Consider the following 271,810-nt stretch of genomic DNA (forward strand, 5'->3'; position numbering starts at 1 on the left):
AGTGAGTGTATAAAGTAACGTATACAGTCTATAAGAGAAACGTAACAGATGCATGTAACTTAATCATAATAATTTATTGCAGATGTGTCAAAGAGCAGTACCAGAGTAATCCAAATGACGATGCATTGCAGTTGCAGTCCTCTCTGGCAGAATATAATAGTAGTCAGAGCTGGGTAGTTACGGATTATATGTAATCTGGATTACGTAATCAGATTCCAAACCTCAAGTACTTGTAATTAGAGTAAACTACTTTTTAAAATACTCATAATCAGACTACAGTTACTTTTTTATGGATTACATGATTACATATTATTTACACAATGGTAATAAGTTGTTCACAATTCATTGATTCTCCTAAATTTCCTTTTTTTAACATTTATATTTTTTCCTAATAAACCTGCCGCTTATATACGTTTGTGATTCTTTGAGTTTTTCTGGTGGAGAGGGAGAGGGGTGTCAGAATCGCGCTCAGAAGAAATCAGTAACAAGATAATAGAAAAAAAATGGAGGGGAAGACAGCCTTTAATTACTGGATGTACAGACATCATTTCATTTTTAAAGAAAGACACAGGAAAAATGTCACCGTTTAGTGTAAGCTCTGCCTACCATGGATTAATTTGCTGTCCATGGAAATCTTTGACCTAGCAAAGTTATTGCCGGGAATTTCATGTTCTTTAATATATGTTTTGTAATGTTGATTTTTCTTCATTGTTACTACCTTATGCACTTCAAGTGTTTTGAGATATTTGACCTAGAAATGGTTTTTAATATATATTTGCAATGTTATTGTTGTGAGTTTCATGTTCTTTAATATTAATTTTTGTAATGTTGTTATTGTTTGTCTTTTCCTCATTGTTACTATGCACTTAAAATGTTTTTTAGATGAATAGAAATCTCATTGCTGTGTGAATTTAGTCTTTTTCAAAATTCATGTTTGCAATGTATTGTTTGATGTTTTTCATTGAAACACTTCTAGAGTTTTTTTTAGATTAAATATTTGACCAAGCAGTGATATTGCTGTGTATTTCATGTTTTCTGATATTGGTTTTTGTAATGTAGCTGTTTTCTAAATTTACTTAATCATAAGTAAATATGCTTTAAAATCATTTAAACATATTAAAACGTGATTTTGTTTTATTCAGTGTTACTAGCAAACACTAACAGCAAGGTACATTAGTGTTAGTATTTTGTAAGTATTAAATGTCCATTCATTGCACTTGAAAAAGAAGCTACTGTATTGTGGCTCTTGTTGGTGAATTAAATATATATTTTTTTAAATATATTTTTTCTTTGTATCTGTCAAAAAAGTACAAGATTAGGCTAATTCAATATAAGTGATATCAAATTAGGGTTAGCACAAATGTAATCTAAATGTAATCCAAAAGTAATCAGATTACGTTACCAAAAATGTGTAATCTAAGAGATTATATTACTGACTACAAATTTTGTCATGTAATCTGTAATCAGTAACTGATTGCTATTCATAAGTAATCTACCCAGCTCTGATAGTAGTGCGAGGAGCAGGGCATAATTTAAGTTGTTAAACGCTGAAAATACTATCCTGATCCACTCCCTCAAGGCGCGCGTTTCTCATTCAAAAAACACGCATAACCGTAAACACGGCATGACGCAATCTATGACGAAACCGGCGAGAGCCGATGAACAGCCCTGTCCCAAATGGCACACTCCAGACTTGTGGACTTCCTCAGAGTCCACACTTTGGTGAAGTCATGTAGTCATGTAGTCATGTAGTGCCCTATAGGGCCCTTGGCGCGAGTCCACGAGGGTGCATTGAGAAGTATTTTTGGGATAGACTCGATAGTCACGCCGGAAATAAAGCTCTGGTTGTTTTTTGACAGAAGCTGCAGGTTCGGGGAATATGCTGCCTATGTTCCATTTGAACTAAAATTACAATTTTAACGCATAATAAACATGTGCGTGAGTTTCAGATGAATTTACAGGTTTAAATATAAATACTAGGTTTACATATTACTCAATAAAGCCCTGACATTCGGTTCTATTTATTTAATGAATCATAATGCGATCATATTATTCAACGCGCTATTATTATGTTTGAGATATCAACACTGGTCGATGACCATAATGTTTGTATAAACTGTAGGTAACAGCTGGTAAAATGTACACCAAGGTCATAAAAACCGTAATGATACCTACCTTTTTTTTATTATTATTATTATTATTTTTTATTATTATTATTAACGAGAAACCAGAAATATACAATAATAGACAGAAATTTATATATTAATGCACAGAAAAAAAAAAACATGCCAGAGTGTACAAACCATTGATTGATTCATCAAAAAAATGCTTTTTTATTTATAATGTTCTCCAAACTGGTGCAGTAGTCTTTTGTCTCCTGAAGAAAATGAATAAAATTTGGCTTGGATCCTGACCATTTCTTCTTGTGTATATGAAATTTTCCCAAAATAATAAACAATTTTACAATAAAATTAAAATTATTATTATTATTGTTATTTTCATTGGAATAATACATACGAGCACGCGCAATTTGAGTCCACAAGACCGAAAGTCCACACGAAGTGCGCCATTTGGGACAGGGCCAACGTTTGATATCGCTGCCATAAAACTTGTTATAAAACTTCTTAACGGCATTTTTAAATTGTTACTATAGCTACAGAGGAAGGAGATGCATATCACAATGAATGCGGTTTGAATTTGGATCTGTTCCTCACACCAAGCATCACATGGATACAGAGGATTTAAATAAAAATAAAATACTTTCATGATCATTGTATTTAATGCTTGTGGATGACAGCATACTAATAAAAACGATGTGCCCCCACTCTCTATTATAGATCAGAGTGTGCCCCATGGTAAACCAAATAAATATTACATGATAATTGTTAAATGATCTCTCTCTCTCTCTCTTCATGTAAGGATTCTAAGATTATTTGTACCAATAATAATAATAATAATAATCATCATAATATATATATATATATATATATATATATATATATATATATATATATATATATATAATACAATTATAATTAAGTACAGTTAAATGCACTTGACTGATTTGCTTAATTTTGAAATGATAATGTTTCTTTCTGTTTTGACTTGCCGTTTCAAAGACTACATATTAAGAATACTACACTTCATTAAAATGTATGTGATCATTTAAACATTATCATGCAATATTGTATTTATCTTGTTTATAATGGGTCACATAATACGCTGGCAGATCATAGCCAGATTTGGGCCACATATCACTGGACTGATTTGGGCCACACTCCTCCCATCTACAATCGGCCCGGATATTGTTTGCCGGATCCACGCCATGCCGTCATTGCCACACATGGCCCAGCTCTGGCTGAAAGGGTACATGCCATTGCCGACAGGAGGCCAGCAGTGCCAGCTTGAGGGCACATTCAGGCCAAGTCCGTTTGCTATGTGGGATAGTGTACATTGCAACTGATGTTAAGGAATTTAAAGGAAGTTCACTCAAAAACGACAATTTCGATAGTCCAATTTAAACATTCTACTAACGATAAGTAGCTTTGTAACTACATGTCAACAACATGTCAACTAATTCTCATTAACTTGCAACTACATGTCTACTAACTCTCAGAGTAGACTGTCAGGGTAGGTTTAGGGTTAGTGTTAGGGGTAGGTTTAGGGTTAGTATAAGTTGACAATAAGTTGACAAAGAAAGTGTTAGAAGATATTAAGCAGACAGTCTACTAATACTCTACTAACTGCTAGTCGACATGTGGTTGCAAAGTTACTTACTGTTAGTAGAATGTCTAAAGTGGACTATCAAAATAAAGTGTTACCTGAAAATTTACTTAGCCTCAATCCATCCAAGAGGTTTCTTCACTGGAACAGATTTGAAAAAATTTAGCATTACATTACATGGATCTTCTGACGTAAATGGGTTAAAACAAACTCATGTACATCTTGGATGGCATGAGGGTGACTAAAATTTGAACACATTTTCATTTTTGTGTGAACTATTCCTTTAAAATCAAAGAGGACTTTATAACTGGAGAAAGGCATCCGTAAGCATTTTCATTCCCTTTATATCAGTGTTGTGCGGGAGAAAGAGGCTTTTTGTCCCCGTATGGTGTAGTTATGGCATTTACCATTAAGTAACCAACTGGACCATTATAACCAGCCAAACCTTGACCTTTTGGTTAAAACCTGCACTGTTACTTAAAAAATGCTTATACTGACGTTGAAATCAGAAATGTATAGTTAATTTAGAATTTGCTCTAAACCAACTCATAGCTGTCTTGCCTTCGGGGTAGCGGCATATTCACAGATCCAATTTCAGTTAGGTTTGTTTTCATGCTGTCCTGTGCATAATCTGGGTCTGTGTGAAGGCCTGCAGCCCTGTTCTCACTTCTGAATCAAGTGTTAATTGAGCCACCTGTGCTATATTTATAGACATCCTATTTATGGGCTTATGAGTTTATTGTAGCATTAAATTGTGAATTGCATGATAGAAATCCCTTTTTCAGTTGCATCATTGAGAATTGTGACCACAGTTTTCGAAACATTGTTATTTTGTCTATTTTGTTCACACCATAGTTTCAAAAAATACAGAATATACAGTGGCATGCAAAAGTTTGGGAACCCCTTGCAGAATCTGTGAAAATGTGAATAATTTTAACAAAATAAGAGAGATCATACAAAATGCATGTTATTTTTTATTTAGTCCTGTCCTGAGTAAGATTTTTTTTACATAAAAGATGTTAACATTTCGTCCACAAGACAAAATAATAATAATAATAATAATAATAATAATAATAATAATAATAATAATGGCTGAGATTATTAAAATAACCCCATTCAAAAGTATATAAATACTGGGTGTGGTTATCTGAATGATCCATGATTATTTTTTTGTTTTGTGATGGTTGTTTATGAGTCCTTTGTTTGTCCTGAACAGTTAAACTGAGCACTGTTCTTCAGAAAAATCCTTCAGGTCTTGCAGATTCTTCAGTTTTCCAGCATCTTTTGCATATTTGAACTCTTTCCAGCAGTGACTCTATGATTCTGAGATCCATCAACACAACTATTACACAACTATCCAGATATACATTTACAGCAAATGTGCAATGTGCATACAGTATATACTTGGTGAGAAAACACTTGACCAAAGAAGGAAGAAGAAAAAACATGTAACAATAGTAATTCATTTCCTTCATCCTTCATTCCTTCATGTCTTGTGCATATTTTTTATTTAGCGTGCAGGAGGACCCCCACCTAAATCCAATATAGCACTTTTAATAAACCAAGCTAAATTTCATAATGAAATGAATGCCATTGAAGTAGATTAAAGCAACAATGTATTTGGATTTAGTTAAAATACAAGTCACACTGGACAATTTTATTTATTTATTTATATATGTTTTGAGTGCTGTTTGACATGCATTTACATTTATGCATTTAACAGATGCTTTTATTAAAAGCAGCTTAAAGGTACAGGAACATAAACAATTCATCACATTGTCTGCAGTATTCACATGTAGCCGCACTGGGTAGTACGTTAACGTTAGCTCAAATGATATATAGGGAATTTTAATAATTAATCAGGAATATGATTAATATATATATCTCGCATAACAGTTACATTAAAATTATTGAAGATGAAAAATAGGTCAATTGTATATATCAATAACTCATTACAAAGCACTGTAATTTACTCATTAATATGTCAATATTCCATTCTTCATATCAATTAACGTGATATCTTTTACTGGGAATTAATGCAAATCAAACAGTGGTTTGTCCAGCAAACGGCCGTAAGATTAACTTATCAACTTCAATAAAGTTATCATTTCTTATAATTCCAGGAAAAATAGTTTCTGGCCATGAAACCATTCTCCCGTCCTTATAAAATTTAGGTTACTGGAAAGTAACAAATAAGCTTTATAGCTAAGATCAAACATTTCATTGACTTCGTAATGTGAGCAATTTTAGACAGAAGCAATCATGAATATATTGGCGTTTAATAATTGAACTAATAATACATCAAACTACGATTCACACAGAGTAAATATGCGTATAACAATACAAACAGTAAAAACAAATACAATACAAAACGAATAACAAAATGAGAGGGAGAGAGAGAGAGAGAGAGAGAGAGAGAGAGAGAGAGAGAGAGAGAGAGAGAGAGAGAAAGGGTGAGCGAGAGAAGGTGAGAGAGAGATGCAGAATGATCGCGCAGTATGGCAAAATCACATACAGTAACCTTTTTGAAAGACAACAAGGAATGAGATCACCTTGAAAAGGGAATAGACAACCTTAAGCAGCGTTTAAATCTCTATAGGAAATAATACTTGCATGTGGGTATCTTTGTGCCTGCTAAGAGCTGCGTGCGTCGTGCTTTTAGAGCTGGGCGTGTTCTCTCGTGTCTTCCGGGGCGAGCAGACTCGCGCGAAGTTTCAAAGGTTCAACGAACGTGGAGTTACCAAAGAAATAATTCAGAGTTCGTCTCCCTCGTGTAGGGAGAGGCTAATATAAGAATAAAACTTAGTAAAGAAAAGCAAAGAAAAACGGAGATGAAAGCTCCCTAAGGAGCCATCGCGACAGACGTACTCTCGACGAAGTGCCGAAACAAAAAGTGCAACGAGAAAGGTTCTGTGTCAGTCTCTTATGGAGCGACTGGGTTCACGCCTCTGTTTGCGCGAACAACCAATGAACGTCCACGATCTGAAGCGGGAAAAAGTTCCTTTGTCTCTGGGGAGACACCCACTCGAGTGAGTTATGGTGTTGTCAAAGAATTCAGCAATTATATTCCAGCAAGATGGTAATTCCAGAATAATACATTTTACTGTAATTTCCTATGTATGAGTGGTTCGGTCAAGGCAAGACGGTTAAACAGATACCAAAAATGACAGGTAAAGGTAGGAGAAACATAAAGTTACATTCATATGCAGAATTACACACATTTAAAGTTTGATTAACACAATAAAATTGTAGATACTACAATTTGATATGGAAGACATCTAAGCACAAAAAGGAAATACAGTCAATACATTTAGAATATATTTACTTTCCTTTTCCTTACAAGAATTCCTAGCGAGCTGGGCTTTTTCTGTTTCTCCCAGTTTGGGGTAATAAAGTTTTACGATCTGGTCAGGAATTTAAACCCAGCCATGCTGGCACCAGGCCGGCCATTCAGCTTGCAGAGAGTTTGATTTACCTGCATGAGTTCAGGGGCTAAAAGCTTTGGGTTTTAGCCAAGGAATGTGCATTGTTTTAGATTCAACGAGCCATGATTCATTAATTCAGAACCAATGAATGAATGAACTGCTCATACACTACACACATATAATACCATGTTTATTAGAACCTAAGGAAATGAGTTAGAGCAGAGGACAAATGCAAAGAAGAAAAAAGAGAGGAAGTGCTTTGGTTTAAATAATAGATTGACACTTTGATATGGATAGACAATAAATTAAATATTGTTACAATATAGTTCATATTTAATTTATTTTGTGAAATACTACTTTTTTAAATCTCTGGACAATTGATTTTTCCTTCCTATTATGGCTGGTTAGACATGAAGTAAAGGCTCATTCTCTCTATCTTTGTTCTCTCTCAGTATAAAGGTCAGGCCAATCTGCATGTGTTTGAAGACTGGTGTGGCTCATCTATCTCCCAGCTCAAGAAGAATCTTCATTTTCCTCTCTACCCACATGTAAGACCAGACATTGAAAGAAAGAGTTTGATATAATTATTTAGATTAACCTGCTTGTTTGACTTATGAATTTTATTCTGTATACTCTAGGCGGTATCTCATTTTACATATTTTCATTAACAAATCCTAAATGTTGGCCTAATATTTGCAGGATGTTGTGCAGCCAGAATTAATATCTGTTCTTTTCACCTCTGCTAAAATAGTGTTTTGGAGCTGTCTGATTATTCTTCTTAGAAGCCGTTTTGAGGTGTGATTCTGTGAATTAGTGTTAGTGTCTTGGGTTTAAAAGTGAATAGGCCTACAGATGCTTTTATATTTAATTCTTCCCCACAGACCAGAACCACCGTGAAGAAAATTGCTGTGGCTCCAAAATGGAAGAATTATGGCCTTAGAATCTTTGGATTCATTCATCCTTACAAAGATGGTTAGTGTATTTCATCAAAGGTTTTGTTACATTACAGGGATAAAAATATAGTACAAAGTTATTGTTTTATGAAAACTGTTAATGAACCCTTTGAAATATTATGGATTTGCTCTCATCATAATTATAATCAAACACATGCTCATTTAATTTCTAGTGCCGAAAAAAATTGTCAATTTTTTACGCCATTGTTGTGTATTTATGTCCAGGTTCAGTAACTAAACCAGTCTAGTGTGTAAAAGTAGTTTATAATCATATTTACTCTTGGTCTGAGATAGTCTGAACATCCTAATTTAAAATAGATGGAGTGAATATGATACTGTCATTCCAAAACAGTTTCTTCCATCAAAGCACCATGTGGCTGATTTTCTCATTTTTGCATCAATGTCATGTTACATGATTCAGCTTGTAATACGTTTATGATCATAAACAGATGGCCTGATATTCAACTGTAGCATTTTATGATACAACTTGGACTGCATTGGTCCCTCAGGGATCTCATGCAATTCAGGTCTTTCTTTATGTTCAAAATGCTCCTCAAAGTGTGTTTAAGTGAGGTGTAAGAGACATGAATGTTGCCCAAGCTGACGTCTTAAGGCACATAGAAACGGCTCTTTCAAAAGGTCTCCTACAGTCAGCAAATTCTGCACATTCTGCCTAACCTGATAAGAAAAGCTGCTGTGAGGACTACTACAGTATATGAGCTCTGATGCTTGCAAGCATGCTCGTGTTTGCGGGGGGAAAGTTATCAGATTGTTTTCATTATCAAATAACTATGGTCGCTGAGTCAGCTTTTTGACTGTGCTGCACAAGCTCACAAAACAATAAGAGAAGTAAAAACGATTGTCAATTTGAGGTATATGCCAGAGAACAACTGACAAGCAGAATAAAGCCACCGGTTAGCACTACTGGGAAATAGACTGCTGTGAGGTACCTGTGACTGACAAAACAACATCTTATTGAAGCAAGCTTAGAATTCAGAACCTACAGGTCAGGTCATAAGGTTATAAAGTACAGCTCTGTAAATAATAAATTATATGTTTTAGGGGATTTCCAGTTCGCCATAGCATCGGATGATAACTCTGAACTGTGGCTAAGCTCAGATGAGAGTCCGCTCAATGCTCACCTCCTGGTGTACGTGGGACAGGTGTGTACTATGATACATGACACTTTAATAAACAAGGCTGCACTTCTGATCTATCTGTCTGTCTGTCTTTACATTGTTCTGTCTTTCTGTCAATCTATCATTCTAACTTTATTTCTTTCTGTTTTTCTGTGTTATGCCAACTGTTTGTTTCGATCATTCTGTGACCCTTAAACCAGGCTTCACTTCTGATCTATCTATCTATCTATCTATCTATCTATCTATCTATCTATCTATCTATCTATCTATCTATCTATCTATCTATCTATCTATCTATCTATCTATCTATCCATCCATCCATCCATCCATCCATCCATCCATCCATCCATCCATCAATCTGTCTCAGTCTACTTCAAGGATTTTTTTAACTTTTCAAACTTTGACACAAGGATTTGTCAAGCCAGCATTTAAAGTTTCCTATGACATAACTTTCAGTTTTATTCAATTTAATTTTATTCTGCTTCCTTACATTAAAATTCAAATTGCAAGTCTGCTTCCTATTTTCTACCTCAATTTAACTTCAAATTCAGTAAAATGCATTCTAAATTTAATTCTGAATAGCACAACCATGGATATTGTGTGTCCTGTGCATCTGGCTAGAGATGAGTTACAGTCTCTGTTGTCTCTTGTCATGTAGCACGGCTCAGAGTGGACAGCTCCAGGAGAGTTCAGCAAGTTCAGATCTCAAACTTCCAAACCTGTGCAGTGAGTGTCATACAGCATATGCTTCCTGGATTCACCACTATAATTAAATGCATATTAGGAGAATATGACATAATGGATTGTCTGCAACATGGAAAGGTACAGTACTTGCCAGCTCATTGCTTTATATAGTTACACAGTAAATATGTTAAGTATGCTGTGCTCTGGATGAGTAGCAATGAGTGAAACAAGATGTGCAGATCACACAGTTGTGGTAAGTAACACATTTGCTTGTCATTTCTCCTCCAAATGAATACTTCATTGGTTATTTTATTCATTTGTCACTGCTTTTACAGTAATATTTAGCAGCAGGTCAGATCATGCAAATCCATCACACATCTATTTTTGATTTGTAAAGTGAGTTTAAATACCTGATTCCACCAAACATTGTGAATAAGTAAAAACATTCAAGACACATTCATGCATTCATTATCCGCTCATTAAATCCAGCTGTGTAAACCGAATACTTTATGCTCATAATCAATGTAAATTTGTTATAAGACATCAAAGACATCACATGCTCAGCTTCACTGTTAAATGAACAAACGTCAGGGGGAGTTACTATAACAAGCATGCTGCCCAACAGGTGTCTGTACTGGCAGTGTGATTGTGAATCACAAGGGACAAATTAAATAGTAGTTTGTCAGAGTGAAGTGTCATGTCGTCCATTTTAATTGCCCTTGTCGGTCTTCTCCAGCCACTGCTGACTGGTGCTTCAGTGGAGCCTCAGTGTGAGTGGTGTGTACCGTTGAATTATTCATCAGCAGTGTCAGTCTAAAAGTGAGCGTGCACATGTTCCAGAATATTTTAGTGCCAATAAAAAATGAGCATGCTTATTGGCACTCCAGAGGGAAATGCAGAGAAGTGCCTCCTCTTTCCACTGAGCTTTGACAATGGCATGGTACTGGTTCAAACTGCCACAAGAGTGTCTTTGATATCCTCTGCTTTTCTAGTTGAGGATGTCAGGATATAAACTTTTTTGACTTCTATTCAACTCAAGTTAGACAACTTTCTGTCTGCCTACCTTAGTTCTCTGTTTGCTTTCATTTTGCGCTTCAATTGGAGCATGTTAGTTTGGTGGCATAGACAGAGCAGTGTAGGCTGTTGCGTCATGTAGTCTAATGGGCTGGATTTTAGAGCATAAACAGGGCAGACGTCTGACAGGATTGTCTGGAATTCCTAAAGTTGCTGGGCAAAATAATGCACTAATGAACTACGGTGAAAAGTTTACAGAGCAAGCAAAAGTGAGACACGCCTGTCAGTCGCAGAAACTAGGAAGATGTTCTTTACAAAGCATGTTACACGCAGTAGAGACAGCAAACCGGTGGAAATGTCAGATGGAGAGATGATGTTAAAATGTCTTACACTCTGTGCCTGCAGTTTCAATGCATTGCTTTTTTGTTTGGAATGAGACACAAAGAGACCCTGAACATCAGAAAGTGTTACAACCTGCAACCCACAAACCTCGGATTTCAAGTTTAGGTATCTTACTTGATGTAGTTTTTGAATTCATGACTGTTTATACATGTTCAGAGGGTATAGATTCCAGTCTTCCTTTTACATTTTTGACTTTTTAATGTTCAAATGAGACTGTGTCTTACACTTGTGCATGAACAGTATGTACTCTTTTCACCATCATTATATAACTTACATAATAAAATGGAGTATATCTGGTTTGCCCTCCATGGCTGATGGAAAGAAAGGCAGAGTAACTCCAGCATGTGACATTTATGGGAATATGACAGTCCTGCATGGCTAGCAGGGGTCAAACTCTCTTTCACATTCTAGAATTAGTAAGAGTACATGTACTTTACCACTTTTGTAATATCCAATTTGCAAGTATAAAAGTCCTAATGTACTGTAAATGTACTAGTACTAGAATAATGGTGGTTTTTTTTTCCATACAGTGTAGTTCAAAAACTCTACTTTTTATAAATCCTAAATTTTATACTCTCTAATTCAGTGGATTATGTTGTAATTCTCTGTCTTTGTGTATTCAGTTAAGGCACCTGTTGTTTTGCAAGATTGTTCTGATGAAGTCATTGATTGTTCTGTCTGTTTGTTATCCACTAATCTGTGCATGAATTACTCACTTATTCTCCAAATGAACAAACAAGAAACAAACTTTATTCAAGAGGATATTTGCATTTTAAAACAGTTAGCAATCTTCCTTCTAAGGTTTGGCATTGTGGGGTATGAGTGAGTGGTCTGGGTTCACTAGCTGCTTTATTTAAAAAATATATATTTAAACTAGGCTGCCATTGACGTGAGTTTGCACCTCGTTAATTTGTTGTTTGGTTGCAGAATCCATTTGTGGAACATATCATTTAGGAATGATGAGCATCAGTATCCCCTTTCTAATAAACACTGTAATCAGAAATGAGCACCTCAGGGACAGCAAGGCGAGGTTTTCACACGACTTTCCACTTTTCATTGACTAGCATTGCTGACATTATAGTGTTGCACTCCATTTGTGTCAGGACTATGAATCTGTTTGTTTGTTTTTTGCTCCCTGAGAGTGGAGTGGAGTGGAGCCCCCAGCATCACAGATGGGGGTGAGCGGACTATGGCGTGGCAAAAGGGACAAAATGAGGAAGTGGATCTTATAGACTGGGAATCTGAACTGGAGGATGAACTGCCTCTCCTCTCTCCGACATCTCCGCCGGTCCCGTCCAGCCCTCCTTCATCCTTGGTTTCCTCATCCAGCCCTGAGGGGGATTCCAATTCTTCAGTGCCTGTTCCCGAGTTAAGCCCAGGATGGGCTCCTGTTCCCGAGTTAAGCCCAGGATAGGCTCCTGATCCCGAGTATAGCCCCGGATGGGCTCCTGTTCCCGAGTTAAGCCCAGGAAGTGCTCCTGATCCCCAGTTAAGTCCAGCCCCAGAGCTCGCTCCAGTGTTGGCTCCAGCCCCAGAGCTCGCTCCAGTGTTGGCACCAGCCCCAGAGCTCGCTCCAGTGTTGGCACCAGCCCCTAGAAAGTGTCCTCCAGTGCTGGCACCAGCTCCTAGAAAGTGTCCTCCAGTGCCAGCTCCTAGAAAGTGTCCTCCAGTGCCAGCTCCTAGAATGTGTCCTCCAGTGCCTGCTCCTAGAATGTGCCCTCCTGTGGCCGCTCCTCCAAAATGCCCGCCCTTCCACTCGCTCCTGCCTCCTCCACCGCTGTCATCTGGCAGCCCCTCTGCTTGCCCTCAGCCCACCATCCTCCAGCATCGCCATGGTCGGAGTTTCCCTCACCTCCGCCTCCAGCCTCTGAGGCCTGGACTCCGCCTCAGCCCGTTGACCCATCGGCTCCACCATAGCACCTAGCTCCCTCCTCTCCGCCATGGCCCGGCAGTCCACAAGCTCCGCCTGGCTCCCTCGTCCCTCCAGCTCTGCCTTGGTCTGGCGTCGACCATCCTGCACCTCGGGACTCCAATCCTCTGGCTTCGCCTCATCTCTCTCTCCCTCTGGCTCTGTCAGGCTCCTTCTTCCCCTCGGTTCCATCTCAGTCCTCTGTCGCTCTGGTTCCACCACGGCCTCCCGGATCCACATCTCCGCATCGGTTGCATGCACCATCAGTTCCGCCTAGGACCTCCGGATCCTCCCCGTCACCCTGGCTTTTTGGCTTTCCGTCTCTGCCTAGGGCTCCTCCTCCACCTGCTCCACCACCGTTGGTCAGCCCCCTGGAGTCGGCGGCCATTCCTCCTCCATGGCTCCTCCCACCATCAGCTCCACCTTGGGCTGTTATGGCTGTGGCCTAGGTCCTGCTGGGCTCCTCCTGCTCCAGGTCCCTCCTGTCTCCTCCCTGGCACCTCCCTCTGTCATCTCCTCCCTGGCTCCTTCCTCCATGGTCTCTGTCTGTTGGCCCCCTCCCGGGAGTCCGTCCTCCACCAGAACCTCCTCCAAAGTTCCCACCCTCACCTCTCTCTGTCGTTACTACGGTGCGAGTGCGCACCTTCCGGGAGGGGGCGAAATGTCAGGACTACGAACCTGTTTGTTTGTGTTTTGCTCCCTGTGACACAGTTTCTGTCTCCCGTGATTGTTTATTTGATTCCAGGTGTGTCTAGTTTCCTCCCCATGTGTTCCATGTCTCTGTTGATTAGTCATTCCATTCACCTGTGTTTCCCTCGTTAGCCTGTCTTTAAATATCATAGTCTTTCAATTTAGTTTTGTCGGGTCTACCAGTTACATACATGTGTCTTCCTCCTGTGTTGGATTAATAAAGACGATTACTCTCGATTACTCTTGACTCCGTGTTCCTTCGGCAGCATAGTTCCGGCAGCAAGTTTGCTTAGAACAGAGGTATCTGTTCTGGTATTGTTTAAAATCTTATTTTGTTAAGAGTAATAGATTTTTTATGTGTGAATATTTGGTAGAAGCCCCATTACAGTCTGTACACTATCATCATGCTGTAAGTTATTTATTCATTCAAAAATAGGTGGAAAAGACAGATTTTGGTAGAATTAAATAGTAGTTATTGGATTACTGGTTACATCCCATTTATCTTCATGTAAAAGCAATATTTCAAACACTTCTACTACACTGGAACAAAGAATGCAAATGCATATCTGTTTTTGCTCATGTAGACGAGAAGTCTGCCTTGCTAGTTGTTTGACATCTCAAGCAAGCTTACTGTGTTGCTCAGTGGTCTGTTGAGTGCATTTATGTGGGCATTGCCTGAATACACTCTTTCTTTATCTCTCTCATCACTCAGTCCTATTCAATTATTCAACAGAACACTTTCAGATGGAGCCAGGCAATTAGTCAGCCAATTAAAACTCCATTTTGTACCCCCTCAAACCTGTCTCAGTCTAGCCCTGATCTACTGGCCACAACTTTCTTTTGTTGTCTTGAAACCTTTATTGACTTAAACACTCAGTAGACATGAAAAACAAACTTCCATTCCTTACAACACATAAATGCTTGTAATGCTCATTAGCAATACTCAGTTGATTTTGGTGCAGTGTGAAAGGAATAGCGATCTGATGACTTTTAAAATCATGTAGTGTATACACGGCATAAGTGGCATTGTGACAGACATCCAAGTGAATTGGCTTCTTGAACGGAAAAATAAAATGTAGGGCTGGACTTGATTGTGGGAATTGGTTGGATTGTTGTCATTTGCTATTGCTGCAATCTCATGTGATCGACTGGCTGCTGAGGAGGGATTTTTGTCCCGTATCACACAGGTCATCAGAGACTAGAAGAGATGTCAGTGTGAGGGCGAGGGGAAGTTATTGTAGATTCACGAGTTCGCCTGCCCATTCAGCCCTGCCAGGTAATGGTAGATGAACTTGGCTTGTTGTCTGCAAAGGAAGCTCGGCTGAAGCGCTGAGTAAGAACCCCCTTCTCCCCTATGATGGTACTGTGTGGAGGAAAAAGAGAAGGAATTAAAGGAGGAGAATATGAAGTTGAAACAATCATTGACAGGTCTGAATGTAAAGAATCAACCACAACCGCTTAAATACGATGCTAACAATGATTGACAGAACTGGATGATTAGGCCCCTCCCGAACCTGCATTGGGAACTTCATTTACAAGGGCACCTTAATTTAACATATTAATAAAAGTAATGTTAAATCATAACAATATTTACAGAATTGTCGATTTTGACTTAATTGTCACTGTAAGATTTGAAATGCACTACAAGCAAATTTCAATACAATTAAGCACATCTTTTTCACAAAGGAAGTTGTCTTTGTAACACACCCTTCACCCTCTCCTCCACCTTCTCATGATGTCACAGTTAGCTGCATTGCAATCTGAATTGTACTTGGATGATTTAATCAAACCAACTCCAGAAGAACATCTGAAGAATAATCGTGTTTCATAATAAGCTGCTATATTCACATGTCTGTCTGTTTGTGACTTCTGTCATTTCTAAGATGAGATCATCTTGCTAAAAGAAATCCAAATCCTGTGGTCTGTTTATACATAAAGATATAAAGTTTACATCCAATTATGAACATAAAATATAAAAACCTTCTGGTAGCTGACATTAGAACTCTCTTATTTTTTATGAAGTCGCATAACTTTGCCATTTTATTCTGTTGGAGGTTTAATTTAAAAAAAAAGAAGAACAAAAACTACTTGGGGGAAAATAACCTGCAGTGGCATTTCTGAGTTTAGAAAGGTGTTTCTTTGAATTTTGCTTTGATATTGGGTGATGTTTTCTAAAATCTTTTTGGTAACACTTTAGAATAGGGAATGCTTTTAATTCACTATTGCACTATTGCATCAGAATTCACTATTAACTATGACTTTCCCTCAATAAATTCCTAATTTGCTGCTTATTAATAGTCAGTAAGGTAGTTGTTAAGTTTAGGTATTGGGTAGGATTAGGAACATAGAATAATGTATTAATATGTGCCTAATTATTACTAATAAATGGCTATTATTCTAGTAATATGCATGCTAATAAGCGACTAGTTAAGAGCCCCTAAATAAAGTGTTACCATATTTTTTAACAAGCACATTGTTTTTAACAAGCACATGACAAAGCCTCTCTGACCTTATTGCTTAATTTGTTTTGTATTATTAGGTTGTCTTGTTTTATGTTGATATTATTATTACTATTATTTTTAAATCTAGTACAGTAAAATAATGTACTTTATTCTTAGGATTACTTGATTGATTTCTCCTTTTTCTCCTCAAAACGAGATCTTCCAATGATCAAAGTGATAGTGATAGTATTGTAACAACTGGGAGTTGTTCTATAGAACGTGGGCTGACCGGAGCTAAGCTAGGCTACTAAACTGTTGCAAAGATAATTACTAGCGGGGTGCTAGCATCTAAATGTCACAATTTTTACTTTGGCTAGCGGAAAGTGTGAGCACTCGTGTCCAATACACCGAACGAATCTGAGTGTCTCTGTGAGCGGAAGCACAGACAAACATGCCAGCAGGAGGCAGCACTGTCTTCTTTCTCTTTTTATTCTGAACACAGAATAAAAACTTAAACAGGCAAGGCCATATCACCAAGTCCCTCCCCTACACATCTCTCTCCATGACGGTGATAGCCACACTTTTACATAACAGGGCAGTAAATGAACCAAACCTACCCGAATTAACATAAACATAGACACAAATAATATTGCTAATACAAAACCCCAACCATTTTGCTTAAATAACACATGAATCAACTCTTAACAAATACCCTTAATGCATCTGGCTGCTAGCGCTGACTGCCAGGTCATTACATAACCTCCCCAAGAAAGGGTGAGTGTCCCCACAACCCTAGTCTCCCTCAAAAAATTCTAGCAAATGTCCTTGGCCGGTGTCGAACATGCTTCGGCCTCCCTGATGTCCTACCCCCAGTGCCAGGCTCAGCCCTGAGTCCGTCATTGTCCGTCTCTGCGCTGGGAGTGGATGGTGGGGGAGCCACCTTGGCTTCCACCATTCTCTTGTTCTGGGGCCAGTGGGTGGTACGGTGCCAACCGATCCTTATGAAGCACCACTCATCTACCCCATACAGGCATTCGGACCCGGAAGACCACCAACAAAATTTGGTCCAGAATCTCCCCGGGTTCCTGCTAATGATGAGTCTGTTTGGGTGACAACCCCCACTTTCTCTGGGGGCAGAACACCCACAATCTGTCCTCTGGCCCAAGGGTAGGCCCGTGGACCCGGACATCGTACGTCCGCTTCTGGCGGGCTCCAGCGTCCTCTAGAGTCTCCCTGGCCAGTTGATGGACCGTGCTCAGATGCTCCTTCAATCGCTGGAAGTAGTCCAGTTCTGGTCCACCAGCAATCTCTGGCTCGGGGGGCAACCTGAACACCAAGTCCACAGGCGTGCGGAGCTCCCTCCCAAACATCAGCACCACCAGTGTGCACTTGCTCGACTCTTGCATTGCTGACCTATACGCCCACAGGACCAGGGGCAGATGCTGGTCCCAGTCTCTCTGGTGCTGACTGGTCAAGATGGCAAGTTGGGTGGCCAGGTCCAGTCCAGTCCATCGCTTTGAGGGTGGAGGGGAGTGGTTCTTGTTTTTTTTCACCCCAACCGCTGACACACCTAAGTGAACAATCGGCTTTCAAAATTCCGCCCCTGGTCACTATAAAGTTCGTCCGGCACCATGAACCGGGCAAACATCTCATCCACTAGTCGCTGCACCGACGTGGAAGCACTCTGATCCGGCACCGCATACGCCTCTGGCCACTTTGTAAAGTTGTCCATAGCGACCAGGACAAAGCGGTTGCCAGACTCTGTGATGGGGAACGGATCCAGGATGTCAACCCCGGTCCTCTCCATGGGCGACCCGACTAGGTACTGCTGCAGTGGCGCATGAGAGCATTGGCTGGGTCCCTTCTGTGTCATGCAGACATCACAACAGTGAACGTGCAGGATGCTTTTAGCTGCTGGAAGGCTGCCGCAAAGTCCTCAGACCTCCCAAACTGCCGGCCCTTGTTTGTCAGCTGATGTAAGGGGCTGACGATGGTGGCAAAGTCTCTGACGAAACTCCTATAATAGGAGGCTAGGCTCAGGAAGTTCCGCAGCTCAGTGATGTTGGTTGGTGGGGGCCAATTCCTCACTGCAGCCACCTTTGTTGTCATAACCCGACGCTATGGATGGCTGTCAGGACCTCCTGTAAGTTGTGGTCAGCCTGGTCAAAGTCTCTGGCATGGACCAACAGATCTTCCAAATAGACCACACAGCGGGTGCGGGGAATGTCTTTAAGGTCCCGCTCCATCAGCCTCTTAAAGGTGGCTGGGGCATTACACAGTCCAAAGGGCATCACCTTAAACTGCCACATGCCTTATGGTAAAATCAATTTTGGGCCGGGCCTCTGACACCAGCTCCACTTGCCAATACCTGCTGCACAAGTCCACAGAGCTGAACCAACAGGATCCAGCTACATAATCCAACGCATCGTCAATGCATGGCAGCAGGTATGAGTCCTTGTGGGTGACCGTATTTAGCTGCTGAAAGTCCCCGCATGTGCGCCACCCCCCGTTTTTTTCCGCACCATGACCATAGGTGAGGCCCAGGGACTGTCCAAGGGCTCAATAATGCCATTAGCCGCCATATCTCAGATCATTTCTTCGGCAGCCTGGTGCTTGGCGAGTGGCAGTCTGTGGGAGAACAAGCGAATGGGGGCAGTGGGGCCAGTGTCAATGTATAAAGAGAATAAAATGATTCACGGGACTCCAGCAAAATATAAATATCTAAACATAAAATATCTAAAACAAATAAATTGTTATTTATCTATTGCACAAAAGCAACGTGAACTAATATAAAATATAAACTATGTAAACGGTGCAAGCTTATGCAGAGTTTCTATTTAGGCTATAACACCTGTTTGCAATGTTGAGCAATGCAGTGCTGAAATTTGTGAGCTCACGAATCCTCTCATTATAACACAAGAACTATAGACATTATGAAAGATTCATTATGCATATATATATATATATATATATATAATGTTATAACAGATTTGTGAGATTGCAATTAACTGAGATGTCTTTTAGAAATTACAAATGTAGCGCTCTTTATTGGCATTCTGCCATGCCAAACCATGCATGCAGCAACTGCTTGCTTTAGTTAAAATAACAGTGTTCTGTGAATGTTGATGCTTTAATAACAAATATTTATCAGGAGCGTGTATGCTGGGATTTCATAAATTTCATAGAGAAAAAAGTAACGTAACTAGTAATGTAACATTACTAATTACTTTTGAAATAAAGTAATCAGAACAGTAATGTGATTACTTTTAAAAGGAGTAATCAGAAATCAGTTGTTTGATTACATTTTCAGAGTAACTTGCCCAACACTGGTCATGACGTTCCGAGGTATGTTATCCTTTGAAAAAACTGGTAAAAGCTGATAACACAAGCTCATCCAGGTAATTGAAGTCGGCGCTATACTCTTGCTAGGAACAGTTTTTTCTTTGTGGAAGCTTTCGTTTGGTTAGCTAATAAAATATTAAACTTCAATTCAATATTATGTGTACAACTATTTAATTATGTCATCCTGGTATTGCGGACTCACTCTCTTAATTTATACAAATGCAGCTGCTGCCATTTTGCGACAATTGTTTTGTACACTAATGAATTATAAGATATACTGTAACTAACAAACTGGTAAGATTTTAAAACATTTTTATCTTAAATCTTTTATCGCCATAATTATTTATGTGGTGAAATGTTGTGTAATAAGTGGTCTGGCTCAAATATTTCAACTCAAATCAATATTTTGTTTAATTATTTACTTATGTGGCAAGTAGCCATGTAATAAGTGGGATAATGTACATTCAGCCAGTTGTTATCACTGAATATCCCCTTCAGGGTGATACAAGACATCCTGATCACCCTGTCGGCGGTTATTCTGCGATAACAACCGGCTGGATGTACATTATCCCTTATTTAAATGTGCTTTAATATGTCAACACATCATTTTTAAAAATATGTATTTTAGGATTTGAGGTTTGCCGGAAGTCTTGCTTGTACAGCTTGCTTTAAAATCAAATGAAGTTACACTGGCTAGCATAAATAACTAAGAGGTTACTTCACTACTAATCTCTGTTTTCTAGTAGTTGAACAAGACCATAATGCTTCTTTGAGAAGATGAGAAGGCAACTTAGTGATTCTATGGTGCAATGTGCATTTTTCATCTTTGCATCTGCCACTGTTTTTCCTTTCCTCATCTGATCTGTCCCTCTATAGCTCTCTGAGAGTGTTTCCTGCCCTCTCTTTCTTTCACTTCAATTTCTCCCCCCTCCACCTGTCTCTCTCTTTTTCTCTGCAGTCTCATGTCCTCGCGGCGATACTACTTTGAGGTTTTGCACAAGCAAGATGAGAGAGGTTCAGACCATGTGGAGGTGGGGGTGAGTACAGTGCTGGAGTTTGGAAAATTCTGGTAATTTACTGTAGATGTTGAAATATCGCCAAATGTCAATAAAACATACTTTAAGTGTGTAGAAATTGTACGTAAAACTTTTTTCCTGATATTGTTTTAGTCAGGATATTTTGATACCTTTTAGTATCCTTTCCATTAGACTGCCTACCAGGCAGAGCTTTTTTGATAATTGTACATTTATTTTTAAGTAAACAGACTGAAGTATGGCATGCATGATGAATGAACTCTATGTTTAAGGAGTCTGCCACACTTATGCCTTCTACTATTTTCTCTACCTCTCTCTCAGTTATTGCATTATATAAAGCTGAATAAGTGGAAAGATGAGAAACGTGGCAAATTAGTAAGGGAAACGTTTTCCATGACCCACTTTACTCAAATCTACAAAACACATACAGAGTTATTCTTGGTAATGGCCAGCTCAGAATTATTGCTGCAATATAAACCATGTCAAATTTAGTAAATATATAATGGCTATATCCACAGCAAACAAACATCTACCAGTACACTATTTTTGTAATTCATTAGTCATTAAAACATTTACTACATCTCTAGCTGTTACAATATCCTTGAGTAGTATAAAAGCCTTGACCTGAAAGATGTAGTGCTCTTTGATATCCTGATTGTGTCCGGAGTACACCCAAAGGATGCAGAGTTTAAACAGTGCATTTCAGTAATCGTATTATCTAGGAGAAGATAGAAAGTAATTGGCAAACAAAGAGAGACAGTGAGTTAGGGGAGTGAAAAAGGCAGACAGAGCTGATAATGGAATAGAAAACAAATAGATTATAAACAGATTAGATCATTTTGTGTTGTTCCTGCTTAAGATTCAATAGTAAAACCTGAGTATGAATAGGATCTCCTAAATGGAAATATAGTTTGTAAAATAAAATAAAATTAAAAAGTTATTATTAAGTTAATATATTTAATACATAATTTAATAAATTTCTATTCTATTTTTTTAAGATACTGTTGCGCCTTCTGTGTCTCTCTCCCTGCATATGAATGTAAACTTATACAAAATTAAATGTTATTTATCATGCTTTAATTTCTTTACTTTGTCCCCTTTATTATTCCACACAGTTTACATTGTAGATATTCTTAACAAAATTCAGCTTTGTGTTAAATATAAAAGAGCAGGAAAATCAGCTAAGCACAGGGTACTGCAGGGTTCTGTGCTTGGTTCATTCCTCTTTTAGATTCACATAACATCTCTGGGACCTACTTTATCATCCAGGCATATAGATTTTCCAGTAAAATCATACCTTTCTTACCTAATCAAGCTGCACCACTCCTCTAGGCTTGAGTCATCCCTAGACTAGACTACTGCAGTGCTCTTTTATTCAGCCTTGCTGTATGCACAATCAACAAGAGTGCACATAAGTGGTGCACAGGTGCGCATGCACGACCAAAACAAAAAAATGCGCTGGGTATTTAAATTCATACAGCTAATTTGCGTACCATTATGGTTGACAACTGTTAATGCACAATCCCTGTTTTAGATCGACTAACTATAATGCTGTATAAGATTTCCATTCGAACTAAAAGCATAAATCTAGGCTATGAGCTGTCAGTTTCAAAGCAAAATGCAAAACTGTGACATTTCATTCACTGATGAACTTTACCCAGCAGCGCTAAAACTGGCAGTGCATTTACTTACTGGGAACCCGCCAAAATAGAAGCTTGCTGATTTTAAGTTTGAAAATGTTGAAAATATATTTTTAAAAAAAGTTAATAAATAAATAAATTAATTAAATATTAGTAGTGTATTTTTTAAGTGTACTATAAAATAATTTTATTTTTATTTAATTGTCATTTGTTATTTTAAAATATAATAATATTATCACATATTATTCACTATTTTGTTTATTATTTTATTTATTTTATTTTACTACATTATTATTTAATTTTTTATTTTACTAAATAAAGTGTAATACTATTATTAGTATTATTATAATATTTTTTATGTATATATTTAATGGGTCACACTATGTGCAGTTTGAATAGCAAACCAAATCTCCAGGTGATCTCATGAGAACCAGACCAAAAAACTTATGTGCACCCCTGGCAATCAAACACCTGCAAATGATCCAGAAAGCAGCAGAGGTCTTTAGCAAACATGACAGGGCACAACATATTAATCTAACCAACCTGAGTCCTGAGTCTACCATTTAAAGGGGTCTGTCTATACTGACATAGCCCTTTATGCACTTACTTATAGGGTTGCTCCACCCCAAAATGAAAATTTTGTCATTAATCACTTACCCCCATGTCGTTCCAACATAATTTAAGATATTTTGGATGAAAACCGGGAGGCTTGTGACTGTCCCATTGACTGCCAAGTAAATTACAGTCAAGGTCCAGAAAACTATTAAAGACATCGTCAGAATAATCCATCTGCCATCATTGGTTTAACCGTAACATTATAAAGCGACGAGAATACTTTTTGTACACGATGAAAACAAAAATAACGACTTTACTCAACAATTTGTCTCCTCTGTGTCTCTCCGCATCACCGTAGCACCATTTTGGAGAACATCTGCTGAACGCAAACTACGTACGCTATTCTATGATAGCCGCGACACAAAGATATGTTTTCTACATGTATTTACGCTTTGATTTGAATGAAAACAGCGCATCCGTGCAGCGCGGTTGACACAGAAGAGCATACACTGCTTGCGTTCAGCGGATGTTCTCCAAAATGGCGCTACGGTGATGCGGACAGACACAAAGGAGGCAAATTGTTAAATTAAGTTGTTATTTTTGTTTTCTTCACATACAAAGTGTATTCTCGTCACTTCATAAAATTCAGATTGAACCACTGATGGCAGATGGAATATTCTGATGATGTCTTTCATACTTTTCTGGACCTTGACAGTAAAATTTACATGGCAGTCAATGAGACAGTCACAAGCCTCCCAGTTTTCATCCAAAATATCTTAAACTGTGTTCTGAAGACGAGCAAAGCTTTTACGGGTAAGTGATTAATGACAAAATTTTCTTTTTGGGGTGGAGTATCCCTGTAACTGTATTATTCTCCTTCTGTTGTTTCAAAGGGTCACACGTTTCCCCCTATACTTCTGTACTGGCTTGTAATTTTCAGGTCAATTGTGGAGCTTTGTATAACAGAACTTTTCATTCTGTATTCATAGGATCCAATGCATTTTTTTTTTTGGTTTTCCTCTTTTGTTAATCACTTTGGATAAAAACATCTGCTGAACATAGCAATTATGGCTAAAGAACAAAAGTGAATTCATAAATGTTTCAGGTTAATAAAGCTTTCTCATCTCTGCTGCTTATGGTGCTTCTTAGAATAGTGGCCTCATTTGTAAACTTAAATCATGGCTTCTAGATCACTTCATTGCTTTATGATTGAATCTTTTGATGAATTATTAATCTGAATGTAATACGTTAACTAAAGTCAGTCAAACAAAAGAAAAAACTTGAGAAACTCTATAGAACATTGAATAAAATTCAATTAGTTTGACCCTTTTTTTCAGACATTTGACTGGACAATCCAGAGTACTGATAGTGAAGCTGTTTAATTGGACAGAAAGGATTTAGTGTCATTTTCTATAGTTTTTACCACTGCTGCTCAGAATCTGTCAACTGAATTGTTGCATGTCTTTCCTTGCAAGTCTTAGAGACTGGACATTTTTATCTTCAACTAAAGCTGTTATCTACATGCAACGCTACTGTGACCATCATAAAAACAAGTCCCTCCTGCACAACTTTCTTTGTATCACTTATAAAGATTTTTTTTATTTTTTTTTTCAAATCCACACAACTTTAAGTGCCTGGAGGCTGAGAAGGCCCAAGATCTGTGCTTCACTCCTTACTTATTTTCACTGCAGAGTGCTACAGAAGAGGAGGTTCAAAGACATGAGAGGAGCCCAATGAATAAATTCATTGAACTTAGAGGTATTCTGAGCTCGAGAGTCAACAGGGACCAGACACCAAATAGCGAAAACAGCTAATTATCTGTGGCAAAAACAGGAATTCATTTATTAACCAAACTGCAGTGAGCTAGTCTGTGGAGTTCACTGGAGATGCTTTAGATGTTCGATATAATCAGGCTCAGTGCTTCTTTAGGTTTACCCCCTTTTCCCAATTTCACCAATAACAAATATTAAATCAGAAAACCCTTAAACTTGGTTGCTCTGAGTGTAACTTAGCATCCTACACCAAAGTTATTCTGAGCTAGGGGTGTGTGATATATATCGTCTAGGATAATATCATAATAGTTGTTTAAACGATATGCGATTTGACTTTTGAGTATATCGCAAAATCAGTGCACCCATTTCATTGTGTGATTTAGTCTTTTATATGTATATCATCTGATATAGTTAACATCATACAAAGGGTGAAGTTTTTCTCCAAATCAAATGTGATATTGATTTCATGAACAGCTCAATTATCAATTTTAATATTAGTTGACTTACAGACACAACGGTTCTTGTTTTTGCTGTATTTCGACAACAAAAATAATTTCAAACAAAGCCACAGCAGAACTGTTTTGCGTCTCTGAGCAACACACAACAGTGTTTCGTTACTGAATCAATAAGCTGTTTTTGCCGTCTGTCAGTGGATCAACAGCTTCCTGATAGACAGGCAGCAGCTAGTGAGGCTGGGAAAATACACATCCAGCCCCCATACAATCAGCACTGGAGCTCCCCAGGGCTGTGTTCTCTCCCTACTTCTCTTCTCCCTGTACACCAATGATTGCACATCTAAGGACCCCTCTGTCAAGCTCCTAAAGTTTGCAGATGATACAACACTCATCGGTCTTATTCAGGACGGTGACGAGTCTGCTTACAGACAGGAGGTTAAAGAGCTGGCTGTCTGGTGCACTCTCAACAACCTGGAGCTTAACACGCTCAAAACAGTGGAGATGATAGTGGACTTCAGGAGAACCCCCCTGCTCTCCCCCCACTCACCATCATGAACAGCACTGTGACTGCAGTGGAGTCATTCATGTTCCCGGGCACCACTATCTCTCAGGACCTGAAGTGGGACATTCACATTAACTCCATTGTGAAAAAGGCCCAGCAGAGGTTGTACTTCCTTCGCCAGCTGATGAAGTTTAACCTGCCACAGGAGCTGCTGATACAGTTCTACTCCGCCATCATTGAATCCGTCCTCTGCACTTCAGTAACAGTCTGGTTCAGCTCAGCTTCTAAATCTGACCTCAGAAGAGTACAGAGGGTAGTCCGGACTGCTGAGCGAATCATCGGTAAAACCCTCCCTTCTATTCAAGAACTGTACTTATTCAGAGTGAGCAAAAGGGTGGGCAAAATCACTCTGGACCCCTCACATCCAGCACACTTCCTCTTTGAACTGTTGCCATCTGGTCGACACTACAGAGCTCTGAGCACCAGAACGACCAGACACAGGAACAGTTTCTTCCCCCAGGCAATCCATCTCATGAACACTTGACAATAACTGTGGAACACACACACTATTTATATTTATATACACATACACATATACATCCAAAACAAATAATCAATTCACACATAAATATTTGCACATAATATACCTGTACATACATAACTGCCTATTGTAATATACCTGCACATTCAATGATCAATTTGTATATTGTTATTCCTTACTTTGTATTTTTTATTCTTTTATTATGTGTTTTTTGTTCTGTCGCCGTCATTCTGTTGCACTGCGGAGCTTCTGTCACTAAAACAAATTACTCTTATGTGTAAACATACCTGGCAATAAAGCTCATTCTGATTCTGATTCTGAAAATGTTGTCAAATTATCGTTATCAACAAAATTCCAGAAAATAAAGAGATATCTTTTTTTGTCATTATCGCGCACCCTTATAATCTGAGCTTGATTAGTATTTTAACAGAATCCTCAGGCTTTGTAGGGATTTTTGTAAGATCTAATAAAACCTGTCTGATGTAGTCTGACCAGAAACTGTCCAATATGACCTTTGAAGTAAGAGGTATTATGGATGGTGCTGACAGTCAAAAGTGTATGGGCTAATTTTATTTATTGTTAGAACAAAAGAGAAATAAATTTGTAGCTGATGCAATATGTGCAACTTTGTGCAAGTTGCACATTGTTTTGTAGGGATTGCAATGTGTTTGTCTTTGACTGCATACAGTTATACGTGCAGAAACATATGAAGCTTTGTGGAAATCTTTGCTACTTAAAAGCATCATGTGTCATTTATGCAATGACAAAGGATAGTTAGTTTTAGCAGCGTATATAGTCCTTGACTGGTGTGTAATACTGCTTAGGTGTATATTTATCAGTGTGTGAACGTGCATGATTGTTTGCATGGATATATTTTTGTGTGCATGTGCGTGTGGGGGCAAAGAGGCATCTGAGGCTTCTCAGATCTGACATTGTGCTGTAACTGCACTCCATCGATTCCCGAAAGGCAGATCTGACCTTGAGAAACACAAGCTGTACAGAACAACAGGGTGAATACTAAACACTGAAGAAAACTTATTCAGGTGTGTGGGATGTTTATGTTGTGTGTGTGTATGTATACTAATCCTCATCAGTGTGTTATTAGTAATGGTATGTGTATTAGATGTTTGATTTTGGCACATAGCAGGATTGAGTCTTTGTCAAGATTCCTTGACTATCAAATAAATCAGCAATCAGCAATTCATAATTGAGTCAAATAATCTTCTAAACAATCATCTTTTGAGTGTGTGCTTGTGACTAATTAGTATGCAAAGACAGTGAGTTTGATAGACACTGCTGCTCTGTTATGTACAATTTTCTGGGTCTGGAATTGTCAAACTATAAGCAATATCGACATCAAACTGATCCAAATTAATTTCTCTCTTATTTTCTTTTTCTTTGTTCTCTTATTTTTTCTTGTATCTTTTCCCCTTCCATTCCTTTCTCAGTCTTTGTTCAGCTGTTAAGTGTGTGTGTGTGTGTGTGTGTGTGTACTGTACATGTTTTTCTATCCTGGTAGGGACTTAAACCTGAATGCACACCAACTCGTGGGGACTCATATCACTGTGGTGACCTAAATTGAGGTCCACATGGGGAAACAAGCTTATAAATCATACAGAATGAGTTTTATTGAAATTGTAAAAATGCATAACGTTTCCTGTGAGGGTTAGTGTGTGTGTGTGTGTGTGTGTGTGTGTGTGTGTGTGTGTGTGTGTGTGTGTGTGTGTGTGTGTGTGTGTGTGTGCGTGTGTGTGTGTGTGTGCGTGTGTGTGTGTGTGTGTGTGTGTGTCTGAAGATCAGATTGATAAGTTATTGTTATGCGACTGCTAAATTACCTCTTGCGTGAGAGTGGCCAAGTTTGATGTTGTAATTGTACAGCCTCTTTAGGAGAATTGGTACGTGTCTGAATCCCACCTGTTTCGAGAGCCAATGCCATCCTAGAGCATTGTGAGGGCAAAAGCAAAAAAAAGACGAAAGGGGGAGGGCGATTCTCTAAGAATGAATCGCAAGTGTTGATAGTGCCATTTATTTGCATGTAAGGATTTATGCAAATAGATAACGCCACAAATATGGCAAAAAAAAAAAAAAAAACACAATTTGTTGAGCACAATTTGTATGGCACTATTTCAGATTATTTCAGACAAGTAGTTGTTTGAATACTTTAAACTATCACAATCAGGTATACTTGTCTGTACAACATCACACGTTCCTACCAGTCCAAGCACCATAAATCAACTATTTCAAATCATCTCCTCTGCACATCTGGATACATGCCCAGTTTTAGAGTTTTACTTTATGAATTACTGCTGCCAAAAAAAGAGTAAAGATGACTTGTTTAAAATTCTCACAATGTTTTATTCATTTTTTTTTAAATAATAATAAAAAAAAAATAGAGAGAGATTTTATTATTTGAAATTAATTTAATTAAGCTGGACTGCAGGTGGTTAGTAAAAAATTAAATGCAAGTAATTATTTGCCTTTAAATATTTTATTTAATTCACAGTATATATTTTAGTAATGTAATTTGGTCAATTTGGACTCCAGGTGGTTACAGAATAATTACAGAATAATTAATTGTGGGATATTTTTGCAGGTGGTTATTGAACAATTGATATTAAAATATTTTAAATTTGTGCATTGTGGGTGGTGTCAAGGTTTGGTTGTTTAAGGAACAATGAAAAACAATTTAGCAGCTCTTCAGAATAACAAGCAACTAAACATGACACAAGTGAACTGAATTGATAACTATGGAAACAAAAGACAACATATTTAGAAGCCTAGGAAACAAAGGAAACAGGAAATAAACACAGGGAACTAGAAAACAGAAACAACATAACAAAAAGAACAGGAAGAGTGCTCTTGAACATAAACATGACAGCTTGTTAGTGAATAATAAATTTGATGAAAATGTTAAATTTAAAAAAATATGTATTCATTTTTATTTATTTTATTGTTAGTGTCTGTATTGCAAGTGAATAAGAAGCTTGTTTCTGCCCTGAAATCTGAAAAGTGGCGCAGCTGATTTGTGAATTTGCACCAGTACACTTTTCTCTCATTTTTTGTTTGTCTATCTCTTCTCTTGCAGTGGAGACCTTTCCTTCCTGGGCTGAAGTATGATGTCATTGACTCAGCTGATATCTCATTGTACACAGGTAAATGTTCATTCCTTTTAGAGATTTTTTTCATGCTAAAAATACATGTGCAAATTTCAGGGAAGATAAAACAGAAAATAGAAGTGAACTCTCAAGAGTACCATTTGCAAACTGTTCCTGTCCTAATCATATCTGAATATTGCAGTTAACATTCACAGCCTCTGAACATAACAGGTTCTGATTCTGCGTGGAAAGTGTCACTGTACTTATATTTGAATGTAGGCAGTGGCAGCTAGGTAATCACCAGAAAACACATGCCCCTGAGCCTTGTGTGTTTGCTGTTACAGTCAGCATATGCTTTGTGTTCTTTTGCATATCGTCTTATCAAGCATTACCGGTTCATACGTTCCTCTTCAAATTATTGCCATTCATCAAGGGAACTGACTTTAATTTACACATGCTTTTAAGAGGAAGTAGAGACACAAAGTGAGAGAGGGACAGGGAAAAAAGAGAGAAAGACAATCCCCATGGCCCTCCTTTGCTTCATATACATAATTATTTGAGACGAAAGCAAATTTTCGATTAAATCCTCACTGTACTTAACAAGCTGAGGGAGAGGGGGATGTGCATTAGCTTCCATCGCCATCCCACGTAGCTCACCGGAGAGTACGAAGCCAACTCCAGAGTGTCCTAATAATTAATCATGCAGACCACTCCCTCAAGGAAGACCCCACTGCATGTAAGGCATGCTCTCTCTCTCTCTCTCTCTCTCTCTCTCTCTCTCTCTCTCTCTCTCTCTCTCTCTCTCTCTCTCTCTCTCTCTCTCGTCTCTCTCTCTCTCTCTCTCTCTCTCTCTCTCTCTCTCTCTCTCTCTCTCTCTCGACATGCCATCAGGGAGTTGCAGATGGAGCGAGATCTCCTGGGTGGTTTGGCTTTGACTGTCTTTCTACTCTGTTAGCAACAGATTCAGTATATGGTGAGCTGTCAGTTATATGGGAACCTGTCTCCCTTCCAATTGTTTTGTTTGTGTGTTTATTTGTATTTTGTCATTGTATTGTCTAATTATATTTTCTATTGTGCAATTATAGTTTCTATTTTTTTCACGTTTTAATTTTTTTAGTATGATTACCTTGTTTATCATGGTTATGTATTAATGATCAATGTTGAATTTAAAGGGACAGTATATATATTTTTTACTTAGTGTTCTTTATTGGCAAACAAATATTTGACACGCATTTTCATTCTGTACAACTGTACATATAAAACAGTGCAAATTAAAAAAAATACTTAAAATACATTGTAACTGACAAAGAAACATAAAAGGGATGATATCAATTCACAAAAAGTAAAATAAAAAAAGGAAATAATAAAAATAATACAATAATAATACACTAAAATAAAATATTTTTCTGACTTCTAGAGTTAATAAAGCTATTTTTGAAACTGTACAGTCTAAGAAAAAAAATTGCAAAATTATACCCCTAAGGTGCAGTCACATTTACCATTGCTGGTGAATGTGTCCAGTCACATTCATCACTGGTGAATTCCATTCATTTCAGAGTTTTCTACAAGGGCGAAAAAGATTTGCAGATTTGTCTCATGTTCAAGTTGGTCACATGCAGAGGTGTCATACCCATTCAAATCGAGGGGCATGTGCCCCCTCAGATTTTTGAGCAAAATGAATTTCAATGCAACTTCCAAAAGACAAAAAAAGTATATTTTTATATTTGATAAGTAACTCTCTGAATCTTTTGCAATTTTTTTTTTTTTTTTAGTTTTGAAGCTAAAATATGTCACATACCCTAGGCGATTTGAGCAGAACCATCAAGTTTTTGTGTGCAGGTGGTTGGGGAAATCTGACCAAATCTTTAACAAAAAAAATAAATAAATAAAAAAAATTAGCCTTCTGTAAAAATGAGTTTTACTGATCAACAAAACTCGGCGTATGTTAAGGTCTTTAAGGACTTTAAGGACAGCCTCTGATCACAAAATGTGCTGTTGAATATAAATATAAATGGCCCCAAAAATATATAAATATATAAATATAACCAGGCCCCAACCAGAACTAACTCCTAAGAGGCTAAGTGCGCCCTTTTACACCCAAGGGTCAAACCATCCCAATCACAGGAAAAACACAAAAAGAAAAATCATTTACACACATAAACATCTACATGAACTCAATTGAATATGAAGTCAAAAATTAAATAAGATCAACATTACAAAAACACATTAAAAAACTGAACAATACATTTATATATACACATTCCAAATAAACAGTAAACGATGACCCTTCTTCTTCTTCTTCTTTGGATTTATTGGCGGGTCGCATACCAACTTTATGGTGCATACCGCCACCACCTGTGCTGGAGTGTGAAGTGATTTCAGTCTAGAAGTATGTTAAAAGATGTCTATATTCTATTTCTAAGACCACTATGCTTAATGAATTTTAAAACTAACCTTACAATTTTCCCGGATCCAAGTTTTATGTTTAATAGGCTTTTGATTGTAAATACTTTGCAACCTATTCCCTGTAGCTCTCTTATTAACTCATTCCTTTCCAGATCATACTGGGGGCAGAAAAACAGCACATGTTCAACTGTTTCCTTTACTTGGCATAATTCGCATAATCCCGTACCATGTCACGTCTTGATAAAATAACCTGATCCTCTCTACTTAAATTTAGTGTTATATTACTTTGTCTTACGGTTTTATGTATATTATATAAATGCCTTCCCGTTTTACACTCATTCCAACTCATTTGCCATTTCTGGTTACAACCTTCTTTAATGATACTTTTCCCTTCCATCCTACTTAATGCAACAGTAATATTGGGGAAGTTCAGTTTAAGTGACTCTTTAGCCATTCTATCCGATCTTTATTATCTATCCGACCATTCTATTCCGATCCTGGTATATCTGCGTGAGCTGGTACCCAAACAAATTTAATTCAAGGGGGCAGGGTTTCATATTTTATTGAAGCTTCCCCGGGCGCCGCCATTGATTAGCGGACCCCCACCTGCTGTTAGCATTCCATTGACTCCCATTCATTTTGGCATCACTTTGACAGCAAATAACATCAATTTACATCTGAGGCATTTAAAGACTCCATTTGTCCATTAATTATTTCTAAACAAACACGAAAATGTATAAAAGGCTCCATTACCTTGTATCTTACGTTATGGCCCCATAGAAGCAGTTTTTGTAAAAATAGGCTGACGATTGCGTCATAACCTGCGACTCTCTGTCGCACAGTAAATTACCATATGGACAGGAGGAGAAGCTCGCAGGCAATCTTTTACTGTCTATGAGGCAATCGGGGGAATTGTGATTATGCAAAATGACAAAATAATTAATCAGAATACTTACCAAAATTTGCTCCTGTTCACGCTCGCCGTCTCTGCAAGATTCGGTGGGTGATTCAGATTTCTCTTTGGCACAGCTATTAGAAGATTTATAATTGTCGGACAGGTTGCTCTCGTCACATCTACATCATCAAGCTCAGTTTGAGTCTGCACAGTATGCTCGACCCCCAGGAAGTGCATGCTTTTAATTGACTTCACTTGTCTCCGTTGAATCCAGTGGGGTCGCTGTGTCCATTTCTTTTACTGTCTATGATTTAATTATTATTCCAATTTGCCTTAATCTATACAAAATATTCAATATTTCTACATAAATATCATATCTAACTGTTTGATAAGTTAGTAGGCTTATAAGTGATGCCATAGAATCTGAACAAATCACAACTTTGTTTGGCATCACCTCTTCCACCCAACTAAGTGCCATCTGAATTGCCACCAGTTCAGCAGTATATTCTGAGGTCCCATCAGTTAATCTCCCATATTTTCCTATTTTAAATTCAGGAACATAAAATGCTGATCCAGTACAACCTATCTCTGGGTTTCTTGATCCATCTGTGTATATTAGGAGAAATGAAAAATAGACTGTTCTAATATATTCAATTGTATAGTTCTTAATATCAATATTTCCTTTTTTTAACACTCTCATGAATTAGTAAATCAACTTCAGGTTGGCTAAAAAACCACAGGGGTATTGGGGAAATAGTTGCCGTTAATGAAAATGACTTTCCAATGCTTTCCAAGCAAAACCATTTCCTGTTAAGTTTATAGTCTCCCAACTCCCCTCAATAATTGCTGCATTGCTGAGATTGGAGTTGTTTTAATTGCTCCTGTAATACATCTCAATGCTCGTGCCTGAATTAAGTCTAACCTTTTAAGCATACTATCTGATGCAGATCCATATATAGCCTAATGCATCCATAATCCAAAACGGATCTTAAGAGAGTACAATATATGTTGATCATAGATTGTTTATCAGTTCCCCATTCCTGGCCTACTATACATCTCATTAAATTCAGTACTTTGCTGCATTTCTCTTCAATATATTTGACATGAATTTTCCATGTTAATTTGGAGTCAAACCATAAACCTAAATATTTAAAATTTGATACCCTTTCTAGTGGCTGTTTATACAAATAAAGTTAATTTTTTCTGCAATCCTCTTTTTAGTAAAAAACTGACAACACGTTTTGGATATAGAAAATCTAAATCCCCATTCCGATGACCAGTTCTCTACAATCTCAATTGCTTCTTGAATTTTTTTCACTATATATTTCACGTTTCTTCCCCTCTTCCACATTGCTCCATCATCTGCATATAAAGCTGTTTTAATTCCTGGATGAATTCCTTTAATACATCATTAATCATTATGTTAAATAATAAAGGACTAATGGCACTTCCCTGTGGTGTTCCATTTTCTACCTTCACCATCTCAGAAATTGTATTTCCTACCTTGACTTGAATTGATTGTCCGAATAAGAAACTTAAAACCAATTATAAAATCTTCCTTCAATTCCCATTCTTTGCAACTTTAACAGCAATCCTTCTCTCCACATCATATCGTATTCTTTTTCGATGTCAAAGTATACTGCCATTAACACCTCTTTCATTGCTAGCGCCTTTTTAACATCTGTCCCTAATTTAATTAGTGCATCTAGGGTGGATCTACCTGGTCGAAAACCATACTGATAAGGGGCCATTAATCCTTTGCTTTCCAATACATAATATAGTCAATTAATTATCATTTTTTCCATTACTTTACAGAGGTTAGACGTCAGAGTTATCGGCCTATAATTTCCTGCTATAGTAGCATCTTTCCCTGGTTTGTGAATCGGGATTACAGTTGCTTGTTTCCATGATAGCGGTAATTGTCCTTCCCTCTAATTTTGTTAAAAAGATCTAATATTACTTTAAGTATTACGTCATCCATCTGTTTAATCATAATATAGCAGATTCTATCTTTCCCAGGAGCAGTACTTCTAACCCTCATTAAAACTCTGTTAAATTCCCACAAATTAAAGGCAGCATCCAAAGCTGTTTTACTATCCGTTTTTTATTCAAAATATCTTGATTTTGCTTTAATATTTCTTCTCTCCGTCTCTTATAATTTATTCCTAGGTTATCTGAGCTGTGTGCCTTTTGAAAGGTGGAAGCAAACATTTCCGCTTTATCTTCTTGCATCACTGCTGTTTTCCCTTCATCTACTAGTACTGGTATATTCTGCGTTCTGTAAACCCCAACCATTTTTTGAGGACACCCCATACCTCTCCTATTTGGGTTTCCCTTCCTATTGTGGAGCAGAATGATTGCCTGTACTTCCTTTTAGCTTGCTTTATTATCTTCCTTGCCTGAGCCCATTTCTTCTGATAACTAATTAAAGTTATAGGTATTAAGGTTTTCTTAAGCTCTCTAAAAGCCTTATTTCTATCTTTAACAGCTTTAGTGCATTCATCATTCCACCATGGAACAATTTTCAATCTTACTTTACCTTCTGATTTAGGAATGGATTCTTTAGCTGCATTTATAATAATTGTAATTAATCGATCAGAACACAAATCTATATCATCTAAGCTATAATTCACCATTCCATCAATACATAACCTGTTAAATTTATCCCAATTGGCTTTATCAAATCTCCATCTATTTGGCATTGTTTTATTTTGTTGATAAATTTCCAATCCCACATTGCATAAAATTGGAAAATGATCACTTCCCAATGTAGATTGCTCTAGTACTTCCCATTTACATTCTAAAGCTATAGTTCCAGAGACTATTGTTAGATCAATACATGACATCGAAGAATCCCTTATATTGAATCTAGTACCCTTCCCGTTATTTAAACACACTAAAGCATATTCCTCCATTAACTCTTCTACTACCCAACCATTATTACCTGTGCAAGTACTACCCCAAAGTGAATTATGTGCATTAAAATCCCCACACCATATCAAATTTTCCCCAGCTTTGATTCTTATTATATGTTGATCATCTAGAGTTAACTGATTACAAGGATTATAAAAGTTTATCACCTTTAATCCCCCTCCCTGAGTCCACACCTCTACAGCAATACATTCCCCTAAGACATCTATTATTATTTCTCTATAAGTCACCCCATCTTTAACAAATGTCCCACATCCTCCTCCATTTGTACCAACTCTATCCTTTCTAACCAATTTGTAGCCAGGAATACAAAAGTTTAACTGCGGACGAAGCCAAGTCTCCTGAATACATGTAATGTCTGGTAAAACTGCTAGCTGGTAAACAAATCTTTTAAGTTCTTGCCCATTTGCTATCAAACTTCGAGCATTCCACTGTAATATTTTCATATCTTACTTTTACTTCTCTGACTACCCAAAGGATCATCCTTCCCTACTGTTCCTTCAGTTTGTCCAAGTATCGTTTGAATCTGTTCCACTGACACTTCAGTAATACCAAGATGTCGAGCTGGTGCAGATATAATAATTTTCAGCTTTTCAGTTCTTTTGTCTGTTTGAGCTGAACAATTAATGACTTCAGCTATAAATGCTACAAAATTAATTTTGTTTACCACAAGCAAGTTTCCATCCTCAAGACATTTATGACTGCAGGTGTCTTTAGACTGAGTTATGATACTTTCCCTCAGATTTCCATTTGTAGCTTGTACTTGCTTGACTGCTTGAGCATATGATATATTCTGTACTGTTTTGAGGTTCATTGCTTCCGTTGCTTGCTTTTGGGCTTTACAGCCTATAAACGCTGCACTGTGTGGCCCTCCACAATTACAACATTTAGGTTCAACCCCCTCTCCACATTTTCCATAATAATGTTCTCCGCCACATTTGGAACATATTTTTTCCCCTTACAGACAGAAGCAACATGCCCCAATCTTTGGCAATTAAAACATCTCAATGCTGGTCTAACAAATGGCCGTACCAATTTTAACACGTTCCGGTAAGTTTTTACAATTGAAAGTTAGTACAACAGTAGTACTTCTCTCTTTATTACCATTTCTACTAGAAAGCAGACGCTTCACTTCTGTCACCATTTCGTTCGCAATCTGTGCCTTTAAAACCTCATCAGATAAGGATACAGGTACCCCCATAATCACTCCTTTAAGATTATCAAGTTCTCCCGGTACATAACATTTGACTGCTTTACCTCCAAGCTCTTTGATCGTCAATGCAATCTCTTGCTGCTTTTTGTCAACACAAAAAAGGAGGACACGGTTGTTTGACAGATACCTTGCTGATTTAATATTTCCAATTGATTTTTTGATTATTTTTGTAAATTTCTTTGGATTATTGATTGTTTTCGACTGTTCCAGAAAATGCAACCATTACTTTGTATTCTACCTCAATTTTCCTTGCTTTGTTTATTCCTACTCTAGTATTGTTCTCATCTGACTCAGAATCTCTATTTTTCCTTTTGTTTGATGAATCCGTAATCTGTGACCATCCCTCATTATCAATTACTGAAGAATCATTTTCATCATCCATACTACCTGCTTCCATCCTCTCGAGTCTCAGCACAGTTGATGCTACCCCGCGATCATTGAAAACGTTGCCCTATTCCAAAAACCAATGTGGCACCTCGAGCACCGACGTTTGACAGCCTAGATCCCGCTGCATGAGTCCTATTGACGAGTCGCTGCTGTACGTTCTCTATATGCTTGTCAACCTCTCCCATTAAAACGGTCTGACATACCGTGTGCTATATATCAGGATGTGAAGACAATAGAGGGACGTTCTGTCTCTCTGTCAGAGAAGCCGATGACCCCCCTGCTCTGACTAGCCAGTACACTATGCCTACACTAGCCAAAATTCCATATGATGGTATAAAATGGGAAGCAGGAAGGCCGCACTTCCTCTTAAACCTCCACCCCAGATCCATGCTTCAGCCATGAGCCCAGAGGAGAAAAAAGTAAGGAACTAAAACTGCTAAACTCTGAATAAATAAATACAGAATGAACCTTTTGGTGTCTCTTTTCCTTGACCTAATGTGCACCTTAGACAAGAAAAATAAACCCAAAATTATATTTAAACAAACAATAGAAAACAAACATTCATATCAATAATGTAAACCAAACAAAACACAGGGCATAGCCCAAAGATGAAAGATAACTTATGACATCGTAATATATATATATATATATATATATATAATATTCTGGAATATCGACAGTAAATATGTTAATAATGTATTTAATGTAAAGACATTGCAATAATTACAGTGAAAGCTTGTTATATTATAATAGTTATTTTTATTTGGGGGTTGCTTTTGGAACTACACATTTGCTTGGACTTTTCAGTAGTTAATAAAGCCAGATGGTTCATGACTAAGCTTCAACAGCATCAATGGACACATTAGTCAAAGCCTGCAGTCTTTCAGCCTCCTAATGGCATATTTCTGCTCCATCCCTTTGTCTGTTTTCTTCATCTTGGATGTTGCTGTAAAATCCAACACCATTTATATTATTTCTTTTCATCCCACTATCAGTGTTGTGTGCTTGCTTTCTGCATTGCTGCCATCATTTACAGACTTTGATACTCTATAGCTCATACTTGACTAGTAACACATTTGCAGTGGATCGATAGGACTAATTAAAGTGTGTTTTCATCAGCAGCTAGCTAGTTATGAGCTCTCATAACGTCAGGAGATAAACCATAATGAATACAGTCTCTCACATATGCACACACCTGCATGCTTCAGTGCCCATAAACTGAGCACCAAGTGTAGAGGCAGTGTGTGTGAGCGTGGTTGAATATCTTTAAGCCTTGGGGAAGTATCCATAAAAAAGAAAAAAAAACCTGATCCAACCAGAAATGAGGTTTCTCAGAGTGAGCTTAGATTTAGAGTTTCATGAGGGGTTTGGGGCACAGCGTTGTGGATAATGTTGAAGAGCAACATGTTCGTTGAGTCTCTGTGCTGGCTTAAGATTTAGTGTGCAAATGGAATGCAGTTTAAAAAATGTACTAAAATATGCAGTCAGTAACTCACCTCACTCTAATGCATCTTTGGCTCTGTTAATGCAATGTTGCATTAGATTTTGCAGTTGTGTTAACAATATGCATGTAACGATTTCATTTTCTGTAAGCTGTCCATGAGCATCAACAGTCAACTTTATGGCAAAAAAAAATAAAATATCTAAATATAATTACAAACATATATATATATATATATATATATATATATATACATATATACATATATATATATATATATATATATATATATATATATATATGTGTATATATATATATATATACATATACATATATACATATATATATATATATATACATATATATATATATATATATATATATAAATATATATATACAATTTGCACGAGCTTACCAAAATTGGACAGTTGAAGACTGGAAAAATGTTGCCTGGTCTGATGAGTCTCGATTTCTGTTGAGACATTCAGATGGTAGAGTCAGAATTTGGCGTAAACAGAATGAGAACATGTATCCATCATGCCTTGTTACCACTGTGCAGGCTGCTGGTGGTGGTGTAATGGTGTGGGGGATGTTTTCTTGGCACACTTTAGGCCCCTTAGTGCCAATTGGGCATCGTTTAAATGCCACGGCCTACCTGAGCTTTGTTTCTGACCATGTCCATACCTTTATGACCACCATGTACCCATCCTCTGATGGCTACTTCCAGCAGGATAATGCACCATGTCACAAAGCTCGAATCATTTCAAATTGGTTTCTTGAACATGACAATGAGTTCACTTTACTAAAATGGCCCCCACAGTCACCAGATCTCAACCCAATAGAGCATCTTTGGGATGTGGTGGAACGGGAGCTTCGTGCCCTGGATGTGCATCCCACAAATCTCCAAGATGCTATCCTATCAATATGGGCCAACATTTCTAAAGAATGCTTTCAGCACCTTGTTGAATCAATGCCACGTAGAATTAAGGCAGTTCTGAAGGCGAAAGAGGGTCAAACACAGTATTAACATTTTTCTCAAAATAATCCCATATAACATTAACCATATATATACAAAAATATATATATATATATATATATATATATATATATATATATATATATATATATATATATATATTATATCCTAGGGAGTAAAAATAGTATTGTGAAATATTATTGAAATATTGTGAAATATTATTACAATTTAAATTAATGTTTTCTATTTGAATATATATTAAAATTAAATTTATTCCTGTTATGGCAAAACTGAACTGCTGTTCTTTTGAAAGTTCTTTCAAAAGAACAGCATTTATATGAAAGATTTTTCACTGTCACGTCTAGTCAATTTCATATGTCTTTGCAAAATTAATGTATCAATTCCTTTAAGAAAAAAATCTTACTGAGCTCACTTTTCAGACCTGAGGGGGGCCCAGCTGATTTCACCAAGCACCCATAGCCGCAATAAAAACCATTGTAAACACACCTTCTGAAAGTTTTTATTGTATTTAATTATTTATTTATTTTCAACTTTTCACTCAAATAGTTATGGGGAAAGTGTAATGGGAAAAAATATATATAATAATAAAAAATAATGCAATAAAGTAGCCTCTTCACTAATGGTCTTAGACTTTAGGACCCTAATGTACAATGTACAGTAGCTGCTTTGCTTATTTGTCAGTCACAGACCAGCCATGTTGCTACTATTTCTATAATGGCAAACAGTGTGGGTTGCTGAATGTCAGTCTGTTAGCTAATTTGAATTTCAAATTCTGTTTCTCACTGTCCTTATTCTCTCTCTTTCTCTGTCTCTGACAGATGAATCCAGTCTAAAGATGAACAGTGTTCGTCACATCCCACAGACGCTGGCCAGTCACTCTCTCGCTCTGCAGGTTAACCAAAGGACAGACACACATACTGCAGATATGCTTAAACCAGACCCACGAGACAACTACTACAAGAGTGAGTATTCCCAACAGGGTGTATGCATATTGAGGTCATTTTTGAACACTGTATTGCCGGATCTCTTGTTTTTTTTTTAAAACATCTCATTGTGCTTTTCTCAGTTGTAAATCATTCGCCTGATCCAACTGATGCTCTAAATGTAATGTACCATTGGTTTAATACGATTAATACAATCAATTGATACAATATATCATAATGTTATATATCATAATGTTCAAAAGTTTTGCATTTTAACCCAATAACTTTGTTATGGCCATCTTGTGCATAGAACTGACAGCTATTTTTGACCATTACAGTTAAATCAGCTCTAAACTGAAATAACGAGCCTGTATGCATGTTATGTGCACGTTCAAGCAAATTTGGAGAATTTTCTGCCACTTTCTTTTTTTTTTTCTTTTTTTTTTCTTGCAGCATTCTAGTGATACTGTGTGTATGTATAGCTGTAGTTGGTGAACAAAACCAACAGCTATGTATCTGTCTGGATAGACATTGTGTACTGTGGTTTGTGTTCATGTTTGAGTGTTCATGTTTAATTGCTTTTGTGGAAGCTCTGCAGTGCATTGGAGGATCCATATGGTGGTGTAGATATAGGATGTCAGCTTGTTAGGAGCAGCACCACTGTATATATGACAGTCAGGACTGAGATACTAATAGTGATGAATGGAAGCCATTGAATATCTGTATAAAAATCAGTAGTCTGTTTTTTTAGCATGTATTTTTATTTTAGATGAATGGAAAAATGTTTGTGCTGAGCAGTTTTTTGTATGTCAACTGTCTTGTCAAAAGTGTGGGAATTGTCAAATATGATGATGTTTTTGTTGTCCTAGTTCCCATGATAGATCAGTCCAGGCTGGAGAATGTTCTGCCGTCTTGTGTCTACTCTCCTACCTACGTGGTGAAGGACTTCCCTATTGCACGCTATCAAGGCCTGCAGTTTGTAAGTAACTGAGGCTGCATTTACACTTGGCATTTACATACGACCTGTATCCGGATGTTGTCCACATACACATTAAAAAGACAAGTGTAAACAAACTTCAGATAGGAATGTTATCCGATCACATTGTGATCGGCTCTCAGTGTAATGTAAACGCAATCCAGCCATCCTGTCTGCATTCGCAGGTCGACATCATGCAAAACGCCGCCACCCCTCTCGTGAACTGTCAGAAAAAAAGATGGAGAACACCCGTGTGGAGCTCTAATGAGACTACTACACTTCTCTTTGATTTGTAAAATGTCCCGCAACTAAAAATGCTTTTCAAAAGAAAACCCACAACTTCAGGTTGACTTTGCACCGGGCCATTTTCTGCAGACTTATTTAAATATTGCGCCGGAAAGACAGATCCGATCGGTTATCCAGGTAGAAAAGTCAGTTGATGTTGCCAAGTGTAAACGTGCCCTGTTCTGATTGACTGATGATCCGATCTGCTTGATCAGATCACGGTGATCGCATGTTAATGGCAAGTGTAAACACAGCCTATAGTCTCGCCAAGCAACCTGACAGAATGTTGGCTGCTGATTTTTTCTGCTTGTTAATATTTTACTATTTTTTCTAATAATTTTGTAAAAATGCTACAGTTTAATTTGATAAGAAGCAGGATACTAGGAAAAAAAAATATTTTATTTACATGAACCAAGGGACTGGGACCCACTAGGGGGCCTCAGTACACTTCCAGCCACAAGATGGCTTAAAATTTTATAAGCCAAATTTTAGAATGTTAAAACAACTAAAAATTTATGAAATTTTCTAGTTATGTCAATGTATAAAATGTATGACTGATAAACTGCTATACGTAAGTAAAACGCTAAATACTGTGTGTGTGTGTGTGTGTGTGTGTGTGTGTGTGTGTGTGTGTGTGTGTGTGTGTGTGTGTATATATATATATATGTATACAGTATATAAAACTTATAATCACAAATGACAAATATGTATATTCACTGATTATAAAGAGTCTGAAATTAGTTTACTTTATTGAGTATTTTAATATATTGTCAATCCTAGTTTCTGTAAATAAAAAAGTTTGAAAATAAACAGCTTTGTCATTACAGCAGAAGTACGAGAAATATCTTAGCCTACATGGGGGGCTTTTGAATATTGTCTTGGACAGTGACTCCCATGAAAAAGGTTGAGAACCTCTGATGAAGCAGACCTGCCTTCTTTTAAGATATTTCTGAGCTTAGAGCAAACATTGCCCTCTTTTGGTCATTACTATTAAACACATGAGTGGTGCATCTGTTAAATCTCATGCTGTTCAATTACAGTCACTGTTTTTCATTCTTCTGATTGTCGTACTTGATACACTTTGCCTTAATATTTCAGAAATACATGTACCAAATACCTCTACCTAATTTATCTTATTCTTGTGTCTGCTCAACCAGGTCTACCTTTCCTATGTATATCCCAATGATTTCACCAGACTTACTCATATGGAGAAAAAGAACAAATGCTTCTACCGAGAGTCCCCTGTCTACTTAGAAAAGTATGAATCCCGACTGATCATGACAAGAAATTAAGCAATAACTAAATACATAAATGAACAGATAATCATGGCCCTGTCACTCTTTTGCATTGTCATATAGATTTGGCTTCTATAAATACATGAAGATGGATGAGGAGGAGGATGGCCAGCCTGTTTTCTTCCCCAAGCCTGATGGTCTGTGTGCAGCTGGGATCTTAATAACAGATAAGAATTCAGCAGCTGTGTGCTCTCTTTAAAATCTCACCATCTGTAATGAGCCAAGCGACATATGTGTTCCCAGGGTTCAAAATTAACACAAACCAGATGCCAGATGTGAGTAGAAATGGGCTTTGAGAAGTAAATAAAACAGTTGGCCGCCAACTTTATTAGGATCATTACATGGTTTAGCTTACACTATTAGTAAAATAGTGTTTGATTGTCACTTACACAAAGACACATTTTCACTAAACATGGCCACAATAATTCACGATAATGATAACATCTCAATATCTATAGAAATTTTTGATGAATCCAATTCATCTTTAACTTTATTTTTTGTTTTCTCTTTTTTTTTGGTCAATGACTCACACTCAAAATATCAATGAAAGAATGCAGAGCGAGTTTGTAATCATAGCTCTGAAAATGCATTTATAAAAGAACTAACTGTTGATCAGCACCTCATGCAGACTGGAGTGTCTAACATCTTTATTATAGAATCCGAAAAAAATTTGGGTGGGGGCAGCGGCCTCTTCTTCTTCAACATGATTTTGTGCAGCAATAGTAGCTACACACTGGGTGCTTCTCAAACAGAAGGACGTATCCTAGACAAAGTTCTTATGAGGCTTCAAGGCTAGAGTCCTTCCCAGCATTAAATGCTAGAGATGGTCTAGTACTGTAAGTGCACATGGGTACATTATAAATGTTTCCTCCCCGGCAGTCACGGCACAAAATACTATTAAAATTATAATTTGAAGAATATTGTATTTTGACATTTTTATATTAACTGACTTTCTATTAATGTAGTACAGGTAATGACAACCTTCTGTGGTCTCCCAGTGGTTTACATTATGCACAGTTTAGCATGATGTGATTCATTTACTATGAAACACAAAGAAAACATGCCTTCACTTCAAAAATAACTTTTTGTCTTGGATAGCAGTGAAATTAAACAAGCTCAGTGTCAATTAATTTTCAGCTAATTAATTTTTTGTGCATTGGAATATGTGCAAAGGATTATGGGTGATGCAAGGATGTGATGGATACGCCTAATACATCCTTCAAAACAGGTACAATGAAGGACGCAAAACAAAGACTAAGGATCCTTCAAATTGAGACACCCTTCAATGTAGCTTTATAAAGTGGCAGTCTAGATATGCAGCTTTACAAGGATGCTTCATTCTGTTTGAGAAGCACTCACTGTGTCATGTAGTATTAACATGTAGTATTAACATAATATCAATATTTCATTTTTTAAAAGAAACACTATTACAATACATGAAATTTATGCCTTAAGCCACTAAAAAGAGGGGGGGGGTGCAATATGTTTGTGTGTGTGTTCCAGGTGCAGTTTCACCAATAAACTCATCTCATATATCATTCTTCAAGTGACCTGCAATTCAATAAACAAAATTGCAAATAAAAGTAATACAAAATACTGTTTCGTGATCAGTAAGAAATATTTTTAAGTGAGAAATTGACAGTATAAAGTTCAAATTGGCATATGTGGCAAATAGTTAATTTTGGACCTTGTCTGTTCGTTTGGACAGCTGCAACATCCTGTGTGAAAAGACATGGATGGAAGGCCTGGAGATGATAATGATTAGCCGTAGATTTCCATCAACACTGCAGCAGCCTCACTGACTCTTCAATCATGTCATTAAGCAATTCTCGTTTCAGATAACATGATTAATTTAAAGGGCTTTGGTTTGATGGGATTTGTATCTTCTGACAGATTTCCTGGAGGAGGAAGAAGGTGTCGACCCAGAGGAGACAATCAATTCCAGCAACCGACCAGTCAAGAGGATAAGTCCACCCTATCAAACGTCAAGAATTACAGCGTCCACTACCGCCTTAAAGCCTGATAAATTAGACAGGGGTTCAGAGAGCTTCATCTTTCAGCAAGGAAGGCAGTTCGTTCAGATAAAAGAGCGAGAGGCGAGTAAAAGAATGAAAGGGGAAAGGTTTTATAAACACTCTTTGGTGGTGGATGATGAAATGACAGAAATAAGACAGGCAAAGGGTAGTGAAGGTGCCGTAGAGTCTCAAAGTGGGTCTCTAAATGAACAGACAGGAGCAAATGAGGAGCAAGGGGGATCCCAAACACTTACTCTGGTTCAGAGACGGCGTTCTTTAACATGGCTACTGCCTGACTCAGGACTGCCAATTAAGAGTAAACTGACAGAAACTGCTAGCCCACCTGTGAAGGGAAGATCCCCCTTTAAGCTTCCTCAAAAATCCTCTCTCTATGTTTTGGCTAATCGGATTTTAGGTAATGCAGGCAAACCCATGGTTGGGACCAGTGTGGAGAAAGAGACTTATAATAACAAAATTTACATCACTAAACCCCATCCACCAGTAAGCAGACCAAAACCTCCTGTGGAAGTGTTTCCTGGTGTCTTCCTTTATCAGTCTAGAAAGACCAAGAGGCTTGTGGACTTGAGTTCAAAATGGAGGTCCTTAAAAACACAAGCAGCTGCTTCTTTCCCCTGGCAGTACTTCCCCTTAATAGGCCTTAAGAATTCCACTACATCTGCCTTGTTAAAGCACAGTTATCCTTCCTTGCCTACAGAGCCTGGGCCACATAACAAGGGTGACCCTACTGCCTCTATATCAGATCCAGACAGCTTGCCCCCTTCAAGCTCAGAAAAGAGAGACCACCCTGGGTTAAACTCGTCTGAGAGAAGCGGGTCTCCGGAGGTGCAGCCAACAAAGGTCTCAGAGATTCCGGAGGGATCGGACATGGCTCCTCAGAGCAGAGGCCTTGAAGAAGGAGAGATATCAGAGTACAGTAATGAGGAGGCTGAAGCGAGGCCACACTTGTCAGAAGAGGCCATAAATTGGCAGCGTACCTTCAGTGTGAACCCTGTAGACTTTGAGCTGCTGAGGTCAGACTGGAATGACCTGAGATGTAACGTCTCGGGGAACCTGCAGCTCGCAGAGAACGAGGTCATTGACGTGGTCTCACAGTACATGGAAAGGCTGAATGAGCGGAATGGAGGGTGGGTGAGATCTTAAAATGCAAATGAGGATATTTAAAGGCATAGTTCACCCAAAAATAACAATTTTGTCATTATTTACCCCTTCTCGTGTTGATCCAAACCAGTATAATTTCCATTGTATGATTTAATACCAGTATATACTGTATTTTGACTTTTTTTTTTTCACCGTAAACGTTGACCATATTAATTGGCCTTTATACTGTATATATGTTTCTGAAGCCGTACAGTTAATTTTGTATTTACTTTTTTAATATTTTGATGACTTCACCTTCAGTGGGTCGTTAACTGCTATGACTGGATCGATGGCTCAATGAGTTGAACTCAAGATTTATTTATTTTTTTGGGGTGTGTGTACTGGATCAACCAAGAACAATTTGTTCACAAATCGGACATGCATAGAAAGAGTTTACATCGAGTAGGGTTAAAGTCACAGCAGAAAAAAAACAGCTTTTTTAATATTATGAATAATTATAGATAAGGCAGAAAATAAATAAATAACTATTTTAGGTGTAGACAACTAATAATATGGACCTCAGTGAAAGAAAAATAAATAATTCAGGAATGAATATGACCCCTTTAAATATATGTGTGGGTTTTTCTTGCTGAGCCTGCAGCTCAAGTGTAGAGCTATTTTTTAATTCTAACCCTGTACTGAAACAGTCTGAACTCTCCTGCTGTTAAGCAATCTCTCAGTGGGTCGCTTCATGCAGTTTTATTTAGCTTTATTACTCCTGACACAACTAGATTAAACAGGATACGTGGTGTTACAGTATGTGCTTATATTTGTCTCATTGAAACTCACTCTATTTACAGCAACTTTTTTTTCCTTTTTTTCCCTCACTGTCTCTATCAGGATCTACACTCTGGTCCGTATTGTAAATGTAGAGAAGCGGAGAGATTCAGCCAGGGGTAACCGTTATTTGATGGAGCTGTTGTTGATGGAGGGAGGGAAAAGAGTGGTGCGCCTTTCTGACTACATCTATCTACTGTTGCACCGCAGTCGATATGAGGACGGAATTGAGAGCAGAGAGGGAACTTTGCCCTCGTCCCACCATACACCCTCCAAAAACCCACCGCCCAGCGGCTCTAATACCCAAACACACACCACCACACCCTGGAGCACCAGCTGGGCCAAACCCCTGCTCTGCCAGCCATCCATGTTGGAATGGAGACATGATGTGATGGTACACTTTGTAGTACCAGGTATTTAAAACTAATATGAATTCCTGTTTATGCATATATATCAAAGCAATGCAAATATGTGTACATGATGTATAATGTGTGAGGGCTGTAAAGAGCACAGCAATTAGAAAGCAAACCCAAAACCTGGACATTTTAAGCAATTTAGAATTTTGGCGAGGCCATGTCCGGGAAAAAAAGAGGACATATGGTCATCCTAAGCTTGACCGCAGTTTAACTAGTTTAATTTATGAGTAGCTTGGCAATCGCAGATTTATAGCCACTCATCTGAGTTATCTTCTGTGACAGTAAAGAATCAGGCTCGCTGGGTGCAGCAGTTTATCTCAGATATGGAGCTCCTGCACCATGAGACCAAAGATGAGAATTTCAGTGTGCTCATCGTAGACTTCCAGAGTGATGACATGGATGTGGAGCAGGCACTGAAGGAGAGCACTGTGCCCAGGTGAATACTGAGTTCTTGTGTCTTTCCACTTTTAGCCAAGTGCCTGCAGAGCAGAGTCCTTGCATGCATCTTCAAAAAAGGATCCCTGCATGAGAAGGTCTTCCTTCACATGAGTCCTTTTTTGGGGGGCTCACATACTGTTTGTACCTGAGGAAAACAATCTTTTTCTCTCTGTTGTTTTCCTGTTCTTGGCTCTGTGTGTGTAGGTATGAGTATCTGAGACGTGAAGGGAACTTCGAGAGATCGTCTGGTTTACAGATGGGTGTAGACACTATAGAGGTGAGAGAAGAATAAAAGATTCATTTCCATTCATTTCATTTTTGAGTTTTTAAATGTACTTTTCTATTGTAAATATGCATGATACCTGGGGTGATCAGTGTTTGAGAACAATATTTTGAAGTTATTGTGGTGCTCCCTAAAAAAATTTAATTGCCTTGATAAGTTTAATGGAAAATAGTGCATTTTTTTTATAGTTGATTGATGAGCTCTCTTTTCCAGAATGGAAGCTTGTCTAGAAGGTGTTTTTAAACCCAAAAGTGGTGTTTTCTTTTTAGTGTTGTGGAGTTTTTAGACATTGAAAATTAACAATAAAAATTTAAGCATAACTGTAATTTAAAAAGTGATATACTGTATTTACACATTTTGCCAAAAAAGTTGGTTGCACAAAGCAACACTGGTGATGGTGTATCGTAATTTCCAGGACAGTCACAGCATAGTGTTCCTGTGTGACCTACACATCCACTTCCCTCACAATATCCTGGAAACCATTAGGAAGCACTGTGTGGAAGGCAGACTGGCCTTCGCACCCATCTTAATGAGGCTAGACTGTGGGAGCTCCCCTCTGGACCCTGATGGTAAAACATATACACAGACATATTAAGAGACAGCTGCTAAATGCATACTGTACAAACACATTTGTTTAAACAACAGTTGTGCATGATGTGACTGATTCTATTTCTTGCACATCCTGTTTGTTTTAAACAGTCATGTTGTTCTCTTTTAGACATAATGTCTAGCAGTTTACTTTGTTCACTTTAATGCACTTTGATGAATAATAGTATACATTCATAACGAAAACAAAAAGTTCATAGTAATTTGAAATGTTTAGAAAGTAGTATATGTGTAGATAAACTGTTAATAGCAAATTGATTCACTTATATTGAAATAAATATGAAAATCTCCACATTTTATTTATGCACCAGTAGTATTTTACCACAAACCACATTGTGATATTAAAAGCTGATTGTTTTAAAGGTTACATCTGCATGTAATTGGTTATTTATACAGAAAGACTCATTTCATTTATTTTTCTTGTTTGCCTTTGTCAGACACATTTTAGCCAAAAACAAATTATGTTACTCAATTTGCATATTTATTCTGGTTGGTCAATACTGTATGCATCAGGCTGTCAGCCTCCTCTGGCATTTTGGAAGTGATTTCCCTCGCTTAGTGAACTGCACATGAATTGACATAAAATTGATTTGTACAATATATGCATCTAAGTTATGCACATTGGTTTGGAATTCATCAAAACTGTTTTTGCTAAATTGGTTTGGAATACATTGTTAATACACTGAGAGATCTCCACTGCTGGTGTACTGTACATTTCTCTGATGTCTCTGATTTTCACATGCAGGCTTTTGGGAAGTGAATGGCTTTGGCTTGTTTGGAATTTATAAATCTGATTTTGATAAAATTGGTGGCATGAACACAGAGGAGTTTAAAGACCGCTGGGGAGGAGAAGATTGGGAGCTGCTGGACAGGTAAATGTATTCTTTCCACTTGGAATGCTATTTTTTTCTGGTAACCCTCAAGTTAAGACAAGTCACCTTAATTTGTATAGCGCTTTATACAATACTGGTTGTGTCAAAGCAGCTTTACAGTCAAAATAGTTTGTTGATGCAAGAAGACAATAACGGAGTCATTGTACGATACTGTACAACACTGTACGATAAGGTCCCATTACTTAACATTAGTTAAAGCATTCATAAACAATAAGCAATACATTTGTTACAGTATTTTTTAATCTTTGTTAACATTAGTTAATACAGAGTTAAGCTTTGTGTGATATTTTTTAACCTTTTTAAACATGGAAATCGCATCTTCAAGCTCTTCTTTTTGAATACATTTCAGAATACATAGATATAAAAGTATTGCCCTACAAAGCAAAACTCGATATAAAGTCATTTTTGTCAGACAGCTGCTTAGACTCTGATCTTTCCTGTGACAAACGGCTGTGGCTTAACTATGATTCAAAGAATGTGAAATTTTATATCAAAACAATCAAGTCTCAGTGTAACTACAGTGTTTTACCTCTCTTCCTCTGTCACATCTTATCTCAGGGTTCTACAGAACGGTCTAGAAGTAGAAAGACTGCGACTGAGGAACTTTTACCACTATTTCCACTCCAAACGGGGCATGTGGAACATTCCTATTAAAAGACCATCTCAAGGATAACAGAAGAGCACAGAGGACCCTGCTGTTGTTTCTGGCTGGCTTAGTGTGTGTGGTGGCCATTTCTGCCCCAGACGACACTCAGGGGAACATGGGCCTACCACACTGTGTTTGAAGTGAGCGTTGGAGTTTGATGAACAAGATTCTCATAAGAGCTTTGCAAAGTTCATTCAACTTGATGGTTAAAATATGAATCTATGTAAACACCAGGAAAATGCTAACAGTGGATAATTGAAGGTACATGCACAAGAGACATTTTAAAATGCTTCTTTGCCGATCCTAAAATTTAAGAGATGTGAAGCGAGGGGGTTGTCTAATATTCTGCAGTTTGTCTCTTTATTTCAATCTTATTGAGTAGTTTAAAATAGCAGAGGCTTATTCAAAGTGCTTACAGTATAATAGAGAGTGCCAAAATATAAAGAGTGTTAGACTTATACAGTGATACAGAGAAGTTTTGATGAAGGGATAATTTCTGTGAAATTGTTGTAGAGTTTTAGGTATGTACTTTTCCCTGTTAAAATTTCTTATTTTGAAGAATAAATAATGTTCATTAAAATGAATCTTGATCAGATATGATTTCAGCATAATTCCTCTACTAACCACCACACGAGGGCATACTCGTGCATCTAACAGATGCTAGAATATTTCTCCTCTCTAGTGTTAATATTCCACTTTCTGGCTCATACATAATTTGATTAAGTTAGCTGCTGTTGCCTTTTAACCCAATACTATTCAGGGTCATTCATTACAATATGTTCCGCACAAATTATGGCGTGTGTGTGTGTGTTTAGAATAAACTTTCAAAAACTTTCAAAGACCAAAACCAAAACTCAGAAATTGCGGTATGACCGAACCACTCCCTTTTCACTTTTCCCCAGTCACTTTTCACTGAACTGCGTGTCTGATTGGCTGTGAGAAACCTGTGAGCTGATTGGACGAAACTCTCAGCTGTCAAAAGTTTCTCTGACCAGTGTGGGTCATACAACACTGGATTGCCAATGAGTGCAGATCTTTAAACCAAGACCTGTGCTTAACGATGGACCTGCGTTAAGTCAAGGAGTTTGTCTTTGCGCTGCGTGTTTACTAACCAAGGAAATTGTCCACCTCCTGTTAAGTCTTATAAATTGAAAAACGAATAAAGCAGATTACTTACAAAAATAAAAAGACATGGCAGCCCTGAGCAATACTACTATGAAGACTTTGGAGGATTTGACTCTGGACTCTGGATATGGAGCCGGTGATTCTTACAGATCCCTCAGCTTGTCTTCCTCCAAGTCCAACTCGCAGGCGCTCATCAGCTCTCTACAACGAGGAAACTGGAGGAGCTATACGGACTCCATGAACAGCAGAAACAACAGCTGGGACACAGTGAACACGGTGCTTCCTGAAGACCCAGAAGACATCTTCTCTAAATGTCCGAGGTTACCAGAGTTAGAAGAGTTCCCTTGGACAGATGAAGAGATCGATGTTGTCCTGCGTAAAGTTGCTGGAGAGGGACTGTCTTTCACTCCAGAGAGCGTCAGGAGTCTGTCGGTGCTTATGCGCAGAGCTTTATTGCGGATCTCCAGAGAGGCGCAGCGGCTGAGTGTCGTGCACTGCAGGTGCACGCGTTTCGAGGTGCAGAGCGCGACGAGACTGGTCATGAGCTGGGCGCTGGCAGAAAGTTGCGTCTCGGCCGCGGTCAGAGCCATCTCACTGTACAGCATGAGCGCCGGAGAGGTCCTGCGCAAGAGCAAGTTCTCCCGTTGCACACTGAGTTTGTCTGTCGGATGTTTTTTCCGATGGATGGTGGACACTCGCATCTCGGTGCGCATTCACGAGTACGCGGCCATCTGTTTGACCGCTTGCATTGAAAATCTAGTGGAGGAAATTGGGCTCCGTGTACTGGCGACGCAGAGCAGGATCAACACCTCTCCAGTGACCGCTGATGCGCTGGAGGCTGTCGTCAGCAACGACTCGGAGATATTCGGGCTCGTGCAAAACTACGAACATCTCATCTGCGGGAAGAACGCCAATGGTAAGACAATTAATAAAATATGAAAATAGTTCAATCTTTAAAGTGTCCATATGTAGAGTATTTTAAGCTTGTAGCACTAAAACCCAGAAGAAAAGTATAGCGTTGGTAGCACATCAGTTCTCCCGGGAATTTCCTTCGGTGGTCATGAATTTAGGCCCTGTGGTTAGTTTTATTTGTAGAAGTCACACCACAAACGTGGATTGCGGTGTTTTAAAAAACGTAAGTTGCACAAGAGTAAGAGTTCACGACTTGGGCAACCATTGTAGTCTTTATTTAGCAACTTATGTAGAGTGCCTTCAACATTAATGTTGGATATAAGTGTGTGTAATGTTAACCAGTTAATAGATTTTTACTGTTGCACTTTTCATTTCTTATTCTATTAAAATTACTGTTTTATTGTGCATGTTGATTTAAGTCACTACAATAGCAAACACTTATTTATAATAACAAATGGCTCTGGTAAATAATTGCATTTATAATGTAACATGATCTCTGCATGTAAAATACAGCAAAGTATTCATTATTATTTTGATTGAAGAAACAAATGTGTGATTTGATTTGAGTCTTTAAAAAGGCACCTTGATCTTGGTCTCAGTAAAAATACTAATTATCGTTTCCACTTTCATCTTGTCTCAAAGAGGGATGACAGTTCTGCATAATTATGCATAAACAAATGTCAGAAGTGCAAGTCTCACAACAAGTCTGATCATGTGCACCACAACTCAAGGCCCAGTGATGCATTGCCTTTGGTGTATCATACAATAAACTGGTCGAGTAAATACAAGGAAAATACATTTGCCATCTTTTGGCACAAGTGATAGGCCTGTGCATCCTGTTGCAGACTGTCATAAACAATACTGATTAAATTATAGCTAAACATTAATGTTTCAGTCTTTGTGTTATATTTGCTACCTGTCTGTATTTGCTTTCTTAATTCCACAGTTCTCTTTTTTTATCAGAACTTACTGATTAAATGGTAGGTTGTACATTATTAAAAAGCTTTAGCTGTGACTTTACATCCCACTTGGAACACACTTTTTTTTTTTTTTTTTTTTTTTTAAGAAATGCACAAAAAGTCCGTTGTTCTCCTTTAAGCCATCCACTTTAATATGCAGAAACAAGTGAGAGACGCCAGAGTGAGAAGAATGGAAAGCCATCACACACTCTCCATCTGTTTTAAATCAGTCTGTTGATCGTCTCTGTGACAGGGCAGCCTGTACGAAACTGACCTGCTTGGCACTGTGCAGAAAGAATGTCTTTTGGGGAAAAGAAAGGAAATGATGTTTTCATTTTTAATGCCTTTTAGGAAGAAAAGTAAGAGTTCTTTGGCATCTATGGTTCCACGAAGAACCTTTAACATCCAAGAAAACGTTCTATTTTACAGAAAGGTTCTTTATAGTGGAAGAAGGCTCTTTAGATTATTAAAATGTTCTTCACACTAAGAAAGTATTGGTTCTTTTAAGAACTGTTCACTGAAAGGTTCTTTGGGAAGCCCAAAATGGTTCATGGCGAAACCCACTTTTTGAACCTTTATTTTTAAAATGTAGGTGTAATTCAGCCACCCCTTCTGGAGGCATAGGCTTAGAAACGTATAAATCTGATTCACATGTACACACTCAGCGTGAGTGATGTGACAGTGCACTCATGCTCAATCACCCATGGCTGGTAAAGTTGATTTGTACACTTATACTGAGACACAGCTGACCTGTGTGTTACTGAGCCAGTCACATGCATGTCATTCTGTGAAGCACACTTCACACATCCAGCTCTTGGAGTAAAATATGTTGTATAAAATATTATTTACATACACTTATTGGTGTGTTAATTAATTCCATTCATCCAGGAAATCTGATGTTGAGTTTTTTATTTAGAGAGAGTGAGGGGAGATAGGATTTCAACTCTCTTGTCTCACATGTTGAGCAGAGCCACATCTGGACCTGTTTAGTGCTGCACAACTTAAATGACAGCAAAATGCCTATTTTCTATTGTGATTGTGAAAGCTGCTGTGGTCTTGTTCTTTGGTCTCTATGCATTTGTCCACACTGACCACCTTGAGCAGATGGCATCAGAAGTGTGAATTATGATGCACTGATATTGTAGGTTGCCAGATCTCCACTTAATACACAAAACATAATAACCACTTCTTGGAATTTTTTTTTTTTCAATATATTATTAGGTCAACATAGCGCAATGGTTTGTTGGATTTTTATGAATTTACAAGTGTGATGTGGCTGATTTTTAAAAACAAGCATCTCTTCAGAATGTTTGTATCATTAAAGCATTTGTAGCTTTAAAGTTAGTTTACTAAAAGATCATTTTTATCATTTATCATTTTTTGATTGTATTTGATCATTTTATTCCTATAATTTTAGGCAGAGGTCAACTGCAGTCACAGACAAGCATTCACAATAAACAAGTTAATAATGGCCATTATGACTCAGCCATGCAAGATGCCAAACGGAAACATGTCATTCTTCTGAAAGAAAAGCAATAGGGCCTTTGAATATATACTCTGATTTAATTTAGGGCCCACACTTTAATGACAGACAGGACATAGATTCATGATAGATCAGATTGGCTCTGTGCAGCGTGAGAGCAGTCCCACTGAATGGGGGGGTTGAGTTTTGGTCTGTGTGTGGAGCCTTGTAATCATCATTGGTTAATTATTCTCATCTATCCCAGTTTCTTTTAGCTTGACTTCAAACCGCAGAAATTAGAGCATTTCCCAGCCATGGTCATTTAAAACTCAAGTGTGTTTAAAAGGCTGAAACTTTTTTCTTAAGTAAGATTATTACTAAGATTTTCTCAGATAGTCTAAAATGTCCTATGGGAATATTTAGAAGTACAGTAAACACTTTCTGCAGTAGATGTACAGAAGCTGCTACTAGAAAAGCTAGTATTTCACACAAGGCCTGTGTTCTGTGTTTGCACATTCAGTCTTTTAGTGTTATTATAAACATCGTCTTAAGGGTCTCACTTGGGCCCTCAAGCACATAGAGTGGACAAATGGTTTCTATAAGGAGAGGAGAAGGTGCCTTCCTAGAGCATGCAATGACAGCTGCTCTGTGTGCGAGTTGACCCTCCTCAACTCCCCAGCATGCCTGCCTGGATCCATTAGCATCTGTTCCAAAGAGGTGTTAGTCTAAATTCAGGCTGGCCAGTAATGGAAGTTGCACTGCATTGACTTTAAATTCATCAGTGTTCAGGAAAATCCCCATTGCTGATTTCTGTTCAAATGATAAAGGGATAGTTCACCCCAAAATCGAAATGCTGTCATCGTTTACTCACGTCGTTCCAAACCCGTATGACTTTCTTTTTTCTGTGGAACATAAGAAGATCCTTTGAAGAACATTGGTAATCAAACCATTTTGATGACCATTGACTTCCACTGTATGGACAAAAATCAATGAGGCATTTTGTATGAATTCATACAAAATCACCACCTCGTAAAATACGTTTTCCCATTATATCTGGTTGCTCAAAATATATTATTCTTGTTTCCATAAAAGAAAGAAAGTCATACAGGTTTGGAACGTTTCGTGTGAACTATCCCTTTAGGTCTGACCAGATTAATTCTGACTGTCTAATTCTGTTTCAAACGAGCAGATATGTTCTGCACCTTTATGTTGACTTAAATTAAGAGAGGAAACACTTGCGGTTTGATTTACTTCAAACAAGAGCTAAATGTATGTAGGAATGTGGCATTTTATGATAAGACATAAAACATTTTATGGGGCAGCTTCATAGTTTTGTTACTACAAGCATCGAATCACTGTCCAAGTAAAGAGATTGCAACTAAGAGAAAATGTTCCCTTTAGCACCTCATTAATCCAAATTTATGTGCAAAACTAAAGGTTTTACACATTGTTAATGTTCAAAGAAGAATGTACCTTGAAGCTTTTCATAAAGCACAGAAAAAGCACTTACATGAGTGAGTTTACACTGGGGAACACCATACGGCCCTCCATAGCTCCTTACAGCCCATAAAAAAATCACTGCTCAACTCAAGTTAGAATACATTCTAACTTGAGTTACTCTACACCACTTTGTTCCACCATTAACTGTTCAAGTAGGTGTCAAACACCATTTTAGCCTCTCTAACAGTGGAGTATTACCTTATGGCGCTTTTCCACTGCGTGGTACGACTCGGCACGGCTCGGTATGGTACGGTACGGCTCGGCTCGGCATGGTTTGCGTTTCCACTGTAGTTTAGTATCGCTTTAGAGTGGGCAGGATTATTCAAATGTCATTATAGCTGCACCGCCTCCACTGCCACGACTCCTAAAATCAAGCTCTTGCTGGATCCGCTCCTCTGCTATCAACAAGAAGAATGTCTTTACTTCCGCAACAGACAACAAAACTTTTTGGTTGTTAAAAAAAGGTGCGCTTATTCAAAACGGTTGTGTTCGCTCCTTCGCTGGCTGTGCTGATTTAAATCTAGCGGTTCTTTTGTGTTTGTGTCGCAAGTTCAGTGACGCAGGTAGTGACGATTCTCTCTGGCCAATCCGTGATCAGCAGGGTTCCACGTCACGTTTTGGTAACGGTACGGTTCACTTGGAACCTGAACCGAGGTGGTACTAAAAAAAGTACCACATACTGTACACCTATTACCATATTTTATAGCTTGGGTGTATATAATGTTGTTAGCTGAGGATCTTCTGTGAATTGAATGTGATGTAATCAACACCTTCTTGAAAAGTCATTTCAAAGGGTTAACAGAGGATAATTAAGCATCCACATTGTGTTCCTTGAGTGATGTAAGTTGATTCTTTACCACAGAGTGCAACTTAATCAAGTGTGTGTCATCACATCAGTTACACAGAGTGATTTATTTAGCAGTATGTGTTTGCCTTGAGTTTTGACATCCATCATGTTTTAATTAGCTCTGGATAATTAATGTTATAATGCCATCTGTCCTCAACATATCCAATACTTACCAAACCTTCCAACTTTGATTAATATTGTAGTATGGCCAGCTAAATTACATTTTAATCCTATTCAGTGATAACCCCGTTAGTCTGCCAAGCCAAGTGAATAGTCTTCAAGTAATTAATCTATCATCAGAAAGAGATTGTGTCCTCTATTCAACCCCCATATCAGGAAATCCACTTTATAGCCATGACATGTTTTGAAAAACTGCTACAAAAATACTTTGCAAATTACTGCCTCGGTGGAAACTGGCTCAGGGGTTTATGGGTGAGAGAAGCGGGCAGATGGAGATCCTGTGCAGCACTGAATTACTGTAGTTCTGTTTTTTCCATCTTTCACAAGAATGAGTCTTCAGAGTGAATACTTGGCTATAGATTGTAGCTGTCACACAGGCTGCTCTTATACAGACCAGGGTGCCTGTCACTCTGTTTTAGTTATGGCTTGAAGTGGCAAGTGATGTCAAAAGGCTAAAATGAGAGGTTGTGATGAGTAACCTTTCTGTCAGTCACAGAGATCATCCATAAATGTGTGGTACTTCAGTTAGAGGAGCTTTTCCCCTATGATGATTCTAAAAAAAAAACCTCTAAATAGTTGGGATTTACAATTGGGAATGCACTTAATATTCAGGAATATTATTGATTTGACTGCATTGACTCTATCAGATAAGATCAAAACTAAATGAAGACACTGTTGTCCTCTGTAGAGCTGTTTGTTTCATAATTGGTGAATTTTGAAATATCAAAACTGTTACTGAACTAAATTAAATTGTCATTAAACTGACTTGAGCTGAATAACAACCCAGTTGTCCTCTTTTGTAGAGCTGCTTACAGCTGAATTGAACATGTTTCATAATTGATGAACTTCACACAGTTATTGAACTAAATTGAATCAACACTGAACTGACTGGAGCTAAACAATGACAATGTTGTCTTTTTAGAGATGATTTACAGCACAATTAGAGTTTGTCTCATTTTTAAAGAAAACAATCTGTATTGTATAAAGTGACTTGACACAGTAATAATTTACAAAATGTGTTGAATCTGGAAACTAGCCTGCTTTGCACTTATTTTATATTATCAAGTCATTTGGTATTTATGTGTGTAATTTTTCAAATATTTTATAATAACAACAGCAGCTGTAAAATAGTTTATTTTTCCAAAATTTCAAATCAAAAGTGACCCTAATTAAGTATTCATGCTTATATTCTGTGAAGCTAAGCTGAATAAGTGGTGTTTTGGCAGAGGCATGCCGGTGAAACACTGTTGTTGCTCTTGCATTTGAGTTTGTGAACACCTGGAGTAGCGGCATCATGCCAAAATCTGCATGATGTATAACTTTGATTATGAAGATTGTTAAACTCCAGGAGCTTCTCATTCACAGAAGATCTAGAAGGTTCTATTGCACTCAGGTTACTATTGCCACAGTAGAAGAGCCATCTGCTTTATGAGCCGCCCACTGTTTCAATTATATTATTGAGTATGTTTTCTTTTTTCTGGATATGGCATAAATTTTAAATGGCATATTACAAAGACAAGAAAAGTAGGCCACAGTTGTTAAGAAGTAATTCTTTTGACCTTATTTTGACCTTTTCCCTGTTGACTTGATTTGTAAAAGCAAAGCTTTTCCACTGAGTTGGGTGTTGCGTCTTAAATTAGGAGCAGAACGGGATGCAGGAAGTTGTTATTATCATCACTCTGTGGTCTGCCCTCTGGAGAGGGGAAGTCTTGGCAGAAATGGTCCGTGTGCACAGTCACACACAACTAACAGGGTACCTCCCCTTTACTTAGAGATAGCAGTCAGCGCTCCATGTCCTCAATCAACAAGCACTTCCAGTCCAGCACCTATAACACAAGGGCCGATTGACTCTGGCTCTTCAGCACACTTGTGCCATTGTGCCCTGTGTAGAATGGTTGTGTTGTGGGAGCATGTGTCAGAGTGACTGGACCATTGTGTTCACACCGTGTTACCTGAGCTAAATCAGGCAAGCAAAATAGTTTGATCACTCAAGTTTAAGCAAATTAGTGTGGCTACAATCAGGCTTGCAACTGAAAGGTTTCTTTCAGCAGTTTCTTAAAGGATTTGTTCTCTGTTGGAGAACACTTTTAAAAGAAAGAAATGGCCAGTTATTGAACACAACAAATGGATAATAAATCTAAAAGTAAACAATGTGAACTGATATTAAAGCCAAAGTTAGGTCATTTTAACTTTGCAAAGCAATGGAGTGAAGATAATAGTTTTTTCTGGGAACTATGGATGATATTAAAGAATTGTTAATTTTATGTTTAGACATATTTCTGCTTTTATGATGGTTTTCTACAGTACGCACGTGAATACTTTAGTACAGGTGCATTATATAGATGCAATTTACCTTACCAGATACTCTTGAATTCCCCGGTAAATGTTGCTTCTATATGCTTGTCTCATTTCAAGAGTATTTTCTGCCATATCTCCCAGAGCTTCTCTCTCTCCTTCTTTTTCATTGGCAGTGTAACTTCTTGTCAGGCCTATCACATTTGTATGGATTTCCCAGTCTCCCATCAGTGGTGTGCGGGAGCTCAGTTTCTTTCCACATAATGGCAGTGCACACACATTCCCCTCTTCCTCAGTCCGCAATGATTGTAGCAGATGAGAGCGTATGTGGATGTATGTGTGTCTCTGGGAGCCTGCGGCTGCTTATGACGCATGTCATAGCCTCATGGCTGCCAGTATAGACATGGCTAGCTGTGGAAAGGGGAATGGGTGTTTCCTGGATAGAGGGGTTTGGGTCTGTGGGTCCACAGTCTGACCAGCTGCATCACACACCCTGTGGCTCACCTGTACTCATATACAAACCCATCTGGCTGCAGAGCCCAGATAAAACAGCCACACAGCTCATAAACATGCAAACCTGCCTTAGATTTGGGGTCTCTATAAAGACATATTTCTGTGTTTTCAGCTGCATTGTATTAAATAATAATATGATCTGTAGCACATGTGAAATAACCTCAACTATACCAGACTGCCTCAGTTCAGGGCATATTCATATGTGGTTATAAACATGTAGTTACATATATTCTGACTAGACTCAGTACTACCTAAGTGCAAAAATATTTTTTAGACATTTTTTAAATATTGTGAATATTGTTCAGAAAACTGCCATCGATTGCTCTGAAGATCACTCTTTTGTGTTTAGTAGGCACTAGGCAGTGTTAGCACACTAAGCTGAGAATCTGCTGCCGTAGCAAAAACAATACATTGGCAGTGGTTTGAGTGAGCCATGGTTCACTCGACTGCATAAAGTGGCTATACAAAGAGTTTATTCACCCAAATAGCTCTAAGAGAAATACAGTTCAGTAACAATGTTTTAAAAATGGCCCCTAAAAATCAGGTGGCCAACATCTGGAGATATATTTTGAGTCATCGTGGCACAGATGAATGTGTGTACTGTATCTTATGAATGGTTTATTATTTAACTTAATGAAAAAAAATACACACACACACACAAATCCCTCATTTAATCCCTTTCTGATACCCAGTGAAAGAGAGATCCAGGGGTAAGGCATGGATTTTAAATAAAATAGAAAGGAAGCGAAAAACATCATGCATTTGGATTGATAAATCAGCTGCCAAACATATGATCTGCTCATTATTTTTACTGACTATCATCTTGCACTTTGTGTCTGAACACTTATCACATATCTATTCCGCATTCAAGATAAAACAGATAATATTTTAACTCTGTGGGGATTGGTATATTCTTTATGAATTGTACTCATGCTGTGGTGAGAAGAAATATATCACCTTTCTGTTGAGAGCAATGCATTTCAAATAACAACCTATATGTGTATGTGCCAGCATTAGAGAAGTCATAGCTGAAAAAACTCAATTAAATCGACAATTAGAGAAAAGAAAAGAAAAGAAAAGAAAAGAAAAGAAAAGAAAAGAAAAGAAAAAAAGAAAAAAGAAAACCAATAAGCATAAATAGTATAAATAACTGAGCAAGCAAGACAAGACTAAAGCCAGGAGAAAGAACAGTGTTCTCAGCAGAGGAAATGATGACTTGCCACACTTCCTCCTCTTATCTCTGTCAGAGACACACACTGTATATGGGAATGATTGGCTTTCGTCTGCCAGTCTGTCTCCCCCATCCCTCCCATAATAATTAGAGCCGCACAACACTGACGTAAGACTTCACGATTAGAGACACGTGATAATAAATAGATCAAATTTAAATGGATTGAAATGGTACTTTGAGTTTTAATGATTTGATCTGACTGAGAATGTGTTTCTATGTGTAGGTGAGCTGTCCCTGCCTGCCCATTTCAGCCCATATGCTGAGTGTCCAAACTCAGCGGTGGAGAGCAGAGAGAATGCCTACGCACAGCTGGAGCTCAGGACGCTAGAGCAGGCCCTGGTAGCCACCTGTGTGGGCAGCCTCTCTGAGCTCAGTAAGTTACAACCCTTTCAATTCATATCACCTCCTTTTGAAAGACTGTGACAGTGTATTGCGTATTATTGGTTTAAACAAACAAATGCTAACAAATAAATGCATGTTGCCACACACATGAAAATAATAAGAAATTAAGCAGTTCTGAATCTGGTAACTCAAGGGTTCCAGTGATGGTTCTTGTCGTATTTTGAATAATTAAGTGTTTTTGATTCACTAAATAGAACCTGTTTATAAGAGTCACTCATTTCATGTATACAGCTATACTGTTTCTGTGTATAGTATGTTTTAGGTTCACTAAGAGGAACCGGCTCATAACAGTCAATGGTTCTGGAATCAGACTACACATGTCGTGCAGAATTTTTGCTGATTCTCTAAAAAGATCTGGTTCATAAGAGTTAGAGATGAAACTACTGTATAAGCAATAGCATAAAAATTTCTTTTTTTTTAATAAATTATTAAAAGGGCAACTCATCCCCAAAACATAAAATTTCTGTCATCATTTATATATAAGACTTGCACTCAAGATATTTTTAATGAAACCCAAGAGATTTCTGTCCCTCGATTGGAAGTCTGCACTACCAAAACTTTGATGCTTCATAAAGTTCATTGTTAATGTAATCCATTTGATTTGATCAGTTCAAGCCTAAATCTCTTCATCATATAAATCAATTGTGTCCTTTCAGAAGACTTGGATTAAACCCCTACGGATTACTTGTACAATATCTTTTTGTACTTTTTAATGCATGAAAGCTTTGATTACATGGATTTTCAACAGATAGACAAAAAGGATGAGAGAATGTTAAAAATCTTAATTTGTGTTCTTAAGATGAACGAAACTGGGTAACACTTTAGTATAGTGACCAATTCTAACTATTAAATAGTTGCTTATTAGCATTTCTATTATTAACATATTGGCTGTTTATTAGTACTTAAAAGCATTTATTCTACATGATGACCATATTCTACATCCCTAATCCTACCCAGTACCTAAACTTAACAACTACCTGTTAACTACCTATTAATAAGCAGCAAATTAGGAGTTTATTGAGGCAAAAGTCATTGTTAATGGTTTGTTAGGACCTTAAATTGGACCTTAAAATAAAGTGCGATGAGGGTGAGAAATTGATGATGAGTTTTTATTTTTGGGTGAACTAACCATGGTGAAATAGCTTTTCTCGGTCTAGTAAAAGACAGCAGTTCTCTTTAAGAATTAGGTCATCCATAAGGCACTTTCTCCTTCTTGTTAAAACTTTAATGTAGAAACACTGTTGTTGTCCATTTTTCATCATTTGATTCTATTACTGTCCAGTGTTTGTACATGTCGGTAAGACAGAGAGAGACATCTGTACATTTTAAGTGCCGTTCTTCTAACAACTTGACATTGCAGGCCAGCCTAGGGGGGTGTGAGTGCCTGAGCTGTGGGCAGTTTGTTTATGCAGCAGACCGCACTTCAGCATGAGGGAGGGGGGTGCTGCTCGCGTTCACCAGAGAGGGAAACTCTCTCCCTTAGGGGACCAGCAACACTCCTGCAGTTGTTTTGCTGGTACAAGAGCACCTTCTGTTTGGGTCAAAGGAGTAAAAAACACCTTCTTTATGCTTTATGACTACAAACACTCAAGCAATCCTAAAGCAGCCCTTGATAAATTTCATAACTAAGGTGCACAAGTGTTCATTAAGGACCATGTATACCATATGTGATTGATTGCTTAAATTGTTTCCCCACACATTTCTCGAGCATTATGTCTGTTTCCTTCACATATTATTCATTCACATATTAGCTGTTATTTAAAGGTTATCCACCAATAACTAAGTACAAAAACAGTGAATTTCCATTCAAGGATGAAATTATGTATCTCCGCTGTCGCTGTGTTCTCTCAACCTCATTTCTTTCCTCTGTGATGCTTTTCACATATGGAGGACAGTGTCCACTGTCTTTACTGTAGACTTCTCTGACTTTAAGGAGTAATTCTTTGGCCTGTCCTCATCATATCTTCTCTTCCTTTGGGGAACAGCTTGCGTCTGGATTTCTGCATTGAGAGGCAAAAACAGCAGATTTAATCCCCCTAAGAGTAATTTAGAATAAAGCCCTTAGACATTTGAGTTTATCTGAATCATCTTCCATTTCCACGTTTGGACAAAAAAAACTGGGTCTGAAGAAATATTTTGTGGTATTGAAATATTATTGTTGTATCATGTCAGAACTTTAAAAGAAAATAACACAATTGTACTTGGCTACACAGCTACTGTCTTTAGTTTATGGGGTTGAACTGGAAACACAGATGGCTTTCCTATATCAGTAGCACATTGTGATTTTGGTGTTTGTCTGCTTTTTAGAACTAAAGGCATTTGTTGCATTTAAGTCATTTGAAAGATATTCAATTTTTCTGTAGGCTATATTTACTTAGATGTGTCCTGAAAGAAAGTATTTGATAATATGAGATATTTTATATCATTTGTGCTTAAAGTTCACATGTGTGTGTGTGTCTCCTCCAGGTGACTTGGTCTCCCGTGCAATGCACCATATGCAGCGTTTAGTTTCAGCAAGTCCCAGTCTTAGTCCAGGACGTCCTTTCTGCCTGCAGCCCATCTCCTGGTCTTCAGACGCTCTTCACACACTCTATTACTACCTTCGCAGCCCACAGATGGAGTCACTAGAGAACCCCAACCTTGAGCCACCCAGGATAGCCCTCAGCAAAGAAAGGTGAGATCAATCGACCAAAACTTCTTTTAATTTTTTTTTCTTGAATAAATGCTGTTTTATGTACACTATTATTATTATTTATTTATTTTTTTTAATAAATGAATACTTTTAAATAAAAATAAAATGATCAAAAGTGACAGTACAGACATTTACAGTATAATGTTACAAAGGCTTTTTAGAAAGAAATGCTGTTCTTTTGAATTTTTTATTTATCAAAGAATCCTAAATAATTGTATTATGGTTTCCACAAACATATTAAGCAGCACAACTCTTTTCAGCATTGATAATAATACTGTAAGAAATGTCTTGTGCACCAAATCGGCATAATAAAGGGTTTCTGAAGTAATGACTGTTGAAAATTCAGCTTTGCCATCACAGGAAAAAGTTAAATTTTAAAATTTATAAAAATAGAAAATTATTATAAAACAGCAATATTATTTCACAATATTACTGATTTTACTCTATATTTGATTAAATACCAACCCCTAACATTTGAAAGGAAAGTACAGCGCTTGTGAAAGCAAAGCAAGCATAATGAATTAGTCATCCTTGACTGATATGACTGGCATTTCTTATAGATTCATTTATCCTGTCTTCTTCTTCTGGTGTTCTATCAGTAGTGATATTTTCTTTAGATTATAGACACGCTGAATTTTACCTTCAGGTCTTTTTAATAAGATGAGGCGACTCTTACTCTGTGTGGAACCCTTGGTCTGGATTCATGTCAGATAATGAAAACTAATGTTTTTAGCAGGTGGACCGTTATGGTTGTGAGCATGCTTCACAATCACTGCGCTCCTGGCACAGATACTCGAGAAGAAGAAAACCGTAGAGGATTCCTTCTGTAATATCACACTGATCTGAATTCCAGCAAAACCGTGTCTGTTGAAGACAGCAGATGCTGTTAGACAAATTGTGGTTAAGAATGCCAGGCTTGTTTGTGGTGATGAAAGGCAGGATTGAATGAGGCTGTGGCAGGCCAAATTCAGCAGTCTTTGTAATTTCACTGTCCTCATTTCTCTCTGATCAAGTTTTGTGCCACTGTTGATCTGCCCTGACCTTTGCTGGATTTAAGTGTGTTTGTGTGTGTGCATTTTGCCAAGGAGAAAGAGAGAGGGGTGAAGTGAGAGATGTTACTAAATAACTGAGTCATATTGTGTCTCTCTCAGGCCTTTTCCACTTCTTCCTCCTCTGATGGAGTGGATGCGAGTCGCTATGGTCCATGCAGAGCACCGACGGAGCCTGTTAGTGGACAGTGATGATGTGAGACAGACTGCCCGACAGCTACTCCCTGGACTGGACTGTGAACCTCGACAGCTCAAGTAAGATGCTCCTGTAGCTCATTTGTTAGAGCATATTCCTGGCAACAACAATTTCAAGGGTTTAATTTCCACATTCTGACAAAAATACTTTGAATGTGCATTAATTTGCTTTGGATATTGTAAATGAAGAAAAAGAAAAATAAGATATACACATACTGCAGCAACAGCAAAATTTCTGCTTCTCACCATCTTTACCCAGTTAACTTTGTACTTTTTGACTCTCCACCTATCAGAGAATTTTGCCAAGTTATTGCCGCATTTTTTCTCATATTTTTTTTTATGTAATTTACTCTAAATTCATGCTATCTCTTTCTTTTTCTCAGGCCAGAGTGCTGTTTCACCTCCTTTAAACGTCTAGATTCAAAGGCAGCCGCAGACAAGTTTAATCTGGATCTTGGCTTTCGCATGCTCAACTGTGGCCGCACTGATCTGATTGGCCAGGCTATCCAGCTTCTGGGCCCAGATGGGGTGAACACAATGGATGACCAGGTGAACCCATAAAACCTAAACTTCTGAATTATGCCTGAAATTCCTGACTTAAAGGGATAGTTAAACCAAAAATTAAAATTCTGTCATTTACTCAAGCTCAACTTGTTCCAAACTTGTATAAGTTTCTTTCTTCTGTTGGACACAAAAGAAGATATTCTGAAGAATGTTAGTAACCAGTTGACAGTAGCTGGTGACTTCCATTGTATTTTTATATTCCATACATAATTGGCTTGATAATAAACCTTTTTCTCTCTCTGTGGGTGTGTAGGGCATGACTCCTCTGATGTACGCCTGCTCAGCAGGGGACGAGGCTCTGGTGCACATGCTCATTGATGCTGGAGCAAACTTGGAAGTAGCGGTAATGACACTGTGCTTGTTCAGTCACATTGTGTCTTTTTCACCTATTTATCTATACCAGGGTGTCCAATCCTGTAGTGTCCTGCTCCAACACACTTACTTGGAAGTGTCTATAAATTTTGTAGACACTGATTAGCTAGTTCAGGTTTGGTTAATTAGGATTGGAACTGCACTCTCCAGGATATTAGCCCTTCAGGAGCAGGATAGGGCACCATTGATCTCTTACCTGTGGGCTCATTTCAGGTTAACACACTGTCGAGTTGATGGTGTGTAGTAGTGTGTAGTAATACTCTAGGAACTGCAGTAGCATTTTGGTGGTTTGCCAAGAAATACATTTGTTGTTTTTTTTCACTTTATTCTTCTTTTCAGGTGCCCAACTGTTCACCAAAACATCCCTCTGTCCATCCCGAGAGCCGCAGTTGGGTGGCCCTTACCTTTGCTGTGCTGTGCGGACACATATCTGTAGTGGAGGTGAACATGCACACTAGTTACATGTACAGTGCTAATACTTATGTATTTACTTTATGCAGTGTTTAAATAATAGTGTTTGTTATTACTGTAATAATATGTTCATTTTAAAAATGAGTTACAAAATAAGGTATGTTTTGAGTTATATGCTTATGTACTGTATATTGACTTTACAAACTGTAATTGGAGGACTATCATGTTAAATGAACTTTGTTTGGCCTTTTCAGCTCCTGTTAGATGTGGGAGCAGATGTGGAGGGCACAGCCCTGAGAAACGGCCACCAAAGCTCAGCAGAAACACCCCTCCAGCTGGCATCAGCCGCAGGTGGGGGAAAACAAAGTGCAAAGTCATCCTTCACATGTGTTTGAATGTATTCATGACAGGGAAAACTCTAGCAGAGGTTATTTTCACCCTGGCACAAATAGTGGCAGATACTATTTGCAATGAAAATCTAATATATAGTACTATTCAAAAGTTGGGATCAGTTTTTGAAAGAAATGCATATTTTTATTCAGCTTTCTTCCATTCAGTTGATCAAAAGTGACAGTAAAAACATTTATAATTTTATTTAATATAATGTTATATTTCTATTTCAAACAAATGCTCTTCCTTTAAACTTTCTGTTCAAAAGCTGTTTTCATCATTGATAATAATAAAAAATGTTTCTTGAGCAGCAAATCAGCAATGATTTGTGAAGGATCATGTGACACTGAAAACTTGAGTAATGCCTGCTGAAAATTCAGCTTTGCATCACAGCAATAAATTACATTTTAAAATATATAAAATAGAAAATAGTTGTTTTAAATTGTGGTAATATTTCACAATATTACTGTTTTTACTGAACTGTGGTCAAGTAAATACAGCATTTTTCAATCAACCATTGAATTATAGTGTATACAGTAATATCATATTGTACAACTTTCTTCAACATGCTGTATTAGAAACATAGTTTTACTGGTGTGTGTGTGTGTGTTTTCAGGGAATTATGAGATGGTGAGTCTGCTGTTGTCCCGTGGCGCTGACCCAATGCTGCGGGTGCATCTGACATCATCACTCTATGAGGGCATGAACTGCTTCAGTCACGCTGCAGCGCATGGACACAGGTACTGACCCCTCAACAACACAAACACACACACGTCCAGCTAACAGGGAACGTTCCCATAACTTTCACTAATGTTCTTTGAAAGTTATGTAATCGTAAGGACAAAACAATCTTAAGATAGTGTTTACATTCTTAATACATAAAAAAACTTGATGTTTTGAAGGTTTAAAAAACATTCAGAAATAACGTTTTCATAACTTAATGAGAATGTTAGCAAAACATTCTAAGAACATATTTTTGTTAGCTGGGACTGATCAATATTTTCCCTCAGGAATGTGTTGAGGAAGCTGTTGAGTCAGCCCCAGCGGCTGCAGGAGGATGTGCTTTCTCTGGAGGAGATCCTGGCAGAGGGACTGGAGGAGCAGGAGAAGCAGGAAATGAAGGATGGAGAAAATGCAAAGTCTGTCTGCACTCCACGGCTGTGCAAGGCCCGCATCAGAGCCCTGCAGGAAGCCAGCCTACACAGCGCTGAGCACGGATACCTGGACGTCACCATGGAGCTCAGGGCACTGGGTACACATCTGACTCATTTTTAATAAATCAAAGGAAATGGACAACAGATTGAATTAGAGATGCAAGTCAATGATTACACGCTCAGTCAGCCCACGGAGAGAGATTATTAGTGAACCATTGAATAACATGCAATTTTTAGGCACTAAACAGTGGTTCTCTACTAAGATATCTAATACTAGGAACTTTTTCACCATTACAGCACAAGCACCATTAGTTTTTATAATATAAGTTATAGATTAACTTCAGTCGAATCATATATTCTGAAGAACTGGGATATACACTACTGTACAAAAATTTGAGACAAAATTTGAAAGGAAGTAATTAATATTTTTATTCAGTAAGAATGCATTCAATGGATCTAAAGTGACAGTAAAACATTTATAATGTTAAATAATATTTCATAAACATTTATAATTTGACTTTTTCTCTTAAATAAATGCTGTTCTTTTGAACTTTCTATTAATCTAAAAATCCCCCAAAAATTATCATTATTTCCATAAAAATATTAAGCAGCACAATTGTTTTACAACATTGATAATAAGAAGAATTGTTTCTTGAGCACCAAATCAGCTCATTAGAACGATTTCATATGAGAATGAAGACTGGAGTAATGGCTGCCATCACAGGAATAAAATATATTAAAATAGAAAACTGGTTTTATTTTGTAATAATATTTCACAATATTTCTGTTTTTAGTTTATTTTTGATCAAATAAACAGCCATGGTGAACATATGAGACTTTGAACATATGAGAATATTTGAAAGTGTTTTTAGAAGCTTCTTGTTCTTTCTCAGGAGTGCCGTGGAAGCTACACGTATGGCTGGAGTCAGTGCACAGTGCCCAGATCCAGTCCAGGACTGAACTCACGCTTTCTCTCCTTAAAGACTTCACCACTATTGGGAATGAAAAATACTGTGAGGAGCTGCTCTCAGAGGGTCTTCCACTCCTCTTCTCCATTTTTAAAACTAGCAAGGTGACCTTAACAAATCCATCACCAAAAATAGCATGTGATTGCTTCAAGAATTGTCAGCCAATTGAAATATTGTTTTTGAAATGAGAGTATATGTCTGTATGTTCTTTTCTTTAATACAGAGTAAGGATATCCGTAAGCAGCTGGCAGTCATCTTCAGCCACTGTGTTTGCTCTACAGCCGCCCCATCTATTCTGCCAGTAAAGGACACACCTGCAGCTCAGCTGGGTAATGCAGATACTTTACTTACATGCACACTAACTTTTAGGGTTGGTAAGATTTAATGTTTTGAAAAAGGTCTCTTACACTTACCAAGGCTGCATTTATTTGATCCAAAATACAGTAAAACAATAATATTGTGAAATATTATTAAAATGTTTACTATTTGAATTTATTTTAAACTGTACTTTATTCCTGTGACAGCAAAGCTGAATTTTCAGCAGCCATTACTCCAGTGTCACATGACCCTTCGAAAACATTCTTATAGGCTGATTTGGTGCTCAAGAAACATTTCTCATTATTATCAATGTTGAAAACAGTTGTGCTGCTTAAAGGAATAGTTCACTATCAGAATGAAAATTGTCATCATTTATGATTGTTAATATGTATCATGTCACCCTTACAGATGCTCATTTTCTGAATAACACAGAGATGTCTGATGTGATATTTGTGGTGGAGGGAAGGCCGTTTTATGCCCACAAAGTTCTGCTCATGTCTGCTTCACAGAGGTGGGTCTCTTACTCAGACTGATTTGAATGTAGTGCCTTATAATCATTTCTGTAATTGGTTATGATGTATACATGCTCTTCTTTTTTCATATTAGGTTCAGAGGCTTGCTGAGCCTCTACAGATGTAATGGCACATCAGACAACATGGCCATTGAAATCACAAACATAAAATACAGCACGTTCCAGGTAATCAACAAACCTTGGTCTGAACATACGCAAGACAATCATATATGACATAATACCATTAAAATAGCTTCTTAATACTTATTTCAGATGATGATGGCACATCTTTACTGTGGAGGAGCCGAATGTTTAGACATGTCTGTGTCTGATTTGCTGGAGGTAGGAAAGACATAAATGCATTTAAACAGTACTGTACTATTTATCCATGTAATCAAATTTAAAGAGTTGGCATTAAAAATGAACTTAAGCTGAGATGCACTTGGTCATATCCTGTCCAGCTTCTGCCCGTGGCCCACTCATTTCAGCTTCAAGTTTTGAAGAGACACTGTGAAATCCTCTGCTCAGAGAGAATAAACCTCAACAACGCTGTGAGCATCTACCAGACTTCCAAAGTATGTGCATATATGAACGTATTCATAGTTCCAGCATCAAGCTTTAGTCCTCTGATGTCATCTGTTCGGTTGTGTTATGGAGCAGGTGAGTGAGGCGGTGGAGCTTGCAGTGTTCTGTGAAGGCTTCTTCCTGCAGAAGATGGTTGATCTTCTGGACTGTGAGGAGTTTGAGGAGCTGCTTCTGGATCCCGATGCTCTGGATGGGCTTCAGGCTACACTGGCCTCACGGTTGCAGTTACTTTGTGGCCCGCATCGAGCTTGAGTACATGAGGAAATCCATTACAGATGTGGTTTTAATGCTGTTGGAAAACATGGTTAACAAAGCTCAGGTGTGCAGGCAGGCATGTGAAGCCCCACAGTCTTTAGAGGTTTGTTAACCTTCGTATTTCCTATTTTGTGTCAGTGGCAATGTTTTAATGGGATGTGTGAGCTATTTATTAGTTTTCAAGTCTTAAATGGTAACATTGTATAAAATAATTTTCTTAATTGTGCTTTGGTCACAGATAATGAACTTGTATGTGGATTTATGAGGCGTTTGATCATATCCCAGTATAGATAGGCTTTACAGGCTCTTATTTCACAAGTCACTTGAAGTACCCATGTGCTTCAGAGAGGAAGCGTTTTAAACTGCAGTATTAGCGCCCTCCAGTGGTCATAAGTGTCCTACGCATTCATACAAACATTTCCCAAAAATGTACATAGTAGCATTGTAGATACGTTTGTATTCTCACATCACTTTAAAGTGTAAATATATTTCTAATATTAAGTAAGGCAATGGTACGCAGATATGTTGGGATCAATGAAAATAAATTATTTGATATAACCTTTTTCATGTTACAGTTGAATGGCACATGTAATTTTGAAATTACTAATAAACATGAAAAAAATCATTTGTATTCTTTTGTGATTCTTGACATTTGTATTTAAATTGTAATATTTAGATATTTTTAGCAGGTAGCAACTATTCTATTTAAAATTATGTTTTGACTTTAGATTGTTATTCAATTCTAAAAACAAAAAATAAAGACAGAATCCCAGTAAAACAGATTCACCTGAAAGGTAAATTTATTTTGTGACTCATATACAGGCATATCCTCCTTATACTCAAAGTACGCAAGCTGAGCAGGGCTCCCGAAACACCAGGGGGCCCCCTCGCCCTCAAAGATGATTTAATGTTAGTTTAGTTTTTGAATTTGGCCAGCTTATGAAAACCGCTTATGTCCTTTCTTTTAATGTGGTGCGCTGTCGCCCTTTCTACATAAAAATCAGTCAAATCATGTAACGTGAATGAAGAGTTGAAAGCGTAGCGTGCCGCGGAAGAGACACCATTTCTCAAGCGCTTTCCGTGAACGCGATTTGATACGGAGTGAACACAGACAAAGGCATTTCATTTATTCATAACTCAGTTCAGACAGTCATTGCATAAGGCATGGTTTTAATCTAAAATGCTTAATGTTACTTAAAGCTGGGGTAAGTGATTTCTGGTAGCCAATGTTGATATCAAATCACCAAAACAAACATGCCCCTACCCAAAAAGGGTCTCGCCCCTATTATGATAGCTCCACCCCACACATTATGGTGGAATCTGCTGTATTAAACTTATCTTACTTTTTGGACACACTTTGGGAGCTGATGCTTGAAACAGAGTGGAGGAGGTTTAGACGCTCCAGGATTATAGAGTGTGGAAATGAATGTGTCTTTATCATAGCTAAGGGAATGGCAATAGGATTGCAGATAAACAAACAAGCAAACATGACACATGAGCATATTCAAGCAAAAGCCAGCATATATTAGTTCTGTGAAACAAAGCAAAACCAATCTTACTCAGCTATCGAAAAGAAACAAAGCAACCTTGGGGTCCGACCACATGCCTTCCGCTCAAGTTCTCTCCAGCGCTGGAAAGCTGATCCGAAATTTACACGGGTCCTATTTCTTGCCTTATTGTAAGCTGCCTTTTGTTCTGCAGACATTTTCCTCATTTTTTTTTTTTATCTGCCATCTCTATCTTTCTGTCATTGCTAGGGTTGGGAACCAAGTTTCTTATTCAGAACCGGTTCTGTTCTTTGAAAAGAATCGGAACCGTAAGCAATTTCTAAATAAAATATTATATAACCAGGCCAGGAACAGACTAACAAAGGAGATCAGAGTGACTAAAAAAACCACTCGGAAAAGCTTAGAAAAGAGCTGTCAGCAAACGATCCGGCGTCAGTATGGACTGGTCTGATGAACATCACCATGTACAAGACACCTCCCCCACAGTCTGTGGAGAATCAACAACTGGCTGATGATCTGAACGTGTTTTACTGCAGATTTGAAAAGGATAGTCTACCACCCCCCATCCACTCCGATCTGCATTTCACACATTCACTGCAACCCCCTCCCTCCCTCACCATTCAACCTTTGCTTAAGGTCTGTGTAGAGGACGTGTACCGGGTCTTCAAGAAGCAGAAATCTAGAAAAGCTTCAGGCCCAGATGGTGTTTTACCTACCTGTTTAAAAGTCTGTGCTGACCAACTGGCCCCCATCTTCACACAGATTTTCAACAGATCACTGGAGCTGTGTGAAGTTCCCTGCTGCTTCAAACGCTCCACCATCATTCCGGTTCCCAAAAAGCCCAAAATTACTGGACTTAACGACTACAGACCTGTCACTCTCACGATCCTGGCCTACCTGAAGGACATCACTGGACCCTTGCTGGATCCTCTTCAGTTTGCCTACAGAGCAAACATGTCTGTGGATGATGCAGTCAACATGGGATAGCATTACATCCTGCAACACCTCGACAGACCTGGGAATTACGCAAGGATCCTATTTGTGGACTTCAGTTCGGCCTTTAATACCATCATGCCTGACCTTCTCACTGACAAACTCACACAGCTCTTCGTGCCCACCTCCATCTGTCAGTGGATCACCAGCTTCCTGACAGACAGGCAGCAGCTAGTGAGGCTGGGCAAACTCACATCCAGGACTATCACCATCAGCACTGGCGCCCTCCAGGGATGTGTTCTCTCCCCACTGCTCTTCTCTCTCTACATGAATGACTGCACTTCTAAGACCTCTCTGTCAAGCTCCTGAAGTTCGCAGACGACACTACAGTCATCGGCCTCATTAAGGACGGAGACAAGTCTGCTTACAGACAGGAGGTTGAGCAGCTGGCTGTCTGGTGCAGTCACAACAACCTGGAGCTGAACACTCAAAACAGTGGAGATGATCGTGGACTTCAGGAGAAACCTCCCTGCTCTCCCCCCACTCACCATCATGAACAGCACTGTGACTGCAGTGGAGTCATTCAGGTTCCTGGGCACCACCATCTCTCAGGACCTGAAGTGGGACACTCAGTAGACTCCATTGCAAAAAAGGCCCAGCAGAGGTTGTACTTCCTTCGCCAGCTGAGGAAATTCAACCTGCCACAGGAGCTGCTGAAACAGTTCTACTCTGCCATCATTGAGTCTGTCCTGTGTTCATCCATAACTGCTATATGGACCATGTCTGTATATTCTAAAGCGCATATATTAAAGGGTTACTCCACCCAAAAATGAAAATTTTGTCATTAATCACTTACCCCCATGTCGTTCCAAACCCGTAAAAGCTTCGTTCGTCTTCGGAACACAATTTAAGATATTTTGGATGAAAACAGGGAGGCTTGTGACTGTCCCATAGACTGCCAAATAAATACACTGTCAAGGTCCAGGAAAGTATGAAAAGCGTCAGAATACTCCATCTGCCATCAGTGTTTCAACCGTAACGTTATGAAGCAACAAGACTACTTTTTGTACACGAAGAAAACAAAAATAAAATTTTTATTCAACAATTCCTCTCCCCCCTGTCTCTCGAAATCAGCGAATTTTGGCAATTCTGAGCTGTAAGCAGATGGCGTACAGTCTTCTGTGTCAGCCAAGCTGTGCTGATGCGTTGTTTGCTTTCAAACCAAAGCGTAAATACACGTAAAAAATGTATCCTTGTGGCGCAGCTGATACAGAAGAGTGTACGCCATCTGCGTACTGCTCAGACAAAAAAAAATCTCGCTGCTTCATAATGGAGAGAGACAGAGGAGAGGAATTGTTGCATAAAGTCGTTACTTTTGTTTTCTTCGTGTACAAAAAGTATTCTCATCACTTCATAACATTACGGTTGAATCACTGATGGCAGATGGACTATTCTGATGATGCTTTACATACTTTCCTGGACCATGACACTGTTATTTATTTGGCAGTCTATGGGACAGTCTCAAGCCTCCCGGTTTTCATCCAAAATATCTTAAAATGTGTTCCGAAGACGAACAAAGCTTTTACAGGTTTGAAACAACATGGAGGTAAGTGAATTATGACAAAATTTTCATTTTGGGATGGAGTATCCCTTTAAAGTCTGTATTTTCTGCATGTCTCTGAGTGAATGAATCTCGCAATTTAATGTTCTACACACATGCACATTGCGCTCATGGGGTTTCCCCCTTCTGTCGTCTCACTATATAAACACATGAACTTTATTTTTAGAACTGCTCTGAGAGCCACTTCACCAGCAATTCACCATTTCTTTTAAGAAAACTATAGTCATATCATACACACACACACACACACACACACAGAGAGAGAGAGAGAGAAAGAGAGAGAGAGAGAGAAACCCAAAGGTCTTCACGACATAACCTGTCAAAATGAAAGTCTGGTTTAACCTGAATAAATATTGACAAACATATTACTATTGTAAAATGGAATGCATGTCTCATAATAATAATAATAATAATAATAATAATAATAATAATTCTATATGAATAATCACACAATTTTTCTTCCATATAATACATTAAACCACGTTGAGTATTTAAGCGCTTAAGTAAACTATGCTAGTCTACGCTGAGTTTATCCGCTTAGTTACCCTTAAACATACACAGGTATGTCACATATCCCGCTTTCGGGAATACCCCCCTGTTTTGTGTGACATAACATACCTCTTAAATAAATACAATTTAAATTCATGTCTTGTACACGTTAATGCACTTTGAAGGGAACATATACGCTCCCTTCAAACTGGAATCATGGCAGAATATCAACTTCACTCTGAGTTTCCAAACAGGACCCTGAGTTTCCAAAAAGTTGGGACCCTGCTCACCATCCGCTGTAGGGAGAGCTAACAGGGAAATAACCTGGTCTCTAAATGGAGTTGAGAGCACCTAAGGTACATAACCGCTTCATGGTTGTAGAATGACTTTACAGTCGTTAGGCCCAAATTCAAGACAGGAAGTGCTGACTAACAGCGCTTGCAAGTCACTTACTCATTTGACCGATGTTAAGGCCAAAAGAAGAGCAGTTTTGAGCGACATGGGCCACAGGCCAGCCGTTTGAAGTGGCTCAAAGGGAGGGCCCTTGAGGGTTATCAGGACTATATACATGCCCCATGTTGGGACAGTTCTAGGGCGAGGTGGGTTCAGTCTCCGAGCTCCTCTTAGTAACTTAACGACCAGGTCATTTCTACCAATTAAGCTGCCAGCCACATAAACCTTGGTGTGTGGAAGGGGTATGGCCCTTGTCCAACAACTCCTGAAGTAAGGTTAGCACGTGGGACACGTCACAAGAATATGGGTCCAGACTTCAAGCTAAACACCAATCACAGAAGACTGACCATTTAAGGGTGTAAAGACTTCTTGTAGATGGAGCTCTAGCCTCTAGAATGGTATTAGTGACTCTTGTGGGGAGCTGGCTAGACTCCTGTTGACAGGCCAATCATGAAGACTCCACAGCTGCAGCTTTGCTTGTGAGAGAGGGTCCCTCCTCAGTGGTATTGGCCACAGGGCTACAGACAGCAGTTGAATCAGCTCTGGGAATCAGCTCTTTGCTGAGTTAATGCCACTAGGAGGAGTAAGCATTAATTCATTTACAAAGAAGTTTCATAGGAATGAACTGAAAACACTCACTCTGCTCTGCACCAGTGGACATTCCCTGTTAGCCACAGTTTCATTCCTGTGTGTAATGCAGCTCACCTTCACCGAATGTGTTGATGACACCAAGGGTTGATGTTTCTTGCGCAGCTCCATTTTTAACATGTCTTGACTGTTGCACAGTCTGACATTAATGACAGCTGAGATCCTACAGTGTGACATGAGGATCATGTTCTTGCAGTCTGACAAGCAGCAATCGTAAAGGACTATTATAAATCGCACAGTGTTTGCCCAGGTTAAGGATGTCCATTCCAATGTTCCTAGAGATTACGGCAGTTTGGATCCTACCTCCCTTGTGAAGACTTCAGATGATGCCAATATTTACAAAGACTTCAGATGACAGCAACTATAGAAAGACATGCAAAACTGGCAGATATTATTTATTGTAATCATTGCCTTAAACGTAAGTTTGGTTATTTTCAACCCGTTTTGTATCATTACGATGGTGGTAATGTATGTGAAAAAACAATGTTTACTCTTTCTCTGAGTTATGTATACTGAGATATGTCCATTTATTTGTCAGCAAAATTCTGACAGATGATGCAAAACTGCAAATTTAACCTTTAATAATGTTTTTTTCTGTTTTTTTTTTTTTTTTTTTTTTATCTTACTGCAATTTATGGACATTAGTTTGTTGCCAGAAGATGCACCCCAGTGAGTCATAGTCACCTCTGCATGTTTATAAGGATATTTTGTGATTGTAACCTTGAAACATGCATTTTCTGTCAACCTGCTTTGAAATGGTATGTTTTGTGAAAAGCGCTGTAGCTTTAATACAGTTAACCATGGTTTTACTATAGTAAAACTCTAGTTATCATGTTTTATTTTCCCAAACCATGGTTTTGATATCTACTACAGTAATATTATAGTAATGCTGGAGTAAAACTGTGGTAACCATAGTAACCATAGTTTTTGAAACCATAGTTTGTAGTTACTAAGGTTTACTATTATGATGTAGTAGTCGAGAGAATGCAAATGATTTGAAAAATATTTTTTCCCACCACCATGGCCCTTTAGGGGCTCCGTAGAAATGTACGTCTCACATGTGGAATTATTAAATAATAACCCCAACAACCATCTTAAACCAAAGGTCTAATTTCATCTTTTAAATATTTTTTACCTCAACGAATCTAAAAACAATAAAGTATCCATAAATCTCTCATTAGCGACAAACTTGATATTTAACATAAAATCACAAATTTTCCAGAGAAAATTTACAATCCAGAGATCACTTATCCTCAAAACTGTTTAGACTGACAATCTTACAAAAGTTGATATTCAGATGAATAAATAAAAACAAAAATACATACATAAAATAAAATAAAAAAAGTCCATTCATCACGTTATAAAGGGATACTCCACCCCAAAATAAAAAATTGGGTCAATCACTTACCCCCATGTTGTTCCAAACCCGTAAAAGCTCTGTTCAAAATCCGCGCCACAAGGATGCACTGTTTTATTTCAAATCAAAGCTACATACACGTAGAAACAGCGCATGCTTGCAGTGCAGATGACACAGAAAAGCATACACAGCATACGGTGATATGGAGAGCCACAGGGGAGACTGTTGACAAAGGAATTATAGAATAAAGTCATTATTTTTGTTTTCTTCACTTACAAAAACTGTTCCTGTCACTTCATATAACCCAGATTGCATGTCTGATGGCAGATGGAGTATTCTGATGATGACTTTCATATCTTTTATGGACCTTGACACTGCTATTTACTTGGCAGTCTATGGGACAGTCTCAAACCTCGAGGTTTTCGTCCAAAATATCTTAAATTGTGTTCTGAAGACGAACCAAGCTTTTACGGGTTTGGAACAACATGGTGGTTAGTGATTAATGACAAAATTTTCATTTTGGGGTGGAGTATCCCTTTAAGATTTTGTACCATCTATGGTAAAGAAATAAAAAAAGCTATAGGGGGTCATCTTGCCCCATCGCACCCTACGTTTCAGAGAAAACAGCAAACACACATCCAAAAAAAAAAAAAAAAAAAAAAGTCAATCCCAAAGTCAATGGATTTATTTCCGTTGCAGTGAAGTTGTTCACAGTATAGTTACAAGGGGATACATTAGCGGCAATTCTATTTTTCCCCGCTCTGTATTAATCAAATCTGTGATACATCACAATCCAGATTCGCTCCTTTTTTCTCCCGAAGTACAAAATAGGAAGGACAACAATGTGTATTGCTTAGATTACATCTCCGCTTATTCTCCTCGCTGTATGTTCCCACAAGTGATCAAGTGTTAAGAAATCCCAGACCACCATCATGAGCATGAGCAGCAGCAGAGCATGTGGCCAGACAGCGTTCACGTTAAGGGAGATGAGAGAAAAACGACCAACTGAAAATGAAGGCATGATAACGGGGAAATAAGCTGATGATGAAAAAGGTGAAGGGAAGGAGATATTTAACATCCACAACATCATGCAAATTAAAGCTGAATGTCGGACATGCAATACGAGAGATAGTCAGGAGCAGCAGGATCCCCTTGATGGTTTTAAGAAAGTCGTTTGCCCAAAGTTATCTATTTACAACATGTGATTTGAGCTCATCCACCTGTTTTACACGCACAATGAGATGAGTGACAAATATCAATACTTTATTATCCCCCCCGCCCCCCCCCCCAAAGAGGCTAGTCTACATTCTTAGGGGCCGTTTACGCGACAACGTTTTCAGCCAAAAACAGGAAACTTTTCATGCGTTTCTACTGTTCGTTTATATGACAACGGTGTTTTGGGGACTGAAAACGCATATTTTTGAAAACAGGTTTCAAAGTGCAAGTTTTTGAAAACGGCACCGTTATCGTTTCCATGTAAACACCCAACATGGGAATCATGGTACTGTTGTTGCTGCTCAAGAGTTTGCTAACCCTTCTTCAGCAAAGTATGGATTTACTTCACCAATATTACAACCAACAGTGGAGACTAGGAGACGCATCATAGACAACATATAATCGTCACTTCCCTACAGGTACTGTTTACTTACACGGTGACAGCGCCAACTACTGGCCTGGCATACGTTATACATAGTTTTTGGCTGTTTTTGCAGATATGTGTAAATGTGGATCGTTTTGAAAACGTTGTCATGTATACGTGAAACTTTTTAAAAACGTAAGAGAAAAACTTTTCCATTTTTGACTACATCGTTGTCATGTTAACGTAGCCTTAAATTATCAGTAAATAATTTAACATATACTACAAGCTCTTTAATCTGTTCAAAGCCAGGAAAGAAAGAGTGCTTCATTCACAAAATTGGATAAGTGTTATACACAAAACACAAGATCCTTCAAACAATCTGATGAGTCACCCTGATGCAAACAATAAAATCTCAACCACCCAGTTTTGTATATATAAATATTCCCAACTGAATAAATTAAAAAAAGACGAAAACACATAAATAAGTTACAAAAAAAGGGTAAAAGGTCTCTGAATCCTGCAGATGTTTCTCAATAAAAAGTAAACACAAAATAAATACAAATTGAAATTACATTAAGCATAATCGTCATTCAAAACTAACATTTCATGAACGCTACATGAGAAAAAACAGGAAGTGGCAACACAATTCATCTAAGCAATGTCACTGATAGACATTTGTTACATAAGAAATATTTTCAGTCTGTACAACAGAATAGATCATTTACTGTGACGCCCCCCTCCCACCCCTGTGTCCCAGTCCACAGCCCACCCCAAAGTTCATCCCCACCATTTTTCAAATAGGATCTCCAAATCTTGTACAGCAATGACACTGAGTCCATAAAATGTTTTAAATTCTTCATTTCACAAAGAAAGACTATATCGAAAAGAATACAATCCAACCACGGTCCTCGAGGGCAACTCCTCAAACACGTGCGTTATGATATCCAGAGTTCCATTCTCCGTTTGTAACGATGTCCGGTATGTACGTCTGTGTGTTTGTGTGTGCATGAGCAGAGAAGGGAGGAAAGAAGACGAGCAAGGAAAAAAAAAAAGTATGTTTAAATAAAAAGTTGAATTGTGGGTTAGCTTAGTGAGAATTCATAAACATCTTTATTTTAAGGCTTCACTCCAAATCCTCGGACATGTGTGGCTGTATGTACAGTAGCTGCAGAAGGAAGGAGTTGAGGAATAGGTTGGAGCTCTTGTTGGTGTTTGGGGTGCTTAGATGCATCAGAATGAGGAGTTTCCCTCAGCTGCTTGTACTGAACTTCCTGTGTAATGTGCCCTCCATCAATGTGCCATACATGAATCTTGTGCAAGAGCAGGACTTGGGGCTTTAACACGTTTTCTGGATAATTCCTGGTAGCAGAAATAAATAAAGGCATCATAAAACAGAACATAACGAGACACCGTGAAGAACAAACAACACTGGAGAAAAAAAAAATTGGGCATGTGTCTCTGTATGCGGCTTTTGTGAAGTGTTGGGTCAGTACATACAGTACTTCAATATTCAATCCATAATATAAAACTTTGTAGAGGCTTGGTTAAAACCAACTTGAGTCAATAACATCCTTTCATCATGACTGGATTCTTTTAGTTTATTTTATTTTATTTATTTTAAAACTAGTATATAGTATTTCTCCTGGTTTTAAGGTTGTTCCTGTGTCCCAACTGATGGTGCCATCTTGGCTTTGTCTTGGCCAGATGGACATTTGGAGTCATTAGGCTCAGGCTCATGTCTCTTGCTGTTGGCATGCTTGGGCGTGCCGTGCGGATGGGACACCTGCCCGTTCTTCTCGTCTGAAAAGAGCTGTTTAATTACGTCAAAGAAGTTACTCAATGGGTTGCCTGGGTGCACAGATGGGAAAAGAGGAGAAGAACAAGAAAACAAGAGAGAGAGAGACAGAGAACAAATACATGAACAATGAGGATCACAGACGAGGCAAGGTGAGATGATGAGAGGCAGGATGAGACTGCATTAACTGGAGACAATAAGCCATGTATCGGAACACACTGACATGGATACAGCACACATCTGCAGGCATGTTAAACTGTTTGACAGTACAGCTATATTATTGTTCAGAGGTCTTATTGAGTATCTATGGCTGAACAGTCTCCATCTGATCTGTGATCATCACTGGATGGAATGGAAAGATATGTGACAGTGCTGATTCATTACAAAGAAAATCAAGGTAGATGGTCAAAGACTTGTTCTTAATTAGACATCATACCTCAAATTCAGGATATATATCCCAAATTGTGTATATATACATGAATGAAGGATTTAGCAAATACTTTAAGCTATATATACACATTAGGGGTGTAAAAATGCATTGGTACACCTGACAATGAAAACTGTCTGATTGATTCACTTAAAAGAACTGGTTCTTAAGAAACAATTGTATGTGAATTGGACTAACTCCGGTCATGCTGTGTTCTTTTTATTCAGTTAATAGAACCGAAACAGACTCATGGGATTTTATAGAATTATAGAATCAGCCTATACTTGTTGTGTATTATACTTGTATTTTTTGACTCCCTTAAAAGAACTGGATTTTAAGAACAAACTCTTTTTATTCCCCCATGTTTTTGGACTACATTGCTCATGCTGTATGTTTTTGTGAAGAACTGGTTCAGAGGAAACATTTGTTAGCAAATCTGACTTCTCTGGTCATGCTCTATTATTTTGATTCACTTAAAAGAATCAGTTTATAAGCTTCATTCATTTGTGCATAGGACTTTACTGGCTGGATTGTATTTTTTTGACTAACTTAAAAGAACCAGTCCATAAGAATCATTTGTTCACAAATTGGACTACACTGGCCGTGCTGTTTGTTTTTGACTCACTCAAAAGAATCTGTTCATGAGAATCATTAGTTTGTAAATCTAACAAAACTAGTCACAATACATGCTTTTTACTCACTTAAAAGAACTAGTTCAAAATAGTCGTTTGTTAAGGACTACACTGTTTTCAAATCAGTAAAAGAGATAGTTCGCCCAAAAATGAAAATTCTGTCATTAATTACTCACCCTCATGTCGTTCCAAACCCATAAGACCTTCGTTCAACTTTGGAACACAAATTAAGATATTTTTGATGAAATCTGAGAGCTTTCTGACCCTCCGCAGACAGCAAGGTAACTATGGCATTCAAGGCCCGGAAAGGTAACAAGAACATTGACAATATAGTGCATATGACATCAGTGGTTCAGACATAATTTAACGAAGCTATGATTATACTTTTTCTGCGAAAAAAAACTTTATTCAACAATTATTCTCTCCCGAGTTTACCATCTACCGTCTCTCTATCGAGAGTAACAACATATGCACATGCTTTCCTCTGCTTGTAAACAAGGCGTCAGCAGCATCACGCGCATGTGTCGTGTTACTCTCAATAATGATGAGTAATGATGATGGTAACTCGCATGAGAAGAATTGTTAAATAAAGCTGTTATTTTTGTTTTCTTTGTGCACCAAATGTATTCTCGTAATTTTGTAAAATTACGGTTGAACCACTGATGTCACATTGACCATTTTAACGATGTTCTTACTACGTTTCTGTGCCATGACCGTGATAGGACCCCTGCTGTCTTTGTCTATATCTTGGCTTTTATCAAAACATATCTTAATTTGTGTTCCGAAGAAGAACGAAGCTCTAACGGGTTTGAAACGACATGAGAGCGATTAATTAATGACAGAATTTTCATTTTTGGGTGAATTATCCCTTTGAAAAAGAACAGGTTCATAAGAATCATTCATTTATAAATCAGATGACACTGGTCACACTGTATGTTTATGATTCACTTTTAAAGAACTGGTTCAAGAAAATCATTCATTCATTGGATCAAACTACAAGCTGTACGTTTTTCATTCACCTGAAAGAACAGGTTTAATTATTTGTTTGAATCTGACTACACTGGTGGTGCTGTATGTTTCTGACTCACTTAAAAGAACTGGTTTATAATAGCCATTTGTTCAGGAATCATTTTACGCCATATGTTAGACCCTATAAATGTTGCTTAAAAAAGTTGAAATTAATGCAATCATGAACAAATTTCATGATGTATTGCATGATTTACTAATAAATCATAATTATATAAAATCAGTGTCAGTGCATATATTTACACCCTGGTATATATATACAGCTAAATATATTCATGCTAAATTCATAATTTCTGATTCAAATCAAAGGCCAAAAATGAAATCTCATAAATGGATTGAAATTTAGTGGTACAAATTGTTGCAGATTCTGAATACACCTGACAGCTGGCCCAGAAGGATTAACTACACACCATATTTGACACCAACACAGGCTTGCAAACCATCACCTCTTTTTCCAATTTCTTAAGTGACTGAGCAGCAGCGGCCTGATAGCACAAGCTGTAACATGGCAGACCGTGGCCTATGTGAACACTAGAGTAGATTGCCTTAGTTCCAGAGCTTGTCTCTGAGTCTCTCAATACAATCTGGACTCCTCTCAACATCATGACAGAAAGCTCAAAACTGCTGCTTCCCTAGAAGACAGGCTGCTTTGCCACAGCCTAAGAGACTCTCAAAGAGACATGACAGCTGTGGCAGCTTTGAGACACACAGGATACTGGTTCAGCATTTCTACTGTGAGCCATTATAAATGTTCATCTCCATTTAGATTTATGCTGGGTAAACTATTGCAGACACAGAAAACTACCAGTACAGCATGGCTATTTTTTCTCTTATGAGACGTGTGCTGAGCTCCAGTGAAATAGCTCTGGGCTAAAGACAATGGATTTATGTCTCACACACGATAAAATTAAATTTGTAGCTACGTTATTTCTGAATTTAACCCCACTAGGTTAAGCCAATCTGAACTGACATAATATTAAGATCCACAGCTATGGAATCTTACAACCTCGATAAAGTAAGAAAGCAGCTGAAACGGCAAATAATCTGTCAGAGCTATACAATAACGCTTATTGTATTTTTGCTCAGATCTTGTGTATGTTAGTGAGATTACATGACAAATTATTATTATTGATTACTGTTTTTCTTCTAAATCATTATTAATCTAAGAGCAAACACATACTGACACAGACTGATGCTTGTTTTAATACTCATATTGTATGTATAGGGCCCTACATAAGTAAGTCACGCTAAGAAATCTAGTCTCATTAGAATTCTGCCCCTCATTATACAGTGATTCTACAGATGATTACTTCTATTGTAAAAGTCCCAAATGATCAACATGCCAATGAAATGCTCAGAGAAAGGAGGTGCTGAGATACATGCTGACATAAAAGCCAGACATCACCTTTAAATTAAAAACCTGGTTGAACAGATTCATAAACCCTGGAGATTAAATGTTTAAATAAATGAGGCCTTTCACAAAAGTGATTCAGATGCAACAATTGACCCACAAAAACAAAGTAAAATGATGCAAGAATTGGATACGGAGATAAAAACAACATGAAGAATGAAGTGTTTTCACTCTAGAGAATTTAAACTTTCATGGATTGTCCAATCAAGTGAGATCATGCACACACACTCCCACACACACACATCTCTGCATATTTAAAATTTAAAGGGATAGTTCATCCAAAAATGACATTTCTGTCATCACTCACCCTTATGTCATTTCAAACCCATATGATTTTTCATTCAAAATACAAATGAAGATATTTTTATGAAAACTTAAAGAGATTTCTGCTTCTCCACTGAAAGTTTGTGCAAACCAACCTCTGATGCATCAAAGGTACAAAAAGAGATCGTCAAAATAATCCATATGAATCAAGCAGTTTAATACAACTCTTCTGAAGAGACACAAAATCCTGTCTCCTCTTCTGTTTTTCGATGCATTAAAGTTTTGTTTGCATAGACCAAAAAGAGACGGAGAGAAACCTTTCAGGAGGTGACACAAGGGTGAGTAAAGGGTGACAGAAATTTTATTTTTGGGGGAACTATCCCTTTAAAGGGTCTCGGTGTTTAAGTGCCACGCATTGGACTGCGCGTGTATGATAAAGTGACGTACACTGTGGCATAAGAGTTAAAAAAGACCTCTTACCACCCTTTGAACGCTTTCCTGTCAAAGGAACATGACATATTACTGTAACATGTCCAATCAAATCAAATATTCAGCCTTAAATGGCATTCTCAATGCACCCCATTGATTTTACAGTAACAACATGAACTCAGTGATTCAACCTCCTTGAACAGATGTTTATTACATGGCCACATCTGTTGAGAGAGTGAAGCATGCTGGTGCTCATTGCTGTGCAGGTCTGCTCACGGTCAGTAAGGACACTCAAGCTCTCATGCCCATTCACTCAACAGCCGCCATGACCAAGAGCCGTGGGAGAGCAGGGGGTAAAGGGCAAAGCCGAGGGAAGGGAAGGGAGTGATTGACAGGGTGAGAAGATGGCACATCTTTAAAGCTACACTGGTGGTGGGTCACAATCCTGATAACAGCTCTTTTCTTAAAGAAAGTCCAAATGCACAATATGAATAATTACATATCCTGTTTTATTAATATTTTTAGAATGAGGCATTGAGAGAAAGTGGTTTGAAATGTCATACTAAAAGGGAATTTTATTTATTTATTTATTTATTTTTTGAAGTATGCAGAATGTAGGTTATACTGTGTACAATAATTTTCTATGAAACATGGAATACATGGATGACTGGTTTGTCAAAATATAAATGCAGTATACAACCAGAGCACACTGTATGAGGTATTGCACTGTACCTCACAAAAAAAAAAGTCAAAATTGACCTTTTGTATCAAGAGTAATGCATGACTACTAGCACATTACCAGTGCATTGTATACTGCCTACTATTTTTAAAAGATATATTTGAAACTAAGCATTAAAGCTTGAATACAGTATATGACTTTTGCCTATATTTGTGCCCTGATTTTTAATTTGGACAAATCAAAACTAGTTGCTCAAAGTTAGAGCCAGTCTGCAGATTTGAGCTGACAGATTTCACAGAAAACCAGAAAATAGTGTATTATTGGGCAATGGGCTTCTGACAATTATTCAGTTGAAGGACATCTTGCATGTATAATTTGACTCAATTTTAAAACACATGCAACAATGCCAGTTTAATCAAATAAATCAAATATATACACTAGATAGATTCCTTTGTGTATTCCAATACACTGGAAATGGAACACATTGCATTGTGGGATTTAGGGCAGTGAGCATTGACATATTGAGTCAGTCACCCAGGTATTTTCTGCACATGGAAAATGTGCTAACTGTGCACAGTAGACATAATGCAGAATGATATTAAGGTATTATAAATGCCAAACTCCCTTTTCTGTATTACTCAGTAATATTGCATTTGGACAGTAACAATTTGGGGCTGTCCAGCAGAGGGTGCTGTAACAGGCTCTTCACCATGGCACAAACAGCCATGTGAGAAGGTTTTATTTTTTTATTTTATCGTCTCCAGCTGGAACCACAGTCTAGCCCATCACATTTCTGCTCTAGAATGAACGGTCTGAAGCCAGATTATTTACTTGGGACACAGGTTTGGTTTAAGTAACTGCAAGAAACTTCCGGGATATGTATATAAACCCTTGTTAATATACGCGAGTGTGCTCTAGCATGCTCTGTGAGTGTGTGTGACTGCTAAGGAGAGTGTGTGCATGTGTGCCAGTGCCTTGCAATGCAATTCTGTGCAATGTGCTTTGATAAGGTCAAATGTGTATTTCCAGAACCTTTAGATCAAACATCACATCTGGCATAAATGGAACAGTGGATACATTGTATTTAACCCTGTGAGAAGTTTATTTTCGTATTAACAATCTGACGGCCTGCAAATGTCTTTTAAACCACCTCTAACAACCATTTTAAACACTGGAAAGACTCATTTGACCTTGATGGGTGTGTGCAGCTTTCAGTGCTCTGCAAGGGTGGGCTAGGCGCCATGCATGTTCAGGATGCTGTGTAAGAGAGAGACAGAGAAAGAGGTGTGTCAGTGGAGTAACTGGCCACTCACCAGACAGCTGCTGGACACCAGGCTGGTCATGTGTACTTAACAACTGAGTCTGAATCGTCTCCACCACACGTTTGAAGCGCCGGCTGGGACCTGCCAGGGACACACACACACACACAGAAACCCATTTAATTGTTTCTCAATCAACGTAATATAAACGGGTACATGCGTGTCTTTTGAAATGAATGTACATTTATGCTGACACATCCTGGGTTTATTCCCCCTAGCGGCAGCCTCAAAGTCTAATGGGAGGAGGCTGATTTTTATAGTGCATTCGGCCCACAGCTGAGTTTCTGACACGTGCACACACACACACACACACACACACATGCATGCACTTTGAAATGCGTGACTTTAAGAACCAGATTCAATCCCCTTTGTGTAGCCAAGAGAGCGAAAAATAAAAAGCGAGGGACAGGGTTTGCAGTAACGGCACCAGCAGCGCAGGATCTTTTTGGATTGTCCTTTAAAACACAGCAGGTTGAAATTGCATAGTGATTACCAGGAGGCAAAAAGGCCTCTTTTAGTCAAATTTTTTCCATTACCCCCTAGAGCAGTTTGTCTATTTTCAGCATCTTTGTAAGAGAGGGGGAGTGTAATGGAGGAGAGGATTGCTAGCGAAATGAGAGAGAGGGAGAGAAAAAAAATGCTCTCAGCACTGCGAGGGACAAAGTTCAACATCATCAACCAGCCTCTCCATCACCCACACATACCCCTCTGCATTTCTATTGGCTGTCAGCGAGTTTATGACATCAAAATGGGCTTCTCACTGTCGGCATGGTTACCTGAGAGCAGTGTGAAAGTGACAGAGTAGATGCCGTTCTCCTTGGTGGCAGCCGTGCTTTCGGTATAGGTGATGTCCACCTGGAACTTCACTGGTTTTTGGAACACAGTGGGGCCAGCTGTGGATTTGTATTCTGCCCGGAAACTCGTCTGAGACACCACACTGTGGCTGAGGCTAGGAATCTGAGACAAAAACACAGTTGTTTTAAATGTCTTAAATCCTTCACCCCAAAATGAACATTTTATTTTTATTTTTAAATAAAATGAATATAGTATATTTTAGTTCAATAATGTTTTTATTCAATATTTTATATTTTTTAGGGGATTTCGTGGTACTACATTTTATTTCATGAGACCTGAAAATGAAATTTCCAACTTAAACTGTAGTAAACCTTAAAAGCTTTAGAGAACATGTTTAGGTTTGGGCTTAAAGTGATAGTTCACCCAAAAATGAAAATTATGTCATTAATGACTCACCCTCATGTCGTTCCAAACCCGTGAGACCTCCGTTCATCTTCGGAACACAGTATAAGATATTTTAGATTTAGTCCGAGAGCTTTCTGTCCCTCCATTGAGAATGTATGTACGGTATACTGTCCACGTCCAGAAAGGTAATAAAAACATCTTCAAAGTAGTCCATGTGACATCAGAGGGTCCGTTAGAATTTTTTGAAGCATCGAAAATACATTTTGGGTCCAAAAATATCAAAAACTACGACTTTATTCAGCATTGACTTCTCTCCCGGGTCTGTTATGAGCGCGTTCACAACACTGCAGTTTAGTGATATCCGGTTTTAAGCTATGTGTGAAAACAAAGTGTATTTTTATTCTCACCTGCATCTGTTGCTGCATCCCTGCACTGTTTTGCTTTGTTTTGTGTCTGTTATGGCATAGAGCACAAAATAGATTGAAATACATCACTGCAGTTTAGTGATATCCGGTTCACGAACGAATCACTCGATGTAACCGGATCTTCTTGAACCAGTTCACCAAATCGAACTGAACAGTTTGAAACGGTTCGCGTCAACAATAAGCATTAATCCACAAATGACTTAAGCGGTTAGCTTTTTTAACATGGCTGACACTCCCTCTGAGTTCAAATAAACCAATATCCAGGAGTAATTCATTTACTCAAACAGTACACTGACTGAACTGCTGTGAAGAGAGAAGTGAAGATGAACACGAGCCGAGCCAGATAACGAACGAAACATTGACTCGTTCTCGAGTCAAGAACCGGTTTGCATCGGTTTTCGGATCACCGGTAGTGATGGGAAGTTCTGTTCTTTTCCCGCGAACCGGTTCTTTCGGACAGTTTGATTCAATAAACCGGTTGCTGAAAACGGTTCACCAGTTCTTTTGTGCTTTTCATTGGCGATGATTGCCCTTGATTCAAGCCTTCGGTTTACCCGCGCTCATAACATTAGCACAGAATCAGTTCAGAATCAATCACCAAAAGAACCAGTTCAGTTCAGACGCGCTGTGTGTCAGTCTGAATCACCCATGCGCAGTATCATCAGCTCCTCGGTTCTCGAACCGGACGCGTCCGACAGAAACGGTTCTTGACTCGAGAACGAGTCAATGTTTCGTTCGTTATCTGGCTCGGCTCGTGTTCATCTTCACTTCTCTCTTCACAGCAGTTCAGTCAGTGTACTGTTTGAGTAAATGAATTACTCCTGGATATTGGTTTATTTGAACTCAGAGGGAGTGTCAGCCATGTTAAAAAAGCTAACAGCTTAAGTCATTTGTGGATTAATGCTTATTGTTGACGCGAACCGTTTCAAACGATTCAGTTCGATTTGGTGAACTGGTTCAAGAAGATCCGGTTACATCGAGTGATTCGTTCGTGAACCGGATATCACTAAACTGCAGTGATGTATTTCAATCTATTTTGTGCTCTATGCCATAACAGACACAAAACAAAGCAAAAAACAGTGCAGGGATGCAGCAACAGATGCAGGTGAGAATAAAAATACACTTTGTTTTCACACATAGCTTAAAACCGGATATCACTAAACTGCAGTGTTGTGAACGCGCTCATAACAGACCCGGGAGAGAAGTCAATGCTGAATAAAGTCGTAGTTTTTGATATTTTTGGACCAAAATGTATTTTCGATGCTTCAAAAAATTCTAACGGACCCTCTGATGTCACATGGACTACTTTGAAGATGTTTTTATTACCTTTCTGGACGTGGACAGTATACCGTACATTCTCAATGGAGGGACAGAAAGCTCTCGGACTAAATCTAAAATATCTTATACTGTGTTCCGAAGATGAACGGAGGTCTCATGGGTTTGGAAATACAATATCACTATCCATTAAAGACACAATATCAATATCTGCCCGAACTATCCCTTTAAGCTACGTTTTTCTCTAAAACTGCACTGTGTGTGCATGTATAATTCTAAACAACTTGTTTTCTAAATTTGAAGTTAATAGCTCAAAAACTGAGCTTTAGTTTCAAATGCGGTCGTTTTTGATTGATTGCGTGATTGCAAAGGGTACAAGGGACCATTTCACTTTTTCAAATCATGTCCATGATTTATTTTTTTATATATTTATTTATTTAGTTCACATAGCAAGTGCCAAAACATTTACCAAGTTTTGTGTCATTCTGATTAATAAAAAAATTCAACAACAAAAAAAAAATTACTTTCTTCAAAAGGTTAATTTTCAAGTACATCCTGGGCCTTCTTTTCAATATAATGACAATGAAGGAGACCTTGGCCTATCAAGTTCCAAAATGACAAAAAACTCCTTAAAAGTGGTCTGTATTACTTTTCTTCATTTTTAAGTTCTCTGAAGTCATATGATTCGTGTGAATAACAGACTAAAACTTGCAATTCACTGAAAATCTTGACATTTATCTTAGCTCTCTTTCATGTATTCATGAGTTAAGCAATATCAGATTGGCCAGTGAATCTATTTTGAATCAGATCTTTTCAGTCAGTTTATACAGTTTAAAAAAAAACTGGTCTGAATGATTTGTTCAACTCAGCTGAGCTGACAGACTTAGTGATTCGGTCGACAGCCCACTAGAGCAGAAGATTATCAGTGAATAACTTCAATACCGGTCTATTGTCACACAGAGTAATTGCTTAGCTTTAGAAGACTTGGAACATAGCACACAAGTCTGATACTTCTGATATTTCTATGGTGTTTTTCATCATTTTTGAAACTTAAAAAGTCTCAAGAATGTAAGAAAGTCGAACAGCTTTGGAATAACATGAGGGTGAGTAAATATTGAAACAATTCACACGTTCATTGGAGACTTACAGAGAGAAAGGCGTGCACAATATCTGCTTTGATGGAGCTCAGAGGCTTGTCCCGAATCACCACAAAGATCTGCTCCTCCTTTTCGAGGTTAATAAAATTTCCAAACCAAGATTTTTTGGCAAGTCTGTGAAGAAGAAAAGCATGAGTAAACAAGACAACATAAAACATTCACACATCACTCAAGTCACATACAAGACATACTGTAATAGAGAACTGACATTTCTTCAGTGTGATTAACATCTGTATAATTCTCAAGAACACATTATCTGCTCTTCATACTGTATATCCCATATCATCACACACTACACAGTTGAAATGTTTGGTGTCTGTAAGTTTTTTTTTTAATGTTTTTAAAAGAAGTGTCTTATGCTCACCAAGGCTACACTTATTTGATCAAATATATAGCAAACACAGTAATATTATGAAATATTTTTACAAAAATAACTGTTTTCTAATTGAATATATTTGGCAATGTAATTTATTCCTGTGATGGCATAGCTGAAATTTCAGCAGACATAACTCAGTGTCACATGATCCTTCAGAAAACATTATAATATGCTGATTTGCTACTCAAGAAATATTTCTAATTATTATCAATGGTGAAAATGGTTGGCTGCTTAATTATTTTTTTTTTGGAAACCATGAGTTTTCAGAATTTTGAATGAAAAGTTTAAAATATCAGAAATTATTTGAAATAGAAATATTTTGTAACCTTATAAATGTATATACTGTCACTTTTGATCAATGTAACGCGTCCTTGCTGGATAAAAGTAAAAAGGCAAAGCTTCACCAGTATAGAAGAACAGTTGGCAGATGAATTTTGGTTGTTGGTTCACAAAAACCCTAACATTGGAAGCCCCCTGACAGTTCCTGGCTAAAGTAAATAAAGCATTTTTTAGGAATATTTCAGACATTCCTAGAGAGCTTGGCTGACAGTAAGCTGTCCGTCAGTCAGTATGTCTCTTGGAGACAGCAAGAAATGAAAACATGTATGACTTGAAATAAAATAAAAAAGTGACATTACATGGGCTGTCAAACAGTTTAAAACTTATATATGACCAAATTCTGTGCAGCACCATTCAAACCTAAAAAACAACGATTTCAATAAAATAAATGTTATTATTCTTTTCATTTTTTTTTCTTTTAATGAACACATCACATTTAAAATTAATACAGAGATATTGGTAAACTAGATTAGCATGATGGGTTTGACAAAATACACCATCTGCTGACAACTGAGAAGTACTGAAAAGTTCAAAAGTTTCTAAAACATTTCATGACAAAAGCCTGTATGGAGATTTGAATGTTGGCATATGGCTCATTTCTCAACCCTGCTTGAAATCACAGGGATTTTACCACAGTCAGTGACTATCAAGGCCATCTTTCAGCCAGCCCAACATGTTCTGACACTCTCTCACCAAGAACTTAAAAAAACAACAGAAAAATAAGAGGAAAACAAGTTTCCACCATGGTGCTGCTTTGCGGGCCTGTGAAGCTAAGTGGAAATAAAACTCTGAATTATTCATGATGAGCTATTCCCTGATAAAGTCTTCAGCAACAAACTAGGCTAATGGGGCCAGGAACAGTGTTTGGACCACCACATTAACTTTAGCAGCAGAGTTTTCAGAGCTCGTTTCAACTCATAATAACATTTGGAGAAAAAGGAAGTATAAAAAGCAAAAGTTAAGTGTCTTAATTAAGCAAGCTTTAATTGAGTGTTGGTGATTTAACTCTCAACAGCTTGATTGAACTAACATATATTTTAATTCAATTATAACTGAGTATTATTCAATGAGTTTCTTTCACACTCTGTGATTTAATAAAACTGCATATTTTACTTGATTGTTTTAGAAAATAGCTAATACTCACTCAGGGGAAGAGTCTGGTGTTAGGTTGGACATTTCCTCTTGTGTGGGAACTGAAAAGAGACAAAGCGAACAAGCCTCAGTGGAATTTGCATCATATATTCTATATCCTGAGAGATTAGACATTCACAACCTGAGGAGGGGAGTGCAGATTAACCACAGCTAATTACTCCAAACCTGCAGAGATTAAGAGTAATTTAACCAAGGAACAGCTGGAGGTGAGGGTAGATGCTTGTGCAGTTTTCATTATCATTACTAGATATATCAGAAGATATAGCTGATAATAGAGTAGCATTTAGTAGCATTTAGAGTTTATTACCCAGTGATCTGTAAAATCAGTCCTTGAGAATATCCCTAGCTAAGAGGGGAATGTTAACCCGAAAACCACAATAAAAAAGGATTAACAAGCATTGTTCCTTCACCTAGATGCTTTTTACTATATATGCACATAGGCCATGGCTATGGTGTTTAATATTATTGGCTATGGCTATGGTGTTTTATTTTAAATGTGGTCTTTTGCAAATCTCAAAATGAATATCTATTTTTCTTACTGTACATTATAATGTAATAAATTCACTTGCATAATTTACAATAATTCATTTTAGTTTTAATTTAAAATTGTCATTTAAAAAAAAAAAAGAGATATATTGTATAATTTTATTAATATGTCGTCATGTTTAAACTAACCAAGATTTTTTGTTTTAATAAGTTATTCCCTAGTTTATTTAATCAGAGACATTACACATTAATAAACAGCACGTCAATGTAAATGTGCCCGATTTAGTCAAAATTGCCATTTTTCATCTACAATCCCATCAAAAAGTTGATGTTAATGGTTAAAAACTGTTTTTTATGTATCTAGCACTGCTGGTACCTTGTAGTTTCCTGCGGTGGAAGCGTGGTGAGCCAAGGAAGCTGTTCTTAATGGAGTTGAGGCGTGTTCTCCACGGCATGCCTCCAATAGAGGGGCTGGGGGGTGGCGTAGGGCTAGGGGTTCCTGCTGGGCTCTCCTTAGGTGTGTGCACCGGCGTTCCTTTCGGAGTTGGCAATGGGCTGCCCCTGGGGGAGGGGTGGGGCGTGACCTGTATGGTGGGGATAGATTTGCCGTTGTGATCAGTCCCGGCCAGCGGGTGAAGGTGGTGAAGCCGGATGGGTGAAAGGGGGGAAAGGGGAACAGAGAGCTTGGGCGGCACCGTGAGCGGTGGCCGGCGCACTTTCGGGCTGCCGGGCATTGGCGGGAGCAGGGGTTGGCAGGGCATAGAAGGTTCTGACTTGGCCGTAGATGGCACGGCCGTCGAGTTAGGGAGTGGGTTGGACCTGGTGGCCTGCAGGGGCTTGTCTGCAACTTTGGGCTTGGCTGGAAGGGTCTGGGTTTTGTTGTTGGGTTGATGGGCAACTGTCTTTGGTTGAAAGGTTTTGGGGGAGTGGGGGCCTGTGCCATTTATCCGGGACACAGGCGCGTGAGTGGGGCTGTGGTTGGGCGACTGTGTGAGTTCTGCGGATTGTGGTGGAACGGCGAACCGCCGCATGGGCTGTAAGAGCGCATGCACAGAGCCAGCAGCATAAAAAGAGCCAACGCAGCCCATACACACAACACACAGCCCCGTAGTCAACATTCATTACGGCGCAGACGCACACACACACCGACACCAAACATGAAAAGATGGTGAACAAGCCACCGGTGATGAGAAGTGAGGGAGGAAATGCAGAAAGAAAGAAAGAAAAAAAACATGCCATTAGCACAACCAGCAAAGAGGCAACAAGACAGTGGAAATAAAATGTTCCCAAATCAGTGTTCCCAAAACAAATTAAAATCAGCAACAGAAATTGGCAACAAAAAAGCTCTGGGTTGTTGTAGGGATGAACTTAAAAGAGGTGTTGACAGCACTGACTAAGCAAGCAGGAAATCTGTGCAAGCCACGTGAGCTTTGCATTAAAGGACGCTATTGTCAGAATGCCTCATATCAATTGAAATAATCATCATAAATTAGGTAGAAATGACATATGATACAAGTCACAGATATATATATATACTGCCTCAATTAATGAGTTTTTCAAGACAATAGCGCCACATTATAAAAATGGCTAGTGAAAATAAGAGCAGTTGACCACTGAACAGAGCATAGAGTACAATGCTGCTGTTGGAGGTATGATATGAGGATGCTGTTTGACAGATGACGCTAATAATAATAATAATAATAATTGGGTCAGAAACGGGACTGATTTAATACAGGCCACTAAAACTGGAGTGTGTGAAGTGAAAGCTCATCAAGCATATTGTAAAACATCAAAGAAATACAATGGAGTGTTAACTGTACAAGCCGCAACCATAGCACGGCATAAAGAATAACACAAATGCAATAAAATGGATTTTTAAAGCTCTTTCATACTGCAGGGAAGATTCTTCCATGACAAACCTTTAAGTCTGTGTCTGAGCAGTAAAACTAATCTCAGATGAGCTGTAGCAAGCAGTTCTTCACAGACTAATTCAAATGACTTCCACCATGCCTGTTCTCTACGTGAGCCATTTTCATCAGTGAGAGGGGGACACTGCAGACATTCTCCAACTGTAGAACATTTCAAACTGCAGAATAGTTGATCAGGTCGGATTCAGAATTGACTTTGGGATGAATCCTGTAGGGAATTCCTTGATGTAACTCAAGAACTGCCTATTGGGAGGTCTTAGTAGTGGATTTGTAATCGGTTAGCCTCTTTAAACAAATCAACTGTAAAAGCTGGCTACATTCAGAGGCTTCACTGTTAGTAAGGAACTAGGCATTTTCAAGGGATTTTAAAAAGCCATTAGTGACTTGGGCTTCAAATATTTCAAGGCAACAAGCCTGTGAATAGGGCACAGATTAGCAGCAATTATGCCAAGCATGGTAGACTGACTGGGCTAGAAGCAGTGGATCAGTAGGGGCAGAAAGCAATGTTGCGCAGTATTTCAGCTTATAGGCGATATGAAATTAGCTGTTTTGTTTAACAAAGCTAACAATATACATAATTATCATTAATGCTCCATCATCACGAACATTTCCGAGAAATAATCTTGCACATTGCATTATGTCAGTGGTCTTCTAGGACTCCCTTGTTGGACAGAATGACAGAGCAGGGTCCTCTCGTTACATATTTTATACAATTTAGTGTTGCACTTTAAACCATGACTAATAATAACAATGCATATGGTACCATATTAATCTATTCAAATACTTTTATAAACATGCATTACCATTCAAAAATGTGGGCTTCTTAATGTTTTGATACAGTAAATACAGTAAATATTATTATAACATTTTAATATATTATTGCCAATTAAAATAACTTTAACATATGAATTGAATTTAAAATGTAATCTACTCCTGTGATGACAAAGCTGAATTTTCAGCATTACTCCAGTCTTCAGTGTTGCATGATCCTTCAGAAATCATTCTAATATGCTGATTTGGTGTTTAAGACACATTTCTTGTTATTATCTATGTTGAAAACAGATGTGCTGCTTAATATTTTTTTGTGAAAGCTACAATGAATTGTGGTGAATAGAACCTTTAAAAGAACTGCACCGTTTTGAAATAGAAAGCGTTTGTAACAATGTAAGCCTTTACTGTCACTTTTGATCAATTCAACGCATTCTTATTGAAAAAAAAAAAAAAAAAAAAAAAAAAAAAAAAAAAACGCCAAACTGTTGAATGATTCTGAACTGTTGAATTTACATACTTTTACAACGCCCAGCAGTACTACCTGTTGAAGACCCCTGCATTATGCAGTCTATTCATATATTCATGCTGAATGTCTATAGATCAAATAAACGTGGATTCTCTAATGAGTTTCTCACCGATGCATATTCTGCAGATAGATGCAACACCAGTTGGCTAAGGGTTTCAACACAACCAGACTCTCTGTGTAAAACAAAAGATTGAGTATGGATGGAGGGCTTACCCGAGGACTGCTGAGGGGACTAGTGGACAGACCAGAAGAGGCTCCGCTGATGGACCGGGACCTAAAGTTACACAACATACATAGCAAAGACGTTTCTGGCAAACTGTCATAACTCGGAATGTTTCAGAATGTTGTGTGGGTGAACATGATTAAATTGAGTTTATACTTGGACAGAGACAGCAGTATAACACCAGATGTTTCACTATAAATCTCGCATTTCTGTTAATTATACGTCAAATTTCTATGTAGGCATATAGGTCTTTTTGTTGATTATGCTATTTTTACATTTTGAGTTGCTTCATCATTTCTCATCCTAAGAATGTAAAAGGCCATCACAACCTTTTACGAGGTTCTGTATGAGACTCTTGAGTTCTTCCGAACCTCATTGTGTATTAGATGGTGAGCTTCAGTAGTTCTCCAGTAAATGATTGGGATTTAATGGGGTTTTGTCATCAAGGCAAATTGAAACAGTAAATCATCCTTAATGGTGTCAACATTCAGACTCACACGATTTTACTCCAGGAAGGATTTGATCCATAAACTGATCAATTGCTTTTGCAAATGCTACATAGATGAGAATTATGCGGTGGTCTCAAATTGTCTCTGATCATTCAAGCATCAAAATGACAAAGCCACATATGCCACAGCCTGATTCAGCGCAATGCTGATGTTCATTATATGCCTCTTGGATTCAGCTAATTAGCTTAGCCAAAACAGCAGCAGGAAGAGAGCTCTTTATATGTGTAATAAATGACTATGGAATAAAGTAATTCATGGGATGAAAGGACAGGCACTCTGGGACAGTAACTATACAAGGTAACATTTCATTTCTGTTGTTAGGAAATTGTATAGTATTTGTGAAGATTTTATATGTAGTGCATCATTAAATATGAAGCTACAACTATATTAAGATAACTACTGCTTGTAAAAATGCTGTTTAAAATTGTATAAAAGATGCAGGGGAGCTTTTCAGTTTAATAAAGTCATTGCATTTTGAATTGGAAACATGCATAAACATGTATTTGATCCATCTAGTCTGTCAGTAAAATATTTATTTACCAATACCTAATTCAGTGCACCTCTATTTGATGCATTGATTAAATAAAAACAAATAAAATTAAGATTATATAAAGAAATATTCAAGGCCCATTTTATTATCTGGCAGACCAAACAGTCTCGGTGAATGCAGATGTAGGACAGGACTGTGAAACTCAAGGTCGAAGAAAAATGCCTGAAGAGATGAACACAGTCTCTCACCTACTGTAAATGCTCACATCACTCTAAAAAACAAACAAAACAAAAAAAGTGTGAAGGAAAAACATGAATGAGGGGAAGAAATTAAAAATCTGGGATCTACCAAGGGACAAAAATGCCAGACATCAAACGAAACATGAAAGGCAAAATAAGGGAGATAAGATGCTTTTGATGTGTGTGGAGGGAGCCAGAGGGCAGCTTCTTTATCAAAACTGAGGGGCCAAACCGGGAGGAAAAAACTCTGATTTACACGTGCAACCTCCACTTTTTTTTTAAGTTCCCTCTCAAGCAAGCTAAGCTCTTAAGATCTTAAATGTCAGTAGTTGAAATAACAGGCCAGTGCACTCCGTGGCACGTTTTGAGTGTTAAAAACCCCACTGCATCTTCAGAACAAAAAAAAAAAAAAGCATGGCGGTGGTTTATACCTCTCCTCCTTGCTTTGCAGTATGGGGTTGGCATCTGAGATATCCAAGCTTTTACTGAAAACAGATTTACTACAGTAAGAGAGAGTAAAGTTAGAGTAAATTTACAAAAGTAATCATGGAGTTGAGCCAAAGCATCTACACAGGGAAAGGACACGGGGCTGATGAAATGGATCACAATGGACATGGAAAAAAGTCAAAGGAATTTGTAATAAAATGTGTCAAAGATACAGAAATATGAAAGGCACATTAGCAATCCCATTGTTCCCCTTCAAACCAATTTGAGAAGTCAAAATTCCCCATATGGCACATTCAGCATGCTGCTCGACTAGCTGAGAAATGGATTTTCAGAGAATAGTAAAACACTCCATTTTCAAAGAATAAAGCTGAGCTCATTGATCTTATTTCTTGTACTTTTCGTGTGCAATTTAAAATGCATTTCAAAGCTAGTATGCAACTTCTGTTAACTGTGAACTTCATTTTGCCAATCCAAACTTTATTTATTTTTAACAAACATCGTCCTCAATTTTCCCTTTCAAGGCTCCACAAAATGTGACATCCTTTCAGCCATTTTTACTGTGGCACTCACTGCTTCAATTGTAGAGTTTCATAAATAATAGAGGAGCAAGAGATGCGCTGCTGTACCTCTGTCCGTGTTGTGCCATGTCGATGGCACGTCTCACAGGAACAGGAGACCCGCCCTCTGTCACGCTCAGCACCTCCATAGACTTGCGTTCTGGCCTCCTCTTGTTGTGCCTTGTCAAGAGTGGAGAGTCCACTCGCTTCCTGGGAGGATCTGAAGAGACCAGCATATGATGAATTCAATGATCCCTGACACATGAAAACAGCCCATTATGCCTGGGGAGTTCATAATGGGAAAAATCGAACAGTGAATATTTTTCATTATGTCTCTCAGCCCTCCAAAGCATGTAAATCTAAGTAAGATTTTTTTTTTTTAGAAGAAAAACAAGAATGTCCCTGGTATTTATTGCGTAAACACATTGTTCTATAGAAAATTATGTTTTCATGATCTTTCATCAAAATGCTGTTTTCTGGCTTTTAAACAACCTTTTGTGTCTACTGGTGTATCCAAGGCTGTGTGGGTGAGGAAATTATGTCATATCACAGAGCTGCCGAGAATGCCATTTCATGTTGTCATTAAGAAAGAAATTTAAATTTAAATTAAATACATAAAAAATAAAACTGTTCTTACCAATCTCATTTCTGGGTGGTAGATTCTGATCCTCGTGGCAAGGATATCTCTCTTTACGGTCCAGCAGGAGGAAGTAGATCATCTTTTCCTGGTTATCACTGGAGGTTGAGAGGGCACGGAGAAACAAAAAGCATGTGTGGTCAAGACAGGTGTCTGATATACAGTACAATCTCCAGAATAATCCTCAGCTCAGGGTAATTAACTTCATTAGTTAAAGAGCAAAGAGTAGTATGCACCTCAATCCCAGAGAGCTAAAAGACATCCTGCAGAGATCACAAGATATCTCTCATTTCATTAATGATGCAGGAAGACATTAAATATCCGACGAGAGTCTGGACGAGTTCAAAAAGTCTTCAAATTCTCCAAGCAAGAGACCTTGTGTTGAATTTTTCTGCCGCGGACCACACAGTGGGAAGTAAATATGACCGGTCTTTGTTGCAGGCGCCATCTGAATTGTTTAAATGCTAGGCAACAGAAAAGACAGCGGCTGCAATATTTTAGGAGGGAACACCCAGGCCATCTATCAGTAGGGCTAACGAAGTGATCGCACAGCGAAGCGTGCAGGCGGTAATTGTGCAAGTACAGGAGATGACAGATGAACGAGAGGGAATGGATTTCTCTAATAGCCCGCAGCCAAGATGCTGTACTGTGTGTTTACTAACCCTAAGAAACAAAGATGTAAAATAATAATACACTCACATATGGTCTCCAAAAGCAAAAGCAGTCAGTCTTGACTAATCATGAGAAATAAAACTTTGGTATCACGGGAAACAACCTTCCTGAGGTGAGCGTCTCTTTCTTAGTTACTCACTCGTCTGACAGCAGGTCTTTCATCAGTTTGTTCTTGTCTCGGAAGCAGCCGAGCGAGTGCATGCTTTCAAGCACATCTGGGTCGATGTCCTCAGTAGAGGGTAGTGTGCGGATCGCCACTTTCCGCGGCACGGGTTGTTCTGGCTCTGGCTCATTCTTCCCTCCTCTGAATAGAAGATCAGAACAAGTGCATGTGAAATAATCTAGTGTTTATTTTTAATTAATTGAGCACACATAATAATTGCCTCCGGCGGGTTCTAGGATCCTTGCTGGTGGTATAAGTCACAAACAGGCCCACATGCAATCTGTACCCACAGAAAGCTCTGGAGATTTATTAACGCCCATCATTCTACAAATGAACCTCCCTGTGTGTGTTTGTTTATTAAATATTTTGGTAAATTTGATTAACATTTTCTTCTACCAATTAGAGAGTATTACTTAATATAGTGTATTATTTAATATATTTTCAAATTTAAATCCATTCAGAATATTTCAGTATTTCAATATGTCAGTAGAGGTAGGCTACTATAAAAAAGTCCACATACACTGTTTTGGACCCAGCAGTGTTATCATCATGTATAAAAACTAAAATTACAATTTTCCAGGTAATGTTACCAGGTAAAACTGAAACTAAAAATACATTTTCCAGACTCTAAAAACAAATTATGCTAAAATAAAAATTATATTAAAAATAATATATTTAAAAATATATATAATGAAAAATTAGGCATAATGAAGAATATTCAATCATGAATAATGAAAAATTAAGCAGTTCAAGATAAAAACAAGGCATTGCTTATGGGGGTACAAACACTGAGTGAAGCCTGCTAGAATTCTGCTAGAATTTAAGGCTCTTCTCCAAACACACACACACACGTTGCTTTGGTACAGTTTGTTCTCAGTTATTGCAGTGAGGACTGAGGGGACACATAGGCTTACAGGACACATATACAGTATATACATGCATAGATGCAAACACACAAACAGATACTTAGCAAAAACAACCATATGACGATAAACAAAGTTTATACTCACATGTACCATGTGTGCTTCTGTATCTGTTCTAACTGTAAAGAGAGGAAAACACATGAGCCAGTCCATTATCTAACCATTAACAGAGCCAAACAAAGACAGCAGAGCATGACAATAAAAGCGATGAATCCATCTCTAAACGTCAGGCAGTTTCCAGCTGGCTCTAATATTTCTCTCTCGTGCCGCATCCTCTGTTCTCCCTGGGTTTAAAGTGTGAAAGCTACAAAGACATGTACATTTCAGCAGCCAGCCAATTAAAACTGTGCCCCACAAAACAAGAACAACAGCCTTAACAGCAGTGCCTGTTCATGTAATACCAACAGGAATAACTTTAAGATGAACCGAAATCAGTCTCTATAGTTGTTAGCAACAGATGAGTGTCTGGTGTGTGTCTTTTCAGGAGATATAACCATTGAGCACTTGACCTGATCAAGAAACTGTGAGGAATGGCACACTGAAAACAAAATACTTGCTTGCGGTTGAGAGTAAAAATAATTTTACTTTATGACTGAAAATTCACTGTATAGTTACAGCACTTTTGCACACAGTATATCAGTGCAAAAGCCTTCGTCATATTCACTAGCCATCTGTAATATCAAGTTTTCAGTGCTCCTGTCTATGTAAATTAGGTTTACTGTAGATATTTTTCACAAAAGTTACCACAATTAATGTAATTAATTAATGTCACTTATTAATGTCAAGTAAATGGCAGGAAATGCAATTTCATTGAAAACAGAGGTTCTGAACCATGGGACCAGGGCCCACTAGGGGGCCACAGCAGAATTCTAAAGGGGCCTTAAGATGACTTGCAGCAGCGTTTCTACATAGATAGCTAGCTATTTGAACAAGACCACCTCCAAGCCATCTACGGAGTTCAAAGCAGCAATTCATTGTGCCAACACGTCCCACGGAAGAGATTATTATTGATTCTGATTAAACTGATTATTTTTTATTATTTTATTAAATAAAATGTTGATGTCATTAAATTTCTAGGAATAGATTCACATGCTATCCCACATTTTCTATCGATGATGCCAGCAGTAATTAATCAAATGATGATGAAATGATTGCGATCAGCAATATAGCTGCAAGAAAATCGTGCTATGCAAACTGTATTTAGCACAGATTTGGGCCTTTAAATTCCTTTAGAGAACCAGGTGCTACAACAAAACAGACAGTATGTGCAGATAAACAGTGCCATTATTCTTTGTGATCTCCCCCCGAATGTGTGCTGACGTGACAATGATGATACATTGTTCAGATCAGTATTTCCCAACATTCTGTCTGCCGTGGCACAGTTTTGATAAGTAAAAATATGCCATGGCACACCACTAAGCACTAAAAAAAAAGATAGAAAAAGGGGGAAAACTTTTTTATATATATAATTAAACCCTGCGTTGTCATAGTTGGTATTGTGGCTTTAAATATGATCAGACACTTGCACTAACATTTTATGAAAATCATGCTTAAATTTAGTTACGAGGTACAGGTACCCCCCTCCCCCCACACAAAAAAACATTAGCCTTTATAGACATAGTGTTTCTTGAGTAAAGAAAACGCTGTATTTATTCAATCATCAGTTCATTGACCCTTGCATTGCGAACGAGCAGAGATCCATATCATTCTAAATGGAGGTGGGGGTGGAGTTACGAAGTTTCTCTGACAGTTTGAGGATCCAATGGAGTTACAACATTCTGTCACAAGCGATAGGAAGTTATGATAATATTCCAAGGCACACCTGACAACCTGTCACAACACAGTGGTTGGGAAACACTGGTCCAGATGTCTGTAAAACAGTAGTACTTTTTGTACTCTGCGAAACTCTACTGGATTGTTTTAATTGGATCTATAAGATAATATTTCAAACTGGCAATAAGACAGTATCAACTTCCTTCCCACTCTGGAATTATTCAAAAGATCTCTTTTATATAACTGACAAAACCGCACAGGAAATGGGCTATGTTTGGATCCTTCCTAGGCGAGCACTATTGTTTTCAATCACTGAGATATGTGGGCAGTGAAGACAGTGATCTGTTTTCTCTGGAAAACAAAAAAGGAAACTGGAGCATTTCAAAGGGTTGGTAATAGAACAGGCTTATAAACCTCTCATCACTCCAGTATGTTATAAAAAAGAAAAAAAAAAAAAAAGGAGAAAGAAAAAGGTTCTGCTCTGAAGCAGAACAATGAAAATAATAGCTGAGGGACAAGAGCAGAGAAACGAGGAGACCATGAGAAGAAAAAAAGAAAGCGACAGACAGAAGCGCAGACACGCAAGCATTTTGAAGCTGATGTGTGTGATCTGGAGAGACAGGGTGGTTGGATTAGTTCTGCTCTGTGCTGACCTGGACTGTGGAGCTCTTGGACACATAACACTCATTTAATAGAAATCAGCTTAATATACTGTAAATGTCTGTGGAACTGAAAAGCCAACCAGTTTCTGTAGACAGTGTAGTGCACATGTATTGCTGTCAACACTTACGATTCCTTAGGCCACATGATCCATTCAACAGATTATTCATCTTTTTTGGTATCAGTTTTTACAAGATCTGAATGATGTTAGTACTGTTAATCTGAGTGTGATGATGCTGGATCCTGACCGTGAGTCGTTTGGTGGCGTCCACCTCGATCATCCCCCTCAGTAGGTTCTGGCAGTCTGGAGGAATGAAATGGGGCATGTGAAAGACTCCAAGCTTCACTTTCTCCAGCAAGTTCCTCAGGTTATCGTCATCAAATGGCAAAGCACCCTGACAGAGAGAAATATTACATGTTAGAACTTTAATCAATCATATATACTGTGTGGGACAAAATCCCCCCAATATTCAGAATAATGTCAACCAATATGTATATTTCAGTGGCTAATTCTTCATTTATTTTTGGTCCCCCTAATCCTTTATACACAACTGTCCAAAAGTCTGGAGCTGATAAGATTTTTTAAATCTTTTATGCTCACCAGAGCTGCATTTACGTGTATTTTCCATTCTTATATATTTTAAAGTGTAATTTATTCCTGTGTTGGCAAAGCTGAATTTTCATTAGCCATTATATTCAGCATCACATGATCTTTCAGAAACCATTCTAATATGATTCTTTGGTGCTCAAGAAAACATTTCTTATTGTCAATGTTGAAAAACAATTGTGCTACCTCTGATTTTTTTTTTTCAGGATTGTTTGATGAATCAAAAGAGCAGGAATTATTTGATGTATATAATATAATTTTTTGAAACAATGTAAAAGTCTTTACTGTCACTTCTAATCAATGAAATGCATACGTGCTGAATCAAAGTATTAATTCCTTGAAAAATAATATCACATTATTTAAAAAATAAATAAAACAAATAAAATAAAATACAGTCTAATCATGTTTTCCCTTGAGATTTGGAATTAAAGGGGGGCATGGATCTGTATATAAACTACTTGAAGCAAGAGGAGTGATAAATGCTTTGCTAAAAATAAACACCCCCACCACATTTTTATGAGTTTTATGAAGGATATCTACACAGGAAGTAGGGTGCAAAATAAATCAAGAAAAGGCTGGCACAGAGAGATGATTGTGCTTTGATAATTGGCTTTGTTTTCTGCCAGATACACTTCATCATTTTCACATCAGAGCGACCCATCAGGGCCCCTGACACTACTGAGATGTCAGCACTTGATAAATGACAGAAAATTCACAAGCATGACTGACGACAGGGCCACGTAATAGATGACATAATCTAGCAAAAACTAGCAATGTAGAGAGATTATAAATAAAAAGGATACAGATCGCATCTCTAATGAAAGGTCTTCGAGCATTGAAAGATCAAAGAACAGGTTCCTGGTTCCTAAAGTTGATAAGCAGCTTGGTGTGACCATACATGTCCACTTGTGCAGAGCTGAGCAGGCATTTTCAGTTTGTTCTCGACTGGAGCTGAGCAGCAAGGCTTGCATGGGGGATTGTGGGATTGACAGCCGAGCCGAGTAAGCAGTGAGAACGTCAAAAAGTTAAGAAATGTTTCGCTTTATGCAAATGAGAGGAAAAAATGCAGGATGGCTGGCACCCAATCACTGTAAGGTGAAGACAAGTGACACCTGCCATAAGCAGTACAAAATCTGCTGATAGTATTTTTGGTGGATTCAGAACAAATACCTACACATTATTGTCTTGAATTCAGATATAAAAGTGTTTTTTATGCTTTCATTTTAGGTTAGCAAAAGTGTATATTGTATGTAAACTTTGGCAATTCAGAATCAAATATACTTATACTTGTATAATGTAATGTACTGTATTTCGTAACTAATGTAAACTATTTATTATTTATTACAGTTTTTAACTGTAACAACAATAAGAAATGTTTTTGAGCAACAAATTAGCATCATGTGACACTGAAGACTGGAGTAATGGCTGTTGAAAATTCAGCTTTGCAATCACAAGAATAAATTACAAACGAATAAATCTTCACATTTATTTAAAAAGGAAACAGTTATTTAAAATTATAATTTTCACAATAATATAACACAATTTTTCTGTTTTTACTGTATTTTTGAGTAAATAAATACAGCATTGGTAAGCACAAAAAAAAAATTCAAAAATCCAGCCTACCCTAACTTTATATTATAAACTTGATATTTAAATGTCTGTCAAGAACATGTCACTCAAATTTCAGTTGAATTCCCTCCTCCAAGAACTTGAAATCTTTTGCAGTTTAAGTAAGGAAGAGTAAGAAGATGAAAGTGGATTCATAAAGCGCTCAGCATGATGAATAAAAAGAGCTGATCTCACTCATGTCTGATATCACCAGCTGGAGTGAGAAACCATGGTGGAGCTTTGGTGTTGTCAATCTTTTGAGCTCTGACTACAGAGCCGGTATAACACCTTGATTCTCTTAAAGCCCAACTCTTGCTTAGCTTAGCACTGAAATATCCTTGTCTGGATTCCCCCACATCCTTAAATAGACTTTCATTCAAACACAGGGGATTTCGTTTTTCCAATGCATGCTTGCTGAGAGTGAGACTGTGGCTCAAATTTGGGCAGAGGGCCACATTACTGCAGAATTATATGACACAGAATGAAGTCTCTGCCATGAAAAGCATTCACTCACCACTAAAAGTGCAAAGAGAATGACTCCACAGCTCCATACATCAGCTTTCCTGCCATCATATTTCTCCCCCTACCAGAGAGAGAGAAGTTAGAAGTGGGGAAAAAAGGGATTCAGAGGAAGTCCCATCATGAGAGATGCCACTGAGAGCATGTACTTACCCTTATGACCTCTGGGCAGGCATAGTGAGGGGATCTGAAAGAAAACAGGACAATATGTCATCATCATCCTCACCCAATCTTGGCAAAAACACCCATTAGAGGGCTAATACACTGAGGGAGCATGCAGTACACTAATTCAGTAATAGCTCCTTGTATTTGCATGAGGATCTTCACACAATCTTTTCTGACAAACAGCCCTATGTCTAACCACCCTGCACATGCTGTTGTCAAACGATCTAATAATACAACATTAAATTGTAATGACTTTCTCCTGTGAGTGTGTAAAACAGATCTGTAATCATCTGAATGGTGTAATGTATTTTAACGGCATGGCACATCATCAGAAGCAGTTCACTATTTTTCATCACCAATTCTCTATAAATGCCTGTTTCATTGCAGGTGTCATATACCATTATGTTGATTGAGTCTGTATTGATAATACATTAACTTAATGGTTTACTTTCTCTGCTTTAAAACATAACTACTGCTCACTGTAGAGAAAGCTATTTTTGCTGTTTTCCAACACCAAATTGGAAGGTTTTTATGCTAAATTAAGTGGTTAATGCAACATGCTCTCGCTCAGTAATTTCAGTGCTTTTGTGGCTATTTTTTACATAGCTGGTACCTCAATCATTTTGAGTGGAAAGAAATATAAGCCAAAAAAAAATGTGATGAAGCAAAGTAATATTGTTTCTGTGAATATGTCTGAGTACACATACACGCATTTGTATAGCACACTCATTTTTCGACTGCAATATTATAAAAAAAAAAAATCACAATAACACTTCACAATAAGGCTTAACTTGTTAACATTTTAAAAACACATTAAATATCATGAACTAACAATGAACAACATTTTTACAGAATTGATTAATCCAGGTCAATGTTAATTCATAAATATACTATCATATTCATTCATATGTATTCTAAAGTTGTCTTTACGCAGCCAAGTTAGGGCTGCTCTATGCCTATTCATAATTCAGAGTAAAGACATAATGCCACATAAAATCCAGACTTAATTATGCCTGCTTTGACCTACCTCAGATCTAGTATCAAAGTATACAGCTGCATATGTAAATGCATTTATAGTAAAGACACCTCTGAAGCACTTCTGTGCCACCTCTGCAGTGTAAATTTGGCATAATTTATACAACTTTAAATGCAAAAAAAATTTATTACTAAATGTATAAATTAATATTAACTTAGATTAATAAATTCTGCTATAATGATAATAATAATTGCTTATTCTTAGTTCATGATACCCAATGTATTAAGTAACATGAACTGAAATGCATTGTAAAGTGTTACCAAAAAATCTACTCCATATTTAGCAACTTGTTAAAATGTTAAAAATGTTAACAAGTTGAACCTTACTGGGATGCGTTTACCATTTTTTGTAATATTGCAGTTGAAAAGTGAAGCACAATTTCTAGAGGTGGGGGACTCGAGTCACATGACTTGACTCAAGTCAGACTTAAGTTGCAAATTTTATGACTTGAGACTTGCTTTACAAATATCCATAAAAGAATTGACTTGACTTTGACTTGATATTCATGACTTGAGACTTGACTCGGACTTGAGTTAAATGACTCAACAATGACATAACTTGTCTTTTGTTTAATAAATATCTGTTCGTTTTTGAACGCACCGCAACCTAACCAAGTGACGCACCAGGCAAGCAGAGAGAGCTTACAGTGATGCAAATTTAGCAACTTTGTCGCTAGATTTAGCGATTTTTCAGAACCCTTTAGTGACTTTTTTAGAGACAATTCTAGCGATTTCTTGGACAAACCTTATTTAGTTTTTGAGATTAACCGGTACTGTCGCAGGAGCGCAAGGTTTTGTTTTCCCAGTGCGCACACACCTCTCCCTGCATCTGCTCTGCTCAGCGAGCGGCTGAGAGCAGCAGCACTTTCAGATGAATAAGATATTCTGTCGCTTCGAACTCTGTTTTACATGCAAATATAGCCAAAATCACAGCACAGCCATTTTCTTCATCTTATGTGTATTTGATTTCATTAGACGACGTTGTGATTATGAATCTGGATTTCTGTGCAGATAACATAAGGGAGAGCTGGTTATGTATTCTTAATGGGCCGCTTTTCAGTCACTATTTCAAATTAAACCCGTTGTCTTACAACAGAAACAGAAAAATATACCAGTCAAAATAGCTTTATTGAGAATTTGGCTGCATTAAAATAGTTTGTGAGCACTATCAATTTTTTTTTTTTTTTTTTGCTTTGTAAATGGTTATTCACTGTTTATAAGGAAATGTCAGCTTTTTTTTTTTTTGGGAATAGCTCTTAGTAGGGCTGTGCAAAAAATCGAATACGATTTTCATGCGCATCTCTTCAGCAAAGACGCTTTTTTGATTAGTAGTATATCTCTAGCACGTGCGTTCAGATCAGGGTTGCCAGGTTTTCACAACAAATCCTGCCCAGTTGCTTCTCAAAACTAGCCCAATCGCGTTTCCAGGAGGTTCCCCGATAAAAAATTGCATCCCGGGGTTAAAAATATAAGTTTTTGTCAGGGTTGCCCTGGTAATATTCACATTTTAGGGGCTAAATATCACATTATTGGTACTGGGGTCGCTTCAACCCGCGGACATGAAAAACAACCACAGACTTGGCAACACTGGTTCAGGTGGAGCGGCATTTACTACACAGAGCTGTAGTCCACCGACAAGCTACACAAAATCGACAAAGAATCGCCTGCGATTTTAAAATCGATTTTGTGTAGATTGTCAGTGAATTCACTGACAGTTTAGTAAAACCAAACCAGTTTCCCCAAAACATCGACTGTTTTTCATGTCTGCGGGTTGAAGCGACCCCAATACCAATAACGTGATATTTAGCCCCTAAAATGTGAATATTACCAGGGCAACCCTGACAAAAAAACTTATTTTTTAACCCCGGGATGCAATTTTTATCGGGGAACCTCTTGGAAACGCGATTGAGCTAGTTTTGGACTAGTTTTGAGAAGCAACTGGGCAGGATTTGTTGTGAAAACCTGGCAACCCTGATCTTAACGCACGTGCTGGAGATATACTACTAATCACAGGAGCGTCTTTACTGAAGAGATGCGCATGAAAATCGTATTCGATTTTTTGCACAGCCCTAGCTCTTAGTATTTGCATGTGTACAGTGTCTAACAATTGGTCTTCAGACTTTGACTGTTAGACTTTGAGTGGAAAGCCTATGGATATTTTATGGCAATGCACATAAATATATTGTATACACACACACACACACACACACACACACAAAGAAAAAAAAATCATACAGACTTGCGGACCCAACCATACACAAACAAAAAACAAAACAAAACAAAACAAAACACAAAACTAAAACTTGCAAGCACAACCATGCACATGCAAACAAACAGTACACTTTTCACTCATATACATGCACACACATTCACTCAAAAATATTAATAAATCACACTCACTCAAATCACCCCCCCCCCACTCACTCTCACACTCACACACACACAGATTAATAATGTGCAATAGTCAATCCACCTGATAAACGGACAAGATTTGTGTGATTCAATTATTAATCATTTTTCTTGCTGTTATTCTTTTGTTAAAAAGGAAGGATCTAACTAAAGGATGTGTTCATGTCCCATAAAGGTGATGTCTTAAATAATTCCATTTTCTTCAACAAAGTCTAATATACTTGAATTGTTTAATACTTTTTCATGGTTTTCTACAATGTTTGAGGTATATTGAAACAGCAGTACCTAAATACTTTTCATGCTTTTATGTTGGCCTAATTTCAGTTACATTTACATTTTAGGCTATGTTGTTTACATTTTTATTGAATTTTTATTTTTAGATTTTTATTGCATTAACAACTCAGCTGTATGTGGACAAAATGCATATTGCAACTTTTTGTTGCAAATAAAACTCCCATAGTCCATAACTACTGTAGTTTTAACTTATTTTATTATATAAAATCAGTTAAATCATCAAACATTTGTATGACTTGACTGTGACTTGCTTGACCCAAGCTATGACTTGACTTGAATTGCTTGACATAAAGCAGTGACTTGACTTGACTTTGCTTGATTCTCACAAAAATTGACTTGGACTTGCTTGAGACTTGAAGGTTAAGACTTGAGACTTACTTGTGACTTGCACATGTGTGACTTTCTCCCATCTCTGCCGATTTCTGTATGTGTACCCTTTAAAAACCAGTCTCCTATGACCGGGCATTTAATTAATTGCTATGACCTTACAATGCTACTCCCTAGCGATCAAAATGTTTATAAGATCATACAGAGACATTCACATGTGCACTATAAACAGATATAGTATTCTCCCCTTCATAATCGTGCAAACTAAACCACAATCACAGTTCCAGCACTGAAATAAGAATAATCCTGTCATGAATATCCCCTATGATAGGAACATGAGGGAGGATTGATAAGGCAAATCAGGGAAGCCACAGGAGGTGATTAAGATGTTGTGAAAAGACCCTGATGGAGAGGAGTTACTCATCTAGTCCAAGATGGGGTTCATGATTTTTGGTAGATATTTTCTGTTATTCCTCAAGCGCTGTAGGTCAGACTAGGGGCAAGCTGGTTAAAGAGTCAAAAGCAGCGAAATAAACTCTTTCTTTTGACATTATCATGGTTTTCACTGAGAGCTAATCTGACTTTGTGCTAGTTAGCTAGTGCTGGTTATGCCTCAGAGAACAGAAGTGGCAAAGAAAGGTTTCTTTGATGTTATTATCAAACTTGCAAGCTTAGGGGACCCAGAGTAATGGTCCAAATAGGGCCAGTGGTACTAGGGAATTTTGCACTGTATTGTGGGTAATCTAGTTTCACTTGAATGAAGGTTCTGGAGGGGGATCTAATTAAATTGACTGGATTTCCAGGCAGCCTTGGACATTCTTATGTAACCACCCCTCCACTCAAAATTACCACTGGGTTGCAAACATAGCAGAGGCTTTTCAGAACTAAAGCTATTTCAAAATTAGGTCAGTCCATCTGCTAAGCAAGGAATGAATCTCAGATACAAATGAATGAATGCCTGGCACAGAGATACGACTGGGAGGCTCCATGTTGGTCTTCCTGCCATGCTGTGTTCACACGTAAGGGGTCCACCCCTTTCAAATTCAATTGGAGTTAGGGATGTTCATTTTGGTTATTTTTCCTAACTGACAACCGACGCTCGTTAACCGATTATTAACCGTTAAACGACAAGATTATTTTAAATTAGAATTGAATTAAATTAGAAAGGATAGCTAAGTGTCTGTGGCCCATTAAAAATACTAAAATTTGTTTCCCGGGAATTAATTTTATATGTGCAAAAAGCAGCAAACGACAGAACATGGGGATTCACATGGTCATCATATCACATCACACTCCTGCAGCGCTTCTGCGAGCGGAGAAAAACATAATAAAGCTACGCTATATATATAGGCCTATATATATAACAAATATATAGGCCTATACGAGAAATATATTTTTACATAAATAATAAATTAAGAAAATGAACAAAAAACTGTGCAACAAGTAGCCTAGTATGCAGAGTTTCGGTTCATTTTTGTGCTGTGTGAAAGGAAACCAGACGGCAGAAAGCAGCATCCTTTTGTTCTTTAGGCTTATATTACAAAAGCACAAAGATTTGTTTTTATTGTGAATGTACACAAACCTTTTACAATTCCGAATATCTTTATGACTAAAAGGAATAGTTGCTTCCACTGTTAGACAAACCAATTTCAAGTGATTGCGCTTGCGCCGCATGCACGCACACAGTTAAGCTTTGCTACCTTGACAATGTAGTCTGTTCATTATCACAATAAAATACAGTCAGTCAAACATATGGAAAAAACACACACTGCTCAGTTTAAATAGGCTATGTAGTTAAATCTGTGCCGTTAAGTGTTATCACCGTACCGCCGTGATGTTATGCAAAACATTGTTTTAAGTGGATATTGGAACGCGAGTGAAGTAGCCTACATAATAAATAATAATTTGGCATTCAAATATATAGCGAATACGGAAACATTTGATTTAGTGTCGAATGAGAGACCCAATGTTGGTTTCAGTTTAGTTTTAACCTAAATGAATTTGTTTTGGCTTGTCATTTATATTGCTATAGCTTCTTATATTTTTAATTATTGTTATTTTCTAAATACTGTTAATTGAAAGGATTTGTTGTTGAGTGAGTGGAACTAAAATAGCCTAGCTATCCTAGCAGTGTTTATTATAATGTTTATAAACATTTCGAGTCGGCATTAAGCCTATTTCTGAATGAAATAATAAAATGTGACTTATACGCCACAATTTGTTTATATGCATAGCGTATTTTAACCATGCAGCAAACAACATTAAAAAAACCGATAAACTAATTAAAATAAATAAATAAATGACTTTTTAAACCATTTAACTGATTGTATTAATCTTAAAGGTTCATTTTAACTGGCTAAAATGAACATCCCTAATTGGAGTCCATTAATCGTGGTAAACAGAATACATTTGTGTCAAGTGGATAGCATACGAGGATGCTAAAGATTAATGTGTTTACATAGAATCTCTTGGATTACAATTTCAAGAAAATATGATCATATTACCCCAATTTTACAGTCTCTGCACTGGGTACCTATTAAGTTGTGTATCAGTTATAAAATATTATTACTAACCTATAAGACCCTTAATGGGTTAGCACCCGCATACCTAACTAGTCTTCTACCACGCTAGAATCCCTCACATTCCCTAAAAAAAAACTCTGGACTTTTGGTAGTACCTTGGATAGCAAAGTCCACTAAAGAAGGTAGAGCTTTTTCGCATTTGGCTCCCAAACTCTGGACTAGCCTTCCTGATAACATTTGGGGTTCAGACAGACTCTCTCTCTGTTTAAATCTAGATTAAAGACACATCTCTTTGGCCAAGCATTCAAATAATGCATATCATAATCTTTTATATTTATTTCATATTAAGTAAAGAAATATTTTGTAAATTTCCTACTGTAAATATATTAAAACTTATTTTTTTTTATTATTAATATGCATTGCTATGAACTGAATTTGAACAACTTTAAAGGTGATTTTCTCAATATTTATTTATTTATTTTTTTGTTTTGCACTCAGATTCTAGATTTTCAAATAGTTGCATATCGGCCAAATATTGTCCTATCCTAACAAACCATACATCAGTGGAAAGCTTATTTATTCAACTTTCAGATGATGTATAAATAAAAATTTGACCCTTTTTTGTGGTCCAGGGTCACAAATACAGTATATTATAGAAACGTAATTTTCTGTAAAGCTGCTTTGCAATGATTTGCATCGTGAAAAGCTTTATACAAATAAACTTGAAACTTGAATAGAAAAATGTAATTAAATACTGTTGTATCAGTGCCTACAGATGAGAAAGTCACAATCAATAATTACAACATGCCTTTGTTGAAGGAAACCATCAAAGCCATGGCAAAATTTTAGTGATTGCTAATAGGAGTAGAAATACACTGACTGAAGTCAAAGCTATGGTCTGGTCACTTGGGGCAGATTTTCAAGCCTTGATTAATCCCCATCTATGATATGATCTGCTCTGTGGCACCTAGCCCTCTCATTTTCATTGATAATGGGGCCTCTAATGGCATGCATTACACATTCACAGGGACTGTGAAAGCCTGAGTGAGGTCAGGCCATCATCTTCATAATTTTCCCTAATAGTAGCAGTTCACGAAGTGCTTCAGTGGCAGCAGGCCCAGCCGAGTGTCTCAATGCAAGACCTAGTGCTTCAGATATAGATATCAGTTGTTAATATGGAGCCATTTCTCTAGCTCTTTTCATAATGAAGCATGCAAATAAACCAACAGGCGCATTTGTGCGTTAAACTATTAATGTGAGTGATTTTGCTAGTTTTCAACTCACGCATTATCCAGATGTCTTAATATCATCTCAAGAGGATGCTGTTCTCCTCAATGGACATTTAATGTGAAGGGATTGTCTATGCAAGTCAAACCTTATGCTTTGATTGGTATTTGGATTGGATTCCGAACAGAATCAAACAATTTTTTAGCCAAATTAAGAAAAATTGTACCCGATTATGAAATGTAAGAAATGTATTTAAGCATCAGAGGCAGTTTTCCCATGTTTTGCGAGAAACTTTCACGTATACTGGTAATTGTTGTAGGAAGACAGAGTGTGACTCACCCACAGCTGGTTTCTAAGAGACTGTCTCCAACCTGTAGAGAAGCCATGCCAAAGTCTGCTATCCTGATGTTATTCTTCTCATCCAGCAGCAGGTTCTCCGGCTTCAGGTCTCTGTGGCTACAAAACAAAATGCTGAAGTTATAAACCTCTACACATTAGCAGCTTTCTTAAGTGTCTCTACTAGTTTATGGTATATGGGTCAATGGCATGTTATGTATTTTTTCTTTAATTTATTTAATGTATTATATAATACACTATTTATAATACACTGAAAAGGCAATTCATTCAAATGACTTGAATACACCTCTATGAGGAACATGTTTTTAATGAATTAATTAATCAATTTATTTTTTGCCATAAAGTCAAAAGTGTCAGGTGATGCAAATGTCCTGATATCATTATAGAAGAAAAGCGTCATTAAAATACAATCCTTAAAAATAAGTTGCCCTGCAGTAAGTTTCATTATTATTTCTCAAAAAATAAATACTTTTAACCAAAGTGCTTTGCTGCTTATTAATATTTTGGGGGAAAAATTATATTTAAAAAAAATAAACTCGTAGTTGTTGACATGTAAACCTCCAATGAGCACATGGATCTATAAAGATTTTATTTTTTTATTTTTTTTTTTTTTTTCAATTAAATGATCCAGCTTAACTAAATTTCTTATTACTTATTTAAGCTGTCAGTATCAGACTTAGCCCCAAATCTCTTAATCAGACATCAGGGGAAACATCTTGATTCCCTCTACCACTGTGAAATCCTCTGATCTGAAGATAGAAATTCAGAGCTTTCTATGCCAGTGTCAAGAAGCAAAGCCTCTTTCATCCTCACCGGGTAAGTGATCGAGGAACAGAAGACCATTTTTGGCCCAAGAGATCAAAAATCAGCTTGTACATCTCAAGTATGTTTCAAAAGACGGCTGATCGTGACCTGTGAGCCAAAGTGCATTTACTGAAGCTCATCATTTGGGATGATTTGGCAACAACAACTGGCTAATATTTGTTGGTGGGATAGAAAAGTGACTTGAACCAGAAATACTGTCCTCCTCATTTTGCCACAATAACTACAACTGCACCAAAGCAACCCTAACCGTTCTGAGAACTCATCAACCATCTGCAACCATAGTGAACAACACCAGAAATGAAAACATCTGCCAGGCACCTAATTACTTGATCTCAAGATAGGAAGACAATCAGAGAGGGATCTTGTCAATATTATCAATGCATTGTATTCAACTTTCAAGTAGTATGTCATCAAAATCAACACATTATTAGCAGTTAGCGTAGCTTTTAAAATGCACACATTTCCATCTAAAAAAAAGGCTCAGTATAGAATGTTGGAGAATGCTGGAAGCACCTGCTATAAAAGACCTGATGTCTACTCACCCAGCGATAACTAAGTTATTGCAAAGGTTAAACACAGACCAGCAATAAAGTTCTTTACTACAACGATTGATTCATTTTTCCCATACCAAGGCAACCAAGCAGGAGGAGGAGCTCAGGGTAATGGAAAGATAGCATGTGAGTCCCCGGTCAATACTAGTGTGTGTTAACTGAGAGGCTCTTCTGATTAGCTGCCAGCAAGAGACTGAATGAGTGAAGCAGGACAGACTGAATGATCTCTGGGTATCAGGGACTGCAATTATTGCCAGACACAATCATAAACATCCTTTAAAAAAATAAACTCATCAACTTGTTTAAACACAGTAACCAGGTGCTGTACAATTCAAGCCTGCAAATATTCTATAAAAACATGAAGTACATGAAGTGCTCCTTCTCTCATTATAATGCCTGAAGTGTAAGGAAGTCTCATTATTCGATGTCTAATTATGAATGCTCAGGATAAAAAGGCATCAAAATGAAAGTGAACAGCTTGAGAAAGAAGATGCTTTGTTCTTTGTTCTCTTCCAAAACATACCAGCCACTAACTCTGTTCTGACCTGGTTTGAGAGATCAACATATATAATAATTAGGAATCGAAGGAGTGGGCATCGATTTGATTTGATAAAATTATTTGTTAATTTTTCCACAAGCTTCCTCAAAACCCCCAAACACTAAGCTCTTTCCCCCTTAGTAAAGTGCACATGGCATTTATCAGCTCAGTGGTTACAAGGAGCACAAGGAGCAGTCTGCTCTCTATAGCTCTCACTCTACTTTGATGTCTTACAATGATCGGTCTGCACAGTGCAAACAAAGCCGAAACCTGGATATATTAGGCAATATAGAATCCTGGCCAGGACGTGTCCCAGAAAAATGGCAAGTATGGTCACCCTAACTTACAGTCAAATAGAACAAACGTCTGAAGTGATACATGTGCAGAACAGCGGGTTGCCAAGACTGGAATTGAGAACCACTGCTTTAGAAGGAAAAATATTATAGATTCTGTACATACTTCTGCTTTAAGGCTCCGTTCTTTCCAAAAAATTTCCAGTGAAAAAAATAAAAAATATTAAAAAAAACAGTCCACAAAACACAATATAACCTAGAACTATGTGACAGAAACACAAATCAAAGCATCGTTTTAATTCACGTCAAATAAAATATGGTATCTACCCTGACTGAGGTCCACCAGGAGAGTTTTTAAATGGCCACCAATATCTCTCTGTGCTTTTTCCTATCTCTATGTTTTGTCCTAATTTCTATCCCCCCAGAATTGCACATTCATCTCTGTACACACAGCCCATATTTTAAAGCATTGAAATATGCCAACCAATAACTACTGCCATAAAAAAAAGCTGTTTATCTTGGAACTAAAGTTAAGAAATCGCAATATTCTACAGTTTCTTTTGCAGTTCTTCTCAACGTACATAGGCTACTCTTTAAATTGACCCCAATACACACTTCAGACTGCACTGGTGTCCTCTACATCTGTCTTTTATTCTAGAATGGAGCAGCAACATTGCACAAATGCACCCAATAATCAAATCAACTAAACTCAAAATTAAACCCAAAAGATATCAATCTTCCCATCCAGACACTGGGAACTGCTTAAATAAACAGAGAAACCACGTGTGAGGTTCAGGCACAATTACTTAGACTTCAGTTAACTTGGTTCTACTCTTTTCTTCTCCTGTCTAACGACCTTGTGTACCTGACAGCTCTTGTATCATTTAAAAGGCTGAAGAATTTGACAGCCTTGATTCAGACTTTAGTCTTTCTGCCTGTTTTCACAGTGGGGCCAGAAAGCTATCATTTTATCCCTGTGAATACAGTGGTAGCAGAAGGATATCAATACAGCACATTATCTGTGTGGAGATTTCAAACCCCAGAGAGGAAACTGGCTGCGAACGAGCAGAAGAGAAAATGAGTGATGCCTCCCTGCTATGCTGTTTATTCAGTGCCTTCCATCAGCTATGGAGAAAGGCCTTCAAACTATCCATCAGCTAGTTGAGCTGTGCTGGAAGCATGAGGCAGTCTTCATTAGGCTGTGTGTCTGCTGAAGTGCATGGTAAACAGATGCAAATATTGTGCTAATGGCTGCCCCTTCAGTGCATTAGTATATTAGCATATGAACAGGATATGGTCGTGAGAATTCAAATGGAAACATTATTAGCATTAGCGATAGCTCTTAAAGTTAAAGTGAACAACTCTTAAATAAAAGTATATTTAGGAGGAAAACAGTCTGGTTTGTCATTGTTCTGATGGTTAATTTATGTAGTTCTGCAGAGTAACACTATGTTCGTTGGACGGGTTCAAACTTTTTGAAAAGGGATCATTTTAATTTACACACTTTTTTTCCAACACAATGCAAGAATGTATTCTAAAGTCATGAAATAAAATCATGATAGGGGAATTCTTGTTAAGGATAGCTATATCATAATCAATATGAACACAATATGAAATTCTGAAAATTGACCACGTTAATTATACATTATTTCAGATTTTTAAAAGAATTTTGTGAAATGCTATTTTTTTATTTCCACATCCTGTCCAGTCCAAAAATTAATTAACTGTAGTATAAACAAAATAAACACTTTAAAACATTAAATATAAAAATAATGTTTGTTGTTTCAAGTAATGTATGTGCTTTTAAAAGATTTAAAAGTAAATAAAAATGGTAATCCAAACATCACTGATTATAATTAATAATAATAATAAACCTGGTGCAACTATTGGCTGCTTCATTTTAATGAAATAAATTCTGTCTTGATCCATTGGCAAGACAAGATCAAACATAAATAGTTTTTTTTCATTGACAAAACTGAACTAAATTCTTGTTAAATACCTCTGTAAAATGCCCCCATTATTCGTGTTTTTGGGGTAGGTCACCTCATTACCATACTATACTGTTTTGATAATGAGAAACTACACTACAGTAAACATAAAGGGATTTGTTTCTCAGTATTTCAACTTAAAATTGGTTTAAAATCTCGGGATCTGTATATGAAGGCAAAAACTTTCATTATTTTCTGTTGTATGGGTAACTGAAACCCTTTTGACCCAAAAATCAGAAAAAAAAAAAACATGCAGAGAAAATGTGAGCACATTTTTCATTTATATCTCAAAGATTTGGAAAGAAAGGCTTGAGGATACACTGTGATAAAAACGATACTTTTCTGTTGTTGCACTGGAGGGGAGCTATCAATCTTTGACCCAGAAAGTATGTGTGAGTGTGAGTGTGTGGCTGGAAACTTGTGCAAATATGCAAAACATTAATATCTCAATATAATGATATTTAGTATTCACAACAATGCTTAGTAATGAGTGAAAACTGCTTCACTTGAGGTGGTTTTCACCACACATAATAAATGAGACAACAGCAGTACAACACGCCGGACAACAACAGCTGATGACTATACATGATGAATGAAAACAGAGAAAAACTGGTAGCAGCAACAAAACCAACACATTTGACTTGTTGAACCGAACTAATGAGAGTGTGCCAAGATTTTAAAATAGCAATGAAGTCCAGAACTATTACCATATAGAGTGACTGTGGCAGAAGTCCAGCGCTGAGATGATCTGTCTGAAGAACTTCCTGGCCTCTTTGGGTGTTAACCTGCCCTTCTTTACCAAGTAGTCAAACAGCTCTCCACCTGATACATGCTCTAGAACCAAATATCTGTGGAAAATAAGCAGTAGGAGTAAGAAATCCTGACACGCTTGAAACTCCCAGGACAAATCTACTACCATGCCAATATACAATATACACTACTGTTCAAAAGTTTGCGATCAGTAATTTATTTTTAATTTTTTTAAAAACATACATTAAAAACAATAACAAATTTAAATAAAAAACACATTAAAAGGAAAAACACAATAAAACAATAATATTGTGAAATATTATTGCAATTTAAAAGAACTGCTTTCTATTTTAATATATTTTAAAATATCATTTATTCCCTTGATGACAAATGATCCTTTAGAAATCATTCTAACATGCTGATTTAGTGCTCAAGGAGCTTAAGACATTTCTTATTATTGTCAGTGTCAAAACAGATGTGATGCCTTCCTGAATAAAAACATTACTTCCTTAAAAAAAGATACTGACCCCAAACTCATGAATGGAAGTGTACAGGGGGCTCCAATAGTCTGAAACCACTTGTGAACATGCTTCTATTTTGCATTTTTTTTAAAAACAAAATTGTTAATTACAACATATATTATGAATATAATAACTTGGGTAAAAGTCAAATTGAATAATGTAATTTATTTAAATAATCTATTAAACATCATAATGTTTAAAATTCCCAAATCTTTCGGTTCACCGCATGGCATAAACGAAAAAAATATATATGTATTTCCCACATTTTCAATGAAGTCTCAGAATGTTTGACTCCACTGCATTTGAGTGAATGTGTAAATGTGTGCAAAATATCTTCCTGCAAATGGCCTGTCTGATGGGCAAACACATTTATGTCATACTCACACATTCATGTATTCATGAGATACATGCAGACTCCCATTCACACGCAGACACATTTGAACACACACCCAAATACTAACTGACACACCAGACGTCTGATTTATTAGTCGATTAAAGGATTTTCTCATGCGATTACCTGTCAGAGATATTCAAATTAAGGATGGATTCATACTTGATTTGTGTGTGTAAAGATGTTCACAGGCAAATACTTTATGAGCATGTGGCCCATACATCTGTGTCATCTGAATATTAAGAAAACAAATTCCTCAGCTGCATCCATGGTGGCTCCTTCATCAATTATTGAAAACTACATTAAACCCAGCCACTGGAGCGCGTGCACATATCCAGCAATATCAGCGCATCTGCTCTTCCGTACAGATACAGAGTTTACCTGCCACTCATACACACTCATTTCTTGCATTGCATGGTGCATGGATAAACAAAAGTGGTGTATACTCACAAATATTTCTTATTTTCATAGACATCGTGCAACTTCAAAACATGAGGGTGTTCTATGAGCTTCAGAATAGCTATTTCTCTTTCCACCTGTGAAGACAGAGAAAAAATGATTAGAAATGTTTCAGTTTTACATACAGTAACATGAGGTCAGATAAAGCACAACAAGACAGCCTCTGGTTAGTCTGTGCTCGCAGAATGACGTTGTATCATATTATCTTGCCTAGCTATGCCTAATTAGCATCCCACCACTTTCATTAAGTGGTTAACCCGTTAATCACTTTTTGGCAAGTAGAAAATAAACAAGACAATACCTGGCGGAAAAACACTAGTGCAAGTGCCTAGCTTAATAACAAGATGCCTATGATGAAGAGTTCAGCTGAACTATAAGTGGACAGGACACTAATTGCATTAGTCTTTGGAAAAGGATACAGTAGCAGGATAGGGTGATGCATCATCACAGTAGTCATGAAGTGTCCCACATTATATTGAAAAGTGGTAATTAGCATGCATACAGTCCTTCACCAATGTTAACATATTCTTGTGTTGTTTTAGGGAGTGTACACACTCCTGCTGCTGCGGGAAAATCCATCTCTTGTTGCTTTGGGGGAGCACCAGAAATAATTAGACTTCATTATCTGTGGGAAAATGGGAACAGCTAATAAGGATAATCCCACACTAATGAAAGTTGCATTGCCGAAGTCGACGCTGCATGATGGCCCCATCATACACCTGCTCAGAGACTAACCTTGTACAGTGTCCAAGTGAGCCACAATCCTATTAGACACAACCACCTTTCATTTGTACTCTGCCAATCAATACTCTATGGAGCAAAAGCAATCTCATGTATAATGGACACTTGTTAGCTACTATTTATTCACAATTTGATCCAATTTATCCATAAATGAAATGAAATGAAATGAAATAATAAATGGGGCAATAAAGTGGATAGCACTGTTGCCTCACCACAAGAAGGTCCTGGCTTTTATTTAAGCATCACTAAGATACTATTAAAATTTTTATTAAAAATCTGAATTATTTTTTTTTTAATATATTTTCCATTCTAGTAATTCTGTTGTTTTGTCATTGTTTTGCCAATTTGTGTTTTAGTTGTAGTTATTTTAGTACATAAAGTAAACTCTATATTTATTTATTAAATTATTTATTTATTTTATTTTTTCATTTCAAGTAACAAATGCATTTTCATAACCCTGCTTCAATCCAGGTGGGATCATCTCCAGCCTCCCCATAACCCTACATAGGACAAGTGGTTTGGAGAATGGATGAATGGATGTAATATAAATTGAAATGGTATGTTTTGTAGTGAAGAAATGCATCCGTAGGCACAGTTTGTTTCTCTGCAAAACTAATTTCAAGACTTGAGGGCAAAACGTAAGATCATGACAATCATAAATTGAGTCAAGTGACTTTTAGACTTTTGACTGGTGGGATACATTAACACCATCAAAAACATCTAATACATTTACAGATGGAGTCAGACTCAGATCTAAGTGCAGAAGCACAAACACACACAAGCCTTTCTTTGGGATCAATCCCCATGTTCCATAAAAAACACTATCTCTCTGACCATGTGGCTGCAGCCTTTTTTCTCCACATCTCTTATGTCACTCCAAAACTAGAACACGGCCGACCCAAGTAAAAAGAGAGAGAGAGAGAGAGAGAGAGAGAGAGAGAGAGAGAGAGAGATGACAATGTATCACCATCAAAGCCCCAGTTCTTCAAAGGTCTATCACCTGGACCTCTGCAACAGAGCAAAAAAAAAAAAAACACTAAACTAAATAAATAATGAAATATTTCCTTCTTTAATCTGTGTCTTACTGACTGCCTTACATATCAATCCCTGTCATTGCAACCTTCTCTCAACATTTATCTTTCGTTCTCAAATTCTCCCAGTGTTTTCTTCTTTATTTAGCAGATGGCTTTGAGCTCAGCTTTCGTGAACTATAGAGAGCGAGCTCCTACCTGATCTATCACAGCACATGATCTTTCTCATTGGGTTTACACAACCACTGTAATCATTCAGGGGCAGGATGCTTGTTTCTGCTTCGGGCAGAGTCTTTGATTATTCCCTGTGCTGCCACCGCTAGTCTCACCTGCATTATGAAGCATCTTCTGTGCTGAGACCCAAAACTAATGTGTGCTCGAAGTGAGTGCAAAGGCGAAAAATGCTTAAGGATCACATATTAAATCAAATAGACTCTGTGCGATCAGATTTATCCCGCAGGCCATTCTTGGCCCATGTCAGAGCTGCTTTGTCACATGTTAATGGTATGATATATTTCTCCAATGTAAGCCCTTAGAATAACATGACCTTTTCTTAATGAATAAGTAGCAAGCCCAACAAATAAGGAGCAATGACAGAGCCCAAGTGTGTGAGTATATTTGTGTGTTTGAAGGTTCTGTAGTATTTTGCTCCAAAAAAATTAAGTTATACAGTCTTTGAATGATATGAGGTTAAATGAAGGCAAAACTGTTTTTTTAAGACCCTATTTATATGTTCATTAAGCTGCTTTCCTTATCAGTGTCATGCAGTTATTTCAGGTTTTACTACGCTCATGGGGACATTTGGCCCTCACAATGTAGGAAAAAGATGACCCACACATACATACACATACACACACTCTCATGCGTCTGCGGCAGGTGTAAAGCTGTGCTGGCATAGACAGGAGGAGGGAAATCCAAACACACAATATTTACCTGCATGTCAGAACTCTGCCAAACAGCACTTGTGATCATATGATAATGGAGACTTCATCTTATCAACAAACCCCAGTAATCCTGACTGAATCCAGATGAGTTCAATCCAACTCTAACACTTACTGCAAGTCAAATAAACAGAGACAGCAGCGGCCAGGTATTTGTTATGATTTTAATGATCCAATAAAAATACACACACATGTACACACACACACTCATCTGATAATGCGGACAGATAGGAGCGGAGCAGTGATCTGCATCATTCCTCATTATAAAAAAGGAGACTGGCTCACCTCAGTGCCCTTTTTTATTGAGTTTCCATGTTTAACAATTAGCACCACTGTATAGCGTCTATCTTGCCAACAAAAGTGATTATCAAGTGATTAATTTCCCTAGAGAGAAAGATTTCAGTTTGGGTATGACAAGGTTAAATGGCCACAAGTCAGTGACATTAATGACATTGATGTATTTGGTTTCAACTAATGACACGCGGGGCTTTAGACAGGAAAGAGAGGAGCAGAGAGGGAAAAATGAATGACTAATCCCGGACATTGAGAGAGCAAATGGAAGAGAAAAAGAAATGTGTGAAAATGTGTGTGTCACAGAGTACTTTTTTTCCCTTTGCAATTCAGATTTAATTAAGAACATTGCAGTTTAAACCAGCATATTTAACAGTGTATAATTCAACCCGTCCTAAACAAACAACTTTCAACCTCTGCCTTTGTTAATGGATTTAACATAATTTATTATGCTCAATTATTGTGTGATTTCAGGTTGCAGATGGTGTGTTGATGCATGCTAATAAAACTGCACTTGTGGGGATGGTCACACAACACACGGCAAATGAATGAAGGCAGACAGAGCTCATGTTCTCACAGCTGGGACTGGGACACAACTCCAATGTATTGGAGAGGCATCAGATTGTACCCAGTAACAGCACATTTAACCACACAGCTGTCTGTTTGTTGTGTTTAAAAGGTTTGGTTATATGTTATGTGTGACTTTATGGGTGTTTGCAACTATGTGTTTTATTGACAATTTGCAAACGTGTGTGTGTGAAGAGCTCATGAAGTGATGATGCAATGGAGGAGGAGGTGTTTGTCTCTTCTCTCCAGAGCTCTGCTGTTCTGTCCATACTCTCTCTGCAAAAATGTCCATATAAGTGAGCAGTGACTGTCAATGGGAATGCACCACCTGACTGAACACAGCAGTGATGTAGGAACACCTATAACCAACCAAGAGCACAGAGACTTGCTGTCCTCCAGGGTTTAGTTGCTGTCAGCGTGAGCACGACTTTAAATGTGACACACATCACCTCTCCTTCTGCCAGTTCCCTGATCTATTCATCATTGATGCCTCTTTCCTCCAATCCATCTTAATTCATCAAGCTCTCTCAAAACACACCAACTTCCCAGTCAAAGCGTTAGAGCAGTAGATGAAGAAAACCATAAAAAAAAAAAATCAGAAAAACGCAAGGAAAGCACTTAAGTCGCACTTCTTTAATAAAGATGGAGGCTGTTCAGTAGCAGTGGTCCTCCTGGGAGCTGCTGTGGCTTTGTAACTAATTAACTCAAACACATGCCGAAACAGACACTTAAGCACGAGGGGGGAGGAGGGGGTTAAAGCAACAGACCTTAACATCTCACTGAAGGCTTAGATGAGGATCACTGGGAGGCATATCATGGCTTAGCTAATACCTCCAGAGACACACCGTACAGGATATTGGTGGATATTAAACACAACTGCCATCCCTCTGTGATAGCCAATCCATCTACAGTACGTGACCAACCAGCAGCTGTGGCTCAAATCAGATTCATCAGTTGTGAGTATGTCTGAAAACATTTGGATGGCAAATGAGTGAAAGCTCAGGGAAAGAGGACAATATAATACACAAGTTTTGTGACACTTTCAAAGTGAAATGTCCAGTTGAGTGGTGCTGAAAGTGCGTTCAGTTTTATCCGAACCAGGTGAACGTAAATCTGGCAGTGTTTTATTATGTTGACTGTTATACATATTGTGGCAGTGCTAAAATCTTAATGCTCTATCATGTTGCCACCTACTGTATACTTAACTCTAAACTGATATCGTTAAAACCAAATGTGAGATAAAAAAAGCCATGCCATTTAAGTTTACTTCTACATGTCTTTGAGCTCTTTTATCAGGGCTCGTGTTTGTCAGGACTCACACTCGAGTGCTCCATATCCCAAGAGCAGTGCTGTACCAGGTGAGCTACTGAGCAAGTTTACTATGTCAGAAAACCCATACATATGGAATTGGTTGTGCAATGCAAATCATTTTAGCTGGAAAGTCCAATGAATTGTATGTATACATTGTATACGTCCTTGGAGTTTAACAAAAAATGTAGGTAGAGGCATGTTTTTTTTTTTTTTTTTCAATGGACCTATGTTGATTACTTCCAAATGTTTCCTAAACCATTCAGTCACTGAGGGATGTGACCACATACATTCAGGATATGAGGGAATAAAATGAAAATTTAAAAACTATATTGGTTGATCACTAATGTGAACAATAAAGAGGGGTGTGAGTGATAGTTACTAGAGGTCGACCAAATATATCGTTCGGCCGATATATCGGGCCGATATTTGTCATTTTTTAATATATCGCCATCGGCCGATATCCGTGTTTAGTAGAGCCGATTTAAATTCAGGCACGTCGGCGGGCAGCCCCGTGTTATTGGTGCGGTGGAAAGTACTGCTTGGACCCCAAGCCAAAACTTTTGGAAGATTCAACAACAGTCCTGGGAGATAAAGGTAGTCAGAGAATTTCACTCTGTAAATGGGGTGGAGAAGGTGGCAGCTCTCACAAACACCGCAGTTTGATTGAGGGCTCCGTTACTCCGCCCCGCTCACAGACAGCACTGTGCTCGAAGAGACAGCTGTCCTGGAGCAGCCCAGAACGGTGAATGACATTTGTTTGGAAGCATGGTTTGATGCAGACAATAGCCAGGTTTACATCCAACTCATTTGCATTTAGGGATGTCAATATTTGCTCATTTCCATGATCGATCGTCGTTTAATTAACGATCAATTAATAACCTTAATGCTGCAAAATGCGTCTGCAGCAGTATTATTATTATGTGCAAAAGCCACTCGAAAAAAAAGCTTTCTTACCCGAATTAAAGGGGTTTTAGTCTGAATAAAATGCTAGTAGCAGGACTGTAAAATGAATAGATGTGATTATGATCATTTGATAAAATGAAGAGACCGCGCCATACGTTTGAAATGTTCGATTTTGAATTTTTGCGTTCTGGTAGGCCTATTTGTTTTAAAAAAAATCCTGCATTTACAGTGCATTAGATCGTGACAGTGCATGCGTGCAGACGAGGACGAGCGAGCGCGGGTTTGGCTAGATGTATTTGGAGGTTATTGCTCACGTCTCGTTCTGCACATATCCACATATCCAAAATTCGCAATGTATCTGAATGTTAAACTACAATGTTTTTTATTTTTTTTAATGTAAACTAGACGGAAAAGATCATCCTCTTCATATGAGCAAAAACGTCCTTGGCATAACAGCAGAGTGGACCGGTATACTACGGTCTACAGTATTTAAACTAACCTTTTATATGTTTGGTTGACTGTACTTTATTTTAATAATGAACAGACTGCGATGTAAGTTTGAAATTAGAATGCACTTTAGATGTTCTGTGTCATTTATACCAAACACAAATTTTGCTGGTTGCTAGTGTGTTTGCAGCACTACTATTATTTATTTTTTATATATTGTATTTTTATATTTTTCAGTTTAATTGATTTTTATTTATAAAATTGTATTTATTTTATTTAAATGTATATTTAAGTTTACATTTATGTTCCAACAAACTTGAAAAATTCTGCTTGATAAATGCTCTAAAACTTTTATGTAAATGATTGACTTATATTACCTGTTTTATATGTTTAATACTTGGTCAGTTTATTGATTTGTTTGGTTAACTTTGGATAATTTTTTTATTTTTAATACCGTGCAGTGCACAAAATATAGATTCGAGAGATGGTTCAAGTCAGTGCTCAATAAATGATGATAAGTTTAGAAATGTTGTGCATCAACTTATTATTAGTGTGACATTTTAGCATGCAAATGAAGGGGAAAACTTCAAGATATCGGCCCTAAAAATCGGCAGCACATCTCGGCCATCGGCTGACCCTGACCTCTAAACATCGGCATTGGCATCGGCTATAGAAAAACCCATATCGGTCGATCTCTAATAGTTACAGCCCTGCTACCAGCTCTTCCACCCACTGTCTGCCACAGTCTGGTTATAAAATAAATAAATACTCACTTCAGGCAGATCCACATTTTATTTAAAAAGATATGTGCATTAACTACGATGGAAACACATTCAATAAATACATTTCCAGAAGCACACTATGTGTTTACAGTAACAGTTCACACAGAATGCTGTGTCACATTAAAGGATTAGTTCACCAAATTTTTTTTTTAATTCTGTCATCATTTATTCACCCTCATGTCATTCCAAACCTGTATGGCTTTCTTTTTTGTGCAGAACATAAAAATATATTTTGAAGAATATTGGTGACCAAACAGTTTTGGTGACCAGTTTTTAAAAAAAAAACTCAAAAGACATTTGTGAAATTATTTTGTGTTTCACAGAATAAATGAAGTCATACTGGTCTGGAATGACATGAGGGTGAATAAGTAATGACAACTTTCATTTTTTGGGTGAACTATCCCTTTAATTACACTTTTATTTTATCCAAAATGTGCTTATTTTCTGTTTAACATACTCCAAATAAATAATGACTGGATGTCCCAGTGTTCTTGATTTTCATTGTTTGGTAGGTTGGTGAAAGCAGAGGTACAGTATAAGAGTAAACATACTGTAGGTAAGGCTGTGCCCATCCTTCCAAACACTTCCAGTCTCAAGAGGGACCTGAGTGACCTACTAAACCGGCACTGCTGACATCCAAGAGATCTCAGCCACAGATTTCTGCCTCAGGTTTGAAAAAGCAGAATGTTTCTGCACAGATCCCTGTTGGTCTTGCTCTGTCCCCTCATCTGGACCGAGCAGATAACTGCAGCTCTGTTCGGTACAAAGCTTCATTCTGTTCGCAGCCAATCTGCCTCTTGACCCATGATACACACGCAGTGTTTGGTCTCACAATGATCTGCTCCCTTAAAGCCACACATTATGCACAAGTGTTAGAAATAAAACACAACTTGCTTTAAGGCCAGATAAACATTACAGAGTCTGAATATTTATAACTGAAAAGTTGAATTTCACCCCCTAAATTGCTTCAGGAAACCCATCTTAGAGGCGTGTGATTAGCATGTCTGCTATCGAGAAATTGGATTTGGAAATAGAGTGCAGTGATGCAGACTTCAGGATGATGGGCTGGAGGATCTACAAGGACGACCTGTTTGCTGGGTCCACCGAAGATGACTTTCTGATAGAGTTCCCATGAATACGTCTTCCAGGACAATTTCATAAACCATGGCTTTAGTTAAACTGAACAGTAAACATCACCTCTGTGCAGATTCTGCTTGTTGTAATGTTGTTGTTTCCCTTAAGTAAACTTTGCAAATTATATCTTACAGGCCAATGTCAAAACAAGAAACACTGCTTGTCATGAATTCAAATTTATGCATGCACATTTGCATAGGAATATTGAGAGCTTTAAGAGCGCCTACCCTCAATAAACAACTGCTTTTATGCCTTTTGACCTTCCAGAAATTAGTTGCCCTGGGCTCAGTGAGGAAGAAATGTGGAAAAACACTGATTTAAATACGAAAGGAATGTGTTTTAATTGATCAAAAACTTCTATCCAGAGAGGCTCTTCTCCGCAAGCTCAAAAAATACACTGTTGGCATCTCATTGTGCTGCTTTTAACCCTCTAGCTTTAGATTCTTCTTACAGAAGAACAAGCTAGGGAAGAATGCAGCCATTTCCCAAGACAAGGAGTGGTACAGTCAATATGTTAAGTCCTCACTTTCTGTTCTTTAGGATATTGATGTATGAGACTATATACAGGGGGTGGAAAACTTTCAATTGCGCACTGAAGAAAGAAATAAGAAAAAGTGTATATTCTTGCAGAAATGACAACATTAAACCTAAACCCAGTTCTGTGGATACAGATTTATGACAGAAGCCATTATAATCACCCTGCTGTGATCGGGGACACAAGCTAAAAGACTCCCGTGCTCCTAGAGAAAAGTAATTATGATCCATCTTTTGCATCACTCACTCATCCTGGAGAGACAGCTTGATCTAGCACACCAATCACAGCCACACATGCTGTATTTAAATCAATAGTTCAATGGCGCAGTACTAGTCACAGTTTTGTGCTGTGTGGTCAAGTACAGATTTATTGCATGAAGGAAAAACTGCCCACTGACTCTATTCTGGCTCAGAGAATCTGTAGTGCTGAAGAAGTGCTTAGATATCCCATAAATCATAGCTTACCCATGATACAATGTGTTGGAAACTTACTCTATATACACCAATTATTTTTAAAATGAAATTTCAACATTTATATTTTATTTCAGCTTTATTTCAATTAACAAAAAATGATTCTTAATAGTGTTAGTTTACAAAAACAACACTGTAAACAGACACACAACCAGTGAAACCAACTTTGTTTTTCAGCAAATGAATTATGATTACATTATGCCATCTAATTAATTTATAAGCCAAGCTGGTTTTATAATAATTTTTCAGATCATTCTTAAGCCCTAAGCAGTGGTCCCTGCAGCTGTACGGCTGTACGCATTGTGCGTACCATGAGCGCTCTGACCTGAGAAACATTTTCCCTGCGAGTATTTTAGCAGTTATTTCTGTTGTATTTCTGTTAAATGAACCAGCGATGCCAATCATTTGTGATTTAATCATTCTTTTGAGTCAATTCTCTCTTTTCGATGAACTGACTGAACACATTTGGACCATTCTTTCACTAAATCATATTCCCTTCCCCTGACCAACGGTCTGAAATTAATGGAGGCTTGAGGCAAAAATGCCACCAAACTGGACAAATGCCCTTGCTCAGTTAAAATAAATCTATTACGGCTGTCGCAAATCATAAAAAAAAATAAAGTGAAAATTAAATAAAAAGTGTTGACTGCGGCATAACATTAAGATCTGCTCATATCGCATCATATTTATTTTTATGCAGCATTGACAGCATTGCACATTAAACCTAATCACACACAATTCTGTTGAGTTTATGAATGCATTGGCCAATCAAAAGCGTTCAGATGAGTCATCGCTGAAAGGCAGTGTTTTTTGCAGTGCACACGCTTGCTGACTGCATTCTGCTCAGCAAAATGCAGATGTACGCATGATGTAAGGAACAGATTCATATCACAGTGTAGACAGCTTCATTGATGGTGCTTAAATTTGTGCTAAACAGTAGTCAGTGACAGGGCTGTCCTTAGGGGAGTGCAACTGGTGCGGTCGCACCGGGCCCCACACTTGAGGGTCCCCGTGGCGAATGAATCGTCCTCCTGGAACACGATCACAAACAGAGCGAGGGGGAATATAAATTCTAGAGCTGAAACAACTAATCGATTTAATCGATTAAAATCGATTATTAAAATAGTTGTCAACTAATTTAGTAATCGATTCGTTGCTAAATAATTTTTATTTGCCGTAAGCGGCTCATTTCGCGCATATTTTAAATCTGCGGTGACCAAAGTGTGGCAGTAATGAGCCACCGGAGGTTTTACTCAGCCAGTACAGCAGGAGAAGTAGCGAATAGCCAATAGCTGGCCTCGTTTTATGTCACGTGCTTCCCGCACAGCGTCTCTGCAGCATTCAGCGTGATGGGTGAGGCAGACGGCAGTGGAGTAAGCTCGAGAAAGAAAAAGAAAAAAAGCGGAAGATAAAACTAATCGGACGAAGTCATCCAAAGTGTGGGAGTACTTTACTTTGAGCCTTCAAAAAAGAAGAGTAAACTGCGGCTGTTTTCTGCGGCAGGAAACATATCTTCTAAAAAGAGAGCAAGCCTAACTGTTAAACCCTGAACATTTGGACACGATGTTGACCTTTTTGCACTGCAATGCAAAGTTTTTCTCAAATAATGAGTGAATAGTGTTCTGCCTCATTTCCCACAGGTAGTCGAATTCCTGTCAGTTCAGGCATAAGCTGTTTTGTTAACATTTTATCGCTTTATTAAACTTTTTTGAATTTTGCACTGTTATAAGGACCACTACATATTTAAATCCGATGACAATCACAGTGTGCAAAGACTTTTATTTGTGCAGATTCTGCAGTACAATGTTGTTTGCAAATGTTTAGTCGTAAAAGCTGATAACATTGCTTTTTAACAATTAACATTTAAAGCTTTGTCGTTTACCAGTTCATAATTCAGTCTTGCAGCCTAATTATGACTGACTGAGAGAGGTTAATGTTTAAATGGTATTTGAAATGCACTTTTTTTCTAAGTATTCACTGCTCTTTTTTTACACAGCAGGTTTTTTGTGTGTCCAATTTTTTTTTCCTGACAACCTTCTGATGGATTTTACTTTAAACTTTATTTTAAAATGTGAGTTCCATTCAGGTTTCATGCCATTGGCACTTTATTCGAAGGATTTTTTACAATTTCACAGCATAAGCTATAAAGCTGTTTCCCAGGTATAAGCTGTGTGTTTACAGGAAAAAAAATAATAAAATGCAATTTACTGCAATTTTATTCTGTTTTATTCTTATTCTTTGTGAAAATATGTTCTGAAAGATTCCTTAATAAGCTTTGTTCGGGATGTTAAACTACTTTAGGAGCCCTAAGGACTGCCATGGTGAAAACATTATTTGAAATCTCCTTGTGAAATTTGCTAGAGTATGTATGGGTCAGTGTTTTGATTGCAGAAGAGTTCGACAAAGGATAACTAACACATAATAAAACACAATGCAAAATGGTTAAAATCACTAAGATATGACAATGCAAAATGGTTAAAATCTCTAAAAAGTCTATGTTGAATGATAAAGACCCTTTGTTAATAATTTACTTGGGGAAAAAAATGGGCAAAACTAAAATATAAGTACATAAACCGATTCATCGATTAATCGTAAAAATAATCGACCGATTAATCGATTATCAAAATAATCGTTAGTTGCAGCCCTAATAAATTCAGTCATATTCAAATATTTTATGACATGACACCCATTTGTACTCGCCTAAAAAGCGGCCATTCACACCAAATCGGTTTTTGTGTCTACCCGTGCTGTTTTTCAGTCGTTTTCCTATGTGAACATGCGATGGATGTCTTTGACAATTCCGTTGCTTTTTAATGTTTTCAGGGTCAAAATATTTTTTTACATGTTTGTGCATACCCTGCAGGCGCCCCTCGACCTAAGACTTTCCTTCAAACTTTCCTTAAACAGAGTGCTAACGGTAACCTTTCAAGAAAGGTCAGCAATCTGTTATTAGGCTATAAAACTGAAACCAGTTTTTATGTAGACAGGTGTGAAACAATTTTTTAAGTAGACAGATCTGCTAGTTAATGTCAGAAAGACATCTTTCACCTTCACATCCTCTCAGGGCATCTGTGCAATCATAATCATGGAACACAGGTGTCCACGTCAATTGATTTATCTGTCATTGTAGGCAGCAGTAGACATGGACCACAGTTATAAATCTCACATAATGGACATTTTCTCTACTGCTCCTGTCTCAGTTCAGCCATAATGACTTTGGCAAGGAATGAAGGGAGGTTAAAGGTCACTCAAGGGACCAAATGAAAAGATAACGGCATTCCTTTATCTTCTCCTGCCTGATTCCTCGGGGCCTTCTCCATTTGATCAAATGACCAGTCAGTGCTGATGCACCAAGTATCAGGGGAATAGGATTGTGGAAAAACACGATTGTGGCAAAAAGCATATAAACATGTACCATAAAGTTGATATATTTTCCTTAATAAAAAAAAATGGTACTGTTATCTATTAATTCTTAAACAGCCCCTTATATGCAGTTTATTCTTATAAGTAACACTTAACAGTAGCAACATTAGTGTATATACTGTAGATACACTACTGTTGCTACTGTTAAGTGTTACTTGAATGATTTATACATGATTACGTGACACTGAAGAGTTATGTATGCTGAAAATGTAGCTTTTCCATCATAAGAATAAATTAAATTTTAAAATATATTACAATGGGAAACAGTTCAAATGTTTAAATTGTAATAATATTACACAAAATTACCATTTTTACTTTTCATTTCAAAAACATTTAAAAAAATCTATCCAACCTCAAACTTTTGAACCACAGTGTACTTAAAAGCCGGCTGATAATAAAAGAGAGGCTTTATTATCCCCTGACATTTTTACAGCAATTAAGATTTTTAGATCTTTCTTATATAAGAGCAGATAAAAGAAGTGACAATGGCTTATAGAGCTGAACATTCAGCTTCTGAATGGACTGATGGAGGAGAACTGAAGCTTCTGAAACTCAAAGACCACAATCATGCCTAATTAATCACCACCCACACAACTCCGATCACAAATAACATTATTACCTCTATACATTATTACATAGCTCTCTAGAATACTGATTCTGATCACTTTGGTCAAACTTTAGATTTCTATAAAGAAATGTATATCATCAACAATAACTGACAACTAGCAGTGGTGCCAGACAACAGATTTGCTAGCGTTAGTAGTCTTTCTTTTCTCATAATAAAATCATTTCAACTCAAATCAATATTCCGTCAATTAATTTACTAATTTGATAAAAAAAAAAAAAAAAAAAAAAAAAAAAAAAAAAAAAAAAAAAACTTAAATCATCATAAAATTAATCCAAAATAAATTAAACCAATCAGGGTGATACCCTAACCCAGTCAGAAGTATTATTATTGTTTTTATTTTTTTGTAATAAAGACTGGCAGCTGGACAGATATCCCTGATATATTCTGTGCTCACTAACAGTTAAGGATTGGCAAAACAAAGGCTTTCTGTTCAACACTACATAAGAGGGACTCATAAAGCATATATTTATCAGTATCACACTACTGCTCTATCACTATTATAACCTTGAACAAGTTTCTTCAGGACAGGTGGATCGTTCCTGCAATTACTGTGCTTTACAAATAAATAATGATAAATGAAAAGTAATCAACAACCTGTACCCATTCCTCACTCCAATATGATTAAAAAGCTCAATACAGATAAAAAGCACCCAGAGCCTGAGATAGACTGCATATAAATCACAGAAAAGGCATTAATATATGTATAGAAATAAAAAAAATTGAGAGCATATCCTACTAAAAAAGATAAATTGGATATTAATTAACCTGTCTATATATCTTTTGAAAAAATGATTTACATTGATTCAAACCACATATCTTCATTGAAATATAAGTCTATTCAATGTTGATGTGAATCGAATGAGTCCAAAATGTAAATCAAATCTCCATTTGTAGCCGTAGCAAATGACCAGCTCTCAGAAAACACTAGTTTTGAACAGATTGATGACTTTCACACTGTACCAATGGAACACCACTCAAGATTGCAACTACCATGCTGTGGACTGAACAAAATCACTATATATCTGGTCACTCAAGCAAAAAGACCTCCAACGAAGTGCTGAGACTTGGGGTCAAAGTTGCACATTAATCATTTGAGAAGGAAGTGCAAATGAAACAGAAAAAAGACTGATTGTACTGTAGTGTAGGAATATTGCCACACATCAGCAACAAAGAATTAAAGTTAAGAAGCCTTGATGATGGATTTGTTTCTTACAAACATGCAGCTTTTCACAAGACACAGAGAGATGGACTGAAGTCATGTGGATTACTTGTGAATTATTGTGATGTTTTTATCAGCTGTTTGAACTCTCATTCTGATAGCACCCATTGGTGAGCAAGTGATGTAATGCTAAATTCCTCCAAATCTGTTCCAATGAAGAAACAAACTCATCTACATTTTGAATGGCCTGAGGATGAGTAGCCTAAATTAAAATTTTTGGGGGTGAACTATTCTTTCAATGCTGTAGGCTAGCTACAGGTATAGCTGAATTAAACATGAACATGAACAGTAATACAGGTAAAATGTATTTAGATGTGCCATAAACTGAAATGCATGATGTAGTTAGGTCATTTGTAAAAAATAAATAAAAAATAAAATAAAATAAAAAAATTGGATAGATAGAAAAAAACAAATTCTGATCTCAGAGATTTTAGCACTTCATGTGTACTGAAGTGACATACCAGAGAGGCATTGTAACTGAACACAGTATAAGAGCTACTAACAATACAGTGCTCTTTTGGGTCATCAATAAACTCGAACCTTATCAAATCAGCTTGGCATATTCAAAGAGTTATATATGCAAATTAGATGAAGATGCACCGGGCTGGAGGCAAGCGTGTGACAGCCATTTATTTTGTTTTGTGTCCCTCTCTCTGCATGGGATGAGGGAAACATCTCCCTGGCAAACAACAATCTACCGTAGAGCGAGGGAGATGCATGATCCATAATCATTTAGAGGAGAAGAGAGAGAAACCTCTATAGAGAGAAAATGACACCGCTGTCATCAATGGCAGGATAACAGGATTAGGGTCAGCCATCATTCATCAGCCATTCACTCTGCCTCTGTGCTGGACTAAAAATTTCATCTTTTATTCTGTTCCTGCTATATTCCCTTCCTGCCTTTTTTTCTGCCTTTATCACTACAAGGACAAAAGCTACTGTCTCCAAAATCTATAGTAAGCTATAGTAAGCTTGTTATGCCTTATATATATATATATATATATATAAATTTACATATTTTATTAAATGTATATTTAATTCACAGCTCAAGCAAACATGAATTGAAGTCTGCTTCGAGATCTCTGCAATGTGCCATCACTACCTTACTGCCTCAGTGATCACATCATTAAGACCTTCATCTATCTCTTTTTCCCAGACTAAAGCGCCTGTGAATGTGGATTAAACAAACATTTATCTTAAATCACTTCAGTGCGGCACCATTAGGAAGGCAGTGGTTCAGCTGACTGAGAGATCATGGATGGAGCTGACATCACGGGGGGCAGAGCAGGATAAGGCATTCCCAGATGTGAAGCTGCGTCTCTGTGTAGGGAGTCACAGTTCATCAGCTCTTCTGGAGCATCGGTGTGGAGAGCTGACTCCATATCTCACTCAGCAAAGCGTCAGCACCACACAAACACTAAAGTACTTCAGATCAGCAAGAGCTAATACACAACTCAAGATCAGGAGAGGTTAAAAAATAAAGTCCCTTAAAGGGTTACTCCACCCCAAAATGAAAATTTTGTCATTAATCACTTACCCCCATGTTGTTCTAAACCCGTTATAGCTTAGTTGTGCTTTGGAACACAATTTAAGATATTTTGGATGAAAACCGGGACGTTTGAGACTGTCCCATAGACTGCCAAGTAAGTAACACTGTCAAGGTCCAGGAAAGTATGAAAAGCATCGTCAGAATAGTCCATCTGCCATCAGTGATTCAACCGTAACATTACGAAGTGACGAGAATACTTTTTGTCCATGAAGAAAACAAAAATAACGACTTTATTCAACAATTCCTCTCCTCTGTGTCTCTCCAAATCAGCGTAGCACCATTTTGCAATTCTGAGCAGTAAGCAGGCAACGTACACTCTTCTGTGTCAGCCGCGCTGCGCTGATGCACTGTTTTCTTTCAAACCAAAGTGTAAATACAAGTAAAAAACATATCCTTGTGGCGCGGCTGATACAGAAGAGCGTACGCCGCCTGCATACTGCTCAGATTTGCCAAAATGGCACTACACTGATTTTTTTTTTTCTTTGTGTACAAAAAGTATTCTTGTCGCTTCATAACATTACGATTGAATCACTGATGGCAGATGGACTATTCTGACGATGCTTTTCATACTTTCCTGGACCTTGACAGTGTTACTTACTTGGCAGTTTATGGGACAGTCTCAAGCCTCCCAGTTTTCATCAAAAATCTCGTAAATTGTGTTCAGAGAACAAACAAAGCTTTTACTGGCTTGGAACAACATGGGGGTAAGTGAGTAACAAAATTTTCATTTTGGGATGGAGTATCCCTTTAAGGCTCAAATACAAGGATGGCCACTTGACAGTTTTGGGACATTTGACACAATAGCCTCTTGCCCAATAGAACCAGTGCTGCACTGATTTTGGAAAATGTACATTTTTGTCTCTTGTACATCAGTTTTCTAACTGGCCAGCATGCAGGTGAGGGTTTGTCAAAGTTACAAAAATGATGATAGTCTTGAAAGCATCAATAAGAATTTGTTGAAAACTACAAAATCAGTAACTTGTTGCATTGTACATGTTATTCAATAGAAAAACAAAAACCAAGACGGATATGAAGTAAGAACAAGGACAGAGTTGAAGGGTCATGAAACCCTAAAAGATTTTTGAGTTATGTAATGTTAAACAGGTATATACTGATTGCAAATACCTGAAAACAACTCCCTATGTTTATTATTAAAGACAAACTGGTAATCATTTTTTTTTTTTTAGCCATTTTGCTCTTCGATTTGAAAAGGAATGTTGAAGCAACACCACAAAACATGAGGAAAATGCATCAACTTGGAGTTGTGACTGGCTGGACACTATGGAACATCAGAAAATCATAAAAAACAGTGTAAATGAGTGAGATTTGAATTTTTGAATGAATGAAATTTCACAGTTGTTTTAGAACACTGTTCTGAAGTTTAGGAACAGTTGTCTGTCTGTCTGTCTATCCATCCAACCATCCATCTATCTATTTATCTATCTATCTATATATCCATCCATCTATGTATAAATACATACATAATTGTTTTTTTTTTTTTTTAAACAAAGTTTGGTGGTGTTAGAGGTGAAGATATCACACACGTCTCCTTTAAATATATAGTTAAGTTATCTTCCACCTTCATTGTGTAACATATAGTGTGTGTACTGACACTCATCCACAGCTTGAGCTATCTCTTCACTGCAGGGGTGTAACATGTCCCTCCTTCTCCTCAGCAGCCACTCTCCTGGGCAACACTGGGCTTGGTTTCAGAAATGTTAGCTTTCCCCTCGGAACCCGTCTGGATTCGACACCGCACGCTGAGAGAAACTTTCACACCCACCATCCCTTGGGCCATTTACCATTAACCACCCAAGACTTGATTAAACCAAAGAGTGATACCTTTCTGAAATGTTTACTGGCATCCACCCTACAGTGTCATGAGGCAGTCATTCATTAGGAGGGAATGTTGTTTAATGCATGGTTTGTCATGAATAGTTTTGAGTAGCCTGCCTCAAGGGAAGCTGAACGATAAGCACAATATTTAGCATTTTAAAACAGCTTTTCCACAACACCATAAAATGGGACTGGAGTGGAAACACAGAGAAATAAGCTTTGTGTTTTAAGTGCTCTATTTTTAATCAAATTCACTGGTTTTAAAAACACCACCTATAATTGTATGAAATATAATGAAAGCACACACATACAAACACATCTTTCCCTTGAAAAAAAAACCTTGCTGTGAGGCATCTGCAGCACATCCTCTGAGGCAAAGTAGGCCGAGGTCACCTCCTGACATAACCCTCATTAGTGTGACCGCAAAGTAAGTCAAAGAGCTTTTCTTTTCATGTCTGAAAATGTCAGAGACGACTTCATTAGTTCAGGAAGGGCCAGGCAGGGGCCGTGGAGTTCTCTGCGAGGAGCATGTTCTCAAATGCCAGGCTTCTGTTCTATGCATGCCACAACCTAACACACAACACCGCCTCTCCACGGGAGTAGACATGAACACACAGACACACTACACACACAGATAAAACCTGACGTGCTCACCATGGGCTCTGAATGCACACATGCACACTCTTTCGTATACTGTGTCCCAGCGAGCACACACTGACAGGAAGTACCCGGACGAGCCCCCTGCTTTCAACATACAACCACACATGCTCTTTCACACACTGACAGCTGCACACCGGCTCCACACTATTCAAATGCCAACCAACATGGGGTTTGCTGGAGGATGAGGAAAGAGAAGGAGGAGGAAAACAACAGAATGATAGGTGACCTCCCGTCGAATGTCTAAAATTATGCTAATGAAGTCATTATTGTTTATTTATTCCTTCAAGACTGTGGTGAGGGGGAACTCCAGGAGAAAACATAGCAGCCAATGACTGGGAGACTATCAAATGAGTTGAACTGAACAGAACTCTAGTTTAAATTGGAACAAATCAAGGTGGAATCATGGGAAATTACACCATAGAGAACTTTGGGACTCTGATGCGTAAGAACAGCAGGTTGCAATCTCGCTTTTTGGCCTCCATTGTTAATTCCCGTTGTTTAAAAAAACAAAACAATTGCAGATACTTTGACGTATGCGTGCAACATCTAAAACTGTTTTTATGATAAGCATATAATTTTCTCCCCCACCTCCCTCCCCAAGCCAATCATGTCAGGTTACCATGACAACAGCCCCTGAGAGAAGCTAAAATAAGCTGTAGATACAATAGAATGGGTTACAGGGTGACCTTCAGAGAAACACGACTAACTATCATTCATGGAGGCGGCTTTACTTCGACTCTATGTTGGGATCAGATAGCATCCGCTTGTTTTCTAAATTATACAGCCTGGTGAGGAAAGTAAAGCAAGACAATGAGAAACATAAAAGCTTGCATCCACAATCAGACTCCCATAAGGCTTAGGTCTATTTCCTACAGAGAAGCAATTTCCCCTGCACTCCAGACACCTATGAGCGAGCAGGGGGGTCTCCGGTCTGCATGTGGACCGGATGACTGTATAGCCCACTCTCACATCCAATTACAATGAGGAACCAATCAGCTCATCTAAATTACTACTGTCCCACAATCCACCAGGAGTTAATGAGCTGACTGGGTTAAAAGTTGAGGTGACTTATGTTAAAGCTCACTGAATTCATAAAGCAAATTTGCAACATCAGCACATTCTTAAGCCCATCTTGTCAGTTTTTTTCTTAAAATTAATACCACAGTAGTAGTTTGACAGACTCGATTATTCACTGTATAAAGCAAAGAACATCTGCTGACTTTCAACATGTTATAGTAAACGCATAGGTATGTGACCACCATATTTGTACAGCTAAAAAATAGCATTTTTATCAGTACTTATCTTGTTTTCCAGAAAGTAGCTAAACATCCTTACAATCGTAGGCACAAAATATGCACTACATAGAAGCACAAAAATCATATCTGGGGACCATCCAATTGCAGTCTAAGTGGTCCAGAAATGTTTTCTCACTGGCAAACAAATCTCAAAGATGACTTCTGAAAGCATCGGTAAGAATGTGCTGAAAACTATAAACCCGATCAGTAATGTGTTGCATCATACACCATCGGTTTCCAAACAAAACACTGTTTAAAAACCCTGTAATTTTTTATTTTTTTAAAGTGTAAGATATTGTTTGTGAAGAAGATTTAGAATTTGCTTTTTGCATATCCAGAGGCCGGTCTACTGTTTCATCCCAATATGGGATACGGTTACATTTAGTGCTGCAGGAATAACATACATAATCTTTAAGCATTAACCTCAAGAAATGTAATATTTTATTTCTTCTTTTCTAAGTCAAATCAAGTGTATATGGTTGCTTCTGGATCTGGAAATTACACTTCATTAGACCTAACAAAGCCAAATTGCTAATCATTTTCATCAGTCCTGAGACATGTTCTAAAACATGAGCTCGATCAGCAATGCTGTTTCCATTTATAATATTCCTTGTCGCAAACTGGCCTATTTAATTTGTGAATAGTGTGAACAACCCAAATTTCCTGATTATTTGCATCTAATCCAATTTATGGATGCCATTAATTCTTAGTGAATTTCTCCCCAACATTTGGCGTTCAACAAACAAAGAAGGAACTTGACATATCATGAGCTAAGCATGATGTGACAAACATATTACTTTCAGCAAAATATGCACCTAATTAGAGGATCAGAGACGGAGAGCTGACAGCAACACTCACTTGTGCATGATTTAAATTGGATAATGAACAATTAGAGATAACCTTAACTGAACTCCTACTAATCAATGTCCAGTCTGATAGTGGTAGTATGCTGTTGTGAACCATCAGGCAACTACTCAAGATGGGTAAAAGAATAGTGGGTAATCCATTCATATATTCAAAGAATCCCCTGACAGCAGTTCAGCAGCACAGTGACAGCGTACACACTCAAAAGGCTCTTTTGTGTTTTGATGCTGTAACAAGCACCTCAGCATAGGACAGAAATGGCACTAACTTTCCCTTTCAGAAAGAGTACACACAAAAATAAACGTATAGAATAAGCTTTGTGAGTACTCTAAATATATGTAAATATCAGTGTTGGGGGAGTAACTAGTTACATGTAACGGCGTTACGTAATTTAATTACAAAATAAATGTAACTGTAATAAGTTACAGTTACTAAGAAAAAATGAGTAATTAAATTACAGTTACTTAAGAAAATGTTAACGATTACAAAGGGGATTACATTTGAATATTTACACACATCCACATACAGATTTAATTGATTTGTTTCCCAAATTGCACTGACTAATCAGAGACATACCGCCCTATAATTTTCTGCGATGCGGAAACACAGTCTGGTTCATAGAATCCAGTCATAAAAACAGAATTCCTACAGCCTAATGCGGATGGAATATGCCATAATTTGGATGAATAAATCAAAAGTAGGTCAGTACACTTGAATCAAAATGCGATATGGACTAGTGTCTGTGAATATTAAGCCGCGAAAAAACAATATATGAATCAAAGCAATGCTTCGACTAGCACTCTCTCAGCGCATCTGCCAATTGTTTTGGATCAGAGTAATAAATGCGAGAGAGAGAATAGAGTGGACCGTGGAAGCGCACAGCTGGAGCAGAGAAGCAAAACTACTGTTGAGGGTTTCAAGTGCAGGTCAGTTTCATCTGTAAATATGCTATTGTAGTTTTGTCTTTGTTTACTTAGTCAAGCAGCAGCAGCCCATTGCTCATCAGTCATCACTCAAAATACTGTATAAAGGACGTCATTATTATCTATTGTAATGTTACAATAGTAATTTAGCAGAAAAATAATCATATTTTATAATAGGTTTAAGGTGAGCTAGGGCAGACAACAACACAACCCTTACAAAAATTAACATGATTTTACTATGAATCCAAAGACAATGGTTACTATTGTTAAACCAAGGTAACCACAAATTAAAAATTAATTTACAAATTAACTTACTTAAAAATAAATACAAATGGTAATCCATTTGCCAAAACAATATATATAATAAAAGCATGGTTAATTTTTTGTAAGGGAAAAATATGACTCATGTTCAGTATTAGGATTTTTCTATAAAGATATTGTAGTGATGTACTAATTTTGACATGTAGGCAATTTAGAAAGTATAGTTTTGTTAAATCTTGAGTATTAAAGTCATGAGAGAGATAGATATCAGGGCAAAATAAAGAGACTGAAAAGAAAAATAGAAGTGAAGATGCAGTTCAGGAGAGAACTATTTAATTATTTTGCATGTCCCCAACCTAAGGATTTAAAACTTTTTTTATGTCAGGTCCATACAAAAAATAGGGTTGTACATGTTTCAGAATTTTTTTGTATGAGTGTGAGATTTCCCGGTCTAAATTTTTTCTCAGTCGGCTCCTCGTGGAAATGAATGGCACAGACATGCGGTTTGATTACTACACAAAGGCCTACTGAAGCTAGCAGTGTTTAAATGTACACGAACACATAAACATAATCTCTAGAACTGCTCTGAGTCACTTCATGAGCATTTGACTTATTTTGAGAAAACTATCATCATATACAAAGAGACAGCAATGTTTCAAAAAGACACTAATGTTTCAGGAGTTTAGTACACAGAATATCACGTATGCTTAACAGAAAACCATATCATATATAATCTATAATCTATTATTAATTATTAAATAACAAATAACTACCCCCAAACCAAAACCATAATCAGATTCACCTTTACCTATGAAATAAGCAAAATTTACACAGTTCATGAATTAATAAATTAATGTTAATGAATTAACATTCATTAGAAATTTAGAAAAGTAATCAAAAAGTAATCAAAAGTAATCAGTTACATTACTTTACTAAAGTAACTGAAAAAGTTACACTACTTTTACATTTTAAATAAGGTAACTTGTAATCTGTAACCTATTACATTTCCAAAGTAACCTTCCAAACACTGGTAAATATTCAGACCTCACCCATTACAGTGTAAACGCAACTGACAGATTTGGTACTAACAGCCATCCTAAATTCACAACTTTTACTTCAATTATAGTTCAGTGCAGTACATCTCATGCAGTACATTGAAGGAATAGCACAATCTTACCTTCATTAACACAGACTCGCTGAGTTTCTCCCGGTTTACAATTTTTATGGCAACTTTCTGACATGTGACACAGTGGATTCCCAGCTTCACGAGGCCTGGAGCGAAAGGAAAAAAGAGAAAAGAGAAAAAAGAAATTCTTGTCAACAAGCATAAAAAGTGCATCAACCAAAAAGCACTTAGATGATAAAAGGCTGGTCCCAGCGTGAGTTTCTTTTTGGCAAAATGAGAATTCTCCCTCTAAAGCCCCCCGGTATCAATAATGTGACACCCAGGGGCACTTTTCGTGTTGCAAAGTAAATGTCAGAGAACATACATAAACACAAACAAGGCCAGATCAGCGTTGGATCCCCCTCAATGACTTTTTGTCATATCGACGATGAAAGACTGTCACTACGCTCAAAGGATGACACGGGCACGTATATATATCAGCAAGCACATTTGGCTAAATGCCACGTCTGTGCATGCCTTTATTACCCCATACATTTTTCAGCATGCCTCTGCATATCAAACTGTTGATTTCCCTGAAGGTTTACCCAGGGGGCAGAGGGGATATAAAGACCTGACAGGTCCCGGGATCTCTTTTATATGTATGTCGTTAAAGCCCAAATGGCATCTCACGCCACTTTCACAACGTCTCATTGATGTTGTATCACAGGAGAGGACGCTTCGCAGATGCAATCTACACCCACATGCCGGGCTCGAGGGCGCAGCGGAACGCATCCGGGGACCCAATGAATATTTCATCTTGGCGTAATTGCCTTGCGCTGAGATGAACACACACAGACATGTGTAAAATGCTATACACGGCTAATGCAATTGTAAGGTGAGTCACCAAGAGAACTTTCTAGGAAGACAAATGCTTGTAGCAGCATACAAAAAGATTTTGCCTAAACACTAAGGAAGAAACACTGAATTCTGATGGCAAATAGTGTGCCCGCTTCCCATCCAGGCGACCCAGGTTCGAGCGGGGCGGATAGGACCGGAGGAGTTACACTGGCAAAGCAAAGTGGTAAGGCTGCACAATTATGACAAAAATCTGTTTTTGTGGTAGGCAACTGCATGCATGCCATATTCTTTATGTAGATTACACAACCAAACTGGTTCAGACAGGATCAGTGGGAACAGACTGGAGTTAAAATCTTTCTGGGTTGCAATTATAGGTCAAAATGATCCAGTCTACAAATGCTGAAGCTCTCGTTTCAAAAGACACTTCAAATTTCCAATAATTCCCTTTAAAAACATCCATCTTTCTAATCATTAAAGCATACAGCAAGTCTTTCTCATAGACAGCTGCGAAGGAAACCATGGACACCTACATGAACACAACTAATCAGAGCTAGGCTAAAGTTAGGCTAGCAGACTTCAGTCAAAGTTCTGTGCAAAAAACAAAAACATGAATGAATCAACGACATTCGAGTCTCTCAAGCAAGTAAACAAGCAGTGTTCTTGTCATTTGCAGAGAAAAACAACACTCGCCCATAAGAGATTTCTCAACTAACACTTGACATACAACTCAAAAAATGTTAGGTTGATATGTTGCGAAGGAGGCATGTGCGAATAAAACGTCTGCAAACAATGGGAATAGTAGAAACCAAAATGTTATAAAAAAAATAAAAAAAAGAGTTTAATGAGTTTAAGTAAGACTTGAGTTCACATGAATCAAAATAAAATCACATTGAATGATACAGTATACCGTGAAACTGTGATATTTTCTGAGATGGTTATCATACTGTGAAAATCTCATATCAAAATCTACAGCCCTAATGGATAGTAAAGGTTCCTCATGTAACCAAAGATACCAATAAATAACCTTTATAAGAGTCTTGGGTATTTACAGTATGTTTGCCTTAAATGTCACTAATTAAATTAAAAGTTGAAATATCAGTGAATGCTACTATGTATATTGTAGCATTCACTGAATATGTCTACTTTTAATATATATATATATATATATATATATATATATATATATATATATATATATATATATAGTAGCGTTCACTGAATATGTCGACTATTCAGTGAATGCTATGATATATACAGTATATATATATATATATTAATAGTCGACATATTCAGTGAACGCTATATATATATATATATATATATATATATATATATATATATATATATATATATATATATATATATATATATATATATAGTAGCATTCACTGAATATGTCGACTTTTAATTCAGTCCAGGGTATTGAGGGGGGAAATGGTAATAAGTAATCATGCCATATTTCCCTTTACCTTCTATTTACATGCACACTAGTAAAGTGAAAGAGTGCCGCTTTGATACGCTAACACACACGCAGCAGCATGACATTATGTTCTCATGGCTGCACAGTGGACCTGTATCCACAGAGGCTCAGCATGCGTCCTCAGAGACTTCCCTCATCTTCCCGCCGCGGGGCCTTAACAGATCAATAAGTGGGAGTTCATCAGTTAGAGTGAATTGGCTGCTGGTGACCTTCACAATAACATGCATCAGTAATCACCAGGGCTTCTCTCATCAACCACCACTCTGTGTCATATCTTCTCTGCTGTATGTACACACACACACACACACACACACACACACACACACACACACGGGTCTCATACCTACTTTTCACATACTCTCTGGCTTTGCTATAATCAGGGGTATAAAATATTTCTTGATTACTGTACTTTTCACAAATCAAACACACACATTTGAGCTTTAACTTTCAACAGGTAAACATCTGGCTTCATGGATGGATGGATGTAGCCACTAGATGTCTGTGTAATATATTTGCTGAATGCACAAAATTGAGTGCAAATAAAATTAGTGTTGACAATTTAAATACAGTTCATGTTTTGATGGGAATGATTGCTTTTTTAAATTAAATGTTACAAAATCTCCAAAAAGTCTTTAAATGAGTATTTAATGTTAAATTAATTGTAAGTCATGTTTAGTGCTGCTCTTGTTAGAGAGTGGATCAAGCGGTATTACAATGATATACTGAGTAGCAGTTAGGACTGTCAATGAATTATTATTATTATACTTATTATTTATTAAAATAATTCCATGATTTGCTCATTAATTAATCTAATCAGTCACAAATAATTAAATATCAATATTTGCTGAGAAAAAAAATAGGTTTAAATTCTGTCACTCTTCATTAATTCATCACAAGTTCTTATATTACGTTTACCAAATGTTTCTGGCCTCTGCATCACATCTGGCTCATTAAAGGGATAGTTCATCCAAACATGAAAACTCTCTCATGATGTGCATGACTTTCTTTCTTCAGATGAACACAAACAAAGATTTTTAGTCCATATAATGCAAGCGTACAGGACCGCTTCAGAAACCACACAAAGTGAACACAATCAAGTTTAAAATATTTGTATTTGTATTTTTCTAACACACTCCTATCATTTCACTTAAGATGACACTGATTCATCAGCAGGGGTTGTTTGAGTTACTGATGTCTTCACTGTATAGTTTTTGAAGCGTTATTTTTGGACGTCCCATACAGTTGCATTATATGCAGAGAGATGATTTTTTCTTTTTAAACACTTAAAACACTGTTTTTGTTCATCTGAAGATAGTCATATACATATGGCATGGCATGAGGTTGTAAAGGATGGAGTTTTCCTTTAAGGGTTGTATTTTGTGTGTGTGCGCATTCCACTTTGCTGCATTTTATTGTTGTTGTTGCACTAGATAAATAGATGTTTCTCACTTTAACCAAACCTTTGTATGTCTGTCTGACAAAACATTTTATGCAGTTTAATTTTAAGCAATTTCACTTTGCATTGAGGAGATGGGGTTCAACATGGGGAAATAAGAATCTCTCTCTCTCTCGGCCATATACTTGTACTTATACTGAAGATTTTCACTGAGTATCTGTGCTTTCATTTGGGTATAATTTTTTTGCACTTTTTACACCCCTGGCTATAATGCCCACGTTCACCCAAAGAAAGCAATATGCAATTAAGTTCTCAAAGTTAATACTCTGTGTCTCTACTACAAGAAATAAAACCTATGTTAGGCTTTGAGATTTTTTATTTATTTTATTTTTTTTGCCAGGACTTTTCTTTTCTCTCTTCTTTTCAAATAGCATGTAGCATGAGATTTGGCAGTAAAGTTGAGTGCACAATAGATAACCAGTGCTCTAGCCAAGGCCCTGTAGTCCCACTCAGATCTATTTTTGATTAATGTAGCAGCATCAGGGCTCCAGCACAAAAACTCCATAATTATACAATGACTCTGTTTGAGGCTAAATGGAAAAGGTTACTTCTGCTTATTTATTATGCATGTTGCTGATACAAGTTTTACGTATGTATGTAAGTGGCTCGTAAAAGTTAAACCTGAATGTTAACCACTTTGTCAACAATCTATAAGTCGATTGTTGACAATGATCATGCATGAAAAACAACAATGACCTACAGTCACCATTAACATTTTAACATAGTTCAGAAAAAATATACTGTTTGACAAAATGATTTGTTATTTAAAGTGGAAACTAAAAACATTTCCATCTATTTGATATTAACCCGTTCTAATGAACAAGAAATTGCAAAAGATAATGTGAACACTCCTGATATGGTTATTTGGAACTTGTTTTAAACACAAAAGAGATACCATGAGACCAGTGAGTCATGTTCAATACTGTATTGCTGTTCCATGCATTTATCCACTGACCTACAAAAACCCAGAGCTGACAGTGGTATTTACAAGTTCACTGGATCATTAAAATTGTTCAGCAAGGACAATTACAATAATATATATATATATATATATATATATATATATATATATATAGACCACGACATTGCGAATACATAATTGCATTTCCTGGGAATCGAGCCCATGACCTAGGCTTTGACAACATCATGTAGTTTGAGCTAAAGGTATTCAGCACAAATAAAATTTTGTATTATGGACTTGACCTCACACAGACAATTTATCAAAACCATAAATGATCATGTTAAATTATTCTCAAATAACGAAAGTGACTTCCTTGTAATAAATAGTAATGGCCAGCCATTAGTCTAAGCAGCACTTTATGCAAAATATTAAAAATAAAAATCAACCGCTAATTTCAAACCTCTGACCCTCCATATACCCATTCACCCAATGAGTGCCGACTCCAAACACAGCCAGTCAAATGATTCTGACAGTGAAGCAGGGATCTGATGAGGGCTTGTGTTCTCTGACAGTCTGTTTAGAGCAGGTCAGCAGGAGTGTCTTCAGCGGTGATGAGCACTAACCACTGAAAACAATAACACAAACTGCTCTAATAACAGCCAGAAGCTCATAAACCCTAGGAGTCAAGAATCATCTTTTATGTTTATTTTATTCTCCTCATCTCCGTCACTGTTTGCACTGTGAAAATCCTTCAGTTAGTCCTTTTATAGCTTCTGCCTGGGGGAATGGTGGTCTTGAGATCACCACCCACACTTTCACCACTGCTCTTCCTTCTGTCTATAACTTCCAGAACTCTGCATTTATTAAAAAGGCTGTTTATAGCATTTGCCACCAAGGCCCCACTGAGCAGCTGGATGGAGATAAATGAGTCACTTTACATTTCCAAAAACTAATTGTTCATGTGGGTTCCAGTGGTGCAGATCGTCCATAGGTCTCTTTTCAGAGTGCTTATCATCTGGATCCTGCTGACAGACACTCAGAAACTCAAACCTATGAATTTCACTTTAACCACAGCTTGGTCACAACTGTCAATTACTGTGCAGAGATTCCTACAAATGATCGGAAGGGAAAAAAAGGAAGTAATACTCCTCACTGTGACACTCGTGAAGGACATGAGTTTCATTTATATAGATTCGATGTGTTATAGGTAAAAAGATATTTGTAAAATTGTCTGGGTTTGAAAAATCAGAATGCTGCCAGTAGGGAGAAATTTTGCATAAAATATGAAACAAGTATCTCTGTTGCTTAGATACTCACAGCAGAGTAAATGTAACACCACAAACTTCACATAAAACTTATGAGTGCCTCTCCATGTCACTGGTTGTGAATTTCATATATATTTCAAATAAATGCTATTCTTTTATTCTTATCACAGTTTCCACAAAATAATAATAATAATAATAATATACATATATCATCAACCATTACTCCAGTCTTTATTTTATTTTAATATAATATATATAATTTAATATATATATACACACACACACACACACACACACACACACATACATATATATATATATATATATATATATATATATATATATATATATTTTTTTTTTTTTTTTTTTTTTTTTTTTTTCTCAGTAAAAAACAACAGGAGTCCCTATCACCATTAAAAAAATAGCTAAATGTGTGTATATTTTCCAGGTGACTGCCTTTTAGAGAGAAGCCATTTGGAAATTTCTCAATTTGCCATCTGTGCCCGTCAAAAGCATGATTGATGATCCTAAAATCTGAATATGAATCATATATACAAAAAGTATGGAAATCAAGTTAAAGCAGAAGTGAAAAGTTACTTTAAATAGCAGTCCATTTGGGATATGTGTAGTTACATAAAACACAAGGGAACCAACCCCATGAGGGATTCAATAAGCAAGAAATCACTCTCTTTCTCCTATGTGACTCTTCTTTGTGAGCATGAAATGTAGATTGTTGCATTAATCAAGTGTCAATGAAACAATCCGAGATGCCATCTGCTAATTGCAAATGCAGAGATATAAAAGGAGTCCCCTCATGCAGACAGACTGAAGCCCACTCCCTCCCAACCACGTCGTCATGCTGTACTCCGAGCAGACAGAAGTGATTATGGCCCGAATGTCGACCCACCATGAAGGTGGCAATACAAGTTAAGACCAACCAACAGCATTTTGGGATTTTTGTTGATTACCACATAAAATAACTCATCCCTTATTTTAAGTAAAAAAGCAAGGTTACAGTGGGGCCAATCTTTAGAGGATTTAAAAGCAGAAATGTGCTTATAATTTTAGAAAAGCACATATTAATTGAGAAGTACAGAGGTGAATGGGTCTGTCATAGTACTGCACTGCTACGCAAAAATGCTTGGTAGAGAGTCACTCAATATTCTGTGAAGCACACTCATTTTCTCCCCCACAAGACAAAATAAATCAGCTAACTTATTCCCACCCACAAAAAAAACCATTCCACACACAATCCATCCAAGGAAGAAGAGGACTGAACAGAAGACATGTCTCCAGCTGCCCCTCCCTGAAGCACATGCTCCATGAGCATCTTGGGTCCGATTCAAATAAAAGGGCTGTGTGCCAACAGCATTAAACATGTGTTTATTGCTCTTAATGAAAGCCAAGGGGAGCCAAATAAATCCTCAAAGGCTAAGCTGTTAGTGCTGCCTCCTGGTGGGCTGTGAAAGTGACCAAGACATCCCGGAGAAGAGGACAGGAGGCGCTGACGGATGAAACAATGGACAAAAAAATGTTACATTGATCCTGTCCTTAATCCAATCTAATCAAATCTATAAGCAAAACCCAATGCCAAATCCCAAAACCCAATTGTTAAATTGGTAGTGGCCAACCAGAAGCACGTCAAGTGCTTTGGGGGGCAGAAGGGAGGGTTTAGTGTGTTTTTGTGGGGGGCTGCATTATACCGGTCACCATTGTAGGAGGCTGTTGACATCTCTCTCAAGCACTGTCTGATTTAAGTGCTGCGTCAGTGATGGCTCGCTCATTACCCCACTGCCTACTGTATATTAACACTCCCGCTCATCTCACTTTCTTCCCTTTGATCCCCTCTCCTCTTCATTCATTACAGATAAAGCAGCCTCCACAATGGGTCTGTATGGTTTGGATAAAGACAATGGCCATGGTCCAGTTATTACAAAAAAGAAGAATTTCTTCTGGGGTGCACAAAATATGTTTTGTTTTGATGAATGTTTGTCCATAAAATAAAATTCACTGGCCCCACTGAAATTCACTGAAAATGGACATTTGTGATTTTTGTTTTATTATTATTATTATTATGTTGGCGCCAATAGCCTTGCGGTTAGTGCGCCGACATATACAGCGCAACTGCGCTGACGGCGACCCGGGTTCGAGTCCCGGCTCGTGGTCCTTTGCCGATCCCACTCCCCTCTCTCTTCACCAAAAAAAACACTTTCCTGTCTACTCTACACTGTCCTTTCCAATAAAGGCATAAAAAGCCCATAAATAAATCTTTAAAAAAAAAAAAAAAAAAATATTATTATTATTATTATTATTATTTTCTCAAAAAAAAAAAATGAAATGAAAATATTATGAATGCAGAATTTAACTTTTTGAGAAAACAATCCCTTTAAAGTGAAAGCTTCCAATATCAATATGACATTTCTTTTATTTTTATTTATTTATTTATTTTTAATTCAAGCAGGCTTCCTTTCCAACATGCTACATACCATTAAAATAATTATGCGCATGTGTATCACATGATTGAAGAGCTATTGACCCACTCTGCTCTCCTTTCTTATTCTAGTTTGGACAGCTTGCTATCACTCCTCCTCCCCAGAACTCAGCCAATCATGTCACATCGCTGAAGCTGTTACAGCCAATAGGCTACTGATTAACTGTCTTTGTTACTTCTCAGATGAGATTTAGAACACTGCGATCAGGATCACTTGAGCAGAGGAGCAGCTGCAATAAAGATTTGTGTTTTACATATAAATTAGTTAACACATTTATCATGCAAAATTCGAGCACATGTTTAAATCTGTTTGGAGTGCCATGTAAATACAGGGTTATAAGTGGCATCACTTTTCAATAAAGTTTAAATTATTTAGATTAGTTAAAGCATTAGGTATCATGAACTAACAATGAACAACATGTTTACTGCATTTATTAATCTAAGTTATCCAAGTTATTTATCAGGGATGCACCGAGCCTAGCTGATAACTTTATCCATGTTAAAGCCAAAATCGATAAATGGTCAGTATTGAAAATTCTGACCATTGAAAACAATAAAAACTAAAATCAATCGTTGTAAATGCTACAAGTGATTTCAGTTATCACAACATAGAAATGTGTAGGATGAAAAATGGATATTCCTTCTGAAATATGTTAAAGATTACAATTAACAGAAAACTATTATTATATTATTAGTGTTTTAAAGACTTTTTTTATCAACTGACAGATTAATTAACCCTATAAATTACAAATATACTATTATTCATTGTTTAAATAATTCACCCATTTATCAATCAGGCCTGCACAGTTGCTCTCCGGTACCAGAACACAGAATGAGAGAGAAAAAAGAAGACTAAAGACATGCCTTCTAAAATCATGAGCATTCACACAGCATCGCATGCAGGGAAAGATGAGGACAGAGCAGTCTGTTACGCAGCATAATCACGTATAGAGTATTCCACTGAGACTGCAAAAACAGACAGACATGTACCAAGACCAGCCCTCTCTCACACGTATCTGCGGTTCACACTCCGGTGTCTTATTTTTCTTGTATTCTTAACCTTTTACCAGTCCCTTTGGGATGTGTATATGTGAGCGTGTGCGTGGGTGGCAGTAGATTAGTTCAGCAGGAGTGTAAGGGCACAAGGTTAGGGAGGTTACTGTGTTCTGGGGTTTCTCTGTGATTCTTACATCTCACTGAGGGAGTGAAATAAAGAGTCTCTTAAAACTAAGAATGGAAGGACAAAGAAAGAGACTAAGAGAAACAGAAATGGAGTAAGAAAAGATGAGCAGGGTGAGAGGGAGTGGAAACAGTCAGAACAAAGTCTCTCGCTCAAGTAGGGTTGTCTGTTCCTATTTAGGATGGACTTTCTGTGGGAATGTCAATGAATGCTGACAGAGCAAGACCCTGAGCGCTGTTTTAAGATGAGTGTGGCCTCCAGTCTGATAAATAAACTGAAAGTTTCATGACCTTCAAGTCACCCAAGTTCAAGTAGGTTCAGTTCCCTCCTTTCTGGAACAGAAAAATTATAAAAATGTACTGGCTGATTTTTCCTTGGGATTACGTATTATGTAATCCTTCTGAAGTGTCATTATTGCTTTATTTTACAGAACAAATGAATGAATGAATGAATGAATGAATGAATGAATGAATGAATGAATGAATGAATGAGTTGTTCATGAAACAGACTGATTCGATTCTCAAATTCAACTCACTGACTCATTAATTCAGCTATAGCCGTTAAGGATAGTTGACCCAAAAATGAAAATTCTGTCACCATTTACTCGCTCTCATGACTTTATTTCTTCTGTGGAACACAAAATAATATATTTTGAGAAATGTCTCATTGTTTTTTGTCTATACAGTCAAAGTAAATCTTCAAAGTGGTTACCAACATTCCACAAATGTGACTCTGTCTGTGAAAACCCAGCTGAAGTCTTTTTTTTTAATTATTATTATTTTACATAAAATCATCCTTCATAATGTAAAGAACATTCTCTGAAAATGTAACCTTGATATCTTTAATACTGAGCAAGGCCATGTCAAAGATTGAAATCATAGTGAAATTAATGATTGAAATCAAACTTTGATTGTTATCTCATAATTAGATGTTGAGACTTTAGCCTGGATTTCACAGACAGGGTCACAAATATCTTCTATTGCTGCGCAGAAGAAAGAAAGTCATACAGGTTTGGAATGACATGAGGGTGAGTGAACACTTAAAGCTCATAAGTAGTATGGACTACTTTTATGATACTTTAATAAGGCTTTTACATTCTTTTTAACTACAATGACAAAAAAAGACCATTACATTACAAGTAATGGGTTATTGTACAAGTAATTTAAGGTTTTGTGAGGCACAAATCAGTCTTCCGTATCTGTAACACAAATCAAACAACAGAGCAAGAGAACAGTCATAGGCAGCGGAGCATGACAGAGCAAAACATGTTGCTAAACAAATCAAACTAAATTTGCATTCTAATTCTAACTCTGCATCAACATCATAACATGATCATTACATTGTTTTTGAAGCATCCATCACTAATCTTTCTAAGAAAAAATACATCTCAAAGGAAATCTAGAAGTCTGACATCCACCTGTTAGAGGCCGACCGACGGAGACCTACATCCACTTCATCTTCCCCAACAGAGCAGCACCCCACTGGGGCAAAAGGAGACACTGAGCGGCCCCATTCATTATTAATCAGCTAATTAAAAGAGGTTCACTCCCCCATCACACAACAGATGATGAATGAAGAGGGAAGGACTAGAAAGCAGGACAAGTCCCCTGAGGAAGAGAGAAGAAAGTGAGAGGAAGTGAGGGTGAGATGCATAAGATGTGAAATGGACCCGGAGTAAACAAACAGCAAAGTTTCTTCTCATCTCAAGCAACTCAATCCTTGTAAGGCACAATATTAGGAAGACAGGTGGCCAAGAACCATGCTGATCTCTGAGCTCTCAAATCAGTCCTTGAACAGCGATCCAGGATTGATATTGATTACTATATCTGAATAAGTAATTTACAACTGAAGTTTTCCAAGAAAGCAAGCTCAAAAGTTTACTGCATCAGTTCAGTGAATATTTTTCAACTCTGTGGTTCTATATTTCCAGGACGTGCTTTACTCCAAAGTGATAAAAAGTTTTATAATGTTTTATAATGCTATAATGTTAGATTTCTAAATGCAGCTTTGGACAGCATAAGAAATGTATGATAGACAAAACTCTTACCGACCACAAATTCTGAATGGTAGTGTGTATAATTTTACAATAGTTAATATATTATGAACAAACATGAATGCTGATATATTTATAAAATAAACATTAACCTAGATCAGTGGTTCTCAACTCCAGTGCTCGGGACCCACTGCTCTGCACATTTTGTTTGTCTCCCTTATTTATCGCACCTGATTCAGATCATCAGCTCATTAGGAGAGAGATCCATGAACTGAACTGAGTGTGTCAGATTCAGAAACAATCAAAATGTGCAGAGCAGTGGGTCCCGAGGCCTGGAGTTGAGAACCACTGACCTAGATCAATACATGCTGTAAATGTATTTTCATTGTGCATATAGTTCATGATACTTAATGCATTAACTAATGTTAACCAACTGAACTTTGTTGTAAAGTGTTATCAAAATCACAGTTTTAGGTAATAGCATGGTACTCTTTGAAGTGGAGAGCCAAATTATTGTAAAGGAATACTGCAGTATAGTAATTTAATAGTACCAATCACTGTACCATGGTACCACCAGATAACTTTTTTATAAGGGAACTTTCCTGACAAATGTGCATTTTTACAGATTCCCTGCCTCAGAAACATTTGGCAAACACTGCACATAATCTTAAAACTCCAGCACTATTCCAAGACTTCTCCACTTGGCCGCATGTAATTTAAAGCAACATTGCAGTGTGTTTGTCTGCAATTCCGCCATCATGCAGACTTTTCCCAGAGGTCCCAGAGAACTGCACATCTCCTCTTTAATTACGAGCCTTTTATATAAAACACACACACACACACACACAGCTCAACCTGCTTCCTCAACTTAAAAACTAATTAAGCCACAGGAGGGAGCATGCTCCAGTTTTTTCCTCCTCAGCCATGTGATTAGAAAGAGAGAGCGAAAGAGTCCTGGCATCTGAAGAAGAGGAAGAGAGAGAGGAGGAAGCAGAGAACGTGCCCTGACACAGACTAATCACACTTTGAAATGCATATAAAACCATGTTTTTATGATGCCATCATATGTTACGCCCTGAAAATGACCCTCAACACACTGAAATGCTGTAACAGCAAAAAAAAAAAAAAAAAAAAAAAATCACAATAGAATTAGGACACATCCTTGATTTCCATTGAATGCACATACGCTCCATTTTTCTGCATTTCTTTTTTTTCCCAGCTATACCTTCTTTATTCATACCACACCATTAATTAATTGTAAAGGCACTGAGTCAGCTTCATACCTACCCATATATCTGCAGGAACTGCATGGCTAAGAAACCAGTCAAACCAATGCCAGTCAAGTTAAAGGGATAGTTGACCCAAAAATCAAAATTATGTCATTAATGACTCACCCTCATGTTGTTCCAAACCCGTGAGACCTCCGTTCATCTTCGGAACACAGTATAAGATATTTTAGATTTAGTCCGAGAGCTTTCTGTCCCTCCATTGAGAATGTATGTACGGTATACTGTCCACGTCCAAAAGGGTAATAAATACATCTTCAAAGTAGTCCATGTGACATCAGAGGGTCCGTTAGAATTTTTTGAAGCATCGAAAATACATTTTGGTCCAAAAATATCAAAAAAAACTACGACTTTATTCAGCATTGACTTCTCTCCCGGGTCTGTTATGAGCGCGTTCACCTCACATCCGGTTCGCGAACGAATCACTCGATGTAACCGGATCTTCTTGAACCAGTTCACCAAATCGAACTGAATCGTTTGAAACGGTTCGCGTCAACAATAAGCATTAATCCACCAATGACTTAAGCTGTTAACGTTTTTAACATGGCTGACACTCCCTCTGAGTTCAAATAAACCAATATCCCGGAGTAATTCATTTACTCAAACAGTACACTGACTGAACCGAGCCAGATAACGAATGAAACATTGACTCGTTCTCGAGTCAAGAACCGGTTGCATCGGTTTTCGGATCACCGGTAGTGATGGGAAGTTCTGTTCTTCTCCGCGAACCGGTCCTTTCGGACAGTTTGATTCAATAAACCGGTTGCCGAAAACGGTTCACCAGTTCTTTTGCGCTCGACGTAATGACTTCATTGGCGATGATTGCCCTTGATTGAAGCCTTCGGTTTACCCGCGCTCATAACATTAGCACAGAATCGGTTCAAAATCAATCACCAAAAGAACCAGTTCAGTTCAGACGCGCTGTGTGTCAGTCTGCTTCACGCATGCGCAGTATCATCAGCTCCTCGGTTCTCGAATCGCACGCGTCCGACAGAAACGGTTCTTGACTCGAGAACGAGTCAATGTTTCGTTCGTTATCTGGCTCGGTCATCAGTTCAGACAGTGTACTGTTTGAGTAAATGAATTACTCCGGGATATTGGTTTATTTGAACTCAGAGGGAGTGTCAGCCATGTTAAAAAAGTTAACAGCTTAAGTCATTTGTGGATTAATGCTTATTGTTGACGCGAACCGTTTCAAACGATTCAGTTCGATTTGGTGAACTGGTTCAAGAAGATCCAGTTACATCGAGTGATTCGTTCGCGAACCGGATGTGAGGTGAACGCGCTCATAACAGACCCGGGAGAGAAGTCAATGCTGAATAAAGTCGTAGTTTTTTGATATTCTTGGACCAAAATGTATTTTCGATGCTTCAAAAAATTCTAACGGACCCTCTGATGTCACATGGACTACTTTGAAGAAGTTTTTATTACCTTTCTGGACGTGGACAGTATACCGTACATACATTCTTAATGGAGGGACAGAAAGCTCTCGGACTAAATCTAAAATATCTTATACTGTGTTCCGAAGATGAACGGAGGTCTCACGGGTTTGGAACGACATGAGGGTGAGTCATTAATGACATAATTTTGATTTTTGGGTGAACTATCCCTTTAATAGAAACTGAGGGCATCAGAGTCGACTGATATAATGATTTGTTTATAGCGTCTTTAAATATTTAAGGACTAAATAAACAGAGAAGATAACGTCAATGCATTTTCTAGACAGACAGCACCGTAGTATCCTATGGGTGGGATGTGACCAGAACGGGTGTTAGTCTGACAGGCTGCCAGTGCTCAGTATCCTCCACAGACATCCCATCATGCCTGCTTCCTTTGATCTCCACATCCAGAATGGTGTCTTAAATTAGAAAAAGACCCAACATTCTTCATTCACCTTCCTAATTATCTCCAAACAGCTGTCCTCAGATTTCAAAATCCAAAAATCTTACATTCACACATGCACGCTTATACAAATAACACATTTTGTAATCCAAAAAAAAATGGATTTTTCAAAGCATCTGAGAGGAGACATTGTGGGTTTGTGAATAGATGTTCATATTATCATGCACGTAAACTTGTGTTTGAGGCATTACACCAAAGAGGTGCTATTTTATAATACATTACACCAAAGAGGTGCTATTTTTCAATACATTAGCCCAACTGAATACCTCTCAGATGTCTGAAATGAGTGCTGACCAGGGTGCCATTAGCAGGAGACATTCCTATTGTCATTAAGCCTCATACCATAATATATATATATATATATATATATATATATATATATATATATATATATATATATATATATATATATATATATATATATATATATATATATATATATATTTATTTATTTTTTTTTTTTTTTTGTCTTGCCAAGAAATAACTGCTTGTGGTTTCAGCAAACCCATCACTTCATCAGAATTTCTCCATCCAGGTTGGCACATCAACCATAACACCTTCCAGGACAGCCATGAACCTTGGAGTTGTGATTAATGATCAGCTTAATTTCACAGACCACACTGTTAGAACAGCCAGGTCCTGCAGATTTGCCTTATTCAGCATTAGGAAGATAAGGCTCTAACACTAGCACTCTCTACTTGTTTTCTTTTTATTTATTATAAGGAAAAATGAATAATAATAATAATAACAACAATAATAAAATAAAAAAAACTTGCAACATGTACTGTATTAGATTAACCAGGACTTGTCACAGCCCTTACATATTATTGCTCCTTTGTTGGTTTGTTTCTGTGGACCTCATTTGTAGTCGCTTTGGATTAAAGCATCTGCTAAATGACTAAACATAAATGCAAATGTTAAATTAGCTTTACATGATAGTAAAGGAAATCCATATTTAAAAATGGAGGAACTGATCACACACACTTGCAGAGTCTAAATTTTGTAAGGCGAAAAATGTCCATTGTTCATTATAAGTATCATAGCAAAGCATGAAGCACACACACAGAAGTCCTCAAACCAAGCAGATTTCTGTTGATCAACGCAGCGAATTTGCATGATCAACTTAAACATGAGTGAAATCTCTGTGAGGGAGTTTTCACCGAGGTTCCTATTGAAATAACTGTATTTCGTCCATTAAAATTTTACTGAGCAACGTTAAATATGACCACACCTTTAAACAAGCAATACTGACCAATCCTGACAAATGTAAAAAAAATATCAACTAATCAATATGGTACCAATGTATCATACACCCCTCCTTTTCTGTAAGACTGGTCTGTGAATTTAATAATGAGTTTAAGAGGAAACTGGCACATGACAGAAGGTGGGAAACACACAGAGCGTAAGTAAGTGGCGGCCAGTATTGAGAATTCATGAGGTAGTCATTCGTATTAATGTCAATTACATCTGCACAACAAATTCATATGCAACCAACTAGCCATTGGCTGCACATACGCTCAATACTTCATGCTTTATCTAGTCAGAAAATCCCCATTAACTCCAAGCAGATCCTGAAGTTTCGGTGTGGAAACATTTAGCTCCTGCACTGCATCCATTACACATGTTGTGTGAGTGGCTCACCGTGACTGATCTGATTAGCAAAAACAAGTCAGGTACACATACTGAGCCCACAAAATCCCACCAACCGCATACAACAATAAATTTATATTTTAAATGTGAAATTATGAAACTGGAAACATACATAAAATGTGACTAGACTGAAATTGACTAGAAAATGTGATCTAGATTAACAAGAGCATCCTTGTTTCAGAACTTTAAGACAAAAGCAAACATTACGCAGGAGAGTAAATCACATCTACTTTCATCTATTCAGTGACAGTAACATCAAAAAGCAAACACGTGATATATGGTGAGGTTTTAACCAGCAAATATAGACAATGAACATTATAACGTAATAGGTGTGTAATAGTAAAGTCAGCACTGAATAAGATGTGCTGAGGTTTTGCTTGATATGTAACAAGGTTCCCAGGACAGCACTGTTCGCAGTAATAGGTCATCCTGAGGCTGTTAGGTCTCTGCCTCCCCCCAACTGAGAACCTGCAGCCCAACACACACACACACACAAAACATATAAACACACTGAAGTGGACAAGAATACTCACGTAAACATGCCCGCAGTAACATATACTAAAACGCAAGGCTGAATTTGTATCTGGAGATTTCAGTATGTAATACTTTCTTAATCCATAAATACCATTCGCCCCAAATGTGTGTCAGTTAGAATTATTATATTTCAGATGAACATACTGTGCAGTTTCTTTATGTATTTTTGATGGTAATGCAAACTGATGTTTTAAAAAAAAAAAAAAAAAAAAAGATTTAAATATCCAATTTTTTTCTATTATTAAAACTATCATACACTTTTAAATTGAAGTTTCTTTATTGGCATCTAGGGTTCCATGAAGGAACTTTAAAATCCATGGAATCTTTCCATTGCACAAAAGGTCCTTTATGGTGGAAAAAGGTTCTTTAGATTATTAAAATATTTTTTCACACTGAGAAAAAAAAAAGGTTGTTTTAGGGTATCATTGAGAAAAAATTAATTTAAACAAAAAATTAAGAAGATTTTGTATTTTTTTTTTTAATGAACAACCATAAATGGCAGCATTAATTAAATAACATGAAACCTTATCCCTGAAGGCAGTTTAAATCTCTTACAAAGGTTGTCCACTTATATGCCAGTTGCATTTAAAACAAATAGAGTCAACACCCCTGTATAAAAAGAGTTATAGAGCTGCCCGAGGCCTTACAACGCTGGTATATTAGTTATGAGAATTTCCTCATGTACAGTAAAGGGCATTCCTACTGTATTCCTGCTGTGAGGGGAATTCTGGCCTTCTGTTCTTACGCAAGCGGTCAAAGTCTGGAACACCTCATTACTCTATATGCTCCGAGCGAGGACCCCTCCACGAGGATCCTTGAAGTGGGCCAAAGCATCCATCATAGAGGCCCAGAACTGAGACAAGCTCAGAGGCTCACAGGGGCCGTCTCAGGAGACCGGGAGTCATACCCCCACAGGGACTCGCAGGGAGATCCAAAACCCAGCATGAAGGATGATTTTTTTTTTTTTTTTTTTTTGGATAGTACAATGTGCATTCATTTTACCTTTGGATTTTATTGATTTCTGTAATATTTCTGCAGGGTTGCACATGGTGCTACTAAATGCCTTTTAAAGATAAAGTGAGAATCATGAATAGCCTAAATAAAATATAATTATTATAATATCATGAAAATAATTAAATTAAACAAAACTGTCCCTGTACAATTAATCATTGTTTAATGGCACAATAATCCCACTCCCGTTTTGATATTAATAAACTGTTTGCCAAAAAAAGCATGCACAAACTGATTTCACTGAACAGTGACCACATGCATGAATTCCTGTTCTTTTATCTTGGGATGACATGGAGTCGGGAACGGTTGCAAATACTACATCCCCCGCAGCAAAGACATGTAAAGTCAGAGAGTAACTGTAGAGTAACTCCGTCACTCTAAAGACGAAGAGAATAAATGAAGGGATAGAACGCTGTCTGTTCATATATGCAAAACAAAAGTGTGTAAGAGGGATCTGGACGTTAAATTTCCAGATGATTCTTCTTTCATAAAATCTGAATTTATGCAGCCATTTCTGTCAATACACAGAGCAATTTACTCAGAGCTGGGACTGTCTAATTGTGATTGGATTAGTGCACTTGTAAAGATGTCAAATCTGGGTCAATGTTATGCTCATGGTTTGTTCACTATTAATTTATTTTTAAAATATAATTAATTAATGCAATTCAATCCATATCATTAATTATTTTTTTTTATTATTATTATTAAAACCTTAAATAGACCGTCATAATATTTGATTATAATTCGTTTGAAAGAAAAAAAAAAAAAAAAAATTAAAAAAAAAAATTCCCTTTTCTGCCCCAGGCACCACTGAACTATGAACTGAACTTTTGCACTAAAAATCTTTTTATCTGAACTGTTTGTTCACTGGTTTGCACTCTATCCAGTGTAAAGTTTCCACAGTCAGTGATGGTTTGGGGTGCCATGTCATCTGCTGGTGTTGGTCCACTGTGTTTTCTGAGGTCCAAGGTCAACGCAGCCGTATACCAGGAAGTTTTAAAGTACTTCATGCTTCCTGCTGCTGACCAACTTTATGGAGATGCAGATTTCATTTTCTAACAGGACTTGGCACCTGCACACAGTGCCAAAGCTACCAGTACCTGGTTTAAGGACCATGGTATCCCTGTCCTTAATTGGCCATCAAAGTCGCCTGACCTCAACCCCATAGAAAATCTATGGGGTATTGTGAAGAGGAAGATGCGATATGCCAGACCCAAGAATGCAGAAGAGCTGAAGGCCACTATCAGAGCAACCTTGGCTCTCATAACACCTGAGCAGTGCCACAGACTGATCGACTCCATGCCACGCCGCATTGCTGCAGTAATTCAGGCAAGAGGAGCCCCAACTAAGTATTAAGTGAGGTACATGCTCATACTTTTCATGTTCATACTTTTCAGTTGGCCAAGATTTCTAAAAATCCTTTCTTTGTATTGGACTTAAGTAATATTCTAATTTTCTGAGATACTGAATTTGGGATTTTCCTTAGTTGTCAGTTATAATCATCAAAATTAAAAGAAATAAACATTTGAAATATATCAGTCTGTGTGTAATGAATGAATATAATATACAAGTTTCACTTTTTGAATGGAATTAGTGAAATAAATCAACTTTTTGATGATTTTCTAATTATATGACCAGCACCTATATTCAGGCAAGTCACAGATTTCACAGTATGGGTGAACCAATTCACAACGGGTTATAGATCAATTAGGACTAAATCATTGGCATGTTGTCTACCTAAAGTGTGTCTATCCGTGACCTCATCAAATTACAGATGCAAAAAAAAAGCCATAGGCCAGTTATTCATAGCCACTTCTTAGCGATCTCATATCCTTAACTGGAAAGGAGAATTAGATCTGACTTCAACACTTAATCATTGATTGGGGTCTGGTGATAAATGGAGGGAGACAGCTTGAACTCAAGAGACTGACATGCGTTCAGCCCTTGGACAGCAGCCCAGATGTTCACCACATCAATGAGAACCACACAATTAACAACCGTCCAATTACTCACAGATAATGATCTTTGTTGAAAGTCACCTTCTCATTTAAAACCCCTATGCTTTCCTAGCACTCAGTCTGTCATGAGAGATTTCTATATGATTCACAGAGCTGCTAATTAGAAGTCAGTGAGTCTTATCTAAGATTCAAACTCCTACAGCAGCACTTACTGTCAGGATTACTGACTGACCTGGGAATGGAAAAGATTAAGTAACATGGAGAAATGTGGACTGACTTAAGCTATTGATGATTAACTGATGACTACGGCAGCTTGGTGATGAAAGATGGGTTTTTGGATATGACTCCAGCTTTTTCATGTTTTCACTAAATATTTATCTGGTGACTGTGTGTGAATGAGCTACAAGCAGAAGATGGATTCAAAGCAGTAAAGAGAAAATCATAAGCAACACAGAGCTGACTAAAACATGCTACTCTGCACGTCTTTTACTTACTTCACTCTCTCCGTCGTCTTCTCTTTCAGCTGATAGCACAAAGGCATGACCCAAATAGACAGCAGCTCTCCACTGATTGGTTGCGATTACTCAAAGAAACTCCATCACATCATCAGATTTATGAATATAAATGGTGTACATGGGGGGGGGGGATTGGGGGTGCTCAAGCACCTGCCCCTTTAATCGACGGCACAAAAGTGCCCTTTCTGTGTGATCCGAGGTGCTCCAGGTCCAGACCAGAAAATTACTGCTTTGCCTTTGATCAGGTACAAGCAAAAATAAATCGGTAGTGTACTATTAAATCTGTCAGATTATTTTGATTTTCTGATATATCTATTCCTAAACACATCCACCTATAGGCAGAATAAATGAATCTTTATGTCCTTGTGTAAGTAATAAGTATCACACCGCAGTAACAGCTCTTTCCCACAGACTAGCAGTGATTCTATCAGCTCTCAGTTCCTCTCCAGCAGGGTACAGAGTAAGAAACCCACCTTAGACCCTCACACCGGATCAGAAGCTGGAGTAGGAGCGAGGGAGAAGCTGCGAGGGGGTGCGTGACTGACAGATCTGTGAATGAATGCAGGATGCAGTCATCTCATTTCCCTGCAACAGTGACATGCCGCTATCCATTCAATTAGACAGCATGGTCAGTCTGAAGAGTGAACAGACATGAGGGAAGAAATGGAAAAGATAAGATGGAATGGGCCCTCTTCACAGACTGTCATGTCATGTCTCCACATGAAACTAGCAGTTTTATATATTTTAATTCAAAAAAAAAAAAGTACTATACATTTATACATTTAAACCTATACTTTGCATTTTCTTTGCCATTAAATTATATAAAACTAGTTAACTCTGCTGTGTGAGTGTTTCTAATGCAGAGGCTGAGGAAGGGACAGCGAATTTGACACCTTTCTCTCTTTTGACCAACTTGATCAATCTTTTTTCCTTGTTTTGAAATCACAGAAACGCTACAATGGATTTTTCTTTTGCTATTGGGGCAATTGAGACCGCAAAAAAATATATTTGGTGTTTCCATTCACCACTATAAAAATTTACTTAACTATGATGACTTCCACTTCTGAAAACCCCAGAAATATGAAAAGGGTCCATAGTGAAACGAATCAAAAGATGAAGTGAGAATAAGCCTGACTAGTTTTGAAGGGTTATACATTCATTTGATGAGAAATATATTGAAAACAGTAATATTGTGAAATATTATTACAATTTAAATTAACTAAATTAATTTTCCAAAATGAATTTATTTTAAAATGTAATTTATTCCTGTAATTGCAAATCAATGGGAATTTTAATCAGCCATTACTCCAGTCTTCAAAATTTGGTGCTCAAGAAACATTTCTTATCAACACTGAAAACAGCTGTCCTGCTTAATATTTTCGCAGAAACTGTGATATATTTATTTATTTATTTCTGTTTGACTAATTAAATCTAATAATGTCTGAATTGTGGACTGAATTGGTCAACTCACTCGATTTACTCAATCCATCATGAACTGAGGAACCATTACTGTGTTGTGTATGTAGTACTTGAAAGAAATGTTGAAAAAGCAAATGCGTGACTTTAATGAAAATGTTAATCAGTCTAAATATCAAAAATACCTAAAAATAACACGACAGTATGTTACAAAAATTTCATTTTTTTTTTTAAAATTTGATGCATTGTTTAACATGTTAGGCCCAATTTTGGGGTGGAAGAAAATATTGTAAAAACAAAATTCAGTAGGAAACACAGATTTATTTTATTGCTTCCTTTCCTGTATAATACTCACAAAAATCACACAGCACCATGGACCCCAAGGGCATGCCTTACAATGCAGCTGTGGTGACACAGAGCAATACAGATGACAACAGCGTGTGTACGTGTGGATTTCATTGATATAACATGCAGCGCTGCATGTCGACTGAGCTTAACCATCCTGAGTATGAAGTGTATACAAGAACTCAGAGATCAATACAACACAGACAGACCGAAGAGAAGAGCTTTGATTAGGAGGATTCACTTGCAGCCCTGATTCACTCCACACTGCACACACACAGAAAATATCTACAGCAATTTAACGGGACACATGCAACTGTGAGTTCCACGGATCGTCTCTAACACACACGGCGGGCAGATAATCATGATCTCATATTACCACAAATGATCTGTCCAATTTTACATGCTGCAGTAACAAATATTTATGGTGCATATAGTCTCCTTATTACCAGTCTAGACTATGGCTTTGAACCACTAGACATACCCCCACTCCTAAGAGAGATACTAACACACACTCAGGGCCAAGGAACCACTAGCCCACGGCAGTGTGTCATGTATTATAAATGCAGCATCTCTAAATGCCTCCAATCTTCTTCCTCTTTTCCTCTTTCTCGTTTCTCATCTTTCTAATACACAGAAATACATACAGACTGCCACATGATCTAAATGCCCTTTGCTCCCATGAAACGGAACGGAACGTGAAAATGAAAGATAAAGATGAAAAAGCAACTGAAGAGACTAGGAAAATTTCCCCCTTCATCCACACATATTTGCACCCACTTAGAGAGGAGAAATGTCAAACTGTAATTCATAAATGCTGTTTGTGCATATAAACTGTCACATACACACACACCAAATAGAGTACCGTTCAAAAGTTTGCGGTAAGATTTGAAAATGTTTTTGAAAGAAGTATCTCTCAAAAAAAAAAAGGTTAAAAGCAGTAAATATTTACATTTAAAATAGCTGTTTTCTATTTTAATATATTTCTAAGATGTTATTTATTCCTTTGATGGCAGAGCTGAATTTTCCAGTCTTCAGTGTCACATGATCCTTCAAAAACCATTCTAATATGCTGATTTACTGCTCAAGAAACATTTCTTATTATCAATGTTGAAAACAGTTGTGCGGTTTAAAATTATTAACCAATCCTGAGAGTTTGGGGAGGGATTATTTGTTTGTTCAACCAATAGCAGACAACAGACCTGTTTGAAACATTTAGAATTTTTTGATTAAGCTAATGGCACTAAAATGACACACTTTGACTTTAAATAGAGCTGAGAGTACTACACTACAAAACTACTACAAAAGTATGCAATTTTGGTGCCACAAGAAGCACCAAATGGAATTGCATAAATATTCTCTAAACTAGTATCCCAAACACACCTACCATCCCATCCTCCACCTGCCACTGCTCAGTCAAACAGAGCTAAGCGAATGTTGTTGTGCAGCTACAAAAATGTGTCACAGTGTTTACACTCTTTAGAAATACAGTACCTGCCTACGAATTGTTTTAATTGTTTCTATTTTTTTATAAAGGGCAAATACACAGCACAACACTTTAACAACATGACATGCAAGTGAAACTTCAAAAAGTACAGGAGTTTGAATTCTGCGAAAGCTTTTGTGCACCAATTCTGTGTAGACAAGACTGTTAGTAATCATCTGTTCTTTATCTGGTATTATACAGGAGTTTCATCCTCTCATCTGCAGAGAGCACAGCATAAAAGGAAAGAAAGCATGTGCTATTTATAGATGTCCGTCTCTCTCTCTCATTCAAAAAACAGACAAACCCACAGCAGCTCCCGCTAGCTCTAGCAACTCTGTCACAGGACTAATTCTCCATTCTGAACAATCTCACGCACCTACGCAGGCACATGTGCACAAACGTGTGCAGACACAGGCGTGGGCTTCTCCTGCAAAACACTCATATCAGAAGGCACTCTGCTTTTTCCTCACATGGAGAAGACTGTCTTCATAAAAGCGCTCCAATAAGAGAAGCGATTCTTAAAATAGACTCAACTCACAATGAGACAGAGAGTAGCCCCAGGGCAGAAATATAGAGAAGACATATGAACACATGCGCTCAAAAGCCTGATATAACTCTATCTCCAATAACATCCATCATTCCCTGAATGAGAGCTAATAAACTCACTTTTAAAGGGGAAATGCATTCAGGGCTTAGTCTGCAGTGACACGAACTGAGCACCGAATTGTCCGCCATGAACTTCACAAAAAATAAGTGGTGTCTGTGCATGAGCTCTGCAAACTGTTTACCATACAGCATATATCCTGTACTTACTGTAAACTGACCAAGCTAAGACAAAAATATGTGTGCGCATCTTGTGTGTGTTAGCTTTGCTGGCATGTTGCCATGTTCAGATGAGTATCTGAACTTTCTGATGTAACCTTTTTTTTTTTTTTTTTCATATTTTATATCAGTCATCTAAATCCAGTTAGGCCGTCTGTTCTTTTTTAGTGGACTATTTTTTTTCTTAGATAATATACAAGTAAAATTATTAAATAATATGAACTCATGTCCATGTACATATTTATTTAATAAGCAGCCACTGAATAATGTACAGTCAGTCAGTCAGTCATTATAAAATGTTAGAAATAAAGTTTTTTTTTATGTTTTTGAAAGTCCCATACTCACCAAGGCTGCATTTATTAGTATAAAACATATTAATAACAAAATGACAATAAAAACATTCATATTGTCAAATATTTTTACAACTGAAATAAACTGTTTCTTATTCTAATATATTTTAAAATATAATATATTCCTGTGATTGCAAAGCTTACTATTCAGAAGTCATTACTCCAGTCTCACATGATCCTTCAGAAATCATTTTAATATGCTGATTTGGTGCTGACGAAACATTTATTTCTTCATGATTTTGTGATTATGGCCTTCACACATTTTACCAGAACAAGTGGTGAAAATGTTTTATTTTGCAGCAAAAAAAAAAACAGATATTACATTTAAATATGCACCCAGGGATGGGCTTGGGGTGTGTGTGTGTGTGTGAGTGTGTTATGTGGGAGTAGTTGTGCCATGCATTTGCAGCCCTGCGTGCAGTGAAGCAAGGCCAAGCAACACCTGGTGCCACCTGACAGTGCCCTGCACCTCATCCACACACCACAGACACCCACACGCAGCACAGCAGATGGGCACGCATCCAAGTGAAGAGAATCTGAGTGAGGACCTCATGGCCAGACACATGCTTTCAACAAAAAGAAAGGTAGAAAAAACGAAAAAGGAAAAAGACAAGGTAAACTTTTCAAATGAACACATCCAGAATGAAAAAAAAAAAAAAAAAAAAACTGCCTCCATCTTCCCATACCTTTTCTCATTTTTCTCATATGCCTTCCCACCTCCCTCCCTCCCTCCCTCCCTCCTCTGAGGACGTATCTTAAGCAGTGGTCTCGCCTGCAGTCAGTCTGTCAGAACATTCTGGAAGCCGGCCAGAGTGAGTGCGGGTGACTTCACCTTGCTATTGCCTGTCACAATGCACCTCCAGCAGTCCACCACACCCGTCCAAAACACACACACACACACACACACACACAGGGATGTATGTGTGTGTGAGTGGCTGAAACCTGAAATCACCAACACTGTGGGTCCCTAGAAGGAAAACAGCTTAAAGCTGGCAGGAAATGGAAATTCACCCGTCTATTTTCTAAATGCATGTTTTTAATCCGACTCTACATTTTACGCTAACATGATTCATTTCAAGTAAATCTGTAACCATTTTCACTACGTTGCAACCTTAAATATACTAAATAATGTCTTGAAGAAAATGTCAAAAGATTCAAACAAGTTTGTGCAAATATAGGGTTTTAAGGGAAATTTTGTCATCATATACTCACTCTCATGTGATTTCTCCCTTTTCTGAGAAATACAGAAGATGATATTTTGAAGAATGTTGTTAACTAAACAGTTTTGGTTCACACTGACTTCCATCGCATAGATCAAAAATACTACAGAAGTCCATGGGAACGGACATACCAACATTCTTCAAAATATCTAGTTTTGTGTTCAGCAGAAGAAAGAAATGCATACAGTTTGGAACAACATGAGAGTGAGTAGATAATGGCAGAATTTACATTTTTAGGTGGACTATCCCTTTAAGTTTAGGGAATCCAAAATATCACAAGCTCTGCACAAAACAATGAAAGTCAACGAGTAGTCGCCATGATGGAAATATAGAAGAGTGTGTGTGTGTGTGTGTGTGTGTGTGTCAGACTCAGCCCTGTACTCCTTCACTGGACCCCTTATATAACACTACCACCTAACTAATTACTCTGAGCGCTCCGAGCACAGATGAAGTCTGAACATCAGTCTGGTGATATAAGAAGCCCTTTGTCTTCTTACTACAGCCAGGAGACAAAGGGAGAGAAAGCAAGTGAGAGGAGAGATAAAACTGTGTGACACAAAATGCTTAAGGGATGTAGACAGAGTGATGTAAGGGATTGAGAAGAGTTGTGGGTGGGTGTGTGTGTGTGTGTGTGTGTGTGTGTGTGTGTGCGCGCGGTCATGTGAAAGGGAGCCATCTTCTCACCCATCAGCAGAATGATCAATAATAATGTTATTGTGCTGTAGCATGTGAGAAGAGAGTGGAGGCTAAATGGAATGAATGACACTCGGACCATGACAGTAATTCTCTCACTCACACACACTACTGTACTACAGACGCTGCTCGAGTCCAACAAAGCCTGACTCCAAATTCACTTTTCAAGCTATTTTAATCCTTCTGTAGCAGGCATATTCAAATGGCGGACCACGGTCCGGGTCTGGACCTCGGCCTGTGAGACATAATGGCAACGGCAGCACCATTTTACCGTTTCTAAACAAAGTGAGCAGCGCTTCAAAACAACAGAGCAGTTCACACCACAAGTGCTCAGTGTTGTTTATTGTAATGATCTTTCTGCATTATATCCTCTAATGGTTTTTTTGTTTTTTAACTAGAGCCAAATGGGCTTCATTCAAGTATATAATTATTTCTAGCTAACGTCCATGCATTTATGATTCTGACTGTTCAAACCAGGTTTGTGACAGGATTTTTTTTTTTCATTTACATTTAGCATTATTAATCAGTATGTTAAGAGTATTTTAAAATACACACACACACACACACACACACACACACACACACACCGTATTGGTGTCTTATGAAAGCCACATTGAAATGTCTATGTTATTAAATGTGCATATTAGAACGATTTCTGAAGAATCATGTGACACTGAAGACTGAAGTCATTTTAAATTGTAACAATATTTTACAATGTTGCTGTTTTACTGTAATTTTGATGAAATAGATGCAGTCTTTGTGAGCATTACAGACTTCTTTCAAAAATGTTTTAAAAATCTTATTTTCCCCCAAAACTTTTGAACTTTTTTGAAACTTTTGGTAGTGTATGTGATGAATAACAAAACGCGCCCCCAAAATGAATAAGGATAAATGAGGTTAAAAATAATAATATATGAAATGTAAAATAGCTATATCAGAGATAAAATAGATTTCATTAACTTTTCAATTACAAAATTGTTTTTGACAACAATAAATAGTTCATAATAATTAAAAAAAAAACAATATATATAATGCCTTCAAATCAACAATACATTTAAATCTCTATTAAAAATATTTTAATCATGATCAATTGTATACAGTATATCAATATTTGCTGAAGGTACAAATATGCAATAAACTAAGTTAATGCATTAAAATGACACCCCCTAAGACAGACAGACAGACAGACAGACAGACAGACAGACAGACAGACAGACAGATAGATAGATAGATAGATAGATAGATAGATAGATAGATAGATAGATAGATAGATGAATCAAAGGTTGATCTGCTGATCTAATGATCAAATATTGATCATTTAATGAAAATGTTACAATATGTTAATGTTATTAATGAAAATGAACAAAAACAGTATAACCATTATATCTACATCTAGAGATCTCCATTGTATATTCAGAAAACTACATGCATATATACATGGAGAATGTAGACATGGGGAGCTCTAAGTTCAATCAATCCACCCTCCTAAAGGAAGTGGACAGAGAGGAGAGAGGCTTTTGCTACAACAAATTGATGAGGACTTTTATGATGTCCACTCTTTGCTTTAGAGCAGGGCCTCCCCAGCAGGTCTCATATTTCCATGACCCCCTAATGGAGACAGATGACTTCAATCCTCTGAAGTGAGGGCTGGCGGGAAGAACAGAGCTCAAGAGAGAGGCAGAAATTCCAGGGTTTCCTCACATGTTGTCTTATTCTCTCTCTCTCTCTCCATTCCCTCTCAAGGGAAATGGCGACACTGTGCCCCATTTTGTCACTCTGAAAAGAAACCTTATTGGCTGCAAATTAAAGCTCTGCCATGTTTGAAGGCTTTGAAGTGGAGTGCTTAGAGGTGATATGGCACACACAAACAAGAGAGATTGGGAGGAGAAGTCCACAAAATTCAAAACATTTGGAGTAAAGCAGCTCGGTATATTCCCCCTTCGATCAGTCTCCTTTAACAAAAATATCATTCACAAGCATGACTCCTCCCTGATGCTGGATTCACCGGGATATTAGAATGACAATACACTAGCTCACCTCAAACATTCCATTTAACCAACCAATATCAACCTACAAAATGCAAATGTGTCATACACCATCTCAACACCGGAAGGAACCAACACTGTGTTGCAGCACAATAGCAGTGGTCTAACACTGACAGTGCATGAGCTCCACATCACCTCAGAATGGTCACCAACAATTAACCATCAGCTGTAAGTGAGACTTGTCAAAGAAACAGGTGAATACTTTCTTACCAAAATTCAATTATGAAGTGCCTTTAACTGTCATTTTGCATTATTGACACACTGTTTTCCTAATTAATGTTGTCCAGTTGCTTTGACGCAATCTTTTTTGTTTAAAGCGCTATATAAATAAAGATGACTTGACTTGACTTGACCAAAAGAGAAATACACTGGCATTAAAGCACACTTTATAGGGGCTATTTAAAAAAAAAAAAAAAAAAAATTGTAATGTTACATAGTTATAGTTAGAAATAAACAATTATTTAAATTAATGGGTCAGAGACCGGAAAACACACAAGCAGGCTCTTGTGTAACAGCCAAAGTCAGGCTATTGAAATACATAATAAATTAAATGATTCGCAATCAATTCTTCATATCCATAAGTAGAGGAGTGATATTGATAAGCAGATCATTATTTTCACATTACGACTGATAACAATTTTGTCTAAATAAATTAAAAAGTAAAACACTGAAAACATTTTTTAAAAAAATCTAAATATTAAAATAGACATTATGAAACAGAGATAATTATGAGGTTTACATTTTTCATTTAACATTATTATTAAATTACCGTAAGATTTTTTTTTAAAGAATAGTACTAGTATTAATACTACAATTACTGTTTTATTTTTAATAAGTAATATTTATAGTAATAAATTCATAGCAGTAGTAGTAGTAATAATAATAATAATAACAACAAAACAATAACAATAATAATAATAATAATAATAATAATAATAATAATGATAATAATAATAATAATAATAATAATAATAATAATAATAATAATAATAATAATAATAATAATAATAATGATAGCTTTTTATAGCCATATTGATCGGTTTTTTTATTCACAAAATTTTTGCCAAATTGTATAGTCCTGTAAATAAGTACAGCAAACCTGGAATGTGTTACATTTATTTATGTATTATTTTTATTTTATTTATTATTACTATTATTATTTTATTTTATTTTTTTGCAGATTTGATCAAGAAATTATTATTAGAATTTTTGCCCTAAATTATAGCAAAGGTAATTTAAATATAAATTATTAGCATGCCTGGTTTATAGGGAGAAAAATGTGGCTGCAGTAGCTATGCAGAGAATTGTAAATACAAACTGCAATTGAAGTTCTATCACAACACAAACAGGTGCAAGAGTTTATACAGCTCAGGCAATTATTATATGGGAGAACTGCTTGTCAGATTGCAATGTGACGCACACACTCATCCAGTATAGAAGTGAAATCTGAAGAAGCTTCTCTGCATTGTTCTCTGTTTTGAAATCTCTCCATTAGCATAGTAAGGAGAGCACATCTGTTTGTTTGTGTGTGTGTGTCTATGTACAGTATTTATGCCTGTTTACTCTGATGTGCAGTGTTGTGATGGGAGACAGTGAGGATGGACGAGAGCTGGCAAGTTAGTAAAAGGTCAGAAACACGTTTCTCTCTCTGCATACGTTATCTGTTTCATCTTATCATCACATGCAGAATGTTCCTCCTCCGAACACCTGCTATTTCTGTACAGCCTTCCCTTTTATTTCCTTGCACTGTCAAATTCTAATGGGGGAAAAACAAATCTGATAACCGGAAGTGTGTTTGTGGGCGTACGGCATCAGTATTGGATTTCTGTGAAGGGCGTTTCATGACTTTCATGACAAATGCTTCTCTTGTCAAAAAAAATGGTTGATGCATGCATTTTGCTATCAAACTTTCTAATCTTCACACATTTCATTATTTCTCTCGCCCGACCTTCAAAATATGAGCGGTATTCACACATACAAATATCCGTGTCCTGATTCATCAGCGGTAAATCCTCTTTGCCGTCAGAATCAGAGGACGGTAAGGGTCTTTGTATCGGTCCATGTTGGTGGCATTCATCTTAACCCACTTTTAGGCAATAATCTACAGTACATTAACTCCACCATCTCCAGGGATACTGACGGCATGAGACAAATTACAGCTTCAAGACAAATGTGATTGCGTGGTCCTCTGCACTTATGTGTGTGCAGATATTGTCCTTTGACAGCATTTTACAACTCTACTCAGTGCCCGGCTACCATGTAATCCAGTAGAGTTTAACACAAAAGAAGTTGGCTGCAAATAATCAGGTTTGTAAACTGAAAATTGTAAGCCAGTATCGGAGACAAGATTTATGAATCCCACACACACTGGCTTTCTCGCACAGCCATTCTCAGGAGGTGTGATAATGACAGTTTGATTAGCTTTTAAGTGAAGACCTCTCTGGCATGTCTCCTGTGGGGCTTTTACACCTCATCCCCTATAAGCATGATGCACAACATCTGACCACAGCTGAACACATACATTAGTCACATGATTAGAGAGGATAAACACTGATGAGAAAGCATGTGTTAAGCTACTTTACAGTCAGTATTCCCATGCTAAGAATACATCACATCCCTCCATGGGAAAGGGAATAAAGCAAATCAATTTCGTCAACCAACAGAGAGTTAAAATGAAAAACAATTTTAGCTGGCAAAGAGTACATGCATCGTGTTGGTAGTAGTATTCAAATAAACGGAGATTTATGAAGATATAAATGTATGTGCACGGACATGCAGGGGACGCAGTCAGATTTCATTCAGAATCAGGACCATGGACAGCAGCACAATTCTGAAATCACATGCGCTAAAAAGAGCCTTTAAAATCTTCTGCAGCTCATCTTGGTTTCCTTCTAGGCCTATTGATATCTATGCATATTTTATATTTTGTCTTTCTTTGGCACTGCTACCATGACCAAATTTAAATTATCCAACTTGAATGGGGCTGAAGTGAAAAAAAAATTTAAGCACCGCATACACCTGTATTCAGTGTTGCCCAGTGTTATGAACTGAAATAAAGCTGAAATAAAAAAAATAATATATTAATGTTATACATTATATATATATATATATATATATATATATATATATATATATATATATATATATATATATATATATATATATATATATATATATATATATATATATATGACATTAATATTAATATTAATATAATATTCAATGAAAAAGTTCAACTTAAAAAAAAACATATGAAAATTAGAAATGTTTCCTAAGCAAACTGACTGAAAAAAAATAATTAATTAAATTATTATATATTATATATATATATATATATATAAATCATAAGATTAAAGAGATTTACATTAAATTGAAAATGAAAAAAAAAGGTTGTTTTTTTTTTTTTTTTTGTAAATTTGATACTTTTGGTATGGTTAAAATCTGAAGATCTCCCATTAATAGAACATTCAGCATTCAAAACATAATGATGTAAACATAATATTTGCATACTGAATTCTGATTTCTATACAAATGTCATGACAATTACAAATCAGCTTTAACATCTGATCATACAACAGCATACAGAGAAAAAAAAAAAAAAAAAAAAAAAAAAAAAACCTTCAAACGACCTTATTCTTACAATCATTTGCATACTGAATTGTAAATGTTCTAATTCTCCTTGCATTTATGTGACCCTGGACCACAAAATCAGTCATAAGGGTCAATTTTTCGAAACTCAGATTTATACATCATCTGAAAGCTGAATAAATAAGATCTCCATTGATTTATGTTTTGTTAGGGCAGGACAGTATTTGCCAAAATACAACTATTTGAAAATCTGGAATATTGAGAAAATTGCCTATATTGTTTTTACCTATATAAGTTTTTATATATTTATTATATTAGGAAATTTACAAAATATCTTCATTGAATATGATATTTACTTAATGTCCTATTGATTTTTGGCATAAAAAGAAAAATCATTCATTTTGACCCATACAATGTATTTTTGGCTATTGCTACAAATATACCCCAGCGACTTAAGATACATATTTAACTATTTATTGCACCTTTTCACAGCACAGTGACCATGTGTTGATTCTTGCATGCAGCTGACTGACATTCATTTCATTTACACAGATCCAAGGCCTAAAAGCTAAGTGACCAAAAACTGTAACACTTTTGTTCCCTTGCACGCACTGGCATTTCCTTCAGGAAATGCAAATATAGTATTTCTTCAACCCACATTTATCATGTGATTACACAACAGCACACATACACACACAAATTCTACTGACCTCAAAATGCAGCTACATGCCACAAAACTTCCCAAAAATCAACCAAGAAGCAGAAGCACAACAGCAACACAGGTAGCAAAAGTGACTTAATAGGCGGAAATTATGAATACATGCAAGGGCAAGTGTTTCTGTCTGTTCACGGTAGCATTTCCATCCCTCACCAAAGCCTGTTCTCCAAACACAGAGACCTCGCAGGCAGATAAATGATGTAGCCGTGGAAAGAGGCATTCAGGTGGAACATATTACATTCCAGGCGACATGGCTCACTCCTACATGAAGCACCATGACTTCCCTCTCTGATGATAATCAACACCACATCAAGAGACTTTTTTACATGGACATTACTTTAAACGTTTAAATTCTGGATGCAACACTTCCTTGTTGAATGACGCTTCAAACGTTTGGGTGTCAGCCTTCTTATGCATATAGACAGCTAGTGAATTTAGGTTTTAATTATGAAATTATGCTAAAAACAATCAGAGAGCACTTGCTCAAATGAAAAATCCAGCTGTGTTTGAGATTTGGAATTCTAATGAATGCCAGTTGCATGAAACCAGAAAATTTACATTTGTCAAAACTTAAACTGAGTCTAAACAAGCACCATTAAGATTAACCAAATTTCTGTGGGTTAAATTAGTATAAAGCTTAAGATATTTTAACATGTAAATAAACATAGAATGATAACACTAGTGGAGCATAGAGAGAACATGTCTACAGTTTATATTCTCATGTTTGCCACAAGAGACTCAACTACAATTTTCCTCTTTCACAATCAATCACTTTTCCCAACCAGATGTGACTGTGACAAGTGATGAGCAACACTACATTTTGGGTTGTATTTCTTGTATTTCTGCTGTCTTCAGGTTAGCCATGCTCATAACAAAAACTCATTGGACCAAAATACCTCTCCTCATGAATATTATATACTGTACAACAAATTTGGACTATGAGAAATATTGTATATTATATTACATATTATATATTAGCTACTCAAAAGGGTTGTGCCAATAGACGATAGTATTGTGTATCAATGATAGTTAGAGATATCGCCTGTGGCTGATGACTTTGACAATAGCAAGACGATTATCATTATTATCAGTCTAGTAATACTATCTAATTAATATTAGGGCTTATTTGTTCCATCATATTTCTTTATCCGCGTTTTTACAGTGTTGCACATTAGAAACAAAGATGGCCAATCAGATGCAAATTGTTATGCCAGCGGCCAATCGGAGGCGTTCAGATGAGTCATCGCTGAAACTCTAGAGTTTTGTTGTTTAGTGCTCCCCCTCGCTAACTAATTTCTGCTCTCTCGCGAATTCTCTCATCATAAACAATAACGTGCAATGTATGTGTCACATAAGTTTAGATTTATTCATCATACAGCTTCACTGATTATAACAGGAGTGTTTTTTAAAGTGCATAAACGCACTGGACTGAGTCAGTGATGATGTTCTTTGATAATGTAAATACTCTCTGCTCGTTTTCTGCAGCCGTTGTTTGAATAACTGAGGAAACGTAAGCATTATAACTAGTAACTTACAATGTTTCTATTAAACTGTTATCATGTTAAATGCAAATTCAGACATATTAAAAAATATTTTATGACATGACACCCATATTCAACTTGACTAAAAAGATATGTCTAGTTAATAGATCAAACTAACATTAGGCTGATTTTAGCCTTACTCTTGAATTGATGCACTCTCCAGCTAAGTAACGAAGTAAGTAAATAATTAAATGAATTAGCATGATTGTGTATCAGCGATCTAACAGGCTGATGATAAGATGATATGATTATGGATCATACGTCTGACACTATTACTCAATGTCAACAACCGGCTATTTTTCAATAGTTTAAACTCTTTTCTATCAAAACGTTTCGGAAATGTTCCGATTTATTTATGATCAACATTTCGTCCACAATCTGACATCAAACTCGCTGCAATGTATATATATACACTCAGCAATTAATTAATACTTTTATTTAGCAAGGATGCATTATATTATTTAAAAGTGAGAGTAAAGACATTTACATTGTTAGAAAAATGTATATAAAATAAATGTTGTTCTTTTAAACTTTCTATTCATCCTGAAAAAAAAAAAAATTCTCCACGAAAATATTTTCAACACTGATATTAAGAAATGTTTCTTGAGCAGCGAATCCGCATATTAGAATGATCGATGAAACTGAACACTGAAATAATGCCTGCTGAAAATTCAGCTTGACAGGAATAAATTACATTTAATTTTATTCAAACTGAAAACAGTTATTTTAAATTATAACAATATTTCACAATAACTGTTTTGACTGTATATTTGATCAAATAAATGTAGCCTTAATGAGCTTAAAAGGCTTCTTTCAAAAACCTTTTAACAAAATCTTACCAAGCACAAAATTTGAATGTTAGTGTACCTGCAATACTGCCCATGTATTTGGCCAACAAAAGGTAGAAGAGCAATTATCTTGTGCACCATTTGGAAAAGCCTCCACACCTGGAGAGCACCTGTAAACTGCTGTCTAAGTAGGCAGCCCACAAGGTTTGTGAGCAGAGCTACAGTGTCTTAGTTACTGAGGTGGTTAAGGTCAGTGTAAAGTCAGAGGTTGGAGATTTCAGAGAGTGTCTATCGCACAGCAGCCCTTCTCTCCGTCTCAGCATGGCTCTCTGCTCCAATCAAAGCTCTCCCTGCTGTGGTAGATAATGAAGGCAGGCGGCCCCCTCTCATCAGAAGGCCTATCAGCATCACAGAGGTATAATCAGCACAGGCAACCCCCTCCCAGCTCGCACACACATGAACAAATTATTCATCCCATGTCTCACATTCCACTGCTAACCTCTCTCATTCGTCTCCCTGCTTCTCCATCATTGATTACTTCAGCTGCTTCCCCCATCCACCTCCAAGCTTGCGGCTGGTACGTGATGCGCTTGTGATTTCACTAGCAAGTTGGTCATTGGGGGTGAAAAAGTGGCACGTTGTTTGTCGACTTGACATTTGTTCACCCTGTGAGGAATATTCGCACGGTGCCAGTAGGACAGCAAACAGTATAACTGGTCATTTCTGAGGAAAGTGTTGTTTTTACGACACGACACTGCATGTCAGTTCTCAGTCAGGACCTTCGCATGAAGTAACCGTGAGCAATGCTCAAATCATAGACTGCAGTCCAATAGGATGTTCGCACTTGAACATTTGCATAAATGCCTCTGAGACATCACAGTGCCTCAGATGTAAACTATGCTTGAATTCCTCCCACTCAGAGTAGGGAATCGATTCATGAGTGATGCTTAGCGATGTGCAGAGCAAACCAGACTGCATCAGGAGGAGGAGGAGGAGGAGGTCTGGGATTGCGTGTCTTCCTGTCTGTGTGGCCTACTCAGACAACCTCTCACTAGTTCTCTGTGCAACACAGCTGATACTCCACCACACTGCTCAACTGAGGAGAATTTTCAGTTTTAACAACGCTTTAGTGCTGAAACACTAGTGATTATCTAATTTAAGTCAACCAACAATTAATTACACCAAACTCTTTTCTGACTCGGACTTAAAAGCATACACGCATGAATTGTTTTTTTTTTCACCATAACCATAACAAATATGACTAATAAAATCTTTATTATGGGCTTTGGGGCAGGCGTTTGCACTTAACTGGTTTGAGGAAAAAATAAAAATTCACACTATCTACAGCAGCCAAAGGCAGGACTTATTACTAGGGGTGTGACAAGACACTAATACAAATAAAACAGACTAAAACTGGGAAGACACGAGACTGGGTTCACGAGAACGAGACGAGACAAGATTTTTAGACTTTTTATCAATGAAAAAAAATACACAAAAATAAAATCCAAAAGGAAAAATAGTCTTTTATTTAACTGAAAAACACAAAATGTCAAAATGTAGGAGCATTTTGAAATCAACTTGTGCTTTATGAAATTAAACTTCTATTATATATCTATTATATGCAGCAATAAACAACATGTAAACTAAAGCTGCACGATTCTGGATAAATTGAAAATCATGTTTATTTATATATATATATATATATATATATATATATATATTAGTGCTGTCAAATAATTAATCACGATTAATCACATCCAAAATAAAAGTTTTGTTTATATAATATATGAGTTTGTAGTGTGTATATTTATTATGCATATATAAATACAAACACATGCATGTATATATTTAAGAAAAATATGCTATGTTTACTATGTTTACTATATATTTATTTATAATATAAAATGTAATAATATAAATATATAAATGTATATACATGTAAATATTTTCAAAATATATACTGTATGTGTGTGTATTTATAAATACCTAATAAATAAACACAGTACACGAACATATAATATGTAAACAAAAACCTTTATTTTGGATGTGATTAATCATGATTAATTGTTTGCGTGTGTATTTATATATACATAATAAATGTACAATATATATATATATATATATATATGTATGTATGTATTTCAAGTCTTCTGAACTAATACGTTTAATTTGTGAGAGAAAAAGATCAAAACTAAAAGTCGAAAAAAAGAGAGTTGAGAACCGGATCAGTCCAATTCTTAAATTATTCAGACTAGATTTGTGAACTGGATAATCTGATTCATTGAGAAGATTCAAAAGAACATCATTACTATATATAATTTTTCAGTGAACAACTCATTAAATTTAGTCTTTTTCTCACACAAAGACTTCAAATATAGTGTACAAGTAATATCAATCACTTTTAATGTTTTTGTTTTTCATATTATATTAATCGTATTATATGGAAATGGGTATTCTTCAACAGAAGAAAGTCAGTTATATGGGTCTGAAACAACATGAAAGTTTCTATTACACAGAATATTCATTTTTAAAGACATCACAAATTTCAAAGACATATTATTACATAAGGTCATTCTGCAGCCATGCTGAGCTTCTGTTTTATTAAGAAGCATAGAAGTGTTCAGCTCACATGACAGAGGATACCCCTTGTGTGTACTGGCTATAGAGGCCAAGGCACTGTTTCCCCTGCGTAAGCAAAACACACCGATTGAATTGCAGCGGAATGCCAATGCAAAATTGTTTGGGAAAGCACGAGTCTAATGACAACAAACACTGCATACATATGCGAGCGCCTGGGCCCTAAAGACAAGCCTCATGAATACTGCATGACTAAACTCATAACACACACAAATAATGAGGTGAGCGTGAGTACGTGGAAGACTGAGGTGGACAGACTGTGTCTGCACATGCAGCCCTCTCAGGAAAGCACAAAAAAGTATTTTTGGATTACATCAAGAGCAAAGAGGAGAAGGTGAGATGGTAAGGGTTAAGTCCTCATTGCTCTACATATTGGAGCTCAAATATGGGAAGCAGAAGCACGGCAGAGGGAGAGAAGAGGGCTTAATCCATTTTGATCCCCCTCCCCTCTGCCAAGCAAACCCCACAAACAAAGGCATGCCCAAATAAATATCACATCCACATAGGGCTGGCCGATATGGCTTAAGAAATTCTAATCTCGATATACAGTATATATCTCAGTATTTTCTACATTTTTCTATTTGGATTTAAACATATTTATTTATTTATTTAATCCTGCCCAATGTTGTCCAATGAACCAATCTTTATATTAAAGACAATGAAAATATAGTGAACGTAAACATGAATTATATTTTAATTACCCCATTCCAATAGTCACTTTACAGTTACTGCTATCATAAAATACACTTACTTCTAGGGGTCGACCGATTATCGGCGTGGCCGATTATCGGCGCCGATATTAAGCATTTTTATTGTTATCGGCATCGGCCATTTTCAAAACCGATTTGCCGATAAAACCATTTTATTTTGAAATGCGCGATCTGGCACTGATCCAGCCACCTCAGTCAGAGCGCACCGCTCTGTGGCCTAGACTAAGCCCCGCCCATCATCCGTCTGATTTGTTGGGAGTCACGAGCCTGGCCAATCAATATGGCTGGCGCGGCTGGAAAATGTTCCACTCTCACACCGAAAGCACAGGAGCTGCTTCAGTGATCATCATCACACATCAATAAGTTATCTCCTAAATATAATCGATTTATGATGACAAGCCCCGTTCAGTTATTATACTGTGAATTCCCGGTCAATGTCCGTCATTGCAGTGATATGCTTTAACGGATCATCACATCAGTGCTGAGATAGTGAAACGAAAACCTACTTCTCTCACCATTCGGCCAACTTAACGTTATATTGTGAATAGATTATCAACACGAATGAATTCACTCACGTCTGCTGCGTTTTTTTTTTTTGTGTGTTGTTCACATAGCTTCACTGAACAGCGTCCGTTCCGTTAGGGCTCTTAGTCAAAAAAATTTCGCATATTTGGAGAAATATTGCTTTATTCTAACATGATTGCAAAATAATTTATCATACCGATTCAGAATTACCATTATGCAATTTTGAAGAGCTGAAAGGGCATCAAGCGCGAGCTCTGACGCCCTGACGCGACGCGAGCTCCCTATTCCTGATTTAGTTATCTCCGCGGCCGCGCTCTCTCATTTGACTAATAATAACCCTATGCTAATAACCTAAATTGTCAATAATCTCACATTGCACGTTTCTGGATGACGCTGTCCTGTATACTTCCTAGTTTGTATCGCCGTGATAAACAGTCTAAAAAAAAAAAAAAAAAAAACACTATTACAATATGGGTTGTGTTTGATTTTAATGCAATTCTGGGTTGCAAATAAAATGCTTAATATAAAACACACACACACACACACACACACACACACACACACACACATATATATATATATATATATACAGGGTGCGATTTGTGAAAAAAACAGAGGGGGGGATGCATTTGAAAATTTTTATGCAATGTTTTTAATACGACAGAAATTGTATTTAGTGTGATCTCAGTTTAATAAAAACATTGTAAGCCTACGTTAGGCCTATTAATTGTAATGATTTAATGTCCACAGTTATTCAAACAACAAATTACATAGAGAAAGCGAGCAAAGAACACAATGGAGCTTTTTGAAACTCCGAATCAGTTAAACCATTGCGTCGCAAAATGATTCACTATTTCGAAGCGCTCCAATCGGATCGCGTATCGCGAATCATTTGATTCAGATCTGGACGTCAGAGCATGTATCGCGAATCATTTGATTCAGATCGGGACTTCAAAGCGTGTATCGCGAATCATTTGATTCAGATCTGGACGTCAGAGCGGGTTTGCATGATGTTTTTATCCCCACCGGGGATAAAAGTTATTCAGCAGAGGCAGGGATGCACAGACCAGAGGGGGGGAAATCCCCCCCATTCCCCCGGCAAATCGCACCCTGTATATATAATATATATATATATATAGATTACATTTATTTTCCATTATTTGTTCATTTGTTGCTGTTTAAATTTGCTTTAAGTTTTACTTAGTTTACAGAATTCTGCTGATGGATGCTCCCAGCACTTTTTATGTTTGTTGTTATTATTAATATTAATGTTGTTATTATGAACAGTTCTCAGAATTAAAGATGTGTTAAAATAATTTAAAGAGAGTCTTGCAGAATTGCATGTAGAAGGCTCGTGCGCTCCTGACAGCAAAATGGAAATATTTCTATGACTTTCCAACACTTAAAGATGGAGAATATACCTGTGAATTTTAAGTTATGCGCTGAGGAAAACAGCAAGCCTCAAACACATTAAACAGCACAAGCAGTGTATCTGTCAGCAGAACAAGTCTTTTTAAAGCCCTTAAAATAAACATTTCTCATAATTATATTTATATTCACTCGTATTGAACTACTGTATATCGATATAAGTGATATTGCCTTATAGTGACAGAGTGACAGACAGATCATATAGTGCCTCACTTACATATAATACGACAAAAAATATATATATTCTTTGGGGATTCTTTGAAGAAAGTAAATGGGTCAAATCTTTTGCCAACAATGCTTTGGGAAAGTCATCTGGGGACTCATTATGCGTCAATGATGGCATGACGGTTCCTTTTATTTCTGCAAGAAGGGGGCTTTACTCTTATTAAGTGGCTCATGGTGTTTTTCTCTAAACTCTGGAAGTTCTGAGGCCACATGTGTCTGCAGAGCCACTCAGATGGACTCAGACAGACAGTTCAGGTCCTCGGCTCATTACAGCAATAAAACTGCAGAGCAGCGAAATCCTCTTTTGGCCCTTTGTAATCCTCCGCAATCACACCAAATTATATATAAAGCTATATGACAAATACCCAAGAGGGCTGGAGAGAAGGAAAAGAGGACATAGACACAGAGGGATGAAGAAGCTGAATAAGAGCGCTCGGTTCAAGTGACCTTTACATCTCATGGCACAGTCATCTCGTCAGACATGCTGCACAGAGGACGATGCTGGGATTGGCACAACACCCACCAAAATGTGCGTCTGAGTGTTCTCTGGATGGGACACCAGATCAGAGAGCCCAGTGTGAGGGCAAAACAAAGAACCTTCAAAACCTTCCCAGAATCCTCTTTTATGTGGTACTTTAAAGTCAGCATGAGCTATACTACAAGAGACCGAGCCATTACTCAAATAACGACAGAGAAAGTTAACACATATAAGGATGTCAAAAGAAGAGAAAAATATTCTCAGACTTTCAATCTGGCTCAATCTATCAATGGGATGAAATAGTCTCTAACCTAATTTAATGGGATAAATGGAATGGAAACAGAAAAGGTCGTGAGAAGACACAACTGAGCGTGAATGAATATGAATAGAGATAGAGCAGTCAAATTCTAAAGGACTTATCTTACCCACTCAAAACTGCTGACAAACACATTTTTTAAAAAAATTACTATGTAGACTATCCAATATAATATCCAGCTATATTATATACTGTACTAAATTGAAAAAAAAAACTGCCAATATGAGCCAATTTGTCATTTTCTTTAAGACGCCTGTGGTGGAAAACAATTTAACTATTTACATCTCTGATGTTTTTAAACAAAAAGCCAAATTCATCAGTCATTGGTGAACATTTTCTCCTTAAAACTGCAGTGTCCCAAAGACAGTCTCAAAAACATGTTTTCAAACAGCTCATTTCTATTTCTATTATCACAAACATGTAACCAATCCTGTCTTTGGTTCAGATATTTATGGCTGAATTAATTCAGTATATCGCCACTTACTACTGTCTTGCATTTACTACTTTAGGTGACTAAGTGAAAGTGGAGCAGAGTCTGAGCCTGTGTGACTGAGTTGAGGTAGGAACTAATTTGCATATTAATTAGTATGTGTATACTACATGAGGTAAGGGTTTAGAGTTATATTCAAGACATTTTAAGGCATGAAGAAATTATTTTCACTGGAATATTTCATTTTGATTATCAAAGATGAGTCTTGAGAGACAAAACTGAAACTGACTGCTTCACCATCACATCTCTAGTATACATACAGACAGAAGTGGGTCAGTAAAAATCTTTCCGCAACGCTTTATGTTGTCAATGAGATGCAGAGCTCGCTACAGACACAAAGTGGAGGGGAAGGTTTATGCCTTAATACACTGGCACTTGTATTTATCGACAAACACACACTTGTCAAGCTGAAAGCTCACAGCAAACCAACCGTAATGTCCTCCCAGTGATCTAGTGAGAGGTGAAAGTGCTAAAAGGGGAGGGTTTCTTTTGAAATCACCCAGTGTTCCCTTCTCTAGAAGATCAATTTGCTCTATTGAGAGCAGAGAGGTCCAGCCTTCTTTTGTCTCTGAAAAGTGAAGCAATGGACAAGTGTGGCAGGGGAGTGAGCCGTGAAACACAACCTCCAAAACAATACAAGCGACTGCTCACAACTACACATGGCTTCATGCCAAGCAGGGATGTTATTGATCCAAGGCCTGAGGTTTATTTTCCTCAACACCATATATGCATGAATATATGCATGAATGAATTGGAGTGTAGATATAAAACCACTTTTTTTTTTTAGTAAATTAAATGATTTGATCTCTTACTGTTCCACTGTAACAAAAAAAGAAAGCAACAAACAAAAAAACAATAATGAACTGCCATAAATACAGCTGGAAGAAATGAGACATTATTAAGAGCATATGTAAGGGCAAAAAAGAACAAAATTTTATGAATTAATGAAATAATGAAATTTTAATATTCTTGTTTTTTGGATCTGATAAAAAAAAAGAAAAAAAGAAAAAAAAAAAACTCATCCAGCAATTATTTCATGGGTGTCTGCATTTGGCAAAGAAGATGAGAAAGGGAAAATAATTGAGAAAATCTCAGAGTACTTATCAACAAGAAAGAACGGATAGGCATCAGTAGAAAAGTAATTTCACCATTCCTGATTGTGTCCCAGGCCTTATGGGGGGTGGCTGAGTGTTAAATACTTCCTCTTGTGCAGTCAGCAATTTCCTGTGTGCACAGAGCCATGGGCTCTCCATTGACCTTGCATTTGGGAATGGGTGACTGTGTGCAAGCTGGGATCAAAGACTGCATAACATCTAGTGTGACGTCAAATGTTAATCACTTTCAAAATTTTGACTGGTGTTTTGCTTAGACAAGATTGAGTATCTAATGTATATGACTGGCAAGAGTCTTCTGGGGTTTCAAAAACATATTAGTTAGTATTTGCATGTCAACAATTTCAGTTTAAATTATAATAGTGGACTTTCAAAAGGAACTGCAGAAAGACCATGTTCACATCTGGCAAGTTGGCAGGGTGAAATTTGTCCATTTTAGAGTTTATTAGATATAGAAAGCCTTTGCTATATGACTTTTGTATTTACACTCCACCTCAGAGGGAATAAGTCCCCAAACACCTGATGTTGTTGATCCGAGCGAATATATATTTTGGTTAAGATTAAAACATGAGCATCTAAGAGACACTGCTAGCCTTTTTTCATCCATGGCTTACATATAGGCTAATGATTTGATCTATTTGAGTCGTCAAATTGACGTGGCCTTTCCAGGGCACAAATCTAGAGCAGTGATTCTCAAATATTTTACATGGCATACTACAAAAATTACAGACTATGTAAGTACAAAAGTACACAGTTTTCTTATTCGTATTTTCTTATTTCTACTTAATGAACCTAAAATAGCCAACTGTTTGCTAGCTAGAAAGTTGGACCAAAGACTTCCATACACTTAAGGAGTAGTCAACGTTGACTTGTTTGTCAAATTTTCACAGGCGAAATCCAGTCATTACAATAATTCACACAACATGGAATTTCTGCATAAGAGGGAAAGATTTCCCCATGCAGAACCGTTTCAAGATGGTCAAGCTGACCAACAGAAAGCTGCTTGATTTGAAATTAAAGTGACTTCTATGTGAGCAGAGCTCCATACATTGACATACTATTGACAATGGACCTTTCTGAGCACAAAAATGTGCAGAAATTTCACTAATGTGACCGCACCACCTTAATAACATCATTTTTTTTTCTTTTGTAAATTAAAAAAAACTTCTAGATTTGTTTAGGTCTGAATCAGCCAGTCAACTAACAGACCATTAGAAATCCTCCACGGGTCATCAATGGATTGATCCACTGTTTGAGAACCACTGATCTACAGCAACGAAAGCTAGATTGAAGGGCGGGGAATAGGAAATGTCAAAGCATACAAAGTACTACAAAAGCAGCATCCCACATCTCACACAACACACACTTTTCAATGTGTCAACGCATGAGCTCCCAGCATCGCAGGGTTTGAACAGCACTACTATTATACTGGGAGTATACACTTTGTATAAGGGATCACACTTCACGAACAGGCTTTCATTGTTATTGCATTGCTGTAATCATTACACATGTGTGAAGTGTCAAGCCAACGACAGCGATGAGAAGCACTATGACATCATACATTAGAGATGAATGAAACGCAGCTACTGTGGTTTGCCAATAATTGCATGCCATGCTGGTACATTTCTTTACACTGGATGTCTGCGACACCACCCTCCATCTATAATATGGGGATTCAAAGCGGAAACCACGGTTCCTGGGGGCAGATACGAATAATACATTATGACTGCACAAGCCACAGAAGTCAGATGCTAATACTCTTACTGTATAGTGACAGACAAAGCCACAAACAGCGCAGTGTTCCTGATCCCAGGGTGCAGCAGACAGCAATGGGTTAAGTCCTCCAGAAAAGAAAAAAAAAATCTATATTCGAGGGTCTTTTGATCAAGATACTGCCTAATATAGTCCAAAATCTACTAGCCCCTGAAGGCATGATTTTAAGTATTTAGATTTTACTTTTCCATTTTCATTTTCATATGACTGCCAAAGTTAAAACCCACTATTATTAACCTGCAGGGCACATAATCAAATCAGAGCGATTTAATTGACTAGCCCGAGTAGAAGGGCCAAAATGGCTTTTTAGATGTTTTTTAAGCAGTAAATGAATTTCAATCCCATTTTTAAGACATGTTCAATCACTAGAAGTTTCTTTAAGCTAATGCTATAATAGCATCCCCCATCTGAGAACATATGCCCTGTGATCCAACGTCACTCTCCAGCTCAGTCACTCATAGTCTGTTGTTGATGTTTTTTTTACTCTCTTCAAAATCAATGAATCCTGACAGTTTCCCTCCTTATTCCTGCCACAGTCACACATTCACCATAAAATGGCTTTATTCTTCAGAGACCCTGACAGAGGCGTTAACATACGACCATGAATGATATTTTTAAAGAACGCTCAATTCTTCAGCAAGCTCTCACTCTGGGTCCTCTTTTCTTTCTCAAAGGCGTTTTTTTGATCTGCATGGCAGGTGTATAACAGAAGAATGCTGAGGCAAGAATATACCATGAGGTAACCATCAAACAGAGAACCAGGCAGAAAATATTCTTTATTTCAGAGGAACAAATTTCTAGTTATTTAAAACGAAACAGTATGGAATTATATCTCATGGTGACCCACAACATGTAATTATTCATCATGTCAAATATTTAATTACATATTGCGTCATGTATTATGAAGTCTACAGTTCAACTAAAACCTCAAAAGGTTAAAAAAAAAAGCTGCAGCTCAATAATAACTATGCATGTAAATGTACTGACTGAACATGCTAACTTAACATTCAACCAAAAGTTCATCTAGACAATTGCAGGTTGATATATAATCAACAGAGAAAAACCCCAGCCTTAAATAAATCCTGAAGGTTAATGCTAGAAGCTAAATGACAAAACAGATTAACACCCCTATAAAACTGGGCTGCTTTCCTTCTTGGTCACAGATTCCCATTCCCTTTTGTAAACACAACCTTGTGAAAATTCAGTACACTTTAGCATACTTTTAAAAAGTATATGTGACCTGTGCTGTCAAAATGAGTCGGAATACGCACAGGCTAACTTTGAGCTTCAGACAAAAAATTGAAACATGTCGATTTTGGTCAAATTTTAGGTTTTTACAAAAATGAGTGACACTCGAGCACACACACAAGGCACTTCCGATGGCATGCAATCCCAATACATGCACATACTGTATACACAGAATTACAGTATTTAAGCAGGCTATTTACACAAAAATAATCTGTTATGTCTTAAGTGAATGTGTAGGGAACTGCTGGGGAAAAACATCTGATGTGTGATATTATATTAGATCCGTGCATCACAGTAGATCTTAATATATAGACCGTCTGTCTTATTAATGTTAAACTAACAATAAAAGAAAAGATCACTTGCTGCTCAATTGAACTGTTTTTGTAGTTTTAATAATCTTTTTCTTTGTAATGAACACACTGAAGTGATTTTTACATCTCATTATTTGTTTTTCTTACTTGAATGCTTTTGTTTAGATGTAAAATGAAAAAAGTAATGCACTATTTGTTTCTTTCTTATAGTCAGAAATAATATACTTTAAAAGAATATACTTAAGTGTCGACAGAATGTAATATTTTCAGACGCTTAGTTGCATTTTACTCGCAATTAAATGAAAATGTATTAGAGGTTTAAATTTGCATTAAGTGCAATGTTTAATGTAATTTCTAATGAAACTTGTATTTTTAAATATATTTATAATTTCACAATTGTAATGAAGAAGTGGCAATTTAGTACATTTCAAATATATTTACTTTGAAATGTAATTTAAATTTACAATGTAATAAAATTATAGTCAAGTACCTTACATGTGTCATAATGTTAATCAACACATCATCACAACAAGTTTACTTCTATAAACCAAGACAAAAATTTTTTAAAACACAATGATATATTCGTATTTTATTTTGACATTTTGACTTTTTAAAAGTGTACTTAAGTGTGTTAAGAAACCATACAAGTTTCAAAAAGTAGCCTTTAATTTCAGTAAATTATGTTCTGCAAGTTTTTTTTTTTATATAATAAAGATTTGAAGTACATTACAAAATTTGAAGTACATTACAAAAAAGCATTCAAAACAATTAAGCATACTTCATTTTCACAAGTGTAAGCATCCACTAAAAGTGCTTTTCATCGTTTACATATTTACCATATTGTCTAATTTTGAGCATAAGTAGTATGACGAAAAAAAACATTCGCTGCTTTCCAGTTTGTGTAAGGCCTAGTGTTTTAGTTCGCTTTGTGAAATGTTTATAGCTCTTTGACGAGAGAGCAATTCAAGCATACTCCACTTTGTATGTCCATAAAAACAGCTTTGTGGAAATCCACCATAAGCAAATTATGACTGACCGGCCACAAGGGGAATTAAACATCAATGGTACTTCTGGCTCACCATTTGCTTAAATTGAGGCCACTCTCGCTGCAGGGGCTGATAGTCAGAGGAGGGCCTAACTGGGTGTACAGCAGGTGGTAAACTCCTAATGGCTAAAAACAGCAGCTTCATCATTGTCCAGATTGTGTTGATTGTTGCATATCCATGCATAAAATATGCCCCATTTTTTGCTAAATCTACTTACACTGCATTTTTTCCACACTATTTTGGGAGGTGCAAGACGGCAGCACAAAGAAAGATGGGGGGAGGGCGGCTCAGCACGCCGCAATCACAGCCTATGATAATCGGCTTTAATCCAAGACTGAGTTTAGCAGAACAATGAAAGAAGGAAGTAGAGAGAGTAAGAGAGAGTGAAGAACGAGAGCCAAACCATGTCAAAAGTGAAACGGTCAAAAAGCAAGAGTCGTTTCTGTCACAACATCGACTTCCTTTTTCAGTTTCGCATCACTGCAATGGCAAAAATTGATGGAATGAATCACAAAGTTGTTTCTAAAACAGTCCAAGATGTAAAACACCAAAGCTCAAGCATCCTGACATTCATTCCCATGCTCCCCCTCCGCGTTCTGTAAATGTGCTCCAAGCACCTGTTAAATGATGCTTGATAATGGAGCTACGAGATGTGTGCTTCATGGGTTTTCATATTCCTCACAGGAAGCACCATGGCAAGGGGTGAATCAGTGCTAAAAATACAGTCCTGCTCTACTATGAGTCATAGACTCCCTCCAGCAGGCATGCTCTCCAGCCAAACACAAAGGAAGCGCTGGGAGAAAGATGGAGGGAGAACGAGAAACAGACAAAGAGGGAGATGGAAAGCTGGGGGTGGGGTGCTTTTACAGGGGTCTTCGGAAATCTGGGATGTCATCCAAAAAAAACAAAAAAAAAAGATGTAATCTGCAATTGTTACCTCATTAGTCTTTGATTATTCTGGAAATATGGCCAATCGTCCATCAAGTGCTGGTGGTGTGATGCTTGCTCAGCGAGACAGGTCAGATTCATACCGCCAGTTCAGTTTCAACACCACAGGCCATTTCTGAAATACGCACGGCATATTCATGCAAGCCGGCGAAGGGAAATAATGAATAATATTTCATTATGTTCTAAATTGGAATGAAAATGGAATAATGTCATTCACCCTTTTTCCAATTCAAATAATGTGGGCTCGTTGTCATTTTTAATGATCTTTTGGAACAACAAAATGATCATTATGACTATAACCAACAACTTTAACATTCAACATTCGCAAATGATCGTCATTTTATTGTGGTATGATAAATGTTACAGAGATGGTCCACACAAAACAAGCCTTTTGTACTTCAAGGTCTGGAAGTTTCATAGCAGACACATCAAAGGTGCGAGGGTGGCTTCTGTGTGGAGTGACGAGTGAATCTGACCCCTCACCTCATGCAGCACTCTGACTGTATCCAGCAAGGAGTACGTTACCCTTGAGTCTGTTTGGCATTGAGCCAAAGGCAAAGTGACACTGCCCAGCTCAGAACGTCTGCTGAGTGTCTCCGAGAGCCGGCCACAGATCAGTCAACATGAGGATGTGCAATCAAATCATAATCATGGAACATGAATAATGGAGATTATAGTTGTGTATACCACAATGTCACAACGAAGCTTATGTCATATGTTGTGTGTTTGTACTTGTGTGTTATGGTGGTGGGGGTGACCGCCTTAACATGCAGACGGCCATCTGTTCTACTCAGGGCTGTGGCTGCAGCTGTGGGGGGCCTGACTAATCCCCAAACCCCCTCATCTGGTCAGCCGGTTACACAGTGGGGCAACATGACCTGCTTTCAGCAAGCTACCCAAATAAAATTGCCTAATACCTCATCCACTCTAAATCAGCATCAACATTATCATTGACCAAGTTTACATGCCTTTCATTTACAGGTCTACATTTTGGTTTACATTGGAATCACATTCACAACTATTGGAATATTCTTCGATACATGTAATCAGAATATTCTGAATAATGCACATTCTTTTCCCACTCTACTTGGGAAAATACTGCTCGTTCTTGCCCTCTATTTCAATAAAGTAACTTTTCATTCATGTTATAATACAGTATGTTCCAGTGTTCAGTGTTAATGTGTTAATTTCTCAGTGTTAATATCTCCTCCTTGATCCAAAAATTATTTCTTCGATAATGTGATGTTTCTAAACATAATTACTTTCATTTAGACATGTGCAGATATACACAAAACCATTCCAAAATTTGGGGTCGGTAAGTTTTTTTTTTTTTGATCCGTCTATACATGATTCTTCAGAAATCATTCTAATGTGATGATTTGGTACTCAAAAAACATTTCTTATTATTATCAATGTTGAAAATAGTTGTGCCGCTTAATATTTTTGTGGAAATTATGATACATTTTTTTCAGGATTTTTTGATGGACAGAAAGTTCAAAACAACAGCGTTTATTTGAGGAGGAAATCTTTTGTAACATAATAAACAACTGTCACTTTTGATCAAAAAAACAAAATAAAATAAAGATTATAAATAAGATTATTGGCATATACAGGTTAACACATCTACATGAAGCATGCGATATCAATATATATCCAAATTTTGACCTAAATTTTCCTGTGCATATGGACATAGTCATTAAAAGAGGAACAAAAGTCAATAAAATTTCCATTTTATATCACAGGCTAAACCAATCAGTCAATATTAGGAACTGTAAATTGTATTTGCTCTGCTTAACATGCTATTTTTTGCTGCTATTCACTGACAATCCCAATCCATTAAACATATAAAATCAAAACATTCACACGCGCACACACACACACACACACACACACACACACATAGTCAAACACTGCTGTAACCATAGTGACGGGGCTGAAAGCAGAGGAAGATGTCCACATGTAATGTACTGAAATAAAGGCTTTTTCTTCCTCAGCATAAACCGTACAGCTGAAAATAATATCTTTCATAAACCACTCTGTGGCTAATGTAAGAAGAAAATAATACCGGACTGCACGAGCAGAATATGAGTAATAAAAAACTACGCAAAAAAGCAATAAAGCACTTGCATTCGAACACAGGCCAGAGCCGCACAACCTTATGAAACTACATATCAGCAACACAGATAAGCAGATAAGAAGAAACACAATGCACCAATGTAATCACAAATAAAATCAATAATATAGGTTAAACAATTCAGGGTTTAATAAGTCAATTTGTCAACAATAAAACAGTACAATAAGGGCGCCTAAATTAGATCAGTATATCAATCACTGCTTGACTCTCAGCGCAAACTGAGCTCAAAAATGAATACAGAAGAGGTAGCAGATCTGCATTCAGTGTGAGGGGTAAAATCTGAGCACAGGGCAGGCCCTGACCCCTCCTTGTGACGGTCTGCAGGGCTGTGTGATGCTGTTGCCATGCTGAACCAGGCAGCACTCGCCCAAGCCAGATGTGCTCAGCATGTGTGCCGCACCATCTCCACGGAGACACGTCTGGCAACAGTTGCTGTGCTGTAATGCTGTAACACAGCCTCACTCCTTGAGCCGCCTCAGTCCAGACTCCAGAGCACAACTAAATTAGAAAGACCCCAGTGCACGCACGCTCTCTCTCTCTCTCTCTCTCTCTCTCTCTCTCTCTCTCTCTCTCTCTCTCTCTCTCTCTCTCTCTCTCTCTCTCCTCTCTCTCTCTCTCTCTCTCTCTCTCTCTCTCTCTCTCTCTCTCTCTCTCTCTCTCTCTCTCTCTCTCTCTCTCTCTCTCTCTCTCTCTCTCTCTCTCTCTCTCTCTCTCTCTCTCTCTCTCTCTCTCTCCTCTCTCTGTCTCTCTCTCTCTCTCTCTCTCTCTCTCTCTCTCTCTCTCTCTCTCTCTCATTCACACACAAACACACACACACACATGAAATAGCTTGTAACCAAACTGTCTCTCTCTCAATGTGCCTGTGGCAGTACCTGTCATTACTGCAGTCAAAGTGAAAATAATGTCTGTTCACCCTCTCCCCACCTCCCTAATCTGATTATGCCACTTGATCAGAAGCCTGCGCTGAGGCTAAAAGCTGAGGAGAATCTCACGCACGGACACGAGCGTGCATGCAGACACGCACGAGCAGTTGCGGGGCCATCTGTGTGTATCCTACGGGGTGTGAGGGTCTTGACATCGTGGAGAGATCACAACCCCAGTGTTGCCTGAGGCAGTGCTCTGCAATCTCTTGTAGTTTTGTTCTTAACATATTTTGAACAGATGCAGAATGACCAAGTTCCTTAGTGTGTGTGTGTGTGATACACTAATATGTGGGTGGATTTCTAGCTATGCCACGGATGGATTATCTTAGTTTCTACTGGGGGTAATGGGACAAAAAAGAGTCTCTGAACCGTATGCCCTGCCTGGTATGATGGGCCAGGCAATATCAAAAACAATGATTCATGTTGACACAGTTATCTAGTTAGCGAGACCTCTCATTGGTCATGTCCGGGCCATATGGATATGAAGGGCAGGTCACATGATGTCATTTACAATACAAAGTTCATTAAGTCATGAGAAAGTCACTACAGGAACGGGGCTACTTGAAATGGAAACGGATGAATAATTTCTTGTCAATTGCACAAATTATTACAGGTCATTAACTTTCATAGCTCAAATAAAGCAAGTCTGGTGACATGTTACATTACAGTGTCCATGTTGCACATAACACATGTAAAGTGTAATTAATTTCAGTAGTAGTAGGCTAGCACGGGAACACTTCAAATTTTAAAGTATGACAGAACAGTAAAAAAAAAAAAAAAATCAGACCTGAGGAATTCTTTCAAATGCAGGAAAAGGAACATGTGCAATTACTAAAAGACACCAAAAAGGTAACAAAATGAATCTGAATAGAGTCAAATCGAATCAAAATTGGAATCAAATTGAATAGCATGAATCAGAACTTAATCTGAATTAAATCAGGAAGCTGTCATTACCCAGTCCTAATAATAATTTAAATAAAAATAAGTGGTAAAAGCTAATGACTTGTTCAATCCACACAAGAAATAAGCAAAAGAAAGATTATTATTAAACCAGTTACATCAGGTATTCACTACATGGTGTATGTGGCATGAAACTGCACAGAATTACTATGCAATGCATCAATGTAACTATGATTCATATCTTGTGTATCTATCTACAAGCTCTGTGACTTCTATCCCAGGATAGACTGGCTGTGGAGGCAACCAAAGCTTGCTATTAAATTTGTTTGACTTCAACGTCCTAAAGAAAACATGCTGGCAGATTCTCCCACAATCCTTTACTTTTTGCTTTATACCAATAGATCTCAGCACTGATCATGTGCACAACATGCCTGTAAACCCATTTACCACATTCAAATTTGTAATAATAGTGGAAAATGGCTATGGTGTCTGAACTGTGTGTAACAGATCCCTGTAGAGCAACAAACCTCATACATTCCTCATGGAGAAACAGCTGAATATTTCATTACAACTATATTAACATGAGCTACATTGAAAGGCAGAGAATTAATGAGGCAGTGCCACAGGCAAACTAATGAAAGCACTGAAAAATAACATGCTTAACCTGCATTTGCTCGGAGAAAGATTCAAAGAAGTGTTGGAGAGGAACGTTTACATTATAAATAACTCTTCTATCTCTCTGTCTCCCTCTCACTGTATTGTGTTGGTGTCAAAATAAGCAGCCTTCGTTCTGATTTCCCACTGATTTCTAAATTGTATCTCTGAAAACACTTTTGCCATTAATTTCAGTCCTTCTAAAGCCTTCTCAACACCAATAATGTGCTCATTTTTCTTTCAGGTTTAGTCTATTTAAAGGTGCACTTGTTTTATGTTTATGCTGCACTGGCCGGTATTGCAGTGGTCTTGGACTTATGCAGTGATATACACACTTGTTTTTTTGCAGTATAGCCTTACAGACTCAGTTGACCCAAAAATGGAAATTCCATTATCATGTACTCTCATGTTGTTCCAAACCTGCATTATGTTCTGTGGAACATAAAAGTATTTTGAAGAATGTTGTGGTCCAAACACTAATTTCCACTATATGGACCATTTTTGTTCAACAGAAGAAAGTCATCATACAATGATTCAATAATTTCTCAAGTGAAAGAAAGTTACCAAGATAAAGCGAATAGTATTTGGCTGGTCATGTGATCTCAATATGCTGCCCCCATGAGATGACCCACTACATGCAAAATAAAACTGCGATTATTAGACAACTGATATGACAGCATGACAGATGAACGTGTAAAATTCTCTCAGTGCCACAAAGTATGAAAGCGTATTAACACATTATAGACCAAACCTTCAACTCTTCCAGCAAATGTATGTTCAGTTCTACAGGAACCTTGGCCATTCAAAAAGTCCCACTGATCCAGTCATTAGGCGTGAAATTATGAGCTTACAGATAATATCAGACAAGGTCCAAGCTCAAATTCAGCCTTAAAAGGCATTATTCAGCAGGCATTAAGAGATGGGGGAGATCCTCATTCACATTCTAATAGCTCAGGCAGAGAAGCTACAATCAATAGCTGGACCCTCCAGGCAAGGCCGAGGAACCATGCGGCACAGCCGTCCAGAAAACATATGTATAAAATTGCACAAAGCCTACCCCGGTTTCCATAGAAACCCTCAACTTCTCTTAGACGGAAGGAAAAAGAGGTGAGTGGCTATTATTTTATTGCTGGGTTAGTGCTGCACATGCAGTGATTGGTTGAAAAGATGTAGTATTGCCACACTATTAATACTATGTGAAACTGTGATTTGAAAATAGCTAGACTATAAGCTGGGTGTACATACACTCATTTCTCTCAAACCCTGTTCATTTTCACCTGTAAATTCTCCCCTCTAATTTACTCTTAAGTAAGAGAAAGCCAAAACGGTTTGGTTACGAATAAGGGGCCATCAAGCATCCGCAACCACCTGACTAATGACCAAACCCCACCATCTGGACAGGATATTCAGCCCTTGTGGGTTCTTCACCAATCAATCATGCGTACAAAACAGACATGCCACCTCATTTCATTCATACAGTACTAGCACAATGGCACCCAAAGAAAATAATGAATGAATACATTTTTATTGTGACGCTGTCTTATCATTTTTATTTTCAGCGTGTTTTCTGATAAAATTGCTTGTTTAGCCTTCAGTCATTTGTAACTGGGTGAGTCTGACATGTTCTTTTGATAAGTGTGCTTGAATATGTGCCATCTTTTTGCAGTAATGCAAACAGTCAGTTTGTTGAAGGAATTGTTCACCTAAAAATGAATTCTGTCGTTGTTTACTCACCCTTATGTCATTCAAAACTTGATTCATTTTCTTTCTTCTGTGGAATATAACAGGTACATTTCTGAAGAATACACTGAACATTCTTTTCAAAATGTTTATGTATCTAGTAAATAAGGGCTGGGATGTCAGGCTACAAAATGACCATAAAGATGATTCATATGACTCGTGTTCTTTTTTCCAAGTTTTTTAAAGCTGTAAAATAGGTTTATGAGAGTAACATACGAGAAACAAACGGAAATCATTATTCACAGAAAGTGCCAATGGTTGTTTAATGAATGAATCATTCTCGGGAGTTGGATCCTTTTAATGAATCAGAGAACCAGTTCACAAACTGGACTGATCTGGTTCTGAACTCAATGACCCAGACAAAACTTTTAACAGCTCAGTGGAGCAGAAGATTATCAGTGAATGAAATTTTGATCTGTTGTGATTCTGTCATTAACACTGGTCAACGCACATACGTTGAGCTTCTATTTACCATATTTGATGTGCTCTAACATGCCTGATTCGCAAAGAGCCAATGAGGTTGTCTCACGCATCAAACAAGCACTTGGAGCTTCAGCTTACCCTATCTGATGAGCATCTGTGTGCGTTGATCAATGTTTTATTTGAATAAAAGTCTAAATTTAATATGATTGTGTCTTTTTCAGAAGACTAGGAATGAACTGCTTGATCCATAAGGATATGTCTTAGAATCTCTTTATGAACTTTTTGTAGTGTCAAATGTTTGGTAGCGTGGACTTACAATGGAGAGACAGAAATCACTAAGAGTTCATTAAAAATATATTCATTTGCGTTTTGAAGATGAACAAAAGTTTGGAATGATATGAGGGTGAATAAATGATGACAATCTTTATTTTTGGGTGAATTAACCCTTTTAAGCTTGTAACTTCCTGAAAAAAGAGTGACCAGGTCCATCACACTATTTAAAATTTCCTTTTGTGTTTGTTTGTTTTACTCAAGACAGAAAATCAAATGAGTTTGGAAGGACATGAGTGTGAGTAAATGCTAAAAAGATTTTTTCTTGGGGGTGAACTTTCCCTTTAAATTATTTCTCTCTCCCTCTTGTACGCTGTATGTTTATCTCCCCTCCCTTTTCAAGTTCTCTACAATCTATTCCACTCAGTCTCTTTCATACTGCTCTCTCCCTCCACATCTATTTCTGCACCTTTCACTTATTTCACCCCTTCTCTCTCTCTCTCCCTGTCCATGTACTATCAGTATTCCCATTAATCTGTGTTTGCAGGCTCTGGTTCGACTTGAACTTGCACACAGGCATGAGAGCACTTTACATGGGCTACAGGCTAAACATCTATCCTAATTAAACCCGGAATTAGTCCATCTGTTGAGCAGTTACCCACTGTTTGGACTCATGTGTCACTGCAGATGTACTGGTAGCTTTTCAGGATACTTATATACACAACAATCCACAGTAAGATTGCTATTTGGGTAATTATTGCTCCAGGATGTCCCATTTCTGATCAGATGCTTCTTTACAAGGCAAGTCAAGTCACATCAGAACTGCCCAAATAGGTCCTGTAACTCCAGCCTTGGAACTGTCAATACCCTCCAGCTAAAACCTTCATTGGTTGTGTAAAGAGTAGATACCAGACACAGCATTCACTGCAACGCAGCAAAGGTAGAAGACACTGCTGACAGGGATGGTGTGATGGAGATAGAGAGAGGAGCATGGAAGGGACAACACCAGGAGTTAAGGGTCTCTGCTGTGTTTCTCTGATAAAAGGCTTCACAGCTGCTTCAGGCACTAGGGAGCAATTTTCCACAGTGGAAAAAGGAGAAGACAACAAAAAAAACAAAACAAAACAAACAACACCACAACACAAAAGACGAAATAAGCATAAATAAAATGAAACCGCTTAATTTCTGTCTTCACAAATTACCGCCAAAATAGAAGTGAAACTAGTTTTAGAGACCAGACCAAATCTAGTCATTAATACCACAAAATCAAAATTTGAGTCCATGTACTGTAGGTGTTTTGAGGTCAAAAGCTATACTCCTAAACAGTGACATTTACTTTTAGCAAATTTACACATTTTAGGTTAGTCTTTCTATTCTGGAAAACATTGACTACTCGTTCTGCACTACGCAGATTTTTTAGTCTAATCAAACGCTCTCTAGAAAGTGAACGCCCCCCCCTCCTAACACCACCTGGCACAGACTATTAACTATCAAAATCAAGGAAATACACAGGAAAGAAAATAGCGTTTGTCGTGCAATTTCATTACGTCACGGCTCAATTTGAATCATTTAAATTTTTGAGTTGATGGAAATACTGGTTTATCTATGAAGTTTTTCTTGAAATTTTGTGACTTTCTTATTTAGGGTCATTTATTCAAATAAACTTACACTGAATTGAAGATGCATATTTTTTCAGTCCACACATGTTCAGTTTGCTGGGAATTAAACCCACGATCTTGGCACTGCTATGACCATAATCTATCTGTTTGTGGTTCAGGAAAGCACAGAGAAGTACTGTTAGTACTGTTACATTTTGTTTATAATATTCACAGTTTGTTTTATCACAATCATACCTAAAAATACAAGGGTTAAGACATACCAAAGTTACTATTAATTTGTGTATAATGTTACATCTGCCAAATTATGAGTTGTGTTCTGTTCTGCAGTTCTGAAGGCAATAGATGACCTTATGCTATTGCTATGTAGGTTCAGCAATTACTTAAAAACTTAGTTTTTGGTCTCCATACTTATAGTACATTCTCAACCCTACTAGCACACCTAATTCTATATTTCTCACAATGAAAATGTTTGGCCACAAAACTCTCGCAGGGAAAACATGGAATCTCTCTAAAATGCTCCTCAGGCTCAAGAGGGGGGATGCAGCAGAAAGAAAGTTAATGAAGAGTGACAAGAATGAGCAATAAACCACTAAATATACAAAATATTTGCTGGTCAACAAGGAGCAAAATGTTGGCAATTCATTCCAGCCTTAAATGAGAAATATATCTAATCCCACATGAGAGGCCATCAGATGGAATCAGCTCTGCTCTACCAATCATTCCAGCGCACATTCCTTCTACAATTTTCTGTAGGATTAATTTCTTGCGTATGACGTAAAGACTGCGTATTCCTTCATAGATTCCTCTGTGTACGTCTTCCAGTGTTAATTGCGGAGACTGAATGTAATCTACATACATCAAGGGTGGGAAAGAGCGGCTACATGGACTGTTGCTGTCTGCCTCTGATCTCTAAGATGGAAAGCATGGCCATTGTGAGAAAAGGCTTGTGGGAAGGGGCCGCAGCCATGACAACCAACCACTGCTATCCGCCACTTACTAAATGAGAGCCAACTGAAGGCTGGAATATGTCTGCAAGAGTGAAAACCCCTCAGACAAAAACACACTGACAAATTGTTCACAAAGTCAGCCCAGCAAGACAGTCAACAGCTGACATTTCAAACAGGCTTTTCAGGCTAAAACACAAAACATTCTTTGTGGTGATGAAGATGTTGTTTCTTAGAGCGTAACTTAATTTTAACTTCCTAACTAAAATAGGCAATAACTTCACTCTAATAATCAAAGAAACCAATTAGATAATACAGGTCCATTTTGATATTACAGGCCACTGTATTTAAAGTGATAGATCACCCAGAAATGATTACGCACACATGCATCATTGCAAACAAGTATGACTTTCTTCGAAGGAACACAAAAGAAGATATTTTTAAAAATGTTTTAATGCTTCTTTTTTGGCCCATACACTGAAAGTCAATAGGTAGGGACCCCGCTGTTTATTATTGTATGGACAAAAACAGTTTAAACATTCTTTAAAGGGAAACTCCACCCCAAAATAAAGATTTTGTCAGTAATCACACCCCCATGTTGTTCCAAACCCGTAAAAGCTCCGTTCGTCTTTGGAACACAATTTAAGATATTTTGGATGAAAACCGGGAGGCTTGAGACTGTCCCATAGACTGCCAAGTAAATAACAGTGTCAAGGTCCATAAAAGGTATGAAAGTCGTCATCAGAATACTCCATCTGCCATCAGATGTGCAATCTGGGTGATATGAAGCCTTTAAATTGGAGAATAAAAGCATATAATATATAAATATTTCAAAACAATTTGCATAATTTCCATATTCTAAATTCCATAGTATATGACAATGGCTTAAAACTAAGCTAAATGTCTCCCATCCCAAGAAAGACATTCATAGGCTGAGAGTTGTTTCAAAAAAAACATATCAAAACATCACTGCTTGAGCGTCTCGACCAGTCTGGCACAGCAACATTGGCTAAACCAAGAGCATGAGTTTAGGGCAGCACTATCTGTTTGTTCCAGCAATGGTTGGCCTTTTTTTTTTCACCCTTCTGTTTAGTGCAGTTAAAATAAGTGTCTCTATATAGCCCTATGCTAAAACTCTGTTTTAGATGCTGGCAAAGAGGAGCAATGGTGTCCCACATGTGGAAGCATTACCTTGGATTGAAATTAACCCAACGTGCACTGCAGCAAAATAACCATACTTCAAGTGGTTCTGCCGGCGGCTCTTCATATCCGCCTTGCACCAGCACCTCTGCAATAACAGACACTCACTGGCTATATATATATATATATATATATATATATATATATATATATATATATATATATATATATATATATATATATATATATATATATATATATATATATATAGCAACTTGATTATCTCCATGTCCATGCTGGAAGTGCAGTGGAGGCCTGGGGCTCTAACACCACTCTGCATGGAGCCTGCCCATGCAACCCATCTAACCCTGACCCAGCAAGGGGGCTCCGTTTCTGCCCGTGACAGCGTGCGTGATTCAGGTACTTTGTCGCTTCATTAACAGGCCTCCTTTGGGACACCCTGACGGGGTGAGAGAAGGAGAAGACGAGGGTACTAGTAGAGTAGTGCAGATGTGAACAGAACGAAATACAAAGCAACTGAATGACTCTCATAAAGCAGGTATTGTTGCAACATTATTGTTTTTCAGTAATCTGTCTCAGCCAGTGATCTCCCCTGTAATCTTCCTCTGCCTTTACTTTCAACTGACTCAAGCAGCGAGGATGCTACGTGAGATGGCTGAAGCATCACAAAGAAACAGGGAAGGCAAAAATACAGGCACGTACATCCGTTTTGATTTGGGGAGTTGAGGGAGGGGGTAAATTAAACTAGAGCGTCCTTTTTACTGTTTCCCATGGGGGTCCTGCTTTAGCTCTGAGAACTCTCTCTCTCTCTCCCTCATCCCATAAACCACCGCCCCCCATCTATCCCCTACCCTCCCCCAAGCTCCTCTTTCTCAGTGTGAGTCTCTCTCATGACATATGGGCTCTCCTCTGCAGCGGCAGCACTGGGAAGCGGCGTTTATTGTGCAGCATTCTCTCAGCAGCCATGCCAACGGCGGCAGAACGAGCAGGAATACCCTCCGCTAACTAGTCAGAAGCACCCTGCTCTTCTAACCACGGGCTACACGAGGATTTATTTTAGGAGTTGGTGCCAATAGTTTAATTGCCGACAGAGCGTTCTATTCGCAAATGAACAATGTGTGCCGTCTCTTCTGTTAAACAACAAGCCATGCATGTATTTACAGTCATCACATCATATGGTTAACTTAGAACTCTGACCATAATTCGGCTGAGTGATTTTTTTTAAGGGATAGTTCAGCTAAAAACTCAAATGCTTTGATCATTTACTCATCCTCATGTCATTCCAAATGACTTTTTCTTCTGAGGAACACAAAAGATATTGTGAAGAATGGTGGTAAGCCAACCATTTTACACATATATATTAAAAAAAAGACAATTTTCAAAAAATGTACAACAGTCAGTGTATTTTTGTATTTAAATAGGAAGTTGGGGCAAGACATATTGAGGGGTTGATTATCCGACTATTTCTGAATAACCAAAACCTTTTAGTTTCCACCACAGCTAAGAACCACGATCTTCTAACAGCTGTTGCTAGACAGAAGCAGGTGGTCAGGGAGATTATTATTGGACAAAAATGCACAGACTACCATGAGTGCAAGGTGAGTCATCAATATTCTTTGGCTCATTTTCTCACAAAAAAAAAAGCAGCTCTGTCAGAGTACTGAATTACTGTACTCAACCGTTGAGGAATTGTGTACTTCAAGTATGCAGGTCTATAGAATGCATATATTTCTAGATATACGAACACCCACCATGTTGACCCTGTATTTTATATGACTTGTTTATATGACTTGTAACATACTAACAGCAATCACAAAAATCATTACTCGAGTATTGTTAAGTACAACTTTTCTGGTATCTCTAGCACTTAAAAAAAGATCCACCAGCCTCATGTTTCTCAATTTTTCGAATCTGACAGCTCCTCAGCTACCATGGACTTCTGGGATAGCAAAGTGTCTACACTTCATAATCTCAGTGGACACGGTACACCATCCACAAATTATTTGCCTACTGTTAACAGACATGTGTATTCAGACATCCTACTGATTCACCACAGAATGTACTGCTTTGCTTAATATATTTGGACACATTAAGAGACTGCAAATTTTAGATGTTGAAAGTTAATTTTAACATGAAATGATGATATAAATGTCTTTTAAAAGCTAACAGACACAAACTATAAGCCACAACACTGAAATTACAATTTCATGAACTATAATAATAAATGATAAATTGTCAACAACTCATCTGAATGCCAAAGTTATGACTGTAAAGAGTTCAGCCATGCTGGTTACCTTTAACAAGAAACATGAGAACTTGAAGACCTGACTACCAACTCTGGCCTCAGTCATCTATACTCTTAACAGTTGCAGTTCATGTGTTGCATAACAGCTGCAGGCACTGGACTTGGATCCGTCTGGCCAGGGATATCGACTCAGTAACTGTTCTCTACCAAAGCCACACCAAAAGAGGCCACTGGCCACAGAACATTGAGCACAAAAAAAATTGCCGCCAGATCAATACTTCTTCCACACTCCCATGTCATACAGCCATTCTCAGCTATAAGCCGACATGAACATAAGAATAACCGTTTTGTCATGCATTGTGTGGTCACATAAACTTGGATGATTATGGTATTGATTTTTACAACAGCACAAATCAGCCAACAGCTTTTCAGTGGCCAGTAGCAGAACTAAAGCAAGCCTGCTTTCCCTTATAGCCTACCCTACCTCAAACTTCAGCACTATATTTCAGCACCACCGGAGTGCAGACAATCAGGTTGAACACATGGTGCACCACGGATGCAGCAAAACTGTCCCATCATCAGCGGCAGCAGCATCCGAGGGCCACCTGCACCATGATGTCAAACATTCAATTCTAGATCTTGCTCAAGACAAATGGATTCAGCAGTGGGATCTACAAGTGCAACCACATCCCGTTGTCTGACAAATCTGGATTAACGGCATTAGCCAGAAGCAAAGCGGAGCCGCAGAGCCAAACTGTCATTTGCGATGACCAAGTTCCTTTTATAGGATTAAAATATACACGCTTGGCATCTTGGTCCACCCAAAAAGCATTCTGCAACTGATAAGATCTCACCGGGTGGTCAGAAAAGTAGGCTATAATGTCCTTAATCCGCGGAAAACCTCTCTACACAATGACATGTCCGCGCACACGCATCATATTTAAGGTGAGCAGCGGTGATAGCGCGTGTCATCATCCCCGATCTCAAACACACAAAAGGACAAACCTGTCTGTCCTTTGCCAAGCGTCTTTTCCAGGCGATACGGTCCCACGTAATTCGCATGCTGGGAGGTGTTGTCTTTTCCCGACGATGACATTTTGCTTTACACGGACGAAGTTGCGATGCCGACTAATTTCTGCAGTTCGGCAATGAAGTATTTCTTCAGTACCGCAGTTATTTCCCCGCCCAGCTCTTGCTCCAGACGCTGCCTCTCTCTCTGTCGCTTGAGGATCGGTGGGGCTGCTGCTCTCCTCCGCGTCTCCCTCTTTCTCTCTCTGCTGCCGAGCGCTCTGATAATCTCACAGCAGTCAGTGTGTGCGCGCGCGCGCGTGCGTGTGATGCTCAGCCTGCCCCTGCGTGTGTGCGCGCGTAATAATCATTTCTCATCATAGATGCTGAAGAGTTGAATACTAATAATAATCAGCGTCCTAATACTGCATCATAGGTGACATTATAAACCTTGATTTTGATGGGTGCATTTTAAAAAAGCTAGAGAATTGAACTGAATTTATAATTAGCCTAGCTATATACTTACAATTTAGTAGATATTCCTATTGCAGGAACACGGTGCATGTTGGTGCGAAGAATTAGAGGCACGACGAATCCCATGATTGTGAGACATTAGCTGACATGAAATTAAACTGGCATATAAAGTAGGCCTAGCTTAGTTTTAAACACGTCACATGTCGGGCAAATGTTCCCTCCCCCACCTATGGTTCAGATGTCAAAGCGCAGAGGTCTTGACCTGTATTTAACAATTAAAATAATACGACAATCAATAATTGTGACATAACCTTTTGAATCAGTATAAACCAAATAAAAATACATATCTTATTTTACATAACATTAATCCGTGTTCCATATTTTGCATGCAACTGTTGATAAATTCGATATTACGCATAACAAATAAATAAATAAATGAATGAATTATACCCTTTCTACAGCATTGGGGAAGTAGGGCTTAACTTCATTACATTTTCTCAGTGTTTACACAAATTGAGTTGACTGTGTCAGCCATTCATTCAGTTTTATTGATTTTATGTTTACTGCTAGAAAATTGCAAAATCACACAAACAAGGATTTTAAGATATGTATTTCCCAGATTTTATTAGCAGGGCTTGCAAACTCTATCGAAAATTTATGAAAAATAAAACAGCTCATATCAAAATAGTTTCACCTACTGACAGTCATAGATTTTGATGTGTAAGCAGTTCATTTTACTCAGTGGCCTTTATGTTTTCATTTATTACATTTTTTATTGTCTTCTTTTATAACATATTTTGTGGAAAGTGGCATTTTTTAAATTATATATACACTTTTTTACAAGCAGGTAGCCTACTTCAAATATTTGGTCAAAAGGGGGAAAAAAGATTGATCTGGGTTTTAACATTATCTGTAAACTGCCATTTTTTTTATACTTTTCAAATCACATATATAGATAAAAATTAAAATAAAGATTTTACTTATACACCAAAAGAAAAAAAAGGCATTTTTGCTTTGACCTAGTCACGTGACTCATAGCTACTCTTTGAGAATGAGGTGCCACTTTGATTTTGGCCTTGTTTCAATATATTCCCAGGTAACTTACTTCAGAGCTTCTTGAAGACTTTGAAGTCACTCAGAACATCTGGCCAGGCTGTATCTTATCATCTCATCCTCTCACCCTTCCTTTCTCCGTCCTTTCCCTTTTAACTCTCTTGTTGAGAGTACTACCTGTAAACTGCATCTGTGTCTCTATGTACAGATAAGAGCTATGCAGAACTGTGAGTTCATTTTTTTAGGTATTCCAAAACATCATGTCACTTGTATAGTTTCATGATTGTTTTAGTGATTATTACAGCAGTAAATCTCTGCACTCTGAGGTTCCAAGAGAACACTCTGATGTGATTAAATCAGAGGTCAAATGTGGTTGTGACCATCTGCTTTTATTTTTTCACAGATGCTGGAGATGTAGTGAAAAGATAATGTTTTGCTGGACCTGTCTGCTGCTTTTGACACCGTTAATCACCAGATTCTCCTGTCCACCCTCAGAAAGATGGGCATCTCTGGAACCGCACTCCAGTGGTTTAACTCCTACCTTTCTGATAGATCCTTCATGGTGTCTTGGAGGGGTGAAGCTTCTAAGTCACAACAACTTGCTACTGGGGTTCCTCAAGGCTCAGTACTTGGACCGCTTCTCTTCTCCATCTACATGACGTCATTAGGATCTGTCATTCAGAAGCATGGCTTTTCCTATCACTGCTACGCTGATGACACTCAACTCTACTTCTCATTCCAACCAGATGACCCGACGGTAGTTGCTCGCATTTCAGCCTGTCTGATTGACATTTCTAGCTGGATGAATGACCATCACCTTCAGCTCAACCTTACTAAGACTGAACTGCTGGTGGTTCCAGCAGCCCATCGTTTCATCACAACTTCTCTATACAGCTGGGTTCGTCAACCATAACTCCTTCCAGGACAGCCAGAAACCTAGAAGTTGTGATGGATCATCAGTTAAGCTTCACAGACCATATTGCTACAACGACCCGGTCCTGCAGATTTGCCTTATACAACATTAGGAAGATTAGACCCTTCCTGTCAGAACAAGCCACCCAACTTCTTGTCCAAGCTCTTGTTCTCTCCAGACTGGACTATTGCAATGCTCTCCTGGCGGGCCTTCCTGCATGTACTATCAAGCCTCTACAACTGATCCAGAATGCAGCAGCAAGGGTTATCTTCAATGAGCCAAAAACAGCTCACGTTACTCCTCTCCTCATCAGGTTACACTGGCTACCAGTAGCCGCTCGCATCAAATTCAAGGTACCGATGCTTGCCTACAAAACGACCACTGGCACGGCGCCAACTTACCTAAACTCACTAGTTCAATCTTATGCACCCTCCAGAAGTTTGCGCTCTGCAGTGGAGGCATCCCAAAGAGGTTCAAAATCACTCTCACGGACTTTTTCCTGGACTGCTCCCAGCTGGTGGAATGACCTCCTGATCTCAATTCGAACAGCTGAGTCTTTACTCATTTTCAAAAAACATCTAAAGACTCATCTTTTTCGCCTGCACTTAACCAACTAATACTAGTACTTACCTTTTTTCTTTTTCTTGTATATCATATTCAAAAAAAAAAAAAAAACCTGGCTACGTGTTCTGTACTAGACTAACTGAGACTTGTCATAGCACTTGTATACCGTTGTTGTTTTCTCATTGATCTGATTGTTTCTACTGTTCTCATTTGTAAGTCGCTTTGGATAAAAGCGTCTGCTAAATGATTAAATGTAAATGTACATGAAAAGGCAGAAGTGGCTGACCTTTAAATATCTCTCTCGCACATAGACAGACACTTGGTCTATTCAGGCTGACCTAGGGCTAGAGGTTTTACAAGCACAAATTCCTGTTAATTAATTGCATCTCCTTCCCCCATTTCATTTAGATCATTGTCTAAGCTGTTAAAGCCATAAACAGACAGCTTAATCAATCAACATTCTCTTATGTCATTTAGCAATGGCTCGCACAATAGGAAATCTGTTCAGGGTTAAACATTACATAAACTACCCCACTTCTGTGGAATCAGGTAATTATCCAATCCATTCGTTGAAATTATTATGAAGTTTAAGTTCGTTTTAAACGGGGAAATAGAAATGGCAGGGTGGGTAGGTCTCTTTACTCAGTCTAAAATGAAGGCTGGACATGCTCAGTGCTCAAAGAAAATCAAATATATTCAAGGACTGGAAGATATGTGTACACTAAAGCTCCATCTATAATGAGTGCCTGCATGAAGTTTGATTAGTTTGGCACTTTTTTCAGTAGAACTTAAAAAGACGTTGAAAAAGAGCTATATCAAATATTTTTGTCTTTTGAATTATTATGAAATATGATGTGATTAAGGTCCTCATAACCTTATAGGTTCATATATTTTGTCAAATCTAATGGGTATTGACATCATTGCTGTAAACTGTTTTGAGAGTCCCAAATTAATAATTGCATTAAACAAGACTCAAAATAAAGTTAATACAAGTGAATCTAAGCACATGCTGCATTATCATAGCCTTTCAACATAATGTGTTGCTGTTTGTAAAAATGTCCACCACAGGGGTTCATTAATGTAAATAAAACCCATTTAGTGGTGTGTGAATGTCTCCCTACTTGACATATTTGTATGGAATTACTGACCTCTGCATTTCATATTCACTCACTCATTTACTCAAATGACAGGGATGATAGGAAGAATATTAGGCTAATGTTCTTCTACGAATTGTTGACATATAGGCTAATGTAGCATCTAAATATATTCCCATGGATGTAGATTTATACCAAGCAAGGGCCATTAATGATAACTTAGCTCTGCATTTCTTTATGTTCAGTGCTATGCATATTTTGGAAATCATATAACGGGATTATATTAAATATTAATTTCAGCATGAATAAGAAACTATACAGAAAGCTATTATTTCTCTCTTTCTCTGTTCCACTCTATTTCTTTAGTTTCATCCACCTTCCAATCTGATGATTAACCTTTAGCACAGCTAAGGTGACTTTCACTAGAAGTTGTGTCGTTTTTGCAATACACGAGACCCAAATCAGAGAAATTCTATGGGAAATATAATAAAGGCTTACAAAACTTCTCCTATGAAAGAAAATCTGAGTGACTGAGTAACTGAATTGGGTTTGTACATCCTGAGTTTCTTGATGCAGCAGCTGCAGCTGGGTTTGATTACCCCTTATGCAGGACCATGACAGGCTGTGCTTTTGAGCTTGTGACACTGTTGTAATGCCCTCTTCAGGACACCTCTGAAACAGGGCACTCACAACTGCAATCTGCACTCATGGATAATGCTTTTTTATCTGATATGCTGAGCATTAGAGGACAGAAGCAAGCTGTTCTTATCAGATTTTTGTTACATTTAGCCACACAACAATAAAGAAATATCATGTGGTGGGAAAAGCAAAAAAAAAAAAAAAAAAAAAAAAAACACATGAAATATCATGTGCCTTGTTGTTTATGTTTCCCATAGAATATCTGACTCCCCAATGTTGTCAATACTGATCAAAAGTGAATAAAGTAAATCATAAAGTTAGATGTGCAGCATTTTAAGATGCTGGAAGGTACATGGAATTAAAGAGTTAATTCATTTTTGGAACACAAATTAAGATATTTTTGATGCATCCCGAGAGCTCTCTGACCCTCCCATAGACGGCAAAGGTACTACCAAGATCAAGGTCCAGAAACGTAGCAAGGACATCAGTAAAGTAATCCATGTGACATCAGGGGTTCATCCGTAATTTTACGAAGCTACAAGAATACTTTTTGTAAGCAAAGAAAACAAAGATAATGACTTTATTCAACAATAAGTCTCCTCCGCATCACCCTAGCGCCATTTTGGATAATATCTACTGAACGCAAACAGAGTACGCTCTTCTGTGTCAGCCGCACCACATGGATCCGTTGTTTTCATTCAGCTCAAAGTGCAAACAACTTGAAAATGTATCCATGCGGTGCAGCTGACACAGAACAGCATACGCTCTTTGCGTTCAGTGGATAATCTCCAAAATGGCGCTAGGGTGAGGTGGAGGAGACGAATTGTTGAATAAAGTTGTTGTTTTTTTCTTTTGCGGACAAAACGTATTCTCGTAGCTTCAAAAAATTACAGTTGAACCACTGATGACACATGGATTACTTTACAAATGTCCTTGCTAGGTTTCTGAACCTTGATCGTGGTAATTACATTGGTGTCTATGGGAGGGTCAGAGAGCTCTCAGATTCCATCAAAAATATCTTAATTTGTGTTCTGAAGATGAACGGAGGTCTTATGGGTTTGGAACAACATGAGGGGGAGTATAATTAATGACAGAATATTCATTTTTGGGTAAACTATCCCTTTAAATTCTTAAGTTTGAGAATGCTAAACAAAACAAAAATTTTAAGGCAGCTATTTTTTTAAAGTAGTATGAGTCCAGATTCCATAATAACTCTTTCTCCAGCAAAGAAGTCCATCCCCTGTTGTCCTCTCACATCAAAATCCACTGACATATTTGTTTAAAACTATTTTGCACTGTTTTCACTTATCAAAATTGTTTGATCTGTACATATTTCTCTCCTACAAGGTCACTGGAGAAAAAAATATTATGGAACTTTTTGGGTGAACACTTCCTTTAACCTTGATAGCCCTAAAAATTAATTTTCTTCTTCTTCTTCTTCTTTTCCTTGTTGTTTTAGTCAGTATCATGGTGTACTTCCTACAGTGACATGCTAACAAATTTCACAATTGCAAAATAGCATATTCAGTCTTGCTCATACACCATTTAAATATTCATGAACTTGCATTCAGCCTGCTCACCTTTTCTATCTGCACTATAGACTGCTTCACTTTGTGGGAGGAAATGCGGTAAGCTTTCATTAGAAGTTGTCACACAGTCCTACTTACTGAAATCAGATGGTTGCCAAGCAGCAGTATGTGAATCTAAGGTGCATTGCGCCGATTCGAAAATAAAGCGCAAGAGAGCGAAACTTTTCAAAAGCTCATTAAGATACCACTACATAAATTAGGCTAAAGAGAGAATAAATATATACTGCTCATCCTTAATTATAATCAGAGAGAGATGTTTCTGGGGTAAATAATTACTACATACAGTAAGGTGCAAATTGTTAGTAATTATGAGGAGACTCTGGTGCAAGCAGAGATAATTAAGTCTGCACTGCTTAAATAATTGCACAGTGGCTAACACTGAATGCTGCGTTGCAATTGTAGTCCCTTCAAATCAATGTAATTACATTAACCCTAGCTACATAGTTAACCCCTAACTTAATGTAGAACACAACTCCTCTACCCTTTATTGTCTGCTTGTTCCTAAAGTGTGGGCCTTGATTTTATTCTTGATGCCATTTGTTTTTACCATTCTCTATTACAACTGTCTGCTCCTTTGATTAAATAAAACAGGTGATATACCTTATTCCCGACTATTAATTCCACAGTTAGGGCTGTATCCGAAATCACTCCCATTTTCTATTCTCAATGTTTGCCCACCATATATTCCACTTGAAGCAGTGAATGAAAATAATTGAGCCAATTTGGATACTGAGTGCATTTCAGTCATTTCAATAATAATCCATGGGATTAGGAATTTCATGTGAGGACAAAAAATTTCTCCACGCAAATTTCACAATGGGTCCCACAAGATGGTCGCACAGATTCGCCACACTGACCAAAAGAAAGCTGCTTGGTTTGAAATTGGCTTCTGTGTGATCATACATCACTACACTATTGACAATTTTTACTTGTGAATTATTTTGCAAATATGACACCTTTATAGGCATATCTGTGAGCTGTCATCTAGGACCCTCAACAAGGGAGGTAATAAACTGTCATGTCTTTCATAACACACCGCAGACTTGCTTGCTCCTATTTCATATAAATGCAACTGCCACTATCAGTTCCAGTAAAAATGAATATTTCAGTGTTTGTCTTGTTACTGGGAGCATTTTTTTTTTCTTATTGGAAGCTTCAAGATAATATACAGGCACAATTATAAATAATCTGCGATGGAATGGCCATCCATTCAGGCCATCTGTGAGATCAACATGCAGCATCCCTGTGACCCTACAGAGGATAAGCAGTTTGGAGAATGGATGGATGGATGGATGGATGGATTTGAAAATAATTTAAATTTAAAGGGTGGAAAGGATTGACACCGAGTGGTTTAACTAGGTATTGCAGTCCAAATTCAAAATATTGGAGAGGGTTTTTTTTTCACCGGGCCCTCCTCCTCAGACTTGAGGCACACCAGGTTGCCAGATTGAGGACACCAACAGGAACGAGTGCAATTGACGATGAATGAAATTAAATATGATGTATTTTCCGCCAATTGGCAACCAGGGGTGCCACATACAATTGGGAAAACTGGCAGTGGGCGGGTTTCACAAACCAAAACAGAGACCGACATTCTGACCCAGAACGCACATTTTCAAAGGAGAATAACTGACTGTAGCATTGTTTTCAGATAAACAAGTATGTTAACTTAGCATGTTTCTTAAATTTCTGCAAACATATTATGGTATTTTTATGTGTTAGTAGAGTCAAAGGCTTACAAACAGCACCTTTAAATCATTATTTAATGTCCAAGTACTTACGTCAAAAATAAATAAATAAATAAATAAATAAATAAATAAATAACGTGTATCTTAAACAACCTTCTTTCTGAATGAAATTAGTACATCTCACTCAAGCTCATATCACAATCTTCTTATAAGAATTCAAAAATAGCAAATATGACCTTCAAACACTAGTATGGGCAAGTTTCAATGGCTTTCTGTCAATCCAAACAGTCTTTCATTGTTTGGAGGGTGGATTTCAAATCTTGAAGCCTTCACATGCAGGATATTTTCACTCTGTGTTCCCAGATAGCCTACAGATCCTTTGGGGACCCACATTGGTCAGTTCAATCAAACCCTTGTGCCCTGGGTTTTGCCCAGAGAGCTTTCTTAGACTAAGGTCAGCAGACCGTCAGAAAGAACAAAACCTATAACATTCCCATACAATGGGGCTTCAGCCGGACAGACCACCAATGTTTCAGCTTTGTCTTGTCACTGCAGGCTACGACCGCCACTCCAGCTGAGAGCAACGGCAATGACCTGACAGCCAATAAACACTTTCGCCAGTTTCCTCTGCCTCACACACAGGGGCCAGTAAAAATCGACAATGCCAAGGTGACATATTAAGCCCCATAAAAATATGTGTAGGCTCTGTGTGCTTTGTTACGAGCATTTTGTCGAGTGTTAACAGGCCTGATCTGAGATACTACATCAAATACATGGTACACTAAATCAAACGTGGCTTTCGTCACCTTTCAGATAAAAGACACTGAAAAGGGTTGTAATCTGTTCGGTTCAAAAAGGACACGAGAAGGTTATCAGTCCGTGCAGTACCACCTCAAGCAATCGAGAAAAAGAAATATGGCAAAAATCTGAATTTTAACCAAGATTGTGAAAAGGCAGAGAGGGGTGGTTTAAAAGGAGCATATGCTGTTATGAAGGCTAGTGATTGAGGTTAGCAACTATGACAGGCCTATTAGCTCTAACATCTCCACCTGCTGACACATCACTGCCTAGCAGCAATGAGTGAATTAGATTCAACATCACATTCAGCCGCCACACACCTCCTGCCCCCCTCAACCCAAACCTGAATTATGAAAAGCACAGGTTCCAGCGACGGCGGGCTGTTTCTTTCTCCCGTGTGCAATAAAAGCTGATTAGAGTTGAAACAATTGACCAGTCCTACCCTCTTTCACAGCTGCTGGATTAGAGGCTGAAGCCCATCATCTGTGAAATGAAATTTCAGACGGGTGAACAGGGACAGTTTGAGGTGCAGACTGTATGCATGCAAGTGTTTTAGAGGGTTAAAGGGGCCACCAAAACACAATATGCAAGTTCACACATCACAGCTAAAATGTTTATATGAAGAAGATGATTGCATTTATCAATCATGTGGTAACAGGACACACTCAGACATGGGTCCGAATCAACTGCCAATGTCTTTCACAAAAATCACACAAATATGAATAGTCAGCATTTTGCTAACTGCTAGTTTTAGAGCATCAGGCAATGGAGACACTAGTAGATTTACATTTAGAACAAAACTTAAAATCAATGTTCCTTGCATAAAACTAAACTGCAAAATTGGTGTAGAAACTATTTTCACAGAAATTTCTATTAAGTTTCAAACAATTACCAAAAAAAAAAAAAAAAGGCAAGAAGCATTGAATTAATTGTGGAATTTTTAAGTAGAAAAAAAAAATGAAATAGTGTTTTCTTGTAAAAATGTACTTCAATCTTTTTTAACAATGTGTGACTGACAACTTCAAAAAATACATTTTTACAGTGTAACGGTAACAGAAAACATGGCACACCAGCGTACAGTAACTCTACTCTTGAAATGTCAACATAATTCAAATCTAAGGCTTCAGCTTTACCAGCTGACAAGAGTGCTAAAACATGAATGGATGACCGTTGCAGGGTTGCCAGATCTGCATGTAAAAAATCTAAAATTGCCTAATTAAACTACCCCAAATAAAAAAAAACTTAAAATATGACATGCATATTTTATTGTCACTGTTATGCACTACATACAGTTTTTAACTTGAAAACACTGTGCAGTTGTGTACAGTATGTTTTCCTAATATCTTGACAGCAGATGAACAAATTCCTTCGGTGGGGATAGTAAACTTTTATTTTAGAACTATTTGAAAATTAACTATTTATAGATTACAATCTAAAATTAAAATTTCAAGACATCACTAGCCTAGATGATATCATACTTTTTAATAACTAGCAGCAATCCAACAGAGACCAGTCAAATGGTTACCATGGAAATGAAAACAGTCAGGCTCCCTACCAGTGTCCCTTTCACAAAAAAATAAAAATAAAATAAATAAATAAATAAATAAATAAATAAATAATAATCTCCTTTCTATGTCTCATCATCCAGCACAGTTTTATCATCGGTAGAATATAAATTGGATTTAATGAAATACAGTATTTCTATACAAGCATATTTGTCAAATATATTTTAGACATTTAACCTGCGGGTGAAAAATAAAAAATCAATTAAAAAAATCAACCCGTGGCAACAGTTTAAAAGTGGCCCATTTCCATAGGAAAACAGCAAATTTGGCAACCTTGGACAGTTGTTCCTCTTATTATTTTCCGCATTGAACCACCAAACTTCAATAATGAAACTCAATTTGTCTCTTGTTTATCAATATCTTTTTCGTTTCTCCTTTCAAGAGACACTGAGTATCAAGCACCACATGCAGTTTGTGCAACTAACAGAAAAATTGTGAAAGAAAAATAAATGAAAATAAAGACTTTGCATTTTTAAAATCTAAACATCTAGTGTGACAGTGTAAAACATTTAGGTAAGCAGAGCCAGATTTAAGAGTTTCTTGTTTTTATTTCAGATATTCTTTTTTTTAAATGTACTTATACCTCAGAGAGATACTGCACAATCAATTTGTTATTCCTTTTTTCCATTGATTGAAAGCAAAACGCTTCATACCCGATTAAACCAGCAATCAAACAATACTCCAAGCATCTTTGCAAAGAAAATGTTCCCTTCATACTTTGTGGTTTCATGTATTACATCCTAAATAGATAGACAAGTTCAATCTCAAAATGTCGGCATAATATTCTTGTCATTAAATCTGCATGAATACCAAGCACATTCTTGTAAACCGACTGCATAACAACCGTAAATAAGAATGATATAACTGACAACACATGTATAAATCACAAGCAGGACTGCAAAATGTGTTACGTAGTGGACAAGGATAATGATGAAGCATTCATAATGAATAATTCGATTCTGAGATGTTAAGAAGATTGATTTACTAACTTAAAATAAAAATAAAACAAAGTGCTGATTTTAAGAGAATTATTTAGTACAGGTACATATTTGGAGATTAAACAATATAAAAATAAGATATTTAGGTTGAGCATATTGAATGTAATTCTCAAACTTCTTTCCCTTTACCCTATATCTGAAAAGACACTTTAGAAGAATAAGAGGCACAAGTTACATAAAGTGCAAAGGTTGCTGTTTTTAGAAGTCTATGTTAAACTCCATAGCTGAGCAAAAAAATCTTGCAAATGTTTGATTATGTTCTATTGTTTTCCACTCTGCAAAGGTAAGAACCTCAAAGGTCACTTCATTTTTTCATAATAAAGATATATTCAATGCACTTGTTATCTGTAATAATGATGCTATGAATGTATACTTGAATATTTTGTCCCTGGGTATATAAGTTACCTTTCACATCTTTCTGTACTTAGAAAGACTGTGATTTGAGAAAAGGAGGGTCCCAAACCTCCTGTTCTTGGATAAAATGTAGGGTTCTTGCCATACAGTGCATGTGTTATAAGTGAGAGGGGGAATGATTTATTTGGACAGGTCAGTACAGGTCACTGAGGCCTGCTATTTTCCGGGCCTTCTGCATCAGGGCTCTCAACTGGAACTGTTTTCTGGAGAGAAGGCGCACATGCTGCACACAAACACACACAACAGAATACTCTGTTAATATAAATATTCAAATATTGTACTTTACAGCTTACTCGACATGACAATAGTTAAAAAAAAAAATGTATGCAGTTGAGACTAACCTTAAGAAAGACATCCAAGTCAATGACACCTTTGCGTAACGCTTCACCCAAGTAGAAGATTGTGTCTTCTATGGCGTTTTCTTCAGCGTAGAGGTTCAGAATCTGCTTATAAAGGGGAGCAGCGGGCACAATCACATCATCGATATCATTGTTCTCAGACTGGTTCTCCATTTTTTCCAGAGCAACAGTCAGTTTCTCATCTCTCTGCTTAAGGAGATCAATGTTTTTGTCCACATCAGCCTGCAATTCAATGGAAAGAACATTATTATTATGCTGCATCTTATAAAATATTAAAAACATTGTTTCCAGGCCGATCCCTTTTTAAAAACATGAGTCACGATTAGCTCAAGTATCAGCAAGGCAACAGGGTACAATTCAAGACGTCTCTTGTACCATCTCCAGGTCTAGTTTGGTCACCATCTCCTCCAGCTTCTGGTGGCCTCTCTTTAGGTCCTCCTCTGTCCTTTTCAGTGCGTCCAGCTCTGCCTGTGCTCGATCCATCTCTTCTTTCATCCGCCTTCGCAGCTTGTCACTGACTGCAGACACCAAAGATGCACGGATTGTGTCCTCCCCGATGGTACCGTCACGGGTGGGTCCTGAAACACAGCGAAAATGTTTGCAGGTGTTCCAAAGTACAGTTTTTTTGTATGAGTTTATGTACACTACTGTTTAAAATCTTGGTCGGTTAATCTTCCAGTATCCAATGCTCACTGAGGCTGCATTTTATTTAATACAGTAAGAACAGTAATAGTGTAAAATACAGTACAATTTAAAATAACTGTTTTCTTTCTTAATATGTTACTTTTATATTTCTTTCTATATTAAATCTCTTCATCATTACTTGAGTCTGCAGTATCACATGATCCTTCAGAAATCATTCTAATATACTGATTTGCTGCTAAAGAAACATTTCTTATTATCACTTGTGATGCTTAAAGGGGTCATCGGATGCTACATGCACTTTAACAAGTTGTTTGAACTGAAATGTATGTTGGCAGTGTGTTTACACAACCACCCTATAATGATAAAAATGCTCACCCACTGTAGTGACAGAAGACGCTGGGGTATAGAGAGAGGAGCCTGAGGTAGTGGGGTATCCAGGGCCTACTGCAGGATAAGGGTAGCCCTGAAATCCACTGACAGACAGAAATATATATATAAAATTATAGTATAATTTCCAGAGGTGCACGATAAATATCGGCCGATAATTAATGTGCATCTTGTCAGTAAAGCTGGTTATCTACGGCTGTCAGTTAACAACGGCTCCGTGTAGTAAACGCTGCTCTATGTGAAATCAGCACCTGATGGAATTTACCGCTGATTAGAGAACCGGCTTTACTGATGAGATGCGCATTAATTATCGGACGATATTTATCGTGCACCCCTAATAATTTAATTGGCATTTACACAGCAAGGTTTAACACAATGACACATACCCTATATTCTGTCCCATCTCTTTATATACACTTCAGACACAACAGCCTGTGTTTACATTAATCAGTCGTCACAAGCCTGTTAGTGATCTAGCATAGTTAGAACTTTTTATTAGTAGTAAAATGTTGCTAAGCGGCACCAAATATGACTAATTTTACATGTCCTTTATCTTAGAAATATCTACAAAATATCAAAAGAATGCAATTAATTCTTCAAAGAAGGAAAACACAATTCTATTCATGATTATATTCATTATAGGAACTCTCATTACCCTTGCATGAGCACCTCCAAGTGACTATTTCAAACTAGATCTAGCCTGATTATATTCTGGTTAAGCCTTCATTCCAAAAAAAAGATTGAATGTTTCAGAGTGTACATCTGTTTAGAAAATGTATTGCGAATGAAAGACATGTTTGTTCTTCTCCTCTTATGGAAATGCTGGAGATATTCACTTAAACCGTGCATTATGCAGCAGTTTGCTAATTCTGCTTAATAATACATTTCTACACACATCCTTCACATTGTTTCATGTACGCACAAAACTAGGTTTGAGTGCATCGTAGTTTTCATGAGTCTGTCAGAAACTTGTGGTGCTTTTACCTGTGTGTATTTAGATTTACAGAATGCTGCCTAGTATAAAAATTATTGTTTCTTTGCAGAAAAATATTATATCTGATATAAAATATGCTGCATTTATTTGAACAAAAATACAGTAAAAAAAAAAAAAAAAGAAAAAAAAAAAAAAGAGTAATATTTGAATAAAACAACTGTTTTCTATTTTAATATAGTTCTAATATTTTTCTGGAAACTGTGATACATTTTTTTTCAGGATTCTTTGATGAAAAGAAAGTAAAAAAAAAAAAAAAAAAAAAAAAAAAAAAAACAGCATTTACAGTAGGTGGACATCCAAAACGTCGTTTCTACCGCCGCGGCGTCTGCAAAGTGCATTTGCAGCTTTTGACCGCTGAGTGGCGCTTTAATCACAAGTTTTCGAACAAGCGCATCAAAGCACATTTTCGCAAATAGACCTCAGCTTTGCCTCACCGAAGTGTTATATTTGACTGCAGTCGGGGAAAATGAAAGAAAAAATATTTAATATTCACAGATGAAAGTTTAGTCCTTATGAAGATATGTGCATTTCTTAGAACGAATTCAAGCAGGATAAATGTCAAGCCTATGAGCCTGTGCTTATATTTTCTCTACACCATAATTTAGATTAGACACATTTAAATAGTGTGCAGTATTATTTATATAATATGAATTATGTGTTATATTATTAAAAAGAAAATGTGGTTTACTTTGCATCAGAGCATTAAAAGTGGTAGCCTATTGTGAGCTAGGCTTGCGTGTTTTATAAATTATTTTCTTTATTTTAGTAAAACGTAAGGCACTGTATAATTTCGCTCCTATTATTTAGGCCTAATTAAAACAAATAAAGGAATAAATTAAACCTGCACGATTTACCTAAATCATTGCAACTCTAAAGAATGGATGGATTAATAAAACGTCATCACTTATCAACAAAGTGCACACGATGTAAAGCTTCATTAATTGACAACTTCAGTGATTTTAAATGGGGTCTTCTTTGCTTGCTTTCATATAATTTAAGTAAAGTAAAAATAAATAAATAAAATAAATAAATAAAATGGCAGCCGCATTTAAATGCATAATATAAAATGTATAATATTCCGTAAAATATCAGTGCAAGATTTGCTCTGCATGATGCTGAGTGCACGTGCAGCATTTATTCTTATTTGTCTACATATTTTATCTACATTACAAATCTTGTTTGGTTTTGTTTTGGATAATTACATGTAAAAAATTATTTACTTTGTAATGCATATGCAAAATGTGAATTATTATTCATATTCAAGTGTTTGTGCAAAAATTATTAATGCGCATGCATGACAGGGAGGCGCCCTCTCGATAACGTGATTTTTTTCCTAATAATGAAATAACTGAAAATCTGGGTGTCTCACATACATGAGAAATATATCTACAGAAAGCTTGAAATGTCTTCTAAACGAATCAATTCAAAACGAAAGCATTATATAATCTGTGAAGGTTGTATACTGTTTAAAGGCGCGTCCATGTGGAGAGAGTCAGCACTGTGAATTTCATCTTGCAGCCGACAAGAAAACATTTTGTTTATTAATAAATAATTAAAATGTCTCCTTTTTCATAATTATTAGGCTACTTCTGCCTGTGCTTTGTGACAAACTTAATGCATATTCTTGAGCGTGGAATATATTAAGGCTGGATTATAGTTGTAAATTTAATATAAACTTGCGATTAGTTGAATAATGACAAATGAACGACTATAGAAAAATCTTACGTGGGAAGCAGACCTATTAAATACCCTCTAGACATCTCTGTTAAAGTTTTTAAAGAATTTTATACGCGTTTGCATAGATTCCAATTTCAGAACGGTCTGTAATGGAGAGATGACTTAACACTGATTTTTCCTCTGAAACACAAAATGAAAGTTGAAATAAAATAAATATTTTATGTTTCGAGAATGATTGGGCTCAAGCCTCCCCCGCGTGTTTGAGACACGCTGCCGAGCAGAGTATGAGCGGAGCGGTGTTATTCTGACTGGGGAGGAGCGGATTTTTTAAAAGTCGGAGCGTCGTGGTTTTCACTCGCTCCAGCACCGCTCCATCACGAGTACAAGTCATGCCAACAGCCCGTAATATAACTGCATATTTAGCAAGAATTCACATGATAAACATATTTAGCTATAGCTTGATACACATAATCTCTCTGATACGAAGATTATAATGACGGCAATAGTCGAGTGGGATGTTACAGGCTAGTTCTCAAGGAATTTGTCTTCCTTTTACTGATTATTTTCGGGTTAAAGCATGATTTAAAAAGATACAGCACATTCACACGTAATCGCTGTCGCAATAATGCATTCAAACAAATGTAACATTAGGCAGGGTTGCTGTCGTATGCCTCTAGTTTGAGCTCCGTCACGTTATTTCTCTATCGTCTATTTTTATTGTTGAAATCTATTTTATACACCATCATTTTCGTTTCTATAACGTGTGAATATATCCTCTATCGTATTCTACAACAAAAACAATCAGAGCGCCTTGTTATCACTAGTTTTATTTTGATTTCCCGAGTCCGCTAGTAGCTTATAGCCCATTAGCATCACCAGCGTGGTTGTCGCTAAACCCGCGTGTATCGCTAATACTCTATTCACACACATTACAATCGCTTTACTCACTGTAACTTGCTTTAATGGCGGATGTTTGTCTACCTTTGAGTGCAGGTGACGACACGTTCAAGCTGCATTCGGTGCAGCTCGATAACGAGGCCGTGGAGAAGCAGATTCGGGTCCTGGAGCAGAGGCAGGCCCAGCTGAGAGAGCGGAGAGCCGCGCTGGAAACCTCCCGGGCTGACGCTCACAAGTCCAGGGTAAGTATACAGTGCGCTGCTAACAGTCCCACCACCTCCACCCCGTGTGTTTCTCTGCACAGGCCCGGTGCACCCAGGACGCGATCTGCCCAGATGTCCTTCACGCCGGCGCCGGGACACCACGGACCCTGGGTGCATCCGCAGCGGAGGACGCGAGCCAGGCCCCAGGCGACGACTTCTCCCCCTCCGGTCTTCGAAATCTCCACACGGAACCGCTTCTCTCCCCTCCGCGAGACGGAACGCGACGCTGTGATCGTCGGAGACTCCATCGTCCGACACGTCCGTGCTACGTTAGCCGAAGGTAAAGTGCACACTCACTGTTTCCCTGGTGCTTGTGTTCTCGATGTTTCTGCGCAGATACCCGCGATCCTGAAGGCCGACGAGAGCCCCAGAGCGGTCGTGCTTCACGCCGGGGTTAACGACAACACGCAGCGGCAGACGGAGACGCTGAAGAGGGACTTCAGGATCCTGATCGAGACGGTTCGCAGCACGACGCCCGCGGCGACGATCATCGCGTCAGGACCGCTGCCCACGTATCGACGAGGACACGAAAGGTTCAGTAGAGTTTTTGCTCTAAATGAATGGTTATTGTCATGGTGTAAAGAACAGAAACTGCTCTTTGTTAATAATTGGAATCTTTCTGGGAGCGTCCCAGGCTTTTTCGCACTGATGGCCTGCACCCCAGCAGAGTCGGAGCGGAGCTGCTCTCGGACAACATCTCCAGGACTCTACGCTCCATTTGACTAGTAAGCCAATTCTCAAATAACTGCAATGATGGCTTTTGTTCTACCCGCTTAAATGTTAGAAGTACTTGCGCTGTCCAGTCTATTAAGACTGTGTCTGTTCCCTGAATAATGAGGTCAAAATATAAATTTAATGTAGGATCTAGAAAAAAATCTTATCGTGATTAAACCAGAAAAACCATTTTTAAAGTTTGGCCTCATAAACATTAGATCACTCACACCCAAAGCAGTTATTGTAAATGAAATGATCACAGATAATAGTTTTGATGTACTCTGCTTGACTGAAACCTGGCTAAAACCAAATGATTATATTGGTCTAAATGAGTCTACTCCACCAAACTACTGTTATAAACATGAGCCCCATCAGACTGGTCGAGGTGGAGGTGTTGCAACAATATATAGTGATATTCTCAGTGTTACCCAGAAAACAGGATACAGGTTTAAATCATTTGAAATACTTATGCTTAATGTTACACTGTCAGATATGCAAAAGAAATCTATCGTATCTCTTTCTCTGGCTACTGTGTATAGACCACCAGGGCCATATACAGAATTCCTAAAAGAATTTGGAGATTTCCTCTCAGACCTGTTGGTTACTGCTGATAAAGCGCTAATTTTAGGAGATTTTAACATTCATATTGATAATACAAATGATGCATTAGGACTTGCGTTTACTAACTTATTAAACTGTTTTGGAGTAAAGCAAAATGTCACCGGGCCCACTCATCGTTTTAAAATCATACGCTAGATTTAATTATATCGCATGGAATCGATCTTACTGACATAGATATCGTACCTCAAAGTGATGATGTTACTGCCCATTTCCTTGTATCGTGCATTTTGCGTATTGATGATAATAACTATATAGCGTCGCGTTATCGTCCGGGCAGAACTATTGTTCCAGCCACCAAAGACAGATTCGCAAATAACCTGCCTGATTTATCTCAACTGCTCTGTGTACCCATAAATACACATGAACTATACAAAATGACTGGCAACATGGGCACTATCTTCTCTAATACATTAGAAGCTGTTGCCCCGATCAAATTGAAAAAGGTTAGAGAAAAACGTACTGTGCCATGGTACAAACAGTAATACCCACGCTCTCAAGAAAGAAACTCGTAGTCTTGAGCGCAAACGGAGAAAAACGAACTTGGAAGTTTTTAGAATTGCGTGGAAAAACAGTATGTCCAGCTATAGACAGGCTCTAAAAACTGCCAGGGCCGAGCATATCCACAAACTCATAGAAAACAACCAAAACAATCCACGGTTTTTTATTTAGCACAGTGGCTAGATTAACAAATAACCAGACGCCACCCGATCTAAATATTCCCTCACAGTTAAATAGTAATGACTTTATGAATTTCTTCACTGATAAAACTAGATAACATCAGAAATACAATAACAAATGTAGATTCTACAGAGTCTAATACTTTAGTTTTATCCATCGCACCCAAAAGATAAATTGCAGTGCTTTACAACTATAGGACAGGAAGAGCTAAATAAACTTATCACTGCATCTAAACCAGACAACATGTTTATTAAATCCTGTACCCACAAAATTACTGAAAGAGTTGTTACCTGTAGCAGGTTTCTCCGCTTCTCAATATTATTAACTCGTCGTTATCTTTAGGTCACGTCCCAAAACCATTCAAGCTGGTGGTTATTAAGCCTCTTATTAAGAAACCACAACTAGATCTAGTGAACTGGCAAATTACAGACCCATTTCAAATCTTCCATTTATGTCTAAAATGTTGAAAAAGTGTCTGCTCAATTGTGCTCCTTCCTGCAAAAAAAATTATCTCTATGAAGAATTTCAGTCGGGTTTCAGGCCCCATCATAGCACAAAAACTGCACTTGTTAAAATTACAAATGACTTGCTTCTTGCTTCAGATCAAGGCTGCATCTCATTGCTAGTTTTACTTGATCTTAGTGCTGCGTTCGACACCATAGATCACGACATACTCATAGATCGATTACAAAACTATACAGGTATACAAGGGCAGGCTTTCAGATGGTTTAGATCCTACCTGTCCGATCGCTACCACTTTGTTTATTTAAATGGGGAGTCATCTCATTTATCACCAGTAAAATATGGAGTGCCACAAGGATCTGTCCTAGGTCCTCTGCTATTTTCAATATACATGCTGCCCCTTGGTAATATCATTAGAAAATACGGGATTAGTTTCCACTGTTATGCTGATGATACTCAACTATATATCTCAACAAGACCAGGTGAAACTTCAAAATTATCTAAGCTAACAGAGTGTGTTAAAAATGTAAAAGATTGGATGACCAATAATTTTCTCCTATTAAATTCAGATAAGACAGAGATATTACTTATTGGACCAGAAAACATTACACAGAATCTTGTAGATTACAATTTGCAATTAGACGGATGTACTGTTACTTCCTCTACTGTCAAAAATCTGGGTGTTATATTAGACAGTAACTTGTCTTTTGAAAATCATATTTCCCATGTTACAAAAACAGCATTCTTCCATCTTAGAAACATTGCCAAGCTACGAAACATGTTAACTGTTCCCTGATGCAGAAAAGCTAGTTCATGCATTCATGACCTCTAGACTGGACTATTGTAATGCACTTCTAGGTGGTTGTCCTGCATCCTCAATAAACAAGCTACAGGTAGTCCAAAATGCAGCGGCTAGAGTCCTTACCAGGTCAAGAAAATATGATCATATTACCCCAATACTACAGTCTCTGCACTGGCTACCTATTAAGTCCCGTATCAGTTACAAAATATATATACTTACTTATAAGGCCCTTAATGGCTTAGCTCCTGCGTACCTAACTAGCCTTATACCACGCTACAATCCATCACGATCCCTAAGGTCACAAAACGCTGGACTTTTGATAGTACCTAGGATAGCAAAGTCCACTAAAGGAGGTAGAGCTTTTTCGCATTTGGCTCCCAAACTCTGGAATAGCCTTCCTGATAATGTTCGGGGTTCAGACACACTTCCTCTGTTTAAATCTAGATTAAAAACACACCTCTTTGGCCAAGCATTCAAATAATGCATCTCATAATTTTGGACTGCAGTTATATCTGATCAAATGTGCATTATTATTCTTTAACTTGGGTTAAACTAATTAATTTTACTTGGCTGGAACAGCAGCTACGCTAATTATGTCTCTATTTGTTTCTCTGCTTTGCCGTAACTAGGATTTACACAAGCTCCAGTCTGGATCCAGAACACCTGAGAAGAGATGATGCCAACCCCTCAGAGGACCTCAGATGATGCTAACCCAGAGACAACATACAGAACTACCACATTATGTTATAAGTTTGATTGCATAATTGCTGTTAATAGTGTTAATCGTCTGTTTGTTTGCGTCTTTTTATTGATTTTTTCTGAACATTTCTGCCATATGCACATGAACTGACAGTCACCACTGATAAGCTACTACTAAATATTGTAGAAACTTAATTTTCTGTAAAGTTGCTTTGCAATGAGTGGTCTCCTAAAAAGCGCTATACAGATAAACTTGAATTGAATTGAATTGAATTAATCTTACAGTAGGCTACTTCATCTGTATCTGATTTTGAATGAGCAGAAATCTGTAACAAATGCATCAATCTGTAGATAAAATAACTGACGAAAATGTAAACTGTTATTTTCATTACAAACAAAATTTCAGCAGCAGAAAGCAGCAATTATACCTTTTAATGCTGACAGTTTTATTAGTTTGGCGTTTGGTAGGACAAAAAGTTTGCACACAATAGCCTATTCCCCTTTGAAACTCTCCTGTAATTTAATTCATTTATTTATTTATTTTTATTTTATTTTTATAAGCTATTATGAACATAACATTTCAACTTTAGCCACGGAGTGAAGGCGGAGCAGTGTTTCTGGTATCAATGAACCGCGGAGCTTAGTGATTATTAAATGCTCGGAGCGCGGAGGGAAATTGTTGCCGCTCCACTCTCACATACTCTGCTGCAGAGTGAGAGATGTTTTGCCCTATATGAACAAGGCCGTCCAGTGTAGACACGGTTAGACAGTGTCTGCTATATTTACAAATAATTGATATAAGAAATAAAAATAAATTCATAACCTAAACCAGCGGCATAACGAGATGAAAATATAAACTAGAAAATTGATTTAGGTCTACACTTGGTCTGTCCTCCGTCCATGACACTGACTCACTGCAGAGCTGCCAGTTTTAATCTGAACAGCTCTTAACGCCGAGTGGATGGTTAGATGCATAATGGGCTAGTATTAAAAAATAATATATTGTTATATTAACACTTGTTTTGAACAATTTCTTTGTCATTTGAATATTGATTTTAAGTAGGGAGGGAAAAAAAATCGATTTAAATTGTAAATTGGATTTTTTTTGTGAAAAAAATCGGGGATTTTTTTTTAGGCCATAGGCCTATCGCCCAGCCCTAATGCAACAGTTTTTTTTTTTTTTTTTAAGTTAAGGCAACTTCCTCTGAAATTAAGTTATAATAACTAATAATCTTTATTGCGCTATACAGTAGTCAACATTTGAAGTGGATCAAACCTTTCTTTAAAGTTGTCCTAAAACCTGTTCTGCAAGTTTGAAACCCTCATAAGACTGTCCATATGAAAGAGCAAGAGATTCACACCTTTATCTCGACCCCCACAAGGTATACAGAACTACCCCAGCCCCCTCCAGCTAAACTGAATTCAGTCTGTTTTTGGGCTGTGAGGAACGGTGTGTTGTTACTGGGTTGAAACATGCCTGTACTCACAGCAGCCTTACTCTTTTTATTCATTATTTTCCCGCAGCCCATATTATTATTTTCACTAGACTAAAATAATAACAAATTATCAATTGATAATTTATCATTATTTTTGCCAAAATCATTGTTATTTGTTAACGTAGGCGTTAGCGGAAGGCTTTAAGACCAAGCGGAATCCTCCGTCAGCTGCTCCCGCTTCACAGCGCGCGGGACTCGCGCAAACTGACCCAACATTTAGCAAGACAGGAAAACATTCAGTCCGCCTGAAGGAAGACGTATTTCATTGTAAGTTAATGCTGTTAAATAGAGAGTAAAAAAAAAAAAAAAAACCAGTGTAGGCTATTCTTAAACTTGGAGCTCATTATATTTAAGTACAAATCCAAACACCAGACGCAACCTACACTCTCAGTGTTCTTTCACTGAAAAGTATGCATTTTATTTATTCACAGGCTATATGGTTGAAAAAGTAATATTTCAGTTGAAAACTTTAAGTGCCATTGTTTAAAAAAAATGCATCATAGAAACGTTCATAGACCTTCAGTTGTCATGCTTTGAAATCCCATGCCATTTGTAATTTCACTGTATTTTCACCTCCTAAATTACTACCCCAATTCTACAATGGTAAAATTTATTCAGACCGATGGCATTTTTTATGACATTATTTATTTTTATTTTTAGAATAGGCTAATTGTAGCCTACATAAATGGATGAATCAAAACAAATATATCTTTTTAACTGCAGGCAGATATGGGCCTATATTATTGTACATTACAAATATTTGGATCGTCCCTTATTTTATTAAAGAATAAACATTATAAATAAATAATTAAAGAAAGAACCTCTATTAGCCCTTATTTGTAGGTTGTAGGAGACATGCGAGCGATTCATAGATTTAAAAAAGAAAAAAAGTGGGTGCTTGGTTTCAGAAAACGAATACACCTCGTTAAAAAATGCTATGATGAAAAAGTCATGCTAACTTATTAATTCATAGAAATAATTTAAGCAATTAAAACCCATTTATACTAGATTCAACTTGAATTTCAATACTATTAAACTGACTTTAAAATCTCAAGAAGTTTATAAATTGAAACGGTAAAATGTCACAGTGCATGTTAAATAGCCTAAATGAACTTGTATCTTATATAGTATCCGAAGACTTGATTGCATGTTAGCATAAAACTAACAATATAATTAATTTTTTTTTTTTTTTTTTTTTTTTTTTTATAATGAACAATTCCTGTATAAAATGTGACCGCAACCTTTATATCAAACATTTTGAAATGGTCCACAGCTGAGCAACGTGAGAGGCGGATCTGAAGTTATATTTGTTTTGTTCACGAAGTGAATGTGATGCACAAAGTCATTTTTAGATGCAATGAAAAAAATAAAGCTGGATAAAAACATACACGAAAACAAGCTAAAAAATAAATTACATTTGTAAGAGTTGCATTTTATTACATTCAGAAATAATAACGGCAGGCCTAATAATGCTAGGCTAATGTACCAACAGGACATTTTTAGTTCCCTTCACTTTACAACAAATCCTTTAAATGTAAAAAAAAATTATCAGAACAGAACAAGAATTACAAATATATAATTCTAATGGATAAATATAATTGCAGCAGGCTATATAATAATATAGGCTTATAAACAACAACAAAAATAATAATTAAAATAAATTTAAAGCGATACATAATGTAATGTTGGGCTTATCTCTCTCATTCGGGACAAATCCAAACATGTTGCCCATTTGAAGCTAAACTCTTATTTATTAGGTAAAATAGGCTTTGGATTTCACACGTGTTTCAGTATCTACGGGAAAAAAATCATAATTAATTAGCAAAAAATATGCCAAAGTGGCCCGCTGCTTGCGCCGCATGGCTCGGTGAACGACTGCTGTTTCCATGAATATGTGCCCGTGAGGCACCAGCGCGATCAAAGTCACAATTCACAATTATTGGTCACACAGTAAAGGCATAATTCAAAAATGCAAAGTGTTAGCAGTTTGAAAAATCAAGAATTATAACAGATTTAATAAGAATTATTTGTAAATGCTGGACCGTTCTCATTTCACTCTGCAAATGGTACCTGAAGATTATTATTATTGTTATTATTATTTTAACCAAGAATGAACCGAAATGAAAAAATTTAATCCGTATTTATATATATATATATATATATATATATATATATATATATATATATATATATAAATAATGACTGTTTAAAAACAATAGCATGCATAAGAGCCTTTGTGTAACGGCCTTTCTTTAAATTTTTGATGAGTAGACTGTAGCCTAAGACTATCCTATTTTTTTTAATCGCTTTTAAGGATGTTATAATGTATATTATAATGTTATTGTTGTTTAACGTCTTCCTTTCATTTTACAATTACATTCAGTTCGCAATCCGTCCCTTTGCGCCATCTGGCGGTAGTTTCGCGAATGATTTTAACACGCGACTGATTTGCAGGTACGCGCGGCGGCATTACTCATTTTGGATCTCTACCTACTGTACCCTTAATGGCCCCAAACTTTTGAACAGTAGTATATATTCACTACAAACATTACCAATACAATTTAACCCCACAAAATCAAAATATTAAAATCCCCAAAAAAAAAAAAAAAACAAAGTACTGCTTTTGAATGGTAGTGTAGGAATTGAGTGCATTATATGGCCAAGATTTGTGATTGGCACACTGAAAGCACTTACCCTGGATTGGCAGAGTGACCTTGACCATAAGGCAACCCTGGTGTGCTTGGCATGTAAGAAGCTGGAAAAAAAAACATTGAATTATATAATCATTGCTGATTCCCAAAGTCAAAATGCTTATACGAATGTTAAATAAACCTTAATGTTTTCTGAGATCAAAAATATTGCACTGAATCAAAACGATCAGACGCAAGTCTATGCTCACTGTTAGGTGGACCTGCTGCTGGGAATGCTGGGTAAGGTGCCTGAGTGGTGGGCCGTGAGAAAACTGGTGGTTCCTCACCAAACACCACAATCATCACCTGGATCAGTCCTAACAATTCAGACTGGGGCTAAAAAAGACAAAAACAAAACAAAAAAAAGGTAGGTTTATGTCATCCTACATTAGACAATGATTAAAAAAAAAAAAAAAAGACACTCACAGGTTTCCATTCATGCAGGTATGGGAGGTAAATCTTTCCATTGGCATCAACATGTTTCCCTGTTTTTATCATCATAGCACTTGTAGGTTTGACAAAACAGATGGGAGGATTGTAGGGATACGTGTCCAGAAGCCACAGGCAGATAGGAATGTTGTACACATTTCCTATAGAAGAGAAAAATATTAAATAGGGAAAAGGGTCCAACATAAAGAAATGACTCATCTGGATACAGCTGGATTGCTAAATGAGTCTGAGGAATGAAGAAACTCAAACACTTCTTGAAAGCAGTGCGGTCTATACCTCGGTAGCTTACTGGCACTGTTCCTGTGAGACTCAGCAGCTCTTTGGTGGAGCCATCATTGAACACTGAAATAAAGAAAACTAAATGAGTGCAGGGCCATACATACCTGTATATTTACAGTACGATGGAACTGATAGCATTCAGAAAAATCAGAGGACTAGACACAGAGTTTATTCATAACAAAAAATACTTAAAGTATGTTTAAAGCAATCATTTGGATAATTGTGATGCTTTTATCAACTGTTTGAATTCTCATTCTGACAGCACCAAATCACTGCAGAGGATCCATTGGTGAGAAAGTGATGCGATGCAAACCTACATCTTGAAGCAGGCACGTGCACACACATCAAAGGGGGCTTGAGCACTTGCCCTTTTTTTTTTTTTATAAATTAATATATGTATATATTTTGTGTGTTTCTGGTAGCGCAGAGCTTTTCCCGTCAGACAAAAAAAAAAAAAAAAAAAACAATTATCACGTCAGGTCAAGAAATGTTGAGACTCTGTCGAGTTCCGATGCTTTCCTCCCCTCCGCGTCTCCACGCAGCACAGCAGTGTAGTACACATTGATCTGCACATGCACATCACAGAGCCACAGAAGTGAAGCCCTCCCTGAATGATCACAAAATTCAAGATATGGGGGCAGAAATGTATGTTTATATCATTTCATATAGTTAATCAGTATCACGCAAAGACTGACGTTTTTTACAACAAAAATCAGCATGATTAGAAATGTAATATTGATTTTATACAGCAGTTCAATAAACAACAATTTAATATTAAGACACTTACGTTTTAGACACAATATTGACTGGTTTTGCTCTATTTTGCCAACAAATATAATTCCAAGTTGTGTCTCTGAGCAATGTTCACTGTTTTGTTTAAATTTGGTTCGGTTGAAAACCTGGAGGCTTGAGACTGTCCCATAGACTGCCAAGTAAATAACAGTGTGGGACAGTCTCAAGCCTCCAGGTTTTCAAACTAAATATCTTAAATTGTGTTCCAAAGATGAACAAAGCTTTTACGGTTTTGGAACGACATGGGGTAAGTGATTAATGACAAAATCTTCATTTTGGGGTGGAGTAACCCTTTAAATAAAATCTTTACAAATATAGACTAGTGTCTGTGAATATTAAATTTCAAAAAGACTATCATCAAAATACATAACACAAAATAAAAAAAAAACAAAAACAAAAATTCACTATTATAATTTACTCATTTTATATGTATACATTTGGAAAAGCTGTGCTTCCTGCATAAACCTGCCCCTGTTGGTTTGGCAGTAGCTTGCTTGCCCAACACAGTTACCTTGTTTGTTTTCATAATTCAAACATATATAAAAAAAAAAAAAATTATTTGTGTTTTTTCAGTTATTTATAATAAGTGAAGTTAACTGTCAAGTGCACTTATGTCAGACTCATTTTGAATAATAAAGTTTATTGTTAAATTGGTAAATATCCTGCCTCCATTACATAGGCCTATGTTTGTCATCATCATAAGTGTTTGAGCACCACATTTGAGTTATCATTGCAACGTATATACTGTATTATATATACAGTACCAGTCAAAAGTCTGGACACACGAATGGGAAGGGTGTCCAAACTTTTGAATATACTGTACTAAAATATAGCTTACTATAAAGAATATCGGCCGATATATCGATATCAGTCTTTTTTAATCCCTAATATCGGTATAGGCCCCCCCAAAAAACACATCGGTCGGGCTCTAAAAAAGAAATACATAAATAAATTAGGGAAGAGTGGGGTAAGTTGTGTCATGTCAAGGGGTAAACTGAGACCTTAGGTGGAAAAAAACACTATGACATTCCAGGGTCTTGCTTGGCAGCACAATTTTCTGTTTCTTCAACATATCTATAAAACAGTCATAAGAAAGTGTAATATTCACAAAACTTCAAAGCGGTGCAATATATATTTATGTATTTTTTTGAAGGAATACTATTTCCTCTTTGAAGTTTCACAAACTTCTTTAATGCATAATTTTGTGGGGAAAATCCTTGATCATTTACTTTGAAATGTGGGGTTCTCTTTGAAAGTACTCCCTCATATTCTTAAAAAAAAAAAATCAAGGTACAATGAGACTTCCGTAACAGCATTTCCTTTCTGAAGCATCTGACACATTTCTCTACAGCTACCACTTTAGGAAATATGCTGTATTTAATAATTCATAACCAGCATCTCAAATAATTTATAAAGTTTTGCTTTGAAATAAAAATAATTTTAATGTGGCATGTAAAAAAAAAATACACTGACATGCCAAACTTTGTTTTTCTTTGATTTAAACCAAGCTCATCACTTTTCTTACATGCATCTCTAACACATGACGTGTTTGATGGGCACTGTCTAGATAAAGCCATATGAAAAATATGCAGGTTTGCTAGATTAAACCCATCTCTCTCACCTACTGTACATCCAAACATCAAAGGATAAAAAAAAATGTAGCTACATTATCGCTGAACCAGTTTTGAAAATAATTTCATTAAAGGTGTCATTGACTTGGATGTCTTTCTTAAGGTTAGTCTCAACTGCATTAATTTTTTTTTTTAAACTATTGTCATGTCGAGTAACTGATGGTGTCAAGCTAATTTTTAGTGCATGTATGAAGTCAGTTCTTCTCAAATTTACACCGCTGACACATTAACAAAATATTCCAACTTATGACAGCCACAAAGTGTCCAAATACTTCTGTTTTTATTTTTAGTAATACAGTTGTGTTTGAAAAGAAAAAAATGTGGTTGAAGTTTGGAGGCAGATGAAGTCTTACCGTAGTTGTCCATCACAGGTTTAATGTCTTTATAGTGAGACGTGGCGTTTGTTATGTCGCGTGCGGTCAGATCCCTGTATTTATAAATCTGTGTACACAGAACAACATCACCCATATGACGACAGATATAACTTTGTAAACAGCTTCTCTGGTATGCAAGTGTTTAACGTACCTTCGACAGCATTTTCCGCAGGGAACTTTCGTTGATTGCCGCCATGCTTAAAAAGATTATGAACTAATGTATTACTTAAAACGACCGCACCGCGTTTATTAGTAAATTAATTAATTGTTGTTAAGGACGTAAACACATAAATCTAATCATCGCGTCAATAACAAACAAGGAAATCACGGCTGAAATGCACTTCCGGTCAGATGACTGATGACGCAGCACTGACGTGTGCGTGTACGTTCTGCTCTACAAAAATTACTGCTAGAATCATTTTTAAATTTTATAAATTCATCTTTAGGATATAGTAACCAAGTAATATGTGATTTTTAAAATATGCAAATGTAAAAAGGATGCTCAGGAAATCAAAACGAACCTCTTTATTTGATATTCTTTCTTAACACAATATAATGGTAAGCACAAATCTATAACACGTTTTCACACATTATAGACACAGAAATAAGAACAAGTTCTTAAAAATACTCATATTTTTAAGTATTAATTGCTGCAAAAACCAATATGATTATTTAATACCAGAACCGACACAGGCTTTTGGAACGCTAACTGTGTTCTACCATTTCTCTTCCATAAAAAAAAAAAGAGAAAGAAAACATAAAAATTATTTATCAGCAGCAGTTGGCGTACAACAAGTTCAAAACAAATAACATTGGACAGGTCATGTGTTTGTGGATTATTTTACATAATGTTAATCAGAGAGTTATTAACCAACAGTATCGATGTAAAACAATATTCAGTAAGTGGAAGCAATCTCGCCACCTGATAAACCCACATTACTCTGTGGCAGTATAGACAGTAGGCCTAAATCTATGAAAAACATCTGAATGGCCACAGCATTCTGACAGAATGCCCTGAAGGTCATATCCATAGCTACTGACTTGTGATTTAAAGGGAGAATCATAACCGCCCATGTATGTCCTTGAGAACAATCAATAGACTGTCAGGAAATAAAACACACCAGATCCCTTACAGAAAAATCATCAAATTTCAACCAGAAAGAGAACACACTCACTAGTCAAAGACGTGTTAGTAAATCTGAGTTAAGTAAATGAACTAGAAAGATCATTGTTGACATTTAAAATCTGTACTTTGCAAAGAGACGAGATACATTTAAGGAATCAAAAAAGAGAAAGTCCAGACTGTGGCTCTTCCCTGCAATTACAAGGCCATATGTTGCCTATGAACATATAACTTAAGGTTCCCTCATATGATAATTTACAGTAAGGGTATACAGTCAATCTGTTTTTTTTTTTGTTTTTTTTTCATTTGAATTGCACATTTAAACCTAAAACACAAACACAGAATATTTACTTCAGAAAGGCATAAGGGGAAAATGCAAGATTAGACTAAGATTAAATGAAGACAATATGGTACTGTATACATGTAAAAGTTTCAAGCTTATGCCCTGAACATAGGAACAGCACAGTGCTTGGCAAGAATATCAACAAGGCTTTTCAGTCCAAGCTTTTAAGTTTATAGTAGCTTTGCATTCATTTTTCAACAAGTATGATTATTCTTTGAAGAGATGTTCATTAATCCGTCTTTAGCCAATGCAATTTCCTGCAATGCATTTGTCTTATATCGAAAAATAAAAAGCATCACATCTGGATATCTAATCAAGCCACAATTCAAAGACCCTGAGGGCCATTCAAAACCAAAAGCTAACAAAGAATAACGTCCTCCGCTTTTCCTACACCTTGTGCAAATCAAAGACTTATCGGAGGTGTACCCTCTAATCGCAATCTATTGCACCATAACCTCTGATAAACACACTGCATATGACTAAAAGTCCTCTTTGCAAGAGAACGCCATGAATTGTGTACATTTTATTAGGTTAGACTTGCTCTAAGCAACAAATCTTTCTCCCATCTAGACGTATGCTAATATATCTGATGTAGTGTTTCTCATCTCCATAAGTGTTTTTCTAACATCCACATCTGACAAAGCAATATGAGAGGTTATTTTCTGAGCTATTACTTCCAGTTAAGAGTAGATAGTTTGTTTAATGTAAATATGTTTGTGTGACAGCTTCATCCAGTTGTAGCAACTCCAGTGTTGAGACTGTTAAAATGAGGTACAACTTATTTCATCTCCGATGAAGGAGCGAGACGGGAGCATCCCTAAGAAGAAGGGCTGCCAGATTAAAGATTTCCCTTTTACACAGTCTGCTCTAAATGTCCAGCATCTGTGTAGGTGTCGCAGAGTTTGTGGTCTGGAAGGCTGCACCGCTCTAAAAGCCTCGTCATGCACATTCACTGCAAAGACAAGGGAAGAACTGAGTACACATGAGCAGCAGTACACAATGGCTTAATTGTCCAGGAATGTTAGTATGTTTAATTTACTGAGAAACAAATTGAATATATACTAGGTTTACTAGCTTATAGAATAAAAATGTTTACCAGATCATGACACCACACAGCGGCAGTTCATACAGCCTTGGCCATTGTCATCTGGCGGGTTCAGTTTCCTCAGCTTATGCTGCCTGATTTCACGAACAAGAGTGTAAAAGGCATCTTCCACTCCCTGAATAGAAACACACACACTAATTAGGGCTTTTCTTCTTACATTCTGGCTGTTGGTAATAGTTTATCCTGAGCTATACATGCCACCACACTCGTATAAATAAAAGGGTCTTCATGAAATGTCTGTAACATACTATGGTTAAAATCCCTCAATGGTTGTATAAAACAACACCCTTTTTACCTTGTCAAAAACAGCTCTGCTGACAGAGCCGTTTTGGAGCATGTCTCTTTATATGATAATGAGCTACTGCTCACCCCGCCCCTCTCTTCCTGGGGCGTGTTGACAAAAGATGCATGAATCGCCTTGGGCTCCGTATATGTCTCGGAGGTGGTCTTATTCAAATAGCTAACTATCAACATAGAAACCGGCTGCAAATTGAAACAGCTGGATGACAACGCTTCAGACTCAGACAGCTCATAATAAACTGGCTGTGTTTTCTTTTCAGCTTTTCTGAGCTGGCAGACACACCAGAACCAGAACTCAATGCAAAAAAAAAAGAGCTTTAAAAAGGTGAAAATTTCATCCTATGTCCCCTTTATAAGAATCATTTGCTCTTTGCGTGAAAAACATTTTAATATTTTAAAGAACCTTTTTCCATTATAAAGAACCTTTTGTGCAATGGAAAGGTTCCATGGATTTTAGAAAAGGTTTTTCATGACACCACAGATGCCAAAGACCCTTTGTACAAAAATACATAAAGAGTGCAATGTACAAAATGAAATTAGGGCAGCTTGATAACTGACAGAATTTTATAATAAAATGTTATATAACAGAATATATTTGGTCAAAATGTTTCTAACCTGTCTTGTCTTGGCTGAGGTTTCAATGTAGGGTATACCGTAGCTACGGGCGAGTTCCTGGGCTTGTCTTGTGTCCACGGTGCGTGCTGGTAGGTCACATTTATTACCCACAAGCACCATAGGCACATCATCTGAGTCTTTAACCCTCTTAATCTGTTCCTTTAAAAGTAATGAAAACAAATACATATATAAAAATAAATAAAATAAGAAACAAATAAATGTATTTTTATAATTGTACAGTTTTCATTCATTTAACCTGTACTGATGAATGTCCTCAAAAGACTTTGTATTGTTGATGGCAAAGACACAGAGAAAGCCCTCTCCGGTCCTCATGTACTGGTCTCTCATTGCACTGTACTCTTCCTGACCTGCAGTATCCAGGATATCCAACAGACACGTCTCTCCATCAATCACCACCTGTTTCCTATATGAGTCCTGTGAGGAAGAGCAATGCATACATATCCAAAGTAAGATGTCCAATGTCTGTGAATTCTCTTACTGCTAAATTTATATTGCAACATAGAATGAAATGTATTCTGTTACAGATACAATAAAGTGGAAACTGTAGCCTGTTTGGCCAAAACGGTGCGAATGTTTTACATTCAGATGACATTTTGATGTTTCATATTTGAAATTAGGGAACTTTATTCTGAACTGAGGTCTATTAAATTAAAAAACAATCAATCAATACAATAAATAAACAAATACTTATTAAATAAATGATTAAATATGAGACAAAGGTACATGACAGAAAATACCATGCTGATATTTGGTTTACCTCTATGGTTGGGTCGTATTCATCAACAAAGTGGTTCTGAATGAGCTGGATTGTCAGAGCACTCTTGCCCACACCACCTGCACCCACCACCACTAACTTATACTCCGTCATTCTCACTGCTACCGTGTCAGAAGCTGAGGGGAAACCAGGAACAAGGAAATTTGAGAAAATTAAGAATTTGGTAAAATTCTATATATAACTCATTACAGGTCTTATACTTGAAACAGTCTGGTGTACAAATTAAAATGAGCTGACAAGGAAATAAAACTCAAAGTAAAAACAGTAAAAAAGGGAAGTCGGTCAACATCTATATAACGTGTACAAAAGTTTCCTGGAGTGAAGCACTCATCCTGCAGACAGTATTTAATACAGCTGAAATTACCCTTGTGTCATGTGACCCAGGGCAAAAAGAAAAGCTATTTTAGGCTGCCAGGGGAAACTTACACAGGACTTTTCCTGACAGTGATCTATTTGTCTTATTAGTTGTATTAGCTGATGCAGTGTGATTTCATTCCTTCCAAACTTATTATATTCCAAACAAACCTACTTAAATATGGATCCTCAGGAGAAGAGGAACTTCAAAGAATCTACATATAACAGATTTTTCCTTTTTACAACTTTTAGATTACTTTTTAAGCATCAAGTCAGGCTCTGAATTTGAATTGACTAAATCAAAAGTGTTTTTTGGCTATAAAATTAGAGATCATACTGTACCAGGGATGTCACCCTTTAAAGACTTTCACAACACACACGACAATGCACACAAACCCATACTAATAATATATATATATATATATATATATATATATATATATATATATATATATATATATATATATATATATATATAAACAGTATAGTATGGTATTTGTGTAACATACAGGAAAAAAAAAATAATTATCATATTTATTTTTCTCATGCCGGAATACAATGACATCACCTTTATTGATTTCTCAGACGATGGGCAATGTAAACAACGTGGTCATTTGGATGAGATGATCTCTGCCAGCCTTACAATACATTTAATGTCAACTCTCTAAGTTTCAAAAACGTCCCTAAACAAAACCCATTAGAGAACAAATACTAGTCTTAAACGTCTCTGGTTGTGGTGGTGCACTCACTCCTCCTGAATCGACCATTATCCATGCAGAACACCGCTGTATATTAGTATTTGATAATTGCACAGCTCGCTATAATGTAACAAACTAGAGATTTAATGGATTTCAGACGCGCTTCACTGATTTGACGCATTTGTTTCGTTTTTCATGTTCTACTGTAGTAGTTCTCCAGTTTCGAGATGTTGGTGAAATGGTTTATGTCCTGACGCCAACAAAATGTTCCGTCCAGCGCCTGCAAAGGAACATTTTGTTGCTGCTGTTATTCCTACGCGACACACAGCATAGAAAGACAGCGGCTGGACTACGACTACTTACTAAACACACGGCGCTGTTCACTCGTCTCGACGACACTCAGCACAAGTCAATAATATGTCGACATCCTTCCCGCTGCTCCTCTCAGACAGCGCGTGCTCTTCTTCCTCTCGCGCGGTACAGATCCACAGAAGCAGATGCGATCTACACAAACATTGAACAACGAGCTGCCGGTGTGGGTCGACTGAGAGAGAGAGAGAGAGAGAGAGAGAGAGAGAGAGAGAGAGAGAGAGAGAGAGAGAGAGAGAGTGTGTGTGTGTGTGTGTGTGTGTGTGTGTGTGTGTGTGTGTGTGTGTGTGTGTGTGTGTGTAGGGGGAAGAAAGAAGAAGAAGAGGGCGCTTAGAGCCACAGCACACGCCCAAACCCTGAGTGTCTCAATACACACACAACACCACATACACACTCTACTTACAGGTGGGCTGTCTTATGTTAAAAACATCTGCTTCTTTCTTTCTTAAACATACAAACAAATAGTATTAAAGAACAAACAAAAACACTGGCAATCAGAGGGAAATTTCAGATTATAAAACATTCAATGACTCAACTTAGCTATATATATATATATATATATATATATATATATATATATATATATATATATATATATATATATATAGTAATTCCTTCTTTTATTTATTACATAACATTGCCTATATATATAAATATATATATATATATATATATATATATATATATATATATATATATATATATATATATATATATATAGGGAAATTTCATATGATAAAACACTCGATGAATGATCCTTCCTCTCTCTCTCAATTTCAATTTAGATGAGTTTTATTGGCATGAAAAAAAATGTACATTTGTATTGCCAAAGCAGTTGCAGCTTTAACAGAAAGAAAAAGAATAATAGCAGTTGTAATAATAAAACTATATAAAAAGTATTAAGCATGTATTATGTAAGTGTATGTAATTAAGCATGTTTGTGCAAAATGAATTAGTGTATGTAAGTATATAAGTTAGAAATAAAATAAAATAAGATAAAGTATTAGATTTACAGAGGCAAAATATACATCTAAGTAATGAAATAGACTAATAAGGCATACTATAATCTACATGTGCTGGAAACATCAGATCAGGGCAGACTGGGTGTTTTCTCTTCTATGGTGACAGGCAGACACATATTGAGCAGCAAACTCTCTCTCTCTCTCTTTCATCTTTTTCATTATTAAAGAAAAATGCCCATATAGCCAAGTAGTTTTTCTTTTTTCTTTTCTGTTTTTAAGTTTCTTGTATACATTGATTTCACACCCACGTTTCAAGAAAATAAAGAGTGATAAGCATGTGATAGGCTATAAATGTGTCATTACTGTCTTTCTCAGATATGGATAGTGATTTCTTCTATTGTCATAATATACTTAATTAAAATAAATATTTCTTCATGGCTGATGCACCGAGTGTTTTATTATTTCCAAATACTCTAATTTAATTGTTTAATTTTCAAAATAGAGGGCCACTGAGGTAATTCTCCAAATGGTCCACAAGGTGGCTATCTTTCATCTCCGTAGACTTAAGGCTCATGCTTCCAGTCGCTATTTAAGCTCAAATGCATTCCAGACATCTATTATAGTTATGGGACTGCAGTCATCATAAAAACAGAGTCAAAAAAGTGTAAAGAAAAATCATACTGCTGTCATTGCCACTCCAATAATCCTTGCGCTTCTTGTCTCCTCCTGCTGAAAGGCAGCCAGAGTGTCACATGGCCTTTTGTATGACGACCAGTGCGCGTTTCATTGGCTGATTTGCTTGAAAAAGCATCCGTCGTCAAGACAACCAAGAGCCGCAGTCCCTCTTCACTTGTCTGGTGAGGCCTTGACAAAGTCATCCAGATCCTTTTTTACCTTCTGCTTATTGTTTCGCTCTCTCCTCTCCTGTGCATCTCAAGAGTTTATAAGAGGTGAGTCAACAGATGTACCATGTAGTGTGTTGTTTAAAACATCGTTTATATATATATATATATATTTTCTTGTAATGAAAGCTTGTTGTGAAAGCTGCAGATAGGATCACACATGAGGGGCCCTGAAATATAATGCATGACATTTTATAATTATTTTACATGTTGCATCAGGTAAGTTAAAATTTCTTTCTTTGCTTGTGGTTGATCAGCTAACAAAGTATGCTATCAAAGAATATAAATGGAAGAGTTTACTTGAATAATGGTGAATAAGTTGCTACAATTCTTTATCTCTTGAGAGGTTTGATTTGTTAAATGCATTGTGCTTGGAGCAATTCATCTCCTCGTTTGTTTCATCACTTTCAGACTTATGCGTACCGTGTCTAACAAGTGCAAGATGTTCCATTATAGATAACGGTGGCTGTAGCCGCAGGAGTGATGTGAGCCTGTTCCCTTCTCTGTCATGCAAATTAAGATGGAGTCATCAAGGTGGCCATGTTGATAGTGAATGCGTAAAATAAAGGCAAATGTATCTCTTCAGTCCATCACTTATGCAAGAAGTTGGTATAATATCTTTAAAATATGAAAAGCACCAGAAAGTTTGCTTGTGTAGCATATGAAGAAAAGACTGTGTGTGTAAATGATTTCTGTAAGCTATGTTGCATTATATATTGTATATACATACATTGGCCAAAGAGCTCATGGAGTTATGGGATATAATTGGTTGAAGCTTAACTGAATATGTTAACTACAGTAAATGCTATTGAGTGCTTTCATCTGCTTTGTTTAGGGAGTTTCGGTTTACATTGAAGGTCGCTGGCCTTTCATGTGTTATTGTAATAGTTTAATAGGTCATGCAGCACAACAAGTGTTTAAAACATTTCTAGCATAAATGTAGTGTTACTATTATGCATACTTGGATTAGTGATAGGAGTTTTACTTCTTTTTTTAGCATCAGTTGTGCTACAGAGAAGAATGGAATTGTTTGACTTGTTGAGGGAAGGCTTTTACTTTCCTAAATGATCATACACTACTGTTCAAAAGTGTGGGCCTGTAACTAAAAAAAAAAAAAGCTTTTTAATACTTTTCAGCAAGGACGTATTAAATTGATCATAACAGTTTGAACGGCAGACCCTAAACATTTGAACGGTAGTGAAATTTTTTTCACCCTGACGAAAATAAAAGCAAAAACCCCACAGACTTAAATTGAGGTGTCCTGAGATATTTCAGATTATCATAGGGGTTTAGGGTTGGGCTTTTTTGACTTGGGCCAGTAAGCAATTGCCTAGCAACCAGCCAAAACACATTATCAACCTCATTGCAACATGTTAGAAAACACTCAGAAGACCTTAGCGGCTGCAGAGCAAGAACCTGGAAATCACACACAGCACCCTAAAACAACAGCAGCAGTCTCTGCATGGGAAAGCACCACCGATGTTTTGTTTTCCAGAATACGTAAACATCTATTTTTTTGTTGTTTTATTCTGACATTTGAACTGTTGCAGATTAATGTTCTCAGTTTTCAGTGAATCTACAGTACCTCATAATAACAATAACTGCACACAACACCCTATTATTGTCACACCATTCACATTTTCTTACAGACAGGTATCATTTGGAAAGTTATTAGGAGGAAGTTATTCAGTTTATAGAGGAAGTCAAAGTATTTGATCAACACAGGAACACAATGACTACAGTTATGACACATAAATACAATGACAGGCCAAGGAATTAAAAATAAATAAATAAATAAACTATGTCTTAACTATGCCAGTTTTACAAGCTGCTCTAAGATCTTTGACAAAATAATGACAGAGAACGAGAGCAGGACAGAGAGAGATAATGAGAGCACTATTGCTGGTATTACCTGTGGAGGGGGAGGAGCATGGGAAGGCTGTGGTATGTGTTAGCATTGTGGAGAGCGGAAAGAGAGAGTCACTTTCAACAGACGAAAAGAGTAGTGCGCCATTAATCCTGCTCCTGTAGATACAGGAAAAACAACACCTGTTGGACACCGACATCTGTGTTACAGGTTACCTCTTTGATTTTACATTAGACACGTTCCCGAATGTACTTTTTGAAATATATCCAACATGGTAACCAGGAAGGAGGACACACAGAAGCAAGCTCTCAACTCTAAGGTAAATATAGCTTTCCGTCTGACCAGCAGGTCTAATGAGGCTACGGACTTGACAATAAAATGTGCCAAACTCTAGCCAGGTGTTTCCATCCTGTCTGGAAAGGAAAGCAGCTTAAACAAGAGAAAAGCAGTTGAAATTTTGATTGGACTATGCCCTTGATTTTAATCAGTAGCAAGGAAATAGTTTAGAAAATATCAGTAATTAGTAGAAAATAGTTTACAGAAACCTGGTACATAGAATAGGTAAGCTTTTTTTCTGTATGGAAAAAGTCTGTTAAAACAAAATAAAGAAATAATTGAGGTTACCAGGTTTTGTAAAACCTGCTTTTATTCATGAAAAATGCCTGAAGGGAATTAGTCATAATGGTTTAGTCATCATAATTCTACTGTGTACTATCCATGCTGAATGCAGATCATGTATTTTGCTTGACTGTGGTTGGACTGTGTGGATTGTCCGATAGCTATAAGCTGTGCTTCTCTCAGAAAAACTGCAGCCGTCAGGTCTTTTGACTCATCCTGTCACTTATGTAAATGTAGACCTGTAAAATTATTACTGTTTTTCAATCCGTTTGGGAATTTGGCTGTATTTTTTATTTAATTTAATTTTTAATTTTTATTTATTTATTTATTTATTTAATTTTTTTTGATTACAAGTTTTTCTGACCATTCTAATCAACTGTTCCTTGAAAATATAAGATCAAAATATGAGAGTCTGGATCATTACAAAACAAGGCCATTATAAAATGTATCTTTTTTTAGGGTTGGTCCAAATACCATTTTTTGAGCTTGGAAGCTTCAGTAGTAATCAACACCGAATATTCGAAGCTTCGGAGGGAGGGGGCTGAACATATTCTTCTCTCAACACCGTGTCTACACCGGACACCGCGCCGCGACAAAATACAATAGAATCTATAATGCTGTCTACACTGGAAGCGGCGAAACACTCAGGTCTGTTAAGAGCAATATAGACAGATTATTATTAGGCTGGGATACTTTACGTTTTTTATGGCTGCCATATTCGCAAGTATTTTCCGAGCAAATTAACTGCACGTTTATATCATGTGTAAAATTACTGATTAACATGGCGGATAAAAGCAGCTCTTATATATATATATATATATATATATATATATATATATATATATATATATATATATATATATATATATATATATATATATATACACACACACACCAACAATATACTATGTGTACTACTTACAGAAATGATGTGATTTTTAAAACTTGATGTGCTGTTGTGGTAGGCCAATTTCAAATCGCATATTTGGCACGCTGCCTTTCTTGTCCTTACTTAATTTAAAGTACTCCAACACATGTGGTCTTCGGCACGCTTTGTCTTCTCTTCCAGATGAAATTAATCATGACGTTCACTCATGGGCGATTCATATTCAGGCGAATGAGAACCGTTTCACGGGGCATGCCAGGGGTTCGAAAAAAAAAGAAAGAATATTCGAATCTCAGAATTGAAAATCGAATGCAAACCCACCTAACGAATATTCGAATAATCTTTTAATGAACTTTTTGAATATTTGAAGTTTAATTTAATAAATAAATAGAATAGAAATTAACATTTTGCAAAGTCTGGAATCAGGCATCCAGATTAAAAACAAACATTTCTCATTTTTTGATACTTTTTTGGCTGGTCCAACTGTCATGTATCTTTGCAATATGCTCATGTGCCCAACATAAACAGGGCCACAACTAGTTTACCTTGATGTTTTGAAGATTCTTATTTAAAACAGAGATCAATTACTTATCTACATGAGAAGATTCTTCTCCGCAATCTTTCACCTAAATCATTTGAGTAAATATCTGATTAAGGAAATTCCATTTAAATTCTTCTGCATTTCATTCACCTGACAAAGTGATGTCACTTTAGTTGGATATGCAAAACAAACTACAGTCACATCTACTGCTGTTCACAAGCTGTCAGTGAGGGCAAATGCCTGATTTCATAAAACCGACCACCTGCAGGTTAGAAAGGTGAATTTTAATCAATGCAGTTTTAATTATGGATCTTGAAACAAGTTTGAAAAACATTAGTGATGAAATCAATGTGTGTAAAAAAAGAAAAAGAAAGAGCAGTCTGATTTATGTTCCTGCAGCTCAAGGCTACGAATCATGTCGTAAATTAAGTGGACTGGTTGTCTCGCTCTGAGGACAGGCTGAAAGAGAGGACCACTCCCTACATACATTGAGTTTGTGGTTATTCTTTGTGGAAATTCCAATAAATCAGAGATTCTCATCAGGAACACGCATAATCCAAATGGGTGCTTAGAAAGATCTAGATTTTTGCTATGTTAAACCTAATGTTATGTTAAAACATAATCACAATATCTCATCTAATTTTTTTTTTTTTGTAATGTGTTCAATTCCTATGGTTTGGTGCAGTGACTTGAGTATTATTGATTATTGATTGATTATTGATATGATACTGTGTGGTACAGAAAACAAAAAATGCTGGGGAACTTTGAAGAAGATGAGCTGAAATAGAAGTGATAACATCTATCACAGTAGTGTTATTTTAGTATCATTGAGATACTATTATAGTATTTTGTTAATATTTTGAATTAGATTTTCCACTTTCATGTTAAAGGGTTACTCCACCGCAAAATGAAAACGTAAAAGCTTTGTTCGTCTTCGGAACACAATTTAAGATATTTTGGATGAAAATCGGGAGGCTTGAGACTGTCCCATAGACTGCCAAATAAATAACAGTGTCAAGGTCCAGGAGAGCATGAAAAGCATCGTCAGAATAGTCCATCTGCCATCAGTGGTTCGAACGTAACATTATGAAGCGACGAGAATACTTTTTGTACATGAAAAAAAAAAAATATAATGACTTTATTCAACAGTTCCTCTCCTCTGTGTCTCTCCAAATCAGCATAGCGCCATTTTGGCAATTCTGACAAGCACACAGATGCCGTAAGCTCTTCTGTGTCAGTCGTGCTCTGCCGATGCGCTGTTTGCTTTCAAACCAAAGCGTAAATACACATAAAAAACGTATCCTTGTGACGCGGCTGGTACAGAAGAGTGTACGCCATCTGCGTACAGCTCAGAATTGTCAAAATGGCGCTATGCTGATTTGGAGAGGAATTGTTGAATAAAGTTGTTATTTTTGTTTTCTTTGTGTACAAAAAGTATTCTCGTTGCTTCATAACGTTACGGTTGAATCACTGATGGCAGATGGAGTATTCTGACAATGCTTTTCATGATCTCCTGGACCTTGACAGTGTTATTTATTTGGCAGTCTATGGGACAGTCTCAAGCCTCCCTGTTTTCATCCAAAATATCTTAAATTGTGTTCCGAAGACGAACAAAGCTTTTACAGGTTTGGAACGACATGGGGGTAAGTGATTAATGACAAAATTTTCATTTTAGGATGGAGTATCCCTTTAAATGTAGAGTTTTATTGATTTTGTTTTGTGATTTTGTCATTTCTATTAATGTTTTATTGTTTTTAAATTAAGTTTTACTAATCAAGTTAAACTAAATGAAAGTGAGAAGTTCCACTATTTCAGGTTTTAGTTTAAGATTTAGTTAACTATTAAAACCCTGTAACAGACTTTTGCTTAAACTTCTTACTACATTTTCATTTATTCAATAGGGAAGTTCTTTTTTACACTTTCATGTTCCTTTTTCATCAAATTTGACGGGAATTCTTTAGCCGGAGAAGCAAGGTTGATGCACCTGTAATGCTGCATACCAAAGCTATCTGACTTTCTTTGGCGATACTATTTACCTGTAGTCAGCAATGAACTAACAGGACAGGGAGAGAGTACACTCCTCCTTTTGCACACAATAGGGAAGATTTAGATATGCTGTTCTACGTAAGCAGTCCAGTTTCACCCCTTTAACACTAGAAACCTAATGCCTGTGAGACACGTCCCTGAGCTTGGTTCAAGTAACAAATGGAATTCAGCCGGTTTAAACATTTTTCTTGGTTTTCTTGGTTCACTGAGTGAGAATGCCATCAACATATGCTCTCTTATTTAGTGTAGGTGAACTCTCAGATGACATTGCAGGTCAAAAATAGGTTCCCTATAGGTCCTTCAGCTACAGCAAACATGTAGAGGTCTTATGACCACAGTGGATCATCTGTCATCTTCAGACGGAAGAAAGAGCATGAAACCTGTATTTCTAGTTTGCCATATGTTTCTCGTAGCATGTGCCATACTCCTGTAAGCCCATGTTAACAGGGAAACACGAGAAACTGGATGTTTTTTCCAAGCATATTTGCATTTCACACCTTCAAAAATATCATATTCAAACAACTTACAATTCAAACTTACCTGTAGAAGAAACATTATGAAATTGATGTTTAGAATATGATTTAAAGTGTAATGACTGATGCCGGTTCATTACTACTGTAGTTTTCTATTTCATCACATAATGCGTTACTCTATTTAGTTGAGTCAGTTAGAAACAATGAATCTTTGATGTTCCTGCTCATGGGACTGGTTTACGGTTAATGGTTTTAAATTTCAGGAATGAAATGTTTTCATGGGTCTCCACACTTCATGGCAGATTTGTGTTTAGATGACAATGAAAGAACAGAGACTAAACTATTTACTGCAGGTTTGCTAATGGAGGTGGAAGGTGTATGATTACAGTCACATCATCAGTTCTGCTACAGATAGCTAGGAAGTTCACAAAGTTTGCTGAGTAAACCCGTTTTAATAGGTTTTCAAAAGTATAAATGTGCTGAGATATTATATTGATAATATTTATTATTTGCTTTTTGTATTTTTTTCTTTTATGTGGTGCAGTGGAAATCTTCAGCTATTTAAATGAAATTGTGTGAGGAAAACACGGTAAAGAACATGTTTCACTTTACCTGTGTAGTTTTCAGAATAGCTGATTAAAATACGATCTGTGGGTAACAGTGCTTAAAGAGAATTGCATGTTTTTACAACATAAATTACACACGATCATATCCCAAATGTGAATTTTGAAGCTACGATAAGGACCACATTTATCAGAAGGATGCAAGTTTACATGTGTGAAAGTGTAGTGTAGTGTATTGTAGACTAATGATATGGCTGTATTTGTACACCGGTAGAAATTAGCACCTTAACACCACATGTAATGTTTTGAAGTACTGTTAATGACACATATAATAGGAGCATACAGGTTTGGGCCAGTCATATGTGTATGACGAAGATAACACCGTTAGTTTGCACTGTTTACAGTAAGAGCAGGTTCACACAAAACTCATATTTGTGTTCCACTCCCTGTGCTGCTTTTTAATTGATATTCTATGTTAGCATGTACTAGACTGTTGTGGTGTGCCTTTCTTTTGTGCATGAGCGGCACATTTTAAGAACGCGTTTCGAGACCTTGAATTGTTTTCCATTCATCAGTGCTGCAGTTGTACACAACGTGATCTTATGAGAAAATTTAACTATTTTATAAGATGGCATATTCGTATGAATTTGTATGGAACTGTACAAGTTTTAGAAGGAAAGTAAAACTTGTACTCACTACCCAAAACCCCAAATCTAAACCTAATTTCAAATCATACAGAAGCATATGGTTAGGTTATAAAAAATCAGTCAAAATGTGAAATGTTTACGAATGACCATGAGAGTGAGTTGGATGCATGCATAGCTAATGTTATGCAGTGTGTTATGTTTTTAAAAGCAAAAATGGATTAAACTAAAATGCACTTCTCCTTATGTGGGGGGATAAAGAAAACTGAGTAATTTCTGATTACTGACATCACAGTTTACTAATATTTTAGAGCTGATGTGTGAAAGCTGTCTTATAAAAAATAATTGAGGTTAAATCTGTCAAGGTCATTGTGTACTGAAATAAGTCAGTGATTACATGTAACAGAGGTGTGGCTTAATCAAGCCAAATACATGATATCTTTGTTATAGTATAGCATTATGAAAAGCAAGCCATGAAACCTGAGCCATGTTCTGTGGATACACCAAAAGACAGACAACATATTTGTCTTAATTTTTCCTCGTATCTCTTATGGTTATTGCCATTTTGTCAAATTAAATGATCTAGTTTGACAGGCAGAAGTGTTGTGACTGTGAGTACAGTACACACATTCTTTGAGCATGTGAGCACAGTTTCAAGGTTTACAGGAATGTGAAGGTTGGTTAATGATTGCCTCAGGACAGGAGTCAAACATTATGTGCAGGTTGAGGACATGAGACACTCTCTAACTCACCTCACAGAGCATATTTAAAAAGGACAGCCAGTTTTTTAAGAGATTCAGTGACTTAACATGTTGATTAAACATCAGTGACTTCTGAATAATGTGTTGGTTGAAGGAGATTATTGGCTTGCATTGTCAACATTTTCTGTAAAATATGCCTGGTTCATTTACAGTCTGGATGAAGTTGAGAACTGAATAAAATCCTCATGTTCCTCATTTTGTCATGCATGCATACTTCTAGAGAAATGTGGTGTCAGGTTAAAAGTGCTTATACTCTTTTGAAGCATCTTCTTTCAGTTTCATGACATGTGACTATTCATCACATCACATCTCTTTGATCTAACAATGTTTTTAATTCATCAGTTTAATCCATGGCACACTTTGCCATTATCTGACTTGTAAAGTAGCACTCCAAAATTTGGAGTGTATTATTGCACTGACTATGTATCTCATTATAGTTTTGGTGAGTTTATTTTGTTCTATTACATTTAAGTAAAATTACAATTTTAACATCTGAAGGACAAGAATCTGGAATGTTAGCAGTTTTAAGTGCACAGGGCTGCTTAGCCACTTCATTTAAAAAAAATGAAAATTCTGTCATTGCTTTCTTATCCTTATGTCTTTCCAAACCTATTATTTGTTCATCATCAAAACACAAATGAAGTTATTTTTAGTGAAACTTGATAGATTTCTGTCCCTCCATGGAAAGTTCATGCAATCAAAACTTTGATGCTCCAAAATAGAAGACATGTAATACATGAAACAATGACGTTTGTTCATGTGCATCAAGCAAGAAAGTTTATACCTCCATTAAATGTTCATCATATAAAGCGCTTGTGTACCTTCATAAGACTTGGATTAAAACCTTTCTGATTTCAGATATTTTACATCCACACCTGTTTCTCTGCTTACATTTTGCAAGCCTTTTTTAAAAAAAACTCTCCTTCGATCATAGCAGAGCATCACTGCCTGACAGCTCGCATCTGTATTTTTGTAGTTTTCTAAGTGCAGTTATTCTCTATATTGTAACTATTTGTTCAGCATTTTAATTGTTGTATCTGTTCAGCAGAGAACTGTCATGTAGAGACGCTCCTTACTGACTTTCTTACAGTCATGGAGCTGAAGGTGTGGGTGGAAGGCATTCCACGTGTCGTCTGCGGCCTATCAGAAGAGACATCTTGTCAGGATGTAGTCATTGCCCTTGCACAGGCTATAGGTAAGTTGTTGAGTCTCTCTCTTTCTCCGCTTTGCTCTTTGAACAGCTAGTGCCTTTATATTTTAATGTTCACTCTTAATGTGCTCTCCAGGGCAAACTGGTCGTTATGTTCTTATCCAGAAACTGCGGGATAAGGAACGGCAGCTTGTGGCCAATGAACGCCCTCTGGAGTCCCTGGCTAAACTGGGCCAATTAGGCAATGAAGTGCAATTCATCCTACGGCGCACCGGCCCCACAAGCAGTGAAGGCTCAGACCAAGGTCGAGCCCCGCAATTACCCAGACCTCCAGATCCAGAGCCCATCAAACACAAAGAGCCAAAAAAAGCTCTTACTTTCAATCTGGGGCCCTCCACATCACCGCAAACTCGTGTAAAACAGGTTGAAAAACCACCCAGAGACTCCCAAGCACGAGGGGTGTCCCCTTCTCCGTCCTCGTCTCTTACCCAAGCTGGTCCATCCAAAGACACACTTTATCAGCAGATTCTACGACAACAAGGGCAGCTACAGTCTCTGCAGGGACAGCTGGAGGCTCTAGAGAGGGAGCTGGGCGTTTGGGAGCGGGCTCCTCCTCCAACCCTTTCCTCTGACTTCCTTGAAGAAATGGACCATCTACAGCAGCTTTTGAGGCGGAACGAGGCAGAGTTGGCCCATGTGCTGCACTGGGAAAATGAATTTCAATCTGAAGTTCAAAGAGAAAAGGACATGCTACGGCAAAAAAATGAACTCCATTTAGCTCTAGACATACACAGTCGAAGGTTGCATGACACAGACAACCAATCAGAGCAGCTAGAGCGAGATATTAGGCTGCTTTTTGGAACCAAGAGAAATGGTGTGCTTCAAGCCAGACCCAGTGTTGAAGAATCTGTAGTTATAGCAAAAGAACAACTGGACAACCATCAGCATCAGGGAGCTGAACTGCAGGCAACAAACGAGGAAATAGAAAAGGAGTTAAGGCTGGCCGAAGAACAACTGCAGGTCTGCATTTTTGTTTTTATTACTCACAATGTTATGTCCTTGTCATATCATTATTGTTTCACTAGAGGTTAATCTTCTAATACTCATTTGTTTATTTATTTTCACGTGTAAAACATTTTAAAGTGCATAATAAAAACCAATGTATCCTCTCATATTATGAGACAATATTGCAGTCGATATGGGTACACTGGGTGGGCAAGTACTAGAGTCTCCAAAAAGGACGAATAAGTGATAAACTGCAGTCTATCCAATGAGGCCACTAAGAAGGAATGACACAGCCAACACAGCAGATGTAGTACGCCTAGATTTCATTCATACTACACACATTTATATTATATATCCACCTTATTTCGCAACAAGGAAGTAAAGCCATTTTCTGAGCCTGTGTAAGACTGTAGATTCATTAGCCACTGTATAGAAGAACTGTATTATAAAATGTGCAAAGTGTAGTAAACATACATTTTTAATGGTCCCGAAGTAAGTTCTCAATCAAATCTAGTATCTACTGAGTATGCGATTTTAGATGCAATGCTATCTATTCTGCTTTACTATTACATGGCTTGGCTGGTACTTGGTGGTCTGATATTTTGTAACATTTGGCCCTGTCATGGTAACTTTGATTATCAGCCTGCTCACCCATTTACTCAAACCAGGGCTACTTTCATGACTCAGACTACAGACTCATACAGTCACAATTTGCACCAGCTTGAGTCTCAGTTATCAACTATGGTGAAAATTACCTTTTAGGACCTACTATTACTATAATACTGTTACCATGTTTGTCTTGTTGCTACATTGTAAAGGACATTTTTTATTAGCAAAAGCTTTGATTATATGCAGGTGATTTATAACGTGATTTCAACTCAACATTAATGTCCACTTATTTCAGAGTCCTGATCACTGACTGTACAGTAAACAAAACATCTTTGTTCTAGTTGTTGACTTACATTAATTGCAGTCACACAAAAGCATGTTGTGCGCTCACTATGACTAACTGAACCTTAGGGCACCATACACACTACCTCACTATTACTTCATTTGTTTTCTCACACCCAAAACCAATAACAAAACTAAATACAAAATTCAAATCATCCTGCAGTCATTACCAACAACAAACAACACACCTCAAACCTCTGAAATATAAAAAATTAAAAGGTAAGTTTAAGGAAAACAAAACAAGACTCATCTAGAGGTGCAAAGGCAGCATATTTATGTTAAGAAAAGCATCTGTGACAATTAAGCAGGAACCACAGTACTGGCTTTATCTAACAATTATTTCCGTTAATGGTATGAAAAATGACATTTAAGATGCATCGCTTGGACATTAGACCTCATTGTGGAGATTAAATGTGTGGGTGTTTCATTACAAGAAAAGAGAACTGTGTGATAAAGCAACCTTGCCGTTTGAAAGTCACTACTTCAGCTTTTTCCTCCAACCCAACACTAAATCTCTCTTATGTTCCCCTGTAGGCTAAAAGCAAGGAACTGGATGATCTGAATAAAGAGCTACGCCAGTGTAACCTGCAACAATTCATCCTGCAAACAGGAGTCACTCCAGCACAATCCAATCAGCAAGCAGAAGAGATCGATTTTGCTCTCCTCAAGCCTGATGGACAGAGTGATGAAGGTGTGTAAAGTTACAAACTGTTTTCACAAGCCACTAGTTAACAAGGTCTTTTCTACTATACGTGGGGATGACATGTTTTCATGGATGTCTTCCAAATAGAAAAGACACTGTCTGGTGGTTAACTGATGCTGGCAAATTTTAACACTAGGTATTTTGTGTGTTTATGACAGATTCAAATTCCTCAATCTTGGAGTTCAACCCTCGTACCACTGCCAAGCAAATCTTAGGGAACCCGCGCAGCCTCCAGGACCCGCTTGTCTCCAGCCTTCATCCGGAGGGTGTGTATGTGTGACACACAGCTTGCACTCCGCTGCCCTCTGCTGGCCAAAATCTTCTGCTTGTCCACCTCTACCTCTTCCTGCTTCCCAGAATGCACTATATTTTACTGCACACCTCCTGTCCTCTCTGGTGGCTCTTTGTCTTGTCAAATGCACTGTTACGGGCATTTTCTGATCAGACAATTCAACTGTACTGCCAACAAGAAAGATTGCAGACATTTATATTTATTAGTTTGCTATGTTTTGATCCAGAAAACAAAAACAGTTTGCTCACTTTGTCTTCTGTGGTTTCCTATAATAAGATAGCAAGCTTCTGTCTTGCTGCAGGCTAATAGTGACTGTCAAGCTAGCACAAAAAAATGATCGCTTTCCCATTTTGCTGAAACCTGCACCGCCTTGGGGTTCTTTCATGAAGGTTCATGTGAAATATAAGCTACCAGTGTGTTTTGCTCTATTGTTCCTGTCTGGAACAAGTGTTTTAAGTAGAAAGAAATTAAGTAGTTATTAATTTCTATGGAATTGCCTCCAGTGGATGCTGTTCAGATTGATCACGTGAGTGTACAGAAATGTTGCAATAGACTCAAGTTTAGGCTGTCTGACTGTAAACGGAGCATTTTGATGTTTTGAGCATTTATGCTGCTGTTTTTTAAGTTTTTTTCTTTTTCTTTGTTTATATTTCTTCCATTCGTCAGTCTTCCCTATATCTGTTATATGAAACATTACCCCCGCCAAAGTGTTGAAAAACATTTTTTAATCATCCTCCATGAAGCCCAGAACCTCATTCCATTTTGTGTGTGTCTTGCAGTCCTGTCATCAAGAGAGACCTCATGGCGATAAAGTCTGGAGCACAACCTTGAGGAATTATTCACTGTTCACTTTATATTATGTCTACTTCAGTTTGTCTGAGTATGCTAATTATGTTTTCTTTTGTATGATATTATGTGAAATGCATTTGTGAACAAGAATATATCTATGTAAATACAGTGCTGTCTTTGTAATTAATAAACATTAAGATTTTTGAATGTATTTTAACTATTTACATATATTTCATTAACTAAAAAACATACCAAAATAAAAAGAAATGATTGCAAGTTTTTAGGCTTTTTGATTTCCCACTGTAACATTTGGAGAGTCGAAACACAGACATAATTTAATATCCAGATTCACTAATGATCAAAAAAACTTTTTTAAAAAATACTGTAACAGGTTTTTTCTTATTGATTTTTCAATTAAAACATCATTACAATCATTTAGCTATTTATGTTTTACAATAACATTAAAGTTTGTCTGCAAATCCTCTGTTTTGAAGATGAATTAAAGGGATACTCCATCCCAAAATGAAAATTTTGTCATTAATCACTTACCCCCATGTCGTTCCAAACCCGTAAAAGCTTTGTTCGTCTTCGGAACACAATTTAAGATATTTTGGATGAAACCCGGGAGGTTTGAGACTGTCCCATAGACTGCCAAGTAAGTAATGCTGTCAAGGTCCATAAAAGTATGAAAAGCATCGTCAGAATAGTCCATCTGCCATCAGTGATTCAACTGTAATGTTATGAAGCGACGAGAATACTTTTTGTACACGAAGAAAACAAAAATAATGATTTTATTCAACAATTCCTCTCCTCTGTGTCTCTCCAAATCAGCGTAGTGCCATTTTGGCAATTCTGAGCTGTACGCAGACGACGTACGCTCTTCTGTGTCAGATTTAGCGACAGTCACAGTGATGCATGTTTTATTGGTGCAAAGTAAAAAGGCCTATTTATTTTGTATAACATTTGCCACTGATTTTTATCGCTTAATTAGTAGCAGCACAAGTACTAAACTGTGTAGTCTGTCATAGGGACTACTGAATAGACATTTAGAAGTTTCTTTTAAATTCAAAGTATTGAAAATAAAAATAAAGCCCTGTAAACATTTGCATTTTTACTATAAGTGTGTCCCATCAGTTATTGGAAAGTTCTACACACAGTTGTGGTCTTCACGCTCACTTGGACATATAGTTGGGCCAAATACAGGAAATACATCATATAGCTTAAGTGGTCAAGCGCAAAGACCGAAAATGTGAAAACACAAATCAGGTTCCAAGAGTCCTTAACAACTTTTCGGAGGTTTCTGATTTGAAATTAAATATGGAGGTTTTGACATGCTTGATTTTTTTTGTATTTTTTTTTAACATTAATTATACTTTCAAACTAAATTGAATTAAGAAATGTGTAAATTCACCAGATTCTATTTGGTACTTTATCCCACACAATATCTATAAAGGTCTTACATTTTTGTTAACTTGTAACTTTTCCCCTTCTAAACTCCCCATTAAACTTTCTAAATCACGAACACTTTTGGCATGGAAACTTTGTTTTGTTCACAATTTATCCCCACATAAAGTGAAGCTATGGAACAACAAGAGTATTTTAGTAATTAACAAGTCGATTTTTCTTAAGAATTGGCATGAAAAAGGTATTAATTATCTTTGTGATATACTAGACTATCAAGGGAATGGTTACTCTTACTGTGATTTCATGTTTAAATATAATTTCCCTGTTGTTCATAAGGAATTTTTTTGCAATTGTTAAAGCTATACCAAATGGTCTTGTTCACTTGTTCTCGCTGCCTATACGCAGAATACGCATTTTGCGTAGGGCACCAACTCCCAGGGGGGCACCATCCCAGTTGCTAAAAAAAACAACGCACTACCATTCTCGCGACTGCTCGCTCCTCATGTTTGCTGGTGAATGCTCATAATTGATGGATGGACATCTATGCCCGTGGAAAAGACATCAGCAATCCGGCAAAGAGAGAAGAAAACGAAATAAAGTAAAAAAAAAAAAAAAAAAAAAAAAAAAAAAAAAAAAAACCAAGTTGCCTTTACGTTGGACGTTCGATATTCGCAAATTTAGGGACCGTCTCTAAAGTTACATGCGAAATTGGTATACATTTTTCTTCTAACGTCAATAGCATTTGAGGAGAATGAATTACAGTCATAAAAACAACTCTAAACTGTTAATCTAGGTGTCAACTAAAATGCACACCTTTTACATTTTTGATATGTTTTAAAATAAACTGTAACTCATATGTAACTTATACTTTTTCGAATGTTTTGGAATGTTAAAGCTCAATAGCATTTGAGGAGGAAGGCACACATTTTTATATCTATTAAAATAAATTGTAAATAATTTGTTAAAGGTAAAAACGAAGCATGTGCATTACTTCCAGGCACATTCCTGTAAAACTTTTTTTTGGCTGTTGACGTTAATAACGTGTTTTAATGTCGGAAATAATTTCACCATCAACGCATCTAATATTCTCTCTGACTTTACATGTTCCCTTACGAAAAATTTTAAAATGCTTTATCACACTTTAAAATGAATAACAACAGGTTCAAATGTTTTGAACCATGAAATGAAGATGCTGTGCTGTCATCATGATTCAAGGTGAGACATTTTACACCGGTTCCATAAACTTAAAGAATCAATTTGGCCCTTCGCAGATAAAATGGTGATTCTTGAACAAGTTTTGATGCCAAGACGTTTTAAAACATATTCTAAGGTAATTAAATGATGACAGAATTCCCCCCCCCCGAACTATACATTTTAAGTTTTTTTTTTAGGAGTAGCTATGCTCGTTGCTACCGTCTGTCGTATGAACTTACAGTATATCACAACAACAATAAAATAAAACTAGAAATAATATTAATTATTTAACACTCAAATAACACGTTACAGTATATCACAACAACAATAAAATAAAACTAGAAATAAAGGGAACACCGAGAACAGCCAGGGGAGAGAAGATCCAATTAACTTCTGAATAAAGAGAAAACAAACAGAAAAATACAATATATATATATATATATATATATATATATATATATATATATATAAAATACAATGCAAAGTAATACATTTTACAGGGGAATAAAGGATAAAACAAGTTAGTGTCAGAGGAAGGACTCATGCTTACTGTTAAGTAATATATTTGATGCAGAGGTTTATGTCATAACACAGAAATTTCCTTGTCTTAGTATTTTCCGATGCTGAAAGCGTTTCAAAATATTGTTGCAGCTCTCTAAAAAACACCTTAAAATGTGGCTTATTATTGGAAAATTTACACTTGTGAATATGGTATTTGGCTAGGAGAAGTAAAAGATTTATAAGATAAAACTCTTTCTCAATATTTTTTTCTACATCCACAAAACCAAACAAAACATCTTTCCAAAACAAAGAAAATTTAGAGTACACAAAGTCAGTTACAAATTTGCAAAAACTGTTCCAAAACACTTTTGTATAATTACAGTGCCAAAATAAATGTACAATCGTTTCATCTTGTACATTGCAAAAGTTACACATTGTGTCAATATCAGGTTTAAATTTCTTTAGGTAACTATTCACTGAGTAGAATCTGTGGATTAATTTGAAAGAAACTTCTCTAACTTTGTTCACAATTAGGTATTTATGAGGCAAAAGCCAAACTTTTTTCCAATTTGTAATATTAGTAAAATTACTCCAATAGGCAATAAACATATGGCTTGGATACAACTTCCTTCTGAAAAAGAGCACGAATCAGTTTGTTACTTGAATGTGGTACGAGACACGCTTTAACCCACTGTTGTTTGGGATGGATCACAAAGAGGTGGTACTAAATATAGAATTCTATCAAGGCCTTTAAATAAAGTAATGACTCCTGAAGGAACAGCATCAAAGACAACTGCAAATTCTCTGGGTGAAACAGGAAAGTTAAACTTCTGTAGAAACTCATAGTATGACAGAAGAAGACCACTTTCATTAAAAAGATCACGTACTAAAATTATTTTATTATTATACCAGTTCTGAAAAAATAAAGACTTGTTTTTATAGAGTATATTACGATTATTCCATATAAAAAAAGAATGTGGAGAGAAATTGTGCTTATAAATAAGAGACCAAGCAAGAAGCATTTTATCCAGAAGATGGCAGTACCGTCTTGTTTTTAGATGACGCGACAGAAACGGAAATAGATACTGCTACGTTTCCCAGTAAATGAAAGTAAAAACCAGCTCTGTTAAAAGTCCGTCGCTGCTCTGCTCTATGAGACATAAGGAAGTAGATCATCTACAAAACACACAGACGAGTGAAAGAGTTTATTTAGCATTCCAACAACATGCCCCTTTTAAATGGTATGTTCACATTTTTATTTTTATCTTGATCTTTAAGAAATGCTACAAATACGCATGACTGTAATTGCCAAAGAAATGTGAACACCGTAAAAAAATAGTTTGTCCATTGTGATGGTGACTGTCAAATTTTGCTGTATCATTGCAGTGGATGTAATAATTGATAATCTTGACCAACTCCTATTGAGTTTTAATTACTTTTGCTGCCTAAAAAAAATAAAACACTTATATATCATTCATGCTGAAATGTGTTGTTTCTTCGAGTCATCTATGAAAAGGTTCAAATGTATGTTGGTTATAATACTTAAATAGTAATGACACAGACTTTTTTTTTAATTTTTATTATTCTTTTAAAACAAAAATATTACCATAGGAAATCAAAATGCCAGAAAGGAAGAAGACTTTGCTGGAAAGAAACTCAAAGCCCTGCCCTATGAGCTGCTTCAGAGGGGTGGAGATGCAGTCAAGGTTGATCTACAGAAGAACAGACTCAAACAAATCAATGGGATCTCTCAACTGAAAAACCTGACGGAGCTCAACCTGAGCAGGAATGAGCTCAGCGATTTCCCTGTGGATATTACAGGGTTATACCAACTGGAGAAACTTTATATCAATCAGAACAATATCAAAACCATTCCAGAAAATGTCTTTCCATCCTTAGAGAAACTTCGATTTCTGAAGTTGAGCACCAATCGGCTAGAAAAGCTACCCCAGGACATCAACAGGTGCCTACATCTCAACTACCTAAACCTGTCCAACAACTGCCTGAGGAATTTGGATTCTCTCGTGGGTCTTTCACACCTAAAAGAGCTTTATGTCGAGAGGAACCAGTTAGCTGAGCTACCAGAACTTCTCTTTCTAAACAATAGCTTAACTCTGTTCAAAGCTAATGGTAACCCTCTTAGAAAGCCCCCTCAGGAGGTCTGTGCAGGGGGATTGAGAGATATCCAGAGTTACTTTGCAATGCTTGAGGCGGACGCCCCAGATGTCTGCACTGTGAAGACTATGTTTCTTGGGAGCTCCATGGCAGGGAAATCCACTCTGTGCCGCAGTCTGAAGCAGGGTTGCCCTGTAACAGTGGCCGAGGAAGACCGGACTGTAGGGATTGAAATAAGTGAAGTTGGTAGTGAGGGTGTCCGTTTTTTCTTTTGGGACTTTGCTGGACAAGAGGAATACTACATCACCCATCATGTATTTATAACAGCTCAAGCCTTTGTCATACTTGCCATCAACCTTTCCAGGTAAAGCCTTTTTTCCTTGTTTTTTTTTTCTTCTGCTAGATCTCACAGTGCAATATACTCTAAACATATACAACTTGTTGAGATTTTTTTTTATTATTAGCAAGCATCTCTATTACTGAGGAATCTGATGTGTCATTTTTGCATTGTGGACAATAAAATGAGCAAAGCCGGAATATTATAGAGACTTTTTTTTTTCACTGTTGGGCCAGTTAGCATAACAGTTAACATTTTATTTTAATTTTTTTCAGTTACAACATGGATGCCCAGAGTTTCAAGGAGAAAGTGGGCTTCTGGATCAAAAATCTTCAGCTTAAGATTCCCGACTCAGTAGTTCTGCTTGTGGGCACTCATATTGACCAGTGCACGAAAGAGAATGAGGTGAAAGAAAAGAAAAAACACATCGAAGAGCAGGTGAAGGAAATGCTTGAAACACATACAACTAATTTGGAGCGGCGGATGAAGAACTTCCAGGAAATGGAGGACTCATCTTTGTACTATGACCAGATAAATCAGATTGAGAGACTGACTGAGTACAAACTAAAGGTCATTTGGTTTTGCAATTGCTGGCATAAAATATGCATCCAATTAAATGTGCTGCCATGATCTTATTTTTCTCCTTTTGTTTTCAGGTGGTTGACTTTATTCCTGTAGATTGCACTGAACAAGCGGACATCGACAAGCTACATTCTCGCATCAAACATGAGGTTTTAAACAAAGAGACATTTCCAAGCATCGAACAGACATTACCCAGATGCTACTGTGAGGTGGAGAATGAAATCCAAGAACTCCTGAAAAACGGTGACATTGCTGAGCATGGTCAGTATTTTTTCTTTTCAATTTTAAGATTACAATGTTTATTGTGTTTGTTCTTAAATAAGTCTGAAATTTGCTTCTATTAACAGGAATTGTGAGTCAAAGCTCCCTCTTGTATGAACTAAAGAACAGACATGAGACACTGGACGATGACAAACTAAAGTTAATTCTTCAGTATCTCCACCGAATCGGCGTCATTATGTGGTACAAGGAAATCCCGGAATTGGCGGGTTCTTTGTTTGTAAAGCCATCATTCCTCATCTCATTGTTCAAGGTTCACGCATCAAACGTTTAAACTACTACTTGAATAGCCATAAACTAATCAGCTTAGAAATCCTTCATCTTTTATTTTATTTTGATTCTTTCACAGACTATTGTGAGACATGACCTAGTCCAGGAGCTGAACAAGATTTCCCCTGCACAGCTGAAGTCAGAAAATGCACTTGTGATACAGAAGAAACGATGGATCAGTGACTATAAAGACAGAGCGTCCTTAAACAATGTGGCTATCAGGATCCTGGTGCGGAATGAGCTCCAGAAGAATAATTATGGCATTACTGATGAAGAGCTAATTGAGGAGGTGGTTGGGTCCAAAAAGAGGGAAGGAAGTCTTCTTTCACTACTAAAGCACTTTGATGTATGTTTGTCGACCAAACATAACAGCCCTCTCAATCCGAAAGCCAACGAATTCTGTCCGCAGAAAAATTGGAAGCCCTCAAATCCGATTGTGTATGAGCCAGATGCTTGTCTGTTCCCAAGTTACCTGTCAGACAACAAACAGGTAGAGCAAAAGTGGGAATCAGACAATACGGAGGACCTGAATATCCATGTTTACTTCCTACCTGAGATACCACATGGTTTCTTTCACAGGTGAATGCTTATGTTTGTCTCTTTCAGAGAAAATAGAGAATGTCAATGAAGAACATTCCTGATTTATTCACTCTATTTGCTGTCGTGTTTTACAAAGTGTCATTAACCCTGGATGGATACCCTGATGACTTGCTCAAAAAGCTCATTTAAACTGACTTGATTGTAAGAGATAACCTTGGAGAACTAGTAATAACATGTAAAACTGGTGCTTGCTTTACAGGCTTGTGATCAGGACATGCTCCTTATACTCTCCATACTGGATCGGAAAAGACCAGTGTGTGCTGTGCTGTGGTGACAAACGGTTTCTGCTCAGAGAACACTGTGATGAGGACCAATTCATTGAGATCCGCTGCAAAGAGAGCGAGCGTAAGTCCCCTGTTTTATTACATTTTCTATAGCAATGATTTACATTTGTATCCTCTTAAGCAGATACTTTGAAAACACATACACTACACTACAGTTTGGGCTTTTTAAAGATTTTTTTATGTTTATTAAAGACGTTCTTAATGGTCACATAGCCTGCATCATATTTATTATATTTTTTCTATTACAAAGTTATTAAATCTGTAGTTTCTTATGGGTTTTTTTTTTTTTTTTTACATTAAGATATGGTTTTTGTCTTCTTCATAAATGTATTGAATCTACTGTATAATTAAAATATTGTACTTAATAATGTTTCGTCCTGTAGTTGAAACCCCAGGAGAGATCCAGAAAGCATGGGGAGTGATAAGGGAGATTATGAAACGGCTGAACACACTGACAGAGCAGTGGCAAGGGCTGTACCTGACTGTCCACAGTCCCTGTAAATCCAGTGACTGTGATCAGTACTTTCAATGGAATGACTGGCAAGAATGGCTAGAAGATTCAGGGACGAGCAAATTTAATGTGTAAGTTGTCATGGGATTTGCCCTCTTTTTGTGTGTTCTCAACAGAGCGTTACATATTCCTTTATTACAGTATGTTTGACTCATCTTGGTTTTAAACATGAACATTAAAATGAATTCAGGTGACTGAATACTGTGTTCTGTCTTATAGAGGACTAGAGGAGAAACAAACTTGCCCTAATGGACACCAACGAAGGACGGAGTTGCTGTTCCCTAGAAGTAAATGCATTTGTTTACAGATAAATACAACATGCACTTAGTCTTCTGCCCTTTATAATTCTTAAATATTCTGGTTTTCAGCTCCTGATGCTTCGACCTAAGGAGAGGACACATGGAACCGATAATACAAATAGAAACTCACTTTACTGGACGGAAAAGGTTGTTAAAGCCCCACATCAGACTACAAATGTATCATTGCTTAAACATTGTAAAACACAACTTGAACATGTTTACGTAATGAATTAAATTTGCACAGAAAATAGCATTGTAAATGTTTTCAACATGTTATTACACAAATTGTAATAGCTCCAAATCATTGAATGTAGCCTAGATCACACTTACAATAGTTATTTTATATTTTTTGATTTAGTATGGAATGGAGAAATCTCACTTTATTTAGGGGAACATAAGATTTGTGTAGTCTACTCTTTGTAAGAAATTGTTCGTATGTCGTCTTGTAGAAACATATTGTCGCCGCTAGGGGGAGCGCTTTATACATTTACGTTTTACAGTGCATTTTGTTTGAGGACTTTTTGTGGAAGGTAAATTATTGCTGCTGTGGAGTCCTGGCTTAAACATGTAATGAATTGTTCAATAAAGTTATCCAGATACAAAGTTTTATGGGATTTACCAAAGTTTCTGTCTGTCAGCCATGCTTCGAAGTAGCTAGAAAATAAAAAGTAGGCCTACATGTTTACCTCAGCGTGTAAATATTCTAACAAATCACAGCAATTATGAAGTTTAAAGTCAAATATTTTTTGGTTTTAATTACAATTTATTTTAATGGTCCCCTTCAGACATTCTGTTGACTAGAAGTAACTTTGCAACTACACATAAGCTAACTAACAGTTAAGGTTAGGGTTAGGGTTAAGGTTAATAAGCATGTGCAATATGTGCAAAGTTACCTATATAGAATGTTTGTTGGGAGACCGTAACAAAGTATTGGCAGATATTAAGCAGACAGTCTACTAATTACTGGTAGTTGGCATGTAGTTACATATAGTCAACCGAATGTGTAAAGGGGACCATCAGAATAAAGGGTTACCGGTTATTTTTATTGTGTTGTAATTTTTTTCCACACAAACTTTTTTAATTTTTTTTTTTTTTTTTTTTTTTTTTTTTTTTTTTTTTTTATCTGTTCATTCGTGTTTAGATTTTTACTTCATTATAAAGTAAATAGTCATTATCAGGTGATTTTGTTGATGGTGCTTTACAATATACTAATTTCAGTGACAGTTCACTTGTATCAATATAATGCTATAAACACACACACACACAAACAAACACACAAAAAACACACACACACACAAACAGTGTAGAGACTTTCCATTGACTTCTGTTGTGTTTATATTGCGCTAATCACTCACACAAATAAACAAATCCCTCACACAAACCATTAAGAAAACATAAACCCTTATTAAAAAAACATATCCTCATGATAAAATAACTATCCACAAAAATAACACAATGAACAACATATGAAATATTATTCTTGTGGAGACATTTACACCTGAAAATATATGAAATACCTGATCACAACACAACACAATCTTAATGATCAAAAAAGTCTTTAAAGATTTTTTTTTTTTAATTCTAGACTCTAGAGGATAAAAGTTACATATGTATATGTATATGTAAGTCTCTCATGTAGCCTACTTGTTTATATACAGAAAGGTTTCCAGTAGATTATATCGAAATTCTTGTACTATACACACACACACACACACACACACACACACACACACACACACACACACACACACACACACCACACACACATATCTATATATATATATATATATATATATATATATATATATATATAAACGTTGAAAAAAAAATGTTTGTAGCTCTTTTGCATGTCAGTGTTATTTTGTGATTATGCTGTTTTGGATCCACGTCTATTTAGCGGGTTATGCAAAGCACCCCGCAGACTGGCAGACAGACAACAGGTGAATTACAGTAACCTGAACGTCTAAAAATTGACGTTACTCCGTCGTTTCCTTCGATATCAATGGTCCACAACGAAAGTTTTACGTTCCATAACGCGGAGCATACGCGTGCGCCGGGAGAGCATGATTTCACAGAGACAGACAGCGCCTCATACGCGTGGCACAGTGAGCTCACAGAATAGTTCCTTTGAGTTTGTCAAAGCCACGCGCCCGGCGCGCGAAACCCGAGCAGGGGATTCATGCATGGGGCGGGGTCTTCCTTTGGGAGCGTGCGGCCCGAAAGGGGGGTGGAGGTGTGGCGCACGTGTAGAAAAGGGAGAGCAAGTTGCTTTACCCGCAAATCATTCGCCAAACAGGTGAATCGCTTCTTGCCAGCCACGCGCAAGTTACGAGAGCGGAGCATTACTAGCAAACTCCCCATCCCCGCGATATGGAGGCAACTGTCATCGCTGCGACGCAAATGACTCAAGATTCTTTTTACCAGCCTTTTTCGGACACCCTCGTATCTCATGTGAAGCAGGACAGTGAGTGTAAAGTTCTGAAGAGACAGCGCTCGTGCAGCCCAGAGCTGCTCAGGTGCAAGAGGAGACTGACTTTCAACGGACTCGGCTATACCATCCCTCACCAGCAGCCCATGGCGGTGGCCAGACGCAACGAGCGCGAAAGAAACCGCGTCAAGCAGGTCAACATGGGCTTCCAGACGCTGCGCCAGCATGTGCCGAACGGAGCGGAGAACAAGAAGATGAGCAAAGTGGAGACGCTGCGCTCTGCGGTGGAGTACATCCGAGCGCTTCAGCAGCTGCTGGACGAGCACGACGCGGTGTCCGCTGTGCTGCAGTGCGGCGTCCCGTCTCCCTCGGTCTCCAACGCGTACTCGGCGGGCTCGGAGTCTCCTCATTCCGCTTATTCCTCTGATGAGGGCAGCTACGAGCATCTCAGCTCTGAGGAGCAAGAGCTGCTGGACTTTACCATATGGTTCGACAGATATGAATCAGGTAGGAGCAGTTTTCAAGCTTTTTTTTTTTCACTTTTACAGACCCAGGGGCCTCAACTAAGGGGCCTCCTGTTTAAAATCTATATTTCTCTCTAACGTTTTATCATAACAGTATAAGGCTGCATAGCTGGAAAGGTAGAAAATAGACATTTTAAATTCTACATGGATTATCCTCTTTATGAGTCTTTAAGACCCTCTTTTTTTACTTCTTATGACTGAATTGCAGTCATTTTTGTATATGCCTGTCACTCATAACTGTTATTATTCTATTACAGGTGCTTCATTGACTACTAAAGATTGGTGCTGAAGAGACGGCGCAGGACTGGTCCAGGTCGGTGGTACGCTGCCTGCTGGTGCCCGTGAAGGACTCGAGTTCATTGATTGAGCACTGGACATACAGAGGGCATTTTCCAGCAGATGCAACACTCACAAGTTTCCAAATGTTAGAACTGCATGGGACTTGAAGCATTCGAGGATGTCTGTACTGCTGACTTGTGTCTTGTCACCCCGCATTCAAAATTTTTCCCTGCTGATGCAATAATGTGTAAATGAATTGAATGAGCCAGTTTCTTCCTTCCATATTGTACAAATAACGAGGTGACCAGTTGTAGTTAAATGACTGAGGAAAAATAGTATCAGGTCTCATATACAGCGTCTGTTAGGGGATACACTAACGTTACACTAGGAAGCCCACAGGCAACCTGTATATTATAATATTTTGTGCTAGATATGCAGCAATGTTTTTGTACTGGATGAATTACTTTTGTATCAAAGTGTGCACTTGTGTGTTTTTATAAAAACTTGTGTATATGCAATTTTTTATGAAGAGAAACCCTATTTTATGTAAAATAAAAACTTTATTTATTCAAGTAATTGTCTTGTGTGTGTTTAAAATCAACCAGCTAATATCAAATATTATTTTATAAACAAAAATAAGTTTGACAATTAAGACTCAGAATTGTGTTTTACACAAATGTAGATAATTAAGTACTGTATACAGTCGTGGCCAAAAGTTTTGGCAGTGACATAAATTTTGTGTTTTGCAAAGTTTACTGCTTAAGTTGTTGTGGTATTCATTCACTTTGTTTCTAGATTATTGTGTAGAGTGATCAGATGCATTTTACATAATTGTTAAAAGCTTAATTGGCCAAAAAATTATTTTTTCACAAAAAAAAAAAAAAAAAAAAACTAATTTCACTGTTTTTTGATCCTGACACAAAATGACCAGCTAGCATTAATTGACTAATAATATCAGCAGCACATGTGAAAGTGTAAATGAGTACTAGTCGGGTTAATCACTATCACACTAATTAGATTGTGAGAGCAGACTGATTGCTATAAAAGGAGGAAATAATCGCTTCCGATCATTGTGTTCTTGTTAGCAACGGTTACCTCCAAAGTAAGCCATCATCGCTTTGCATCAAAATGACCTCACATGCAAGGAAATTGCTACAAAGAATACTGCACCTGAAAGAACCATTTACCGGATCATCAAGAACTTCAAGGAGAGAGGTTCGACTGCAGTGAAGAAGTCTTCAGGACATCCCAGAGTGTCCAGCAAGCACCAGGACTGTCTCCTCCTGAGGAGTCAGCTACAGAATCATGTCACCAGCAGTGCAGAGCTTGCTCAGGAATGACAGCAGGTTGGTGTGAGAGCATCTGCACGCACAGTGAGGAGAAGACTTTTGGACAATGGCCTGGTGTCAAGAAGGGCAGCAAAGAAGCACTTCTCTCCAAGAAAAACATCAAGGACAGACTGAAATTCTGAAGGAAGTACAAAGATTGGACTGCAGAATACCGGTGCAAAGTTAATTCCCCTGAAGCTCCCTTCTGACTGTTTGGGACATCTGGAATATCGATTGTTCAGAGAAGAAAAGGTGAACACTACCATGAGTCCTGTGTTGTGCCAACAATGTAGCATCCTGAGACCATCCTTGTGTGGGGTTGCTTTTCAACCAAGGGAGTGGGCTCTCTCATAATTCTGCCCAAAAACACTGCCATGAATAAAGAATGGTATCAAAATGTCCTGCAGTGATCTGTGCATTTTCCAGCATGATGGAGCACCATGTCACAAAGCAAAAGTGATGAAGAAGTGGCTCGAAGATCATTACATTGAAATTTTGGATCCGTGGCCAGGAAACTCCCCAGATCTCAATCCCAGAGAACCTGTGGTCAGTCCTCAAAAGGCGAGTGGACAAGCAGAAGCCCACAAATTGTGATCAACTCCAAGAACTAATAAGGCAAGAATGGACTGCCATCAGTCAGGACTTGGCCCAGAAGTTAATATCCAGCATGCCAGATCGAATTGCAGAGGTTATGAAGAACAAGGGTTAACACTGTAAATATTGACTCATTATATATTTTGCCAATAAACTTAATTATATGTTTAATTATAAACATAATTATATAAGCCATTTAATTATATAAGCCATTTAAAACTTATTATATGCTTATTGTTTTTCAGTATACCATAGAAACGTGGGAAAATAATCTACAAATACTGAAGCGGCAAACTTTGCAAAATAAAATTTCTGTCACTGCCAAAACTTTTGGCCATTACTGTACATAATGTTTAAAATACATAACACCGATTTACACTAAAATAACCACTAAACACTGAAAAAATAGTAGAAACCATTTTTACTTAGAAATGAGTAGTCAGATTTACAAAGAATTACAAAAAAAGCAAGTAACACATTGAATAAAATGTGAAATTTTGAAATAGAAATCTGAAATAGTAATTTCTTGTAAAACATATATTCCAGTAGTCTTTGTTTTATTTACAACTTCTTTATCTTTCATAAAAGAAGTGGCTTTGAGTTGTGTCAACATGGTTTAATTAATGGGAGTCATTTACTGTATAACCACAAAGGAAGGTGGCAGGCAGCTGTAGACAGGACGCAGCCTTGGGTTACAGTATGTGAACAGTTAATTTTTAAGCAACAACAAAAAGTTCAAGAGTAAAGCAATTTATAACCCCTGAATACCTTTGTGGTGTAACCAATGTGTCCGTCCCAACCTATGGAGGCTGTGAATAGACGTCAGCAGAAGACTAATTGTGATGAACTAACTGTCCTGGAGGGCATCCAAAAGTTCCTACCAGTGTTGGTTTTCTTGTTTACCTTTTTCTTTCAGTTTTAGCATATATGCAGGGCTCTTATCAGCAAAGATAAGAAGTCCTGTTTAGGTTTGTGCAGTTCT

At 37.3% G+C, this 271,810-nt stretch overlaps 8 protein-coding genes across 20 annotated transcripts in view; 5 read left to right on the forward strand and 3 right to left on the reverse strand.

The window, feature by feature from the left end:
* Positions 1–50,892, forward strand: part of LOC109083500 (N-acetyl-beta-glucosaminyl-glycoprotein 4-beta-N-acetylgalactosaminyltransferase 1-like) — a 132,010-nt gene extending 81,118 nt beyond the window's left edge. Inside the window, exons 5-21 of the mRNA XM_042760659.1 lie at positions 7,601–7,696; positions 8,030–8,120; positions 9,164–9,264; positions 9,899–9,966; positions 20,681–20,759; positions 29,307–29,373; positions 40,405–40,548; positions 41,379–41,488; positions 42,928–43,028; positions 43,129–43,202; positions 44,959–46,225; positions 47,079–47,428; positions 47,714–47,867; positions 48,074–48,146; positions 48,568–48,721; positions 49,504–49,630; positions 50,210–50,892. Of these exons, the coding sequence (XP_042616593.1) occupies positions 7,601–7,696; positions 8,030–8,120; positions 9,164–9,264; positions 9,899–9,966; positions 20,681–20,759; positions 29,307–29,373; positions 40,405–40,548; positions 41,379–41,488; positions 42,928–43,028; positions 43,129–43,202; positions 44,959–46,225; positions 47,079–47,428; positions 47,714–47,867; positions 48,074–48,146; positions 48,568–48,721; positions 49,504–49,630; positions 50,210–50,324 (3,171 nt within the window). The 3' untranslated portion in view covers positions 50,325–50,892. The remainder of the gene's footprint in view (positions 1–7,600; positions 7,697–8,029; positions 8,121–9,163; positions 9,265–9,898; positions 9,967–20,680; positions 20,760–29,306; positions 29,374–40,404; positions 40,549–41,378; positions 41,489–42,927; positions 43,029–43,128; positions 43,203–44,958; positions 46,226–47,078; positions 47,429–47,713; positions 47,868–48,073; positions 48,147–48,567; positions 48,722–49,503; positions 49,631–50,209) is intronic.
* A 134-nt stretch (positions 50,893–51,026) lies between these two features.
* Positions 51,027–71,812, forward strand: LOC109101007 (ankyrin repeat and BTB/POZ domain-containing protein 2-like). The gene is made up of 17 exons (XM_042760660.1): positions 51,027–52,338; positions 61,545–61,694; positions 64,190–64,397; positions 65,567–65,719; positions 66,043–66,208; positions 66,477–66,566; positions 66,935–67,036; positions 67,261–67,357; positions 68,013–68,136; positions 68,407–68,648; positions 69,444–69,622; positions 69,742–69,847; positions 70,245–70,347; positions 70,443–70,533; positions 70,621–70,689; positions 70,809–70,922; positions 71,008–71,812. The coding sequence occupies exons 1-17, from the start codon at positions 51,489–51,491 to the stop codon at positions 71,182–71,184; spliced, it is 3,021 nt and encodes a 1,006-aa protein (XP_042616594.1). The 5' UTR covers positions 51,027–51,488; the 3' UTR covers positions 71,185–71,812.
* Positions 71,813–78,866: 7,054 nt separating this feature from the next.
* LOC109101252 (serine/threonine-protein kinase BRSK2-like) lies at positions 78,867–208,451 on the reverse strand. Of its 8 annotated transcripts, none has more exons than XM_042760664.1 (20): positions 207,742–208,082; positions 145,060–145,154; positions 122,063–122,148; positions 120,658–120,798; positions 115,738–115,854; positions 107,573–107,606; positions 107,415–107,483; positions 104,934–105,080; positions 102,340–102,371; positions 101,306–101,470; positions 100,495–100,592; positions 99,927–100,077; positions 99,285–99,353; positions 97,606–97,666; positions 94,544–95,201; positions 93,674–93,722; positions 91,805–91,928; positions 88,534–88,714; positions 87,752–87,841; positions 78,867–81,134 (listed from the first exon to the last, which is right to left on the reverse strand). In XM_042760664.1, exons 1-20 carry the CDS (start codon positions 207,830–207,832, stop codon positions 81,112–81,114), a joined length of 2,481 nt encoding a protein of 826 aa, XP_042616598.1. In that variant the 5' UTR covers positions 207,833–208,082; the 3' UTR covers positions 78,867–81,111. The 8 variants fall into 8 exon arrangements, with proteins under 8 accessions (XP_042616598.1, XP_042616599.1, XP_042616601.1 ...); XM_042760665.1 differs by lacking the exons at positions 78,867–81,134; positions 207,742–208,082 and adding exons at positions 81,141–81,623; positions 208,271–208,451; XM_042760667.1 differs by lacking the exon at positions 78,867–81,134 and adding an exon at positions 81,141–81,623 and having other exon boundaries at positions 94,544–94,751; positions 99,285–99,338.
* Positions 208,452–218,649: 10,198 nt separating this feature from the next.
* On the reverse strand, positions 218,650–236,803 carry LOC109055370 (tumor susceptibility gene 101 protein-like). Its single transcript, XM_042760669.1, has 10 exons — positions 236,595–236,803; positions 236,423–236,510; positions 233,644–233,709; positions 233,344–233,507; positions 233,127–233,253; positions 232,922–232,982; positions 220,913–221,010; positions 220,268–220,470; positions 219,875–220,114; positions 218,650–219,756 (listed from the first exon to the last, which is right to left on the reverse strand). Exons 1-10 carry the CDS (start codon positions 236,637–236,639, stop codon positions 219,667–219,669), a joined length of 1,182 nt encoding a protein of 393 aa, XP_042616603.1. The 5' UTR covers positions 236,640–236,803; the 3' UTR covers positions 218,650–219,666.
* Positions 236,804–236,953: 150 nt separating this feature from the next.
* On the reverse strand, positions 236,954–242,391 carry LOC109055369 (GTPase HRas). 2 transcript variants are annotated; one of them, XM_042760676.1, is made up of 7 exons: positions 242,141–242,391; positions 241,648–242,057; positions 240,708–240,841; positions 240,185–240,364; positions 239,930–240,088; positions 239,006–239,129; positions 236,954–238,861 (listed from the first exon to the last, which is right to left on the reverse strand). In XM_042760676.1, exons 3-6 carry the CDS (start codon positions 240,816–240,818, stop codon positions 239,010–239,012), a joined length of 570 nt encoding a protein of 189 aa, XP_042616610.1. In that variant the 5' UTR covers positions 240,819–240,841; positions 241,648–242,057; positions 242,141–242,391; the 3' UTR covers positions 236,954–238,861; positions 239,006–239,009. The 2 variants fall into 2 exon arrangements, with proteins under 2 accessions (XP_042616610.1, XP_042616609.1); XM_042760675.1 differs by lacking the exon at positions 241,648–242,057 and having other exon boundaries at positions 242,141–242,389.
* A 1,561-nt stretch (positions 242,392–243,952) lies between these two features.
* LOC109055360 (ras association domain-containing protein 7-like) lies at positions 243,953–257,572 on the forward strand. Of its 5 annotated transcripts, none has more exons than XM_042760673.1 (6): positions 243,953–244,058; positions 253,458–253,604; positions 253,696–254,579; positions 256,050–256,206; positions 256,377–256,484; positions 257,290–257,572. In XM_042760673.1, exons 2-6 carry the CDS (start codon positions 253,502–253,504, stop codon positions 257,319–257,321), a joined length of 1,284 nt encoding a protein of 427 aa, XP_042616607.1. In that variant the 5' UTR covers positions 243,953–244,058; positions 253,458–253,501; the 3' UTR covers positions 257,322–257,572. The 5 variants fall into 5 exon arrangements, with proteins under 5 accessions (XP_042616607.1, XP_042616608.1, XP_042616606.1 ...); XM_042760674.1 differs by having other exon boundaries at positions 244,042–244,058; positions 253,455–253,604; XM_042760672.1 differs by lacking the exon at positions 243,953–244,058 and adding an exon at positions 245,943–246,196 and having other exon boundaries at positions 253,455–253,604.
* A 3,911-nt stretch (positions 257,573–261,483) lies between these two features.
* Positions 261,484–266,282, forward strand: LOC109055376 (malignant fibrous histiocytoma-amplified sequence 1-like). Its single transcript, XM_042760677.1, has 10 exons — positions 261,484–261,639; positions 262,010–262,877; positions 263,126–263,420; positions 263,507–263,693; positions 263,780–263,964; positions 264,061–264,560; positions 264,781–264,926; positions 265,249–265,447; positions 265,596–265,663; positions 265,745–266,282. The coding sequence occupies exons 1-10, from the start codon at positions 261,624–261,626 to the stop codon at positions 265,762–265,764; spliced, it is 2,484 nt and encodes an 827-aa protein (XP_042616611.1). The 5' UTR covers positions 261,484–261,623; the 3' UTR covers positions 265,765–266,282.
* A 1,319-nt stretch (positions 266,283–267,601) lies between these two features.
* Positions 267,602–269,465, forward strand: LOC109055389 (achaete-scute homolog 1b-like). Its single transcript, XM_019072615.2, has 2 exons — positions 267,602–268,610; positions 268,885–269,465. Exons 1-2 carry the CDS (start codon positions 268,046–268,048, stop codon positions 268,914–268,916), a joined length of 597 nt encoding a protein of 198 aa, XP_018928160.1. The 5' UTR covers positions 267,602–268,045; the 3' UTR covers positions 268,917–269,465.
* Positions 269,466–271,810: the final 2,345 nt, after the last annotated feature.

This window comes from Cyprinus carpio, chromosome A7 (assembly GCF_018340385.1).
Source record: "Cyprinus carpio isolate SPL01 chromosome A7, ASM1834038v1, whole genome shotgun sequence".
Taxonomy (NCBI): domain Eukaryota; kingdom Metazoa; phylum Chordata; class Actinopteri; order Cypriniformes; family Cyprinidae; genus Cyprinus; species Cyprinus carpio.

Bases quoted from the DNA above. Each gene is read 5' to 3' on its own strand.
- LOC109101007 (XM_042760660.1), top strand. From the start codon at position 51,489: ATGGCAGCCCTGAGCAATACTACTATGAAGACTTTGGAGGATTTGACT. The intron at 61,695-64,189 runs GTAAGTTACAAC...TGTCTCCTCCAG, and splicing joins GGGCAGCCTCTCTGAGCTCA to GTGACTTGGTCTCCCGTGCA. The intron at 70,923-71,007 runs GTATGTGCATAT...GTTATGGAGCAG, and splicing joins GCATCTACCAGACTTCCAAA to GTGAGTGAGGCGGTGGAGCT.
- LOC109055376 (XM_042760677.1), top strand. The intron at 262,878-263,125 runs GTAAAGCCTTTT...AATTTTTTTCAG, and splicing joins CTTGCCATCAACCTTTCCAG to TTACAACATGGATGCCCAGA. The intron at 263,421-263,506 runs GTCATTTGGTTT...TTTTGTTTTCAG, and splicing joins TGACTGAGTACAAACTAAAG to GTGGTTGACTTTATTCCTGT.
- LOC109055369 (XM_042760676.1), bottom strand. From the start codon at position 240,818: ATGACGGAGTATAAGTTAGTGGTGGTGGGTGCAGGTGGTGTGGGCAAG. The intron at 240,365-240,707 runs GTAAACCAAATA...TCTTCCTCACAG, and splicing joins AATACGACCCAACCATAGAG to GACTCATATAGGAAACAGGT. The intron at 240,089-240,184 runs TTAAATGAATGA...TTACTTTTAAAG, and splicing joins AGGACATTCATCAGTACAGG to GAACAGATTAAGAGGGTTAA.
- LOC109055370 (XM_042760669.1), bottom strand. From the start codon at position 236,639: ATGGCGGCAATCAACGAAAGTTCCCTGCGGAAAATGCTGTCGAAG. The intron at 232,983-233,126 runs GTGAGCATAGAC...TTTTTTTTCCAG, and splicing joins AGCAGCAGGTCCACCTAACA to CTTCTTACATGCCAAGCACA. The intron at 219,757-219,874 runs GTTAGTCTCAAC...GTTTGTGTGCAG, and splicing joins ACTTGGATGTCTTTCTTAAG to CATGTGCGCCTTCTCTCCAG.
- LOC109055360 (XM_042760670.1), top strand. From the start codon at position 247,110: ATGCTGTCTACACTGGAAGCGGCGAAACACTCAG. The intron at 254,580-256,049 runs GTCTGCATTTTT...GTTCCCCTGTAG, and splicing joins TGGCCGAAGAACAACTGCAG to GCTAAAAGCAAGGAACTGGA. The intron at 256,485-257,289 runs GTGTGTATGTGT...TGTGTCTTGCAG, and splicing joins CTCCAGCCTTCATCCGGAGG to TCCTGTCATCAAGAGAGACC.
- LOC109101252 (XM_042760661.1), bottom strand. From the start codon at position 207,832: ATGTCATCGTCGGGAAAAGACAACACCTCCCAGCATGCGAATTACGTG. The intron at 100,078-100,494 runs GTAAGAACAGTT...TGGTCTCTTCAG, and splicing joins ACCACCCAGAAATGAGATTG to ATCCTCCCAGGAAGCGAGTG. The intron at 99,354-99,926 runs GTACAGCAGCGC...CTCTTACTGTAG, and splicing joins ATGGCACAACACGGACAGAG to TAAATCTGTTTTCAGTAAAA.
- LOC109055389 (XM_019072615.2), top strand. From the start codon at position 268,046: ATGGAGGCAACTGTCATCGCTGCGACGCAAATGACTCAAGATTCTTTT. The intron at 268,611-268,884 runs GTAGGAGCAGTT...ATTCTATTACAG, and splicing joins GTTCGACAGATATGAATCAG to GTGCTTCATTGACTACTAAA.